General features: G+C 34.5%; 1 long non-coding RNA gene and 1 other non-coding gene across 2 annotated transcripts; one reads left to right on the top strand and one right to left on the bottom strand.

Annotated features, from left to right (window-relative positions):
* Nucleotides 1-17,234: 17,234 nt before the first annotated feature.
* On the top strand, nt 17,235-157,844 carry LOC150069550 (uncharacterized). Its single transcript, XR_016535545.1, has 4 exons — nt 17,235-17,295; nt 35,778-35,899; nt 111,088-111,209; nt 157,590-157,844. It is a non-coding gene; the product is annotated as an uncharacterized LOC150069550 (long non-coding RNA).
* A 4,472-nt stretch (nt 157,845-162,316) lies between these two features.
* LOC150069549 (U6 spliceosomal RNA) lies at nt 162,317-162,423 on the bottom strand. Its single transcript, XR_016538384.1, has one exon. It is a non-coding gene; the product is annotated as a U6 spliceosomal RNA (small nuclear RNA).
* Nucleotides 162,424-257,440: the final 95,017 nt, after the last annotated feature.

The following is a 257,440-nucleotide window of genomic DNA, read 5'->3' as shown; positions in this document are numbered from 1 at the left end:
ATAAATTGTAAAAATGAAACCATTAACTGTATCTAAACATCCTTGCCTACTTCAATTTATTTGCAAAGCTCAGGAATTTCCACTGCCACAGTTTTTTCTCACTTATGCTCAAAATCCCCATGTTTGTTCTTCCTAAGAACAATATCAAGTCCTGTCAGTATTTACTCACTTATTGTCTAGTATATTCGGTTTCTAGGGTTGTCATGACAAAAATACTACAGCTAGGTTATTTTATGAATGAGAAATATATTTGTTCATAGACCTGGAGCCTGAAAGTGCAGCATAAAGCAATTTGCAGATTTAGTTTCTTGGGAGGCCTCTCTTTCTGGCTTCCATCTTGTCCCCTCCTTGCTGTCTCTTCACTAGTCTTTCCTATGTCAGGTGCCAAAATCTTCACGGATGGAAGGCTGGCAATCATATTGGATTATGGACCACCTTAGTAGCTTCATTTGGATGTAATATTGTCTTTAAAGGCCTTATTTTTAGATAGTCATCCTTGGAAGTAGTGCGTTCAAGAAACACGAGTTGTGATGGGAACACAGTTGAACACCTAACACCTCCCAGGATCTGTTAGCCTTCATGGTGTTGTTTCTTACTAATCTACTTGACAGTGTGTTGGGCTCATTGTTGATGCCCATTTCAGAAGTAGTTGTGTGTGTGTGTGAAAGTTGCTAGTGCTTAATGTGTGCTCTAGGTAGAAACAAGAGTCTTCACTTTCAATTGAGTTATTTAAGAAGTGCATCTTCAACTCTTTTGTCTTATATTATGAAAACAATTCTGCTTGTATTTCAGCCTTTTACTCCTCAGGCCTCTAACAGCTGTCCATAGAAATGCCTCTCTCCCCTCTGCCACTTACCCACCTGCACCCAAGCTTCCCTCATCCTTACACAAAATCACAAATTATTAATTTTATTTCTCTCTCCTCCCAATAGTACCATATTTACTTAGCAGCTTCTCTCTCTCCAGCTATTATTATTATTATTATTATTATTATTATTATTTAAGTAATGTACAAGGAAATTGCAATTTGACAAGGCAGTTTATAAATCCAATTAATCTTGATCAATAAAACCCCTTCCAATACCCATCTCTCCTACTCACTACTTCCCTCATTATTCTTAATATAATACATTGCAATGGTATTAGTCAGTCTTAGGGCTTGAACTCAGTCCTGAGCATGTCCTTGGACTTTTCTCAGGGCTAGAGCTCTACCACTTGAGCCACAGCACCATTTCCCGCTTTTTCTGTGTATGTGGTACCGAGGAATTGAACCTGGGTCAAGCACTCTACCACTAGGCCAAACTCCTGGCTCCATACATTGAATTCCTGACTGCATCTTCCTCCTTTTTTTTTATTTATCTACCTCTTTCCCCTTAAACCCACATCAGCTCTTTCAGTACCTGCTTCTCAGTGTTTTATTTTGTTGAACTTAGATTTTACCTTTCTAAGCTAGAATTCTAAGGACTTCTAAGAATCTCTAAGATCTCTCAAAAATCTGTCATATCTTATTTAAAACATTTGTTTGTACCCAACATATTTACTTATGGATAGCTTGTAAGCTAAATTTAGCTTTTTTATATGAGAGAAAATATGATTCTTTGACTCTCTGGACCTGACGTAATTCACTTTAAAATTTTTTCATCAGGTCTTTCTATGTTATTACAAATGATACAGTATCATTCTTTCTAATGGATGAGTGAAATTTCATTGTTTATACATCACTTTTTTCATATATTTTTATTGTAATTAATAGAAGGGTTACGTGATATTTGCCAGATAGAAGGTGCATTAATTCACATACATTGATACCCTTCCACCTGTCTTGGTCCCCATTTCCCTCCCCCCTACCCCCACTGCTCATCGTTTTCCCCCCTTCCCTATCCAGTTTCAAATAACCAAATACAAATATATCCGATATATCATGTAACAAAGTGAGATACTGTAACAATATGAGATAACCAAGGGACAGCAAAAGACATGAGAGATAACACAATACCTTAAGGACAACAGTCATTCATTATATGGCTTTACATCACATTTCTTTAAAAATCTACTTTTCTTTTGTGGGGATCTGAGTGGTATGGTGAATAGTGGTATATAATAAACCTGGCTGTGCTATTGGCTTGCAATCATTTGAACAAATGCTTAGGAATGGAATTGCTAGGTCATAGATAGTTGGTTAACACTCTCCTTTTCAGAGTGGTTGAACAAGTTTATATTCCCAGTAACAGTGTACTTGAGTTCCTTTTTGGCTGCGTCTCTACTAGCATCTGTTATTTATTTTCTTGGTAATGGCTATTTTAATTGGTATGAAATAGAATCTGAATGTGGTTTTGATTTGCATTTCCTTTATGGCCAGAGATGTTGAGCATTTCTTCATGTATCTACTGGACAGTTTTTACTTCTGAGGAGACTTCTTTTAGCTCATTAGCTGATTTGTTTATCTTGTTGTTGGCTTTGTGAAGATTTGTTTATTTTTAATTCTCTGGTATTCTGGATATTCTGGTATTCTGTCTGATGTGTATCTGGCAAAAATCTTCCATTCTATAGCTGTTGTTTCAACTTGCTGGCTATGCCTTGTGCCATTTAGAAACTTTTTAGTTTGATGCAGTCCCATTTATCAAATCTTTCCTTGCCCTAGAAGCTTTTAAATCTCAATTTCACATTAGTGAAAGTAAATTGAATCACAATGCGCTGCAATATATTACCAAGAACAGAAATCTTATTTAGTGTCCGTGATTGCTTAAGGCCTTTGGATAATAGAGAAAATTGTAGCTAATTAGTCTTCTAGTATATTAGACTCCATTAAACTCAGCAGGAATCCTCCTTGCCACGGGAGGTACAGTCTTCCTAGAACACCTCAAAGATGAAACCTCAGAAATGTTTATAGGTGTTCATTTTATTATGCCTTCAAGTACCCTAAATCTATAAAGGTAAGGACGTGAACAAACAATCTCAGGCATTTGTATTCAGAGATAAGGGCAATGAACCCCTCTGACCTTTAAGATCATGATCTCCAAACAATATGTTTCATCATATATTTTCAAATTGGAAGATCATTATGATCATAATTGTTCTATATCAATTGTCTGGAGTCATTATGTACAGACTATTTTAGACTAAGTTTCCTTAAAGACTAATGTTTTAAATCATGTACAAAAAGATATAGTGTGGTATACATACTTATATACATACATAGTAGAGTACTATTCATCCATAAAAATGAGATGATGTCATCTTAAGGGGACTGGATAGAATTAGAGAGCCTCATGTTAAGTGAAATAAACCTGACCCAGAAAAATGCTTTTTTAAATGACATATACGAATATATATACACACACATATATAGTTTCTAAGATATATTGTGCAAGGAAAAAGGTATGGAGGAAAAAATAATGAACAACCTGATATTAAAATATAATGATTTAAACCCATTAAATTCTATCTAGATAAGTAGAAATCAGGAAGAAGAGGAATGGGAATATGGTACAGTAGTGAATTAGTTCTAAGTGCTCTGTTTACATGAATGAAACTATCAGAAGAAAGCCCTTTTGTATTTTAAATGTTCATTAACAGAAAAATTAGAAGTAATCTTAAAGGCAGCTAATATGAGTGGCTCAGATTTTAGAACACTTGCCTAGAAAATGTTGAGTTCCTGATTAAATCCCAGCATTGCCATGAAATAAAATGTCATTTTATGCTTCTCTTTTTTATACAAGAGAATACTTTAAACAATTTGCATAATCTGATATTACTATCATTTGACTTAGTGCATAATTAAGTCACCATGTGTGTTGTCCATATAGACAAGGCACAATTATGTAATTGTATTTATAATTCACCCCAGTGCTGAGAGTCATCATAATAGTGGCTTGTACCTCAATCATGCATTTTTATATTATTGCGATAAGAAATAAAAATAGATCATTAGTAAATTCTGTGGATCAGTTTTCTGTCACTGTGAGGAAATAATTGAGAAACCCACCTTAGTGGCAGAGAGGATTTATTCTGGCTCAAAGTTTCAGAGGTTTAGCACTATTGTTTTGGTGCCTGTGACAAAACTAGAACTCTATGGCTGGCACAGACAGCAAAGCTGATCCACCTCCTGATGGCTGAAAAGCAATTATAGAGAGGAGATAAAAGGAGTAGATCCCCTCTGGCCATACCCCCAATAACTTAGCTTCCTTCCTGCAGACTTTACCTTCTAAGACATCCACCATTTCCCAGTAGAGGAGGATGGGATTTTAAGTGTAGCTATCTGAGGCTACACCTCACTATGTGCTAATCTCTGCTTCAAGTCCGCCATTTGTAACATCTTATTGAACTTTGCATATGTCCTTAAATTACAAACCTCAGTGACCTTGGGGAGAAAGGAAGGACAAATTGTTTTGGACCATGAAAATGCCGAAAATGTTTGTTTTTCTGTGTTCTGTCTGTTAACTACTGAGTAAATAACAAGTTAGGTTAATTTGTGAATGAATAAATGGGTCAATGAGTAGGATGTCAAAAATCTCTGCAAAAGAAGCATAGGACAAGAGGGGGAGCTTGGCTGGGAGAAACTGTAATATCTCTGCTGAGTGTCTAACATATCATTGGTGTAATGTCACTAGGGAATGTCTGCCAAGTGACACGGAATTTGCCGAATGTGACAACCTCAGCAAACTGACAGAAACACATGCTGTTTCTCTGGGGTGTGCTTTTAGGTTCTTGGACTGAAGATGCCTGTATATTCAAGTCTTGCCCCAATACTTGCTTCCTCAGTAGCCTAAACAACATTTTTGAGAAACATAAGGGGAAATTTGGGAAGTTCTAAAACATAGGACTTCAAAGCACAGATAATATTTCCATTCATAATTTTTTTCCCTTTGTGAACATGTGGTACTTAGAAAAAAACCTCCGAAAATTTAGAAGGTGAACAGCTGGTCATGCAGATGGTGTTGATGAATTGAATTTGGATTTCTGCATTATGGCTTAAGTTTCTGAAATGCAAAGCTCTTGGCGCAAGGTGGTGTTTTAGCTTTCTGGGATATGGAAGAATGTATTTGTATGTAGGCTAGCAGTATTGATTAAAGTGCTTTAAATGGAACACAGAAAAGGATTCAAAACAACCAAAAAACTCACAGATTCACTGGGACCCTTGCAATATTCTGCTAGGTTTCTTTAGTTAATCCTCATCAGCAGTCTGGTTCTTAGCTCAGATTTTCCTTCACATCTTTCTTCTCACTTGAGCCATCCTTTGCCTTTTCCATATTTACCTTCCTACTTGCCCCATTCTGATTTACACTGATGAGTTTAAGATTGTATCGCCCTTGATACTTACAGATTATTCTGCCACAGATTTGTGCCGAAGGGGGAAAACCCTATTACTCATAGCAATCACATAGATTATTCATGTGTACACTTTCAGGGTACACATGAGCCAGGTGGTGGCAATATGTTGCATCATAATGTTGCCACTCTGAGCTGAAGGAATGCAAATCATATTTATGAGCAGTTCACATAGCTGAAATGTTTTCCCTGCAGAAAAGTCATCTATTACACTGTATGAGAACTTTCCTTTGATCCAGACAAAGGCATCATTTCCTTTTTCTTTTCCAAATATGTTCCCTTGCAAGCAAACAAACAGAATTAGAAGAGAAGGTGAATGTCAATGTTCATGAAATGCAAAACAATGCTCTCATACGGTGAATTAAGACCTGCACTAAATTTGTTACTTGTAAGAAATAACCAATTTGATTTTACTTAATACTAATATATAGTGGTGATTGTGATAACTATGAATTAATAAATATAAAGAAAAGTAGTATATTTACCACTTGTCTTAATGAAGGTTATCTGCATGAACAATTCTAGCCACTATTACTAGTGCCATAATCAGGTAAACTACCAGTAAAATCAGTTAAACTGTATAATGATTGTGGGAATAATGGTAAATCCTACTTTTGATATGGTGGGAAAAGGTGAGTATCAGCAGGAGAGACTGGAGAGTTAAGATGGACCTTCAGAAGTGGTAACTGTGAAGAGTTATGACAGAAGATGCGGCTGATACGACTGGAGATCATGAAGCTGGGAATAAACAGGTCAGATAGGCTGGTTAAAGCTTTGTAAGTCATTGGAATGGAGCTGCTCTATGTCATGCTATTTGAGACTCACTAGGAGAAGACATAAGCACACAAGTGTGTTTGCTCAAACTTTTGATTGACATAATAATTATATCTATAGGATATAATATGATGAAGGCTTTGACATAAGTTTACATTGTCTCATGACTGAATCAGGGTAGGTAGCAAATCTGTCACCTAAAATATCTAACAATTCTTTCCTGTCTATTCGTGGCTTTAAAGGCTGAACGCATGCAACTGTGATACTCATAAGACACTCTGTTGGGAATGAACTTTACGACATGGGGGGAGAGGTGTCAAGGGGGAGGGGAAGTGGAAGAATACAAGGGAGGGGTAACACTACTGAACAAGAAATGTACTCATTACGTCACAATGTATCTGTAATCCCTCTGTATGTCAGCTTTTTTTTTAAATTTATTTTTATTTATTTATTTTGCCAGTCCTGGGCTTGAGCTCAGGGCCTGAGCACTGTCCTTGGACTTTCTCAAGGCTAGAGCTGTACCACTTGAGCCTCAGCACCACTTCCAGCTTTTTTCTATGTAGGTGGTATGGAGGAATCGAACCCAGGTCTTCATGCATGCTAGGCAAGCACTTTAACCACTAGGCCAAACTCCCGGCCCCTGTATGTCAGCTTTACAATAATTTTTTTTAAAAAAAAATTTAAAAAAAGTATTAGTGAAGAATAGTGTCTCAGACTTGTAATCCCAGTTACTTGGCAAACAGATACATGCCACCAGAACTGGTCATTTGGTTGAAATTCCATCTCAAAATATTTTATGTCCTCACTAGCTTGGCTCATGTAGCTTGGCTCATGATCTCAGTCTCTGCCTCCCAAATAGCTAAGGTTTCAAGCTTTACCTATCATGCCTGTTTTATTGACATTTTTACAATGGTTTTAATATTGAATCTTCATGAAAGATTTCCTAGGTTTCCAGCCTCCAAGCCAAGTATTATCATGTCGTACTTCCAGTGTACATATGTTGTACAATGACATTTGCAACTTCTTTTAATCATTGTATCATTTACTATTGATATTTAGAGTAACCTCTTTAAAGTCAGAGAATTTGACATGTTTGTTGATCATCTGATTCTTCAGTCTGAACTGATATTGGTAGTTAAAATCAACAGTGCGAATTATTACATCTGTGATATGTCTGACTATTGCATTTCAACCTGAAAGTAACTTAAAAATAAAAGGATTTGTATGTGCTTAGACGTTTACTACTGAAATACTCAAATGAGGAAATAAATTAAAGCCTTTAACTTCCTAAAAGAAGTATTCATTGAAATATTTCACCCAAATAAAACTTTATTGAAGTTTCTTTCTTGTACCATTTACAGGGCTTGAACTCATGGCCTTGCACTCTTGTTTATATTGTTTTACAAAAGACCACTGAACCGTGCATACAATTCTGGCTTTTTACTTGTTAATAGGTGATAAGAGTCTCCCGATTTTATCTTCATGGGTTGGCTTGAAACCAGGATCCTGAGATTTTGGCCTCTGAGTAGCTAGGATTTTATGCTTGAGTCACTAGTAGTAGCCTTCAAGGTTTCCTTTCTTTAATTCTTAAGAATTGGACTTTAGAGGGTATGAGATCAGAGTATTTCATTTCTAGTAAAATATACACCCCATTGTCACAAGAGGGCAGCCTTTCAACGTAAGTGGTTTCTTAGTTTCCTGGATTTCTTGAAATTTGAGGGAGTTGGCTTTAATCTATGAACTAATGATAAAATAATACAAAGTGTTTAGGCAAATATTTTGCTTTATCCATGCTATTTCTTTTTACTGCCACTAGTTGAAAGTACAGTTACAGTTAAAAGCAGTGTCTCCTGCTTGGTTTTCTTTAGAGTGTGTCCTGGAAAGAACAAAGGAGCATGTCAGGGTCTGGGTTGAGGGTACCAAAGTTCTCACCTAAGCACATGTGAATCCACTTCTGATCTCCCCAGAGTTCTAAACAGACAAAAGCTGCTTAGTACTCTGTGATCTTGGGGTCAGTGAATGACACTAGATCAGATGCTTCTGATTTTCAACTTCTCAAGTGTCAACCATAGCGCAACATTCCTTGGGGGTGTTTGAAAACAGTAAATCACAAGGTATTTCCGTCAGAAGACATGCAAAGGCCACTTCCATCAGCAGCACCTGCTTCTCCTACATTCCTGTGGTTTATGTTCTTGTATAGGAACCATCCACAGCGGGACAATTCTCCATTCCCCACTTTGGATATTATAGAACTGGAGCCAGCACAGGTGCTGTCCAAGAGCGATGTGTTAGGTGATGTTGATGCAGTATAAATTAATAAATAGCAGCTGTTGGCAGATTAAAGGGCAAAGCTCCCTGCTTGGATGAAAACCCACTTTCTCGCTCAGCCTTGTTCTTTTCTACAGTCTGCAGTTGGGACCACCTGAAAGTGATTCTCTCCTCCTGAAGGCCATTAATAGTCTTGACCTAATGCTGAAGTGTTTTAGGAGTTCTCCTGGACTATTTATGTCTGCACCATCTTTGACAGTAATATGAGGTGTGTACACCCACACCCTTATCACAAGGCCTCACTGCAGCTGTCTCTTGTGATAGCCTCATGAGGTAAGTGAAGTTCTTCATCAGTTAAACCTTAGGTTTCATTCTTTTTTTTCCTCTTTGCTTTCTTTTCTTTTTTCTTTTATAGGACAGAAACCCCTAAAAATTTCAGTGTAGGGCCTCATTCTTGGGCACTCTATCACTTCAAACCATATGTCCAGCTTTTTGTGTACAGTTTATTGGAGATAGGGTCTTACCTTTTCCTCACCCCACATTTTCTTTTTATAAGCTTCTCTAGTGTCTAGCTTATTAGCTGTTTCCAAGTTTGTGTTTTGGTCATCAGCTTAATACTCCAATTACATTTTCTCCAATGTTTTTGAAATGCAGCCTGCTATCTTGGCTTTTCTTGATTATTATTTTTTTTTTTAGGATTCCAGTGTTCACTAAGACAAGAGCCTTAGATTTGCTATTATTAATTCACCTTTCTGTCAATCTCTGCCTGAATTTCAAGATATTGACTATTTTATTGTCTTGTTTTTGGGACTCTAGCTTCTTTTGGGTGTTGTAGCCATTCGACTTACGAAACACTGCTAACTCATTTGTCTCAAATGTAATTGAAATTGTTTGATTTTTTTAGTTTCCTAGCAGCAAAAGATATTTCTTTCTTTTTTTTTTTGCCAGTCCTGGTCTTGAACTCAGGGCCTGGCCACTGTCCTTGGACTTTCTCAAGGCTAGAGCTCTACCACTTGAGCCTCAGCACCACTTCTGGCTTTCTTTTATGTATGTGCTACCAAGGAATTGAACCTGGGTCTTTGTGCATGCTAGGCAAGCACTCTACCACTAGACCAAACTCCTGGCCCCTAAAGGATATTTCTTTTGTAAGATTCAGAAGGTATGAGCCCCTCTATGTGTCCAAGTTATGCTAGGCTCAAACTCTTTGTATTTTGTCAGGTTCAGCTGTTCTCTCTCACTAAATCCCAGGATTTATGTCCTAGAAGCAGCCCAATTAGATCTAAGATTGATATAAGCTGTGCAATGCACCAGCTTTATACATGGAATTACCAAGTAATTAGGAACAGGACCAAAGTGATTTCTTTAATTTCTACTACTCAGAAAATTTTGAAAGTATTTTACTTTTTATTCTCTAATATATACATAATTGAAATTAATGAAGTAAGATTTTGGTCCTTCAATTTGTCTTTTGTTGATTTTGCAAGTGAAATTTGATAATGTTCTTAGAATTCAGCGCCAACTAAGTGCTTTCAAAGTAACTTAGTATGTGCTCTATGAAGGTAGGGGAAACTCATTTATTTATTGAAAGAAAACTAAATTGTAATGCTACTCTCATCCTGGTTTAATTTAAATACTAAATTCAATATATGTTGCGGCTGCAGAATATCATGATCTTTTATGGAAGTAAGGCTAACAAGGTGAAAGAATAGATAAAGATTGAAAACGAAACTAGATCATAAAGTAAGATCAGGTGCAGTGCCTCGTGTCTGTAATCCCAGTTTTTTAGGAGGCTGAGATCTGAGGATCTAGATTCAAAGACAACTGGTGCAAGAGGGTACGTGAGACTCTTACCTCCACTTAATCACCAAAATGGAGTTGTGGCTCAAGTGATATACACTATCCTTGAGCAAAATAATCTCAGGAACAGAGATTAGGCTTTGACTGCAAGCCCGTCATCACCCAACCAAAAAACGTAAGGATTAAAATATTAAAACTTGATGTTGAACATGACTCCAGGATAAGACTGAGACAAAGGGGAAACAGAGTTAATATTAACATGCACTTGGGTTTCAAAGCCTACACCAGCAATTTACACCTGTGGGGATTATATATGAAAAGAAGTTCTCTGCTTCTTGATACTCTAGACTGGAGAAGAGAAAAAAAATGGAAAGGAAATCAGAGAAAGCATTGATGTAATTGACAGTGTCTGTTCTGTCTTCAGAATGAGCCTGGCAATGGAGAAATGTCTAGTTGATTGAGCTTGCATAGAAATACAGAGATCCATGAGCAGTTAGAAGCTCACTGTCTAGGGGTAATCTTTTTTTAAGTTCCAGAATGGCAAATAGCCGATTGTGGTTCCATGGACCAGAGATCAGTGGTTTCCACAGACCTGCCAGAGCAGATGAAGTCATAGAATTGTGATTATGAGTGTGGAAGTGAATTTTGTGTAAGCTCACAATTGAAGAATCAGTTGAAGCAACCTATGTGAATGGTTATCATTTCTTGTGATTCTCAACTGTTCTGTTACACAATATGAGTAAGACAGAACAAACTCTCCTTAGACCCTTGTAATCTCCAGTCGATGCTGGGAAGAGTGTGGGAAGAACCTAATTTGTTATTCAATTTTACTACCCAATAGCTATGTATTATCAAACAAATGCATCAGCCACAGTCATCTGTTTGGCAGCATCTTGCAACAATTCTCAGCCTTGTAACTAAAAGGAGTAAAGTGTTCCTCATTATTATAAATGTATAACATGATGGAAGATATCAGGGCCTGTTGAAAGTAGCCTTGATAAACAGATGTAAATATTCAACATATTATTATCCTTTGTCCCCAAGTTGAAGACCCTATGTCATAGCTAATCTTCAGACAATGTAGATTAGAATTTATTTCAAAATTCATTAAGGATTTAAAAATCTACATTTATGCTTAATGAAAAAATGATATTAATTCATTCATCTACATTGTAAAATATAAATATTTTAAGGGTGCTTATGAGCTTCATTATATTTTATACTAAGGAGAAAATTATTAAATTAAATTCTTCAGTGAAAGAAATGATAGCAAAAGTTTAAATTAATAAGGATCTTGGATATTTCAATGTGGTAGTATAAGTAAGCATTGGAAAAAAGTATCTCTATATTTCAGTGTTAAATCTGGCCATTTTAGTCATTTAATGATCAAAATCAGGGGGAAACTCTAATTACTGTGGTATACTAATAATAATACTTTTAGATTGCATTATACATATATACAATAAAATTGTTTAGTTGATGACAATGAATTAAATCACAATGGAAAATCTTTCTTTTAATTGATTTAACTACAGGGTTTTTAGTTAAGTATTCCAAATTAAGTATCTCTGAAATATTTTGAATCATTTACTGTTTTAAACTTTTGAAAACTGTTACACAAGAAGTATTCTATTCCCCTATGATAATCATTCTTTCCTAGGTAAGTAATTAATATGTTTTAACTTGAAGTTACAGAAGCATTCGGTAGTTTCATGGTATAATGTATGTATTCTCCTTTTGGAAACTGTAAATTGTTTCCAAATAGAGAGTACTTCATGTTTTATCTTTAAACAAAGTTATAAATTGCTCTCTTCTTTGCTGTTCGATTCCTGGTAGCACATTTCCTTGCTCAATAATTATTGTTGAACAAATGGATATAGTATATGCATAAGCTAATTAAGTGGCTAAATTAAGTGGCTAAATTTGCATCAAGACTCGTATTCACCCAGAAAGTACGTTAAACTTGAAAAAAAAATCACATATAGTATCTGATTGAACAAGGTACAAGGTCAAAAGCCTGACTTCATAGTATTACAAAATCACAACAGATATTTAGAAGCTGAGTATCACTCTTGAAAATACTGATCAAGTTTAGTTTTCTTTGTCCTCAGAATTTCTTTTTCTGATATTAAATTTCTTACATTAATACAGTTAATAAATAAACAGAAAACTGTTTTACCGAAGTAAAAAGATCCAACATGGAAAATTAGAGTTGAAGTCACCAGATTGAGGATGAAAACACCACATATAAGTATTTTAATTTATTTAGAGAAATTTCCAGTTGCTTAAAATGCATGACATTTATTTTTAAAATGAACAGAGACAAGATTTGGATCTCAGTAATTTTTATGTATTCTCTTGACAGTCATGGTTAATAGAAAAAATAAAGACAGACTCCTCTTTAAGCTATAAGGTTTAAATGTTTAGATTTTCACATAAAATATACTTCTATAATTTGTTTTGGATGTTATTCATCACTTCGAGGAAGTTTCTTTTCTTGGTTTGCTGAGAGTTTTTTTTTTATCAGCAATTCATGCTGAATTTCACCAAGTTCATTTTTTCTGTGCTTTCTGGGTCTACTTTGTCTTGCTCTAATGGAATGTCTGATACTCGGTAAAGCATAAAGGAAAGAGGTTTACTTGGCATGTGATTCTGGTAGCTGGAGAATCAAAATAACATGGTGATTCCATCTGGCTATATGAATAGGTGATTGTCACTTGGCAGGAGTTGATGTGAGAGAGTGGGACTGGAAAGGCAAAGACAGAGTGACAGAGAGAGAGGAAGAAAGAGACTGTTGGAGAACAAGAAATGAAGCAAGAGGGGAAGGGATTATACTCTAGTGAGATCTAATGCACTACTGAGCTCCTGATTCAGCCCTGAGAAAACTCTAGCTTTCTCATTAATTGTTGATAAGCAAATAGCCCTCATCACCCTAAACACCTCGTGAAGACCTCACCTCCTCAATACTGGGGCACTGGGCATCAATAGGAGCTTCATTTCTATTTTATTTTTGATTTTGTTGTTGTTGTTTGCTGGTCCTGTTTGCTGGGCCTGGGCATTGTCCCTGAGGTTTCCATGTGCTCATGGCTAGCAGTCCACCACTTTGAGCCACAGTACCACTTCCTTTTTTTGTTTGTTCTTCAACTACTCAGAAAAAAAAAAAACCAGAGTTTTATAAACTTTTCTGTGGGCTGGCTTGATCTTCAGATCTTAGCATCCTGAGTAGTTTGGATTCAGGCTTGAGCCACCATTTCTCTGCAGGACCATAGTTTTGATGATAACTTTCTATATATAATTAAAAAAACACATGCCCCAGAGTAAAAATTAACCAGGACAAGAGCAATAGATGAACAGATTGAAAAGGTTCACTCCAGTTCAGGATTTAGTTCAGTGGAAGAATACTTGCCTAGAAAGTGCAAGACTCTGATTTGGGTTCTCATTTCTGCCTTCTGCCCCTACTCCCTTAAAATAAAGGTTCATTCCAAGCCTTTTTGCTTTTATCATTTTTTTCATAAATTGCATAATATCTCAATATATGCTATTACTTCATAAAGTATTTCCAGAAATCCCAGTGTCAGAAGGGACTGATCCCTAGTCAGAAAACAGACTAAAGATCCAAAGAAGGAAGCACAGAGTGGTAACTTAGATATAACACATGCATACCACAGAGATCCAATACTTTCTATTATAGAATTTAAAAAGTGAGAGTAAGATTCCTGCAAGCTTTCTAATTAATATAATGTTCATCGACATTTCGTTAACCCAAATGGTTTAGATTTCCTGTTGATAGACTGCATGTGTTCTCTTTAACCTTTCCCTAATGCTTCCTCACTGCAGATTTCATTGATTCTTAATAGCAAAAGAACAGCAATTGTTCATAAAGTTGTATTCCAATTTGTTTTTCACCATTCTACGAAATAACTTTTGTCCTTTAGTTCACCTTTAGAGCTAATTAGATACTCTAGGTTATCAAAATTTCCAAACCATTCTTCATGGTTTTAACTTTACAATCAATGCATTATTGTAATTTTCGCTAGTCATATTGTAGCAACTTAAATGTACTGTATTCTCAGAATATTTCTTGGGAGGTTAGAGAGGGCTTCAAATAAATGTCAAAAGTAATTTATCTCATTTTCATTGGAGGTTTTTATTTTAATCTCAAAGGAGCACTTATGTAGTTAGTTATACAGTAGTGTTTGATTAAATTGCAAATAATGTTTCTCATGTTGTGACAGTAATGTACATTTTTAAATTGTGAAGTATTTAAAAGTTATGTGTATCAGTTTTAAGTGACCATTGCATTTTAGCTCACATAAGGTTATAGATCTAAATCTATATCTATATATTAAGGGTATAGAATGGACATATGAATGAAGTAGAAAACTTTATATTGCAAACCTGGATTTTTACAGTCACGTGTTGGTTGACAATTATATATACCCTGAAAAAAGCCATATCTCTTGAATATTTTCTCACTGTGCAGGAAAAAAGTCACAAAGTAAATTCTCCCACAAACCTCTTTGGTACAGTGTATTGCATGTCAAGGCTCTATGACATTGTCTATTTCTTTTAGGCTACAAAGCCATACAGTGTGTATAGCATTGAAAATTGTAGTTCAGTAAAACACTATAACATTTAATATCTAAACACACTAGAATACAAAAATGGTACAATAAAACAAACTAATCTCCAAAGTAACAACCATCCCATTAAAAGATGGGCCAAAGACTTAAAAAGTGTCTTCTCTGAAGAAGAAATAAAAATGGTCTATAGACACAAGAAATGCTCGACATCTCTGGCCGTAAAAGAAATGCAAATCAAAAAACTCTAAGATTCAACCTCACTTCAGTTAGAATGGCCAGGATCAAGAAAACTAATAACAACAGATGCTGGAGGGGATGTGGCCAGGAGGGATCACTACTACACTGTTGGTGGGAGTGCAAACTCATTCAACCTCTATGGAAAGCAGTATGGCAGTTCCTCAAAAGACTAAACATAGAGCTCCCCTATGACCCAGCAATTCCACTACTTGGCATTTACCCAACCATCCAGAAACAAGGGCATACTAAATCCACTAGCACAACAATGTTCATTGCAGCACTATTTACCATAGCAAAGACATGGAACCAACCCAAATGTCCCTCAGTTGATGAGTGGATCAACAAGATGTGGTATTTATACACAATGGAATTGTATGCTGCTGTCAGAAAGAATGACATTGTCCCATTTGTAAGGAAATGGAAAGACTTAGAAAAAAATCCTATTAAGTGAAGTAAGCCAGACTCAAAGGAACTTAGGCTCAATGGTTTCCCTCATTTGTCATAATCAGTAGAAACCTTGAGCTCTTCTAGCAGAGATTTGCAATAGAGCAAAACTGAGATACATAAGGCCATACAGAATGATGCTAAATTAAAGGACCTCTAGGATATAGAAACAAAAGCCATAGATTGAGTGATTGTTGTCCTTAATGTACTATGTTATCTCTCATCTCTTTTGCTGTCCCTTGGTTATCTCATATTGTTACAGTATTTCACTCTGTTATCTGATATATTGGATATAAGCGTATTTGGTTATTTGAAATTGGTTAGGAAAGGGGGGGAAACAAGATGAAGGTGGGGGTGGGGGGAGGGAAATGGGGACCAAGACATGTAAAAGGGTATCAATGTATGTGAAGTAATGAACCTTCCATCTGGTGAATGTAATGTAGCCCTTCTATTAATTACAATAAAAATATATGAAAAAAATATACAAAAAAACATGGCTAAGAAGATAAAATGTTGTAGCTGGATAGGACACTAAACTTGAACAGGGCTTGTAGAACCAGAAAAGGCTCTGGTGGTAAGTGAAGAAGTGAGCAAGTCAGTGCTTGTGTAAAGGTATGAGTATGATGATATTAAAGTGCATCATTATATACTTTGTGCCTTTATAAATGTTACTTAGAATATAGTAATTATATAAATAAAAATATTTTACTAGGTGAAAATAATTCAGACCTCTAATCCTAGTTAGTCAGGAGGCTGAGATCTGAGGATCTCAGTTTGAAGCCATCATGGGGAAGAACGTCTCTGAGACTTGTATCTATAATTAAGTATCAAAAAGGCAGAAGCAGAGCTGTAACTCAAGCAGTGAGCACTAGACTTGTTAGAAAAAGTTTCTTTGGACAGTAAGCACCCAGGCTCTGAGTTTAAGCTCCAGGACCAGCACCAAAAGAAAAAATAATCCTCAATAATAAATTAATCCTAGCTTATCAATTTACTTCACAAACTTTTAAAATCAATTAACTCTTTGACTTGTAATAGCACTCTGTATGAGACACAAACTCCTTGTGTAGTCATTTTATTTCATTATATTTTCTTCTATAGTATCTTTCCACCCAAATTTTTGGTTAAAAAATTTAAACAGATGAATGTGGATCATACTACAAAGATTCAAAATCAACAATATCTCTGTCTTCTCGGACTGTCATCTGATGATTAAAATATTCTCTTTCCAGATTTCCTTCTGAAGGACTTAGCTAATGCTGTTTGGCAGTAAAGATTTTCTTGTTTAAAAGTAGGATATGTAGGTCAGGCACATTGGTTCACGCCTGTAATCCTAGCTTCTCAGAGGGCTGAGATCTGAGGATCACAGTTCAAAGCCAGCCTGGGCACTAAAGACCTAGAGACTCTTATCTCTAATTAACCACTAGAAAATCAGAAAATGGTGCTATGGCTCAAATAGCAGGGCAATATCCTTGAGCTGAACATCTCAGGGATTGCACCCAGGTTCAGAGTTCAAGCCCCAGGATAGACAAAAGAAAAATGGATATGTATACTTTAATAATAAATGATGGTACAGTGAATACATAGTGAAGTATACAGTACAGTATAGCATTTGCTATCAATATCTGGTAATGTGTAGTACATCAAATTATATTTTCCATATTTTTATATAAGACAGTACAATAAGTTTGTTTACATCATAATCTACCACAAACATTTGAATGATGCATTCTTAGAATCTTATGATACCTATGACCTAGCTAGGAATAGGCAAATGAAATTATTCAGTTTCTCTATAATCTCCTGGGACAACCATCATACAGGCTTTTCATCACTGGATAAAATATTATGTGAAATACTAGCTATTGTAAGTACCACGTACCTGAAAACTAATTGCTTTAACTTATAAACTAAAAACAAAAAGAAACATTATATGTTAATGATGATATATTAGTAGATTATGGATAAAACTGTCTTCAAAGAAAATTTTCTCAAAATTATGTATGAAGTAATAGATGAATAGGCAAAATCATGCACAAATGACACAAAATCTGACAAAGCAGCATTTTTTTCCTTGTCATACTTCTATTTGAAATGTATAATGTTGTAGATTATAAAGAAATCAGGAAACAAGATGGAGGATGGAAATGCAAACAAAGAACAAATACCAACAGTAATGCTTTTGTGATAAAATTATCACATTGTAGCAATTTTAAAACAAATTTCTCAGGTAGTATTTTTGAATGTGCTATAGGAGATAGATAGTATATGCATGGACATCATCCCAGTGGAATATACAACAAAGAGTATTTACTACAGTTCTGAAGGTTCATAAATTATTTGTAGTTCTAGTAAAATTAAATGGAAAAAACCCATAACTTTGTGGGTACACATGGTTTTCCTTATACATATTGTACAGATTTCCTTTGTGTTAAAAGTATAGCTCCAGATAACTAAGTCCATAAAACATTTTCAATGTGATATTCAGTAAGTTTTCAGATTTTATTTTCTTACTCCTTTTAAAAATGAACACTTATCAAAGAGTAAATAATAAATAGTAAATTTAATTGGATTCCACAAGCACAAATCTAGACTGGGTTTGTCTTTGTGAAACTCATTTTATGGGCAGCAATTATGTGGCTTTTTAATACAACTCATACATATGTGTTTTTCAATAAATATTTGAGACCATTAAGACTCACTGTCATTATTGAAAGATATGTAATGCTTCCTGCCATTTATCAGTTTTGTGATATTGTACTCTTTCCTGATTCTCATTTGCTTGCTTATCTGATCAGCAAGGGAGATTTATTCTTTCATGTATTTCCTGGCTGTGTTTATATTCTTTTGTCTGTAGGATTTATTATGTATCTTGTACAGTGATATGTTACTGCTCATGAATTGTTTTAATTTTTTTGTTTTTGAAGGTTTTTATTTATCCTCGGTGATGTCACATAGCTTTTCTGGCTACAGGAATTTAGTTGACAATTATCTTCTTTCAGCACAAGAAATTCATCATACCATATCCTCATAATTTTTAGAAATTCTGTTGAAAAATCTGTTATTATTCTTATAGGCTTGCTTTGTTTGTAACAAACAAAGAAGTTTTCAGTACTATTTCCTTTTGTATTGCAATATATTTAATATTTTAAATATAGGTAAGTATATAAATGCCTTGGAAATATTCTTGCATTTATTTTTGAATGCTCTAAAAGCCTTCTTTATGTCGAAGACTGGCTTCTTTTATATAGGTTTTGGAAATTTGGGGGTATAGTATTGAAAATGTTATTGTCGGGGTCCTTCATCCCTGTTCCCTCTTGACTAATAGGAGGAATGGGGAAAAACACGCCCCAACCAGGATGAGCTGCGAGAGGAAAGGGCCCACTGTCCTCTCGTACTCAGCCTTCTTACCCCAGGACATGAACAGAGATGCCATGCAGCTTCATCAAGGCAGGAAAATCTCTCTCTCTCTATTCCCCAAATCCCTCCTTCTTATGTTGGGTGGGGGAGCCAATCAACACAAAAGGTGAGCAGGACAAAGAGATCCACGTTTCTTACCCCTATTACAAGCCTCAGCAGAGAGTAATTAGGACATGGCTTTACACAGCTCCCAACATCTCCCCCATCTTTATCTTAGAAAAAAGCCAAAACCTAGGATATGTGGGGCTACCACCATATCAGATTGACTGTGCTTGTCTTAGGTGCCTCCAAGCTCATTAGTCTTCTTACCTGTCATGGGATCACCAAGTACTCTTCACTTGGCTCCTCTCTTAGGTTGATAGGCTAATAGCTGGGATTTGCCAGTCTTTGACTACCAGTCATCCATTTAAGTAAACCAGACCTGAGGGGATGCACCTATTTCCATGGGAGTAGATGCCTGTAGCATTAGTATTCACTTTCTGCGTTGACTTTGTATTATTTTAGGCAAGCAATATAGACATATTAGCACATAAAAATAAATCCAAACCAATCAATCCTGCCCATCTCTGATCAAGTCCCAAAATAGTCTTAAGTAATGATAACCAATCACCTAAAGTTAGAATAGTAACATGTGTCTGATTAACAATAATTATTTGTGTACATAGAGAGTTTGTCAAGTTATCAAACTGAACATTTCATGTTACGTCCAAATTCTTTAGACAGATTAGTCACTTAATTGAAAATGTTATATGGTACTCAAGCAAAATCTGGAATGAGCAGCTACACAAAAGGTGATCATCACCTGCTCCAGAATATTCAATTGTTCTTGTAGTAAATCAATTCATTGACCAAGCATAACAATTCCAGTCCTCCCATGCTGATTAATGGCTTCTGGGGTCTGCAATGCAGTATTCAAAGCATTCTCTGTAGGAACCACAATGGCAAGGGCAATACTAGCGGCAGTAACGGCAGCTACAGATGTGGCAATGGCCACCACTACGGCCAGGAAAATACCAAAGTCTTTTTTACTGATGAGAGAGAAAGCATTCTCCTCCGCCTGAACAGGCACTGGTATACACTGAGGGGCTCTGACTACAACAGCCAGAGAAAACAGGGAAGCATTCCAACATCAACTAATAGAACAACATTATTAATAATTAGAGATTGAAACTAATAGGAAAACAAAGCCTATCACACAAGCCATAGGGAATAGCAGGGCAATGAAGGAGTATTAGCTAGAGGAAGTGGCCAAGACTGATCAGGTCCCCACCAGCGTGATCCTCAACAACGATGACAGGGTCGTCATTGCCGTGTGGATTCACTTGTGGAACCTCACTCATAGAAAAGTCTTCATCTTGACTGACACACTTCTGAGGAGTCTCCACCGTGTGACGTGTCAGTCTTCTGGCACCCAAATGGGACTGTCAGCATCCTGTGGAAAAACACAAACACTTCCTCGCCCCCACATGAGAACAGGGTCTGGTCCTTTCCAGTTTCCAGAGAGAATATCTCTCCACAATACTACAGGTTTATGACTTCTAGAAGGATTAAAATGTCTATCTCCTGCAGAACATCCTTCAACATCAAGAGTTAGAAAATTTAAAGTAAAAAGAGCTATAGCAAGTCTATCCTTTGGAGTCTTCCAATCCCCCCATTTTTGTTTTAAAGGCAACAATTTTAATGTCTGATGTGCACTCTCTACTATCCCTTGTCCTTGAGGATTATAAGGAATACCTGTTTTATGAACAATATTTAAAGTTGCACAAAACTGAGCAAAGGAGGCAGATGTATATGCCGGACAATTATCTGTTTTTATATTTTTAGGCATCCCCATAGCCGCACATGCATGCAGCATGTGAGATATGACATCCTTAACCTTTTCTCTAGTATGGGAGGAAGCAAATATGAATCCAGAACAGGTATCAATAGATACATGCACATACTGCAGTGTACCAAAGCTAGGCACATGAGTAACATCCATTTGCCAAATGTGATTGGTTTGTAATCCTTTTAGATTTATACCCAGATGAGACACTGGAAGAGAGGGAGCACACTTTTGACATTATCTAACAATCATTCGGGCTTGCTCCTTTGTAATATTAAAGGTCATACTAATATTAAGGGTCATACTATTAACATGGAATTAAGAATGAAAACGAGTAGCCTGCTTCATTACTGAAAAAATGAAAATAGTTTTCATAGCCAAGTCAGGCAATTGATTTCCCTTATTTAGCGGGCCTGGCAATCCTGTGTAAGCTCGTACATGCCCAATAAAAACAGGATCACTATGTTTCCACAAAATTTTCTGAATTTGGCAAAACATAAAAAAGGCAGGAGTTTGTGGTGAGATAGGTCCAGCAGTTTTCAAAGAAGGAAAAAGTTGAACAATATATAAGCTATCAGAAAAAACATTTAAGGGAACATAAGGATAGCATTGTAAGGCTACAATGATAGCTTCCAGTTCAACTAACTGAGCAGACTTATGAGGGGTAACATGTGTAAGTACAGTATTTCTAGTAACCACAGCAGCAATGCCGAGAAAAGATCCATCTGTGAACACTGTCAAAGCCTTTGAAATGGGATCCTTTTTAACTATAGTGGGAAATATAATGGGATGTTCTAAACAGAATGATAATAAACTAGATTTAGGAGGATAATTATCAAAGCAGGCTTGAGTAGAGCATCGTATAATGGCCCATTCATTGGTATTTCCGATTAAATATTCCGATTGTTGAAATGTATAAGGGGTAAATGTACAAGGATGGACTCCAAAAACCATAAGGGAGGTAGTAAGGGCTTGCATAATTAATTCAGCTAGCATAGATGGATAAGGCATAATTTTCTTCGGAGAAGTTGGAAAGTGGACCTACAAAAGAGGGCCCTCTTGCCAAAAAACTCCAGTAGGTGTATAAGCAGAAGAAATTACAACAAACATGAGCTCTTAGAAAAATCAACACAATCACAATGAGCTCTTTCTATAGCTTTTTCTACAAGAAGCAAGGCTTTTCTTCCTTCCGGAGTAAGCTCCCTAGTAGATGAGGAATCAGGATCCCCCCATAATATCTCAAATAAAGGTTTAAGTTGTCCTGTAGATAGACCCAAGAAAGGCCATAGTCAATTAATATCCCCTAAGAGATGTTGAAAATCATTTAATCAATTTATCTTTAGCAATCTGAATTTTTGTGGCTTAATACATGTATCCATAATTTGATATCCCAAATACAAAATGGGAGAACCTGATTGTACCTTTTCCTCAGCTATATGAAGTCCATGACTCTTTGCCACAGCCGACATCGAGCCAAAAAGTTGTAAAAGTAAATTTAAATTAAGGCATGCTAAAAAATATCATCCATATAATGTATTACTATTACGTCAGGATAACTTTCTCTAAGGGGCTTAATGGCTGCATCAATATACACCTGACAAATTGTGGGGCTGTCAGCCATACCTTGAGGTAGGACTTTCCATTGAAACCTTTGACAAGGACTTTCATTATTTATAGCGGGTACTGAAAAGGCAAACCTTGGAACATCCTCAGGATGTAATGGAATAAAAAAAAATCCTAAATATCAATAGTAATAATTTGATATCCCTTTGGAATAGCTACAGGATTAGGGAGGCGAGGTTGCGTGGGACCCATAAGTGGCATAGAATTATTAATAGCCCTCAAATCATGAAGAAGTTGCCATTGTCCAGATTTCTTTTCTATTACAAAATAGGGGAATTCCCAAAGGCAATTCTAAGGGACAAATTTATCGCACTAGGAACGCATATTAAAAAGACAGAAGAGCATGTAAATAACCTAAAAAAAACCCTGAAACACCTAGAGGAGCAAGAAAAAGTTAATTCTAAAACAACTAGAAGGACAGAAATAACAAAAATAAAATCAGAAATATCAGAGATTGAAATAAGATCTACTATATACAAAATTAATAAATCAAAAAGTTGGTTCTTTGAAAGAGTCAACAAAATAGACAGACCCCTGGCAAGACTAATCAAAAAAAGGAGAGGGGAGACTCAAATAAACAAGATTAGATACCCTATGGGAACAATCATAACTGATATCCAAGAAATTCAGTCCATAATGAATAAGTACTACCAGGGCCTATATTCAAAGAAACAAGAAAATCTAGTAGAAATGGATGATTTCTTAAATAAATATAGGCTACCCACACTGAACAATGAAGAGGTAAATGAATTGAACAAATCAATGTCTTACAATGAAATTGTGGAAGCAATCAGGGAAATGCCAACCAAAAAGAGCCCAGGTCCAGATGGATTCACTGCCGAATTCTACAAGACATTTAAAGATGAAGTAACACCTATACTCTTGAAATTCATCCAAGAAATAGAAGCAGAAGGAGCAATACCAAACTCATTTTATGAAGCTAATATTACTCTCATCCCAAACCAGGGAAAGACCCAACAAAAAAAAGAAAACTACAGACCTATCTCTCTAATGAACACAGATGCAAAACTCCTCAATAAAATAGTAGCCAACAGAATCTAGAAACAAATTTAAAAAATCATACACTATGATCAAGTAGGCTTCATCCCACAGATGCAAGGCTGGTTTAACATTTGCAAATCAATCAATGTAATACATCACATCAATAGAGCTAAGGATAAGAATCATATGATAATTTATCTGGACATGGAGAAGGCATTTGACAAAATACAACATCCATTCATGTTCAAAGCACTAGAAAAAATAAGATTAAGAGGTACATTCCTCAAAATAGTGAAAGCCATATATGAAAAACCTACAGCCAGTATTATACTAAATGGTGAAAGACTGGAACCATTCACCTTAAAATCAGGAACTAGACAGGGATAACCACTCTCTCCACTTCTCTTCAATATACTGCTGGAACCCTTATCCAGAGCAATAAGGCAAGAAAATGACATCAAAGGGATCCATATAGGGAAAGAAGAAATTAAACTATCCCTATTCGCAGATGACATGATCCTCTACTTGAGTAACCCAACAAGCTCCACTTCCAAACTCCTAAAATTAATAAACTACTTTAGCATGGGCAGGATACAAAATTAACCTTCAGAAGTCAGTAGCCTTCTTGTACACCAACAATACACAAACAGAAGGCCAAATCAAGAAAATGATCCCACTCACAATAGCCCCCAAAAGAATAAAATACTTAGGAATTAACTTAACCAAAGATGTAAAGGAATTATATAATGAAAACTATAAAAGCCTAACAAAAGAAATTAAAGAGGACACCAGGAAATGGAAAGACATCCCATGCTCATGGGTAGGGAGAACCAACATAGTAAAAATAGCTATACTGCCAAAATTGATATACAAATTCAATGCAATCCCCATCAAAATCCCAAAGACATTCTTTATTGAAATAGAAGATATAATCCAAAGATTCATATGGAACAAGAAAAGACCTAAAATAGCCAAAACAATTCTAGGCAAAAAGAGTAATGCTGGTGGTATTACAATACCAGACTTCAAACTCTACAATAGAGCCATAATAACAAAAAGTGCTTGGTATTGGCACAAAAACAGACCATGGAAATATAAACATAACTATATAGACATAAAAGCCTATGACTCTATAAACAAAATGTTTTATTTCATAAATTAATATGTATCTATGATATACAAAACCTTAGCCTAATTTTGATTAAGTTCTAAAAACTAAGTGCCAGTGATTGTATATAGATTCCCTTCTTGAACACCTGTTAAACATGTCATTTGAAATATGATGTAAAAATCAATGTTAATAAATTATTTAATAAAAAAATACGGGAATTCTAAAGAGAAGTGGAAGGCTCAATGTGGCCAGCTTGCAATTGTTCTTGTACTAATTTTTGGGCCGCTTGGAGTTTTTTCTTTGAGAAGGGCCACTGAGGGACCCAAATAGGATTATCAGATTTCCATGTGATTTGTAACAGTGATTTTGCAGTGGCACTTAATAAAAAGGATAACCAACTCCACAGCGGTCATTTTTCTGAGTTATGGGCAGAGGCTGAAGATGTTTTCCTAGACCTTTCCCTTCCAGGTAACTCTGTTTATGCATCATTGTCCAGGCCCTCTTACCTGGATAATCTCCTGATTCAGGTTTTGCCATCCAGGATACTTTGTCTTCCTTGACAGGTTCTTTGGTAAGATGTACTCCCATTTGCGTGATAGGTAATAATGCCAACACATAAGGCTGAAAATGCCTTTATGTCCCTCCTCATCCTGCCAGGATAAAACTTGAGCACTCAGATCAGGACTTTGTGAAAATCCTAACCCTCTCAGTGTGCAATCAGCATTCTGAAGAGGCCACTGCTTAGGCCAATGTTGAGCATTGATAATGGATATGTCTGCCCCAGTATCAAGGAGACCCTCAATGGTCATTCCTTGCACAAGTAATCTGAGCAAAGACCTTGTTGAACATCTACCTTTTTAGCTAACTTGCAGATGGATTGGGTGAGGCTAGCTGTTGGCTCCTCCCACGGAGGCGCAGATGGCTGAACTGTGGGCGGCAGCCCCCTATTTTGTAATTTCTCACCAGACCACAGACTTTCTAAATCACTACCAGTTAATTCTTCCTCCACCTGCTTACTCGATTCTTTTTTAAATATTCCTCCAAGTGTCTCTGTGCTTCTTTCCACCTGTTCTTTAACTGTTTGTTTGGGCAAAAGTAAACACTCCCATATAAGCTGCCACACAGGAAATGTTCCTCGGGGGAGGTCTCCCTGTTTCAGAGCTTTCTCCAAATCTAATTTATGTAAATCCCATTGTGGCACCTTAGAAGCCCTTCTTTTAAAAACCAAGGACTTACTTTTGCTATCATATCCACATAAGCCTCAACCGTGGCTTCTTTTACTGCAGTACCATTAGCTTTAAGTAAATCTTTTATAACTCTAACCATCCGGTTCTTAGAAACATCTGAACCCATTATTCCAGTTCTTTTCTAAACCCCTTATACTGGTTCTTTTTCTGAACCCCTATTTCCTTGCCCTTATACTGCTCTGGCCAGAGACTCCCCTGAGGTTCCTCAGTGACTCCCCGCCATGCAGAAGTGACCTGCGCTTTGGGGGCTGACTGGGAATGATCTATTAAAATCTTTTACTGTTAAAACACCTGGCTGCTTCTGCTATGTTTGACACAGCTGCAGCTTCTTTGTCTTTTTTCTCCTTAGCTTTGGGATTTTTTTTAAAAAATTTTTTAGCACTCTCATGCCCCTTTCATGCCCCACGTTGGGTGCCAGAATGTTGGGGTCCTTCTTCCCTGGTCCCTCTAGACTAGTAGGAGGGATGGAAAAAACACGCCCTGACCAGGATGGGCCCACTGTCATCCTACTCAGCCTTCTTACCCAGGGGCATGAACAGAGATGCCATGCAGCTTCATCAAGGCAGGAAAATCTCTCTCTCTCTTTATTCCCCAAATCCCTCCTCCTTATGCTGGGTGCGGGAGCCAATCAGCACAAAAGGTAGGCAAGACAAAGAGGTCCATGTGTCTTACCCCTATTACAAGCCTCAGCAAAGAGTGATTAGGACATGGCTTTACACGGCTCTCAACAGGTTATCTACTTCTTTAGCTTGCAATTCTTACCAGTCTCTGCCCATGTAACAAAAAGAGATAGAGCTAATCACCCTAAAAATAAAATTAAATTTAAAAGAAAAGAAAATATTTGGGGCCAGGAACGTGGCCTAGTAGTAGTGTGTCTGTCTAGCATGCATGAAGTCCTAGGTTCCATTCCTTGGTATCACACACACAGAAAAGCCTGAAGTGGTGCTGTGGCTAAAGTGGTAGAGTGCTAACCATGACAAAACCCCAAAACAGTGCCCAGGCCCTGAGTTCAGGTCCCAGGACTGCAAAAAAAAAAAAAAAAAAAAGAGAGACAAATAGTGAATGTAAACAGATAGTGAAAGTAAACACATTTTTTTTTTTTGCTTTTCCCTGTATACAGTCATACAAACTATGGCTTTTCCTTGTATTCAAAGTCATACAAAGTACTGTTGATTACCCTGGGGGAGCAAATTCCTATCAATAATAAATATTAAGCTGAAAGAGAGATGCTTACTACTTTGTTATGAATTTGGGCTTCTATTAAAACTTTAAAATGCTGTAAACTTGAGATATCACTATATAGTTGATATTCCCAGAAAGCCTTCAAGTAACATTTTATATAGTTTGAAATCTGATGACTATGAAACAGCATAAGATAGAAAGAAATAGAGAAAAGAACAATAGGTTGTGTAGAAATTATTAAATCTCAAATTTTCCAATTATGAAAGCACAGAATAAATAGCAAGTTTATTGTAAACACCAATTAATCCTGATGTACTTACAGTGAATAAATGTAAATATTAGCTTATTGTTCCAATAACAACAAAACTTTTTCTCCTGCATGAAAATTTAGTAAAATAAACAAGAAAAAATTAAATAAGATAAAATAAAGGAAAGAAACCATTTGCCTTTAGAAATACTTCCACTTAATTTCATAAATGTATAAATTGTAAATATTTCTAGATAAGAAATTATAAAAGAGAAACACTAAAAATTAAATTGAATATGGGTAAAAATTACACAATTATAATTGAAATAATTTAATAACATCTAATTGTATTATATTACTAATATTTTGAGCATGCTAATATTATGAATTACTAATTAGTTATTCATGAAACCAAATTTTACTTAGCTTCCAGAGTGCACAATTATAAGCTATTAACAATACTGGGTATATAATTTTTGAAGATTGGCAAGTATGAAAATAATTTCTCTTTTTATTGTATTTTATTGTCGGGGTGATGCATAGAGGGGTTACAATTAGATCTGACAGGCAGTGGGTACATTACTTCCCATGTTTTTCTCCCAGTTTTCCTCCCTCCTTCCCCTCCCAATCATCTTGACTTTTCCCTTCCCTTCCCCATTTAAAATAAACAATGAAATGTATATACAATATACCAGGCACCAAAGTCAGATATCGTAACAACATGAGATAGAACAGAGAAGAGACAGAGAGAGGGAGAGAGAGAGAGAGAAGAAGAGGGAGAGGGAGAGGGAGATGGAGAGGGAGAGGGAGAGGAGGGAGAGGAGGGAGAGGAAGAGGGAGAGGGAGAGGGAGAGGAAAAAGAAGAAATAACTTAACACTTTAGCTTAAGAACAACAAACACAAAGATAAAACTCTTGTTTCCATATCCTTGAGTTCATTTTACTTACCCTTATCCTATATGGCCATATGTACATGGTTATCTAGCCATTGTGGTCTTCTGTTAGGAGAATCCTGGATGTGTACTAGTTATCGCAAATGAGGGAAACCATGGAGCCTATGTTTCTTAGCATCTGGCTTATTTCACTTACTATGACTTTTTCTAATACTTTCAGTTTCCTTATGAATAGAGTGATGTCATTCTATTATGCATTAATAATTAGTTACTCATAAAATCAAATTTCACTTAGCATCCAAGGTGCACAATACTTCTAAGCTAGTAGCAATATTGGGAAAATAAATTTTATAAGTCTTTTATATGAGTCATTTTATGACTCATAAGTATATACATACTGCATCATGAAAAAGAAAAATTGAGTTTTATTCATAATAAAGGGAAATATTACTAATGTTATTAACATTAATTGAGATTTCTTGTCACAGTCTTCTAGAGAATACTCCAGGGAAGCACAAAAGTTTGGTGAAAGTATAAATTGTAAGGTAAATACCCTATATTCAAAATCTAATTTATATCCTTCAGAGCCATGTGATCCTGTGAAAACACCTTTACCATCCTGGGTCTTGGTGATATATTTGCATTTTTTCATGAACTGACATGTTTATGCCTGCATGCAGCATGGAATACTAACTAGTTTGCTAAAACTAGCCATCAAATAACATTTTCTTTAGTTTAAGTAGTTGGCTAACTAGAAATGAATGGCAATATTGGTAGATATTCACAGAGCAACCAAAGGCTAAACGAAGTCAGGTAAACAACTTGCTTTTACAGGAAAGGTATTTGAAAGCTATGTTAAGTCGATAAGGGGAAAAGGAAGTCTCTACAGACCTCAGTGCATCTGTAACTGGAAACTGATGAAGCTTGTCTCTGAGACTTAAATAAAACTTTTTGAAAAAATGAAAGACTGATTGTAGAATGCCATGGCCTAGACATTTTCTGGAGTCAGCAAAGACAGGAAAGACAAATGCACCAACACAATATTATATCAAGCTCTATTGTCGATATAGATTAAATGACTAGACTGGAATGAATAATCACAATAATCTTCATTAGTAACATCATAATGACATCAGTGTGGACAAGCACAAGGACACTAGGCTTCCTTTTGCTATTGCACCATCTATGTTGGTGAGTCAGCACTATTTGTGTTTGGTCTATAATGGCCATAACTCTGGATTGTAATTTAGAAACTGTAGCTACTTAGATAAGGATATTTCTTAAGTTTGCTAATGAATTAAAATTTTAGAGCCTGAATCCTAAAATAATAGAAGATCTTTTGTTTTTTTTTCATGATAAACCAGAATTTTTGCCAAGTCAGAGTTATAAATATCTTGGACAGTTATTTATTTATTATTTTTTATTGTAATTAATACAAGGGTTAGAATTATATTCACCAGATAGTAGGTGCATTACTTCTCACACATTGATACCCCTTCTCATGTTTTTGTCCCCATTTCTCTCTACCCACCCCCTCCCTTCATCTTGTTTTGCCCCCTTCCCTTTCCTATTCCAAATAAACATATAATCATATATACAATATACCAGATAACAAGGTAAGATACTGTTACAATATGAGAATAACCAAGGGGCAACAAAAGAGATGAGAAATAACATAGTACATTACGAAAAACAATCACACATTATATGGCTCTTGTCTCCATAAGCTAGAGGTCCTTTCATTTAGGCTCATCCTATATGGCCTTATGTATCTAGGTTTTGAGCTATTGTAATCCTCTACTAGGAGAGCCTAAGGTTTGTACTAATTATTGCAAATGAGGGAAACCATTGAACCTATGTTCCTTTGGTCTGGCTTATTTCACTTAATATGATTTTTTGGACAGTTTTTAATTTCTCATATATTATGAAATTTGGATAATAAGCTAAATTCAGACAAAGTTAATAAAATTTGTGTCTAACAAAAAGGTATGAAGAATAGATACCTCCTATTAAAAACAATCCCTCAAAGTGACCCAAAATATGTAATGAGGAGTTTGGTTATATGGGAGACCAATGGTAACTTCTTACTTGTATAAATAAACTGATGTTTGACATTATCTCCGATTTCAATATAGAACAAAATGGTGAATTCCAAAATGTTTTATCAGTGAGCTTTATATTGATCTTGAGTGCAATGTTAAGAAGGTCCATGAAATGAATATCTTGAGAACTCTTTGGATTAAAAAGTTGGCTGAATAAATTCACTAAAAGCAATATTGCTATGCCTACCTTTTTGCTATTGTTATTAAGCAGATAGTTATAAATAGGCTTTAGATATTAATAATACGGATATTTTTAGGCTAATGTTATTTTGGAGCTTCCATTTTCCTTGCCTAAATCCCAGCCATTCCTTCAGATAATCCAAATAGAAAAAAAGTGATTGACCTTTGATAGATATGTTTGCTGGCAATACTAAAGAAAAGGATGAATAATCCTTTAGGTTGCTATCTGCTCATATATCACATCATATATGTATGTTCTTCCCAGGCTGGACAGAAGGCCCAATCTGTGGACACTATTATTAGACATTTTTTGCTTTTCTCTTGTTTAACAGTTTGCAAATGAATGATAATTTTATCTTATTGATTAAGAAATATGTTATACTTCCTAATTGTGTTGTAGTTTATGAGTATATTAGCATTTAATTACTGAATTGGTAATTAATAACTGAATATTTTGATAAACCACAGGAGAAATTCATTTTACTTTCTTAAGATCCATTTTATATCTCTCTAGTGAATATCTTCTATTTTTTACAAGTAGTAGCTAATCCTCTACATGAAAAATTTACTCAAAGTTCAGGTTGTACATTTGAAGAACATTTATAATGTTTATAATGTCCCCTATATTTAATATTCAATTATTTTAATTACCTTTTTATAATAAAGCTATGATGTGTATTCATGTTACTCTCATACAAAAATATTATTTTTAGAATTCCTATTGATTTTTAACTTTGGAGATATAGTTAACCCCTACTGAATTTATATTTTGTATTATGGAATCCCAAGAATCAGGTTTTAATTGTATTCCTAGACTCATAACTTGATATTATGTGATAAAGTGTGTCAGTATTCATACTGTACAAGTGAAGAATATGGTGGTTACTTATATTATACAAGATAAATGTTTAGAAATACCTATGTCCTACTAATTTTGTAGCCCTTTCATTTTCCCCAGTATCAGTGTTTTCTAAATGTTGAAGAACAAGGAAAACACTAAAAATTTACCTGGATATAATAGTAACAAGCTCCCTCATCTCCTATGAATTACCTTTCAGTTTCTCTTTGTTCTTGTTGTTGTTGGTCATGGGGGTTGAACTCTTGGCCTGGGCCCTGTCTCTGAGCTCTTCAGCTCAAGGCTACCACCCTATCCCTTGAGCCACAGTGCCACTTCTGCCTTTTTAGTGGTTAGTTGGAAATAGCAGTCTTTTATTGTCTGGACTGGCTTTGAACTGATCCTCAGATCTCAGCCTCCGGAGTAGCTAGCATCACAGTAGAAAGTCACTGCGCCCTGCTAATTGCTCTCATTTTTATTCACTTTAAATCTGTATTTTTCTCTCCCCCTTCCAATGCCAATTTTTTTTTCTGTTTGTATTCTCTACCTTTTTAAAGAGACACCTAAAAATACTGTGATATAGTTTGTGCAACTTTAAAATTTGATTGCTACACAAAAATCTTTTCTGTTTTTGAAGAAGATAAAAAAACAATAAAATATGAAAAAAACCCACAGAAGGTAGTAACCAAATTTAAATGTTGATCATGAAATTTTCCTTATAATCCATCTGTTAAAGTTCTGAAAAGAAAAATAGAAGTCGTTGGATGATTCTTTATGTTTTATAGCTTTGAGCTCATAAATGTACATTTGAACATGCTACACAAATATTAGAGTACTAGTCTTTTTTAATTATTATTTTTTATTATAGTGGTGTAAAGAATAGTTACAGTTACAGTCATAAGATAGTGGGTACATTACTTCTGGAACATTATTAACCCTTCCCATATTTTTTTCCCTCCTTTCCCTACTTCTCTGTCCCAGGTTGTAGAGTTAATTTCCAACAGAATGTCTTGGGAATATTCTTTTTATACTAGTCCATCCTTAGTCCTTTGACTCATCATCTTTTTCCGCCTTCCCTTCCCTGATTCAAAATAAGCAAGATTCAAAATAAGATTGTCCTGGATGCATATTAACTATTAAAAATGAAGGAAACCATGGAGCCTATGTTCCTTTAGGTCTGGCTTACTTCACTTAGTATGTTGTTTTTCTCTTTCGATTTCCTTACAAATGTGGTGATGTCATCCTTTCTGATGGCAGCATAGAATTCCATTGTGTATATAAACCATAGAATTTAAGCCATAGAATTGCATTGTAAATATACACAACATCTTTTTGATCCATCATCTACCGAGGGGCATCTGAGTTGGTTCCATATCATAGATGTGAAAATGACTGTGCTGGTAGGTTTAGTATGGACTTGTTTCTGGACATTTCCGAGTACTAGTCTTGAGCACAAAAAATGAGAGAAAGAACCTAAAGAACCTAATCCTGAGTTCCAGCCCTAGGATCAGCATACACACACACACACACACACACACACACACACACACACACACACACTACTTTCAAGAACCGTACTTCCTTAAAAATGTCTATTAACTAATTATGAAACTTAATGCATAAAGGAAAAATTACTCATTTAACATTTGCAAGGTTCAATTAGTTCTACCTCATTTTTAATTTCTTTTAAATATACTATAATGTCTTCCAGGTGTGTAACGATGATGCTAGCATGCATTTTCAACACAGGAAATAAAACTAATTTATATTAAGCATTACTTACATATCAGATTGTACAGATGAAAAATACCTTGTCCTAGTCACCAGAATGGCAGTAGGTCAGGAATTCTAGCCTCTGATGTAGTGTTGGTTGATAAAAATTATTAGATCTAATGAGGAATTAGCTTAATCGCATGACTAGATAGGTGAACTGAAGAGCAGCCTCCTGAGAAACTACTTCAAGATCTAACCAGAAAGAAATGGGAGTTGGGAAAATCATTGAAAAGTTTTGAACTATGGGTTACTTTTACATGCTTCCAACATCAAGCAGCTCCATTTAACTGAAGAAATGAAGGATGTGAATTGTGCTTACTTACTTTCTTCAGCTCGGTTGTTAGGTCAGACAAATGTTTGGGATAATCATTACTTGAAATAATTTCATCTTCCAAATAACGCAGGGCCAGTCTGGAACATGAGCTTAATGATAAAAAAGAGTGCTGAATAAATTAGAATACTCAGCCTGGACACAGGAGGCCATACTTCTCTTGCAGTATAGAGATCAATTCCTTTTGTTGTTGTTGTTTTTGCTATTCTTCTGTGGATCAGTGAATGTTGGAAAGAGAATAATTGATTGCACTGGAGGATGGAAAGAGATGTAGAATAAATAGAAAATGAATTTTAAGCCACAAAAGTGCCCCCTGTGAAACAAGATAGAGGACTGGGAAAGAAGAAAGGAGGAAGGGTTCAAAAAGTCTATTACTACCATCTTTATGGATGTTGTGAAAGTGAAATTATTGCTTTCCTTTGTTTTTCAGTTTACCTTCTATTAGAGATTGATAGCTATAGTATAGTACTGTAGTATATGCAAAGAGCTATAATACTATGATCTAGGCATATTTTAGTCATAATTTTTCAGCTACTGAACAAGAATGTATTAAATATTAGGTATAGTATTAATAGTCATAATGTATGGGCATTCATCAAAAACAAGTGAAAGGAATTCCACCTGCTTTGTTGGATGCTAAACTCTCTAGATGGTAACGGAGGTAACTGGAGATCTAGTTAAGCCCAAATTAGTCTCTGTCCTTCCTTCTCTTGTTCTGCTGAGCTAATTATTTGGTTCACTCCTTAGGATTTTCATGGCTCATCCCCAGATAGGTGGACCATACTCAGTTAACTCGCTGTCCAGGTCTTTGGTGTTTTCCTTTTCAAATGTCTAAGCTGCAACAGAATAACTGATTGAAGTAATATGACTAAGATAGAGTTTAGGTAATTGTTGATGGTATCTTGAATAAAAGACATTTTAATGGGAGAAAAAGTCCCACTATTGTATCTAAACTTCTAAAATTTTCTTCTTTTGTCAATCACAAATCTGAAAGTGGATATATTGTTTAATTTCCACATCAGTAGCATGGTAACAAACATTCAGGTGCAGAAATAATTTCTTTAGGAGTTTATTATCAGATTGAATTAATAAGCAATATTTTTCTTAATTCACTGTGAGTATGTGAAATTATTTTAATGAATTGCTATTATACAATATACTAAATTGTATGGGTTGTATGGTTGTCTACTCATTTTCAAGTATTTTAATATGTTAACGTTTTTAGTAGAACTCATTGGGTGAGACATTCTCTTCATGTGGGAGGACCATTGCTAACTGTTGCAAAATATACATTTTGGAGACTACTTTTGACTTTTTGGCAATGATTATTTCATTTGAGTTTATAGGAATTTAAAACAGTTATTGTATCCTAGTTATATAAAAACTTAGTTTTACATACCTAAATTTCTTTTTTACCTATAAAATCTGTGGATATCAGATATCTCTCAGATTAAAATTCTATAGCCTCATAAAAATAAGTGATATCAATATGTGTATGAAAACATGTATTTATATAAGGTATCAGTATGAAGATTTGTTTTCTGTTTTATAGTGTATCAACATTAAACCTATGGCTCATAACTGTTATACCAGCTACTTGAGAGTCTGAAAATAGAAGGGTCAAATAACTGGGTCTCTAGGAAATCAAATTCCATGAATCTCAGGCATTATATTTAATGCCTGTGATTCTAGAAATGGTGGGCAGCCTGCAAGAGATATCTTGTATCTCATGCATGTACCCCTGCTAGAAGAAAGACCCAGTTCTAAAAACAACCAGTGAAAAGTTCAGGGCTAGAAGAATAATGCAAGAGATAGGGGAGATCAGTCTAAATAATATGAGGGAGAATGGAAGAAAAATGTGGGCCGGGGTAACAACTCCTATCTAAGGTACTCACTACCTTATGTATGTAACTAACCCCTTTGTACATCACACTGATAAAAATTAAATAAAAAACAAAGAGCTATTCCAATTTAAAACAAATGAAGCCTGGAGTTTTAATCCCTCTTATAGTAAACAAAGAAACAAACTCTGATTTTGTTTTATTTTTTGTCAGTTGTGAGGCTTGAACTCTGTACCTGAGTGCTATCCCTGAGCTCTTCAGTTCAAGACTGGCATACTCTACCACAGCACCCCTTCTGATTTTCTAGTGGTTAATTGGAGATAAGTCTCGAACTTTCTTCCCCGGGCTGGCTTTGAACTGTGATCCTCAGATCTCAGCTTCCTGAGTTGCTAGGAGTACAGGTGTGAGCCACCGGGGCCCAGCTTCTGATTTTTTTTTTTAATAATTAGTTTAGTCAGTGAAAGATAATGTAATATTATTTGTTCATTTTCTGGAATGTTCCAGTCCACGAAATGGATGAAAACCCATCAACTTTGAAAATTTCTTTATGGATAATAAGTAATTCCAAATTTTAAAGAGGGGACCAAGGCATAATTTATCCCCAAAGATAAAAAATCCAGAGAGACTTGTTCAATTGTTTCAAAAAGTTCTCCCAGGTAGTACCCATCCAGGTGCATCCATTATTGCCCTGTACAGTAAGTCCAACACATACTCCAATGAAACTTTCTTACTCCGCAGTAATCCCATCCTACTCACGTGCAACTGTGTCTCCATCTCATCTCGCTCCTTTTGCACTGACAGAAGATGCTTCTCAAGATTAACCATTTACTGGTGGACCAGGGACACCTCTTTTTGCAAGTGTGAGTGCTCCACTTCCATAGCTTTCTTCTCCCCATGCAGCTTGATGAAATCTGTGTCAATTCCTTCATCTTTGAGTCTAGCCGATTCTTTGTGGATTTGAGCTCGCTCATGATCTGGTTTTTGGTTGGATACTTATGGCATTTGACTGCTTTAATGTTAGAACAAGCATAATCTAAAATATCTGGATAATTTCTAGACTCTTATGGCTAGATAGCTTTTCTAAGACATTTAAGAGTAGTACAGAAACCGATTTTGAGTCTTCATGGAGGTTTGAAACTACCTATGTCTATGGAAGTTTTTCTAGAAGGTTCAAGAAATTCAAAATCAAGATAATTTACTCTGTCTTCATATGGTAATTGGCTTAAATACATATGAAATTTGGCATAATTCTGCCACTAGCTATTGTGTATGAAACTGAAAGTGGCAGTGCTAATTTTAATAGGGTATACAGTTGATAATAATTTTTAGTAGCAAATGTTCTCTTCTCTATTTCTGTTTTTCCTTTCTTATCCTTAGAGATGATTTTAAGCTTAAGAGACTTTTGTGTGCTCTGGGTAGGTAGAAATATTTGTGTGATTAATACTTTAAAGGAAAATATGCTTGGAAGGAAATGTGCTTGAAAATAAATAGAATCACACTATTATTGCTCTAACTGGAACTATGATACACCCTGGCAAACACGAGGATTTCTAAATCTGTCTTTATTTATCAATTTTGGAGTATAGGAATATTTCAGTATAACTCCAAAGGCCCTTTGATCATTAATGAGGTCAGACTAACACTTCCAAATAGCTTCTTGTCACACAGCTAATTTGTATTATAATTTTGAAGTGAAAATAGCATACTTCTTTTTAAATCATTAAGGTATGGACACTATCAATTTACACTCCAAATACATAATTAACTCCAGTCCAACCCTGTAAGGAAGGATTAATTTTGTAGATCAGACTCACTTAATGAGCTGTTAATGGGCTGTATCCTTTATTCTATCTTTTAAGTCCTTCTTTTTTGAATGTAGTATATCAGTACTAGAGTTCGTATGGAAATCAAGTCATACATCTGTGAGAAACACTTCCCCAAGGAGATCACTACAAGGGGATTTGTGTCTTCTCATAGGGACAAGAAATCCATACACATTTGGTAAATTATTCTACCTCACTCTCAGATGACTCTAAATTATATTTTCCTCATTATACAGCCAGTTTTCATGCCTTCCAAAGTATAACATTTTGTTATTAATACAAAAATATGAATTTATAAAGTATAAAATATAAAGATTTTTTGAGAGAATGAATTAGGAAAGTGACTTCCTATGACTTCCCAGATATACCATAGAAGAAAAGTAAGGGCCAGGAGTTTGCCTGGCATAAGACCTGGGTTTGATTCCTCAATACCAAATACATAGAAAAAGCTGAGAATGGTGCTGTGGCTCAAGTGGTAGAGATCTAGCCTTGAGAAAGCCCAAGGACAGTGCTTAGGTCCTGAGTTCAAGCCCTGGAACTGGCAAAAAAAGAGAGAAAGAAAGAAAGAATGAAAGGAAGGAAGGAAGGAAGGAAGGAAGGAAGAAAGGAAGAAACAAAGAAACAAAGAGAAAGAAAGAAAGGCAACAGCTTATAAAATCTTCCAAGAACTATGTCCTCTTTTATGTGGTCCTTACTTTCTCAAACATTACTGTTAGTAAAACAAGATCACCTCCTATCACTCTATAAATATAATGTTTTATTTCATAAATTAATATGTTTCTATGACATACAAACCCTTAGCCTAATTTTGACTAAGTTCTAAATACTGAGTCCCAGTGATTGTAATTAGAGATTCCCTCCTTGAACATTTGTTTGTTAAACTTGTCATTTAAAATATGATGTAAACATAAGCCATACAATGAATGATTGTTGTTCTTAAGGTACTATGTTATCTTTCATCACTTTTGCTGCCCCTTGGTTATCTCATATTGCTACACTATCTGACTTTGTTACCTGATATATCGGATATATTTGTATTTGGTTATTTGAAATTGGATAGGGAACGGGGGAAAACAAGATGAGGGATGGGGATGGGGGGAGGGAAATGGGGACCAAGCATGTGAAAGGGTATCAATGTATGGGAATTAATGCACCATCTATTTGGTGAACATCATGTAACCCTTCTATTAATTACAATAAAAATATATGAAAAAAATGCTCAACATCTCTGGTCATAAAAGAAATGCAAATCAAAACAACTCTAAGATTCCACCTCACTCCAGTTAGAATGGCCAGGATCAGGAAAACGAATGACAACAGATGCTGGAGGGGATGTGGCCAGGAGGGATCACTACTACACTGTTGGTGGGAGTGCAAACTCGTTCAACCACTATGGAAAGCAGTGTGGCAGTGCCTCAAAAGGCTAAACATAGAACTCCCCTATGACCCAGCAATTTCACTACTTGGCATTTACCCAACCATCCAGAAACAAGGACATACTAAACCCACTAGCACAGCAATGTTCATTGCAGCACTATTCACCATAGCAAAGATATGGAACCAACCTAGATGTCCCTCAGTTGATGAGTGGATCAACAAGTTGTGGTATTTGTACACAATGGAATTCTATGCTGCTGTCAAAAAGAATGACATCGCCCCATTTGTTAGGAAATGGAAAGACTTAGAAAAAATCATATTAAGTGAAGTAAGCCAGACTCAAAGGAACTTAGGCTCAATGGTTTCCCTCATTCGTCATAATCAGTAGAAACCTTGGGCTCTACTAGCAGAGATTTGCAATAGAGCAAAATCTTGATACATAAGGCCATATAATGTGAAGCTAATTGAAAGGACCTCCAGGATATTGAAACAAAAGCCATATAATGAATGATTGTTTTCCTTAATGTACTATGTTGTCTCTCATCTCCTTTGCTGTCCCTTGGTTATCTCATATTGGTATAGTATCTCACTTTGTTATCTGATATATTGAATTTATTTGTATTTGGCCATTTGAAATTTGATAGGGAAGGGGGGAAAACCAAGATGGGTGGGGGGGTGTGGGGAGGGAGGGAAATGGGGACCAAGACATGTGAAAGGGTATCAATGTATGTGAATTAATGCACCTTCTATCTGGCAAATATCATGTAACCCTTTTACTAATTACAATAAAAAAATTAAAAAAAAAGAAAAAATAAAACAAGATCACCTGATAATAATAGTGTCATTCTCCTCCTCTCTCCTATTCTCTTTCTACATATACATGGAACACACTTTCCATCCCAATGGGAACCTGTTGCCTTAGAAATTGTGGGGGAATGGAGAAAGTGTTTAATTTTACCTCCTATGATGTACAGTCTTGATAATTACAGGTCAGTCAACAAACTTTGCAATTATCTTCCTACTAATGTCTTATAATCGACAGCTTGTGTTCATTTACATTTTGTATTATCCGAAGAGAAAGCTAACATTTGTTAGAACTGACTATATTCCAAAATCTCTATTAATACCACATCTCTTTTTTTAATACCATGTCTTTTAATACACTTATTTTTCTAATTAATATACTTATTTCTAATGTCAAAATCATGAGCCAAGAGGCTTTGGAATATTCTCTCACTGTAGAATTAAAGGCTTACAAGAAGAAGAAACCACAGTGGAACTTAGCTTGGTCTGATTTCAAACTCATGTGCTGCTGCATCTCCACGTTGAATAAAGAAGAGAGGAAATTTTCCATCAGGAAAAATGAATTACCCTTAAACTTTATATTCAAAATTTGTACCTAAATGCTCAATTGTGACCACATTTATAAGTATTGATGTAGATATCAAGAATATGTGTCTAATGATTTAGTCATATGTAGTAGCTATTACTATGTGATCAAATAAAACTCTATGATTTCTCAGGTCAAGTGTATGACTGCATTCGATGATAGTAGCATAATCATAACTACCTCAAGAAAACAGGACTATCAAAGGAAGATGAATCTTTTCAGAAAGACAATCTTATCCAAATGGTTTCAAAATTATGTTAAACAGAATATCTCATTCTCCAGGCAGTTTGGTTAATAATTCAACTTGCTTAATGTTATAAAATACTTCAAGTAAAATTTGTGAAAGTTCTTTTAACTTTGTGCTAAATGTAGTTGGCAATTATTCTTGGGAGTAAAAGGGGAAGATATTTCTGTCAAAACATTTTGATATTCAATTCCAAATTCCATTTTGGGAGAGATCTGAAATGGAGAAGCCTTGGACAAAATAGAGAAATTTCAGTTTAAAACTGAAAGTCTTTAGGAAAACACTCAGCATTTACTAAACTCTAGTGAATCTGTTGACAATACGTTTGGTTTTGTTTTCTTTTATTTTTGATAGTTCTATGTCTTAAACCTAGAGCCTAGGCACTAGTCTTGAGCTAGTGGATCTACCACTAGATCCATAATACCATTTCTGGTACTTTATTGGAGATAAGAGTCTTATAGTCTTTCCTGCTTTAGCTGGCCTAAAACTGTGATTCTCAACTTTCAGCTTCCCGAGTAGCTAAGACTACTGGCCCTATTGGCAATTTTAAAATCTGGCTTAAAGTTAACTTTGTCACACATTACATTCTGGTGTCATAATTTTAGTTAATATTAATAATATATACTCGTAGATGACAGTTTGGCATTATTTATTTATTTTGTTGTCTTTTTGATGTTACTGTGGCTTTCAAAATTCTAGTGTCCTTCTCTGCAGAGATAGAAACCCAAGCCAAAAAGTTCTAGGCATCTCCAAAGTTACTGAAACCCTTATATCAGTTCTGACCAAAAAAAAGAAAAAGAAAAAAATAATGCAAGAAATATCATAGTTCAAGACTTCAAACTTTACAACAGTGGAAGTAAGGAGAAACATATAGTTAATGTCTCAGAAATGGACTTTAACAGAGTGGAAGACACTGAATCACCTTTAGCCGGTTAATTGGAGATAAGAGTCTCAGGTCCTTTTGTGCCGGGCTGGCTTTGAACCTGGATCCTCAGATCTCAGCCTCCTGAGTAGCTAGGATTACAGGCATAAGCCACCCTGCCCGCTTGTCTATTATTTTGTACCTATATAAATTCAGAGCAAATCGATGATCTCAATGTTCAATCTTGAAACTAAGGGAGTAGGGATAACAACAGAACTTATTGATTTAGGCAGGAATTTTTTCGGAATAAAATTCCAGGAACTCAGCAAAAAGGAGAAGGAATGGACAAATGAGATCACATCAAACTAAAAAGCTTCTGTACAGTGAAGACTGCAATTACTATGTTAAAAGGCAATTTACAGAAATCTTTGCTGGCTACGTCTGATAAGGGTAGAATAATCAGAATATAAAGATACTCCAAAAACCAAGATCCCAAAGGACAAACAACCTTCTTAATAAACTAGAAAAGGACTAAACAGACATCCCAAGCAATAGTGGAAAAAAAAGGCCAATAAGAATAAAAATACATAAGTCTGGGAGGGGCGTTTGGCCTAGTGATAGAGTGCTTGCTTAGCATACACCAACACCGGGATTCAATTCCTCATTACCATGGACATAGAAGAAAGCTGGAAGTGGTGCTGTGGCTAAAGTGATAGAGTGTTAACCTTGAGGAAAGCTCAAGGAGAGTGGTCAGGCCCTGAATTCAAACCCTAGGACTGGCAAAAAAAAAATACCTAAGTCCCTTGGTCGCTGCTAAGAATATATCCAATAATCAATGCGAATGGAGTTGCAGGGTAAAAGAGAGCATAAGACCATAATGCTCTGTTAGTGGGAATGTAAATTTGTGGAACCACTCTGGTAGTCAGTAGGGAAATTACTCATAATATTCTAAAATATAGAACTATCCTATTATTGAATGGATTACCTGAAGAATTGCAAGTATAAATACAATGAATGTACTTGCACACCTATGTCTCATGATTAAACTATTCCTAACACCCAATTCATGGATATTGATCAATGGATCTTATGTTTCTCTCCCCAGGGGTCTTATTGATTAGGAATTTGGAATTTTAAGGCACATGACCTAATGTCTCAAATAATCAATTAAAGATAAAAGACATATAACATGAATGTTAAGTTTGAAACACATTGCCTTAATTAAGTGTAGCTTTCTTTGATATTCAAAGATAATCAACTCAGGAAAGAGAAGGCCTTTGGAAAAGAAGTTTGATTGCTTTGAACATATTTTATTTTCAAGGTAGAGGTTATGCACAGAGTAGTTACAATCACATTTTCTTTAAAAGAAAGAAATTGGAAGTGAAGCTGTTGCTTAAAATGGTAGAGCACTAGTTTTGAGCAAAAACAAAACCAAAACCAAAAATGAAACCAAGTAAGCCTTAAGGACAGTGACCAGGCATTTTTCAAGTTTTATGTCTGATAATAAAAGAAAAGGAGGAAAAAAAAGATGCAATGTATTCATAAACTGCTTGTTGTTCAAGTCCTTTGTATGACTATTATATAAAAAAAGAAAGAAAAGGAAAAAGGAAAAAGTTTGAGGACATCAAAAGTAAGTCTAAAGATTTTAACTTTTTGATACAGTCAATTTTATACAAGCGCAAATGATTGCACAAAAATAACTTTCTCATTGACATTTGTCAATGTGTCTACAAATGTTTTGTTTAATTGGTATATTCTTTTTTAACAATAGCTTAGTTAAAAAAGCTTAGAATTGGAGAATTTATTCATCAGTGCTAAAAGGCAATGAAGTTTCAAATTGAACAACCACAAGAATAGATTTTTGCACAAATGTGTATACTGTTACAACTTTATCACAACAGACACGAACTGATAAATCTAGTTAAAAATCAGATTCTGAATTCTCTCACAATAAGTTTCTTTGAGATATTACATATGTGATCCAATCTTTAAAAAATACCTCTCCTTCAATGAGTTTTTAGCTCTCAGTCAGACCCTGAAAACTGTCTATCACAGCTATTAAATTGAATGTCAGAATGTCTACTTGGTTCTTATGGCTTTTTGGTAAAAATTGCTATGAAATATTTAATTAAAAATGGACTGGCTCACACATGAAAATAATGAATGTTTTTCACCAAATATGACTTTCTATGACCAACTCTTGAAAAATAGGTGCATATTGTAGATATATTAGTTTTTACTGCATTATAATATAGCAACTTGATCTTTTATTGCTGATATTCCTTAGCATTTTCACTACGTTATTAATCTTAGCTATCAGCATTCCCTTACCACTGACACTAATCCATAGCTCAATTACGTTTTCCTGGTGGCACCATTACATAGTGCTGCCTTGTTATTGGTTTTATTTCTCCTTCCATGATTTTGTGACTTCCATCCAAGTTCTTTTGGCTTCATCAGAGATTTTCACTTTGTTTTTGTCACTTCCTCTGTTTTTTTTTTTGTATCTTCCCGTAATTTACTGCGGTTACATCTGCCTAGGCTTAGTTCTCCTACAGATTTGTTTTTAAGACTCCAAACCTTTTCATGTTATTTTTAGCTCACTATACTTGCAAAAGTCTGTACCCTTTTGATTTTTCACTAGATGCGTAGTCAAATTCTTATGTTTTGTTTTCATTTCAAAAATATCAAAAAGTGAAATGCCTCAGCAGCTTGGTGAGTAGAACATTTTATTTAGAGTTCAAAAAAGTGAACTAAGTTAAAAATGTCTATATAAATCTCCTACCAATTCTTAAGTATCTGGAGAAATTGTTGATAATCTTTATTATTCTATAAAAATTTTGTGACTTTGCTCAATAGCAAAAATGAAAGTATAATTTTGTGGAGAATCACCTTAATCTCTTCAAGAATTATCCCCAAGTAATTGTACCAAGGAGTTAAAAGCCAACAAACCCACTTTGGGATGCAATTCATCTTGATCAAAATTCTCCCACTCATCATTCTTTCCTATCTCTCCTAACCATGTTCCTTCCCTCAATTTCCTTCATGTTTTAGGATATGAATTAAATTTTATGAAGATATTTTTTATTACTACTCATTGACTTTACCTAGGCATGTAACTGTTTAGCTATTATTAGTATTAATTAAATATAAAATAAAAATTACATATTTTCAGGTTTATGTGTAAATATATTTTTCCTTCCTGGAAATGAATATAAATCAAGTATTATTAACAAACTGCTCATGGAGTGCATATGTAAGAAGGAAAATCTCATGACTTATAAAACTGACCCATTTCTATGGTGGAAGTACTCCTGCAGTGGCCAATTTTAAGTTATTAGAAGGCTCACAGTTAAAAATATTCTATATGTAGAAACCAGCTCTTACAATGTAGTATTGTGTATTAAAAGCCAGCTGCATCATAATACTGAAAATTTTTATTAATTTTTATATTGAATTAGATCTTTAAACACACATTGAAATTTGAAGCTTGAAAAACAATAAGCTACATAGACAGGCTTTGACAAAACAATAATTATACACACATGATTTCTTCTACCTGTCATCACCATTGAAAAGATACAGATTTTATGATTCACAAGTGACCATTTGTCAGTTTCATAACTCTGACTTTTATAATTTGGGATCCAAGAATTTAACCATATAGCATTACCAACATAGTCTTAGAGGTCTTATGATCTATCATGGGAGATGTTCTGTGGTCCAATGTTCCTCTCATTGAACACACCATGTAGCAAACTGACTTTGTCTCAAAGGTTTTATGTGATTGTGGAGTTTCTATTAGTAGCTTTTTTCCATGCTGCAAGGTAAAACTTTCCATATTCCCTGTTGCACATGCCTTATACAATGTACTCTCCACAGACAAGTAAGCAGTAGACAAAGTATTCAGATTTATTAAGTGCATGAGAATATCACAAGAAAACTCCCAAGACATCTAGTGAAATTAAGAGCTAGTGTACCAAATCTGTGCATTTAACAATATGGATTATTGAAATCAGAGCCTCAGGAAAGCTAAGTGAAAATACTACTTGACTCATGCCTCTCAGACTTACAGATTCTGGTTTTGTTTTTCAGATAGGATCTCACTTTTGTTTTCCTCTGGGATCTCACTTTCCCTCCCCGCCCCCCCCCCCCCCCCAGTTTTCCCCGGCCTCACACTCAGTATTCTCCTTTTACTGCCTCTTGAGTAGCTGGAACACAGGCATTGTAAGCCTCAGTATTCCTGGTTTCATATAACTTCACAGAGAAAGGGAATGCAGTTAAAGCACATTAGGGGACAGTAAATGGCTTGGAGTAAGATGAATTGGCTCTTATAAGAATCTTGGCTTTTGGTTTTCTCTCATGTGATATATTTTAGTCTTTCTTGGTTGATTAAACCCCTGGGTAGAAGACTGATAAAACTTTCTCTTAGATAACATGAAGGAACTTTAGAAAAACTTTTTATTATTGCTGTGTGTGTGTGTGTGTGTGTGTGTGTGTGTGTGTGTGTGTGTGTGAACTGAGCACATACCTGTCCTAGATTTTGAATCAATGGTCCTTGAGCTTTTTTGCTCAAGGCTAACACTCACCACTTGAGCCACAGCTCCACTCATATTTTTCTTGGTTAACTGAAGAGACTTGAAGATTTTTCTGCCCGGACTAGTATCAAATTGCAGTCTTCAGTTCTCAGCCCCTAGGGATCAGGATCACAGGCATGAGTTCCTGGTGTTTGGCTTCTTTTATTATTTTTTAATATTATTTTTCCTTTTTTTTGCCAGTCCTGGGCTTGAGCTCAGGGCCTGAGCACTATCCTTGGGCTTTCTCAAGGCTAGAGCTCTACCATCTGAGCCTCAGCACCACTTCTCCAGCTTTTTTCTATGTATGTGGTACTGAGGAATCAAACCCAGCTCTTCGTATATGCTAGGCAAACACACTACCACTAGGCAAAACTCCTGGCTTTAATATTATTTTTAAGACACCTTTTTTTTAAAGAATAATATATCCTAGTAGCATTTTACTGAAGGGAATTTCCTAAACTCCTGAACTTCTGTTATTTTATTACATTATGTGAATAAAGGGCAATATGTATTTATGGACTATCTACATATTTGAAAGGCAACAATCACTGTTCATGTTTTATTAAGAGTTTCTAATTTTAAAGACAAAATTTAAGCAAATATGTAAAATTTACAGCTCCACATTTATAAATAGAAATTCTTTTTTCATTATCGAGGTAATGTATAGGGGAGTTACAGTTACATTCATCAACTGGTAGGTGCATTACTTTTCACACACTGATATGCCCTCCCATGTTTCTGTCCCCATTCCCCTCCCCCAACCCCTCCCAATCATCTTATTTTCCCCCTTTTTCCTATTTCAAATAAACAAATAAAGTATATATAATATACCAGGTAACAAAGTCAGATACAGTAACTATGAGATTAGCCAAAGGGGGAAAAAAAGAAAAGAGAAGTAACATGATACATTAAGCATAACAATCGCACAAGATAAAGCTCTTGTTTCCGTATCCTAGAGTTCCTTTCATTCAGTCTCATCCTACATGACCTTGTGTACCTAGGTTTTGAGCTATTGTAATTCTCTGCTAGGAGAGGCCTAGATGTGTACTAATTATTACAAATGAGGGAAAAACCAGTGAGCCTGTGTTCCTTTGGGTCTGGCTGACTTCACTTAATATGATTTTTTCCCAAGTCTTTCCATTTCCTTATAAATGGGACAATATCATTCTTTCTGATGGCAGCATAGAATTCCATTGTGTATAAGTACCACATCTTCTGGATCCAATCATCTACGGAGGTGCATCTTGGATGGTTCTATATCTTTGCTATGGAAAATAGTGCTGCGATGAACATAGTGGCTTTAATATGTCCTTGTTTCTGGATGATTGGGTAAATGCCAAGTAGTGGAATTGCTGGGTCATAGGGAAGCTCTTTGTTTTGAGGAACTTCCATACTCCTTTCTATAGTGATTAAATAAGTTTACTTTTCCACCAACAGTATAGTACAGATCTCTTCTGGCCATATTCCTGCCAATATCTGTTATAGATTTCTTGATCATGGCCATTCTAACTGCAGTGAAGTGGAATCTCAAAGTTGTTTTGATTTGCATTTCTTTTATGTCTAGAGATGTCAAGTATTTCTTCATGTGCCTGTAGGCCTTTCTTATTCCCTCTTTACAGAAGTCTCTAAGTCTTTGGCCCATTTTTTAATGGGATTGTTGTTTTTTTGTAGATTTGTTGTGGAGTGATTCAATTTTTTGAGCTCATATTTTAGATATGAGGCCTTTGTCTGTTGTATGATTAGTGAAGATCTTCTCCCACTCTGTGGGCTTTCTATTTAACTTGCTAACTATGTCCTTTGCCTTACAGAAGCTCTGCAGTCTAATGCAGTGCCACTTAGCAAAACTTTTTTTTAATTTGTTGTGTTTCTGGGTCTTTATTAAAGAAAGTTTGGACCTGAGCCAAGGAGACTTAGTGTATCTCCTATTTCTTCTTGTAAAGTTTTCAGTGTATCTGCTTTTACTTCAAGGTCTTTGATACATTTGGAGTTATTCCTAGTGCAGGGTGACAAAGAAGGACCCAACCTTAGTTTTCTGCAGGTACTTAACCAGTTCTGGCAGCACCACTTATTGAAGAGACTGCCTTTCTTCCATTCTATTTTTTTGGCCCCCTTATGAAAGATTAGGTGTTCACAGGTCTGAAGTTTGATTTCTGGGTCTTCAGTTCTATTCCATTGGTCCTTAGGCTTGTTCTTGTGCCAGTACCAAGCTAATTTGGTTACTATATCTCTGTAGCAAAGTCCAAAGTTTGGTATTGCTATTCCTTCAGTGCTGTTCTATCTGCTAAGAATTGCTTTGCTCTACAGGGCATTTTTATTATTCCATACGAAATTTTGGATTGATTCTTCTATTTCCTTAAGGAATGATATTGGGATATTGATTGGTATTGCATCGAATTTTAGGTAGCCCTTGGCAGGATTTCCATTTTCACTAAGTTAATTCTTCCAATCCAGGAGCATGGGAGGTTCTTCCATTTTCTCAGTTCTGCTTTATTTTCCTTTTTCAGATTTTTAAAGTTTCCATCATAAAGGTCCTTTACATTTTTAATTAAGTTAATTCCTAAGTACCTTATTTTCTTTTTGGCTATTACAAAAGAAGTTGTTTTCCTGATTCCTGCCTCTCTCCTCTGGTTGTTGGCATACAGTAAAGCAGTTGATTTTTGAGGGTTAATATAAATGGAAAGTCTTCATTGCTGTTATAATGATCAGTTGCCAAGAGTATATCTAATTAAATGGCAAACTATTTCAGATTTATATACTTGCTTGACTAGAAAGCAAATTCTTCATATCACATAAATCTGCTATCAGGAAACTTCTGAAAGTTAATTTCTGGAATAAGTATGAATTTAAATCTTAGCTTATGATGATGAATTTATTTGCTTTGTGCTGTCAAGGTAGTATGTGAAAGAATTGTTTTCTAATTCATTTCCAAATCTGTGGTGAATCTGTCTCCTTATTATGCTTTGAAGGTTATGGTAGATAAATGGTATCTTCACAAAGATACATTCATTCTGGTATTGAAAGTACCTACTTAAAATTCAGCATGAATAGATTTATTGAAAAATATGTAGACAATCTATTAATTATAAACAGTGACTTGGAATAAATTCTTATAAAAAGGCATTACATGCCACCCATTGAATGTGTATATTTTATATAAAGTTACTGAAAAATCTTCCTATGAGTAAATAATAAATCTTGGAAATGAAAGATACAGCTCCCCAGAAAGTAATTTTTTTCTACATGACATTCATACAGGACATAAACTCAAATTTTAGCTCAGTTAAATACTCGAGAGTAATTTTAATGCATTTCTTGTTTGTTAAAATGTCTGGTTGCTGCATAAAGCTGCTCAATTATCTTCCCCAATTTTATTTTGTTTTGCAATTATTCTTCTATTTTGGTTCTCCTTTATAATTGCAAAGAATCGAATCAAGAACGTGAAGAAAATTTAACTGAGTGAGACTTTATTCCACTATAAAACTGTGTCTGGAAAGTGTTTAGTTATAGATTATACATTGAGTGTGAAGCTCATTGTATTCCAAGCACATGACACATTTCCCTGTTCACTTATTTCACAGGATTTATTGTTTTTTATTTGAAAGGAGATACAGCAGATTAATGATCACTCTATTTCTTACAGTTTTGACTTTGATAGTCTAAACTTGGAAATTGGTATGGATTAATGAACACTCTGCAGGTAAAATTTGCCATACATTTTTCCATATATTTTTATTGTAATTAATAGAAGGGTTACATTATATTCACCAGGTAGAAGGTGCATTACTTCACAAACATTGATACCCTTTCTCATGTCTTGGGCCCCTTTTCCCTCACCCACCCCTGCCCCTCATCTTGTTTTCCCCTCTTCTCTATCTGATTTCAAATACCCAAATAAGCATATATACAATATATCAGATAACAAGGTAAAATACTGTAACAATTTGAGATCACCAAGGAATAGCAAAAGAGATGAAAGATAATATAGTACATTAAGGACAACAGTCACTCATTATATGGTGTTTGTTTCTATATCCTGGAGGTTCTTTCATTTAGCCTCATACTCTATGGCCTTATGTATCTAGGTTTTGATCTATTGTAAATCTCTGCTAAGAAAGCCCAAGGTTTCTACTGATTATGCCATACATTTTTTTAAAACTGGGAATAAGGCACACACAAGTAGTGTGTAAAAATACATGTATAAAAATAGGTCCAGAAAATGAATCATAACATGACTTTGCAACTAACTGTCTAAACATGACTTAAGATTGTTAATGTTAATGGCCTGTGAGGATTGAAAACAAACATTTCTACAGTAAAGTTGACTGAAAATCTAAAATATATGGCAAGTAAATACTTCATTGCTATCCCAAATATGACCAGTATGACATTGTTGCAAATGGTATTTTTTTCTGAAAAATATGTCATTGGGTAATAGAATTGCAAAAGAACTACAACAAATATCTTTCTGTGACTGGCATTACTGTAATTACATTTGCTCTAATTCTTCTGTTATTCTCTGAGCTCCTTTAGAAAGAGAAATTTTATTATTTTATTCTGCAGTCATCATTCTATTCACTAAAAGAGAGTTTGTATTTATTAAGTACGTTAAGGTGTATCAGGGCTAGTATCTCACAGCTAGAATCCTAACTACTTATGAAACCTAAGATCTGATTTATCATAGTGAGAGTCATAATAGGCAGACAAATCTCATAGATTGTTTGCTTCAATTAACCAACAAAAAGTTAGCATTGTACACATGGCACAAGAGTACCACTTGAGAATGAATGAGAACAACATGCTGAATTCAAGTCTCAGTATTCGTACTAACTACAACAAAAAGATAAGCTATTATAAATAAATATAGGCTACCCACACTGAACAACGATAAGGTAAACAAATTGAACAAACCAATCTCTTACAATGAAATTGTGGAAGCAATCAGGGAATGCCAACCAAAAAGTGCCCAGGTCCAGATGGATTCACTGCCGAATTCTACAAGACATTTAAAGATGAAATAACACCTATACTCTTGAAACTCTTCCCAGAAATAGAAACAGAAGGAGCAATACCAAACTCATTTTATAAAGCTAATATTACTCTCATCCCCAAACCAGGAAAGACCCAACAAAAAAAGAAAACTACAGACCTATCTCTCTAATGAACACAGACGCAAAAGTCCTCAATAAAATATTAGCCAACAGAATCTAGAAACAAATTAAAAAAATCATACACTGTGATCAAGTAGGCTTCATCCCACAGATGCAAGGCTGGTTTAACATTCGCAAATCAATCAATGTAATACATCACATCAATAGAGCTAAGGATAAGAATCATATGATAATTTATCTGGACATGGAGAAGGCATTTGACAAAATACAATATCCATTCATGTTGAAAGCACTAGAAAAAACAGAAATAAGAGGTACACTCCTCAAAATAGTTAAAGCCATATATGAAAAACCTATATCCAGTATTATACTAAATGGTGAAAGACTGGAACCATTCACCTTAAAATCAGGAACTAGACAGGGATGCCCACTCTCTCCACTTCTCTTCAATATACTGCTGGAACCCTTAGCCAGAGCAATAAGGCAAGAAAACGACATAAAAGGGATCCATATAGGGAAAGAAGAAATTAAACTATCCCTATTCTCAGATGACATGATCCTCTATTGAGCGACCCAAGAAACTCCACTCCCAAACTTCTAGAATTAATAAACTACTTTAGCATGGGCAGGATACAAAATCAACCTTCAGAAGTCAGTAGCCTTCTTGTACATCAACAATACACAAACAGAAGGCCAAATCAAGAAAATGATCCCACTCTCAATAGCCCCCAAAAGAATAAAATAATTAGGAATATACTTAACCAAAGATGTAAAGGAATTATTCAATGAAAACTATAAAAGCCTAATGAGAGAAATTAAAGAGGACACTAGGAAATGGTAAGACATCCCATGCTCATGGGTAGGGAGAACCAACATAGTGAAACTGGCTATACTGCCAAAATTGATATACAAATTCAATGCAATCCCCATCAAAATCCCAAAGACATTCTTTATTGAAATAGAAGATATAATCCAAAGATTCATATGGAACAAGAAAAGATCTAGAATAGCTAAAACAATTCTAGGCAAAAAGAGTAATGCTGGTGGTATTACATTGCCAGACTTCAAACTCTACAATAGAGCCATAATAACAAAAACTGCTTGGTATTGGCACAAAAACAGACCAGAACATCAATGGAACAGAACAGAATACCCAGAAATAGAACCACATACCTATAGGCAACTTGTTTTTGACAAAGGAGCCAAAGATATACAGTGGAACAAACACAGTCTATTCAATTATTGCTGCTGGCAAAACTGGGCAGCCACATGCAGAAAACTAATAATTGACCCTAGCCTTTCGCCATGCACAAGCATTAACTCAAAGTGGATCAAAAACCTCAACGTCAGATCGGAAAATGTGAAACTGCTACATGATAAAGTAGGAGAGACACTGGAACTCATAGGCACAGGCAAAAGATTCCTGACAGAATCCCAGGGTCATAACAGATTGGAGAGAGAATCGATAAATGGGACTACCTAAAAATAAAAAGTTTCTGTACAGATAAAAACGTAGTCACAAAAGTAGAGAGCCAACCAACTGGGAAAAGATATTCACCAACAATACATGTGACAAATGCTTAATATCCAGTATCTACAGGGAACTCAAAAAATTAATCCCCCCAAACCCAATAAACCATTCACTAAATGGGCAAGGGAACTAAAGAGAGACTTATCAGAAAAAGAAATTAAAATGGCAGAAAAGCATACGAGCAAATGTTCACCATCTATGGTCATAAAGGAAATGCAAATAAAAACAACCCTAAGATACCACCTTACTCCAACAAGAATGGCCAAGATTTTGAACTCAGACAATGACAGTTGCTGGTGGGGTTGTGGAGAAAAAGGAACCCTACTACACTGATGGTGGGAATGTAGACTAGTTCAGCCACTCTGGAAAACTGTGTGGAGGTTTCTTAAAGAGCTGAAAATAGACCTTCCCTATAATCCCGCCATACCACTTCTGGGCATCTATCCTGAACATCATGACTCAAGATATGATAAGACACCTGCTCAGCTATGTTCATCTCTGCACTATTCACAATATCCAGGTGATTGTAACTAATAGAAGGGTTACATTATATTCTCCAGATAGAAAGTACATTACTTAACAATCATTGCTACCCCATCTCATGTTTTTGTACCCATTCCCCTTCCCTACCCCTTTTCTTCAGCTTGTTTTCCCCCTTTCCTTTCCTATTACAAATAAATAAACATATATATGATATATCAGATAACAAGATAAGATACTGTAACAATATGAGATAACCAAGGGACAACAAGAGAGATGAGAAATAGCATAGTACATTAAGAACAACAGTCACACATTATATGGCTCTTATTTTTATAGCTTGGAGGTCCTTTCATTTAGCATCATACTATACGTCAGCCATAAACTCTTGTCTCTCTTACTTTTTATTTTAGATTTGTGTCTCTCTGAATGTAGGCTTCTCATAATTATTTCAAATGAAAATTTTTCCTGGTTTCCCATCAGAACTTCCTATTAGGGTTCCAGGAATTTTTTGGAAAGCAATACAATTTCAACCCTTTCCTACACAATTCTCATTGCTTACTGAGATCTAGCCACACTGATTTCTTTGATTCCTACACTCAATGAGTATTCCTTCACTACTATGTTAGTGTTAAGTATGATTAACTTATTTACAAGTACTTAATGCTTGTATCTGTGACTTAGAGCATTCTCCATGCAAGTAAAAAGTAAAATGCTTGAAACATTTCTGAACAATATAATTTGATATACTTTATCAATCTTTATTTGGCTTTTAAAATATGAATGCAGATTCAGATCTGCTAACTATAAAATGAAGTTAGAAGCAAGATCAGCTGTGTGTGGTGGTGCCAGCCTGTCATGCCAGCTACTCAAGAAGTGGTGACATGTAGATTTTGAGTTTGAGGTTAACCCAATTATAATATTATACTTGTATTCTGACTATTTTTAAACCATTCTTATTTTATTAGCCTTACAGTTTTGTCCTTTTATCTTATCCACAGAAATTTAGCTTACATTGAACTAATAATTTATTTTTACTATTGCAAACAAAATGATTTTATATTTATTACCTATATTTATTTAATCTATTTATCATTTTATCTATTCACCATATAAGACTTATCATTGGATAACTCCAAAGTAATGAATACTATTAAAACTGCTTAGGTTTTGGAGACAAGTATAAAAGCATGTTATTAAATGAAGAGATATTAAATGAATTAAAACACAAAATTTACATATGTTTCAAAGTAGATACCTTAATTGTATTTTTAAGCATGAAGGTAGTATTTGGCACTTGTATCAACTAAATTTGTTTATATAATAAGGCATATTAGTCTGAATCTAATGTTAGTATATTTATAGTTTATATGTTTTCTCATGTTATTAGTGAAAATAATGTATAGTCTCAAGCGAAATTGTTTTCTGAGCACACTAGAACTAAACAGTTAAAGACCTAAGAACAAAACATTAAAAGAAATATTTCCAGCAAAGAAGATTACATCCATTTGAACTTCATATTGTTTCACCTACATAGTCCACAATGTACAGAAAAAAATCTCTGTATTTCTTTTTGAGAGAAGAGATACTTGCCAGAGGTATAGTTCATGGTAGGTGACTATTCATAATTATGAAGCCCTAAGTTCAAACCTTAAGTATTGACAGATGGATAGATTTTAAAATGTTAAAAGAGAGGAAAGATAATGATTTTTATTGTGCACAACACCTCTTTTATTGTCTGTAATATCACCGCTTCCCAATTTTGCTAATATCCAAAGCATTCTGCTATGTCAGAATTGAGATTGTGGGCTCTGAGCTAGCTTCTATAGGCAAATAGTGCCACTGAAGTCTGGAAAAATTATTGAACCTTACAGTGCCTTCGCTTGATACTAAAATCTTCCCTCTATGTTTGTTGTGAGAACAAAATTAGCAAATTTAGAGTAAGCTCCTAGTACTTAAAAACAAGTTTAATTATAGTAAAACTACTCTTAGAAACATGGTTATGAGTTTTCTAATTTCTTTAATAAATGCAGAGAACAGGATAAATTGGTTCAAGGAAAAGCTAGAAATGTTTTAAACTTGAGTCCTGTGAAGTAAAGTTATTTGGCAAGTCTGATCCTGACATAGAAGCTGGCTTCTCACATTCTACTTCCAAAGGAGAAAAATATGAAAGACAAAATAAACTTAAATATTCAGAAAGTCATCTTTCCTTTAGGTCCATAGCTTATAATCAATACAAGCATTTTTTTTTCTTTGTGAAGGAATTTAGTCACTATAGGAATTTGTATTCCCTTGAATTTTAGGATGATCATGAAAATAGCTAGTTTTTTGCTCAAAAGTTGTCACATTCATTTTTAGTCCATCAGACTAAAATAAAAATAAATAAATAAAAATAAATATATTTTGTAGTTCTTGAATATTAATATTTACCAATATGGCATCAATAGTTTTATGCTTGATCCACTGTATACTTACTCTTCATTTCCCATTTTAATCTATACTAAAATTCAGAATGGTGTTACTGACTTGTACCTAATCAATCAAACAGGCTGAGAAGCTATTTGAAGTAATATTCTATCACTAAACGGCCTTTAGGAAATTGGATAATTGGTCTGCTTCACTAGATAGTTGAATGCATGTAAATGTGCTTAGTGCTTATGATTTTTTTCCCCAGGTGGTCCCTAGAGTTCCCATTATCAATTCTTTTTGTTTTCCCGTTTTTCATTGTAAGTATGTGATTATATATGTTGTATGTCCAATTCTTTATTCCAGACAGCTTACTCTCTATATTTTTAGGTTTACATTGTATAATAATAGTGACAGGAAAAATAAATTTTCACCAAGAGTTGTAAATAACTGCAAGGCCATATTTTAAATGGTAGGCAATCACATAGGCCTCTGCTGCTTTTAGATGAATATAGAAAATATTTTGAATAATTTTTTCCAGAATACTTTCAGAGGTTGAATGCATTCATTTCTTAAGAATCAAATAAAATATATTTTACATTCTTCTGATCATAAGGTTTTGATGTTATGTGCAATGAACTGAACAGTGCTTTATAAAAAGAAATTTTTATACAGTTAACAGCTTGCCAGTCTCTAAGGAATCTATTCAATTATTGTCATATCTTGGCTCTCCATAGCATGAAAATTCACACACAATTTTAGATGTCTTAGAGACTATGTCTAATTAACCAGCAAAAAATCATAAAAATTATTTCCTTAAAAGACAAAGGAAAAATATGGATTATTGCCTAGATAAAGCAGTAATCAAAGAACCTGGGGTTTAGTTCATCTTCACTGATGATATACTTTATATGTAGATCTATATTTATCTGAGATTGTTTACATTGACTTAAATTCAACTTGTCTGATTTATTTCTAAATCTCATTATTCTAGGGCGAAGAGGTCATTGATTAGGCAGCTATCAATTGGAGCTTAGGTTTATAGTCCTGTAGTGTGAGTCAGACTTACACACATGTGAGAATATAAAGCCATACTTATACTTCCACAGAAAGTGAAGACTAGCAAAATTGGTTCTCATATCAAGGTTAAATAATAACTAAAAAGCTATTAATAAGATTACTAGTTAAGGAAGTGACACTGAAGAGGTCAGGGACAACGCCAGGGGCCCAGAGTTCAAGTCCCATGACTGACCAAAAAAAAAAAAAAAGATTACTAGTTAAACGTAGGTGTATACTGGAGAAGAGGAAGCAAGAGTAGCCAATGAAACTTCTGTCATTAAACTCCATAATTTTTTATTGGTTACGGATTCTGCGTAAACATGTTTGAAATTATCTTATGCCTTTGCAGGCCAGAGTGATTTTTTTATCTGCTTTTATATTCCTGTTTTTGGTTTTACTCTAGCAAAATGTGTGGTGTCATCACTGCTCCCATGACAGATAGTTTCTCAACTCCATCTTCAGGTGCATTTGAACCATTTCAGCTAGCTTAGAGCCTAGGGTTTTTTGCCTCGCAGGTCAATGTCCTTACAGTTCCGATTTTATTGTTAAAGTAAATATATGTCTTTGTCTTATTGCTGATATCTGGGATAATCTTTATATCTGGCTACATAGTTGATGTTTGTCTAGCCATATATTGAAATCTATTCAATGGGTTGATTCTAACTGCTTAATTAGGTCATCACAACTAACCTACAGATCCTATGCACTAAAGTCTTTCTCCAAATAGTCCACATTTAGAACTGCCAAATTTGTTTTGTTCCTACCATTTGACTATGAAGTAAGTAATTGAGACACAAGCTAGAAGTATGTTTTCCCTTCAGTGGAATTGAAACCTAGGTGAAGAATAGAAGCCAATCATTATTTTCCTGTAAATGTACTAATGATAGATTCGGGGGGAATAAAGTGGTATTTGTTAACAGGATAGTTCTTGTTTGGACAATTCTTTTGGCAAATTTTATAATTTTCCAGAAATGTCACTAACAAATGCATCAAATCTATGCATGGTGATCTGAATATACAATGATAGTGTCTATTGACAAAAATAAGTCTTCTTGTGGACACGATGTGAAAATCCATTCTGGAAACTTTTGTCCCATTCCAGGGAACATTTTAATGGGGGTAGAACATACCTAGTAAATTATATTGGAAGTCCCAAGTATCTCCCTGTTTAATCTTTGTCTCCTGACCGTATTCTTGCAATTATTAACCAAACTTGGAGAGGATAAATTATCTGGTTCTTATAAGGCTGAATATGCAATCAATCCTTGTACCTTATTTTACTCACCCACTGTCGTTTTGCTACTGTTTGTCTCTTTATTCAGTGATCTCATGGACATTTTCCAAATGGAGAAGCAGAAACAGAGAATGTTTGTATCTTATATATGCAATAGAGATAGATTCAAATTTAGATAACCTAATTGTCGTGTACATCTTCTTAGCCATTCTTTTGACTAGCCTCTTGATGACCTGGTAAGTAACTTTGGTAAGTCCATAGTTAAGCTGGTTTCAAAACCTCATTAGCAAACATATTTAGGGATGATATAATTTAAGGCATGAAATCTATTATGGCTGCTATTAAGTAGAATTGATTGTCTAATGCTGTGTCATAGCCAACTCTTATTCAGCAACTAAAGTGGGTTGGTGATGCCAAAGACTGAGCACAGAGTGCATACAAACTACTGATCTATTTATAATAGCATGCTGAGGTCTCCACATGAATATTTAATCACCCATTATTGCATGTTTCAGGATGATGAGATAGTTTATACCTCATATATGCTATTTTGACATGATGGAATCCACAAAACATTTTTTTTTGCCAGTACTGGGACTTGAAATGAGGTCCAGGGCACTGTCTTTGAGCTTTCTCAAGGATAGCGCTCTGCTACATGAGCCACAGCACAAGTTCTGCCTTTTTCTGTGTATGTGGAATTTGAACCCAGAGTTAGGTGCATGAGAGACAAGTACTCTACCACTAAGCCACACTCTGGGCTCCCACAAAACATTTTTATAAATTGGTTTACATTTTTCAAAGTTTACAATTTAGATTAGAAACATTGCAAAGACACTTCTGGTTTTAGAGTAATATTGAAGACCAAATTGACATTGACAATCTTTATTGGACATGTGTATGCAGACACTGAGCCAACAGTACTCCTCATATCATAACTGATAATTTTTCAGAATTAAATTTTAATTTAGATTGGATTAGAAATAGATTAGATTTAGATTGGGGTGCCAGTGCTTTGTTTTTTAATGTTTTTTATTGTAATTAATAAAAGGGTTACATGATATTTGCCAGATAGAAGGTGCATTAATTCACATACATTGATACCCTTTCACATGTCTTGGTACCCATTACCCTTTCCTCCACCCCTACCCCACCCCCCCATCTTGGTTTTTCCCCCTTCCCTATCAAATTTCAAATAACCAAATACAAATAAATTCAATATATCAGATGACAAAGTGAGATACTGTAACAATATGAGCTACCCAAGGGCCAGAAAAGGAGATGATAACATAGTACATTAAGGACAACAGTCATTCGTTATATGGCTTTTGTTTCAATATCCTGGAGGTCCTTTCAATTAGCTTCATACTATATGGCCTTATGTATCAAGGTTTTGCTCTATTGCAGATCTCTGCTAGTAGAGCCCAAGGTTTCTACTGGTTATGACAAATGAGGGAAACCATTGAGCCTAAGTTCCTTTGAGTCTGGCTTACTTCACTTAATATGATATTTTCTAAGTCTTTCCATTTCCTAACAAATAGGTCGATGTCGTTTTTTCTGACAGCAGCATAGAATTCCATTGTGTACAAATACCACAACTTGTTGATCCACTCATCAACTGAGGGACATCTAGGTTGGTGGCATATCTTTGCTATGGTGAATAGTGCTGCAATGAACATTGTAGTGCTAGTGGATTTAGTATGCCCTAGATTCTGGTTGGTTGGGTAAATGCCAAGTTGTGGAATTGCTGGGTCATAGGGGAGTAAGTAGGCAAATTCTGCATACTAGTAATGATTTAAAATGGACTATATATGAAATTTCCTTTATGTATCAGAAGGGAGTTGTATTTGCTTTACATACATATTGTTTTGTTTTGATTTATTTTTATAATATTTTAAAATTCATGCTATTTAAAAGTTGTCACTATATCTATTAATTAATATTACAGGAGTGCACTGATTATAAACAAATCCTACTTTCCTATTGAGTATATTTTAGAATATCTTGTCATTATTTACTATGATATACACATATACATATTCATTCCTTACCTGTTCATTTGTATCTAATTAAGTAGGTAGATATTTACCTTTCAATTATTTAAAACACAGTAGATATTTATATGATGGTATATTGAGAGCTCTGTATTGACAAAGAGGATACTTGTATTACTAAATTATAGTATATTCATGTACGTGTGATATAGAAATTTGTTAAAAGGGTTATTTTCTTTAACAAGAGCAGTTTGTATACCATAATCTGATTTATAGAAAAGTTATAATGTGCTGAAATCCCATGATATTTTAAAGTGTCCTTACATTTAATACGTTTCCAAATTCAAGTATATTCAATTTCTTTACAAACTCTGGTATCACAGCGAAGTGTTCAGCATACTGGTGGCTGGTAAACATTTACTTGTGTGAGCAAACCCAGTAGTTCCATCTGGACCAGGTTATTTCCATATCAGCTACATAGATGTGAGTTATTTAGCTGATGTTTAAATGGATTTTATTGCTCCATCTGTTAAATGAGTTAATATGTGTAAAGATTTTCAGAGCCTGGCATATAGAAGTAATATAGAATCTGGCATGTTATATTTCTTCTCTCAAATTTTAATGTCACTGGTAATTTTAAGACCATATACGTTATTTGACTATGTAGATTTAAAATATTAACATGTACTTTTAACACACATAATATTATAACACACATATTAACACATACTTTTTGTCGTGAATTTATTCCAAATTTCACTTGTTATGTACACAAATTCATAAAAATACTACTTAATTTTGCATCTCATATTAGAAAAAAATCCTATTGCAGCATCAGCTTTATAACCTTTATGAGAGGTAATTTTGTACTTTAGACATAAGTACCTCGATTATATAAACAGTGCGATTTTTGGCAAAATTTGACTTGAAGTCTTGTGAAGCAACTCTGAAAATTTCTACAGGAAAATATGGTAGAGCTTTAATTGTTTGAGAATCTAAATGCAGTCCTGCATTGTGTTAGATGAGAAGAGAATTTATGTACATTTTAAATATCTCTTCCAAATATGCATTTAAAGAAAAGTGATCACTAAATTTGATGTCAGGAAGGACCAACTATATTTTTTGTCATTTTTATTACCTCATTTACATTTTTCAGATTTAATAATATAGCAACCAAAATAGCTTCAAGGGTTCAGTCTTAATACATTTCAAATAGTATTTACTAAAATTTATTAGTTAGGATATATAAAAAGAGAAAACTATTTTTTCATATATTTTTATTGTAATTAATAGAAGGCTTACATGATATTTGCCAGATAGAAGGTGCATTAATTCAAATACATTGATACCCTTCCACATGTCTTGGTCCCCATTTCCCTCCCCCCCACCCCCATCCCTCATCTTGTTTTCCCCCATCCCCTATCCAATTTCAAATAACCAAATACAAATATATCCGATATATCAGGTAACAAAGTGAGATACTGTAACAATATGAGATAACCAAGGGACAGCAAAAGAGATGAGAGATAGCATAGAACCTTAAGGACAACAATCATTCATTATATGGCTTATGTTTCTATAGCCTAGAGATCCTTTCATTTAGCGTCATACTATATGGCCTTTTGTATCGAGGTTTTGCTCTATTGCAAATCTCTGCTAGGTGAGCCCAAGGTTTCTACTGATTTTGACAAATGAGGGAAACCATTGAACCTAAGTTCCTTTGAGTCTGGCTTACTTCACTTAATATGATTTTTTTCTAAGTCTTTCCATTTTCTAACAAATGGGGCGATGTTGTTCTTTCTGACAGCAGCATAGAATTCCATTGTGTACAAATACCACAACTTGTTGATCCACTCATCAACTGAGGGACATCTAGGTTGGTTCCATGTCTTTGCTATGGTGAATAGTGCTGCAATGAACATTGTAGTGCTAGTGGATTTAGTATGCCCTAGTTTCTGGATAGTTGGGTAAATGCCAAGTAGTGGAATTGCTGGGTCATAGGGGAGCTGTATGTTTAGTCTTTTGAGGCACTGTCATACTGCTTTCCATAGTGGTTGAATGAGTTTGCACTCCCACCAATAGTGTAGTATGTGAATGAATGCACATTCTGTCTGGCAAATATCATGTAACCCTTGTATTAATTACAATAAAAATATATTTAAAAAAAAACAACAATCACACAAGATAAAGCTATGATTTTAAAGTAATTGTGCGATTCTGTATGTTATTGCCATATGATTTGGGGGATACCTTTGGGAATGTGATTCTAGATATTTTAGGATATCATCGGCATATCATTTTAGATTCTTGGGAGTGTGATTTGGGAAATCTTTTTTTTTGGTTTCTTTTTTTTTTAAATTTTTTATTGTAATTAATAAAAGGGTTACATGATATTTGCCAGATAGAAGGTGAGTGTAAGACTGTCCTAATAGTTGCAGCTACTGGTGTTTAAAATTGTGTTGCATAGTAGTAACAAAAAATATTGTAACAAAAATTGTATATTTGAAAAATATTAGCTAACGACTTGTGGGAACTTATTATGACAAAGGTAGATATATATAAAAGAAATAAAAATTCTGTGAAGTAATGCTAAAATTTGATGGAATAATAGAGAAGCTGTTTATGCTGTTTATTTGGATGTTTATTATTTTTGTCAGTGGTTCTGTTTAAACTTAGGACTGCATGCTTCTTTGCTGGTACTCTATCATTGCTTTTTCATGATTATTTGGGAGACAGAGCCTCAAAGAGTTTTCATTTCTGGCTAGTTTTGAGGTGTAATCTTTGGATCTCAGACTTCTGATTTATTATGAGTTACCTGTACCCAGCTTAAGGAAACCAATTTTAAATAAGTTTACACGCATTTTTTTCCTGATAAATCTAAGGCTCAAACATTTCCAAGATATATTTTTAAGACCATCTGGGAAATCAAAAAGAACGGGGGAAGGGGGGAGGGAAATAGGGACAATGTCATGAAAAAGGGTATCAATGTTTGTGAAGTAATAAACCTTCTATCTGGTGAATATAATGTAAGCCTTCTGTTAATTACAATAAAAAATTAATTTTAAAATGAGAAAACTAGTATTAGTCTTCATATTTGTTTAAGTTGCCTTGTAATCTTAACACTCTTTATTGGAAAAGTTAATATGCCATTGCTTTACTAGACTACGCTTTTAACATAAGTGACTCACTGGCCACTTTTAGACTACATTCAAGCTAGCTGGACTTCGATAAGAAATAATACTAAATGTACAAAAAGTTCAATTTACCTTTATCCTCTATTTTTGTCACTATATCACCATAACTTTATAGGATGAACAGTCATAGTACAGAATAGTATGAGATATCAATGGGTAGAGTTTTAATCTGCAAGTAGATGAAGTCTGTGGTGCAAAAATGAATATGGTCAAGGATTTTGGCGAAAGGAGCAAATCAAACTTAACCTGAAAAAATCTTATTTATAAGGATTCACTACATGGAATATATGGCAATAGTCATGATCCCATAAGAATAAAATTGTTATAAAATGCAATTTAATACATGGCTAAGAACAGGCCACCTAAAGAAGCAACAATTAAGAGGTAGGGCAAATTGTGAACTCTATAAATTGATGTTTTCCATGTCAGTAGGTCAGATGAAGCAGAGGATGATATCACTGAATAAGAGAAAAACAAGAACTGTACTAATTAGCACTCTGTATGAAAACTCTGTATAAGAACCGTATGGGTTTTATGTAGAATTTCCTTACCTGAATTGATCATGTTTTTAAACCTCTCTGAGCTGAGTTGCCTCAAGTGTAAAACTAAATCAATAAATTTCACTTGACTGTGTTGGAGTATAAAGTATATAAAAGGAGAGATTTTAGAAAACTCTTGAAGCACACAGTTTTTACTCCATAAGTTGAAGTAGTAGCTACTGTGATTGCCATTATTTTAGCAGTGCGGAGAAACATCAAAGCTTTCCCAGTAGCTCTAATAATATCCAATTATCTCTGAATAAAACTAAGACTGTCATGATTTAAAGTGGGATTTTACTGACAAATTCTTTGTTCACGGCTATTGAATGCAATTTACTTGTTTCTCTTTAAACATATAATTCGGCTTTTGCCCTCTCATCTGTCTCTCTCCATCTTCCTTTAAGATGTTCATTCCTTGATAACATGACTGTTCCAAAATTCTCATATTGTTGTGAAAGTTAAGGCACACCTGCTAGAAATCGTAAAACATAGGCTTGCCCCTAGATTCATGTTTTCTTTTTTATTCCTCAAATATATTTTATTGTAATTAATAGAAGGGTTACATTATATTCACCAGATAGAAGGTGCATTACTTCACAAACATTTATACCCTTTCTCATGTCTTGGGCCCCATTTCCCTCCTCCCACCCGTCCCCATCTTGTTTTCTCCCCTTCCCTATCCGATTTCAAATAACCAAATGAGCATATATTCAATATATCAGATAACAAGGAGAAATACTGCAACAATATGAGATAACCAAGGGACAACAAAAGAGATGAGAGATAACATAGTACATTAAGGACAACAATCACTTTTGTTTTTATATCCTGGAGGTCTTTCATTTAGCTTCATTCTATTTGGCCTTATGTATCTAGGTTTTGCTCTGTTGCAGATCTCTACTAGTAGAGCCCAAGGTTTCTATTGATAATGACAAATGAGGGAAACCATTGAGCCTGGTTCACTTCACTCAATGTGATTTTTTTTCTAAGTCTTTCCATTTCCTTACAAATGGGGCTATGTCGTTCTTTCTGATGGCATAGAATTCCATTGTGTACAAATACCACATCTTGTTGATCTATTCATCAACTGAGAGGCATCTGGATTGGTTCCATATCTTTGCTATGATAAATAGTGCTGCAATGAACATCATTGTGCTAGTGGATTTAGTATGTCCTTGTTTCTGTATGATCGGGTAAATGCCAAGTATTGGAATTGCTGGGTCATAGGGGAACTGTATGTTTAGTCTTTTGAGGCACTGCCATACTGCTTTCCACAGTGGTTGAACGAGTTTGCACTCCCACCAACAGTGTAGTAGTGATCCCTCCTGGCCACATCCCCTCCAGCATCTGTTGTTAGTTTTCTTGATCCTGGCCATTCTAACTGGAGTGAGGTGGAATCTTAGAGTTGTTTTGATTTGCATTTCTTCTATAACTAGAGATGTTGAGCATTTCTTCAAGTGATCATAGGCCATTCTTATTTCTTCTTTAGAGAAGACTCTCTTTGGCCCATCTTTTAATGAGATGATTGTTTCTTTGGAAATTAGTTTTGGAGTGATTTAATTTTTTGAGTTGTTTATATATTTTAGATATGAGGCCTTTGTCTATTGTAGGGTTAGTGAAGATCCTCTCCCATTCTGTAGGCTTTCTAGTTAATTTGCTAACTATGTCCTTTGCCATACAGAAGTAGATTCATGATTTCTTATGTCCTATGTCTGGGACTTCTGACTCTACACACCATTTTTTAAATTTCTAAAAACCTCATAAATACCTATCTACTTTGTATGTCATCTCATCCACATCTTTCAGATCTCCTCCCAACATATTTACTCTGAAAATATGATTTTGAATATTTTTTGTTTGATATTAACATGCAGGAGAAAACCAAAGCCCTTATGGTCCTCCCAGTAATAAGATAAGACACAAAACTAGAATATTTTTGTCCGTGCCTTCCAATTTTTTACATTCTACATTCTACTCCAGTCAGTTTTTAGGTAATTCTAGTTTTCAGTAGGTCTTTTACTTTTTTGTCATTATCAGGATTGATTGGCACTTTAACCACTTGAACCACCCTTCTAGTTTTCTTTTTGCTGGTTATTTTGTAGGTGGACCCTCATGTAAACATTTCTGCCCAGAGTGCTTTAAACTATTACCTTCTAGATCTCATATTCTCCTAAATTGCAAGAATTTTAAACATAAACTACTAGCATTCAGGACCCTGAAGCTCTTACAGTGTAAGAGCTATTATCAGGCTCCAAGAACTATCAATGCCTTTAGCATATTTTGCTTTAAAGTTTACATTTTTTATAACTTCATTTTTTAGACACACTGATTATGACATATTATTTCTTTGCATCTTCAATCTAGGAATAATTTAAAGAATTCCCAGCAACATCCCCAATTCCCATCAGTACATACCACCTGATGCTTCTAAATATTTCTAACTTTTGGATCTAATATTGTTTCTTTACTGCTTTTACCAGAAACTTAACATATCTTGGATATACAAAGTTAATTCCTTGCTGCAATTTTAGAAATATGCTACTATCATTTTGTATTGTATTCTCTCCCAGATTAGTGTAAAGCACATCAAAGATTCTATCATGCCTTTGCTTCACGCTACCCAGCACAACATACACAAATAACCACCCAAGCCCTAACCAAAGCGGCACTTAATAAATATTGCTGATGCTTGACTTTGTGACCACATAATACTATAATATAAACAAATGAGCTAAAGTCAAGGAGAAAGGAGAAATGCTAGTGCATGTTTAAAAAGTTATATTTATTTCTTTTAGAAAGATATTTCTATATTATTAAGTTTTCTATAAACTTGAATATTCAAACTCAGAAATTTTATGAACAAAGAAAATAAGAGTGTTCACAGGGGCAATTCTTGTACGGTCTGTCTGGGAAAACAAGGAATAACAAAGCATCAGATGAGATGCTGTTTTCCAATAGCAGGTTGAGTCAGAACACATGAATAATTCAAGGAAGCATATTTTCTGGCTTTCATACCCTTCATACGGCATTAGAGACTAGGCAACCTGCACCATTCTGTGTTGTTTCTTCCACTAACCTCCAACAGCAAAATCCTACATCAAAGTGATTAGCTGCTGGACAGTTCTGCATATTAATATGACATTTTAATTAATCCATGTAAGCAGTGTCATCCCATCACGTCTAGAAGCTAATGATCAAAGGAAAAGCATGATTAGGCATGTCAGGTGAGCAAATTTCATCAGTCTCAAGCTTCTTGAATGACTCAATCATTAGAAAACTATAATACTTGAAAAAGTGCACAGCCACTTAACCTTCTTTCAAACACAATGGAAATAAATCCATGTAGCAGCGAACATAGTGGTGAAAAATTTAAAAATGAGCAAGAGTAAAAGAAGTATCAGGAAAAGAAAAGATTATTTAGCTACTACTACTTTGTATCATTTAGCTTCATATCCTAAATCTAAAATAGGATGAGGCATCCAAGAGTACTTTTCACCAGTTGGTGACACCGCCACCATATGCTCCTCTTCAAAGCCTTTCCAGTCACTAGAGAAAAGATAGAAGCAGCCAATCACAACAGATGTGCCATTCAAGGGAAAAGAAGTCATTTAGTTCACTATAATTAAAGAGGAAAAAAAAGAAACTAATCACAAGATGGATTGCTATTGTGCATTTTAAAATTATGTATAAAAGGTACACATTAAGGATCTTTTCACTGTACTTTTAATCAACATTTTACAATGTGGAAGCTTTATAATTTCCTAAGAAGTACTAAAAAAGTGACATGTGTTACAGGGAGCACATAATCTTATTGCTCTAACAGAACTGAGATTTGGAAATATGCTCTATGTTGTAGCACATTAGGAATTCTAACATGATGATCATTTGAGAAATCAGTAGTAAAATTCAGAAGCATTGTAAATTATTTCTTAAGATATATTTCTGTAAGCTCGTGGTCTAGATGCTAGGAAAGGCCTCCTGTTCAGTCATGGGTAAATTACATGTAGTTACCCAAATTACAGAGAAAAGTATCAAATCAAATAAAACAACACTCTATAAACCATTAATTCTTTTCTCTGACAGCTTGTATTCCTAAATAGCTCAAAATAAGCTAGCACATGTCTAAAAGGATTTGCTCTCATTCCTTGCAATGTCTGTAATGCCTTCTTGTGGCAGAATACTCTGAAACATAATTACAGCAAAGCCATCCCTGATCAACATGGTATATCAATAGTGGAAAGAAGGAATTGTGGTAGTTTCATAAACTTCCGAAAATTTCCTTTAAACTTAGGTTATTAGTGAGTATTTTTTTTTGCCAGTCCTGGGTTTGAGCTCAGGGCCTGAGCACTGTCCTTGGACTTTCTCAAGGCTAGACCTCTACCACTTGAGCCTCAGCACCATTTCCAGCTTTTTTTTATGCATGTGGTACCAAGGAATTGAACCCGGGTCTTCGTGCATGCTAGGCAAGCACTTTAACCACTAGGCCAAACTCCCAGCCCATATTAGTGAGTATTGACCATGATCCCTACCCATGGAAATATCAGAAAACTTGTAGTAGCCCAGAAGGAATGACAGTTTGTGTCATCTAAAGACAGGTTGAAAGTGCTGTATAGCCCTTGGGTCTTGGATTGCTTGTGCTTAGAATGACCTGTCTTGATTGTGCCCTATTGGAACTCAGCCGACATGCTGTAGAATTATATGGAAAGGATACCCACAAGGGTTTCCCACAGTAAATAGCCCCTATGTTTGCATGATTCTCATTCAGGTTAGGGATCATGAAAGAGGACAACTCGAGAATGATGCTGAATAACTGGTTCTTTCTAGACAAGGGCCTAGACTTTGTAATAGAGATCAGCCCTTATTTTTTGTGCCTTCTTGCTATTTCTGGTGCTCGGATCCCTGAATAGCATAGAACATCTACTATTTCATGTAACAAATTTATGGGGACTATTATTATATTAATGGAGACAAGAAAAAGTACTAATTATTTTATTATTAAAATAAATGTATTTAGAATTTTACTAGAGTTCATTTAACCTTTATTAAAATCTAAGCAAAAGATATTTTAAATCTACTTACACATGAAAAACGCGAGTTCAGAGAAGTGAAGTAACTTTCCTGACAGCTCTCTACTTAGAGAAGGATTGAGATTAACAATTAGGTTTTTTGATGGGTGGAGGTCATTAAAGGAAAACCTTTATTTTGCATCCCCCTGTCATGATTATAAAATCTGAGGGGGTGAATAAGAAACATCCTCTCAAATGGTTATTTTCATGTTCTATATCCTGACTGTTGTTAAACAGGTTTCAAATGATCATCCTATCGCTTCTGTGAGTAAAACAGTTTTATATAATGTTCTGAACATAGAAGTTAGTACTAAATTAATATTTCAACTAATCTAACACTTTACTCTTTTTTGTGTCATACTCAATGGAAGGATGAGTGGTTTGATAAATAGGAGTATTAGTTCATGTTAGGGGTAGAGTTCTTTGAAAAAGGTTCTGTAAGATGTATGCCTTCATAGCAGAACGCAGTAGTAATCTTTCACAATCATAATTGTTTATTTTCTATTCAGTATATTTTAAGAGAGATTGGTAGATATTTAATTTTAATACTGTAATTGAGTCAATTACTTAACTGAAAATAATAAATATTATTAGGATAGACATATACTAGAAATAGTTTGTCTAAAAGCAAAGTTTTGGAATATCCTGGGAAGAATAAACTAGAGATACAGAATTGAATCAGACTTTAGGATCCTTACAAGAAACTTGAAATTATCTATAGCAAGTATAAGATTTATAAAGTAATACAGGGAAAATGTTTCAAGTTTTAGAAGAAAAAATGATATATGAAATAATTCTCATTAATATTACTATAGGCTGAGTATTTTTATTCAAATTCTTGAGATTGGCAGTGTTGAGGTTTATTTCCTTCCAAATTTTGGAATATATATACCTTTAGGAGAATGGTAATTTGTGAAGAAAACTCTAATGAATAAAGCACTATTCCTTTCACAAGATTCATTCTAACTGCATTAATAACCAAGATATTATCATTCAAGCCCAACTCTAGTGAAAATCTGTTTTTCAGCCAATCTGAATATTACTTCCTCTATCTCATTTCCTTTTTGAAGACTATTTGTCTTTTCTTTAGTAATTTAAAGGATAAACTGTTGTTGAGAGAAATTTTATTCCACCAAATAATCCTTGTAGCTCAATGGCCCCAAACTATATCCACTATGTGAAAATTCCTTTAGGATAGCCATTCTCTAGCTAGTCTAGCTTGTTTTCTTAGCCTCTTTTTCTACGGGAGAAAGAAATCAATGCTCTGTGCCTTTCTTGAAGTCCTGTTTCTATTATACTTATTTCCAGTCAGTAGATGACTTAATACATGTGTAAGGCCAAGGAATTATCATTCCTACTAATGTGTAGTTAACTGGAATGTCAGCCTTACAAAGAATAGTAATCTTTCCCCAGAAGATGGTGTAACCTAGGGAAACAATTGCAATTTATTCTAAAACAGTTCAACTGATCTTTCATTGGTAGACTTTTGGACTAAAGTATTTGCAATAGGATAATCTAATTTCTCTAAAAATAATTGGTTATAGTGCCTTCACAAATGTGTAATGAATGAATTGAATGAATTTCCAGAAATGGAGGAACTCCATGTTTGAGTTGCATTTGTTTGTACCTTTTGCCAAACAGAATTAATATATGGCTTTTATTTTATTTTCTTCAGGTTCTAAATAACATATTTTAAAATGAGGCTTAATTTTCTTTTTTTTTCATTTATAAAATAAATTCTGACTCAAAAATGGTGAGGAGATGATGCTGATTGGCATGTTAAAACAGACTTCTCTATAGTAATATATTAAATTATAAAGGAAAATGGATGATTGTTGAGTAGAGAAAGACTCACTGGTATAGGTACTATAAGAAGTGTCCTTACAGAGTTTATTTTGAATAGACCAAAGAGAGAGAGAGATGACTATTCTCTCCATGAGCAAGAATCAGTCTTCAAAAGACATACTTAGGTGATTGTAAATGTTTTAAAATTTGTAACTTATAATTGCCAATACTTTTATTTTATAATATTGAAGACAAATATTAAATATCTGCTTGGGTCAGAGCACAGTGACACACACCTGTTATTCTAGAACTAAGGAAAGCTGAAATAGGAAGATCATATTGAAGGCCACCCTGAAACAAACAGCAAAAATGTCTAAAATAAAGGAAATTAAATGCTACTTTAATCCTTCAATGGCTTCCTTCCTATACTCCTTATATTTCAGCAGCTCTTCTAAAAGGCAGCATTTTGTACTACAAGAAATGAAATGCATTTTAATGTTGGCATAAATAAAATATAATAAGGCGATGAAACATCCATTAAAAAGCCACATTAAATATTCCTGAGGCAAATGAAAGTGGCATTTGTTTAATAAACTCCTTTTTACATACATGCACTGATTTGTATCCATTAAAAGTAAATATTCAGAGCCACCACGAATTAACTAAAAAGTAACAGTACAATTTTGAGTTTCCCCAAATTAGTCTTGATTAATGTCTGAAATCATTAGGTTTCAATTTTCTTCATTGCCAATCAATTTTCTTCTTTGCCAATGGAGATTGTCTTCATTGTTTTTTGCCAATCCCCCCCAAAAAAAATTAAAGATGGATTACTTCTGATTTTCTGTTGTATTATATAATTTAAAAATATAGATTCAATTTTTTAGTAGTAAGACTGCTTTAAATATTATATTCCTCATGGGTATGTCAGTAATAAGTTTCATAATTTGACATAGTGGATTTCACTATGAAAAAAATCTTTAGGTTGCCCCCAATAAAAACTATTTTTGTGAAAAAAAGAGTCAAGCCAGGTTAAAACCTGTGCAATGGGCCATGGAGTTTGACCTACTGTTCTCTAGAATGGTTTTTAGAAAAGAAAGAATGTCCCTTCTTCTGATGCCCTGTGGACTTAAGAGGTCTTTATGCTGCAGCTAAATTTTTAGAGTGAAATATTTTGATTTTACATGGTGTTTGTTTGGTTAGCAACTAACCCTATCACTTAGGAGAGAAGAGACTGTAATATCACTTTCAATTTATCAAAGTAAAAATCTCTGTACATCCCCTTTTTCATCTTATACATTTGAAACATTATTATTGCAAAGGAGATGTATACAGGGATTACAGTTACCTAAGTCAGGTAAAGATAGCTCACAGACAGCACCCAAGCCTTGAGTTCAAGCCCAGGATTAGAACATAATGAAAAGACAAATTTATTAGAATTTATAGAGTTTAGTGACTAATTCTTTGATCATGCTTACAGTTATTTTAAGGGATCCTTTCCTATGTCAGAGACTTATTTTAAATCTCTCCATGGTGTTATGATTATTTCTACTTTCATTTCTGCATTTGATTTTTGCTTTGTGAGTCTCAAAGCACTAGATATTATCATTATAAAATTGATTTTTATTTTAACCTTCACATACTTTAGATGATATATTTATACAAAAATTTTGATATTATGACTTTAGTTTGTGAGCCTTCCTTTTTTATTCCCAATTTAAATCTTTATCCATAATCATGTTTTCTTTCACTGAGGGATATAATTAGTGGGAATTTTTTTTTTGCCTATCTTGGTCTTTCATGCTGCTGGCTTGAACTCTGGCCTTGGCTGCTATCCCTGATCTTCTCAGCTCAAGGCTACCACCCTATCACTTGAGCCCCAGACCCACTTCCTGTTTTCTAGAAATTAATTGGAGATAAGAATCTCATGGACTTTAGTGTCTGGGCTGGCTTTGAACCTTGATCCTCAGATCTCAGCCTCCTGATTAGCTAGGATTACAGGTGTGAGCCACTGTGCCTGGCTTACAAAAGGCAATTGTTACAAGCTTTCCTTGCATGAGGTTTTTTTTGTCTCCAACACTGAGTGATATATTACCATTTTGACTTCACCAATGATATATTACTATGCCATAATTTTTGCTATTTTCCGGTAATTTTTATTTTTAAATTTATTTTTGATTGTAATATATAGAGGGGTTACAGTTATATTTGCCAGATAGTAAGTGTATTACTTCTCACACATTGATACCCCTTCTCATGCTTTTGTCCCCATTCCCTTCCCCCAACCCCTCCCAATCATCTTGTTTCCCCCCTTCCCTTTCCTATTTCATATAAACAAATAAATGTATATACAATATACCAGGTAACAAAGTCAGATACTGTAACAATATGAGATTAACCAAAGGGCAACAGAAGAGAAGAGAAATAACATAATACATTAAGAACAACAATCACACAAGATAAAGCTCTTGTGTCCATATCCTGGAGATCCTTTCATTTAGCCTAATCCTATATAGCCTTATGTATCTAAGTTTTGCGCTATTGTAATCCTCTGCTAGAAGGGTCCTAGATGTGTACTAATTATTACAAATAATGGAAACCATTGAGCCTATGTTCCTTTGGGTCTGGCTTATTTCACTTAATATGTTTTTTTCCAAGTCTTTCCATTTCCTTACAAATGGGGAGATGTCATTCTTTCTAATGGCAGCATAGAATTTCATTGTATATAAATACCACCTCTTGTTGATCCACTCATCAACTGAGGGGCATCTGGGTTGGTTCCATATCTTTGCTATCACAAATAGTGCTGCAATGAACATCGTTGTGCTAGTGGCTTTAGTATGTTCTTGTTTCTGGATGATTGGGTAAATTCCAGGTAGTGGAATTGCTGGGTCATAGGGGAGCTATTTTGGGAAATCACCATACTGCTTTCCAGAGTGAATGAATGAATTTACATTCCCACCAACAGTGTAGTAGTGATCTCTCCTGCCCACATCCCCTCCTGCATCTGTTGTTATTAGATTTCTTGATTATGGCCATTCTCACTGGTGTGAGGTGGAATCTCAAAGTTGCCTTGATTTGCATTTCTTTTATGGCCAGAAATGTTGAGCATTTTTTCAGGTAATTTTTTAAGTCTTATGCAATATAAAATATTTCATGGGTGATAGTGGCTCACACTTATAATCCTAGCTACTCAGGATGGTGAGAACTGAAGATTGTAGTTTGAAGCCAATCTAGGCAAGAAAGACTATGAGAATCTCATCTCCTATTAAAACAGAGGAAGTCAGAAATGTCGCTATGACTCAAGTGGCTGAGTGGTAGCCTTCAGAACAAGGAGCTCAGAGATAGCGCCCAGGCCTTAGAAGCCTCAGAACTTTTAAGAAAAAAATGAAAGAATGAAATAAAATTTTTAAAAATTGTAAAACTTTCAGAATTTTACACTGGTTAATCCATAATTAACCATACTATCAAATTGAAAATGATGAATTAGAATTTATATAAATGAGGAGTATATTCATACTGCTTGCTTTTTATCTTATTTTTTGAGAATAACTGTATTATGAAATCCTGGTGACTTGTTAACCCTGTTGTATGGGGCCATGTTTAATAGTAGTTGGTGTAAATTTTAAAGTATATATTTATTAGTAAATTAGCATAAATACTTTATCACTTACACATTTATTTTGAGTTTCTTATTTTAATCTATTTCTCATGTTCAAGTAGATGTTTTTGTGGAAGGATTCATGAATAACATTCCTTCTTATGTTTATTCTTATGAAATAATATGCATTTAAATGATCTGGGGGTATGTAAATTGTAACTATGCTTGGAAAGTAGCTCTTTACTCTCATATGATACTTATCTATATATACATGTAACAATTTGCAGACAACTTGGAAAATAATTTGCTAGTTTGTTATAAAGTTGAATATTTTGACTTTCAAAACTTTTTTTATTAATATTCATTACTAGTACAAGGAAGTTTCACTGTGTGAATTCCCTAGATACCAACAGTGCACTTTGCATCCGTTCCCTTGTCTAGAGACATCATTTCATTTGCTTTCAGTAATGAGAATTTGTATAAGAAGCATAAGAAAATGCTGCTAAAACACATTTTAATACTAATTAAATGTTTTAGCTTAAGAAAGAATCTTAAAAATAGATTGAATAATGAGATCACCAGCAGTCGCTTCAGCATACTATATTTGCTTTCACATCTCTCCAAGATGACTGTGTTTGGTCACAGTTTTCAACATGTGTATGACAATGCATCCCTTCTTGTATGTTGCATATAAGAATTTGCTTCCTTAGCTTGGTGAATATTTTAGGTCATTTTGATGCTACTGAAAGAGACATGGTACTGAAATAGAATGCACCAGCATTCTTTCTTAGAGTTGTATCTTCTATTTTATTGTTTGGTAGATAGATACAGTTATAATCAAATAAGAAGAGAAACAATATATCTGATATTTCTATAAACAACAATTACTTTGATATAGCAACACATAAATAGAGCATCAATGAGCTAAAACTCAGCTAGCCTTAGCTTCTTGGTTATTGCATTGAAAGAATGTCCATGTATTAATTTTATTATCAAAATATTTAATTCCATTAATGGTGTGAGTTCCTATTATTACTCAGAATTTCATCCACTATTGTTGATTTCCAAATGAAGTAGTTCAAGCTAGTATGAGCAATTGAGACAAATATCATATTTTTTTTTTAGTGTGACAGTTCTGGGCTTGGGCTCAGGGCCTGAGCACTGTCCTTAGGTCTTTTCAAGGCCAGAGCTCTACCATTTGATCCACATCACCACTTCTGGCATTTTTCTATGTATGTGGTACTGAAGAATCAAACCTGGTTCTTCCTGCATGTTAGGCAAGCACTGTACCACTAGGCCAAACTTCTGGCCCCATCTTTTGGGTTCTAATTTTGATATAAAGAGAAGTGAAATATCTTATACTGAATTCTGCCATATTGTCTTCTGCATTGTTTATGAATGAAGGACTTAGTTTTCCTGCTACTAGGATCACTCTGACAAAGCATTTAGCTGTCATTTTTCTTTGAGAGTCTCCTTTGTTAGAGGAAACCACCTCACCCTATGCTCATGGCCCCAACAACACATCTTGCGCTCAGATTAACTGATATGTGAGGTATAAGGACAATGATCCTAGCCAGACATCTATAAAAGTCCCTCTAAGTTTAGGTCAATTTTGTTGAGATAGTCTCTCTAATATTTTCAACCCTCTACCCATAATTATGTTCTTTTTTAAACCATTTTAGTAGTTTTACTCTAAAATAATTTTCCTCATTTTACCTCATTTTTTTCAAAGATAAGTAAGAGGAATGTCACCTTTGACTTTTGGATAGAGGTAAGGCTCTGGATTTATTACACAGTGGTTGTTTCCCAATATAGAGCAACAGTAACTTTATTTAAAACTTTCCTTAATAAAGTGTCTACTATATTTCTATTTTAGATTCTGAAAAAACCTAACCTAACCTGGAAAACAAACTCCTACTAATATAGGTGGAGATTTTTTTAAAGTAATATATCCGGTATTTATATTCAGCATAAACAAAAGAGTCCAAGAGAACAGGCCTGCCTTTCCCTTGGATTTATTTGATATTATCTGTTTGGAACATTCATTATCTAGTCTGTAAGTACCTATTGTGGCAGTTGAGTTTTGACAACAAATAAATAGAATCCTAACATTGAAATATTATTAAAAACCAACTCTCCTTCATAAAAATCTTAAACCACAAAATAGACAAGTTATAGGCATAACAAACACCAAGGGAAAGATAATAAAGAATAGGATAGAGATAGTAAATACTATGAAGGGGAATATAAAAATAGAAGGAAACAAAGTGAGATGAAGAAAGGCTCTTTTGAGAAAAACATAAAAGCACAGATATCTACAAAGAAAATATAAGAAAACAGCAGGCTATGGCAATATTACACGGTAGTGTAGATGTAACAGAGTTAGTGTGGCTGAAACCCCATGTAAAGCAGAAGAAAGCTTGTCATGAATGTTTAAATATGGTTGAAGTTGGAGATATTACTGTGGGGTGTGAGTGTTCTCCCAGAAACACTGTGAAATTTTGGAAGCATAAATACATCAGTGCCTGGAAGTAATTTCATTTCGGCCTCCTTCCCTATGATTCTGAGAATACTCTCTCGGGTGACAGAGCAAAGATCACAGAAGAGAATGAGAGGGGTATGAATGGGTCTAGGCATTAGAATACTAAAATTAGAAGTTGTCTGAGACTTGAACTAATGTGGCTTGAAGAAGATAAGGAAGTTGAATAGACGCATTGCAAGGATCTACCACACTTTTTTCTAGTTTGGAATATGAATTGGATTTAGGCAGAAAGATGATAAAGGAAGCACTGGCATCAGATAAAGTTTGAAGTTTAGAAATAGGATATATAGTAGATTCATTCATGAGACTTGTGGAGAAACAAGGGGATTACTGAGTTACATGAAAGATATATAGAGGTAGTGTTCTGAGCTTCTATGTAGGGGTTAAGGGTAGAAACAAACAATTGTGTCTTATATAGTATGATAGAGGAGAAAAGATCCACTACAACTTTGTTGAATAACATTTGGCACATTTGGCAGTACCCACTTTACATTCTCCTTCTGCAAATGAGCAAACTTGGGTCCAGATGATGCTTTCTGCTTTTGTTTTTATTTACATCTTTATGTTCCTACTAGTACATAAAATTTTATTTAAAGTTTCTTTCTGATATTTAGTTCTGCTTACTATATCATACTTTTATGTAAAATGAAATTTAAGAATTTAATTCAAATTGAACTGCTGAATTTTACTTCAAAGACAAGGAACACTAGATGAAAGTTTCTAAATATTGAATACATAGTAAAATTTTTTTATGAAGGAAAGTAAAAAATGACTGTAATTAATTAAATGCTCAAGGTTTATGTAAGTATACATAGAGTTGATATTGTAGAAATTTTATACATTACGGAAGTATTTTTCAATAATATTCTTGAGGAAATTATGCTGTAGTTCAATGGTAGAGCACTAGCCTTGAGCATAAGAACTCAGGGGTAGTACCCAAGTCTTAAGTTAAAGCCCCAGGACTGGCACAAAAGCAAAATAAAACCAAAAAAGAACTTGTAAAGGGAAATATTTACCTGCAAAAAAGATAATAATCAAAGTTCTGTATTCTACTGCAGAATGGCTTTATTTCTTTTGACAAAAGATGAAAAATAGGTTCAGTGTACATCCACATGTGTGATTAGAGGTGTTTTATTTTTGAAAACAGAATCACGTTACCAATTTCACAAGTTTACCCTTTTTGTACACACATAAAATAGATATCTCTCTTTATATAAGTACATATATATGTATCTTTCTATAGATATATATATGTATATATAAATATATACATTTGTCAACTATAGAAAACTTGAAAATTTATAGGGGATTTGAAAATAGCTTATAATTAAGAAACACCATCATAGCACTGTGAGAATATATAAGATATCTTCATCGTATCTAAAGCCTTTAAAAAATATGTACCATAACACAGTACATTAGTCCTTATTGAACATCCAGAATAAAATATATCCATGCTCAAGCCTTCCTGGTTTAGATTTATGAATCTTTATAGTCTATTGAGGATGTTGCCTTTTTCTTGCCTGATTATTTTCACTCATTTTTATTATTTATCATTTGTAGTAGCATTTTGTTCTTTAAATATTTTATACATACATTTGCAAAGTTTATTCATTCTAGATGGAAATTTACAGTGTGATTTGACTTAATATGGTACTGGTTGCTTAGTTCATGAAGTTCCTATACTTTTATGTTTTTTGCTTATCATCTTAATAATCATTTTCCATCTTAGAATTGCAAGCCATTTCTTATTATCTTGATTTTTTACTAAATGCTTCACAGTGCAATTGAACTAAAGATAAATAAATTTCTTTACTATTTGAACTTTTGTGGATGTCTCATCACAAATTTTCATGTCTGGTGCTTGATATTGTCCTTATTAGTCAATACTACATGTTATTGGAAAGCCTTAAAAATCAGTCACATACAAGTCTCACTAAGGGAATATAAAGGAAACCACAACCAGGAAATGGAAGCAAGTGTAATAACCATGAGTTTGAAAATACTTGGTCTTTTCAATGAGACAGCAGATTTTACAAATATTATTTGTGATACAGTGGCTCTGTCACCTGCGGACAATTATTTAAGATTTTGGCATCTTATTTAGGTGCCATCAATGGAAATGTCATAGAATTATGATAAATATGAACATAAATTAGGGAGAAAAATGTAAGATTACTTAATGTGAGCTATATTTTTTGCATTGCCACTATTATAATTATGTTGATGCTGGTTTTTTTTACTGGAAATTGAATTAGCACATAAGGAGCTCAATAAAATATTCTTTCTCAAACATAAATATGTATGGATGTCAACTGGTACTTTGTCAAAATGCAAATTTTGACTCAGCAGATCTGATTTCTAGGATGCTTCAGGCCATACTTTTGCTATTTGTCTGTGAAGAGACTATACTTGTAGCAACAGTTAGACAGAATGTCATGTTCTCATTGTAAGTAGAAGTGTGCAAGCATCAAATACAATTGAATGATACAATTAAAAATTAATCCCTATATGAATCATTATCCTCTGAGTGTGATTCTGACTAAAAGTCAGCAAAAAAGCTAATTTTTGACACTAATTGTTGAGAATTTATCCCCATGCAACTTATTTGTATAGGAAGTAGAAAGCCTCACAATAGTAATCATAATTCAAGAGACAAAGTGGTAAGTGCAAAATTCAATTAGATGAAGGTCATTGGAGTACAGATTAGATTGCCCCAGAATTATATCCAGCCACAGAATAAAATCATTACCACCATCTTTGTCCTGATGAAGTGAGCTTAGACTCCAACTTATACTTTTTATTGGTAGTAACATCTTGCTATTTTTGAGTTTCTTACTTTCCTTCTGGAGTCTAGAATAAAAAGTAGACAAATAGTAAATCTTACATAACAGGAAATACTATACATATTTTATTTACACAGATTATCTCATATCACAATTAGCATATGTTACGCCATAATTACATTGTTTTTATCATAAAGAAGAAGTAGTTAGAGTCAGAGAGATGAAAATAATATTGAGACTGTCTTTGATAGCCAAAAGGATCCTCTATCATGCTTTCCTTCCTGGTATTTTCCCCATCATGTTGTTTGTGCCATTGCAATTCACCTCAGTTCTCATTCTTTCAACCTCTTATTTTTACAAGTTGATTTTCAATTTTCCTTTATAACTAAGATTCTCAAATGCATTGTCATATGAAGTGGATGTGTAAATATATAAATATATGCTAAATTATAGTAAATGAATCAGTTGCCAAAAGATTTGTGCATTCCTCTGTGAAATATATTTTCTTTTCATAGAAATGTCCAAGTACTCTCAAAAACATTTCTACAGAGGTAAAAATTGTGTCCTGCTAGTAACATTAAAAGATGTGGTATACCTTAATGCTACAGTGATTCAGTCTTCTCTTTTTTTCTACACGTTGACTCAGGACAAAATAGTTCATTTTCTCATATATAAATGCATGCTCATGTTACTTTTCCAAAGACTGGGAAACCTTATGGAGTCAATTCAATAGATATTCCCTCAGTTACTTTCTATTACTTTGAGTTATCCATTTTATGAAAGTTTGTGGGACAATGTTTTAAATACATGTGCGTGGGGGGGGGGTGTGCCTATGTGTGTATGGAACAAACTTTAAAGTCTTTTTGAGAATAGATCTTTCAGAATCTTCTTTATTTTTTTTTATCACTTTCCTCCCACTGATAATTGCTTGATACAATTCTCTTCCAAACTTCACTTTATGAATAAATATGTAAGAACAATATGACATCTAAAACTTAAAGCCATTTTAGGAGGTACTGGTCATGAAAATGATCAAATATTGGTTTTACTTCAATTATCCCAGGGCCTGGCTCTCAATCCCTTTTCTAGATATGTTGCTAGATATGAAACATCATGATTACCCCCCTGAGATGCTTCCCCAAATAAGTCTGGCTCTTGTTTCCTTGTATTCTGTTCTTTTTTTCTACAAGCAAACACATGTAGACTCAAATCTAATCACAGATGGATTCCTTTGTTACTGTGACAGTCATCAATAAATGGAGACAAGAAAATATTTTTATGCTTAACTGAAGACGATAATCAGGCTTCAGTAAAATGAATGTGAGGATGTGGATGGTATATTGGAAGCTCAGTGTCACTAGACCATCATAGGGTTCCAGATATTTTCACCAGAAAAAGCCATTAACCTAACACAAAATTAAAATCACTTTATACAGAAATACAGTAATGCTCATGACTGTGTTATAATTTGTGCAAGACTAATGCTATGCAGTGTTGAAGGGGTTGTGGTTTTTGCCTTTGTGGAAGCTAAAAGGTCAGAAGCCACAAAAATGCATGTGTGCTTTTATTTGCACAATTACTAATTTTTCTCATTATTTGCATAATGAGATGTACTATTTCAACAGTGAATCCCTCTTGAGAATATCTTCTAATGTTTTCAAGCAGGCATTTCCTTTGCTTCCATGTTGTGGCCTTAGCTAAGGAATTTAGACAGACTTATTAAGCAAAAAACTATACAGTTTCACTAATTATAAAAAAGTAGGCTATTTAGTACTCTCTATTATTGTGATGTAAACTCCATACAGACAAGGGTTATATCAAGGTTTATAATCATGGTGTACACCATTTTGCCATGTTGATCAGAAAAAACATGGGCAAATATTATTTAAATAAATGAAATAATGAATAAATAAGTTTAACAAAAAGCTTGTTCTCAAGGTGTGGCCTTCAGGATAGTAATGCATGAGAACATAAAATTCACAGGAAAAATACCCTTTGGAGTTTAATTAATCAATTAAAGGGATAAAGTGAATTTTCCTAACAGTATATTTTAGAAGTTAGACTTCTTTCTTTGCCAAAATAGGAATTATTTACAATGAGAAGTATATCTACATAGAGCATGTTATATTTCAACATGTTTATATTTTTATTTTGCAGGAAACCTCTTTGTACATTTTATGGGATTTCAACAGAACATTTTCAGATATCATTATGTATATAAAGTACTTTGATAAACTGATTATATTTACCTCCATTTAGCTCATGTCCATCCTCCCCACTCTACCCATCCCATCACTTAACGCACATAGTTATCCTAGCTTCATGTTTATTTCTAAAAAGGAAATTGTTACTCAACTGTGAATGTAAGAGAATATATAAAATATTTCCTTTTTTAGTCTGGGTTGTCTCAGTGTAACAGAACACTCGCCAGTTTTGTCTATTTTTCTGAAAATGATATATTGTGTTTTTTCTTTTTGATAGCTGGATAAAATTCTATTGTACAGCTATTCATTTGCTGATGGGAAGCTAGTTTAATTGGATAACCTGACTGTTGTGAGCAGGGCTATAATAACCTCACTGTTCTGATACCTTTATAGTATGATGCCTGAAATTCCACTAGGTATATTCACTGGAGCGATTTTAGTAGAATCATATAGTAGGATCTTATTTTTAAGGTTTTTTTCAATAACCATGCTGTTTTCTAAAATGACTTGCACTAATTTACAATCTTACTAACAATCTCTACAGGCTAGGGATATTTTTATGTGGACAGAACTATAAACTTGATAAACATTACAAACAGAAAACAAATAGAATACTATATTCCAAGTTGAAACAACTTGTATGGTCCAGACAAATCAGAGAAATATTCATAACTCTGAGTACACTGAGTAATGAAAAGTATATATCATGCTTTTGTAATCAGTAAGTATTAGAGGTGATGATAAATATAATTTTACATTATCTGTGTTTTCAATGACAGCAATCATACTAATAATACAAAGTACACTTATTTATATTTTTATTCTTTATGTTTATAACATTCACATTTAATTAGATAATTAGTGATTATATTATTGGAAGTGCTTCAATTTCACTTAACTCTTTGGAATAAAAGAACAATGTTTTAAACTCAATGTTGTCTACAAATGGGGACATGATGCCTACCCTTGAAAAACTTCTCAAGCCAAGCATAGAATAATTTGAATAAATTTTCTCATATCTGCATGTACTTCCTGCTTTAGGTCTTCCAATTCTGCAAAATAAAAAATATAACATATTAAAATAAATAAGACTATGGAGGAAATTCTGCTTTTGTCCAAGAAATGTATTGTGGCATTTAATAAAGTAAGTCAGTTAATAGAATACCTTTAGTAAATATCTAATAGTCCTCTAAGTTTAAGTAAATACTACTTCTTATGCCACTTAATGTTTTGAAACTTTTAATAGGTAGATAATAAGTTTTCCTGTGAAGTGAATTGAAATCAATTATTGATTTCATTATTTACAATTAGTTTTATCTAGCTGCTCTGGAGGTAGAGATGAGGCAGAATGTAATTGGAGGCCAATTCTCAGGAGAGAAGTTAGGCAGAACTCTGTCTCAACCAAATAGCTTGATTTGGAGGCATGTGGTTGGCTATGTAGATGTCCACATATAGGAGTGTTTTTCTCCTCTCTGGACTAAAATGAAAGACTTTTATAAAAAAATAGTTGACACCAAGTGGTTTAAGGAATGCCCAAGTTGAACTCCTGTTTGCAGAGATTGAGATAAGAAATTACTGTTTTCACTTGTTAAGTCTTCCTCTTTCCTGAAAATGATAGCTTGCTCTGAAAGCACGTACTTGGCCTCTTATTAGAGTAAGAATTTTGACTCATATATGGCTAGACATTGCTGATAAACATTAGAATACTAGTAGCCTTTCATCATTACAAATGATGGATTTTCCTTTATAAATAATCAGTATGCTTAGCATTCCCTTGAAATACTCTTATTTGGTATGGTATGCTATCACAAATCTCACTATGATTCTAGATAATTTTTAGTGTCTTGATAAGATATTTGTTGAAATTTATATTATTTATTGGCTCACTTAAACAGTATACTCTAAGATGCTACAATATATTGCATAGAGGCTATAACTTTGAGAATAACAGATGTTAGTTATGTAACCGAGGAACTTGAAGTCACTTTTGACTTTGAACCAGTGGTTCAAATTTTTAAAATACAGATGGTAATAACGCTTCCCTGAATCGTGATTAAAAAATAACTGGGAAAATATTCAGACAAAGAGCTTGGCAGTCAAGTAAGAATGAACTGCCTTCATTTAGAATTTGCATTGTCATAATTAGAAGATTTCTACTTTGAGTTAGATTCCTAAGCACACTCAAAATATGCAAAAGCAGCAACCATACAGAAATATATACCAGTCCTTGAGTTTTGCAGCCTTTGAATTAGTTAATATCACTCTAGAGAAAATATTGTTAATTTTTGGACAGTGGCCACCCCACCCCCCTCGTTTACTTTTTTTGGTAGTTGAAAATGACTGGGAGGTTGTTTGCTTAGAAGTTTGAAGAAATCGTTTATTGTGACAGAGCTGCTTCAGTCACGAATATGGTTGAGGGCGTGTTAACTGCTCCAGAGCAGTAAAAATCCAGCCTACTTCTCGGGAGACTGCAACAAGCATGTCTGTATCTCTGCTACCGGGAACTCTCATGTGGGGGGCTGGATTTGTGTGCAACCCCTGCCAGGGTGGAGCCTGAGCCGCCTCCTCTGTATCAGCACCAGGGACAGCTCACAGAAGCCTGAAGGAGGGAGGCGGGAGCAAAGCTGCTCCACCAGCCACAGCAGGAAGAGTGGTTTAGCCAGCAGGCGGGGGAGGCAAAGGAGGAAGAGAGAGAGAGACGCGAGGAAGGCTCTGGGCAAAGAGTGGACGAAATCCCCAAGCAACCAGAGCACCAGCTTTTTTTTTGGAGGGGGGCAAGGGGAGGTGGTTGTGGGATTGCACTCCCCTCCACATTCAGGGGGACGCTGCTGCTGAGCTGTCCGCAGCTCCTAATCTATCCTCTCTACCTAGAGGCTGCCAAATAGACCTGACTCCCGGTGAGTTGAGCAGAGGTTTGAGGAGGGGTCAGAAACTGATGGTGTGGAGCTGGGAGGTTGTGGGGTTTCCTTAGCCCAGTTGGCTGGCCGGGCTTCCAAAGTGGTAAGTGGACTTGGTTCTGGAGGTGGCAGCAGGGGCTGGGAGTGGAGGGATATTAGGTGGGTTTAGGGAGCCTCACAGCAGGGTGGAGAAATTGGCTGGAATTCCACTGAAGGGGACTGGGTGCTAGGAAATGACCCCCAAGGCAAGCGTTCTATGCATTTGTTCATGTAGAAGCTTTTGAGGCAATTTCACCCCCTGCCACTCATGTTCACGTTCCCTAGCCAAGCCAAAGGACTGGAGAGGTAGGGAAGGAGAGAGTGTACCCAGATGTGGAAGAGAGCAGGAAAGTATGCCTTTTCAGCTCACACCATTCCTCTCACCCTCTGGGTAACTCAGTTTCATTGCCCTGAACCTTCTTCAGGCAGATTAAAGGGAACTCCAGGCTCTCTAAAGAGACTTCAATATACCATTGCAATTTAGCTTAAAAGCCATATTGATTCACTTCATCTTCTCTTTATCCTTTGTTCCAAAACTGGTACCTTTTTTGGATTTCTTTAAATACCCAACTTTTAAGTGGAAGTGTGAAAAGAATAATTTTGACCTTTTGAAAATTTTATAAATTAAAAGAAAGGTGAGGAGCTTACACTAAGGAGAACATAACTTCATTTTCATGGAAGGATATCAGGGAAAGAGATGGATAGAGAAATCCTGGGAATTAAATTATGTACAATTCCTATAGATCATTTTTTCTTAATTTGCTTTTATTACATCTAATATTATGTATACGTGTGTATGGTGATGCATGTGAATGAGAGTATCAATATACTTTAGAAGTATACAAGTCAATTTGGTGTACACAATTCCCATGTTAGTAGTCCTAATTTGTGGTTATGACAGTTCTAAGAGTTTGCTTAATGTTTTACATTTAGATGTTTGCAGTGTATGTTTTTGAATTCAGTAATTGCTGAATCCTGATCAGTAGAAACTCTGCATTATTCAGAGGGATTAGCATGAACTTTAGTAACAGCATATGAGCTTTTACTTCTGAAGTCGATATCAAAATTAAATATCTGTCAAATATTTATTATGCTTTCTGTTAGGGTTAATCATTTTGCACTTAGAGATTTTTCTAATTGATTTAGGCATCTAGTACATTAGGAATAAAATACAATGTTGGGTTTCACATTTTTTCCTTTTACATTAATTTTGATCTAAATACTACCTGAGTGTATATTTGAACTCAAGACTTTTCACATGTTTTTTTATCCAATCTATAAAATGCATTTGAATTAACAGCAATATCAGTTGTATTTTGCAAAACAGGAGCATGTGACACAGAGGGATTAATCATTCTAAGTTTCAACAATTATTATTTTATACATCATACATTTTGATCAATGTTATTTAATTTTAAGGTGAAACTCTCATATGCGTGCAGAGCTTCATTTAGTTGAAATGATTGAGAAAATGATACATTACAATGTTATATTAAAAATACTTTAAATATTCCTTACTATTTTACTATTTGATAGATAATATATTTTAATATAGATTTTCAAGTATTTTCATACTCATATACTGCTTACCTCCAAATATCTTTTCAATTCCTAAAATCTTAATGCATGTTCCTTTTGATAAAACTAAACTGAAAAGTAGTCATTTAATATTTCCTTAGAATATACATGTCAATAATTTATGGCTTATAATCTAGAAGGCAGCACAAATTTTGGTGTATTTCCTTACTACTTAAAGTGAACTAGATAAACATATAAAACTTGCCCTGAGAGTAAACTATCACATATCACAGTTATGAGTACAATTTGGAAACTTCTTTGAAACTATTTGAAAGTACTTTTTCCACTTTACATATATAAAATTTATAGTCGCAGTTGGGAAAAATATTTGTTTTATAACTATATATCTGAGTGTAGCTTTTCTTGTACACTCATATCCCAGGATAATTGGTTCTATGGCTACTGGCCACATGACCTATTCTTTTCTGATTTTGACATTAAAGTGATGACTTAAAGCAATTTTACGGAATATTGAAATCTCCTCTTTCCTTAAATCTTATACAATACCTCAAGTAGTGGTTGTGTGTGTGTGTGTGTGTGTGTGTGTGTGTGTGTAATGTATATGTGTAATGTTATTTAATTTCTAAAAGAGAAGATTCTCTTGAATGATGAACAAAGCTTTGTTTTTCTTCTCATTTTCTGTCAGATAGAGATAAGCTAAGATTGAGAAAATAAAAAAAAATAAGGAAACAGAAACAGGAAATGTATCATTTTATCCTCAAGAAAATAGAGTCCATTATGTATGAGTGTGTGTGTATGTGGGTATGTTGTAGAAATATACACAATGTACAAATACATATAGACCTATGTGAGTAAGAAAGTTTTACATCTATGTTGCAGTAAAATAGGTAGTCAACTTCTAGTGGTCTCTGTGCTCAATAGATATTTGGAAATAAGATAAGCATGTTGGTAATTATCTGTTAGAGAACTATGAGAGACAACAGAGAATAGATAATGGCATAACTCTAGGAATGAATGAGGAAACTGGTCTCTATTGTGGTTTAAGCAGTATTCCAAGGACCAGGGACAATGATGATACTATTTCTGAGTACATTTGTGTACAGTTCTGACAATTCTGATGATCCAAGAAAAACTTTGGAAACAATCACTTCTTACCCCTTCATTTTTTTTCTCTGACTTGTAAGCAATTAGTGAGGTATGAGACAGGTAGGTTGCTCACAGATAGGATTCTAGGGGAACATGGTTAATGAAAATAATTTCCTTCTTTCAATATATAAAACTTGTCAAGTTGTGGAAGACACAAGATTTTGGACTCTTCTTTCTAATAAGTGCTATGTTCCCTGTGTTGCACACACTGAGCTGAGAAAATTAGGTGAGGCATGGCATAACAAGATAATTGAATGACATTCATTACTTGTTCCTCTTTTTGGCACAAGGCAAAGGGAAAGTTGGAAAAGAATTCATACAAACCATTAATATGTGAAAAGTGAAGAAAATAGGGAATCAAAATGTGCACTGAACTTGTTTCAGTGCATGAAAATTTAGGGCAAACACATTTTAGTTAATGAAGTTTAGGAACTATAATATTGATATATAAGATTTAGAAACTAAAATGTTTATATTATAGCTAGGTTTTGATTCGTTTTGTGAGTGCAGTGCTGGATAATGAAACATGGGCTTTTCACAAGTGTTTATTTGTTATTGTTTATTATTATTATTATTATTATTATTATTGCAGTCCAGGGCTTGAGCTCAGGGCCTGAGCACTGTCCTTGGGCTTTCCTCAAGGCTAGTGTTCTACCCTGAGCCACCGCACCACTTCTCAGTATGTGGTACTGAGGAATCGAACCTGGGTCTTCGTGCATGCTAGGTAGGCATTCTACCACTAGGTCAAACTCCTGGCCCACAAATGTTTATTTTCTTAAATGGCTGTACTTCATAGAGATGAATAAGCAGATGACACTGACTAGAAACTCTGATATTTGTCATTAATTCTGTATTGTTATAGTGTTTAAATATATATATATATATATTCTTTGGTAAGTATTAAAGATTTAAACAATATGTAGATATAGAACACATACAGCTATAGAAATGTACTTTCATACCATGTGTAAGATGTGTTGTGAATATAGGAATGAACAATCTGATCTCTTTTTTTTACTCTGTAAAAGATTTATTTTCTTTTCTACTGCAAACAAATCTAGCAGATTATTATGATGAATTGTGCCTTGCTTTAGCTTCAAAATTTGCAACTAAAACAGATACATATGTTGAACTTTTCCTTTGAGAACTGTGAGCAGAATGAGCAGTGAAATTGCAAAAAGAAAGTCATGAAGTTAAGGAATTTTCAATCTGAATGAGAATATGGATAAAATATATTTATTGGGTACCAGATATTGACATCCTGTTTAAAAAAGATTATTTTAGGTAATGGTGGTAATAATTTGTACTCATTTCCTGTGATGAAATGTATCACATTTCTTAGACCGAAATAATCTTGCTAGTTGTATGAGTTTGAAACAAATGGGTGTTAGAAGCTCTTTATCTCATCTACTTATTTTATGAAATGGGGATTGGCAGAATGGCTACGTTTGAAAAAAACTTTAGTTCTTGGTTCAAATGTTCATTTCCAGAGTAGTGTTGAGTGTTATTAGGGCTAACCCATTATCTTACTGATATATTCACCACTGTATCTTTTATTAATTGTGTGAATTGGACCAGCATACCCTTTATTAGTCTTAGATACCCATAATCTTGGAACTAAAGGCTTGGTATGCTCGAATGCTTTTCACATCAAATGTCAATACATTGAAGTGAATGGCTAGACTTGTGTGGACAAAGGAATCAGCATGCAGTAATTCTCCATTAGATCTTTTTCCTGCCATCTCACTTATGCACAGGTAAATTTACTACACATTATTTCACTTCTCAAATTCAATATCAGCCTTATACTAAACATTTTACTCCACCTCTGCCTTTCTGGTCCAATGTACTGTAGCCATTGAGCTACAAACAAGTAGAATCATTTAATACTGTTCCCTTTTAAGCAATGAAGAGAAATGGGGTTGGTTATAGAAGTTTTATTAGAAACGGGAAATTCTTTTGTCACAAAGCATTTTTTTTCATCTTCTTTTTGGTCCAGGACTAGGGTTTGGCCTTAGTACCTGACACTTTCTCTCATTCATTAATTGGCTGGTGCTTTACCATCTAAATGATACCTCCAACTCCCACCTATATTTACATAATTTTCTTTTTTCTTTTCTTTCTTTCTTTTTCGTGTGTGTGTGTGTGTGTGTGTGTGTGTGTGTGTGTGTGTGTGTGTCATGGAGCTTAAACTCTTGGCCTGAGCACTGTCCCTGAGCTCTTTATTTCAAGGCTACTGACCTACCCCTGGGTCTGGCAGTTGTCCCCGAGTTCTTCAGCTCAAGGCTACCACCCTACCCCTGAGGCACAGCCCCACTTCCTATTTTCTAGTGATTAATTGAAGATAAGAGTCTCAGGTTCTCAACCTAAATGTCCCTTACTTGATGATTGGATCAACAAGATATGGTATTTATACACAATGGAATTCTATGCTGCTATCAGAAAGAACATCGCCCCATGTGTAAGGAAATGCAAAGCTTTAGAAAAAATCATATTAAGTGAAGTAAGCCTGACTCAAAGGAACATAGGTTCAATGATTTCCCTCATTTGTCATAATCAGTAGAAACCTTGGACTCTTCTAGCAGAGCTTTACAATAGAACAAAAACCTAGATGCATAAGGCCATATAGGAGGAGGCTAAATGAAAGGACCTCCAAGATCTAGAAACATGAGCCATATAAGATATGATGGTTGTTCTTAATGTACTCTGTTATTTCTCATCTTACCTTGTTATCTGATATATTGTATATATGTTTATTTGAAATAGGATAGGGACGGGGGAAAATAAGATGAAGGGAGGATTTGGGAGAGGGAAATGGGGACAAAAACATGAGAAGGGGTAGCAGATTGTTATGAAATGTTCCTTCTATCTGGCGAATATAATGTAACCCTCCTATTAATTACAATAAAAAAATTTTTAAAAAGAGTCTCAGGTTCTTTAGTGACTGGGCTGACTTTGAGCTGTGATCCTCAGATCTCAGCCTCTTGAGTAGCTAGGGTTACAGGTGTAGCCCCCGCGCCCAGCTTGATTGTGATATTCTTAAGCATCATATCTTTGAAGTATTATCTAGCTTACTTGGATTTAATTATAGATGCAACATATTTTTTATTGACCATAGTCCTTGAACTCAGGGCTTGGGAACTATTTCTGAACTTCTTTTGTTCAAGCCACTGCTCCATTCCAATTTTCTGTTTGAAAATAGAGTCTCATGAATTTTTCTACTCTTAGATTCTATCTTTAGATTCAAGCCTCCTGAGTATCTAGGATTACATTCCTGAGCCACCAGTATGCAGCTAGAATTCACATTTTATTAGAAAAAAGACTTAGAAATATGGTTTCTCTAGGGCAACTGCGATTGGATTACAGAAGAGATCATACAGAAATTGTCTATCTCTAATTTTTACATACTAATTCTATCATATTGCCTAGGTGATAATGATGATAATCTGCCATGTACTGCTCTTCCCAAGATAAGTCTTGTTATTGTGGTTAATACGTCACTTTTCTAGAATTTCTTAACAAAACTGTATTTGAATTTTACCAGGAGGAGTTTTATTTTTCCTAGTAGAAGCATAGCAGATTTATACAGCTGTTATAACAAATGATACCATATAATAGCTTCAAACAAAACATTTACTATCTTATAGTTTTAAATAAAATGCAAATTCCCGGTTGCCATTAAGATAGGGAAGGGGGGAAAACAAGATAAGGGGCAGGTGTGGGGGGAAGGAAATGGGGACCAAGACATGAGAAAGGGTATTGATGTTTGTGAAGTAATGCACCTTCTATCTGGTGAATATACTGTAACCCTTCTATTAATTACAATAAAATATATGGAAAAAGAAAAAAAAGATATAGCTAAATTGATGAGATGAGAATTTTCATGCCTTATTCTGCCTCCAGTGGTAAGTCTATGTTTTGTTGGCTTTTGATTATTTCTTCCATTTTCAAAGTTACTTGGTCTAATCTTTGTGTATACAGATACTCTTTTAGGACTTTAGTGATTGTATTGCAATCACTTGTAAAACCAGGACAGTCACCCCATCTCCAAAATCCTTAGCTTATTCATATCTACAAAGTCCCTTTACACCAGATTCATGGGTTCTGTTGATTAGGAAAAGAGACCCTTTAGGAGAAATAAGTCAATCTAGTATAAATAGTAATGATATTTTTGTGCATCTAGGTGCTGCAGTTAATTGATTGATTCATCATGGAAAAGCAATTCCTTTGTCAATAATAATGGTTTTAGGTCCAGTAGAATGTACTGATAGAGAAGTTGTCTGTTGACAATAGATGATTACCAATTAAATGTGTTTAAGTATCAGTTATATTTATAATAAGTGTAAGTAGATGTAGCTATACACTAAGCATAAATATAAACTAAACTGATTTATCAACCATAGTATCTAGATTATTAAATTTAAGTGAGCATAGAATATCTTTATAAATGATCTTCTCACAAACTTATTTATAATATTAGAATAGTTCTCATTTATGAAGATTAGCTCTTATTTATATACCCAGTCTTTAGGGGAAGAACAGCATTTCTTTTTCTTTTTTAAATTTACTGAACATAAATTGCAAAGAGCCAGATAGTTATTTCATTATAATTGTTTCACTTCACAAATGTTCACTCTGAATATTTTATCCTTTGAGTTATAGATACGATTTGTGATCTTACATGTAATGATAGCCACGTGGGCTTTTCAAATCTTACTGTAATCCCAAAGAGAGGTATTGTACAAGATGGATTCATGTTTTCTATTATATTCTTTTTCCTAAAGAGAACTTGAAATGTCCTGTTTGAATTAATTGCATGTAAATGAATTCTCACTGTGTTACAAATTTGTCCTTCATTTTTCTTCAAATGATATTGGAATGTGCCATGCTTTACTGGTTGTTGTGCAGGGGGCAGCGTCCTTGCAGAAAAGCTTCCTCATTTGTCAAAAAGAAGCAATTAAGAGTAAAGTAAATTATCTTATCTGATCACAGTGGTGCCACAGGCCTTAGGACAATAAATTTATAATCAGCACAAATATGTAACAAAGTTTGCAGTTGTTGAAATTCAACAGGAAATCTGAGATACAATAGTGTTATAATCACAATTATCTACCTTTGTTTTTTTCCTTTAGTCTTGTAACAGAGGTGTCAGGAATGTGATATTGCCTTATTGCTGTCTTCTCGCCTTGCTTTCCAAAATTCAAATTGAAAACTCTTAAGGTTTTATTAATGTTATTTTAGTGTTTTAAGCCAAGCCTCTGCATACACCAGGCTGTTTTTCTGCTTCTGTATTTCATCCCCAGCCATCTTTTAATACTTTTTATTTATTTATTTATTTATTTTTGGTTGATCAAGGGACTTAAAATCTGGGCCTAGAAGCTCTGAGCTCTTCAGCTCAAGGCTACCACGCTACTCCTTGAGCTGCAGCACCAGTTCTGATTTTCTGGTGGTTAATTGGTGATTAGAGCCTGGGCAGGCTTTGAACTATGATCTTCAGATCTCAGCCTCCTATGTAGCTAGGATTACAGGTGTGAGCCACAAGCACCAAGCTCTTTTAATACTTCCAATGGCATGGAAATAGTATAATTTTTCTGAGTATCAAACAAAATGGGGCTTATATACTATAAAGTAAACTCAAGATGATTAAGGATATTTACTTTTGAGACAGAAATTCCTTAGTATATGAGATGAATGCAAATAACATAGAGTGAAGGAAGATGATCTTAGATGAAAGTACTCTATTGATGTTAAAAATAACTCATAAAGAGAAACAATAATGTAGTCCATTCCAAAGTCCAATGATACAGCATCTGTCTAATAAGTGGACTTTTCCTACTTGTAAGGAAGCATGTCCTCTTCCACCCATCCGCTTCCAAAGCACTAACACTTCAACTGAGCTTTCAGCAACCATAAGTAAGAAAGATTGTGTGATAGGCTGTCTGTACATATGGCCCTCTTAAGCAAGCCAACTGTTACTCTTGCCCACTCATATCACTGAGGACATATGGCGTTATTTGGCTGTGGAAGAGAGTGTGTGTGGACATGTCTCAGTGTGGGTATGAGGCTGTTGGGTTTCTTCCTCTTGTTGATCAAGCAGCCAACTGTCTCTTAGTAGAGCAGCTTGGAATCAACCACCCTAGACTTGCATGATATTCTTATTTTTGTGTCTTTATGTGTTAATATTGGGGTTGAATTCATGGCTGCTGCCTCTTACTTTGCTCTACCAGTTGAGCCACAGCTCTATTTCCAGCCTTTTGGTGGTTAACTGAAGATAAAATTTGTCTGGACCTTCTGCAATTCTCAAATTAATTGAATTCTTTTCTATATTAAAATGAAAACTTTACTAAATATTTTTGTCATAAAATTCGTAGAAAATAGTAACTTCCCTATAAACAATTAGCAAAATTCAAAATTTTACATCATTTATAACAACAAAGATTCTATAAAACTAGAGTAGCAGAAAGATTAAAAAGTGTTGTTAAGGTGTTTGTTGTATAATAATTAGTCATGGAAATTTGACATTGTTATTAGTTGTAATTGTGGAAAATTTAGAATGTAGGATAAGATATTTTAGAATGGTTATTGAATCCTAATGTAGCTTATTTGTTATAGGTTATAGCATGCCTAGAGTGATTTTCTTTTTACAGTTTTGGTTTTTGCATTCAGTATTATGAACCCTTAAATGTAATATGAGGCTTTTCGATTTTTGAAATAATTTTGTATTATTCAATGGATAGCTCTAGAAGTGCATAGAGAAGCTTCTGTTCTATATTTATGGCCAAAAATTAGTCATAAAATTCCAATAAAAATCCATGAAATTAAGAATTAAAAGTCAAAGGTATTAGTTAAAGTACTTGTGAAGGAATACAGTTTTGAATATAGAAAAACTATTTTCTGTATGTTTACATACATATTTATGTATTATGTATTACAAGTAGTGTTATAAATATAAAATAAACAGCACTCATTTATCATAGAAATTCTCAATAATATGTATGCATATGTACATTATGAACTATATGCATATATTGTAAACAAACATTTGTATTCCATTTAATTCTAATGTCTGTTACTTTATCAAACAGCCACTGAAAAGGAAAAAAAATTAATTTGATGATTTGTTTAGCACATCTAGCTTCTTTTTTTCCTCTTTTATTTCAGTTGTGGGCTTCAACTCTAGGCCTCGGCTCTGTCCCTAAACTCTTCAGTTCAAGGCTATGGCTTTACCACTTGAGCCACAGTGCCACTTCCAACATCTAGCATCTTATTGTTTCATATTTTTGCCCTACTATTGTTATGATCATTGTGACCAGAGCTTTAGACTCAACTAACACCAAAGATGTCCATTTTCTGTGCATTTGAGAAGGTACCATAGTGTGGTTTATTCTAAACAGAGAATAGATAGTCAAAAACGTTCAGAATATAACAGCATCATTGGAACTGATAACAATTGAACTAATCATTAACAGATACTATTTATGAGTACTTACTCCCTGGTTCAATGTTTAATGGATGTGAACCTACACAGAATTTTGTTCTTTCTCTTGAATGTAAATGTGAAGTACAAGTCAAGCTGAGACACTTCACAATTTGAAATAAATTTTCTTCATAGTTTCCAATTAATAAGAAATTTATTACTTATAAACTCCAAAGCCATAATATTGCCCTTTCTCCATCTACCCTTCTAAAGAGTAATGGGAGTGAACTGCCTATTACACTTAAATTTACATTATATCAGAATTACACAACTGAAGTATGTGCTGAAGCACACATCAAATGTTCATTTTTCAAATTGGTGAGTGAAGTTGTAAAATAATATTCAAATAATTAGCTGTATTTGGTAATTGTGAACAATAATAGTGTATTATTGATGAATTTTAAGTGAGTATATGCCAGCATCTCAGTATGTAAAAAAATAATAAATCAGTGGCTCACATTTGTAATTCTTGCTATTCAGGAGGCTAAAGTTAGAGAATTGCCATTTGAAGCTGGGGCAAGAAAGTCCGTAAGACTTACATCTCCAACACCAACTAACTACTCAGAAAATGCAGGAAGTGACTCTGTGGCTCAAGTTTTAGAGTGTTGTTCTTGAGCACAAAGAGGTTCAGGTACAGTACTTAGGCTCTGAGTTCAAGTTCTAGGACTGGCAAATAATAATAATAATCCATTTGCAAGTATCATTTGAAATATTAAGAAAAAGATTAACAGATGACTTTTTGCCAGTCCTGGGCTTAAGCTCAGGGCCTGAGCACTGTCCTTGGATTTTTCTCAAGGCTAGAACTCTACCACTTGAGCCTCAGCACCATTTCTGGCTTTTTCTAAGTCTGTGGTAGTGAGGAATCGAACCTGGGTCTTCATGCATGCTAGGCAAGCACTCTACCACTAGGCCAAACTCCCGGCCCCAACAAATGACTTTTTTTAAATGAAAATTTTTTGCCAAGGTTGGTGGTAAATACCTGTGAACCCATAACTAATCAACCAAACAAAGCTTTAAAATTTTTGACTTTCAGAAGTTATTATTGATAGGCCTAAATAACAAATAAAATGCCATTTAACACATATGATAGTGATTATTAGTCTACTTTAAAATGAGCTATATAACTTGGGGGGAAAGAAATTGGTTGGGGAATAACTGGGAGAGAATGAGGGAGGGGATATCCCTGTTCAAAAGAAAATATGCTCATTACCTGACATAGGCAACAGTCCATAACCTTTAGAATAAAATTTAAGAAATTGAAAAGAAAAAGTGAATTTTAAATTAGCATGGTGAAATGTATATCTATTTACTAATCTGTGTATTGCAATTTCTGCTTTTCAAAGAAATGTAAAAACATGGCATGTAATATTAATGTTCAAAAACTATGCTGTAAATAGATACATATAAACCACTGATAACAGTGATTTTCTCAGATAGTATTAATGACTAATATGCATGACTATTAATTAAAGATCTAGGTTCAATTTTTAAATGATATCTGCCTATGTATTATTATATATTATATATTACATATTAATAGATATATACAACTTTTCCTATTTCTAAGGCAGATAGGCACTTCATTATAAATTCATGCTTTTATATGGATAGTCTGTTTTACATTGTTTTTTTTAGTTTTATAATGAATGTCTAAACCTCTGACTACAGGCTTTTGTGTGAAAGCACACTTTTAAGTACAAACACACATGGTACTTCCTTTAAATTTTATAGTAGGTAATAGCTGAGATACTGTGTCAGAGACAATTTCAAGAATATGTTGCCATTTAATATTACCAGGCTTCACTAGACTTCACTACTTGAGGAAACTTTTTTTCATTTTTTTTAAAGAAAACTTTTTGATGTAGCTTTTCATTGGGTAAACCTTTTATTTTTTTGTAAATGCATTGTCACCAGGGTATGATGAGTGTCTGGCAGTAGAGGTAGGAATAGATGCTCTTTAGTGATCTATGTGATGAAACTGCCTCCCTCAGCATGCTAGCCACAAATACATCTGGCTTCTGAACATAAAAGTCAGTTATATTCCCAAATGTGTTTCTGTGCATTGCACAGAGGTTTAGGGGCAGATACCACTTTATGATTCCCTCAAATGGGAGATTTGCTTAATTATGGAATTCTAATGAGACCAGAAGTTGAAGATACTAAATACTAAGCTTGGAAAACAGCCTGAACAGGTGATATTACCCAGTGTACTAAGTCCTATAGTGGAGTGGCTTAGAGGAAACGGTGGGGTGAGAGGGGCTGTGTTCAGGAAACAAATGGATGTTTCAAAGCAGAACATAATCAAGTGTGTGAAACTAATAACAAATGTAATCTGATGGGGGAAGGCAAATAAGGGAGAGCTCAGGATGATAAATACATAAAATGACAATGTAACCATTAAGACTTGCATAAATTGTGATGAGAATAATGATCTTTGTATGTATGAAAGAAACTGTAAGTAAACTATCATCAAAGAGCTGATATGACACCATATGCATGTGGATGGTATTTGATGTGCAGAAACTCTTTTCTGAGTCATTGCAACCATACTTCATTTTCTATTTACAGGTAGTCTTTGATTTTTGCTTTTGTGTTTTAGGAAACAACTCTCAATTGATTTTTAAAAATTGCTTCATGTTAAAATGAAAACTGTAATCATTTTATTTCACAATAGATGATTATGTAAATAGTATGAACATTTAAAAGAGTGTAGCATTTGAGAGCTATAAAGTAATGAAAGTTTCCTTTTATTATATGAGGCTTGATTGGTTTGTGGAAAAATATATTTGCTATGTGTAATATTTTAAAGTTTATTTTTTGATAGTTATGTGGAAATAAGAATCTCTGGACCTTCCTGCCTGGGCTAACTTTGAACTGCAGTCCTCAAATCTTCGCTTCCTGGGTAGCTAGGATTACTGGCATGAGCTACAGACATGTATAACCTTTCTGGGAGATATTTAGTAATATTAGTTTGAGAGTATCATAATTAGGATTAGTTGATCTATATTCAACTAGGATTAGTATTATAAAAACAGCTTATTATTTTAATTGAAGACCAGAATATGGGGCAACATTTACTTACTTTTGTTTTGGGAACTCTGGGTGGGGATTGAACCCTAGATGTGGAACATAAAAGGCAAGTCCTGAACCATACCTCAGGCCTATTATAACTGCTGATAATTGAATTTCTATTATCCATTCTGATATTAAATTTACGAATTATTTATACATATGTAATAGTAAAGGATAAAGTATAGAGGTAAATTCCGATGAAATGTAACAATAGCAATAAAATAGTGAAGATAAACAGGTGATAAATTGATAACACACAGAGTTTCCGCATCACAGGATGAAAATGAAGTAGCACGATGAAGATTTGAATTCATATTCTCAACATTTATCACAGATCAAAATGCTGAAATAGTTATATTTTTATAACTTTAAAAAGTTTCTTTTGCTTGGAAAATACAGAGACTTGAACTCAGGGGCTTGTGATCACTTGCCTTCTAGTTCCCTGCTGGTTCTGTCCCACTTGAATCATGTCTGTAGTTTGGTATTTCCCTACTTAACTGGAGATGAGCACTTTCTGCCTGGCCTGAGTCCAAATCTTGAACTTCTAGGTTTCAGCCTTTGCAGTGGCTAGGATTACAGGTGTGAGCCACCAGCTTCTTCCTGAAATACTTCCATCTGCTGAAAGTTTTTTAAGTTTGAACATTTGGGTTTGATTTTCTTTTGTTCTCTTGCTTATCAGTGAATACGTGTAATGATGTCTGTGGAATACGCTAAAGTTTGAATGTCCAGGAAATAAAGGCTTTATTAGCCAAAGGAAAGTTTTAAAACTTTCCTTTAAATATGGAAAGGATCTAGTTGAAATAAACAGTGCACATCATAATAAATATTACCTTCTTTAACTTTTAGACATTTCTACTTGATAATTGAAATCATTACACTCACAAATTAAAATTATTTTAATTTTCTCTAAAATCCTTTTAAAATTGTTATTACCTTGACAAGCTTTATTATTAACTTTTTCCCTCTGAACAACCATGTTTATGTTCTTTATCAGTTCTTCATTTAAAGCAGATCTTTTTTCCATATATTTTTATTGTAATTAATAAAAGGGTTACATTATATTCACCAGATAGAAGGTGCATTACTACACATACGTTGATACCCTTTCTCATGTCTTGGGCCCCATTCCCCTCTCCCCAACCCAACCCCTCATCTTGTTTTACCCTCTTCCCGATCCTATTTCAAATAACCAAATAAGCATATATACCATATATCAGATAACAAGGTGAAATACTGTAACAATATGAGATAACCAAGGGACAGCAAAAGAGATGAGAGATAACATAGTACATTAAGGACAACAATCACTCATTATATGGCTTTTGTTTCTATATCCTGAAGGTCCTTTTGTTTAGTGTCATACTATATATATGGCCTTATGTATCTAGGTTTTGTTCTATTGTAAATCTCTGCTAGGAGAGCCCAAGGTTTCTACTGATTATGAAAAATGAGGGAAATCATTGAGCCTATGTTCCTTGAGTCTAGCTTACTTCACTTAATATGTTTTTGTAAGTCTTTCCGTTTCCTTACAAATGGGGTGATGTTCTTTCTGACAGCACCATAGAATTCCATTGTGTATTAATACTACATCTTGTTGATCCATTCATCAACTGAGGGGCATATGGGTTGGTTCCAAATCTTTGCTATGGTAAATAGTGTTGCAATGAAAATTGTTGTGCTAGTGGATTTAGAATGTCCTTGTTTCTGGATGATTGGGTAAATGCCAACTAGTGGAATTGCTGGGTCATAGGGGAGCTCTATGTTTAGTCTTTTGATGAACTACCATACTGCTTTCCATAGCTGAATGAGTTTGCACTCCCACCATGAGTGTAGTAGTGATCCCTCCTTGCCACATTTCCTCCAGCATCTATTGTTATTAGATTTCTTGATCCTGACCATTCTAACTGGAGTGAAGTGGAATTTTAGAGTTGTTTTGATTTGCATTTCTTTTATGGCCAGAGATGTCGAGCATTTCTTCATGTCTATAGGCCATTCTTATTTCTTCTTCAGAGAAGACTCTCTTTAAATATTTGGCCCGTACTTTAATGGGATGGTTGTTTCTTTGGAGATTAGTTTTGGAGTGATTCAATTTTTGGAGCTGTTGATATATTTTAGATATGAGGCCTTTGTCTGTTGTATGGTTAGTGAAGATCTTCTCCCACTCTGTAGGCTTTCTAGTTAGTTTGCTAGCTATGTCCTTTGCCATACAGAAGCTCTGCAGTTTAATGAATCCCATTTATCCAGTCTTTCTCTGATTTATTGTGTTTCTAGGTCCTTATTAAGAAAGTTTCGACCTTTGCCAAGGAGACCTAGTATATCTCCTATTCCTTCTTATAAAGTTTTCAGTGTATCTGCTTTTACCTCGAGGTCTTTGATCCATTTGCAGTTGATCCTGGTACAGGGTGACGAAGAAGGATCCAACTTTAGTTTTTTAAAGCAGATCTTTGAAGTTTGACTTATTTATAAATTCTTAAAAGTGTTTTCAAGGAACATATATCAGAGTTCTTGATAAATGATTAATCTAATTAATTCCTGGAAGCAAGTTGAATTAAGGAAAAATAGCAATATTATAATAATGGGTAGAATTTGAAATGTCTCCACTCAACATTTTAAAGTAATTCTTCAGTTCATTAATTTGAGTTATTATAGTTGGCCTTGACATTAAAAAAAGGTTTTGAAATGGAGATCAATTGAGGTTGGTAGACATCATGCAACTTTGAATAGTCACAATTCCCATACCTCATTTAGAAAATGATTGTTTCCAGTATCCCAGTGCTTTGATCAGAATCGCATTTGCTGTTCTCTAATTTTTCAGGAAATTTAACCTGTATTCCCCTCTCTGTATGCTTTCTCAGGTGGAATTCTAGTTTTTGACTGTGCAAAAAATTTCAGAAATTGGAAAGAAGCTGGAACTATACCATGGGTCTGCCTTTCACTCCATGAATTTCCTTTTGTGGCATCTTCAACTCCTAACCCAAAGAACTATGTACTTTTATGGCTTTAAAAAAATGCTTGAGTTTAGCTTATGCATTGTCAACTTTGCTGTGTAGCAAGCTAGAGCTCTATTAAAATTTACATCCATGAAATCTGTGAGGGGATCCAGAGCATTCACTTTCCTCCAAAGAGAATCTTTTACATTGCTTACTTTCTTAATAATTGAGCCAATAGGTAAATATAGTTATTTCAGACTATTTTTCATTAAACTATTTTTTCTCAGTTAGAATCTTAGGTAAGCACAGCTAAAATTACTTGTTCCATATAGTACATGAATAATCACTAGCTACCACATAGAAAACCATGCATGTAATAGATGGAAAACAGTAGGTATAATAATAATAATTATTGTTATTATTATTATTATTATAATCTAGACCTTATGACACCTGTTTCCTTTTCTTTTTTCGGTTTCTGTTTCTAAACCTACATGTAGACATTTGTATAGAATTTCCTCCAAAGTATGGCTTGACTACTGATTACTCAATCTTTGCATTAGGAACATGTAGCAAATTGGAAAGCAAGGGAAATTCTATTTGATCTTGTCTTCTCATTTTTTGAAGGTGCTGAGCTTTGAACTTGAGGCTAGTTAGATGGAACCTCACAATTAAAAGCATGTCCAACCTAGCCCTTCTTATATTTATTTATTTTTCAGACAGGACATAAACTGGTTTTGAATCCAGTCATTACAATTATTTCCTCCTGAGTAGTGCCCTACCTCATATTCTGATCATCTTCACAAATATCCCCAGTTTCTTTTTATTACAATTAAGATAATAGCTGGGATTACAGGAATTATGCATAATTTTTCATCTCATTGTGTGGATCCCATGTAAGATGCAAGCTGTATTTTTGTCTGACTTGTAATTTTGTTTGAGGAAGTCTGCCTTGATTGAAGATATGTTAATATGTGTATATTGTAGTCTTCTGATCTTAAAAAAAATTAAATTAGCTTTTTCTGAGATTAGCACCAATTCAATGATAGAATTTATTTTTAATATTTAGTTTACCATTATTATACAGGTGATATAGAGGGAATACAATTACATAAGTAAAGTAATGAGTACATTTCCTTTCATATAGTCCGTATTTTTGTAAAAAGCATGTATATTCTTGTCCATAATGTAGACTGTATGGCTACATATTGATCCCTAAATAGATTTTTCATTTTAACAACAGTTTACTATACAGCCACAAAACTTTAATTTTATTGTGTGAATTCTACTCAAATATGTATCTAGAATTATTTTCACTTTAGCAGATTATTCTAGCCATGGTTTACCTTTGCTATAGTTGCTGATGCTCTTCCATTTGAGACATATCTCTACTTCTGGCTTTTTTTAGTTAAAAGTCTCACCCTGCTGGAGATTAGCTTTGAAGATTGATCCTCATATCTCAGTCTCCTAAATAGGTAGGGTTATAGGTGCTCAAATTCTTTTGTTCTCCTTTACAACTTCCAGCATGCAACTCTCTCCCTCTTTTATGTTATATACCTTGAAACGAATACTCCATGAGAATATTAACTGTACTTTATTATTGATATCATTACCCATCCTGATCATTCTTTTCATTTATTTAAGAGTTTACATCTTTGATCATAATTTCTTCAGCTACGACTTTTCATTTTTCTCAGTATATTCATGAAAGTACCAAGAAAATCCACTTGTGTATTTTTGACATCTTTAACATTTTGTGTATTTTTCATTTGCTACTTTAGATTGTGATGGACTTTGAGACACTTTCTCTATTAATCAAGGTTTCATCAAGAAGAAACCCATATTCTACATATCATTCTTACAGTTCACCTACTTAGTCTCCTTGTTGCTACGTTTCTTCATGCTTATTGAAATTCTCCCAGGAAATAGCCTCTAACACTCCCATTAAAATTCATTCAGTTTCTATAGTTCATGTTTAGATCACCTTTGCAAGTATCCTTAGCTCCATAATTAATAGAATATTCTTTATTTCTATTTCTCCTTGCAAACATTGAATATTTAAAATATTTTTTGCCGGCCCTGGGCACGGTCCTTGGGCTTTCTCCAGGCTAACGCTCTACCACTTGAGCCATGTTTCTGGCTTTTTTCTATGTATGTGTTACCAAGGAATTGAAACCAAGTCTTTGTGCATGCTAGGCAAGCATTCTACAACTAGGCTAAACTCCCGGCCTGAAAATATTTTTTGAATTTTATTCTGATAAATTTCTTTCTGTATACTGTTTTTTTTCCCTAAGCTCTGTGCTGATTTCCAGTTTGGGAATTTGGCCCAGACCGTCCTTTTGAGAAGCCATAGTTTACTTGAATATTGAATCTGGGTAATTCAAAGATAATGGGTCCCAGATTTCAGACATCAGTAAGTGGCAGCAAAAAGCCATTCCAATATCCAAGCCAGAGCTTTTGAGTTATCTTTCTTTCTGTCTTCTAAGTGCTGACAGTATCCAAATCAACATCCTGTTTAAGAAACTGTGATTCATAATGCATCTAATATTTCTCCACCTACTTTGATTTCCAATGACCCTAGTCTAGCTAACTCTGCATGTCTTTATTCTATTTTTCTTGCTTCACCATTACTCTATTTGTTTAAAGAGTATTATAACGTATTACTTTAAGTAACATAGTGTTTATTTTTTTTCATATTGGTACACTCTGACACCATAAAAAAAGAAAATCTCATGAATATCTACCAATTTCTAACTCTCCATATTTTTCCAGTATGTTATGGCTAATCAATAACTATATATTAACATTATTAATGTCTTATTTTGGATTCATATCTTCACTTTTAGCCATATTTTATTAGCTTTCCTTCAATTTATCACTCCATCTGGATCATAGTTTTCAAATATTTTCCTATGCCAAGAGCTCTTTCATATCAATTTCCTTCAACAGTCTTGTATCCCTTCCTATAAATCTTTTCCCACTGTACACCAATTTGGTTTTATTTATGTATTTATTTATTGTTTTTGTACCAGTCCTGGGCTTAAATTCAAGTCCTGGGCACTGACTTTGAGCTTCTGTGCTCAAAACTAGTGCTCTGTTACTTTGAGACACAGCCACATTTCCAGCTTTTTGGTAGTTAAATTGAGGTCAGTCTCATGAACTTTCCTGCCTGAGCTGACTTCAAATGTGATCCTCAGATCTCAGCATACCAAGTAGTTAGGATTACAGACTTTGCCAGTTTTTTTAATTTAATTTTTAGGTTTTAGCTTAAATGTTACCATCTGAAAACAGTATTTAAATCCAAATTAATCTTATTATAGATAGTAAATGAGTTTTCTATAATCCAAATTAAGATATTATGTCTGAGGTTTTCCTCTATGCTAGTTTTGTATAACTATTCAATGTGAACATATTTTGAGATCATTCTTCTTTCTGTTTAATTGGGTAATGCACTAATATTGCCCTCTCTAGAATGAAAACACTAATAATGGAACTTTCTTGTTTACCGCTTCTGCTTTGTAGCTAGTATAGTAACTGGCACATATTGTTGTGTGAATTAATCAAACATGGACCACTAGATCCACTGGAGCCTACCTCTGTCTCCTTAACATCTGAGGCTTATGCATTCTTCTGCTCTAATTAATAAAAGAGATATCTACCATGGAACCATATCTGGGAATAGCAATACTTTAAATCTATATCAGTGTCAGGGTCAGTAGGAATGGCTGTGTATTGCTTCAGAAATTCCATAATGTGCTGGACATAGTAGATCACAATTATATTACCAGATACTTGGTAGGCAGATCTAGATACATATAAATCAAATCAAATCAAAGGGCTATCAGTTTGTCAGTTTATCACACATTATTATTTTAATAGGTTAGAGCTTACAGTAATGTCATTTTTATTTTATTTTTTAAATTGTACTTTATTGTTTGGTTGATACATACAGGAGTTACAGTAACTTTTGTCAGATAGTGGGCATGTTACCTTGAACACTATACCCCTTCTCATGTTTTCCTTCCATTTTCCCTCCCACCAATACCTCCCAATCATCATGTTTTTCCCCTTCCCTTCCCTATTTCAAGTAAAAAAATAAATGTATACACAGTATGCCAGGTAACAAAGTCAGATACAGTAACCACATGACATGAGTTCTTTTTTAAAGAACATATTAATTTTCTTTTTCTAAGGTAATGAATATATTTCTTTTTTATTGTCAGGATAATGTATAGAGGGGTTAAAGTTACATTCATCAGGTAGTAGGTGCATTACTTCTCACACCTTGATACCCCTTCTCATGATTTTTTTCCCCATTCCCCTCTCCCTACCTCCTCAATTATCTTGTTTCCTCCCTTCCCTTTCCCCTTTCAAATAAACAAATAAATGTATATACAATATACCAGGTAACAAAGTCAGATACAGTGACGATATGAGATTAACCTTAAGGACAACAAAAGAGAAGTAACATAGTACCTTAAGAACAAAAATCGCACAAGATAAAGCTCTTGTTTCCACATCCTAGAGTTCTTCCATTTATTCTCATCCTATATAATCTATGTACCTAGGTTTTAAGCTATTATAATCCTCTATTAGGAGAGTCCTAGATGTGTACTAATTATTACAAATGAGGGAAGCCATTGAGCCTATGTTCCTTATTGTCTGGCTTACTTCACTTAATATGATTTTTTTCCAAGTTTTTCCATTTCCTTACAAATGGGGCAATGTCATTCTTTCTGATGGCAGAATGGAATTCCATTGCGTATAAATACTGCATTTTTTTCATTTTATTTTTATTATTGAGGTAATGTATAGAGGGATTATAGTTACATTTGCCAGATAGTAGGTGCATTACTTCTCACACATTGCTATCCCTTCTTCTTTGCTTTAAAAGAACATATTAATTTTCAAAAGTTTTTTTTCAAAGTGACTTTGTGGCACCTAGTCAATGACAGTGTTGAAGAGAGGCTCCAGTATGTATCTTAATTTAAGTTATTACTGAATATCAGTCATGTGATGGCCTCTAATGAAAATTTCCCATTGTAAAAAAATCAATGTTAATAACTGGAACTTGAGAGCCATAATGGGCTTTGTTATGTGTTTCTGGCTAAGGTTGTGTTCTTCTTAGATGCTGAGAAGAGGAATTGATGACCTGTGAGGTATGGCCACTTCCTGATCTCATTTGATGCTTTGCTCTTTAGTTTTAAGAGGATAATCGGAGTGGTTGCCTTATAATGGAGAAGTTGAGCAAAAGGAGCTCTAACCCCGAGGCCCATTGGCATAGCCTAGCTTTTAACATTGAAGCTCTTCAGTAAGAATGGCAGGAGAAGACAGTGACTTGCAAAGAAACTTGCTGAGAAAAACTTCTATAAGGATGCTACTGTAAAAACTCATACTAGATATTTGATGTCTATCTGTCTGTCTGTCTCTCTCTCTGTCTGTCTGTCTCTCTCTCTCTCTCTCTATATATATATATATATATTTATAAATGAGTTAGCAAAGGTGAAGTTATTGCTCAACTAAGAAGTAGTAAAGTTAATTTAAGGATCAACTTTTATATGCCTAGTTTACCAAGGATGGCTGATCGAATCTAGGGTGGAAAAAATACCAGGATGATCCCTGTGAAGTAGAACTGTTAGTCGTGGGCAGAAAAAAAAATGAAATTGGCGTGTCAAGTAAAATATATAGATTTGATCAGTAAGTGAAGTAGTTGTAAGTCATGGTAACTTCCACTTGTTTTAATTATAGCCACTTAATTCAGGACCATCTTTCCAGGTTGGTATCTCCAGATGTAAGCCAATCACCTGTCATGTGGTGTCATTTGGGCTCCATCTGGTGGAACAACATCCTTGGACTCTTGGGATTCTCTGATGCCATTACAGAATATTCATATCTCCAAAACTGAATAAGCATACTAAGTTTACTATTGAATGACACAAGAAGTGAATTCACAGTCCATTCTGAAGGTCTACTGTTTATTGAGAGAATGACATTTGAAACAACAAAGTGAATTCTATTGAATCATGATGTATTTATATAATTATCACAAATCTAAAGGCCTGCCTTGTTGGGAGTCGAGTGCAGGGCCAGGCTGGCTCATGAATCTGCATCCTGAGTAAGATAACCACACAAAGAAATGAGCTGTCATGTATGAACGCCATGCCTTACTTTGAGCTATATTGTTGGTATTGTGAATCACTTTCTGCTGAGACTTGATTAAAATTGGGTATGAATGTGTTATTGCTTTATTACTCTCTGCTGAGAGTAAACACGTGGACCTCCCCTGCCCTGCCCACCTTTGTGCTGTTAGGCTCCTGCACCCTATATTAGCTGAATGGACTTCCTCAATAAATGAGTTCCTGCCTTGAAGGGTCTCCCTGATGCATCTGATTGTCCTCCAGCGAGGGAGGGCTGGGTGCGGGTGGTCAGTTGGACCTCTCCTTCTCTATCCCTCCTGCTGGTTGGGAAGGACCGAGGACTAAAAACCCCGACACTGCCTCTCTGTTCTCTGATGATCAGATCATATAGTAAGGAAAGCAGAATGGGCTTATGCTAGTTAGGTTTAGGATTCATTCCAATTTTTCAATGGTAATAGGCACAAGCAAAGGTTAATAAAAGAAGCAGTATTTTCCATTTGGTTACTATTTCTATATGCATAAAATAAGCGTTCACAAGATATATTAACATACTTATGTGGTCAATGTTACTTTAATTTTTGGTTCATTTAACTTGATTTTTTTAACAGATATTTGCCTTTCTCTTATAAAAATAGGCAACACATACATTGATTTTACATTGCCTGAGCACAGTTGTTAATGTCAATGTTATATAGAATGTTATGATATTCACATTTCTGGTATGCAGAGATACATGATAGTAACCTGGCATTTAAGAAAAATATAGTTTTCCACAAACATCAACTTAGGAAGGAAGATAAAATATAATTTTTCATTAGAACAACATGTTGAAAGCCATCTGTTCTTTAAAACTTATACTAAAATATATAGGGGAACTTGTATGTTATATGCAAATTATTCCAAAAAATGTTTCAGCCCAGTTCTATATACAGAAGTAAAAATATGTATCTTTACAGTGAATGCACTGTATAAGTTACAATATTTAAGAAAATGTTAGCTGGGTGCCAATATTTTATGCCTCTAACTAATTATTTGGCAGGTTGAGATCTGAGGATCATGGTTTGAAACCAGCCCAAGAAGGAAAATGCCTGAAACTCTTATCTCCTATGAACTTCCAAAAATTCAAAAATGGAGCTGTTGCTCAATTGGTAGAACACTAGCTTTGAGTTAAAATCCTACTGTTACTGTATCTGACTTTGGTACCTGGTGTATTTTATTTACATTTATTTGTTTATTTGAATTAGGAAAGGGAAGGGGAAAAACAAGGAGATGAGACCAAGGACAAAGGTGAACCATGTGAACCATGCCAAGCAATATGTTGGAAATGAAATTTATAACCTGGGAGGGGGTAGAGGGAGAAAACCATGAGACAGGATAACAATGTGCAAGAAGTAATGTACTCACTACCTTACGAATGAAACCATAACCTCTGTATACATCGCCTGACAATAAAATAAATACACAAAACGATAAAAATGAAAATTTCAGGAACAATGTCCAAGCCCTGAGTTCAAACCCTAGGACTGACACAAATAGAAGGAAAGAGAAAGAAGGCAAGAAAGGACAGAAGGAAGGAAGAAAGGAAGGAAGGAAGGAAGGAAGGAAGGAAGGAAGGAAGGAAGGAAGGAAAATAAATAAATAAATTATGTAAAATATATTTGCAAAAATAATTTGAATAATTTCATTACTGTGGTAAATCAAAGATAGGTACATAATACTAGAAAGGAAGAAATATTTTAAAAATATGAGTTATAAGTCTATCTATACATATGCAACAAGATAGACATGCATCTTGTCAATAAGTTTGTTAGTAATAACATCCTACCTTGCTCTGTCCTCCCCTAAACAAACACTTAGGTATCACACTTGCTATTACTTATATTATTCACCTTTTCTTCAATGGGAAATTGTAACAATGCCAGTACATATTGTCTTGAACAATTTATTCTTGGTAGGACTGATTTTTTTAAAAATAATCCAGTTGTTTAGTTTCTAATTATTTGCAATTTAACAAAGTTTTTTTTTTTGAGTTAAAGTCCCTGTAGCTACTCAAATCAGAGTTCTTTCTTCTCTACATCACTTTTGAAATGGACACTAAATTCCACTGAGAAAATTCTCTAAGTTCTGTTTTAGTGATCTGTTGTTCACTTTGGTGTCTGGTTGATTTGGGTTACATCACAATAAACACATTCACTAATCCAGTGACTGAAGAATAGTGTATGGATTTTTGCTAAGCTTTCATTTTGTCACTTGTGAGGTAATGGTTTTGATAATGATTTTAGTTAATAGAATTTTTTGACAAAGGACACAAGGATAAGGGCCAGTCATAGGGGCACAGGTCTGTAAAGCCAAAATATAGGAGATATAAGTAGGGAGATCACAGTGCAAGTCTAGCTCTAGGTATAAGTTTACAGGTATATCCAAAAAATGAGTAAAGCGCCCACCAAAAACAAACACAGCAAACACAAAGGCACACAAACTTGCACAGAAAAATAGACTTCGATCATGAATTCAGTATATAGTCAAGAGTATCAAGCATAAGATTCTGAGTTCAAAGCCAAGTGCAGCCAAATGAGGGGAGGATGAAAGGCATTTAGCATAGTTAAATAAACTGAAATAAATTTTAAAGGTCTGCTTGTCGGTAGTAAAACTACTACTGTCTTCATCATTCTTATATTACACATGCCATACATTTTCTTCTCCTGTTTGATCACTTAGAAGGAGGTTCTTAAGAGAACGCTTAGGTCAGTCTCTTAAGATTTGCTACTATGACTCTGAAATGAAGTGACTCAGTGTGTGACTACAACCTCTTCTTTCTTTACATTGGAAAAATGGAAAGTTTTGTATCTGATTCCCTTCCTTCTTTTCTAGAATTAAAATTACGTAGCACTTGGAAGAGATGATTTTTTCCAAAAAAAATCCTTAAATTCACTTAGCTCCACAATTTGTTACTTTGACTGAGGCTTGGGAATGGTGTTAAATCACTTTTATCACAGTATCAAAATATCTAAACAAAGAGAAGGAAGATTTATTTTGACTCAGTTTCATAAGATGGTCAGCTCACGCCACTGCTTTTAAGCTGTGAAGGGCAAATATCAACATAACCAGAAGCTAGTTGCTCACATATATAATCCTAGCTACTCAGGAGGGTGACATCTGAGGAACAGCCAGGGTAGGAAAGTTCATGAGACTCTTATACCTATCCAACTACTCAAAAAATCTGAAGATGGTATTGTGGCACAAGTGGTAGAACAATAATCTTGAGCAAAAAGAAACAAAAGGATAGCACTCAAGCCCTGAGTTCAAGCTCTAGGATCAGAGTGCATGTGCATGCATGCACACATGCATGTGAGCGCGCGTACACACACACACACACACACACACACACACACACACACACACTCATCAAAATAGATAGGCATCTTAGAAGAATACCTGCTCAACTCAGGATTGCTAGGATGCAGAAAGAGGGAAGAGATGTACAGAGAGAGGAAGTCAGTGTAAGAGGGGAGGGGAGAGCAAAGGAGAGAAAGAAGAGAGTCAGTGGGGGAGAGGGAAAACGGGGTAAAGGATGAAGAAAGAGTTTGAAATTGGAGGATAGGAAGGGAGAGAGAGAGGAAGGAGGGATCCAGAGAGGAAGAGACAGTGAGAGGAGAAAAGAAGATGGGAAGGAGAGAGCCAGAGAATAATAAATTATGAGCCTGAAAGTGAAGCTTGGGAGGAAATAGCAAGAAATGAAGAGATAATGATATTGGAAGGAAGAGAGAGACAGAGAGTAAGAGGAGATGAGAGAGAGAGAAGCAGAGAGAGAGGGGGGTGCAGACAGTCAGTCAGACAGACAATAAGAGAGACAAAGAGACTTGCTTTCTTCAACAAGGTACCAGTCAGTGCTTAGCAGTCCATGCCTCTTGAAACTTATGATTGTAGACAATCCATTGATGAAATTAGCACAGCCTCGATCCTATCACCTCTCAATAGTGCACCAGTTTGGGGACAAGTCTTCAGATCACAGACTGTTTGGTAGAGCATTTCCTGTCCTAATCTTTGAACAATGATTTTCCTTTCTGATTTGAAATTTATCTTCATAACTATTCATTATAAAATTTTCAAATTCTGAACTAGGGCCATGAAGGCATTTGTAATTTTTCTCATTGTTCTTTTTCCTCAAATGCATATGTGATTTATTAAGTGTGTAGTCTTGAATGTTGTATATATTTTCATTATTGGAATGTGTCCGTATTGCTACAAGTAACTCTTATTTATTTTAGTTACTATATATTCAACCACCGTAGAAATAGGTAAAATTTCCTTGGAAAATATTTGTTTCCATTAATCAGTATGAAAAACTGCATCAAAATGAACATTCCAGTGTTTTTAAGTATATTTATATAGATTGATGTGTATCCTTGAATATATAATGATGTGTATAAGTTCCCATGTATTGTGTACTAATAATTGGAATTTTAAGAACTTAATGATTTGTATAATTTTATTCTTTACTTTGTTCACATATTTAGTTGTTTGTAGATTAATTTTTTGTTAGAACTACATTTTTAATATGATAACCATTTAACCAGGAGAATATTTCATGAAGTACAACAAACTTACATACATTTTGCAGTCATTTTGTGTATGTGATATCATAGTGTTTCCAGTGTATCCTTTTGCTTAAATAACAGTTCCTCTGCATAGTTTTTGTTTTTGCTTGTTGCACTTTCAGGAGGTATGGTGTTCCTACATTTCAGCTATTCATAGGTTGAATAGCAGATTGTGCAAAAAGGATATTGAAAATTACCATTTGATGAAATGTTTAGATGAGGTTTAAGATGAATGCTTTTCACATTAATCAGCATTATAAGAAGCCCAAAGGGAAGCAGGATTTTCAAATATATGTCTTTGGAAGTAGGATAATTTTAAATACATAATGCATATTAGATACAAGATTTGAGTGGTCATGGACTCCTTAAAGAATGTAATTTCTGACCCTTTTCCCACCCATCTCATTCCCTATGCAGAGTTTAAAATGCAATGGCCAGAAGACAAGGAAATGGCATTGGAAACATGTGGACATGGACTCCCTGGCTGCTGCTGATGACCGTAATCTTCTGGGGTCAGCAGGGGAAGGGCCAAGGTCCAGGTAAGTCTCACATACACTCACTCCAATTCTTTGAGAGCTGCAGAAAAGTTCCACTTTATGATATATTTCTGTGTGCCATTGGTTTCAAATTTCATGCAATTTGTTGTCATCTTTCCTTGAGTATGTTTTTAATCCAAAGTATAACCATAGTGTTTTTGATTGAGTTAAAATGAGGTAGAATTATGAGCAAGTTGTATCAGATTGGAAGCCATCTTCCCCAAATTGGTTTTACTCTACAGCAGCAGATACAGCCTGCATGGATGTATTTGTGGATGTGTAATTCTATAAGGATATAAACATTTAAATGCTTTGTTGCTTTTCTGATGAAAAGGTTTGTTTAATCTATGTTTCCTTTAGGAAGTTTTATGTTATACATATTTAAGATTCAAAAGCATTCTTCCAGGATGTGATGTTTTTCAGAAATTAAAGGAACTATTTGATGTTTCTCACCGCTCTGCCAGCTGTGGTTGGAGGAAATTAATCACAATATAGAGCCACAAAATTGTGGTATGCTGAAATGTCCTTTGGAGAGTAGAAAAGGGCCATAGATTTTGCAATCAGGTTTTTAATATACTGTTTTTATAAATAGCACTAGGGAGTAGTTGATGCCAAAGTTAGTGTCTGTGACTGTCAGTGTGATAATGCATTACTTCTGAAATATGTTGCCTGCTCACATAAAAATTGCAATTTAGTGTTTTATGTGATTCAAAAGATCTCAGAAAAATTGGGTTCTTTTTCTGTTTTGTTTTCTGCCCCCTCTGGAGGAATGTTTATTTGACCTTATTTCTGTGTTTGTCTGGATTTGACCTGAAAAATGGGAACAGAACTGATATCAATGTATCATTAAATTATTCTCAATAAAAGTACACAATGATACCATATAATTGTGATGAAAGTGAGCTTTACAAGACATGTTCCATCAATATTGTGTGTACTCAAGTATGTTTATTAACTCTTTCAAAAAGATCATTCCACAAACAAATCTTTTACCTCCCAATGACTTTTTAAAGTAAAAAAGGAAGGTTTTTTTTAAAATAAAAATGAAGCCTGGAGATGTTGACTCACACCTGTAATCCTAGCTACACTGTAATCCTAGTTATGTAGGAGACTGAGATCCAAGGATCATGGTTTTGAATTCAGTCCATGTTGGAAAGTCCATGAGACTCTTATCTTAAATAAATTATTCAGAAAAAGCTAGTAGTAACACTGTGCCCTTAGTGGGAGAGCACTAGCCTTGAGCTCAAAGAGGCTCAAGGACAGTGCCCAGGCTCTGAGGAGTTCAAGCCCCACAACTGGTAAAAGGAAGAAAGAAAGAAAAGAAGAAAGAAGGAAAGAAAGAAAAAATATATATGTGTGCATGAGCATATATATATATATATATATATATATATATATATATATATATATATATATATGTTTTAAACTGGGTGAGGTGGCTCATGCCTGTAGTCCTAGCTACTCAGGAGTCTAAGATCTGAGGATCAGGGTTCAAAGTCAGCCTCGGCATAAAAGGATCTGAGATTCTTATTTCCAAACAACCTCTAGAAAAGGGGAAATGGGACTTGGCTCAAGAGTAGGGCAGTAGCGTTAAGCTGAAGAGCTCAGGGATAGGGCTTAGGATGAGTTCAACCCCCAAAACCTACAAAAATAATATATATAATATAATTTAATAAATAAATGAATTTTAATTTAATTTCATACACTAAGAATTTATATTAGCATATACTAAATTTTTATTTTCTCCTCTTTTGTGGTAAAATTAATGTAGAGAAACAAACATACATAATGTACAAAATGCTATTTCCCTTAAATGCCTAGGAAAAGAATTCATAGGTAATAAATACATTGTACTTGCATAAGACCATCCATGTCCTTGACATCCCCCTTCTAGACTGCAGTTATTTGTCTTCGGCATATAAGGAAATATTTAACATTGAAAGGGAAAGAAAATAATCTTGAAAATAGGGTAGCACATAAGTGAATTTTAAAAGCAAATTTGCTCTGCAAATAAACCAAGTAATGTAAGAGTGCAGATGATTTTTGACTTTGAAGGCACTGACATGAGTTAGTTGTACAGATACATCTTTCTCAATATTAAGTTATACAATGACTTTGAGATAATGTAGATTACACCAAACCAACGATTATGAAGACATAACACCCTGACAGGTAAAACCATGCTCCAATTGCCTGAAGAGAGGGGCTAGAAAGAAACACTGGTGATCTAAATCCACTTAACAGTTGCTGCAAGTACTGACAGCAGATCTATGTGTATCTGAGAAAATATATATGAACTAAGCAATACAATTTCTTCCTTGTCAAAAATATATTGAAGGACTAATGGATTTGCCATGCTAAGAAACATATCAACCTCTTTGGTGAGTGTAAATGTAAAGACAATCTAAACGAACAGTTTGGTAATGACAAATATAGTGGATTTTACTATAAAATGAAAAGTAATTCTTAATTGTTAAACAATTTAGACAACTGCCACGTTAATGGCTTTAGTAAATAAATGATGCCTGAAATATAGTAAAGGTATATAAGCTAATTTCCTAGTACATAAGAAAAATAGTAAAGAATGGAATGGTTATCAATCTGTTGTAAAAACTGAGTGTTTTTCAAATTATTTTCTCTTATTATCTCTTCTGTTTTGAGTTTCATTGTTATATATTTCATGTTTCTATATAAGTCAGAGAGAAAAATAAAACTATCCAAGGATAAATGGATCAATAGATGAAAAAATATTTCTGCCTCTGTCTTTTCCTCTCTCTTAATCTTTTCTTAATGTATGCTATAGTAGTTTTTATTGATTCCCACTTTGGTTCAAGACATTTTGAGGAATATAAATTATATTATCTAAATAATGTATTTAGAAAATCTTCAGCTGAAATTTATAAAGTTTCCTCACTTAGAAAATCTAATAACATGACGTATGAGCTATATTGTTTTTTAATAACTACTGGTAAGAAATAAAGACTTTGGATGACCTATGACCATCTGGACCTCATAGTTTTGAAGTTGCTTGATAAATTATTTTCATGTTAGTAATAAATATTGTCTCAAAAGAGATAAGCTCAGAAATTTGGCGTGGAATATTGAATAATGATTCTTTGTGAATCTGAAGAGAGCAGACTAAAAATGTCACCAAGGTAAGGGGTGGTAAAGTTAAATTTTGGTACATAATAGAAGTCATAATGCTTCTGATATTTCTTAGCAGATATGAGTGTCTCTTTTTGTTAGGTAAGACTAGATTTGCACATGCACACACAAGAGTTTCATTTAGACTAGAATACTTTTGTTTCTATCATTTTGATTTGTTTTTGTACCACTCTTTGGACTTGAACTCAGACCTTGGGCACTGTCTCTTAGCTTTTATAACTCATGGTTCACTCTCTAAGATGTAAACCACAGCTCCATTTCTGACCTTTTGGTGGATAGTTGGAGATAAGAAATCTCCTGTCTGGCTTGACTGAGATCCTTAGATCTCTGTCTTTTAAGCAGCTAGGATTACAGGCGTAAGCTATGGGCACCCAGCTTGTTTCCAATAATTCTAAATGAACTTTAATTATCAAAGGCATTATTATAATAAAAACAAAGGTGAGTTGTAGCATATTCCTTTGGGGCAGTAATAGGAAGAAATTTATAATCTATACCTCAGGACTTTGAAATTACATTAAAATTCTCAATTCTTTGTCATCATTCTCAGTTTAAAACAAGTCTATCAATCATATTTTATTAAGGTTTTTCCAACAAAACACATAAATAAAAATGGAAAGAGGCAGAAGAAAGATGGTCTTCCAAATTATTGAATCTTTCTGCTTTTCATTGGGTTCAACAATACAACCATGACATCTCAAATACATCCATGTGTTTTGGTGTTAAAGCATTTTGCTTTGAGAATAGTTTCAATTGTTTCTGTAACAAAGTTGTGTGCCATATACTTGATATTGAGGGTCATGATACTTCACATGCTAGTATGTCTAATATGGGTACCCTAAACTTGGAGAAATGATTTCTTATTCTTAAATCTATCTTTTCATTCTTCCTTTCTAATCTGCAATGCCACACATACTTCCATATGAAGAGAATATGCTTAGGAATCACTGCTCTGTCATTTATTAGGTTTCTTTTAAATAGTCATGAATTATACATGTATTTCAAAGTTGCCAGCTGAGGTTTCAAAAGACTTAAAGAAATCATCTGGTATCTTTCCCTCAGGAGGCCTGTACACAGTGCCACCATTGTTTATTTTCAATGAACCTGGCTCCATCCATCAGCAACTGTTTCTCTAAATCATCCTCTCTTGTCTAAAAGCTTTTTCTCAAAATTCAGGGTGCAGTAAGATTGATATGAGGATGTATTAACGGTATAATCTATTTATCAACTGATGCTATATCAAAGCATAAGCTACCTTGTTTTTTATGGTTAATTGTATATGAAATAGTAATTGAGATGTGTTTATTCTTTTCATTTTTAATTTATTTTCTTCATGGCTAACATATGGTGACTATTTATGGGCATGCTTCATCTGTCCCTCTTCTATTTAATCATTTTTCTAAGTTGTTCAGTTCAGATATCACTGGATTGTATCTATTCCTAACTCTTTATTTCTGCACTATCATCTCTCAGTTAACATTACTCCTTACATTGACCACTGTTGGTATTTCTCAAACTGCATTGTGATTGCTAATTATTAAAATATATTTAGGAATGATTTCTTGGCTAGAATGGCATATTTATCTACTCAACAAATATTTATAAATAGTTAGTTTAGATCAAGAACATTTCCAAGTGATGAAATACTCTACTATTACAAAGATTTGGGGAAAATCATATTAAGTGTAGTATACCACATGCAAAGAAACACAGGTTCCATGATTTTTCTCATTTGTAATAATTAGTATATGCCTAGGAAAGTCCTAGAAGAGGAATCGCTCAATGGCTATGCATATCTGAACATAGAAATTGATGCTAATTGAAATGAAATCTAAGATATAGAAACAAGAGGGATTTTTGCTGTTGATGTTGTTCTAATGAACTGTATGAAGTTCTTTAACCACCCCCCCAACACACCTTTTGTTTAGCCCTTGTAAACACTTTTTATTTCTGGCACACTGTGTCTTGTACAGACAATGATCTGATTTGGGAAGAGAAGGCAAATCACAAAATGATGAAGTAATGACAAAGTGTGAAACAATGCAACAGAGATACTCACAAATTACTTTACGACTTGGTAGTGGGAGAAAAATGAGGGAGGGGATAACAATGTTCAACATTACAGTTACTTATGTAATTGTAACCCCTGTGCATATCACATTTACATAAAATAAAATAAAATTCATAGTAATATAAGAAAGCAAAACTGTCATTGTAATGTAGGGAACATATACAATAAACTGACTAATCTAGATATATAGAGTGCCAAAGTTAGACTGTAGAAAAGAATCCTGTGATGAGGATGAAAAAATGATTGAGAGGGAAATTTTAATTGTATAATCAAGAAAGATCATGCTGAGAAAATGGAAACTGGGAAATCAAGGCAGTGAGGACTGGAGCCATTAGCTGTTTGGAGAAGAATAGCCTTTTTCATTGAGAACATAGTAAGTATACAAACCATGAAGAAAGTCATGCCTGGGCTTTTTCAGTAGTAGCATAGAAACTATTATAGCCAGAGGAAAGTACAGATGGTAGAGATGAGCGGAAGATGAGAGAGGCAGCAGAAGAGAAGAGGAGTGGGAATTGTGCAGTTTTTACTTGGTATATACAGATTTGGGGGAGTTTTAGAGAAGGGTAGAATATAGAATTATGTTGAGATTTTTTTCTCGCAATATGCATTTTTAATGATCACTCTTTTCAGCTGAAGAATGGTTTTTTTACTTCTCTTTTAGTCAATTATTATCTACTGTATTAAAATAACATGAAATTCTAGTTGAAACTGACAAATACAGCCATTTATGTTTTCTTTCTCATTACTGAATAGCTCACGTTTAATTAATTTAAATGCCTTCTCAAATAGTGAGCTAATGCAAATTTATCATAGTGTGTAACATATTATTTGTCAGATTTATGCACTTAAATTAAACATGATGATTGGAAAGGTCACTTTTTCCTTTGGAGAGTGTTGATAAAATGACTTTTAAATTACTAATGCATTAATCAAAACCTTATGAGGCTGGGTTCTAGGACATCAGTGAGGACACTGGTAATAAGTAAATAACAGTAAGCAGATATGTTTCAGCCTCATAGTCAAGGAGCATGGAAGAGGATAAATATACTACTTTTCATTTTTGGTAGCAACACAAGACTTCCTTGTAGAAATTATTTCCCTTTTAGGAGACTATTTTACAATTCTGTGTCTTAGTATATTCTGTTTAGGACAAAGCAGGAAAGCTATTAAAAAGAAGAAAGAAAAAGAAAAATGATCGTTCATTGCAAAAAAGAATATAAAAAATTATATGAGGAAAAGAAAGCAAAAGTAAACACAGGAATATATGTCAATCAAAGTGTGAAGAACTACATGTCATATTGAGAAAATTTGTCATTTGTTGTTGAGAGTGGTAGACAGAAAACACATATCTAGCCACAGATAAGGGAATAATTTATGTTTAGAGATGAGGTTTTAATAAAAAAATGATATGAAGAGCTAGCTATTTTGTGATCCAGAGTATTTTGAAGCCAATTAGAAAAATATAACGATTTCTAAATGAAAGAAGGCTTGCTTTCCCCCTTGGGACAGAAGGAAGCCTGACTTCAGTAGGATGCATAGGAATGAATAACATAAGATGGACACACATGCTATGAGTTCTTGGGGGGTAAATTCATTACAATTTTGTACTTGAATATGAGTTAAATCCGTGGGAAGTTTAATGTTGAAGTGTTATAGGATCATATTAATTCATGTAGAGTTCTCTCTGCCTCTGGCATGACAAGTTATTAGGCCAATATGTAAAAGGTTACAGTTTATGTGACAATTGTAGTTGTCTACTTGAAAGATGAGTAGTTGGGAATGTGATTGTAGCAATGAAGTTGGAAAAACAGTTAGACACTGGAAATTATTTTGAATGAAGAGCTGATAGAACTTATAGATCAAGAATCCTACGTACGTGCTGTGAATTTCTGATTACTGAGGCAGAGAACTTGATGATATAGGATAGATCACAAGATACAGAGATGTAGATAGACTGGCTTTGCTCAGTGTTAGACTAAACTGAGTTAATCTGAGAGAATCCGAATGAATATATCTAGTATGTATTCTGTTGGTAACATCCTTGGAAATGTGAGCTTAAGCATTATGAAAGTTCCATTCTATTTAAAGTCATTGCTCCAGGTTACAGGGGTATAATCTATAATTCTTGCAATATTTGGTCTATTGTCTGTCAATATGAAACATGAACTTGAATACCTTCTATATTTCAAAATGGGAAATAAAAGAAATACAGATCAGATATGATGTTTCATACTCATTACCCAGTTCCTTGGGAGGCAGAGGTAATGAGATTATGGTTTAAGGTTAGAAGAGGCAAAGCTAGTATGTGAACCAATTTGAATGATAAACTAAAATAAAAATGATTGAGAGTATGGTTCAACTGTTAGAGACTTCAGCTATGAAGTCAGAGTAATCTCCAGAAACTCAATTGACTAAGTTTATCAAATCATTTTGGTGAAAATAATTTCTAAAATCTTTTCAGTCCCCAAAGTCTACAATTTTTACATTCTAGCCCTTTGCTAAATATTTTACTGGTCTTTGGTCTAGTACGATCAAGTCTTTTTTTTTAGCACAGTATTGATAAATAAGAGACCAACAATGACAGCAAAATTAAAATTATGTCAACTACATTGTATGGGGCCTAAATACAATACATATAAGACATTAAAAGTAGATCTAGCCTAGCACTGGTGGATTATATCTGTAATCTTAACTACTCAGGAATCTGAGAGATGAGGATTGTGGTTCAAAGTTAGATTGATCAGGAAAGTCCTTGAGACTTATCTTTAATGAACCACTAAAAAGCTGAAATAGGTCACTGGCTCAAGCTTTAAGGGTGATAGCCTTTTTTGAGCACAAAATCTCAAAGATAGTGCCTAGGTTCTGAGTTGAAATCCCCATCCCTTCCCCGAAACACACCAGGCCTTAAGCAAATCTGTCATTAAAGTAAATGAATTTGGGGCCAAAAGAAAGTATGTTAACCTGCTCGCTCAGTCATACAAGGAGTGCAGGAAATATGCTATGCTTGAGGAACTGAGAGAAGGTTAATGTAATTTGGACAAAGAAAGCAAATAGGAGGATGACATTGCATTTGGCTAGAGATGAAAGAAAGGGACAAATTCCTCAGGCCCTTTAAAGAGGACAAAGTCATTCTGGCATTATGAAGGGGATAAAAGCAAATCATTTTTGATAGGAGAGAACATTGTGGCTGGGTGTGCAGACAGGATGGAAAGAAGCCAGCTTGAATAAGGAAGTCAAATTGCTTACTGGAATTAGTTAAGCAAAGGACCTAGGTAAGTTGGCAAGCAATAGGTTTGATTACACAATGTATCCTGGAAATTGGCTTAAGTGTGAATAACAATCAGTACATTTGTATTATATTAAGTGGACTCTTATTAGTCCCCTCATGGTTTTTCACTCAGATTTATGTTTTTTTTCCTAAGTATGCGGTACCAAGGAATCAGACCTAGGTCTTTGTGCATGCTAGTCAAGCCCTCGACCACTAGGCCACACTCCCAGCCCCAATTTATGTTTGTTTTTTTTTAAGTATAGAGCTGATAAATAGTAAAGTCCACATGATTCTACTGAAGCCTAAATGCAAACTCACTTTATATTTTCTTAGTTACTTATAATTATGTACATATAAATAATGTCATCTAGGTTTATATGAAATTTAATCATAAACTCTAGAAATACCACCTGAAAAAAACATGATCTTGTATGCAGTTATAATATTTCTTTCATCTGTAGTTTCTAGTGATTCCTTTCATAGACAATGATCTTCCCGTATGGACTTTTGTATATGTCATGAAAAAGACATACATCTCTTTTGCAGCAAGTACCATATATTGTGACATTTATAATCCATACTTGACATTCTTACTCGATTGTGGCTCTCCCATGTGGCTTGAAATTCCTTACTGCCTTATTTGAACCATAATAGCATTTGTGTACTCAGAAATTAATCACACCATTTAATTTTGCATATTATTTCCATGCACTGATTAGATGTTATTTTATGAAAACATTTTCATTGTCACCCTGCAAATGTATTCTACTTTGAACTTTACCATGAATATATGTGCAATGTCAAATCTAAACTATACCACTAATTTATATCCAGTATCTATTTTAATATTATTTTCTGTGTAGTATCATAGTCTTTAATATTGATAATCAAATGATTTGTGTTTACTTTGGAATATTAACTCATAAGCATTGAGATACACAAAGTGATAATTTTGGATGCTTAAATCTAAGATGTTTACTAAGATAAAAATCTAGATATTGTTTATATTTTTATTTGGCACTGAATTGATTTCAAATTATAGTACATACCTTCCATATTTTAGCTGGAATATACAAACACCACCTTTTGATTTTTTTTCCTTAATGTGTCTATTTTTATTAACGAGTCCTCTTCTATCTGTCAGTTTGTTCCTTGTTCTCTTTCCTTAAAAAGTGCTTTTATTTTGGGGGATTTTTCATTTAGTTCCTACTAATTATTACTCTTTTTTGTGTATACAGCAATTCTATTTGTTGTCATTTGTGAAATTTGTCTTAGAGGTTTTAAGTAAATGTCGTGAAGCCTGCTGAAATTTGCTTTAAATAAGATTGAAATACTCAACACAGACTAATAGAAAGTTCTTTTAATTATTACATTGCATTATTAGAAAATAAAAACAATCAAAAGCCCTCAAGAACTAACATTTGGTATTCTGAAATAGTTCCTTTCTTGATTATATAGATTTTGTCCCTGAACTTTTCTGTCACTATTAAATATGTGGGGTATATTTAACACCTTAAAGGAGGCATTACTGTTGACAAATCACCAGAAAAAAGGGGAGTTGAAGTTGTTCTATACATTCTAAAGATGACTGTCCTGGAATCTATTTCAATTTACTAGTGTAACTTTAATTCATTTAGTATCTGAATTTATATTCAGTGTATTTTTTTTTCTGTGCAGTTTTTCTTTCCTCTGCAACATCATTGAAAAATAAGTGGCTTGTCCTTGATGATTAAGACAAATGGTTGTTATAGTAACTGACAACTCAAAATTATTATTTCCTTTATAATTTTATGTTTTACTATTGATATAGTCATAGGACTTGAACTCAGGGCTCGCACACTGTCCCTGAGATTCATTTTAATCTAGGTTAGTACTTATCCACTGTAGCCACAGTTCCAATTCTGGCTTTTATGGCAATTAATTAGAGATAAAAGTCACTCAGACTTTTCTGTCTGGCTGGTTTGGAACCAGTCCCCACTAAGATCTCAGCCTCCTGTATAGCTAGCATTATAGACATGTATTGCAGATACTGGAACTGGGCTCTACCTAGGATTTTTTTTTTTGCCGGAGTGGTGTGTGTGTGTGTGTGTGTGTGTGTGTGTGTGTGTGTGTGTGTGTGTGTGTGTTGATCACTGTTTATGTACATATAGTGAGTTTAGGCTTGTATGTTGCATATGATTTCATAAAAAACAATTTGAGAAAACTGACATGTTGTTGCTTAATTTTTTTGAAAGATTTTATCTGACACTGATTTTTACATCATATTTCAAATGACATGTTTAATACACAGGTATTCAAGAAGGGAATTTCTATGTGCAATTACTGGCACATATATTTTAGAACACAATTAAAATTACACTGAGGCTTTGTATGTCATAGATATATATCAATCTATATAACATTATGTCTATACAATATATATCCCATCATAGATTTTTATGTCTATGTAGATATATATATATATATATCTCCAAAGCAATGTCCATAACCTTGAGTATCTGTATATTGAGTCATCGCTCTTGTACTGTTTGGATCTAATAGCCACATATTAAGGATACCATGTACCTTTTTGATTTATTAATTTTGTGTACAGTAGATCTTATTTCAATCTCTGATATTTCTGATTTTATTTTTGTTATTTCTGTCCTTCTAGTTGTTTTAGAATTAACTTTTTCTTGCTCCTCTAGGTGTTTCAATTTGTTTTTTAGGTTTTTTACATAAAAGCAGAAGGAGCAATACCAAACTCATTTTATGAAACTAATATTACACTCATCCCAAACCAGGGAAAGACCTCCCCAAAAAAGGAAACTACAGACCAATCTCTCTAATGAACACAGACACAAAACTCCTCAATAAAATATTAGCCAACAGAACGAATAAACAAATTTAAAAAATTATATGCTACAATAAAGTAGACTTCATCCCACAGATGCAAGACTGGTTTAACATTTGCAAATCAGTCAATAAAATACATCACATCAATAGAGCTAAGGATAACAATCACATGAAAATTTCTCTGGATGTGGAGAAGGCATTTAACAAAATACAACATCCATTCATATTGAAAGCACTAGAAAAAACAGAAATAAGAGGTACATTCCTTAAAATAATTAAAGCCATATATTAAAAACCTTCAGCCAGTATTATATTAAATGGTGAAAGACTGGAACTATTTACCTTAAAATCAGGAACTAGACAGGGATGCCAACTCTCTCCACTTTTCTTCAATATACTGCTGGAACCCTTAGAGTAATAAGGCAAGAAAAGAACATCAAAGGGATCCATATAGGAAAAGAAATTAAACTATCCCTATTCACAGATGACATGATCCTCTACTTCAGTGACCCAACAAGCTCCACTCCCCAACTCCTAGAATTAATAAACTACTTTAGAAAATGGCAGGATACAAAATTAACCTTCAGAAGTCAGTAGCCTTCTTGTACACCAACAATACACAAACAGAAGGCCAAATCAAGAAAATGATCCCATTTGCAATAGCCCCAAAGAATAAATATTTAGCAATTAACTTAATGAAAGATATAAAGGAATTATTTAATGAAAACTATAAAAGCCTAACAAAAGAAATTAAAGAGGACACAAGGAAATGGAAAGACATCCCATGCTCATGGGTAGGGAGAACCACATAGTGAAATTGGTTATACTGCCAAGATTGAAATACAAATTCAATTTAATCCCCATCAAAATCCCAAAGACATTCTTTACTGAAATAGAAGATACAATCCAAAGGTTCATATGGAACAAGAAAAGACCTAAAATATCCAGAACAATTCTAGGCAAAAAGAGCAATGCTGGTGGTATTACAATACCAGACTCTACTATAAAGCCATAATAACAAAAATAGACCAGAAGATCAGTGGAACAGAATAGAAGACCCAGAAATAGAACAACATTCCTATAGTCTACTTGTATTTGACAAAGGAGCCAAAGATATACAGTGGAACTAACACAGCCTATTCAAGTATTGGTTCTAGCAAAACTGGGCAACCCCATTCAGAAAACTAAAAATTGACCCTAGCCTTTCTCCACACACAAGCATTAACTCAAAGTGGATCAAAGACCTCAATGTCAGACCAGAAACTGTGAAACTGCTACAAGATAGACTAGCAGAGACATTGGAATGCATAGGCACAGGCAAACAATTCCCGAACAGAATTCCAGGGTCACAACAGATTGGAGAGAGACTCAATACATGGGACTACCTAAAAATAACATATTTCTGCACAGATAAAAGCATAGCCACAAAAGTGTAGAGCAGCCACCCAACTAGGAAGAGATATTTACCAATAATACATCTGAGAAATGCTTAATATCCATTTTCTACAGGGAACTCAAGAACCTCATCCCCCCCCCAAACCCAACAAACCATTCACTAAATGGTCAATGGAATTAAAGAGAGACTTACCAGAAGAAGATATTAAAATGGCAGAAAAGCATATGAGAAAATGTTCATCATCCATGGTCATAAAGGAAATGAACATAAAACAACCCTAAGATACCCCCTTACTCCAACAAGAATGGCCAAGATTTTGAACTCAGACAATGACAGATGCTGGCAGGGTTGTAGAGAAAAAGGAACCCTACTGCAGTGCTTGTGGGATTGTAAACTAGTTCAGCCACTCTGGAAAGCAGTGTGGAGGTTTCTTAAAGAACTGAAAATAGACCTTCCCTATAATCCCGCCTTACCACTTCTGGGAATCTACCCTGAACATCACAACCCAAGATATGATAAGGCACCTGCTCAGCTATGTTTATCTCTGCACTATTCACAATAGTCAGGTGATGAAAACAATCCAGTTGCCCTACTGCAGATGAATGGATACAGAAAATGTGATACACACACACACACACACACACACACACACACACACACACAATGGAATTCTACATAGTCAACAGACAAGATAAAATAATGGTATTTGCAGGGAAGTGGGTGAATCTATAGACAATCATGTTGAGTGAGACAAGTCTAGACCAAAGGAACAAAAGGCGCATAGTATCCTTAATATGTGGCTATTAGATCCAAACAGTACAAGAGCAAGGACTCAATATTTGCATACTGAATGCCATGGACATGGTATTGGAAATATAAACTCAACTACATAGACATAAAAACCTGTGACTCTTTAGACATAATGCTTTATTACATAGATTAATATGTATCTATGATATACAAACCCTTATCCTAATTTTAATTATGTTCTAAAATCTAAGTGCAGTGATTTTATATAGAGATTACCTTCTTGAATACTTGTTTGTTAAACATGTCATTTGAAATATGATATAAAAATCATGTTAATAAATTCTTTTTTTAAAAAAGGAATGCAAATCAAAACAACTCTAAGATTCTCATTCCAGTTAGAATGGCCAGGATCAAAAAATCTAATAACAACAGATGCTGGAGGGGATGTGGCTAGGAGGGATCACTACTATACTGCTGGTGGGAGAGCAAACTCCTTCAACCACTATGGAAAGCAGTATGGCAATTCCTCAAAAGACTAAACATAGAACTCCCTTGTGACCCAGCAATTCCACTACTTGGCATTTACCCAATTGTCCAGAAACAAGGGCATACTAAATCCACTAGCACAACGATGTTCATTGCAGCACTATTTACCACAGCAAAGCCATGGAACCAACCCAGATGTCCCTCAGTTGATGAGTGGATCAACAAGATGTGGTATTTATACACAATGGAATTCTATGCTGCTGTCAGAAAGAATGACATCACCCCATTTGTAAGGAAATGGAAAGCCTATTTTCAGTTTTTTAAGAAGCCTTCAAATTGCTTTCCAGAATAGCTGAACTTGTTTACAATCCCACCAGCTGTTCAGTAGGGTTCCTTTTTCTCCACAAACCCACATGGTTTGTGGTTGTTTGAGTTCAGAATACTGGCCATTCAAATTAGGGTAAGGTGGTATCTTAGGGTTGTTTTTATTTACATTTCTTTTATGACCTTGGATGATGAGCATTTACTCCTATTTTTTGCCACTTTAAACTCTTCTTTTGATACATCTCTGTTTAGTTCCCCTGCCCATTTTGTTATTTTACTTTGCAAGTCTTTTATTGTACTGTTATTCAAGAGAATTTCATTAGGTCCTTGGATCTCACTCTTCTTTGTGGTGTAGCTCTTCCAATATTTTGCATATTCTTTAAACTACTATGTTTTCCTGTTGAATTTTAAGAGTTCTTTTTGCAATTTCAATATATGTGGAGTCTGATATTTGTTTTAGAACTATGTCTCCTGATCATGGCTTATGTTCAGTTGTATTAATTATCTTTTATAGGTCATAGATTTTTAATTTTGTTGAAGTGAAATTTAATCCTTTTCTATTTGAATAAGCCTTGGGAAGCAGAACTCTTACTCCCGCCTCAGGCAAATGAGAATTCTGAGAAAAGTGTGTATAGTTTCTCTGAACTCTGTAACAGAGTTTAAAAGCTCTTACCTCAAAAACAAAAACAAAAATGTACTTTATAGGCCAAAATGGGGAGATTGTGGTAAGAAGCCATCCCAGGCAATTAAGTTGGAGAGATTCTATTTCATGTAATGGCTGAACAGAATCCATCACTCCTGTTATGGCTGGGCAGAGAGGCACACACCTGACAATCCCCAGGCATACTGAGAAGCACAAGTAGGAGATGATCAGCTCAGACATAAAGCAAAACCCTTTTTTTTACAAATGACAAATCAATGTGGAACGTGGTTGTGTAGCAGCCTATCAAGTCTGAAGCCCTTAGTTTAATCCCCAGTATTGACAAAAATTAAAATATATGCTGGGCGCCTGTGGTTCACATCTCTAATCCTAGTCAATCAAGAGGCTGAGATCTGAGGATCACAGTTCAAAACCAGCCTGGGCAATTAAGTCCTTGAGACTCTTATCTTCAATTAACCACCAGAAAAAAAGGAAGTAGCACTGTGACTCAAGTGGAAGAGTGCTAGCCTTGAGCTGAAGAGCTTAGGAACAGGGCCCAGGCCAAGAGTTCAAGTCCCACGACCAGAAAAATAAATAAGTAAATAAAATAACTATACAATAAATTAAAACTGAGACAGATCCTGATGTCTCAAGTTATTTTCAACTCAAGAACAGGTTACTGAACTTCGTGAAAGAATAGGCTTCTTTGGTTGTTTAGTATCTTATCAATTCACTTTGATTTTGGTGCATATTAGTTGCTGCTAAATCAAAATATAGTTTTTATTTTTTTCTTTGCCAATCCTGTGGTTTGAACTCGGTGCCTTGGTACTGTCCTTGAGCTTATTTTGCTCAACTCTAGCATGCTACTTGAGCCACAGCGTAACTTCCAGCTTTTTCTGTGCATGGGGTACTGAGGGATGGAACCCAGGGCTTCATTCATGCTGGGCAAGCACTCTACCAGTCAGCCACATAGCCAGCCTCCGCTGTAGTATTGTGCACAACCATGCCTTACATGTTTTAGCTTTTCTGCTTCCTTTGATGGTACTCTATTATGGCCACAGCCACTGGGACGTGATCCCGCTAATACCAAATACTTTATCAATGCGATTACATCCCACACATAAGTCTGAATTACGTCCCTGCTGTAGAGTCAGCACTCTGTTTGAATTTCCTTCTGTTTCTCTTGATGCATATAATTCATATATGTATGAATTTCCAGGGCCCTTTTCAAGACTTACTTGGCTGACTGGACTCCCTCTCTCTCTCTCTCTCTCTCTCTCTCTCTCTCTCTCTCTCTCTCTCTCTCTCTCTCTCTCTCTCTCTCTCTCTCTCGTTTTCCCTCTCTTTCTCTGTCTCACTCTCTGTCTCGCTCTTTGTCTCTCTTTCTTTCTTTCTTTCTTTCTTTCTTTCTTTCTTTCTTTCTTTCTTTCTTTCTTTCTTCCTTTCTTTCTTTCTTTCTTTCTTTTTTCCTACATTCCTTCCTTCATTTCTTTTTTCCTTTCTTTCTTCATTTGTTCATTCTTTCCTTCCTCTATTCCATCCTTCTTTCCTCTCTGTCTCTTTCTTTCTGTCTTTCTCTCCTTCCTTCCTCCTTTATTTCTGTCTTTTCTTTCTCTCTTTCTTTTATCCAAGTCCCAGGTCCAACTGGGCACTGTTCCTGAGCATTTGTACTCAAGGCTAGTGCTTGAATTGCAGTTCCACTTCCAGCTTTGTGTGTGTGTGTGTGTGTGTGTGTGTGTGTGTGTGCGCGCGCACGCACGTGTGCTTTAGTGAAGAGTCTTGCACACTTTCCTGCCCAGGCAAGTTATGAATGGTTATCCTCAGCTTTCAGCCTCACGAGGATTACAATCATGAGCTGTACATACCTAGCACTTACCTTTTCAACACATACAGTTTAAAGAGATATGCTGTAATAGAAATTCAGCCTCATTTAAAATATGACTTTCAGGATCAAAGAAAAAATGTTTAATTTTCTCCTTTTCTATTTAGACATATAGTAGTTACTGTATGTCCTTTCCCATAATCTAAATAGCTTTCTGAGAAAATTGGGAGTTTACCTTTGCTGAATGGGGTAAAAAGAATTTTTAGAACTCCCCTTTCATATATTTCCCCCAGAATTTTTAGGCATAGACATTGTTAAAGGATACATATTAATATCTAGCAGAGAAAATGCGTCATCAAAATAGTATAATGATATAAAATTTCTAAAAGAAGTTATACAAAATTAAGCATAAAATCCCCACAGTTATTTTTGTCATTCAGATGATGTAGTTAACAACTCAGAAAATTAGGAAGCATGGCCTAAGTCCCAATTAGAGGTATGACTATTGCTGTAGGAAATTAGAAGAAAAGAATCCTAGAGAACAATCAATAAATTGACCATTATACTCTCCTCCTGTTTGAGTTTTTGCCATAACCAATAGAAATAATTCATTTTCTAGTTTGCATCACTATACACGTGAATCTCAGCAATAGATGTAGGCAGCGCTCAATACACACAAGAGATTAAATGTAGATTTAACATGATTATTTAATTTATTAGCATGAGCACCAGTGAGGAATTTCTACTTGTTTTGAAGAGTAGTGTTTAATTGAATTCCAGCATTCGTTTGCCAGTAGTCTCTGAGTGGAATATAATTTTTTTCCAGAATAATAGTTGGTACACATAGATCTGAGAGTAGCTTAATGTCAATATACTTTCTTTCAAACTTCCATTTCATACCTTTTAAAACAGGACTAATCTTGTAATGTTGTGAAGGTCAGAGGGAATAATGCTTGTAAAGATACTCTGCACACTCAAAATGTGCTTTGTAAACTACATTGCTCTTGACATTTGGTGTTTATGAAACTGCCATTCTCCAGCAATTCAAATCTAATTGTGGATTGGTTTCTCAGGATGAGAGATGATGTGTCTAGGGGGTTAGTGCAGAAGTAGAAAATACAATAATATTGTTTTTATAACCTATACCATTCACCTTTGTGAGGTGCTTTCCTAACATTTTGAAACAGCTTTTATCATCTAAAGATGAGCTACAGATCATATAGATAAATGAATCAGGACTTGAGAAAATGCTGGGCAGATGACTCATTTTCAAAGAAAGGGAGACAGAGAAACATCTTTGACAATTACAGAAGTCATTACACTCCAGCCTATCTGTTAACTATGAAACATGATGCCGATGATATAATAGGTATTCAATTAATATTTGCTATTGCCTAGCTATGGAGAATTCCTTTGGATAGGACTATGTCAAAATTTCCTTATTGAACTGGAAAATATATGTTGACTCATTAAAAGCCTGTATTTCATCTTATTTTTTATTAAAAAAATACCTGTACATAACAATCATATAACCTGCATTTTCTTTCAATGTATGTTTAGTAGTAAATAATTTCTTTCCCTTCAGTGACTTTCACTGGTATTAAAACATTTCATAGTAAAACAATTATAACAACAAAACAAAACTTGGACAACGGCGTTGAGTTTTTATGTGAAAACTCATGGATTTCTTTTTATTTTTAGTTGTATTTATAATACTGGAAAGGTGATTTAGATCTATAAATTTGAAGTTTATATACTTGCCTCACTTTAGTATAACAAGAATGATAATAAGAAGTTTGAGTTTTCAATTTAAATGTAGTTTATTTTATTAGATGCTCAGGATATGTAAATGTGTTCATTCATTCTGTCAGCTTTTTGTTCACTTGCCCAATAGTTTCTAACACACTTACTGAGCATAATTCTCATAAGAATTAATATACAGTAGTGTTTAATGTTACATGGCACCTTTTCCTGTAGATTCTGTGCGTTGGTTGAAGAAATAGATAATATAAACATGGCATAAGATGATGGGTGTTTCTCTTACCTACAAATTCTCAACTCATGAGTAGACTGTGCTTGTTTATAGATGAAATTTTACTATAAGGATTAACAAAAAAAAGACAATTAGAGTAATTGTGTCACATTTACACTAAGCCAACTGGTGGCCATAGATTCAAAGTTCTCAGCTACTTCTACATCTAAAGTAAGGGATTTTCAGGGGGTTTCCTATAATTTTAATTTTAATTTTTTTTCAATGATTTCATTTCACTCCAGTTTGCTATTATTGATGACTATGAAATATCTTATCTTTAACTCAGTTTCTAAAATAGGTTTATCTTAATATCTCAACTTAGATGTTAGATTCTCTACTTTTAAACCACGTAATAGTCATTATGTCAAAAAAGTTACTATTTAGGCAAAGGAAAAATGAAAACAACTTGATATCTTGTAGTATATATCCTATTTATTTCTATTTTCAGGCCCCCAAAACATACAGAAAAAAAAAACCTGATGATTTCTGCCATTTTAACCTCTTCTTTGATGTCTCTCTTTATTTCCCTTGCCCATTTAGTGATTGGTGTTTTGGGTTGGAGGAGGGGATTAGTTTCTTGAGTTCCCTGCAGATACTGGATATTAAGCATTTGTCTGATGTATAAATATCTTTTCCTATTTGGTTGGCTGTCTTTCTACTTTAGTGGCTATGCTTTTATCTCTGCAGAGACTTCTTTATTTTTAGGTAGTCCCATTTATCAAGTCTCTCTCCAATCTGTTGTGACCTTGGGATTCTGTTCAGGAATTTTTTTTGCCTGTGCCTATGAGTGCCAGTGTCTCTCCAACTCTATTGGTAGCAGTTTCAAGATTTCCAGTCTGATGTTGAGGTCTTTGATCTATCTATTTTGAGTTAATGCTTGTGCACGGTGAAAGGCTAGGGTCAATTTTTAGTTTTCTGAATGTGGCTGCCCAGTTTTGCCAGCACCAATGATTGAATAGACTGTGTTTGTTCCACTGTATATCTTCAGCTCCTTTGTCAAATACAAGTTGACTATAGGTATATGGTTCTATTTCTGGATCTTCTATTCTGTTCCATTGATCTTTTGGTCTATTTTTGTGCAAGTACTGTGCTGTTTTTGTTATTATTATTCTATCATAGAGTTTGAAGTCTGGTATTGTAATACCTCATGAATTGCTCTTTTTGCCTATTCTAGCTCTTTTCTTGTTCCATATGAACCTTTGGATAATATCTTCTATTTCAGTAAAGAATGTCTTTGGGATTTTGATGGGGATTGCATTGAATTTGTATATCAATTTTGGCAGTATGGTCATTTTCCCTATGTGGATTCTCCCTACCCGTGAGCATGGGATGTCTTTCCATTTTCTGGTATCCTCTTTAATTTCTTTTGTTAGGCTTTTATAGTTTTCATTGCATAACTCCTTCACATCTTTGGTTAAATTAATTCCTAAGTATTGGCAGAAAAGAATATGAGAAATTGCTCATCATTCATGGTCATAAAGGAAATGCAAATAAAAACAACCCTAAGATACCACCTTACTCCAACAAGAATGGCCAAGATTTTGAACTCAGACAATGACAGATGCTGGTGGGGTTGTAGAGAAAAAGGAACCCTACTGCACTGCTGGTCAGATTGTAAGGTAGTTCTTGACAAAAAATCTATGATCTGTAGACAAAATGTTTGATTCCATAGAGTAATATGTACCTATGGCATACAAACCCTCAGCCTAATTTTAATTATGTTCTAAAATCTAAGTGCCAGTGATTATATAGAGAGATTCCCTTCTTGAATACTTGTTTGTTAAATATGTCATTTGAAATATGATGTAAAAGTTGATGTTAATAAATATTTTAATAAAAACAGCTAAAAATTGATGAACAAAATGTTCTCTGATCCTTATGACAATTGTTCTCAAAATCTTTTTAGGAAATTATAATTTCATAGAATTCTGAAGACCATACAGAAAAATTGCTTCTCTAGAATGCAGCTTCAGTAGCAAAGATCCTTAGACCTTGCATATGTGACAGTATTTTATAATTATTTTTCAGTATTTGGAATTTACAGGGAGAAAACTGCACTCTGTTTCATTTAAGGATTTTTAGTGAGGTCATTTAACAATTGCTTGAATTTCTTTATTTTTTAATTTGATTGTCCAGGTGATGTGCAGAGGTGTTACAGTTATATACATAAGGTAGTATTCTGTGCAAACTGTCATTGAGTGGAAACAGTCATTGAAGTCTATGGAAGTCATAGAAGTTTGAGAGTTTTTATGTAAAGGACTTGAAAACAAGAAGAAAGTAATGTCTTAGTGCATTGTAAGAAATAAAAACTAACAACCAGTTTCTCACCAGAAAAAAAAATCATGAACCATTACTCCTTCAAAATTTGTTTCCTTTTCTTCAGGTCTTTCAGGTTAGTGACATTAGAAATTCTTTACATGATGGCAGCATAGAATTCCATTGTGTATGAGTACCATGTCTTCTTGATACATTCATCTATTGAGGGGCATCTGGACTGGTTATATAACTTAACTATGGTAAAGAAAGGACATCATTGTTTCAGTAGCTTAGCATGTTATTGTTTCTAGACATTTGGGTAAATGCCCAGGACTGAGATTGCTGGGTCATAGGGGAGCTCTATGTTTAGTCTTTTGAGGAACTGCCATACTGCTTTCTAGAGTGGTTGAAGGAGGTTACACTCCCACCAACAGTGTAGTAGTGATCCCTCCTGGTTGGAAAAAGAAAGGTCAAAAACATGAGAAGGGGTATCAAGGGTCGAGAAATGATGTACCCACTACTTGACAAATACAACTTTAACCCCTCTATATATTATCCCAACAATAAAATACAAAAAAGGACATTCTTTTATATGAGATTTGTGGTGTTTCCAGTCAAATATACATTTTTGTTTCCATTTATACATTTCAACTTGTAACATCTATAATAGTCTATAGAACAGAATTAGAACTAATTATAATTAATAGATTTATGGGGGCATATTTAATACTGAAATTTGAAGCTGTTTTGAAAAAGAAGTCATAACTGAAGTAGTGTAGGTAAAATCACAAGACATCATTTCAGAAAGGTGAAATGACAGATTATTTTAATTTTGTACAACAAAAATATATGAGAGAATCATTCATTAATTTGCATAAAGTTACTCATAAACCAGTTACAATAGAAATAAAATTACTGGCAAGTTAAATTTTAAAAAATGAGTGGGTTTTAAATTAATACAGAAAATATTGAGAATTTGTACATATAGATTTGAAAAGCATACAATATAATGTTTGGCATGTGTCTAGTTTGTGCAATGAGTATAAGAAGTTGTTTTGTTTTTAGCATCAGGCTTAAATATGTTTTGTGTAGGTTATATGTAGTTAACACTATAATATACATAGAATGTAAAACTGAAAGCATAAAGTTGAAAATAATTTTTGATAAACATGATTTATTCCTTTAATGCTGCCTTATTTTTCTAGACTTTTGTATAGCCTTTATTGGATATAGAAATATTTGTAACTAGGAAACAGTGACTGTAAAATAATTGAGCAGATACTACACATGCCATATCAGAATTGCATTAGGACTCATCCACCCAATACAATACAATGTGAAATGAGAACCTTGGACAAAGAGTCACAAGAACATCAGATTCACATTGGTGTATAGTTCAAATTAGATAACTAATATCAGATTCAAACATGGTACCAGTTTCAAATTATTCACAAATCACTCTTGGCTTCCTAATCCCTGCTGTCTCCACTATTTTACTGAAAGTGATAAAAAAAACATTCTTACTGATCAATGTTTTACTTCAGACTTTCTGAATAAAAAATAGTAGGATCTATATTTTCTCATTTAGATTTTTAGCTCCTTATCTTTATGAGTTTCTAGAGTTAAACGTTTTCAGGTATTCAGTTAATTTGATTTCACCTCTATACAGATACATTTTTATCAGTCTACTGCTTCTTACTGTCTAGTTTTAGAACACATGCTTTTATCTTTTATTTCAAGTGTGTGTGTGTCTGTGTGTGTTGGTGTGGGTGGGTGTGAGTGTGTGTACATGCGTGAAGATTGGATGTTGGGAAGAATGGTGTCCTAGATGTTTTTTAAGCTTTAAGGAATATAACAATATAATTACTTTAAGTTGGAAAATCTTTGTCAGTCTTTATCTCCTTTTTTTGTAAGTATCTGAAAATGAAATGACTGTCAGCAGGAGGAGGCACATGCCAGTGCATAGTGCCAGTTTGAGACTTCTCATCCTAAGACTTTCTTTTTTAGAATTGTCGATATGCCAATCTGGAATAAAATGTCATTTTTGAAGGTTTGCTTTGTGTAGAAGTAAATTCAGGTTTGATATTTTACTTGAATACTAGAAGATGAAGCCAGTTATTTGATAAAGTAATTTATATTTTCAAAAATCCTAGTTTTTCATGGATTTATCATATATACATATATATAGATCATGAATTATAGTAAATATAATAATTATCATATCAAGAATTAAAACTAGCAGTTTGTGTATGGTATGTTTCATGCATCTTATGTATCAAATAAGAATAAGTTCTTATGAAGCAAAAAGATACCCACATACGAATCATATTGTTGAATTCGGCATTTTCCACCAAGATTATTTTTGGCTACTAAAATAAATTATTAGAGTTACACAAACAGGATGGCAGAGACTTTAAGGAGTTACTTTAGCAAATTGCCCATTTTAAAAAAGAAAGATTGAAATTAGCTATTAATGAAAACAATATTTTGAATGCATAATTGATGTGAAGTAATATTTTCTTAAAATATTATCAGTGCTTGGAAGTGTTCCTGCATGCTGGAAATACTGAATGAATAAGTAGTCAACAAATTTGAAAGTTGTTTTTTTTTTTGCCAGTCTTGGGCTTGAGCTCAGGGCCTGAGCACTGACCTTGGACTTTCTCAAGGCTAGATATCTATCACTTGAGCCTTAGCTCTGGCTTTTTGCTATGTATGTGGTACCAAGGATTCTAACCAAGGTCTTCGTACATGCTAGGCAAGCACTCTACCATGAGGTCAAACTTCTGGTCCAATTTGAAACTTTTTTTCTGTATATTTTTAATTGTAATTAACAGAAGGGTTACATTATATTCACCAGATAAAGGTGCATTACTTCACAACATTGATACTTTCTCATGTCTTGGCCCCCATTTCCCTCGTCTCACCCCCACCCCTCATCTTGTTTTTCCCCCTTCCCAATCCGATTTCAAATAACCAAATGAGCATATATACAATATATCAGATAACAAGGTAAAATACTGTAACCATATGAGATAACCAAGGGACAGCAAAAGAGATGAGAGATAACATAGTACCTTAAGGACAACAATCACTCATTATATTGCTTTTGTTTCTATAGCGTAGGGGTCCTTTCATTTAGCGTCATACTATATGGCCTTATGTATCTAGGTTTTGTTCTATTGTAAATTTCTGCTAGGAGAGCCCAAGGTTTGTACTGAGTATGTAACAAGTGATTGCTTTAGTCTTGTACAAATACAATAGATAGTAAGTTCTAGTGAAAATTTCAAATATGCAGATGCAATGGTTTTTACCTTGTTTTAACGGTTATGGCTGAGGACAGTAATTCATATATGCGTGCTCAGAGAAACAGTTAGGATGATGAGCAGCAGAGTAAAGATATTTTTTTTGTTTAATATGTTTGTACAAAAATGAGCCTAAGATATTGATGGTTTTCCCTCAAATATTAGAGAGTTTTTATTGCCAATAAACTTACTAGTGAAACTAAGATTTTCATATTATTTTATGTTTCCTTTTTACTATTGACATATACATAACCTGTTTTTATTGTGATTTCTTTGTAGGGATAGTTATATTTTTTTCTAGAATTTTCCTTCACCCTCTAAATTTAAGCACAGTTGTTCATTTTTTAGGAAAGTTATTAAATGCATCGTAGCAGATTAAACTGCTTAGCTATTGTTCTCAATATAATTTGTATTTTCTTGCTCACTTGTGATTTATTCTTTCTTTCCATTTTCTTTCTTTTTGTTTTCCAGTCCTGGAGCTTGAACTCCTTGGGATTTTTATTTTTGTGTGTGTCAAAGCTAGCACCCTACCACATGAGCCATAATGCTGCTCCCTGCTTTTTCTGTGTATGTAGTTCTGGAGAATCGAACCCAGGGCTTTGTGCATGCTAGGTGAGCAGGCCACCACTAGGCCATACTCTGGGTTGTGATTCTAACTTTCAATCTCACATTCAGCAGTTTATCTATATAATAACGAGAACAGCACATATCATTGAAACATAGAGTTATTAGTGATAGGTAATATGAACTCTGAAAGCTGGACTTGGTCTTTTCCCTTGTGAGAGATGAGTCCTGAGTTCATTTCATGATGAAGTGTGCCTTCTTACATTACCAGCAATATAGAAAACCTGCCAACAAGGATGCATCTCTCGATAAAATGAAGTATATGTATTTTTTTTATTTGAAGCACTTATTTCTGAAGCATGTTTTTCTTAATTCTTCCCTAATATTGTCTATAAGTAGAAAATTAAGTTTGTTTTACATCACAAACTGTATGAAATTCAATGAGCCAGCTTTAATCAAATATGCCAATGCATTATTTATTTCTAACTTTAAAGTATACGTTCTTGTTAGTTTGTATATCAGTTCTTAAGGAATAAAAAACATCTAATAATATCAGTAACAACAGGCCAAAATATTTTTTTAATTCTTGCAGCCTTTAAATCCTAATGGCTGTCGTATATGTTGTGAGATGTTCTCAGCAAATCTGCCCTTTAGCAAGTACATGAAAGGGTCTCAATAAATTATTTTTGAAGATTTACTACACGGTAATGAAAAAAATCTTTGGCCAGGAGAGTTTCAGTCTTCAAATTTGCTCTACAATCAATTTTAATACTATACTAAAAACTTATAATGGAGAGTGTTATAAAAGTCTCTATGAAAAGAAAAACTTAGGGCCAGGAGTTTGGTCTGCATGCATGAAGACCTGGGTTCAATTCCTTGTTACCACATGCATAGAAAAACTGGAAAATGATGCTGTGGCTCAAGTGGTAGAGTGCTAGCCAGGAGAAAGCCCAAGGACATTGCTCAGGCCCTGAGTTCAAGCCCCACAAGGGGCAAAAAAAAAAGAAAAAGAAAACTAGTTTTCTCAAGCCTAGAGCTCTGCCACTTGCGCCACAGCACTGCTTCTGTCTTTTTCGATGTATCTGGTACAGGAGGAATGGAACCCAGGTCTTTGTGAATGCTAGGCAAGCACTCCACCACTAGGCCAAACTCTCAGCCCCGATTTCAAACATGGGTTTTTGTTTTTTGTTTCTGTATTGGGAAAGCAATTTAGCTACATTTCACTAGGAACTATTTAGGAGAACTTATCAAGAACTTTAAGAGCATGCTCATTAATATGATGCAAAAATTACCTTAAGGAGATATAAGTCAGTATATGTATATATATATATATCATATATTCATATGTATTTCATACTAAAACATTTATTTCATACATATAAAGTATATATGAAAAATATGAACATGAAATTTATATAATAGTTCAGGTCTAGCATATGAGCAACAATATAAGACTATATGGACATAAATCAAATGAATGCTTAGCTCAGAGTATGTGAGAGTGGATCAGGAGCGATACATTAAGATAAGAGGACAAGTTTTTCTTCAGGTAATTCCAAGGGCATTTCTTTGAGTGAAAGTTTTGGTCATGAGGTACGACTCACTTTGATATTTAATAGTGAGATTGGTAAAATGGATATTTAAATTCATATAACCCCAGGCAAAGCAGAGAAATCAAAATGATTCATGAAGCAATGCATATATTTGAGTCCATTTAAAATATTGAATATGTTTATTCATATATTTGTTACAAAAATGTGAATATATAGGATATGTACCTAAATGTGAATTTAATAGAAAAGTAGTATTCAAAGTTCTGGCTTAGGATATGAACAGTTTTAGGACTGGGAGGAAAGAAAGGAAACAGTTTATAGAGAGAATGTTAACATTTGATTTTAGATTTGTTTGAAATGACAGCAGGACAGGGAAAGAAAAGTAACTAAGAGCAGATGGAAATGTTGGTATCAAGTTATAGACAGAATGTTTTCTAAGTCATTTAATCATATTAATATCCCAGATCTCAGAGGTGAAGCAACGAGAAAAGTCAAGAGTGTAAACTAGTACTCAGTGCAAGGAAAATGATGTGGTTAAAAAAAAGAATGATCTGGGCACAGTGGCTCATTCCTGTAATCCTAGGTACTCAGGAGGCTGAAATCTGAGGATCAAGGTTCAAAGCCAGCCTGGGCACAAAAGGATCTGAGACTTTTTTCTCTAATTAACCTCTAGAAAATGGGAAGTAGGGCTTGGCTCAAGAGTAGGTTGGCATCCTTGAGCTGAAGAGCTTAGGGACAGAGCCCAGGCTGAGTTCAAGCCCCATGACCCACGGCGGGGGGGGGAGAGAGAGAGAGAGAGAGAGAGAGAGAGAGAGAGAGAGAGAGAGAGAGAGAGAGAGAGAGAGAGAGAGAGAGAGAGAGAGAGAGAGAGAGCGAGAGAGAAAGAGAGAGAGCGAGAGAGCAGACAGACGGACAGACGGACAGACAGGCGGACAGAGAGACAGAGAGAGAGACAGAGAGACACAGAGAGAGACACAGAGAGAGAGACACACAGAGAGAGAGAGAGGCACACACAGAGATGAGAGAATGAACAGAATGAACAAAACTGAAGAACAGACTCAGGAGAAGTGAAGATCGAGGGAGGGAAGGAAAATGAAGCTATAGAAAAACAATCCTAATATTAGGAAGGCAGGGGGATGATTTTTAAGAGAAACTAGCAAAATGTTTGGAAAGTAATGATTCTGCCAAAGACATCAAGAGTTTGTTGGAACTAAAAGGCCATGGTGATTAGTCTTGTGGTATCATTATATTTTCAAACTAGAATGCAATTGAAATAGAAATAGAAATGCTCAGGCACTTAGTACTAAAATGAAATATATGAAATATGTTTCAAAGTTTTTAGAAGCAGGACACAATTGGTTCAATTAATATTATTTTTGGTTCAGAGAAAATTGTAAAGTAGAATCCTGTTTGCTGTTGCAATTTTTTTCAGCATAAGATGCAAAATACCTACTGATTTGTCTCTTAAACACATTAGAAAAATTGGGAATAGCTTTTTCTTTTTGTATCAGTTATTATAGGAGTGGGTTGGGGGAAATGTATATTTAAAAATCAAAATATCAATATTACAAAGATAAAATATTAGTATTAGCTTGACCACAGAACTACTTAGCTTATCTATATACCTTTGCAAGATAATAGTTGTTTCAAGACACAAATTTTAGGGGTGTAATGGATCTGATAGATATATCATGGAAATAACTGACACACTATTTTGCTGAATAAAATAGCTTAGTAAATGAATACAGTTTTGTGAGAATTGATTCTTGGGACCCCAGCATTTCAAGAGTTCAAAAATTATGACATTTTGGCTAAGACTAAAGAAGAGGACTGGTTAAAGAGAAAGAGGAATCAACATAGGGTGATATTCAGATATTACATAGACAGTATTTCAATTGGGGAAGGTTTTATGTTGTAATCAGATGTTCCAATCAGAATTAGAAAGCTGATCTGGATTTAGCTAGGTAATATATGTGGTAATTCATAAAAGAAGTTTCAGTGGAATATGGAAACCAGGACAGACTAGACAGATTGGATTACAAGAACTAGAGCACAGAGCTGTGAGTAGAGATAAAACATCCAATATTTGTTATTATGGAAATAAATGCAAAACAGTAATCAGAGAGATAAGTAGGTGGCTGATTTTTGAATGGGAAAATATACATATTATATATGTGTATATGCGTGAGAGAGATATTTTAACATATTTGTATATTTGTGTGTTAATTGTGTCTGAAAGAGACAGAAGACATACTGGTAGTTTGAATAGTCAAGAAGGAATAAGACCAAGTAGAGGCAAGTGCATGATATGTACTATTAATGTTAACATGTGAAAGACTAGATAAGCTATTCTGTTAAGCGATTATGAATGGAAAAGGCTTCTGAGGACAGGTTCCTCTGAATTGTTTTCATAGTGAGAATGCATAATGAGAATTTGCTTTTGACACATAATATTTACAGGCAGTAATGAAGACTTAGGATAGAGAATGTGTTAAATGACTTGCCTATATTGTGTTCAAAATTAAATATGCATGCTGCCATTTCTACTACTTATTTATCTTGAAGTTTTGATTCAGTTTTGAGGGCTACATAGTATATATTAATTGCCTTTGGAATCTATTATATAAATTCCACAGAGATATTGTTGAAATCAGTTAATACAATGTTTGGAACACATTGAATTCTATCTTGAATAGTATAGGTTTACTTATTGCACTGTTTTCCTAGAAATTATACTTTCTCAAAATATGCCTGGAAATCTTGGAGAAGTTAGGATTTGTAAAATACAAAATAGCAATTATTAGCTATTCCTTTCAGCATTTGACATTTTTAAAGTTTTCTGTAGTGTATTGTCTACCACATACAGTCTATACTGCTTATGACTATTAGATGCATAAGAAATAACATCAATTAAGTTCCTCTTCAAATGTTCAAATTCTATCATGCAAAGGACTTTGACCTCCCTAGATTGAAGATTTTTTATAAGGAAAATGGTTTTCTTTCTCATATTGAATGTTCTCAAATTGTTTTAAATGTATAGCTCAGAGGTTTGTAGACTATGGCTCTCCTCTTCCTCCTTCCACTTTCAGAGCAGCATCAGTCCATGGTGGGTAGGGGGAAAGAAAGGTGAAGTATCTTTAGGGAATGCAGCCCCACCAATTCTATTAACTGATTGCACAAAACCTTGTAAATGTGAATTAATGTACTTCTCACTGGTGCCAACTGTATATGATTTAAATTAATTCTATTCAAATAATATGAATTCTATATTGACTTTTGAACTTATAAAATCTGCTGCAAAAAATAAACATGGATGAGGTATCTCCAATCTTCATATTTATTGTTATGCATGTGCCATGTATCATCATTCCTGGTTATGGACTAAGACTATTTCACATGAAATATGGTTAGTTTCTATATTCTTAGCTGCATCTAACTGCTGAAATAAATTAGAAAATGCATACATGATGATACTCTAGAAAATTTGGTGTTGTTACTCATCTTAATTGGAAAAGGATCTGTCAAAACTTGTTTATTTCTAACTGAGGAAGCTTGTCTCAATATAATATTAATATCTATATTGGCTCCTCTTGATTTTCTATCAGTAATTTCTCTAAAGTCAGAAAGATAAACCATGAAGTGTTGAAGAAAACCTCATTGATGAGATAGAACCTAAGAAAGTTATGTTATTGAATATTCACTAGTATTAAAATAGGCTAATAATAGCTTTTTATGTCAAATTAATTTGTTAACTACTCTCCCCATGATATGTCTTCAAATAAAATATCCAGTAAAGTAAGAAGAAGGAGCTAATCATGTTGATATAATAACACCAAGGTGATCTCAAATGTCAACCAAATGCTTCCAATTTAATAGTAGACATAAATGAAAACTATTTAATTGGCCTCAATACATTTTTTCTAGAATGTGACATCAACGAAAAGAAGAGTTTATCCTGTTCTTGACAATCAGTTTCTCAGAGAAGAGAGGATATTGGGAAAAGGAATCATGTAATCTTTTTTTATTTTTTATATATATTTTTTATTGTAATTAATAAAAGGGTTACAAGATATTTGCCAGATAGAAGGTGCATTAATTCACATATATTGATACCCTTTCACATATCTTGGTTCATGTAATCTTCTATGTTAGTTTTTCCTCTAATAGCTAATTGACTAATTGTCCATGGGAAAATAAAATTATTTAACTATTTGTTTTCATAGTATCCCCATAGGGACCTAGGGAATACCTGTTTCTTCTATCTACAGTGTGGGATTATTGTTGTTGTTGTTGTTTTTGTTTTTGCCAGTCCTGGACCCTGAACGGTGCCTGGGCACTGTCCTTGAGCTTTCTCAAGGCTAGAATTCTACCACTTGAGCCACAGCCCCATTTCTGGCTTTTTTCTATGCACGTGGTACCAAGGACTTGAACTCTGGTCTTCATGCATGTTAGGCAAGCACTCTACCACTTGGCCAAACTCCCGGCCATTTTGTTCTTGTCCTGGGGTTTCAATTCAGAGCCTTGCATTCTTGCTTTCCTTTTTCACTCAAGTCTCGCACTCTGATGTTTGAACTACACGTTTATGTCTGTCTTTTCACTTGCTAGTTGAAAACAAAACTCTTGGATTTGTCTACCCTTGCTAGCCTCCATCTTGATCTCCATATCTCAGTGTTCTGAGTAGCAAGGATTGCATTTATGAGCCATCAGTATAGCATGTGGACTTGTTTCAAATATTCAAACATGAAATTATCAACAGTTTTCATTACAAAATGCATAATGGTCCATTGTTAGTTTTAGGTTTCTTATTTATAATTCACATTTGAATAGAATCTATAGCCTTGCCACTTACTATGTGTGTGAAAAACTGGGATACAGTCTCTATAATTCATTTTATAATCATACTTGAACATTTTCATGAATATGTAACAAATAGTAAAGCAAATTCTTATAGAAAATACCTTTTGGTTCTTAGCATTAAAGTTATAGAACTCGGAGGGGACTGGAGAGGGAAACGGGGACAAAAACATGAGAAGGGATATCAATGTGTGTGAAGCAATGCTCCTTTTATCTGGTGAATATAACTGCAACTCCTCTATTAATTGCAATTAAAATATATGAAAAAAGTCATAGAACTTAAAATCGAGTTCCTCCTGATATCACACTGGTATGACTGTTTCTCTAGGATAAATGCAAAACTTCATAATTCTTTTGAATCTTGCCGTGGTGAATGCCTGTAGCGCCCTTTCAACCTTGCCGGCAAATCCAATCAGTTTAAGAGCATTTTAATGTACTTACATAAGTCCTCAGAATTTCAGATTAGAAAAGAAAGGAGATCTGGTGACCTTCATGAGTTACTCTGGGAACGATAGAATTAGCTTAATTTAAAAAGGAATTTGATGGAAATGTTTTGCAACTTCAAAGCTCCACAAACTCCACAAGTGCCTCTCTGTTAGGAGGTTATAGATTCTTCATTTCTAATGCAATAACTATAAGGCCAATTGAGTCAGACAAAATCGTGTATCATATGGAGGCTGCAGGGACTTGGCTTAGATGCTTTGGATTCCAGTTTTTTTTTAATTTAATAAGAAAGTTTAACTGTAGAATAGTGTATTGTGCACATGACTCAGTTAGCAAAAAGTGCCATATTTTACTTCCACTTACCCTGTTTCAAAAGCCTTAGAAGGCCATGAAGTATTCGATTCTAAGTGAACTAGGGATGGGGTGAACTGAAATTTTAAAAAAAAATAGGAAAGAATTGCTTTGAACATGACCAGATGGTAAGTTCTACTAGTTGGCACTGTTCTGAAAAGCATATTTTCTGAAAGAAAAGTATACATTATAGACTGGCACAACCAAATGTGTAAAAGTACCTAAAATAGATTTAAAAATATTCCTTAGCTTGGAAATAAAGTTATGATAAAGTTATATAGTGTGTGGTTTTCTTTAGAGTAAAGAGTAAAGAAGTTCACTTTGTTACGAAAACTTATGGAGGAATTGTAACCAAGATGAAGATATGAACCATCTGAGTTTATATCTTTCTAAACTTCAGTTGTAGGCTCTATATGCCAATTACACAATAAATGAGTCCTGATAATAATAATTTAATAGTAACTGCTTTCTTTTTCTGCTAAGAAAACAGCCATTCTCATAAACTCACACTTTAGATTTATCAACTTAATTATCTTAAAAATTTTTTTCATTATATTTTAGTAGTGGTACAAAGGAAGTGCCATATAACAAAGCAGTTTTGGGTTTTTTTTTTTTGGTTGATTGTAGGACTTGAACTCTGGGCCTGGGCGTTGTTCCTGAGCTCTTTAGCTCGAGTCTGCCACTCTACTCCTTGAGCTACAGTGCCACTTCCAACAAAGCAGTTTATGAATAAAGTATTGTCCATATGGATTAGTGTCACCCCTTCAACATTTTCACTTTCCCTTACTTTGCTTGTTTGTATTTCTGGTTTTCTAGTTCTTCCTTTTCAGTTATTCTATCTGGAATTTATCTTGGATGTCAGGGTCAGTACTCTTAAAGCTATATAGATGTGCGTTGTATGCATTTTAGTTGATTACACTTAAATAATTACGGGTTGATCACTCACAGTCCAGCACCGAGGCCCAGTGCTCAGATATACCTCTGTGGATCCGAGGCTTCCTGAATTCAAGGCGACTGCCCACGAGCACGCGAGATGCTAACTCAAGAGCGGCGTTATTGCCTGCAGTCCACTGGTCCACTGATGGAATTCTCTGTGTAAGGGCTCAGGACCAGATGCCACTTGGTTGAGGGACTGAGGACTCGCCGCTGCCCTATGTCCCTGCACCAGGCGTTTCACAGTAGCCTTCTGGAGACAACCCCTTGATCCACAGAAGTGAACTTGAGCAGAAAACTTTGGATGTGTCGCCATCACAACTGGCACAGATTTTCAATGGAAACAAAACCTGGCCACACACACAACGAACCCCCCCCAGTGACTTCAGCCAACCTCCAGAGGGCAGCTGATCACTCCTGTGATGTATAGAAGGGCTCTGGTGTGGTAGAGGACTGGCTCCGAAACCGGATTCTAGACACATCGTGTGGATGTGGCTAGTAGTCGACTGCTTGGCTAGCGGATTTAACACTCATGTGCAAGTTATTTGCCTGCTGGTGTGGATTTCACATACTCCTGGGCAGCGGCGGCCTGGACTTCTCAGACATTAAATAATCCAATCAAGACATTAAATAACACTCCTAACTCCCCTGCCCTGTCTTGTCTGCTACCATCTGGCCCCACCAATGAATGCAGCTTCTTTATGTTTCTATGTGCCAATTTGATATTATTTTTCCCTATGAGGGCTGTCTGAAACTATCAACTTTTCTGGATCAGCAGACAATCCAATTTTGGGTAGCCTGACTTTAGGTTGAAAGTTTCTGATTTCATATCTAAGGTAGCCTATCCCAAATAGAATTGAATTTAACTTGTAAGAAACAAGACTGTTGCATTTGTAGTCTCATCACTGCAAGGAGAGAAAGTATTTCATATCTACCAGTAGGGTCCTGGCTGAGGTACTTGTAACAAAGTATCACCAACAAGATAGATTAATAGAATGGTTGAATATAAATTTCCATGACTTGAGCCTTCAGAAAGGAAAACCCCCAAACCAGAGACAACTACATACTTTTAGTCTCAAGTTTGACAAGGACAAGATGAACGAAGACACTTCAGCAGAAGTTAGTCTCATGGAGTGGAACATGAATAAGTGCTGATAAACAGAGGGCAATTTAGGAAGGGTTCTGTGATCAGAGTTTTCTGTCTTCCTGTCCACTCTCAGCAAATAAGAACTTCACTACTTAAGTCATATAAACATCAGGTCCTAGTCTATTTAGGTTAGAAGTATAGGGGGAGATGAGAGAGAATTCTCCTCATGCTGTTTTTTAAGATCTCAGTTGACATGAGGTAGTATATCCTAAAAACACACCTTTAACATATGAAATGGTGTATTTCTAGGTATGCTTGCCATTGAAAGCTGTCAGACATCTTTCATGTAAGTTATTCAGTTATGTGTACCTCAAAAATGAACAACTAAGTATGAATCATTTCTATGATAAGAAATATATTTCTGTTAATTTAGAAGGACAAAAGAATATGATTGAATTTGGGAGTTCTAATGTTTGATTTGCAGTTTCCTAAGATGTTACGGTTTACTCATTTCTTTCACTAAAGAAAAAGACTTTTTCTTCTTATCATAATGTTAATAAGAAAGACCTTTGCTGCTGTGAAAAATATAACACTCTACTTGTGTAACTTTACATTTTTCTGTTTTCTGAAAAGCACAAAATTGGTGAACATTGAAATAATCTAGCTTTATTTTGTTTCTTAAAAAAAATTGGGACTCAAATCCTAGAAATACAGCATGCATTGTAATTTCATATGATTTTCTAATCTGTTATAAATAGTTTATTACATAGGAAGCAAGACTCCCTTTTAAAGTAAATAAATGCTGGTCATCACTATAATTTATGTTTCCTTCATAAACTGATTCAGTGATAAAATATAACCTTAAAAAATTCAGATTCCTAGGTAGGCAAAAGTTGTATTTCTCCTACTTAAATAGAAAAATACATTAAATAGAAAAATACATTATTTCTTTCTAAAGAAACACAGCTTTGAATCTGAAACAAAAGCCATAAAATGAATGATTGTTGTCCTTAATGTACTATGTTATCTCTCATCTCTTTTGCTGTCCTTTGATTAGCTCATATTGTTACAGTATTTCACTTTGTTATCTGATATATTGTATATATGTGTATTTGGTTATTTGAAATAGGATAGGGAGGGTGGGAAAACAAGATGAGGGGTGGAGGTTGGGGGAGGGAAATAGGGGCAAAGACATGAGAAAGGGTATCAATGTTTGTGAAGTAATGCATCTTCTATCTGGTGAATATAATGTAACCCTTATATTAATTATAATAAAAATATATGGGAAAAAAACTTTTTTTAGAAGGGACCTAGCTAATTAAATTACTATTTAGGAATGACCAACTATATGTTTGCATGTTGCTGATACAAGATACCCATATATGCATATATGCATTACATGCAATATATGAAAATATATTACTATATATTATGTAAAATATTTTGCATATAACATTAATATTTTATTACAATATGCTACCTATATTTAATGATAATTGAATATTAATATAATGTAACAGGACCCCTATATAATATAAATGATGGGTAATAATACAATAATTAGTATATATTAATAGTGAAATACAGCATAATATACAATATATAATGCATATTACCCATATATGATATTTAAATATGCTATTATCAGTTATATTGCATACATAATATATATTTATACGTATATGGATTATAGATTTATATATAATTTAGAAAGCAATATCTATGTATAATATAACACATAATTTATAAAGCATACACATAACTAACATAGTACATCAATGATATATGAGAAATATATCCCAGCTAAAATATAATACTAATATATTGATATAAATATTAGAGCCATTACACATATTTGCAGTTTGTAATGAGCCAAAGTATACAGTTTATGTTTTGTGTATTCATAACCTCTGGGACTGTTTCTTTGTCTCTGTGTCTTTTATCTGAAGTTTTACATATTTTATTAGATTCAGTGAATTGTATTATTATACAATTTTTATCATCCTATTTTAATTTTCTGTTTTGACAAATTGTAAACGTTATTGACAGTTTAGAGCAACCCATGTGTATTATTATACAAAATGATGTAAAATATGCATATGCTAGAATAGGTATACAATAGAGAGCTAATCCAATTTCGAGTTTGCATGGCTGCTACTCATTTTTGAAGCAGCACATGGGAAAGCAGAAAGCCAAATGTCATGCTGGATTTCATTTCTTAATAATACCCTCAATTTCTTATTAATAAAGCGATACATAAGCTAATTTATATGTGTGTGTCACTCTAGTTTTGATAACTCTAGGTATCAGTGAAGTACAGTAAAGTTTAACTTGTACTAATTTATTCATCAGTCCTGGAAGAACAGCGAGTTTCTTATGTCCTGGTATGGGAAGAAACATAGCTGTAAGTGTTGAATTTGCTGTGCCACCACCGGTGATCAGTTGATGCCCAGGTGAGAAGCTTCTCCCTCGACTACCAGGCGATGAGGGAGGGAGTTGTTTTCATCTGTGGTCTCCTCAAATTGCGTACAACCTCGAAATAAAGTACTGGAAAATGATGTGCAAATGCCTTCCTATTCACTGTTAATAATCACCAAAGGTTTCATTTGCAATATTGTTTTCTGATGACTTCTATTATTGTGTAGGTTTTTAGGATATTCATGCATGCAATCTTATTTTTCTTCTTTATTGAATATAGGGGGCAGTCAAACTGAGAGAATTTGTCCTAGCAGTCAGTAATTTTTCCAAGATTGCAGAGCTGAGATTATATCACATGGCTCAGATAAGATATGAGAATACCCAGTAGTGTGTACCCAGAAATGAGCAACATTACAACTATTATAAACATAGACCCATTCCATAGTTTAAATAGTTTGACAGGTTACTACAGTAAGTAAAATTTTAAGCATTACTCATGTGAGTGAATTCAAATAAGAAAATTTATGTGATTATTTTTATGGCTTGCATCTGCTTAGGACAGACTGTGCTTTTTAGATGAACAACATAATCCTGCTGTAAGAAATTCTGGAGAAGTGTGATATCAGAACTCAATTATAATTGATATTTAGAATCCTTGTATTAAAGTACTGAATCTATTCATGAACAATGCAAGAACAAGATTCTGCATAAAACCTATATCCATATGTTATTTATAATATTTGTGCCTGGCTAGTATAGTAATTCATGAGGAAATAATTTGTCATTTTCTAACATCTGATAATTATTTGAAATGAATCTGCCTTTCTGTGCATATGTATACTGTACATAACAAACCCCAAGAAAGAATTATGATATACACTGGCTTCAATATAAGGCCTGGCTGGGCAGGAGTCTGAGATCTGAAGGTCAGAGTTTGAAGCCAGCCTGGGCTGAAATGTTCAGGAGACTTTTTCTCAATTAGCCATCTGAAAGGCAGAAGTGGAGGGAGGTGTGGCTCAAATGGTAGAGCACCAACTTTAAGTGAAAAGTTAAGGTGAATGCCATGATCCTGAATTCAAACCTCAGCATGAGAGAGAGAGGGAGTGGAGAGAGAGAGAGAGAGAGAGAGAGAGAGAGAGAGAGAGAGAGAGAGAGAGAGAGAGAGAGAGGGAGGGAGGGAGGGAGGGAGGGAGGGAGGGAGGGAGGGAGGGAGAGGGAGAGGGAGAGGGAGAGGGAGAGGGAGAGGGAGAGGGAGGGAGGGAGAAAAAGAAGAAGAAGAAGAAGAAGAAGAAGAAGAAGAAGAAGAAGAAGAAGAAGAAGAAGAAGAAGAAGAAGACGACTGCTTACTACACAGAGTTGAATGAACAACTAATCATTACTAAGAGAAAGGAGATAAACTACCAAGACATTGGTAGAGACTAGTCAACTCTCACTGAGATCTCTAGTTTACCTAAGCACTTGCTAGGCTTTTGAAAAGCTGCCGGGAAGCCATGACTTTCTAACCACATTCACTTTTCTATAACCAGATAAGACTTAGCAGAGAAAAAGGAAAATGCCCTCAAAAAGTATTCAGACAGTTACTTTACAATGGACTGAGTAAGCACAGATGGACGTTTTTTTGATGCAATTTATCTTCAAAGCCCATTTCAAATGCCGTGGTAAAAGGAGATTGTGTAGCAAAAGAAAGCAGAATGTGTTTTGCATAAGACATTGCTGTCCAGCATGCAATATGTGGTACATGTAAATGCAGAATTAAGGAAAGATTAAATGGAAATGCAGAATGAAGAGAAAGTTCTTTTGATCCCCTCTTGTTTTTTGCCAGTTACAACCATTTATTTTGATTTCTTTTTCAGGGCAATGTCCAGGGCAGCAGGTAGTTGCACATGTTGAAAATGTTACTGTCTTAATAATTGTGATTTAAATATATCAAAGAGCAATCCCTCTACGTGATACCAATGGCAAGTAAAGTACCTGCTAGAGACAAGAGGCCACCAATATATAACAGTCACCATATAATTTTACTATTAAAGCTAGCAGAGTGCCTATTTGTTTTTTTTTTTCATATAAAAAGGGGAATTTATTGGGGAAGTAGATGGAGAACTGACCGCCCAGGGACATAGTGTAGACTCAGGAGCTGACACTGTGACCCCGAGTGGCTCTCATGCTGTTTTTTTTAATATATTTTTATTGTAATTAATAAAAGGGTGGCTATTTGATAGCTGAGTCACAAGCACAGATCTTGGTTTATTCTCAAGGCTCATTTCATTTTTCACAGTGTTCTGATTTGGCTACACATGTACTATGCTCACTGTAGTAAAAGGTCACTATAATGAAAGGTCACATAAGAAACAGCGACTTTATTTTTATTTATTTTTTTATTTTTCTTTTGCCAGTCCTGGGCTTGAGCTCAGGGCCTGAGCACTGTCCTTGGACTTTCTCAAGGCTAGAGCTCTACCACATGAGCCTCAGCACCACTTCTGGCTTTTATCTATGTATGTGGTACCGAGGAATCGAACCTGGGTCTTCATGCATGCTAGGCAAAGCACTTTAACCACTAGGCCAAACTCCCGGCCCCGAAACAGCGACTTTAAAAAAAAGTTTTGGAATGTCCGTACATATATTTACATCGTTTCACATAACTCAGACTCACTGAGGTTGGAATTTGCTAAGGCTGAGGGTCTGGATTCACATGTATCAATGACTTGAATGGAGTAGAAAAGTCATACACACATCTATCTCACACACACGTTCTCACACACAACACACATAATCTCAGAGCAACCTGAAGTTTTATTCTCATCCTTGCATTTTGATGTTTAAACACTGAATAATGACTCACAAGTATATGATAAGGATTGTTCAAATGCATATAGCACAAGACCCTAAATAATTTTTTCATATATTTTATTGTAATTAATAGAAGGGTTACATTAAATTCACCAGATAGAAGGTGCATTACTTCACATACATTAATCCCTTTCTCATGTCGTGGTCCCCATTTCCCTCCCCCACCACCACCCCTCATCTTGTTTTCCCCCTTCCTATCTGATTTCAAATAACCAAATACGCATATATACAATATATCAGATAACGAGGTGAAATACTGTAACAATACTTTATTGGAGAAAAATTAAGAAGTAGTCTTGGGATTTATTGCTGTATTTGTTTGTTTGTTTACTTATTTTTGCCTGTGCTGGGGTATGAATTCTGGACCAGATCCCTGGGTTTCTTGAACTCAAGGCTAGCTCTCCACTCCTTGAGTCTCAACACCACTATCAAATTTTCCTAAGTAGTTTATTGGAAACAAGAGTCGCATGGACTTTTCTGCCTGGCTTGGCTTTTTTTTTTTTTTTTAAATTTGTCGTTTGTGATGAAAGAGACTGTGTGACATTTGGGGTGAACAACATTTGATATTTAGTTTGCTAACAAAGAAATCAAAGGCATGCTTATTTTGAAAAGCTTTGTTTCACTTCAGGGTCATTGTTGCACTAATATACATTAATTCTTACACAGAATTAATTGTGATGGATAGCCAAGAGAATGATATAAATTACTGGGCTGAAATTCAAAGGAAGAAATATAGGTACCAAAAGAAAGGTATGATTTTTAAAAAATGAATAAAACAAATTGATATCATAAACACATCTTTGTAAACTTAAAAATGGAAAACATATTACAAGCATTTATGAGTATAAAATTAATATAAGTAGGACCAGAACATAAAAGGTTTAACAGCAATAAATGTTTAGACATGTTTGAATATACAAAAATCAGCTTTTGAGTTTACTGATGTTTTCTATCATAGTTTGCTTTCTTCTTATTATTTTTAATAACTTCTTATCTTCTGCTTTCTTTTTTTTTCTTGGACATTTCCCATAACAGCAGAGATGGTCTGTTTTTACACTCAATTAATTAGGGTACATTTTGTGCTTTTTAAATATCTAAACTTACATTTTTGAACTACTATTTTCTGAATGTAATATATATCTATTAAAATGATGGATTTATTTCCTTATGCAATCTATCATTTTGCCATATAATATATTTGATGAAAAGTTACCAGAGGCATCAATGTTGAAATGAGTCTACAGAATCATTTCCTGTAAGTCTCAAAATTAAGTTATTTATAATTGGTTTTAGAATTATTTATGTGCAGATTCTGGGCTTGAACTCAGGCACTGGGCATTGTCTCTGAGCTTTTATGATCATGGCTAGCACTCTACCACTTGAGCCACAGCTCTGATCCCAGCTCTTCTGTGTTTAATTGTAGATAAATATCTCCAGGGACTTTCCTAGCTCGGCTGGCTTAGAACCACAAATCTCAGACCTTATCCTCCTAAGTAGCTAGAATTACATGAATGAGCCACCAGCATTGAGCGACTTTAAAATCTTTTATATGATGGTAGATATATCATTTTAACTTTGAGAAGTATTTCACTACTTCATTTTCTCAATTCCTTCTATTGATTTTTGATTTTCTGTTTATTCAACTTTATCGTGGTATGGTATAGGTACTTAATTCATTTATATATATATATATATATATATATATATATTTGTTGTTGTTGCTGTTGTTGTAGGTGGTGGTGGTCGTGGGGCTTGAACTCTGGGCCTGGGCATTGAGCTCTTCAGCTCAAGGCTACCACCCTAACCCTGGAGACCCAGCACCACTTTGTTTTCAAAAGGTTAATTGAAGGTAAGAGTCTCAGGTCCTCTTGTGCCTGGGCTGACTTTGAACCTTGATCCTCAGATCTCAGCCTCGTGCGTAGCTAGGATTACCGGATTGGGCCAAAACATCTGTCTTCACTTATATTTAATAGGATACTGTCATATTTAATTCAGGACCATATTGTTGCCTATGTAATATTGTTCTTCAGTGGTTCATGGCATCTCACATCTTTTTCTTACATCTCACATTCTTTACATTAAGTCAATTTTTGAAATCATTTTTGTATTTACTTCTTTGTAGAAGAGAGAAAGCAAGCATTCCCCTGTTCTGATGAGCTTGTTATTTCAAGTCAGGTTCCCTTTTCCAAAAACGCGTGGGGAATCTCAAGAATGAAAATATATTTACCTTATAGCCCATGGCAATCATTATTTCCCTTCCCTTTGTAGTAGATAAACCTTTGAATTTTAAAATCCAAATTGTCCTCTGTTTCATCTTGTGCCATATTTTGTTTATATTTTTTGTTTCCCTCTCAGTTATAATTTTTGTTTTCTTATTCATGCAGAATGTATGTATTTAGATTGATCTATATGCTTCCTGTTTGCCTTGCTCAGCATTTTTCTCTTTGTTTCTTTCACTTTCTTTGTATAGTTATTTTCCATCTTGTAGAAATAACAAAATAAGTGATAATCTTATCAAACTCAATTCCTTTTAGATTCTGGAAAAATATTTTCCCTTTATGTTAACTTACATTTTACTTTAGAAAAAACCAAACACTGAAAATATGTAGTAAAATGTTGTACTCTACATTCTTTATGTCTTTCAATTTGCTTGATGTGCTGTTGTTCACTTTATTATTTCCCAGAAGGGTTGTGATTAGGCTACAGGAAGTGGTTAAATCAGCTTTAATGATTATCAATGCAAGATTAAAAGGAAAGAATTAATAAAACTACAGAATTAGAAATGTGGGTCCAACATTCATCTGTACTGGAAGCAAGCCACAGCACACAGTTAATACATATGATTATGTCAGCCACAGGGCTGTGCTTCTCTTTTTTATTTTGTGTCTTATGTTTCCAGACTCTCGATCGATACATTTTATAAGTTTTTCTACCACTCTCACCTCATGATGACAAGATAGAATAATCAAAAGGTTCTTCTCTCAAAATGTTTCTCATGTAATGATAACAATTTACCCACATTTATTTTCAACAATGTTCACATAAGAAACATTAACTTTCTCATTTACTTGAAGACATGAATGCTTCCGATTATATGGAAAAGTATTGCCAATTATTGCATCTTTCCGATGTCAAAAGCCCTTGTTCTTAATCATTGTCTACACTGATTCCAATCTTGTTTATATAATGTATAATTCCATGATATTTCAGTTTTAAAAGAAATGTTATTTAACCTTGTAGCATATGTCTGATTAGTTAACATATATGAGATAGAAAAGATTAGATATAGTATTTCAATACAGTTAAAGAGACCTTGCCTATACTGCTGGCTCAGTCCTACACCCATACTTGTTTAGGAGGTTGAGATCTAAGGATAGCCTTTTGAAGCCAGCCTGAGCAGGAAAGTCTGTGAGATGCTTATCTCCAATTAAAATAGGAGAATAAGCTAGTGGTGCTGTGGCCCAAGAGTTATGTGGCTCAAATGGTGGAGTGACAGCCTTGAGCAAAAGGAGCTCAGGAAGAACACCCAAGGCCTAGTGTTCAAGTCTAGGGATCAGAAAAAAGCAAAACAACTATAAATGGTTGGTCAAATCACCCACTGATTGTATTAAGTACCATATGTTAAACAAATCTTAGTCTATAACATATATTTATTAAATTGTATTTATATTTTTTACATAATTCATAACGCTTCTGAAGAGGGTGTTTAATCTCTTAAATGTGCCAAAATTTACAAGGAGAGAGGGCTATTTATTTATTTATTTGTTATTAAGGAAAAATGGAATTTGGCAATATGTTAGAAAAAAATTTTAAAAGATGCAAGTGCATATATTTTACAAATTATTTAAATTCTTAAATAAACATAATTTGAGTTTCTTTTGCATTTATATGACAGCAATTTGAAATGTATTGATTCATTTGCTAGTAGCTTATTCCTGAATATCTAAATACTCTGTTTTGTATACATTATATTTGTACATGCTCACTAATTTAAAAAGATAATTATAGTGCACAAATTAAGGTTTTCAATAATACAATTGAAAAAATACAAGCACTATGCAAAATAATGGAAACTAAAATCCAAACAGCTCAAATACATGAATTTAGTTTGTATTGTTTTTAAAAAGCTCTCCAGAAAAATATACAAGCAATTATTTTTAGTAGTGAATTAATGTGGTTTTTAATGTATACCATAAAATTTTAAAAGTCATTTGAAAATATTATGTCTGATATTGCTGAAATCTTACTATTGTTAAATACAAACTGCCATGTCTTTATGTGACCACTAGATGGCACTCTTTTACCTATTTTATGGTGATCAAAGCCGTGTTAAATTTCTGCCTGCGTTAACAAACAGTTCTTAAAATAAACGTCTGAGAGCAATTAATTATTAAACATATTTGACATGCTATAGTTATGGTTCTCTATTCAATGTTAGCAAAACAATGGTTAAAAAAGAAAAAATACCTACTTTCAAGTGAATTTTTTTCATTGAACTCAGAAATGTTTGCAGAAAATGAGTGGTAAAATACCTAGATAATTGGATATGTTCATCTATGTATGTTATTGATCTTATCAAATTAGAAATAAAATATTTTCTGGATATTTTCTTATGTACACCAGGATTTTTGATGTTGAAGGTATTAGCTAATACATATTCAATATTTGAATCTATCAGGAATTCTATTGTTTTTTCCAATCTTTAAAATTATCTTTATGTAACTGTGGAAAGAAGTTGTCATTTAACGAAGCATTTTTTGAATATATAATGATCAATGTCCCCCATCTTACCCACTATTTCTCACTCTTCTTAATTTTGTAGGATATGCACTGGGTTCTTAACTACATTCTAACCCTACTCCTCTTCATTTGCATGTGTGTGTGTGTGTGTGTGTGTGTGTGTCTGTGTCTGTGTCTGTGTTGGTGTGTGCATGCACATACACTACCATTCCTAGGGCTTGAACTCAAGGCCTGGACACTGTCCCTGAGCTTTATTGTTCAAGACTAACTTCATATACTACTTGATCCATAGTTCTGATTTTGGATTTGTTTTTGCCAGTTCTGGGGCTTGACCTCAGGGCCTGAGCACTGTCCTTGGGTTTTCTCAAGGTTAGAGCTCTACCACCTGAGTCACAGCACCACTTCCAGCTTTTTTTTTTTCTATTTCTGTGGTACCAAGGAATCGAACCTGGGTCTTCATGCATGCTAGGCAAGCACTCTACCACTAGGCCAAATGCCTGGCCCCATGATTTTGGATTTTTTGATGATTAATTGAAGTGAATTGTTTCACAGACTTTCCTGACCAGCTGGTCTTGACCCATGATCTTTGTATCTCAGTCCCCTGAAATGTTAGGATTCATACATGAGTCGTTGGTGCCCAGCTTGAAACAAATACTTTAAAAAATCTATAGTTTTCTTGTCACCAAGAAAGCCCATACTATCAATTTCTACTCATCATGTAAAATTTAAAGTAATTTATGTAGCCCTGCAAAATTCTCTCTACCATTAAATATACCAGAGATAGTGTAATGAAAAAAATTCACATCTCTGGGTGACTTGGGAAAAAGACCTATCATTCATGTTGTCATGTCAGTTATGTTTTTTTTCCAAATTGTAGTAGGAAAAGAAAGAAATGTGGTAAAGAGGGTCTTTTATTTTTCCATATGAAATTTTGGATTGTTTCTTCTATTTCTTTAAAGAATGACCTTGGGATATTGATGGGTATTGCATTGAGTTTGTAGATAATCCTTGGCAAGATTGTCATTTTCACAATGTTAATTTTCCTAATTCAGGAGCATGGGAGGTTTTTATCACTACCTCAATTCTAGTGTAATTTTCTTTTTTAGGTTTTTAGTTTTCATCATAAAGGTCCTTTACATTCTTAGTTAAGTTAATGTCTAAGTACCTTATTTCTTTGAGGCTATTACAAAAGAAGTTGCTTTCCTGATTTCTGCCTCTTGTTTCTGGTTGTTGGCATACAGGAAAGCAGTTGATTTTTGAGGGTTTATTTTATACCCTGCTACCTTGCCAAAGTTTCAAATCAACTCAAGCAGCTGGGGGGTGGAGTCTATAGGGTTCTTTAAATACAAAATCATTGATAGCACCATCTATCTGGCAAATATCATGTAACCCTTCTATTAATTACAATAATAAATATATGAGAAAAATAAATACAAAACCATGTCATCTGCAAAGAGGGAAAGGTTCACTTCCTCTTTCCCTATTTGGATCCCCTTTATGCTTGCTTCTTGCCTTATTGCTCTAGCCTGGAATTCTAATACTATATTAAAAAGGAGTGGAAGGAGTGGGCATCCTTGTCTTGTTTTGCTGATTCTTTATAAAAGAAAATCCTTGACCTCACAATAGCTTTCAACAGTGATGACATGCAAAGTTTACATTCTGAATTAGTAGTTAATCCCAAGTGAGGAAGGAGTGTCTAGGGCCATAGAATGTTTGTGGTCAAGAAAACATAGTGGGCCACTAGTGGCAGATATTCAAAGACAGCCCCGATATCCCCTTCCTGATAATCAAGAATTTGAGAACAAAATAAAAGCTTTCCTTCTTGAATAATAGTCCTGTTCTCTGAAAAGGGTACTTCCCACTCATTTGTAGAGGCCTTAGTGTGAAGCTTACAAGAGGGCATGTAGAAACATTGGAAAACACAGTTTAGCAGTGAACTATGCAAGAAAAATCACTAGACTCCCAAGTGAGTTGAAAAGTAAATGAATTATTCTCACCTATGTAATAAAGACGTTGAAAAGTACTACAATTGACAGAATTCCTGAATCATAAAGAACTTGCTAGTAGACTATAAAGGAATTATTAATGAGGAAAGCTGATAAATAGACTTTGAAAATCTCCAAAGAATTATGAATGAACTATGGAAATTCCTTAGAAAATGTAATTTAGTAAGGTTTAGCGAAAAGAGGCTTTTGTTGTGGTTGCTGTTGATGTTGTTGTTTATAAATTACCTGTTTAAATGTTTCAGGGCATAAATCTCCAGGAATTTGAATTTGAGACAGAAGTACATTCATAGTTTATATATCTTTTAAAAGACCACAAAAGAAGAAAACCAAAAGACTAAAAAGAGGAAGAAAAGAAAGGAAGAAAGAAGTTTATCAATGGCTACAATTATGTCCCAATTTCAGAATCTCTTAACAACATCTCTTTTCTCCTACACTCATTGGACAAAGTTGGACCATTTTTTACTTGTCTTTTTCAAGGAGAGAATAGTGGCATTTTTTTTTAAGTCACAGTTGCAACATACACAGTGGATTTTTGTTTCATTTCCATTGTTTGTGCATGGATATGTAAGTGTGTGTGTGTGTGTGTGTGTGTGTGTGTGTGTGTGTGTGTGTGTGTGTGTGTGTTTGTACCAGCATGAGGGCTTCAACTCAGAGCCTCAGGCTCTCCCTTAGCAGAATTTATTATGATATTCTACCTCATAAGCCTTGGGTAGTGGGTGCTCTACCAGCTGAGCCAGATCTCCACTTTGGCTTTTCATTGGTTAACTGGAGATAGGAGTCTCTCCCATGGGTCTGCTTACATTGGCTTTGAACTTCAGTCCGCACATCTCAGTCTTCTGAGGAGCTAGTCGGCATTAGAGGCTTGAGTTGTTGGTGCTTACCTCTTCTTTTGCCATGACCACTGCCTAATCCTGCCTGCCTCCTCTGTGTCATGCGCTCATCCCTGCCCTGGTTCCTAAAGGTTTGGCTTCTCAAGTTGGGGAGTGTGTGTGGAGAAGGGCCTGGATTCCCACAGCTCGTTGTAGGTAGACTTCATGTGTGTGCTGCCCTGCGTCCCCAGGGCCCACTACCAAGACTAGCTTTGCCTCTGAATCCCTCATGCTGGGTCATTTTTATTCTAATTAAGTCCTTTGGCATTTCCCACGTAGCCACGTGGGCTGCCCCAGAACACCCAAGGGAGGCAGAATCCAGCAACCCTGTCCTTGGGCATAGGATTGACCCGTTGTCATGGAACAAGCTCTGCGGGAATTTAGTAGATTGGGTTCTCTGGGTGAGCAATTTGGACAGGGCTAAACTCTCTTTGCTGCACAGGGGTTCTCAGAACCCCTGGATCTCTGGGCTTATTTATTACCAGGATGTGGGTGTTTGCTGAGGATGGGGGGGAGCACAGCTCTTTGACCCCCTTTCTCCTGTCCCGCCCCCCCTCCTCGCCCCCGTCTACCTCCACTAGCAGCAGAGCTTTATGCAGAGCTAGGGCGCAGGAGGAAAAACAGCCCCCTGCACCATCTGAGCTCAGCTGGCACACAACATAATTTCCATCACACACTATGGGATCAAGTCAGCCACTGGGCATTCCAGCCCCCAAACCAGCAGACTGCAGGCGCCTTCTGGATGGGATGGGAGCCAATGATTGTCCAAGGGCTGGTCAGAGGGCTCGCTGTGGGGTCGAGGCCCTCATCCCTCCACACCATGTCTCTGAGGGATTTGTCTTGTGGCCCTTGGGAAGAACAAAGGAGCCTCTTTGCCGAGAGCAAGTCACGCGTGTGAACTTCAAGTGTTCCTCTAAATCATTTCCTGAAAGAAAAAGAAGAAGACGAAAGACAAAGTTAAATACCTGCTTGGGTGTGAAGACATTGTCTGGTTTATTTTTAAAAGCGAGTTGAAAATTCCATGGCTTCTCCTTAGCTCAGATGCTCACAAGACACTATGTTGGAAATGAACTTTACAAGTCGGAGGGGAGGGGAGGGGAGGGAAAAGGAGAGAAAATTAAGGAGCAGGTTAATACTGTTAGAAAAGAAATGTACTCATTACCTCAGTTATGTAACTGTAACCCTCTGCACAACCCCTTTTACAATAAAAGAAAATATTAAAAAAAACACCTGTTAAATTCAGCAGAACTAAATGGCTTCTGTCTTTATTATATTTCTTTTCTTTTTCTTGAGATAAAGTCATCTATACTGATTTCTTATGATAAGATAGAGAGACCCTAAACAATTGTTGATTAGGATGAAATAATCTGACTGACAGCCCCTCATTTCACTAGGGAGCAATGTTAGATAGTTATTCTCATCATTTCTTTTATTTGATGTTGTTTTTTCAAATGGAGATGGTCCAGAAACCTTATTTAAGTTTAACTATTAATCCATTACCTATAGTAAATTGGGATGTAAGTGAGTGAGTGAGTGAGTGAGTGTGTGGGGGGGAGTTCTGTGTTTGTGTTAACCAATTGAATTTGTGCGTTTGTGATGCTGCTCTTGCCTGGCTCACAGCGTTTTCCATTTCTTCCTATGGCATGCAGAAGAGAGTGACAATTCTTTTGTGTGACATTTATAACCCTGACCTGTTTTCAGCTACCACTCATTATGATCCATCTCATGTGATTGTCCCAGACAACGCAACTACCTGTAATTTTCTCCAATGATAGTCTGGGTCAAATCTCTAAGACTTTGCTTTTTCAGCTCCCTGTGTTATGTCCTTATTGTTGGGTCCCCTAGTTTAGTCGTAGTCTCCTCAAAATGCATCCAAGAATAGTTCCTTCAGCCTTAGCCCAGTTACTCACTTATGACACTATTCTATAACTGCAGTATGGTGTTGGTATGATTATCTTATATAACATATCTAGAGTTCATATGCTTTTATGTTTGAAGCTGAAATACATAATTTCATTTAATTATTTACTCATCACTTTCAACTGGACTTTAGGCTATATTATCATATTTTCTAAATCCTTTCTTCTGAGGTAAATGCTTGACATAGGGTTCACATTTAAAACTTGATATCTGGTGAATTAATGTACCTCTATTAAAATCTGTTTTTGAAATTTTGCCCACTCGGTAACAAATATTCTATTCATGTCCCAAGGCTGAAACATAGCCTTTTCTCAGTGTGAATTATCCAAATATGATTCTGAACAGATTACTCACGTATGATTCTCTGTTTTTAAATTTAATACTTGAAGCATGATCGAAAGCTGGATGTATTCAGTCTAAAGATGTGCTAAGCTAGATTTTTCTTCTCTAAGCTACAAACTAAGCAGCAGGCTTTGTAAGAGCAACCAGAAAATCGCTTTCAGCAGATTGAGTATTTCATGTACTTGCTTTTTAGAGATATGTTACTTGAGTACAATTAACAAAGAAAACCTGGATCCACATGACACATTATACAGAGTAGAGTTTTGCAAAGCTAGACTTTGGTATCTACATAATTCCTATTTGCATTTAGAGCCCTATTCTTATTACTGATTGGAACTAATCTCATCAGAAATGACAGGCTTGATTGACACTTCCATTTGATTATATAAGTTACTTTTGAGGCCCAAAATATCAGCATATTTTAATACCCATAGCTTTCATTTTCTTAATGTGGGTTTTTGCTTCTTCTTTTCCAAAATCTTCAAAGCACTGTATTATCCTAATAGCTACCCAGTGGATTATTTCCTTTAATTATATTTTTCTCTTACATACTCTGCAACTTAAATTCTACCCCCCCCGTGTGTGTGTGTGTGTGTGTGTGTGTGTGTGTGTGTGTGTGTGTGTGTGCTTGTCTCCCTTTTGTGCTGGTATGGGGCATGAATTCATAGCCTTGTGGTTTCACTTGTCTTTTGTGTTTAAGTCTGGCATTCTACTATTTGAGTCACACAGTGACTTCTGTCTCTGTTAAGGTGGCATCTGCTGCTAGGGTAGCCTGTACCCAAAGACTGATCAACTACCCCCACTGCATGGTGAACATCTACAACCTTGGAAAGTGATTCTTAACTTCAGGCATCTCAACTAGAGATGGTCACCTTTTAGAGAAGGGGCTGGAGAAGATAAATCTGCCACTTGAAATTCTCCTTTCTAAACAATTCTGTATGTACACTTTCAAAGTATGTGTTTGAAGAAAGTGTTCTAGATTATAACTAGACATTTTATCGAGCAAGAACTGATGCTATATATGGTAAAAACATGATGACGAGGTATATTTGGTTCAGTTGTAATTGTGGTAATTTGATGGAGTTGCAAATTATTAATATGATTGGACTGTTTAAAATAAATAAGAATGGAGACTTAGGATTAGGAATGATAGCAATACTATTGTAAAGTTATGCCGAAAATTAGAATATGGAGAATGGGGACATACATATACATATAGACATATATTTACATATATATATATGCACAAACACATACACTGCCTGTTCAGCAGTGGATGGAGAGACATAAGAGTTGCCTAGAAAGCAGTAAATGGAGAAAGAGAGTGGATGAAGATGATGGCTCAGATTAATCAGAATCATCTGCAAAGTGAATGCAAACCCACCACATATACAATATTTGCAACTTCTTTTAAGTTCTACCAATTGCATGATATATGAAGTATTTCCCCTTGTGTATAATTTCAATTAAAATCAGTGTATACTTATTTTGTCATTATCTATGTGCAGAACAAACTCCCAAGGCTAACTTTTAACACATGCTATTTTCTTTTTTGTGATTATTTTTTAATTTTTTCCATATATTTTTTAATTTAATTAATAGAAGGGTTACATTATATTCACCAGATAGAAGGTGCATTACTTCATAAACATTGATACCCTTTCTCATGTCTTAGTTCCCATTTCCCTCCCTGCACTCCCACCCCTCATCTTGTTTTCCCCCCTTCCCTATCCTATTTCAAATAACCAAATAAGCATATGTACAGTATATCAGATAGCAAGGTAAAATACTGTAACATTATGAGATAACCAAGGGACAGCAAAAGAGATGAGAGATAAAAAAATATGGAACACTTAACAAATTTGCGTGTCATCCTTGAGCAGGGGCCATGCTAATCTTCCCTGTATCTTTCCAATTTTAGTATATGTGTTGCCGAAGTGAGCATCGCATGCTATTTCCTTTTGTCAACATATAACTTTAGAAATCCATCCCTTCTTTATGTTTGGATTAGTATATATTTTATAATTTATTTTATTTATAAATTATTATTATATTTATTATGTTATTATTCATGTGTGGGTGTATGAGTACTGGGGCATGAACTCAGGGAATTGGTACTGTTTCTTAGCTGCTTTGCCACAGACTGGCACTCTTACCACTCTACCTCCAAATAATCACAGTGTATTGATAGTTAATTATAGATAAGAGTCTTATAGATTTTTCTCACCTAGCTGTGCTTTGTACAATGATTCTCAGATCTCTGACTCCTGAGTTATTTAGGAATGTAAGTGTGAGCCCAGTACTGATATTTTATTGACATGTTTTAGACATCCTTAGCACTCTTTAAGATACAAGCAATAATATGCTCTTAGTTTTCAATGTAAAGTGTCCTCAGATATTCTTTAAAATTGTATATTGTTCATGATATTATAAAGAAATTAACAAACAACTGTTTATAACAACTACTCGATGGTTTACTGTGCATTATAATTTACATGGAGCTGCATGCTTATAAAAAAGCAATGGCCATCTTTGTAATTGAATCGATTTGAAATATGTTCATTTCTAATTCTCATTTCTGAGGAGAATTACAAATAAGCATAAGAAGCAATCTGAGGATTGCAGCTGAAAGCCAGCCCAGGCACTAAAGTCCATGAGACTCTTAATCTCCAATTAACCACTAGAAAACCAGAAGTGGCACTGTTGTTCAAGGGATAGAGTGCTAGCCTTGAGCTGAAGAGCTCAATTCCCACATAATTAATAGGAATAGGTTTTCTAATTCTTTTGCCTCCTCACAGATTTCTACTTCTTCATCTACAGAGTTCTCTTGTTTGTATATGAACAGTACGTCCTTCACTTTTAGAAGTGCTGTTGGCTGGGAGCATGGTCTAGTGGTAGAGTGCTTGCCTAGCATGCACAAAACCTTGGGTTTGATTCCTTGGTTACCACAGACAGAAAAAAGTTGGAAATGGCAGTGTGGCTGAAGTGGTAAAGCAGTACCCTTGAGAAACTCAAGGATACCAGGCTCTGAATTCAAGCCCAGGACTGGCAAAAAAAGGAAAAGAAGGGGAAAAAGAAGAAGAAGAAGAAGAAGAAGAAGAAGAAGGAGGAGGAGGAGGAGGAGGAGGAGGAGGAGGAGGAGGAGGAGGAGGAGGAGGAGGAGGAGGAGGAAAGAAAAGTAAATATGTTATTTTTTAATATTTTCTTTTTCTTGCCCATCCTGGGACTTGTTCCCATCCTGGAACTTGAACTCAGGGACCCATGCACTGTCCCTGAGCTTGTTTGGGCCAAGACTAGCACTCTATCCCAAGCCACACACCACTTCCAGCCTTTTCTGTATATTTGATATTGAGGAATCAAGCCCAGAGCTTCCTGTATGCTAGGCAAGCACTCTACTACTAAGCAATATTCCCAGCACAGTGCATGTGTATTTTATGACTAATCACTATGCATTTTTGGATTCTCAATAAGCTTCTCCCTCTAAATTTAAAGAAATTTGTACTTGTTGGTTATTTGCACATTTTTATGTTTTTAATATGAAACATCCTTAGATATTAATAACATCAATATTTTGAGCTTCTCATACATTTATCTAGGTCAAGCTAAACAATGATGAGGTTATCCTATGGATATTCATTTACTAAATATGTTTGACATTTTTCAATGGATTGATCCCCATATTATTGATACTTATAAGCAAAATTAAAAATGATATAATTTTACTTGTAATGAAAGTAACACATTGAAACACTGACAAGGGATTTATCTTAAAGTTTAACAGATGTTCAGGAAATGTTCTAATCTCTCATCTATTAGTACCTGTGCACAGAGTTGATAATTGCCTTCCAAAGATAGTGCCCTAATCTTGAAAACACCCAGATAAACACAAACATTCTAAAGGACCAGAAGCAAGCTAAAGTTGAGTCAATTTGAGTCAAACTTTAAATACAGTCATTTCATGTTTTTTTAGGAAGCTATGAATTTTAAGATCAGACTGGAGAAAGGATGGAATACATGTAATTAGTGCAGTGACAGGATTTTGAAGGAATAAAATGTTGGAAGACTTGACTTTTTTATTGCACACCAGGCAGGTGTGGATAAGAATTTTAGTAAAAACTTGCCTTTTCCAATAGTGACAGATGCGTCCAGGTGTGCATAGGTGTGTATGAATACCAGAGATTAAAATAGAAACTCAACCACAAAGCAACACTGCTACTGAAAATTTATTCCTTTAAAGACTTTTCCTGCCCAGGAAGTACTTTAATGTCAGGTTTTATATATACAGCTATTCACAGCTGCTTAAGTGCTTTTTCTCTTACTTTCACAAAATTTAAATTTTTGCAATCTTATTTTAACCTTAATAAAGAGCTTCTGAATCTCTGAAATGAAAGTGATGAGATATCCATATACCTAAAATGGAGCTCTTTGAATTATATATACATATATATACTTCACATATGTCATATCTATATTTATAGATAGATATGACACTTAGGTAGAAAGACAGACAGAGTGTCAGACACGTAGTTAGTTAAACTATTTAAAACATACAGGTAGTTCTGGGCTAGTGTGCTAGATTTATCCTAATAATATAAATCATAGTGCTGAAGATTTTGACCACCCATGAAACAATCATATCCATGGAATGGAGGAATCCCTGTCTTTTCCCTTCTTGCTCCCTGTGGTATGCATTCCCTGTCTGTTTGGCACCTCCTTGAACATGTTTTTGTGTCTCTCTAGGTTCTGCGTTGTCTGGGCCCTGATGCAAAGAGAAAAATCACAAAGGCCAATTGTTGCCATGCTATGGGCATAGAAAATGATTCTCAGATTATATGATTTTTTTTCAGTCCTGCTGATATTTGGCCTTTGCTCTTAAGGACTGAAATGCAAAGACTGGTAGAGCTAAAATCAACATATCCCGTCAGATTTTTCAGACATCATGCCCTAAAATGCACACATTATACCTAAACTAGTTCTTCATTAGTTGAGATACATAAATAAATATGCTTATAAGACAGACAGACAGAGAAAGAGAGAGAGAGAGAGAGAGAGAGAGAGAGAGAGAGAGAGAGAGAGAGAGAGAGAGAGAGAGAGAGAGAGAGAAAGAGAGAGAGAGGGGGGGGGAGAGAGAGAGAGAGAGAGAGAGGGAGAGCCAGACAGGCAGCCAGACAGATCTTGTTTCTGGTGTTTTGGACCCTCCATTTGGAACTCTGTGCAAGGTGATTTGAGATCAATTGAGCATGTGTGTATTCTTTTTTATTACTTGCATGTGGTCCTTTTCCTGCTTGTTTGAATATGAAGGAAATGAGGGAATCCTCCTATATAGTCCAAGCTGAACTTGAAGTTCTGATCCTTGTGCTTCAACTTTCTAAGTGATAGGCTAATCACATAGCTAACAGGCGTGTTCTGGCTCTCTTTTCTGTTTTCCTGTTTACTTTGATATTGTAGTATCCCTCTAATGGTGCTAATTCATAAATAACCATATAGGGGCAGCAAGTTGGGTCTGTAAATCAGAGGAATAAAAAATGGTTTTGCTCATCAGGAGTGGAAACAGGAAGCATTCAGTTTTCCTGTGATTCATATTTCTGAATTATCCTTGAAGATGCAGAATGTGGCCACAAGTGGAGACAAGACTGTAGTAGCATTCCCCTTGGGCCACATCGTCACCAGCCTCTGTTATCACTAGTTTTCTTGATAATGGCCATTTTAACTGGGGTAAGTTGGGATCTCTATGTTATTTCAATTTGCATTTCTTTAATGATGAGCATTTCTTCACGTGTCTATTGGCCATTCTTATTTCTGTTTTGGGAGAAGTCTCTCTTTAATTGTTTAGCCCATTTGTTAATTGGGTTGTTATTTCTATAAGGATTTGTTTGTAGGGAGATTAAGATTTTGAGCTCTGACCATATTTAGATATGAGGCCCTTGTTTAATGCATAACTAGTAAAGACAATCTCCCATTCTGTGAGTTTTCTATTTATCTTGCTAGCTGTATCTTTTGCCATGCAGAAACTCTTAAGTTTGCTGTAATTCCATCTATCTAGTATTTAATTTGTTGTGATTCTGGATTTTTACATAGGAATTATCAAGGAGTCTTAGCATTTGTCCTATCCCTTCCTGTGATACATTCAGCAAATCTGTGTGATATATCAATTTCTCAATTCTCTCTCTCTCTCTGTCTCTCTCTCTCTGTCTCTCTATTTTTCTCTGTCTGTCTCTCTGTCTGTCTCTCTGTCTCTCTCTGTCTCTGTCTCTGTTTCTCTGTCTCTCTGTCTCTCTCTCTTTCTCTGTCTCTCTGTCTCTCTCTGCCTCTGTCTGTCTCTCTGTGTCTCTCTCTGTCTCTGTCTCTCTCTGTCTCTCTCTCTGTCTCTGTCTCTCTCTCTCTCTCTCTCTCTCTCTCTCTCTCTCTCTCTCTCTCTCTCTCTCTCTCTCTCTCTCTCTCTCTCTCTCTCTCTCTCTCTCTCAGTTTTCTGCATGTGTATAGCAACTTCTTCCAGTCCCATTTGTTGAAGTGGCTATCTTTCTTCCATACTGCATTTTTGGCTCCCCTTCCCATTTCTGTGCATCTAATCCATTGATTATAAACCAGGCTATACTAAAGCCATCAGCATGAGCATGTTCATTGCAGCACTGTTTACCATGCCCAAATTAGGAAGTCAATCCAGATGACCCTCAGTAGAAGAATGGATCAAGAAACTACGATATACACACACGCAATAGAATTCTGTGCTTCCATTAGAAAGTATGGCTTTGCTCCACTCATAAGGAAAAGAAAAGTCTTGGAAAAATTATACTAAACATTGCTGGAATCATATAACTGTAACCCTTCTGCACATCACCTTTACAACATTTTTTTTAAATTCCATTCTGAATAAACCTTGTGAGCAAGTATAGCATTCTTCTTTAAAAATCTGTGTGTGTTTTCCTTAAGTTTGTGCCAATCCTCTTTTTCTAATGAACAAGTTTCTAAGTAGAAGGAAAATGATATTCAATCAAGAGTTTATCTAAATTACTCTTAATTCATGTAGTCTCCCAACAAGTTGTAAGGACTATTGGCCAGAAATAAAGGGAGGCATTTACTGCTGTTCTTATTTTGATGATGTGGATCTATGTGAAGGTATGGATTTGCAGTTATTTATGGGATAAAATAAGACCCAAAGGGATTTGTCTATTCACTGATTCATTCAATCAATCATGATTCATCTCACGAATAGTTGATTGTGTTATATTCCAGCATCCTGCATGCTAAGTATTAGGGACTAAACTAGGGAGAGAGTTCCAGCCTGATGAGGCTAAAATCATATTGAAGGAAATAGATTAAACCCAAATAGGACTGCTGCCCCAAACAAAATAACAACCCATAAATTAAGATAAATGTTTTAATTTAAATATACAAGAGTCAACATGAAGAATTTCATGTTGTAGGAAAGTGACTTGCTCTAGTAAAGGTGGCTATGTAATCTTTCTTGACTGTAATTTAAATGACTAAAGTAGTGTGCTGGTGAAGGAGAAAGAGGGTCTGGAAAGGATATGAACTGGGAAATCCCTGCTGAAGTTGGTGGAAAACTGAAAAGGGCCAGGTTATAAGCATTGATCAAGATAAGTTGTATTTATAAACCATTTTGTTTTGTGAAGTGGCACAATTTTCTACAATTACTTAATGATAATAAAATATTGTAAAAAAAAGTTCCCTAAGGAATTTGACTCTCCCAACTTCTCAAATTAGTTAATTACATTACTTGCATGTTGCATCCTTCACTAAACTGGGCATGGCCATCCTTGTATTTTAGCATGATGTCTAGCATTTGTATGTTGAGTGAATAACTAAATCCAGAGTACTTAATCCCAACCTCTTCTTCCCCTTGTCAAACTGTAACACCATTATCCCAACAGATTTACATGAGGATCAAAGGCAATTATATTTATATAATATGTATATTATCTACTTCTATATTATATATATTTACATATTACTAATTAATCATAACCTCTGGCACAAAAATGCTCAATAAGTATCAGCTTTAGCTAATTAAATTTTTTTAATGTGCAAATTGCATTTTATTGGAAATACTGAAAGATAAAATGTGCTGTTTTCTTTTTCATATATTTTTATTATAATTAATAGAGGGTTACATTATATTCACCAGATAGAAGGTGCATTACTTCACATACATTGATACCCTTTCTCATGTCTTGGTCCCTATTTCCCTCCCCCCACTCCTACTCCTCATCTTCTTTTCCTCCCTTCCCTATCCCACTTCAAATAACCAAATAAGCATATATACAATATATCAGATAACAAGATGAAATACTGTAATAATATGAGATAACCAAGGGTCAACAAAAGAGATGAGAGATAACATGGTACATTAAGGAAAACAATCACTCATTATATGGCTTTTGTTTCTATATGCTAGAGGTCCTTTCATTTAGCGTCATACTATATGGCCTTATGTATCTAGTTTTTGTTCTATTGTAAATCTCTGCTAGGAGAGCCCTAGGTTTCTACTGATTGTGACAAATAAGGGAAACCATTGAGCCTATGTTCCTTTGAGTCTGGATTACTTCACTTAATATGATTTTTTCTGTCTTTCCATTTCCTTATAAATGGGGTGATGCCATTCTTTCTGATAGCAGCATAGAATTCCATTATGTATAAATACCACATCTTGTTGATCCACCATCAACTGAGGGGCATCTGGGTTGGTTCCATATTTTTGCTATGGTAAGTAGTGCAGCAATGAACATCATTGTGCTAGGGAATTTAGTATGTCCTTGTTTCTGGATGATTGGATAAATGCCAAGCAGTGGAATCGCTGGATCATAGGGAAGTTCTATGTTTAGTCTTTTGAGGAACTACCATACTGCTTTCCATAGTGGTTGAATGAATTTGCACTCCCACCAACAGAGTAGTAGTGATCCCTCCTGGCCACATCCCCTCCAGCATCTGTTGTTATTAGATTTTTTGATTCTGGCTATTCTAACTAGAGTGAGGTGGAACATTAGAATTTTTTTTGATTTCCATTTATTTTAAGGACGGAGATGTTGAGCATTTCTTCATATGATCATAGGCCATTATTATTTCTTCTTCAGAGAAGACTCTCTTTAAGTCTTTGGCCCATCTTTTAATGGGATGGTTGTTTCTTTAGAGATTAGTTTTGGAGTGATTCAATTATTTGAGCTGTTTGATATGCTTTAGATACAAGGCCTTTGTCCATTGTTAGGTTAGTGAAGACTTTCTCCCACTCTGTAGCCTTTCTAGTTAATTTGCTAGCTATGTCCTTTGCCATACAGAAGCTCTGCAGTTTAATGCGGTGCCACTTATTCAGACTTTCTCTGATTTGTTGTGTTTTTTGGTCCTTATTAAGAAAGTTTCGACCTGTACCAAGGAGACCTAGTGTGTCTCCTATTCCTTAGCAAAGTTTTCAGTGTATCAGCTTTTACCTTGAGGTCTTTGATCCACTTGGAGTTAATCCTGGTGCAGGGTGACAAAGAAGGGTCCAACTTAATTTTTCTGCAGGTGCTTAACCAGTTCTGCCAGCACCACTTGTTGAAGAGGCTGTCTTTCTTCCATTCTATTTTTTTTGGCTCCCTTATCAAAGATTAGGTGGCCATAGGTCTGTGGGTTAATATCTGAGTCCTCAGATCTATTCCACTGGTCTTCAGGCCTGTTCTTGTGCCAGTACCAAGGTGTTTTGGTCAGTATAGCTCTGTAATAGTATTGAAATTCCTCCTGTGCTGTTCTTTCTGCTACGAAGTGTTTTTGCTATACGGGGTCTTTTATTATTCCATATGAAATTTTGGATTGCCTCTTATATATCTTTAAATAATGATATCGGGATATTGATGGGTATTGCTTTGAATTTGTCGATAGCACTTGGCAAGATTGTCATTTTCACGATGTTAATTCTCCTAATCCAGGAACATGGAAGGTTTTTATCACTACCTCAATTCTGCTTTAATTTCCTTTTTCAGGGTTTTAAAGTTTTCATCAGAAAGATCTTCTACTTTTTAGCTAAGTTAATGCCTAGGTACTTTATTTTCTTTGAGGCCATTGCAAAAGGAGTTGCTTTCCTGATTGTTGACTCATTCCTCTCATTGTTGGCATAAAGGAAGGCAGTTGATTTTTGAGGGTTAATTTTTTTAAACTTTTTTTATTGTAATTAATAAAAGGGTTACATGATATTTGCCGTATAGAAGGTGCATTAATTCACATACATTGATACCCTTTCACATGTCTTGGTACCCATTACCCCCCCTGCCCCCCCCATCTTGGTTTTCCCCCCTTCCCTATCAAATTTCAAATAACCAAATACAAATAAATTCAATATATCAGATAACAATATGAGATACCCAAGGGACAGCAAAGGAGATGAGAGATTTCATAGTACATTAAGGACAACAATCATTCGTTATATGGCTTTTGTTTCAATATCCTGGAGGTCCTTTCCATTAGCTTCATACTATATGGCCTTATGTATCAAGGTTTTGCTCTATTGCAGATCTCTGCTAGGAGAGCCCAAGGTTTCTACTGATTATGACAAATGAGGGAAACCACTGAGCCTAAGTTCCTTTGAGTCTGGCTTACTTCACTTAATATGATTTTTCTAAGTCTTTCCATTTCCTAACAAATGGCTCGATGTTGTTTTTTCTGACAGCAGTGAGGGTTAATTTTATAGCCTGCTACCTTGCCAAAGTTTTTAATCAGGTCAAGCAGCTTGGGAGTGGAGTCTATATGGTTCGTTAAGTACAGAATCATGTCATCTGCAAAGAGGGAAAGTTTCACTTCCTCTTTCCCTATTTGGATCCCCTTTATGCTTGCTTCTTGCCTTATTGCACTGGCTAGGAATTTTAGTACTATGTTAAAGAGGAGTGGAGAGAATGGGCATCCTTGTCTCGTTCCTGATTTTAGAGGGAATGGCTTTAGATTTTCACCATTAAGTGTAATACTAGCAGTGGGTTTGTCATACACAGCCTTTATTATACTGAGGAATGTTGCATGGATTCCTAGTTTCTCCAGAGCTTCTAACATAAAGGGGTGTTGGATCTTGTGAAATGCCTTTTCTGCATCTATTGAGACACTCTTGTCATTCTTGCCCTTGCTCCTGTTGATATGTTGAATTATGTTATTTGATTTGCGCATGTTGAACTAGCTTTGCCTCCCTGTGATGAATCCTGTTTGATCATAGTGTATAATGTTTTTGATGAGTTGCTGAAGACGGTTGGCCAGTATTTTATTGAGAAGTTTTGCATTGATGTTCCTCAAAGAAATGGGTCTATAGTTCTCTTTCTTTGATGAATCTCTGTCTTGTTTTGGGATGAGGGTTATAGTGGTTTTGTAGAATGAGTTTGGCAAAGAACCTTCATTTTCAATTTTGTTGAAGAGCTTGAGGAGTATTAGTGTGAGCTCTGCTTTGAAGACCTTATAGAATTCTGGCTCTTGGCTTTTCTTGGATGGAAGGTCTCTTATTGCCATTTCTATTTCAGTGCTTGAAATAGATCAGTTTAGTTGGATTAGGTCTTCTTGGTTCTGTGTGGGGATGTTAATACTGGCTATAAATTCATCCATTTTTTCTATATTCTCAAATTTCTTGACATAAAGGTTTGAAAATTATTCCCTAATGATGCTTTGGCTCTTGGTAATTTCTGTCGTGATATTACCATTGTCATCTGTGATTTTGTTTATTGGGCTGTGCTCCCTTTTTTTCATAAGATTTGCTAAGAGTCTGTCAATTTTGTTAATTCTTTCAAAGAACCAATTTGTTTTGTTGATTCTTTCTATAGTTTTTTTGGACTTCAATTCATTTAATTCTGCTTTGATTTTAATAATTTGCTTCCTTCTACTGGGATTAGGGTTGGTTTGTTGCTCTTTTTCCAGGAGTTTAAGGTGACACATTAACTTGTTGGTTTGAGATTTTTCCAACTTGTTGTTGTAGGCACTCAGAGCTATAAATTTTCCTCTGAGTACTGCCTTTGCTGTATCCCAAAGGAGCTGGTATTTTGTGTGCTTCTTTTTGTTAAATTTCATAAACTGTTGAATTTCTGTTCTGATCTCTTTGATGACCCATTGGTAATTCAGCAATGTGTTGTTCAATCTCTATGAGTTACAGGGTTTTCGTTGGTGGAGATTGGTGTTCAATTACAATTTGATGCCCTTGTGGTCTGAGAGAATGCAGGGAATAATTTCAGTGTTTCTGAATATGCACAGGTTTGTTTTATGCCCTAAAATGTGGTCTATTTTGGAAAATGTTCCATGTGCTGCTGAAAAAAAAACGTATATTGTGTTGTTGCTGGGTGAGATAATCACTGATGTCTGTTAGATCTAGTTGTTCTACACAGTTGTTCAATTCTTTAAGTTTTTCTGTTGAGTTTTTGCCTGGTTGATATGTCCATAGCTGAGAGTGGTGTGTTAAAGTCATCAACAATCACTGTGTTTCGATCTATACATGGTGTTAGTGAAAGTAAAGTTTGCTTGACAAAGTTCAGTGCTCTGGGATTAGGTTATGTCCTCCTAGAAGAGAGATCCCTTTTTAGGATGTAATAACCTTCTTTGTCTTTTCTCACTAATTTTAGTTTAAAATCTATTTTATCTGATATGAGGATGGCATATCATAAACTCTTGTTTATGGGGGCCGTTAACTTTATAAACTTTATTCCAACCTCTCACTTTCAAAAAAACTAAAAAAAGAAATCTGGGTCTCTACTGCCCTCGTGTGGCAGCTAGTTTTAAATGTGTCATTCTTAGGCAGTCTGAAGCATAGTTTTAGCCAAACTCTTTTTCAGTTAAACTAAGTTACCTTTGAGTCTGGCTTACTTCACTTAATATGATTTTTCCCTCATTCGTCATAATCAGTAGAAACCTTGGGCTCTACTAGCAGAGATCTGCAATAGAGCAAAATCTTGATACATAAAGCCATATAGTATGAAGCTAATGGAAAGGACCTCCAGGATATTGAAACAAAAGCCATATAACGAATGATTGTTGTCCTTAATGTACTATGTTGTCTCTCATCCCCTTTGCTGTCCCTTGGTTATCTCATATTGTTATAGTATCTCACTTTGTTATCTGATAAATTGAATTTATTTGTATTTGGTTATTTGAAATTTGATAGGGAAGGGGGGAAAACCAAGACGGGTGGGGGGGGGGGGAAGGGGGGGGAGGGTAATGGGTACCAAGACATGTGAAAGGGTATCAATGTATGTGAATTAATGCACCTCTATCTGGCAAATATCATGTAACCCTTTTACTAATTACAATAAATAAATAAACTAAGTTACCTATATCGGCTCCCATTCAGAAACAATTATAGAAATATTACATTCTAATTTTTTCATCTTACTACTTTGTCACATTCCATTGTGCAAAGTATCCATTCTAAAAACCCAAACTCAAAGATTTCTGCAAACAGGCCACTTAGTTAAAAGAGAGTAACCAGATTTTATACAATGTGGAGAAGTAGATACTGTGGGGTACTTGGAAAGACAGCTGTAGAGAAAATATTTAATTTTACATAACAAGTGTATGAATAAGCATAAAAATAGACTTTTTCACAATTCACATTTCTCATGCTGTGTCCTCAAGCCTCTACTTTTAATCTATGTGCATGGTTATTTTCTTGCTTAAAAGAGCAAATTCTTGAGGTATTTTTTTTTAATTCTTTATAAAAACAGTTTCATGTATTACATATTCAAACTCCATTTTCAACTCCATCTCTGTGCCACAGGTCTATTTTTGAAGTGAGCTTTGCTGCTCAAAACCAGATCTCATACAGCTGATCTTTTCTTTCCACCTTCCCTCTCTTCCTTCTTGCCCACAGTTCAGCAAGCTATTCTTGTTGTAGAACTTTTTGTTTGTTTTGACAAGTCTCTGACTGACACTTGGCTTTGGGGAATACAGGTGTTGAGCTATTACCCATTTTTCTCTGCAGTAAAATAACCTGTGAAGTATTTTTCTGCAGAGAGTGCTCATTCCTACTGCCAGCACTGGCTATGTACATATTTGCCAGAAATGAAATCCTTTGTTCAGGTATCACTCTATCTTTTTCCTTTTCTCCATATGAGGAAGATTGTGCTACATGCAATTTAGTTGACTTTTAGAGTACAAGGATCTGTTTGTAAATGGCATCACAGAATTACTGCTTTCTTGGTGCTTGCCAGCGACTTTAGTCTCAAATTCACTGCAGTTCAATAGCTGTAAGATGCTGGGCTAAGAGAAATAATATTTATAGAAGAAAGCATGAAATGCAGTCATCCATTTTGCCTTATAATTTAAAATCTATTTTAGGATTAAGAGAGACCATCCAACAATACTGGCTGGACTACCTCATACTGGGCCCAGTGCAATTGCTTCTGACAGAACTCGGCAGTACCTATCAGGAGGAAATATCCTCTCACTGTGAACTCACAAGAAGTATTATCTCTTCTTTCTTATTTCATTTGTCCCAAATAAGTAATTTGTATTTTATACTGTTATTACTGCTCAAATTTTCTCCTTTTTACGTGTCATTTAGCAAAATTTAAGATCAAATATTTGGATCCTGTGGAATTTCTGTCTTTTTCCTATGTTTACATTTTTAAAAATCTTTTTACAAGGGCTGGGAGTTTGGCCTAGTGGTAGAGTGCTTGCCTAGCATGCACGAAGACCCAGGTTCGATTCCTCAGTACCACATACATATAAAAAAGCTGGAAGTGGTGCTGAGGCTCAAAGGGCTCTAGACTTGAGAAAAGTCCAAGGACAATGATCAGGCCCTGAGCTCAAGTCCAGGACTGGCAAAAAAAAATCCCTTTAAAGATACTAAATGTTTACTTTGCTATATTATAGGCATCTGTCTGCACTGGAAATTCATTTGTGACAAAATTAATATAGAAATAATAACTCAGGTATTGCTATGGAGGTATGACTTAATAAAAGCTAATTTCCTGCTGAACAGTCTATAATGTAGCCAAATACCATATGATGCAGGGAAAGATGAAGCATACCAGAAATAACATGGATTTTTTAGAAGACATGCTAATCCTGTTTCTCAGTGCACAGAAGTCAAAATGGGAGATTGAATATTTCTTCTGGAAAATACTGCTAAGTGGAGAGAGAAGACAGATGAATGAATTGGAAAGAACCCAAAGTATGTTTTCATGTTTCTGACCTAGAACTTTCTATTCATGCAGGTTTGGGATATGAGAGGGACTATTTATTTTCCTTTGAGAATTTGGATCTATGGTATATCTGATCACCCAAAAGAATGATTCTGGATTTATGTCCATTGGTGAGGTTCCAGAATAATTCTATAGTACTATTCTTAGCTCTTTAGGATTCTGAAGTGCAAGGTTCATTGCAGGGATGCAGATACTTTCAAGAAGTAGAAAGCCTCAATATAGAAAAGATTATAAATTAAGAGATGACAGAAATCACTTTGTAATCTGAAAATAGGTTTACTAAATGTGAATTTTTGAGACAGTTAATTATAGTATGAGAATCAGTACATAATAGTCCTCATATATGTTTTTTAGGAGTTGCAGATTCTTATTTTGGCATCATTCACAATAATCAAGTCATGAAATCAACCAAGGTGTCAATCAACTCCTAAATCAATAAAAATGTGGAAGAAGTACACAGTAAAATGCATTCAATCATAAGGATAAAACAAAACTCATGTTTTTATCTCTAGGAAAGTGGATGGAACTAGATATCATCATATAAAAATGATGATTTAAATATCACATTTAAAAATACTGATTTAAGTATCACATTTTCTCTTATATATGGAGTAAGAATAAATATGAAAGTAGAAAAGAGATCATTGTTGAGAAGATAGGAAGATGAGCATTTGTGGAAGAGATTGAGCTGGATAACGGGAGTTATTACCTGGTAGTACTAGCTCACACCTATAATCCTAGCTACCCAGAAGGCTGAGATCTGAGGATCACAATTCAAAGCTAGAGTCTATCTTCAATTAACTGCCAGAAAACTGGAAGTGGCACTGTGGCTCAAATGGTAGAGCCCTAACCTTGAGCTAAGGAGGTTAGGGACAGTGCCCAGGGCCAAAGTTCTAGCCCCAAGACCTACCAAAAATACTCTATATAAAACAATTATATTTAATAATTAATTTGTTACTAAAAGACAAACACGAATCATATAGACATAACATTTTGCCTATAGAATTATAATGTGCATATATGCTTATTTAATTTGTTTTTAAACCTGAATATTAGGTTCCTATCAATTTTCTAAAGACCAATTTGATTTGACAAGTTTTTAAAATATCCTGATAATTCGTATTCTATTTTTTTTAATTTCATATCAGAGCTTTAGTTGTCATCCATGGTCTCTCAGCTTCTACATTCTTTTCATTATCTTTGTTCCAGTTGATATTAGAGGCCTTTTGGATAAACACATTTGTGATTCTCTTGTGATGTATAGTGATTATGAACTAGCCTCTTACATCTAATGCTCATCTTTAAATGTATATCAATGCTAGCTAGCTTGAGCTGGCATCTCTAGAGTAGAACAAAGGTTTGTTATTCTTCCACATAGAAGAGCTGGAAGTTAGAACCTTTTCATATTCCAATATGCTGTGAAAATGCTTAACTGTTCCTTTTAGGGGCCTCGTAAATATGTTCTAGGTTGATATAGGTGAGGGGGGAGTCACACAAGAGAGGTTTGCTGCATGCCTCTGTGTCTAGAATGGTCCTCAGCAGAGTCCACCTTCAGGGTGACATTTAGATAGGACTTTATAGAAATATATCACTTCCTGAAGAAAGTTCCGCAGAGCAGAGCAGATTTATAGAGCTGGGCACCTATTCTGCACTGCTGTACATCACAATTGAGACTAGCTTAAAAAATATACCATAATGTCCTTGATCATGTCTTTTCTTGTGGAAGTAACAATTCCATTAGATGCTTTGTCTGAAAATTCAAATTGTTTTTTTTCTAAATCATTTATTCTTAATTTTTTGCTCCCAATCTTATGTCATAAATATGTGCTTATTAGCTGTATGTGTCAGGAAAGATAGATCGAACAGCATACACATAAATGTAGACAGGTTGTTAAAAACTCAGTACTGTAAATCATTGTATCTACCATGGGTTTGTCGAGGGCTTATGATTGAAAACAGAAAGTTGGTGAGGTAGAAAAAGAAATCCAATATGGTAATTCGATGCAGAATTGAAATTAGGTGAAGGATATTTTGGAAAGATTCTGTATATGTTGCTAGACTGCTTAAGGTTTCTAAGATTTTATACTGTAAAAGTATCTTTTTGACAAAAAGCATCTCATTTGTAATTATAAAACTTACTGTGAATCATGTGATAAAATAGAATGACACTTCCCACTTGGAGAATGTTACATAGGAAGTTCACATATCAATAGAGTCCCACTCTAATATTACTGCGTATGACTAAACCATTATTATCGCTATTTTCTATACATTCTAGCAGTAAAACAGGCTAGAAAGAACTTTCTTTTTTCCTCTTAAAACTGTGATTTGTACCACTGAATCTAATCACTTACTAGAACAATAAACCATTTCTATATTCTTGGGCTCTGCAAACTACTTATGCCAGCATTATAGTCATCACATCCATGCAAAGTGTTTATTTATATGTAAACAGAAAATCTGGCTTCATAACATGAGACATAAATTTTGCATATATCTGCAATAGAAATTTACCCAATAGTGATATTATTTTAATATATAAATGTATCAACAGTCTCAATGATAATCTTACTTTTTGGTATAGTCTTTTGATTGCAATCTTAGGCTCATGTAATTACATGTCAGAGATTTGTGTTAATCATCACTGGCCATTTTGGATTGAATTCTTTAAAGGTCTCAAAAAAATTGAGTTCTCCAGAAAGTGCTTTAAAATGCTGCTGGCTATTCCATCTGGCTACTACCACTAAGGGGCTTTCTCCTGATATTGAGAATTATAAACAAAATCTGACAGCTACTGGCTAATTTGGGCACCATTACATCTGTAATAAGGACTTCAAGATTTTTGTTTAAGGTATAATGATGGTAACTGTTTTCATAATTTTTTCCCAAGTCAGGAATCCACATTGCACTTTTACCGTTATTCTATAAAAAAAATAATTAACAGGTCTGGCTTGTGACTCCTAGGATGGGAAAGCGGTTTATTTATGGGCAGAGAAGTGCCAGAGAATAAGACATTGCAAATTCTTCTATGCGTTGGCTATCCACTAATTCCACTGTGGAATTTGATTTAATGTATTTTCACCTTGGACACTAGTAAATGTTTTAATATTAGAGAACTTTTAGAAACATGTTCTGGCAATACTTTCACCCCAAGGAAAAGTTTATCACATAGATCTACTATGTTTGAGGTTTCTGATTTCCCTAGGACTGTTTGAACCTACCTGGGAGAATCTATAACAGTTAATGATTCTGTGCCTCATAAATAGGATGAAGAATTTTTGGTCAGGGAATTCATATGTGAAAATCATCAACAGATGTATTTTATGGAAAAATTTTACAATTTTTGTGATTATAATTGATTAAACCAGTTTTGGAAATGGGATCTTTCAGATGATTTTTGATTATCTTCAAATAGCTGTATGCAGTTGGCATTAAAGATTATGAATACAATGCTTTTTGATCAGTGTACACCTTTCAACTTTCTCCCCTCATCACCCTTCTCCACTCACCCTTTCCCTCATTTTTCTCAAAATTGTAGGTTATACATTGAATTCTTGACTCTACTTTCCCCTCTTCTCCTCTTTAGTAATTTATCAATTTCTTCTTGACCTCACCATACTCCTTTAGTGGTGTTTATTTGAACGTGTTGAAAGTTAGCTTTATTTTTTAAGACATTGTAGTATTTGTGTTCTCTCCTAAATCTACTGTAGTTCAGCTAATACATTGTGTACACTTGAATATCAGAGGAAGATTTTATTTCCTGTTTTATACTTGTGTATAATAAGAAAACGGGCTAATAATTAGAAAATATATTACACTTTTAGTAGGTGTTTGAATTTTCTCTTTCAAGTCAGTGTTTGTTCGGAATTCTGTTTTGTAAAATTTATTATTTATTTATTTATTTATTTTTGCCAGTCCTGGACTTGGAGTCAGGGCCTGAGCACTGTCCCTGGATTTTCTAAAGGCTAGGGCTCTACCACTTGAACCTCGCACCACTTCTGGCTTTTTGCTACGTATGTGGTACTGAGGAATCTAACCAGGGTCCTCATGCATGCTAGGCAAGCACTCTACCACTAGGCCAAACTCCCAGCCCAAATATATTTATTTTAAAGTGAATCTGAAGTTGTTGTTGCTTCTTTGACTAACAGTGGATTCCGATCTAATTTGGTTTATTGCTTTTATTTTATTATTTCTATTTTGGAATCAGATATATTGTTCCAAAGAATCATTTAAGAATAGACATGTTTCTTGAATACTTGTTTGTTAAACATGTCATTTGAAATATGATGTAAAAATGAATGTTAATAAATTATTTAAATAAAAAATTAAAAAGATTAGTTATATACTGACAAAATTGTTGAATTCTATATTTCATCTATGTGTTTGTTTGTCCAATCATTTTTAACATAATCTGAAATACCAGTGACTGTCTGGAGAAAAGATATAACATGAAGAATGGTATTAGTTTTCTAGAGTTGCTATAATAGATTCCTATTGATAGTTTGGTGACTTAAAAAAGTGAAAATTTAGATTTATCAGTCTTTAAGATCAATTGTCTATTGTAGATTAATTTGCCTTTATGCATTTGCTTCTTTATGTACCCATAAGAACTGTTTTGTGAGACATAGTTGTGACAAATATAAGCCCGTTAACAATCATATACAGACCGTAGTCTCAAATCCATGCTACACTATATATTTCCTTTTATTTTATAAGCCAATGGTTTAGGATATAAATAATTCAAAATTGGTGTTTCTCAAATCACTTGTGATGTTCTCATACTGTGTGAATTTAGGGATAGTTTGATGGCTTAAAAATTGGTTTGCTCTGTAACATTTGAATCTAAGAAAGTTTTTCTTGCCTCATAGAGTATAATCTCTAAGACTAGATAATAGCCTTTCTTTCAAAAACATTACTAATTTTTTTCTTGGAGGCATATCAAATTCCTAGTTCCTATTGGGTATAAAGAACAAGCTTCACTGGGCATGGTGGCTCATGCTTGTAATCTTAGCTACTCAGTAGGCTGAGATCTGAGGATAGAGGTACAAAGCCAGCCAGACACTAAAGTATATGAGACTATTATCTCCAATTAAGCAACAGAAAATGGGTGGTGCTTTGGTTTAAGGGGTAGGGTGGTAGCCTTGAGCTGAAGAGTTCAGGGACAACACCGAGGCCCAGAGATCAAGTCCCAGGACCCACCAAAAAAAAAAAGAAAAGAAAAGAAAAAATAAGAACAGAACTTCAAAATATAGTCTGGGAATATTTTCATCTTTTTCTTCCAATTTTATGGCACTTAAAAATTAGCAATAGCTATACTTCTTTAGTATCCTCCTTTGTTTGATATTCACATTGCATTGAATATATGCAAACTTACATAATTGTTAGTTCATTAAATAACTTTTTTCTTGTCTTCATAGCTCATTTTAATTAAGATTTGGAGTTCAGTTCACAATATAGTAATGAATTCCTAGGGAATATATAAGAAAATACTAAGCAAAATTAAATTTTTTAAAGTTTGAAAACTAATTTTCCTCATACGTGAACACTTTATACAATGATTTCAGAAGTTATTCTCAAGAAGTGATGCTTGATATCATACCTAACTCTTCAAAACAAAAGATTTCTTTAAAAAACACTGCTGTAGGATTTCTCCAAAAAAATGAGGTGACAATTTTTTATGAATTAAAGTAATATGATAACACAGTGTTTCATATTCACTAATTATATATATGTATACATAAACATATGCATGTATGTATATATGTATGTATACATGAATGTGTATATATACTTATACTCACATGCGTACTATGTATACATATATATGTATACATAAACATGCACATATGAATGCACATGCATGTTTATATATTTATATGTAAATGTATCTATTCAGATATGTGTGTGTATATATATGATCATAGATTTAGAAGTTACAGAGTAATGAATAAATAAGCACAAACAGAGTTAGATAGAAGAGATTATTTGCATGTTTAGGAGCTTGCTTTTCTGATTATGTTCATTATCTTCATCTGTCACAATTTCTCATTGAGCTGTCATTTCTTCCCTCTGTGTTACATCATCTGTATTTCATTGTGCTTATTTTAGGACAATGCTTTTTGTATAACTGTGTTCTCCTAGTATCTCGTCTACCCAAAAATTAATATGCTCATTCATTCATATTGATCAGGGCTGAAAGTAGACACATGGGATTCTTAACAGGGACCCAGGTATGGATGGACATTCCTTTATATTGGATATACCAAGAAGGGGTAGAGTGCTTTTCAATATGTTCATATGTAAACATTTTCTTTTTCTGTCTTTGACCTCTGTCTTGACTTAAGTGAGGACCAGGAAGAATGGATCACTTGAGGGTATTTTTTCCCTGTTCTTTATAGGCTTGCTACCTTCAATATAAGTATCAAGGAACATGGATTTGTTAATTGCAAAGCCACTTTGTAATCTGTAAACAGGAATGTATTTTATACAATGAAGTGACCTTTTAACAGCTACCAATTCCTTCACATTGGTGATTATTTAGATTATCCCTATAATTATAGACAAATGAAATGAATAGCTAAAATCGGATCACATTTCTCTCCACGAAAAGACTCTACATAAAAGTGATGCAAAGGAATAAAATAGGCGAAATGCAATATTTATTTTTCACGTGCAAAGATAACTTTACTTCTGGTAGTTTTATTTATTTGTGTCTTAACCATGAGGCACTGTTACATTATTTAAAGTGTGAAGGAGGCAATAGAATGACAATTTTAAAGAAACTCATCCTGAATCTATATAGCTAATTGGAAATATAGTGGAAAATTCCAACAGAGCTGTGTAATTCCAAGAGCTGTGTTGATTATAAATCAACTTACTTTAAGAAAATACCTCATGGGAAATGTATTTGCAAAGCAAGATTATAATAATGCTTATGTGGGTATTGAACCAACAACATTTTACTAGTATTGGGTTATAAATGTGGTTTGAATTGTTTATACATATCCAAATCCACTTTAGAACAATTATGTTTATTCTCTGGTACTGGATTAAGTAAATTTGCACTCATACATGTTAAATTTTGTTTATTGTCTGCACATAATTAACCCATAAACGGCAAATGATTTTACTCACTATATACAAGTAGCTATAGTCTCTGCACTAAATGACCTAAAAAGACCATACCACCTCGAGCTGTTAATATCTGTTATTTAAAAAATAAAGCAAAATATGAAAATTATGGACTTGTGTGTAGTGGCTCATGATGATTTTCCTATCCTCTGGAAATAGAAGATTAAGGGATCATCAATACAAAAAATAATCCAGGGAAACTATTTATCTCACACTTAATTATAGTAGTTCATATCTTTAGTCTTACATAAACAGGAAGCATTACTAGAAAAATTATAGTGTTAAGACTGACCCAGGCAAAAGCTTAAGACCCTGTTTGAAAAACAAGCTAAAGCACAAGTACTGGGAATATATCTTCTCAGAAATACATTCGTCTTTTGAATGTAAGGCCTTAAGTTCAACCCTAGTACTGTGTGTGTGTGTGTGTGTGTGTGTGTGTGTGTGTGTGTGTGTGTGTGTGTGTGTGTGTGAGAGAGACAGAGAGAGAGAGAGAGACAGAGAGAGAGAGAGAGAAAGAGAGAGAGAGAGACAGACAGAGAGAGAGAGAGAGAGAGAGAGAGAGAGAGAGAGAGAGAGAGAGAGAGAGAGAGAGAGAGAGAGAGAGAGAGAGAGAGAGAATCACAGGCTACAGATACTTCTTTTACTTATTCTATTGAACAAAATGTAGGTCTGGTAATTAAAATATTTAACACATACAAAGTCTCTTATACAGCCTATAAAACTAATTTTATTATAGAAATTGCATTGCACTTAACAGCTGATGACCTTATTTCACTACACTAATGCACTTTTCATTAAAATGAAACATTGTATTTCCAAGGCAGGAGCCAAAAATCAGGCCTTAAATTGGCAAGGGCCACATGTATTATGTACAATTGCTATCTTCCAAAACAGCATATAACCTGGAGTTTCTCCCTTTATTACCACATCAAGATGAGCAGATTTAAACTCTAATTAAAGAGATGCAATACATTGTCTTTTTACAACTTGGATGACTTTAACTGTTGTACTGTCGAAACAGATAGGATAAATTATAACTGTTGTTCTAGGCTTTTATGTAAGCTCTGACATGTAGGTTGAATATATCATGAAGTTGGAGTATTGACTATATTTCCACTAGGCAATATTTCTTTGTTTATGTCTAACCAATACTGTAATGTTTTCAGTTTCTGACAGAGAAGAGTGAATTTTATTTTTATTTTGTTTATTGTTGATACTGTTTCTTTTAAGAAAGGATAAACACTGTGAATAACATCTTAATTAAGCCAATGAATGAAGTTACTATAATTTACCTATTCACTGATAAGGCAGAATAAGGCCAAATATATTAATAATGACTAGGCTGCTTAGAATGTTACATAATTTAGTAATTGGTTTTAAAACTCTAAATAATTTTCCATATCAAGTTTCTTCTTAAAGGATTAAAAGGGAAAAACTTTATGATATTACTATATTGTTGGCATATTATTTTGGTATAATATTATTTTTGACTTATTATAAAATAGATGAATATGTATGCTGACAAAGGAAAGTACATGAATACAAAAACAATGAAATCTAAGAAAATGTTTAGAAGACAAAAAGGAGTAGTAGATATTCAAATATGCCTTAGATCAGAGATCTAGTAAAAATAGGAAAACAAAGAAAAAAAAATTATCAGTGCAATGGAATGGAAACTGTATAGGATAAACACAACAAGGATACCTGTTCAATTCGAAATAGAAACAAAAGGTATGCACTTTTGTTGGAAACAATACTCCTTACCTGCAACATTAAACAAAAAGGTCAAAATTTCCTATTTCTCTAGACCTTAGAATGAATAACTAATGGGGATTTGCGGCTGATAACCCCTTCTGTCATCCTCACTTCTTTTCTTTATAACACTGCTTTATTTTTCTCCAATTCAAACAATGGAAAATATATTTCCTTTAGTGGCAATTAGGAAAATCTAGAGCTCAATTCTAATTATATTATACTTATGATTACATAAAATGATGCTTACATAAGTAAACTCCAAAAAATATAAGCAAATGGGTTTTGACTGTACTGTTGGCAGTTATTTATTTTTTCTTTCTTTTCTTTTTCTTTTTTTTGTGAGTTATGGGGCTTGAGCTGGGCCTGGGTGCTGTCCCTGAGCTCTTCAGCTCATGGCTACAGCCCTCTTCCTGGGCTTGGGCATTGTCCCTGAGCTCTTCAGCTCATGTCTATTGCTTTACCCCTTGAGCGCTTTACCCCTTGAGCCACAGCACCACTTATATTATCTATTATTTTCTTTCTTTCTTGTTTCTTTGTTTGTTTGTTTTGGTTTCTTCCTTCTCTCACTGTTTTTGTTTTCTGCACTCTTTGCCTTGTATACAAGTTTATCTGATTTGGGAGCAAAGGGGAAGCACAAACAAAAGGGGAAGCACAAATAATAGGACAATGGGTGAACCAATTCAACAGTGTTACCCACTGGAGACTATAGGAACTAGACTACTTGCTTGGGGAGGAAGATGGAGGGGGGAAAACTGGGAGAGAAAGAATGAGGGAGGGGGTACACTGTTTAAAATAAAATGTACTCCACACCTGACTTATGTAACTGTAACCCCATTGTATATCACCTTCCAATATTTTTTTAATTCCTGAATTATATCAGAAAAGAAAGAAACCCAGAAAATCAATTCAATATGCAGATGAGAATATTTACTAGATATAATATCCTAGCAACCTATGCTTTCATTAGTTTTTTGGAAAGTAGATCCTGTCTTCAGGTGTCTGTTGATATTTTATTATTGTTCACCACATGAGCTCTCAAGTGTTTTTTCATACATGTAAACGTATAGGCTGCAAGACTTTGAGGGATCATTTTAGAAAAAAATCCTAGCATGTCCATTGATTTGGGCAGCATTAAAAGAATACTATTGGTTGTTAAGTATTGATTCAGAGATAAGCTTTACAAGAATACTATTGGTTGCTAAGACTCTTTCCTGATAGAATGCTGTATGTAAATGTTTAAAACAAAACAAAGAGTTTAGAATACATAATAGGAAAAAACATTCTGAAATAGCATCTGTTCTTTTGGGGGTTTTAGAGAGGAGCAAAATATTTAAGAAAGGTGTATCAAGACTAGAATTTTATTTTAGGGTATCCTTCCATCAAATGAATGAAAATAAGTTTATAATAACATGTTAGGTATTCTAGATTTAGTTTGAAAATAGAGAGCATCTTTTTTTTTTTTTTTTTTTTGCCAGTCCTGGGCTTGAGCTCAGGGCCTGAGCACTGTCCTTGGACTTTCTCAAGGCTAGAGCTCTACCACTTGAGCCTCAGCACAACTTCCAGTTTTTTCTGTATATGTAGTACCAAGAAATCGAACCCGGGTCTTCGTGCATGCTAGGCAAACACTCTACCACTAGGCCAAACTCTCGGCCCCAATAGAGAGCATCTTTAAATATAGTCCCCAGATATAAAGACTATATTAGACACGAGAGGGATTTTCTAAAAGATATTCTCTAAGATTTGTTTGGGGCAGAGGTATGGCTCAAATGGTAATAAAGTGTTAGAGAGAGAGGGGGGGGAGGGGGAGGGGGAGGGAGAGGGGGAAAGGGGGAGAGGGGGAGAGGGGGAAAGGGGAGGAGAGGGGGGAGGGGGGACGGGGGGAGAGGGGGGAAAAGGGAGGGAGAGGGAGGAAGAGGGAGAGGGAGAGGGGGAGGGAGAGAGACAGGAAGAAAGAGACAGAAATAGAGACACAAAGAGAAGAAGAGAGAGGGAGAGAAGAGAGAAAGGGAGAGAAAGTGGAAGTGGAAGGCCAGAGGAGAGGGAGAGGATAGAGAGAGAACATGAAAGGAGAGAGGGGAGATTTTCCTTTCCATAATCATTGTTATAATATACTTGAATAAAGGAAAAATAAGAACTCGCATATACTGTACTATTGTCTTCAAATGTTTCATGATAAAGATATATGAAAAGAAAGTAACCTTTCCATCTTTTGTAAATATGTCGGTGTATATCAATGATAAAATCATGAGCTACATTATGACAGTTTTATAATGTGCATATTTTGGGTTGTCTCAAATTTTACTGTTCTGAGATTCTATTAAAGACCTAACACAGCAAGACTTTGAGAGCGACTATATTTCAATCCTGGAATAAACAATCGAAGCATGTTTTTTTTCTAATGCTAATATCGACCTATACAAGATTTCAGGCATACCATTGAAGGCTGAATTAATTACATTGCAATAATAGGGACCACAACCCCTGGGATAGAAACATTAAATACTGCTTTAAAAAATCTGTTATTGTTAGGTCTCAGTTTCACTCTATTTTTACATCAAATTACTTCTAAATTGCTTCAAATAGTTGTTTACAAAGAGCTGGTATTCGTATATATCTATTCAGACTTGCTCAGATGCCACATTTATAAATGGAAATGTCTGAAAATAATTATCAGGCACTATTTTCGTCATTTTCACCATTTAAAGGGTAAATTATCTGCTTAATTTTAGGTTTGTCAGAAATACGTAAGTAAAATATATAACTCCATGTAAGTGTGTTTGAGAAAAAAGGTTACCTTATGTTATGTATTTTTTTCTTAAGAATGCTGGAGTATACACTAGATTAATTTTCTGATCTAATTTGCCAATATCATATACAATTATAATGTTTTCTCCTATTAATTTTCCCTTGAAACTACAATCTAATGCTGTTTGGCTTATGTAAAGAATGACAGAGTGAAGTTTGTTTTTATTTAGAAAGAAAGAACCTTCTCAGTTTCTTTAGCAAGAGTAAAGGGGGCACCAGTGACACAGTTACTTTGAAAATAAGTCCCATATCATGACAATAAATAAAGTTTTGAATTATGTACATTTTAAGAAATACAGACACACATATTTTAGTTCATGTCCAAGCTACAGTCTTTTTCAAGTAGATCTTATTTAATTGTGTACCTAACATAAAGAACACACCTGTGTTTCCAAAACATAATGTTGATACTTGAATCCCAGTTTTCATTTTTTTGCCAGTCCTGGACTTGAACTCAGGTCCTGGGCTCTGTCCTTGAGCTTTCTCAAGGCTAGAGTTCTACCACTTGAGCCACAGCACCACTTTTGGCTTTTTCTGTGTATGTGGTACCAGGGAATCAAACTCATGGCTTCATGCATGCTAGACACACACTCTACTACTACGCCAAACTCCCAGCCCAACCCAGTTTTCATTTTTATCTTACTTTTTATCCCATTTCTGTTTCTTAATAAAAATTTCAATGGTAATACAGCAGAACATGTTTTCTCTGTAAATATTGGAAGTTCTGCCTCAGCCAACTCAGAGTATTATTTGATGACTTGGGCTTAGCTCATCCTCACACAGTGACAGGATCAATAAATGGCAATAAAAAGTACATGATAACTTATTGTTATAGCAGTTTCATGCCTTTCACCTAGAATTATATGAAAATGAGAAATTCATTAAAAAAAGAAAATGAGAAATTCATTTATGTCCAGGTCCAGAAATGAAATGAACAATTTTAGGTATATGTCATTCCATTTAGCTAACATATAAAAGACACGCACATACACGAACAAGTCTTAGGTTCAAACTCTCTTTCCATGTACATAATTTTCTTCTCTCAAAAATGTGCTCCCACATTTTTTTTCTTTAAATTCTTTTAAATTTCTGGACTCATAGGTTCTAAAATGGGTACAATTCTCCTTTGTCTGTGACTCAAGATAAAAAATGACACATATATACACATACCCATGTGCAGATGAACATCAGAAAAACAAAACTAAAAGAGATAATTTTTACAGCAAAAAGTCTTAATTGAAAAAAATAATTCAAGTGCATAAAAATTCAACTGTGTTTTTTCTTGTAAGATTAGAATTAAGGCCTAGACTTTTATACTTCCACACCAAATTAGGCCCATGGGTCCTAAATTCCTTTATTCTCTCCAGACTACTACATTCATTTCACACACATACCATCTATTCAAATAAACACAAGTCAGTTTTTGCCCTAAATCCTAACTGATGTGAATGATGGCAACTCCAATCCAGGCCAAAGTTAGTGTAAGAGATGGTATGACTATTGTTATTACCAAAAGTTAGAGGAGATTTTACAGAAGAGTGGGCATTTGAAATACATGACTGCTTAAGTATGCAGCAGAATAATAAACAGAACAAATGAAAGCTGATCCAAAAAAAAAAGAGCTAACAAAGCAACTGTGTAGTGACATAAAGAGATGCCAGATGAGAAATATAGTGACAGGTTGTACAATCTGAGTTGTGAAGTGATAAGAGGAATACAAGGATCATGATACACAGAATATTTGAAACAGTGAAACAGAAGAGGTTCCTGACTGAAGCAGACCTATACTGCAAGTATTTCCTGAGTTCTACCAAATAATGGTTTAGGAGGAGCAGACTGCTTAGCAGAGACCCATTTAGAGGAAAGAAAGAGAAGTTTTTTGTTTTTTGTTTTTATAAACTCCCCGAGGTCTCTGCTCAAGTATTGAAGCTCTGTGCAGATACTATCTACTCATATTTAACGTAAAAATCCCTACTATTGTTCATTCTGACTCACTAATTATTTGTAAATCATTGTAAGGACAATAGACTCATTGTTTTCCCACTAGAATATAGTTTTTGCAGATTTGAAATCATCATTATAGTCTTATTAACATGAATTTAGCTCCCAGTTGTTAGATACTATTTTGAACGAATGGCAGGTTTAGTGTATTATAAGCTCATTAGGAACTGAACCTAGATAAACATTGTGGCAGAGATTAGAGTCAAAGCTCCAGAAATCTGTTCGGTAATTTAGTGAATAAGATGAAGGAAGAAAACAGGGGAGAAAAGATGGTGCTCACCCAAATGAATAACGTAACAAGAATAGGTCTGGGGTAGCGAAAATAGTCATATCACATGTGTTCACCGTGTTTGTGTCACATATAGAAAAGAAATTTTAGGCCTGGGACCTGGCAGAGACTGAGACCAAAAATAAAAAGACATTGATTTATCATTAAAAATTGATTATAGCAAAGATGAAAGATGAAAGTCATATAAAGAACAAAGGTAATGAAGGGAATATAAATACTAATAAAATAGTATATAGACAAATACAAAGCTTTATAAAGACCAGACAAGAAACAGGCAATACTTTTGACAGTCCATCATTGAAAGCTAACCTTTTTGCAGATTTCGAATTGAAGAGTGAATTGAAGTCTTAACTTGACCATTATTCATGAATAGATTTTAAATTTTATCTCTTTTAAAGTCAACAGCATGAAGAGCTGAGAGTAACCCTAGTAAAAATCTGTTGTGTAGGGTTTTGAATTGATTTTATTGCCATGCTGATGTACGGAGTGGTTGCAGTACTATACCTAAGAGAGTGAGTATATTTCTTCTTGAACATTGTTACCTCTCCCATATTATTCTCCCACTTTCTCTCCACTCAATGCCCACTCCACTCCAAGTTGTAAAGTTCATGAAGATAAGTATACAGAGCCATTTTTAATCCAGAGCTAGCCAAGAGATGGGTAGACTATTTGAGATCTGCCTCATATGATCATATGACAAAAATCAGATTAATATACAATGCTATATCTTTTACCAGATCTTTGATAGAGCTGCACCAGGATACTTTGCTGACTCTAATTAGGATAATTGACTATCTAATCATTACCTATCTTTCTGTGGTCTTAAGTAATCAGTTAGAGTCTCATGTATTGCAGCTGTCCAAAAGTGGTTCCTCTGTGTATGACTCCAGACTCGCTAGGATTACTGCAAATGGGATCCACCATACCTGGTTTATTTGTTGTCACAACTTCAGACACTTCTATTCACCCTGTGGTAGTAAACACGGGAGGAACTAGAAAGCAACTGTGAATAGACTCTACAACAGATTCTGTAGCTCTAAAGAAGAGCCCTCATGCAATCTGTGAACATCGAGATTGCTAAATGTGTCGATGTAAACTAATCAGTTGTAAGAAATGTACCAGGCTAGGTCAGGTTGAAGAGAGGGAGATTTTTTCTCAGTATATGATGGTAGGAGTTATGGAACCCCTTTATATATTTTACTCAAGTTAGCTATGAACCTAAAGCTATTCTAAACAAGGAGCTCATTAATTTATGTCACTCATACATGTATACTTTAAAATTGTTGGGAAACATGATGCTAATCTAGTGTCTTATTTTGCAGCAAGCTTAACCCTAAAATTACAAACAAATCTTTCTTTATATTTCTGCTATTTACTGAATATTTACCTAATCATGGTATAGTCTGTTGACAGTTTCACTTTAGTAATTGTGGGATATATTGTTTCTAACTAATGACAATGATTTATTGCCAGAACTCCAGTGTTCAAAGTTAAAATGATGAAGGAATTTGTGATTTATGCCTTTTCTGAAATTTAATAAGTTTACTAGCTAAATACATGCAGCTTTATCATAATGTTGCTAGGTTTGTGTTCTTAGGAGATACTGTCTATTTAGTGATCTATGATATAACATTATAACAGTGATATATCAGTGATTTTCAGGTTATATTTAATGGGTTAGCTATTGCCTAATATATTGACATAAAGATATTTTTGCCTATTATCAATATATTAGAAAAATGCAAACATATTCAGTGACTCAGTCATCCTCCACAAAAGAGCAATTTAAAGTATTTTCTTGGTAGAAATCACTGAAGACGTCAATTTAGGCATTCATAAAAGCATCTCTCTCAAATCACTTTTTATTTAATGTGCTACTCATGAAGGTATTTAGCATTGAAGCTCAAATATAGAAAACTTATTCTCCCTTTTCTATGAAGTAAAACATGGTTGATTAGGTCTGTTTTGGGATACTTTTGAGATGTAAATTTGGGTTTGAACAAAGGAAGTTGATTTGAATTTTTTAATCTTTATATTTGTCTACATTGTGTTTCATTCAGTTGCCTCTGTGTAATGAGATTCTATCCAACACAAAACTTAATACTGAGATACACTGCATAAAGAGAGGAATACTTTATGAGAAAATGCATCATTAAGTGATTGTTTTGTCCTGCCTTGTGAATATCATGGGGTATGTTTATACAAACTAAGATGGCTCTCATGTCACCAGGTGATATAGCTGTATAAAAACCACCACTTGTATACATCACAAGTCACTAGATTTAAATGTTACCTGTCTCATGACTATAACATGGAAAGTCTATGAGGTTCATTCTGTCAACTTATATTCTCATTTATCTGATATGTGAGCAGTCTTTTATTTATCTGCTTTGTCTCCTGTGTGGTCTTAATCTTCCATAGAAAGTGAACTTGAAAATAGCATTCTAAAATAATCTTTGGTCCATAAGAAATTCTACTTTGATTATCCATAAGAATTTCTGTCAAATATCTACATGGATATATTTGCTGAATACTCCCAAGGCTAATTATATACCATTAGGTATTTATATTTGCTATGATTATATTATACATAATATATTTTGACATACTCCTTTAACAGTTATATATGTCTGTCTAAGCTGCATGTATAACAGAAAACAACAGTCCCTCAAACTCATTTCTTTCAATTATCAGATGAGAAATGTTTTAACCAGTAAAGGTTCTATGTATGCAACAGGATTCCAATTGATATGAATTTTCTATTCTGGATAAATGGGAAGAAATGCTAAGCATGAACTTTCATTTATGGAGCAAGAAGAATAAAAGGATCATTATACTGAGTGCCATGGCTCACGTCTGTAATACTAGCTACTCAGGAGGTTGAGATCTGAGGATCAAAGCCAGTTCAAAGACACCTCCTGCACTAATGTCTCTGAGACTCTGATGCAATTAAGTACCAGAAAACTGAAAGTGGTGCTGTGGCTCAAGGAGTAGGGTTATGGCCTTGAGCTGAAAAGCTCAGGGACAGAGCCCAGTCCCAGAGTTCACACCCCATGACCAACAACAAAAAAGAAAGAAAAAGGAAAAGGATCATCAATGGATGATTTAGAAAATAACATAGTAGAAAATGATAGTGATGGAGGAAATGTTATGCCATTTTATTATTTGATTTTTTAATCAAGTAGGCTACTAACTACAACCTGGCACACCATTGTTGTCAATTTTTGGAACAAAGATTATCTCATTTATATAACAACTTATGTTACAGTCACTAATATTGAGATTAGCAATAAATATTCAACATAAACAAAACAGACATATCATTACTTTTGTGATGTACACATGTGATCTATTGGGAAACATGAAATGCAAAAGGGTAGTTCTGGGCAAATTGCAAAATTTTATTTCTTTACTGCATTTGATTCTACCCCTTAGTTCCCAGTATAGTTTTGTTCTACTGGAAACTTGATAATAAATCTACATTGTCTTATGTATCATTCAGCAATAGTATTTATGATGAGAGATAGTCCCAGGACAGACTATTATGCTAGAGTGAGAAGAAAATGATCCTGTATAAGATTCCCTATATGCTATTATAAAGATGACATACTTGAAGCTTTCCTAAGTGTGATTCGTCTTGTATTTTATAGAAACTCTACATACAATAGCCATTGATGTGGAAGTATTGTTATTAGAAATACTAGTTTCAATGGTATTCATCTGAGAAAGGGTCTCCTAAAATGCAGCCCATCTTTGATTTTGAACTGTGACTGCACAACTAACTGTATAAACTAAGCTAGGTATCCCAGCACAAAGAGAGCTTGTAAGACTAGAATTCTGTTTTCATTCTCTCTTCTTCATTCCTTCATTCTGCAGAAGGCTTAAGAAGTGCCTAATCAGTAGAAACCTTGGGCTCTACTAGCAGAGATCTGTAATAGAGCAAAATCTTGATACATAAGGCCATATAGTATGAAGCTAATTGAAAGGACCTCCAGGATATTGAAACAAAAGCCATATAACGAATGATTGTCATCCTTAATGTACTATGTTGTCTCTCATCTCCTTTGCTGTCCCTCGGGTATCTCATATTGTTACAGTATCTCACTTTGTTATCTGATATATTGAACTTATTTGTATTTGGTTATTTGAAATTTGATAGGGAAGGGAGGAAAACCAAGACAGGGGTGGTGTGGGGGGGGAGGGTAAAGGGTACCAAGACATGTGAAAGGGTATCAATGTATGTGAATTAATGCACCTTCCATCTGGCAAATATCATGTAACCCTTTTATTAATTACAATAAAAAATTAAAAAAAAGAAGTGCCTAATTTAAAACTATGTATTTTTATGTAGTTAAAAAAGAGATGGAGCTGAACTTAGAATCGAGAAGTCAAGAGTTGGGCTTATTTTTCCTCTCTACTGGATCACCTAGATTATCTGAATGTTGGTAATGAGAAGTATCTCTAAAGGTCAGACAGAACAAGCACCATTTGTTATATAGAAGACAGCACCCATGACAAAATTGAAAGTTCCCTTTTTCCTTTCTAAGAATGAGGTCTTAGGACAGTCATTGCCAAGGCACTTAACACTCCAATACAACACCCTGTTTTCCTGTACACATTTTTCATTCAGTATCATCATGCTCATGTATATGATTAATAGCATGACACTTGGATCACAAATGTTTAGGATTGTTAAAAGTATCAGATTTTATGGTGTGAAATGGAATATCTACTGTTGTTTATACTGAATTTAAAATTCTCCTTTCAGCAATAAAATGTGTGCATTTTGGAAAACATTTTTAGTAAGCAAGGAGAATTTTCAGAAATAACTACCCCTTTGAAAAATAATGCTGGAACTATAACCTGTACTTGTTAACCTTATGAATGTGGCTTTTCATTCTTAATAAAAACCAGTTTTTATAAAACACAGTTTTTGTAAAAAGCCTACCCCACAGCAAGCACTGATTAGATAAAATCATTTTGCAAGCCTAATTATTTATGTTCATATGCATTTAAAAACCCTAGCAAATTCCAACATATTTATTCATTCCAACATGTTTTTCTTGTAAAATAAAAGTCAAATAAAATTGAAATAATTCTTACCATGGCCCAATTCATCATTTGATCCTGTGAGGTTGCTATGTAGATATAATACGTTATCATTGAAGACTTATAATCTAGTTGAAACCAGGGCATAGTTTCAATTTGAGAAATACTAGCCTTTTAACAAAGCCAGCCTTATGATCTAGGAGGTAATGACTACAAATGGCTGCTTTAAATGCCATGGCTGTAGGTTCATTATTTTTTGTGCATTAAATAATGATTTTAATAAAAGTCTCGGGTTTATGTTCTGAAATCTATTACCTTTTAGCTATTGCCTATGCCTCCCTGTCTAGAGGGCAAAGTGAACAACATCTCATATTTTTCTTAGGCATGATATGAAAGCATTAATTTCCTTCTGCAGCTGTGAGGGAGCTGAGTGCTGTGGGGCAAGTCAATGCCCGATGATCACATTTTCACTTGCAATCAATATGGCCGGTGACAGTGAGCATCTATTTTTCATTCCAACATCCAGTAAAGTAAGATGATATGTGAATTCCCCTAAAAAATAATGCTTTAAGAAATGGAGATGAAAGTAACATTCTTAGCAAGGTACTGAGAAAAGTTGATTTTTACTATATAGCATTCCCTGGCAACTGATACACAGGGAGATTTCCCTTCTCTTTTTTTCCTCCTCCTCCTCCTCCTCCTCTTCCTCCTCCCCTTCACCCATTCCTTCTTTTCTCTCCCACTCTCTCAATGGGAGATTTTGCAAATCTGTAACTTTACTTAGAATTGCCCATAAATCATATATAGCAAAAGTGGTTTTTAAGGATGATGTATTTTTGTCTTTAAAAAGGCTCTGTGAACTCTGATACTTGACCACCTATTATATTTTAAAGGAAGAGCATACGTTTGTATTTTGTACTGGAAAAATATTACTGACAGATTGCTGAAGTTTCATGCTTTCTAAAACACCTATTTCTGACTAGTGAGGTCTTCTAAATTATGAATAAGTTAAATTATAGAAATTGTTTCAAATTTCAGTTAGCTGGTTTTGACTGAAATGTGCTAGATATTTTATGTCATGATGGAAGTGTTAAAATGTTCAGAGAAAATGATTATAAAAGCTTAACTTGCATATACTATTTTATCAGCGCCTAGATTTTCTACTCATGTCTGAAAGATACATTTAGTTGCTCAAGTTTTGCGGAATTTCTAATTGTCTTTCCATGAAGAGTTTCTGCATTTACTTAGATAATTGGAAATGTGAAACACCAAAATGAAGGGAGAAATGGAACGAAGAAATGGAGGGTCCCAGAGGCAAAATGGAGAGAAAGAAGAAAAAAATATATAATAGGAGGGCTGATGGGAAGGAAAAAATTTTTTGGGATTAGCCATTTGCTCATAGCACATACATTTTGACCAAATTTTCTGCAATACTGTCAGATTTGTTTTCATTTGTAGGTGAGAGAAAAGATTACAGATGATTTCTTTATTTTGTAGTTTGTGGGTACACAACATCTCCAAACAGTGTTGGGCTTATGAGTTCATGCATATATTGTTTTATTTTTAATATTAACCACTAAAGTGCACGCTAACAATATCAAGTGCAACTTTTCCGTAATAGCTTTTCATTCAATTATTTGAAACCCATGGACCCCTGAATAATTCTTTAATCTTGATTCGTTTTCAGTGTCTAGAAATTGAATGAGGATACTTTCCACCTTTGATTCTGAAATATGATGTGAAAGAGAAGCATCAAGAATGACATTAGAACAATCACACATTAAAGCATTAGCTTTTGGTGTTGATATGGAATACCAAAATATAGTGTGGCTTTGAATGAGTGAATCAAAATATCTCTAACTCTGGACATATTGCCTGTAACTTCTAGTTGCAGAAGGAAAACCAAAAATCAGTGCCTTAATTTCATGTTTCTCTTTTCTTTGTTTGGTGTTTATCACATGATTGCTGGCCAGATTTCTGTTCTTAGTGAACTCACATAGAAAATATTTAAATGTACAAGGTCCGGAAATGTATGTTTCTCAAAAGTAACCTCTTTTTAGTCAGTATATACATTGTCTCCTAGCAAAATAATCTAAAGAAAATATCAGAGTTACAAAAACAGTACTTTTATACATAGATACCATTTAATATGAAGATACAAATGTAAGTATTTAAGGTGATGATTTAATTTAATACTAAAATCAATTTGTAGGCTAAATACCGTTTTTCTTGTTATTACCAGCAACGATGTCATCTTCATTGTATGGATGAGAAGATGGAGACAGAACTGTTCAAATTTCCTAAAACATGCAGCTAATTATTCTGTGATGAATTAGCATGTGTGTTCAAATACATGAATCTAGTTCCCTAGTTTATAAGTTCTAGTGTAGAAGTAAATAAGCAGTTAATAAAAGTTAAGTCAAGTATTAATGATCTCATGTGGTAGCTTGGAGGCATTAAATATTTTTGTGCTTTAAAGGAGAGATATGTTTAGTAAGGGAACACTACTTTGATGCTTGGTCATGAATATAGAACTTTCCAACAGAAAACAGTGATTTTGTGAAAAGTCAGACCTTCTTTGATCTCAATTTTCTCTTTTCTACCATCTATTTGTTGAACAGTATTAGCGGCATTTGGTGATACAAATAGAAGATAGGATCCTACCTGCTTCTGAATCCTAGCTACTCAGAAGGTTGAGATCTGAGAATTATGATTCAAAGAAAGTCCTAGCAGAAAAGTGAATAGAATATTTATCTATACTAAACACTTAAAAAAGAAAGCCAGAAGTGGAGCTGTGGCCTAAGTAGAAAGCAATAATCTTGAGTAAAATTCTCAATGACAGTGCTCAGATACTGAGTTCACACACACACACACACACACACACACACACACACACACACACACACACACACACACACACACACACATTCCTGAAAGATTCCATTCCATAGATCCAATAGATCTCCTGGAAGTGATGAATACTTGGAAGAAGGCATTACTTTGCATTTTCAATGAAATTTTATGACAGAATTCCCTAATTAAAAAAATTATGGTGTATGACTAATTAGATGTTAATTTTTATCTACTGATTGAAACACTTCAGAAGAATTTTGAAATACTGACTTACTAAAGAATGACACTTGATTCTTTCTCATAATGAGCTTATCATATTTTGCAACTGTTTGGATCTTTGTTATGGGGATGATTTTAAGGGATTAACTGTTTTAAGGACCAAGTCAGTGGACTAAAGGTCACCTTTCAAACTGACTAGGAAAAGGACAACTCTAGTCCTATGCGAAAGATGGTACTTTTGTGAAGTCAGATAGCTACTCATTAAGTAGGTAACAAGCTCTCAATGTCAGCTGAAAACAAATGAATACAAGGCTGACGTATTTGTTTATATTTAATGGAGAAAATTGTATAATGACAAAAAAGAAAAAAACATGTTTTATACTATATGTTCAGAAAGGAAACTAATCTGTTATTTTTATGTATGTAATAATTTTTTGAGAGTCCTTTTCTTAGGATTCCATATCTATGAAAATATCCATGCTACATTTTCCCAGTATTTTGTTACATTTGCCCAATATTTTGGTATACTTGCAAATGCTATGTATATGAAACTTGATCTATGTTGGAAAGTTTTGTTATGACTACGTAATAAATTGTGGACTAAATATTTACTGAGAATTATTGTGGCCATATATGTATTGACAGGACAATATCTGTAGTGTTCAGGAAAGTTTGTGTTATATCATAAAACTGAGTACAAGTGTTCTTTATTTGTGTAATATTGGTATTGTATAATTTATTTTTGTGACTGTTACAGTCTACTGCCATCTACTGGCTTATTTCAGAACTGTCCTGTTAAATTCTAAATTAGTGTTATTTTGTTTGATTTTTAAAATCTCATAATAAAAACTTCTTTATTCAACAACTCAAAATTCTTTCAGAATTCTGATATTATTTAACGAAATACTAGTTTAGTTGCTCTGATTTAATATAATTTATAATGCAACACAGGAAAATCGGAATGTAAATCACACTAATGTGTCTTAAATACCATCATTATAGTTCTTGTGTCAAGATCATATATTCTTTTATTTAAAATTCATTCATTTTTTTCTTATCTAACCATATTTAAGTATCAAAGGTATATTAAGTATCAGCATGAATAATAGTATATTATTATATTCTGTGAAAAATAATGTATAAAGAGAATTTACTGCTTTAATGGTTTAAAGTATGTCATTCATTGGATATGAATTACTATGTGTTTCCATTCAATTTTTTCCTATAAAATTCAAATTATACAGTTCAGTGTTTCATGAAAGTTTTATTTCCTTTTACAAATAGTATTAGAAGTCAAATTAGGTTATCTATACTCAAAGTAAGTTATATATTTATTTATAAACATTTACATTAAACATGTATATGTTTTTCCTTTTAAGACTCTTTCTTACATCTGCTTTCATGTGCAACTAACATGAGGAGAAGTTCTCTAACATTATTAAGAATGCTAGCACTGGATTTTAAAGAGCCACCAATATTGAAATTATTGCCACAGGGTTCTTGATACTATCCACAGTCAAACTCATAAGCACAGTAAAGCCTGCAGTGTAATAAACTGCCATACAGAAAAGTGCCTCACAAATGGATTTTCTAATTATATTTTTCCCAGATGAGAATGTCTTTTTTATAGCTACATTAGAATACTTATTTCAAGTTGAAGAGGAAACCATGACTGATTGGTAGGAACAAAATTAGGAGCAATAATGGAATAAAAAAAGTTAAATTACACCAATATGGGTATGAAGATTTAGAAGCAGAAAAAATGCAGTTTTACAGCTACTAATAATGATTCTCTATGTGACTTATGCAGTGAAACATCCAGAGCAAAGTAGACATCACCATACTGAATCTCTATAGAGGCCTCAGGGCATCACTCAGCCCTCAACTTCCTCTTCATTTAATGTGTGATCATTTACTAAGATACACTAACTGCACCTCCTCTTTTTTATGCTTCCCATATATTCTTCCACTGGCTCTCCTATATTTCAATTGATATTATCTTCCTTAGTCTGTCTTCAATCACTCAGACTTAATATTTCATTAATGTCTTTTCTCCATTGCCTAAAGCCCAATTAGGAGAAAGGAAGCAAACAGAATTAATAGTACAGAAAGCTCTTCATTTGCCATTTTTTTAGCTCTTTACCCAAATTTGTTCAGTTTTCAGAAGAAATATTTTGCACTTTTTATGACTATGAAACTAAAATTTGTATAATTTCCAATAGGGAGTTCAAGTTCACATAGAGAGGAAGTACCAGGGACAAGTTCCATTGTATGTTCCTAAACAGATCTCAAAACTTCATGCAAGCACGAATGTTGATACACTGGAATGTTGGTTTAACACTTAATCCTAGTATATATTGACACATTTTTCCTCCTACCTGCTCAACCCTAGCATTAAATGGATTCATTTACTCAAGCATTAACGTGTGCTTAGGAAATACAGTCGCTTAAGATGATATCAGTGTTCGTGTAGTAGATGACTGTCCAGAGTTCGGGAACTTGGGTAATGTAGGAAATTTAAGAAGTAAGTAGGTCATTGAAGATATAGCACACAGAGAAAATCATTGTTGTTGGTTTTTGGGATTGAGTTAGCTCTGGAGAGAGCAGTGGGTTTTTGTTGTTGTTGTTGTATGTTTGTTTTTAAATAAAGTGAGATACATTCTCACACAAAAGCACTTCCCACTCACAGTGAAATCCTGTTTCCTCACCAGCGCCATACAACGAAGGGAGCCAACATAGCGTCCCTGTAGATGAGCAATTCATGTGGCATTTTGAGCCTTTTCCTTTGCCAATACTCAGGTTTGGGATTTTAGGGTTTTGGTTTTGGTTTTGTATGTTTTTTGTAGTGGATTGTGGAGCTTGAACTCTGGGGGGCCAGGACCCTGTCCCGGAGCTTCTTGAGTTACAGCCCCACTTCTGGATTTTGAATAGTTCATTGGAGATAAAAGTTTCATGGGGACTTTTTCTATTCTGGTCTGGCTTCAAACGACCATCCTCAGATCTCAGCCTCCTGAATAGCTAAGATTAAAGCATGGGGCACCAGTATAAGGCCAGCCTTAAGTATTTTATTACAGAAAAATAAAATGGACTAAGACAACTTGCATCATTATAAGAAAATGAAAAGGAAGTAGCAATGAAAACTCTAGAGGAGATAACTATGGTACAGCAAAGGCAGACACTGGATAAATACAGCTTACAGCCATGTAGCACCATTCACTGATGGCTGCCACTAGAAGCTAGAAAGCATCATGGGAGGAGTCTACCCAGATTCTCAAAGCAATTGCTACCTCATTGATACCTTGATACTAGATCTCTAGGCTTCAAAAGCACAGAAAATCGATTTTTACTGCATCAATTCATTTAGATATGACACTTTGCTCGAGATGCCCTGAGAGACTAATAGACACAGCATCATATTCTGTCTTCCATATCATCCAGCTCTAGAAGCTCTCTCAGCCCTCTATTTATGTCCATTATAGTTATATGACACTGTCAAGAAGAAAGAGTTGCAGAATGGGAAAAGCCCCCTTTCCAAAACACAACACTTTCTGCACAAAAAAATAAAGAATGGTTTGAGTCATCTTTCTCATTATGACTTGAAGCACATCTGTCTTGAAAAGAATCTCCATACATTTTTGCTTTGCAGTTAGCTTCTTTTTTCTTCTATGCCAAAGCACATGGAGAACATAAGCCTCAATGCTCCACAAAAGAAGAAACTACGTCTCTCTTTCCCTTTCCCATCTCTTTTTCCCCTCTCCCTTCATTTATCGCCCCTCTCTGTCAATTATTTGATAAGTGATTTGTCTAAAAGCAAAGGCTCCTACTGAGTAGCAAAAATCGTACTCTAAATTCTCCATATTTCAAGCAACTGGAAAGGACAGTAATCTCATTACTGAAAACAAAGGACGTCTATATTCTGAGGCACTTTGGAATAATAAAATCCCATTCCACACCAAGCTACCTCTAGACTGTCCCAGTGAGCTGAGAACATGTAATGGGTCTCCCATTTTCCACAGTTATAGCTATTCATTTTTGTCCCTCTTTGCTTTGTCTTTCTTCCTAGCTTGAGGGATACATTTTAATTTCCTCTTCTTTCCAGAGTCTGAGTTTATTGAAGCCCTTGTCCCCCAAAACTGGAGAGATAAAATATAAGTATTCTGAATGATTATTTTTCTTGATCTTCAAAATAAAACTTCATTTCTTTTAGCTGTTTGCTAAAATTGTTAATTACTGTAGAAAATTTGTGGCAGTTCTCAAAATTCACATATGGTTCTTAAACAGAAATACAAATAGTTTAGGCCTATTTTTTCTCTTCCTTTCTTACAATGTCTGGGAGAACTTGCTTTATACCAACAATGTGGTCAATTATTCCTGAGTTTAGGATCATTAATGAGTTTATTGCTTTGGAAAGAAAGCAATGACCATGACAGTTTTCATGTGTAGACAAGATATTGTGAAACTAGAATAAAACTGAACTTGATCCTCTAAGGACGATTACTAGGGTAAATTTATCTTTCAGAAGAAATCTTTACTGTGGAAACATTTTAGGTTTTCAACTCCTGCTTAAGAAAGAAAAATTCAAATTAGATTATTTTTAGTCCAGAAGCAAAATTTTGTGAATATAATATAAACAATATAAATATTCATGTGATTGAGATTTAGCAATTCATTTTTATATCTATATGCACATTTACTTTTTCTAAGTTTCTGATGAAACTATAAGGTTGACATAAACAGTATTTTTATGGTTCTATTTTATATGTAGAGGGAAATTGGTATATATTATTGAAAAAATCTGAAATGTAAATTAAAATTTTTATTAGGCAATGATTGGTTCATCTGTAGGAATAACTGAATGTACAATATGAATCAATTGATTCCTCTGGCTCATATTATTTTTAGTAGAATAATATCTACCAAATGTTTTAGCACCAAATGTTTTTTGGGTTAGCATATTTATACATTAGCAAGTAAATAAAAAAGTAAATAAGAGATTTAAAAACAGAAATAACACTTTTTTACTTTTGGAAACTGTAGGATTATACTATCCAATCAGTTCTGCCTCTTTTTGATATTTGTTTTTCGGGGTCTGGAGCTTGAACTAGGGTTGAGGTGCTGTTCCTAAGCTTCTTTGTGCTACCACTTGAGCCATCATGATGCTTCTGCTTTCTGAATGGTTAATGGTAGATAAGAGTCTCATGGAGCCTTTTCTGACTGGGTTGGTTTCTAAGACTGATTATCAGGTCTTGGCTTCCCAAGTAGCTAGAATTAGGGGCAGGAGGCATCGGTTCAAGTTTCGCTTCTGCCTTTTTGTTACCAGTTTCTAAACTTCACCCATATGTAGATAGAGCACAACTCTATGTTGTCCTCTTATTGCAAACCTGAGTTGTTCTTCAAACTGAAGAGTGTGCACATGTTTATAAATATACACTTGAGTAAGGATAATCTTTCTTTATGAGAAATAATCAGATACTAATATAGCAAGTGGTATATTACCTTATGGTCTCAGATTCTTTTGTGCCCAGGTTGGCTTTGAACCTTGATCCTCAGATCTCAGCCTCTTGAGTAGTTAGGATTACAGGTGTGAGCCACCATGCCTGGATGTTCATGACTTTTATCTTGAGAATTTATTATATCAAGTAGCTAGCTCATACCTTACGCATATTCTTTTGTGAACTTTTTCATCAATTCTCCAATAATAAGGACATTTAGACAAGGTATGTCTCTTAACAAGGAATAAAAGGCACCTAATTTTACATCAGAATATGTTTCATTCATTACTCATTTACATGAATTATTTCACATACAGTACAGCAAGTAACTAAAATAGTTCCAATCATTAATTTTGAAGATGAGAACACTGATCATTAAGTGGTTAAGTGACGTGGTCAGTTTACCCAGCTGCAGAGAGATCATGTTGAAGTTGAACACTGTTCAACAAGAAATGTGCTCATTACCTTACCTTTATGTAACTGCAACTCCTCTGCACATAACCTCTACAATAAAACAGAATGAATTAAAAAATAAAATTCAAATAAATCCACCCACAGCCCCACATACTTTTTACTTTACAGACTTCAATTCTCACTTTGTGATTAGTAAGGGATATAATTTGTACAAACTTAGAGGACTAATTATCTCATAGTTGTATCCAGTCTTTGAATTGTTACAAAATATTGTGACAGACATCCCTGTTTATCTCCACAGATACCTTAGTAATTAATGAAATTATCTTGGGGGCTTAGAGTATGAAACTTCCCCAATATTCTGTTATATGAATTTCTATTCAGTAAAGTTATGATTTATGATAGCTTTGGATTTCATTCAAGTGTATTTCAAATGACTTATTCTCCATGTGACAGATGATTGTGTGAAACTAGCACACGGATAACTCATGTTTCTGACACCTAATCAGTGAGCATATTTGAAGACCGAGCTTCTTGAATGATTAACAATCTTCTAGATGACCCAAAGTTGCTGAATACCTGTGGAACATTCTCTGTGCATGAACTATGGGAAAATATTCACTGTTCATTATTGGATTCCTCTGTAGCAAAAAATAGTGCTCTACAAGTAGTAATATTTGAAGGCTTAAAAATGATTTCTAGTTTCTATTTCTACTAGTCCTTCAAATATATTTTGTTCAAAATTTATGAAGACTATCAATTTTATTTTTTAAATTAGATTTACATAGTTGTATTAATGAATTGCCATTCAACAAAGCAGTTTATATTAATAGAATGTACCTTGATCAATGTCACTCTTTCAACATTCTCACTCACCCTTCTCCTAGATACCCCTTCTTTCAGCCTTCTTAATTTTGTAGGATATACCTTAAATTCTTTTCTGCATTTCCTACCTCCTCTTCCTTCATCTCTCCCTTTCCCCCTGGACCCAACCTCATCGTTTTCAGCACCTGCTCTCTAGGATTTCAGCTTGCTGAACTTTGATCTTTAACTTCTAAAGAATTACACGACTGAGCTCTCCCTTGACTCAACCATCTTTCAGTTAATATATTTGTATACATTTTCAAACCACCTAACATATTTTTCTATGAGCTAAATTTAGCTTCCACAAAAATGTTGTCCCTCTGAGCCTGACTTATTTCACTTAATATAATTTAAAATAAAATTTGCCTAGAATATGCATATACTAGTCTTCAATGAAAGTTCTCATGGTTAGAAAACTTCAGCTTTTCATCAAACTTGATATGAGATAAAAACATAAGATATCAAATTTAAATGACCATATTTTCAATAAAACTACAGTAAAATGAACCCCAGAACTTCTTCTAATAAATATTAAAAGGAAACAGTGAGACTGACAAGTAGTAAAAAGAGAAATTCAGATTCACTTCATAAAATACAATGATTAGTTCTACTCTTGCATTTTTTTATTTTCTACATTAGCTACTTTAAATACTCCTGACAGGACTGGGCCTAGTGGTAGAATGCTTGCCTAGCATGCATCAAGATTCCTTCGTACCACATACATGGAAGAAAGCCGGAAGTGGTGTGGAGGCTCAAGGGATAGAGCTCTAGCCTGGAGAAAGTTCAAGGACAGTGCTCAGGCCCTGAGCTCAAGCCCAGGACTGGCAAAATAAATAAGTAAATAAATAAATAAATACTCCTGACAATTTGAGGTACCTCAATTTAGATTTTGGGGTCATGATTAGGGTCCTATACATTGGGAAATCTATACTGTCAACTCAACCCTAGCTGCGTGGGAATGGTACTACTATAAAAACAGATCTCTTTGTGTGGCTGTTATACAAGGTCAATGCTGTGACTTATGTGTTATATGGTTATGTGTGGATATGGTGATTAAAATAGCTAATAATTATCTATCTAGCATTGCTCTTGAAGTTTTAAAATGAATAAACAATATCAATTGTTTTTCCTATGCCTGTATGGAGAAAGAGTTTTAGAAAAAGCAAACCAAAATTTTCAGTTTCAGAAGCCAAAATTGATGTGAGCTAACCCCTTCCTGTCACTCTTACAAGCACCACACGGGGACTTCAAGGGTTATATGTCACATAGATTTCAAATGATGGCACCTGAAATGCTTCCACATGTGTTGAAAACTTCATGCTTGTGTTTAAAAATCATGCGTATCTTCCCTACTGAAATGATTACAATGTTAATTGGTTTTAACCAACATTGAGATGGTATCAGAGGTGTCAGATTTAGGTCTAGAATTTAGAGAGATGAAATAGAATGGGATATCTAAGGGCTTTAATTCTAATCTTAGCTCTGCCCTTCATTCAGTACATAACCACATAAACTTGGGCACTCAAACTACTAAACTCTTCTGGTGATTTTATTCTCCCATACATAGCTTCAAAAGAACAAAGGTTAAATGAGTCTTTTTTATGTTCAGTTTAAAAGGCAAAGGTTTCAGATGTAGTGCAAACACTATATTCCTGTTTTCTGTTATATATGACCTTCACTCAAATATTTTTAAAAACATTTCTCCTTATAGAAAGTTTTAATGGAATACTCAAACAGTAAGAGATAAAATGCATTAACATACATATCATTCTGCTTACTTGACATGCTCTTCCACATATTATCTCACAGAGATATCAATGTTGACAATGTAATGATTCACACTTAGATGATTAGTGCTAGGAGACAAAACACTACACATTTCAGTTCCTAAGTCCATTCTGGTTCCATGTTTGAATCTCTGTCTTGATATGGAGGAGATTTTGGAATGAGAGACATTCTAATTATCCTTGTTACCAGAGTCGAGTTACTCAGAAATAATATTTAAACATTCGTTCCCATCTTTACTGTGTTGATTCTGTACACATTTTAGCAACATCCATGAATTCTTTAAAAAATTGTTTTGCAAGTATTATGCTGTTACCAGTCAGAAATTTCTTCTAAGTTCCACGCATATGTGAGTATACATGAACATAGATATTTTCCTCACCTTTCATTAGATGACTTGTTTTCCATTTGACTAACGAGTGGGTTTAGATTTTAAAAAATTGAAAGTAGAGGCTTCTTTGCAGATATTGAAGTAAAAGGCACTAGTTTTCATAGAACTCAGCAGCTTACCCAAGGATTGAAAACCCAAACAAACTAAAGAGAAAATGGAATGGAAAATGAAATGTTACAGCTACTAAACTACTTTATAATACTTCTTATAGCCGGGCTCTGGTGGTAACACCTATAGTTGTAGGTACTCAGGAGTCTGAGACCTGAGGATCATGTTTCTAGTTTAGTCTATGAACAAAAGTTTCTGATACTCTTATCTCCAGTTAATGGAGATAGTGCTATGGCTCAAAGTGGTACCTTTGAACTGAAGAGCTCAGAGACAGTGACCAGGCCCAGAGTTGAAGCACCATGGCTGACAAAAAAAAACAGATAAGCATCTCATTAGAAACAAAAGTGTTAAAATATCTTGCCAGGAATAAAATCATAGGTAGATGATGATCATGTTATAATGGGTTATTAAAATGAATATACACAATTTATATGTAAGACCCAATACCACAGTACATTTTAAACACATTCATCATAAGGATATCCCACTTAATTTTCTAGTTTATTAATGTGACTATTTTAACAAGGGTAAAGTTGAAGGAAGAGACTAAATGAATTTTTTTCAAGTCCAATTTTAGTGTATGGTAGAGTACATAAAATAAATTTACATTTATATTTAATGGTTATAACTTGATTATGGTTATTGTTCCAAAGTAGAAATTGTTGGAAACAAGTTCAACAAGATAATTTCTGTGTAAGCTACTGAAAAACGTAATGATAAATATTTTGTACCTAAGTAAACTAGCCTACGAGCTTAGCTCTTCACACAAATACTATGTCTGTTCTTTCTACAAATAGCCCACTTTTGGGTTCTGATATTCAGTTATTTTAAGTTCCTCTTCTCTTCATTTTCTAATTGTTTTCATTTTATAAACATACATGCTGTATTAGGTTTGCTAATTTGACACATTCTATGCCACTTGCTCTTATGAATCTTTTTTTTAAATTTTATTGTCGGTGTGATGTTAAGAGGGGTTACAGTTAAATTCATCATTTACTGGAAACATTACTTTTTTTTGCCAGTCCTGGGGCTTCAACTTAGGGACTGGTCACTGTCCTTAGACTTTCTCAAGGCTAGCATTCAACCACTTGAGCCACAGAACAACTTCCAGCTTTTTCTGTGTATGTGGTCCCAAGGAATCAAAGACATGGCTTTGTGCAGCAAGCACTCTACCATTAAGCCATGCTTCTGGTCCATGAGTACATTACTTCATGAACATGGTTACTCCTTCTTATGTTTTTCTTCTACTTTCTCTTCCCCAGCTCCTCCCACTCATGCTCTCGTGTATTTTATATTTTAGTGGAGGATGAATGCTGTCTGTCAAGAATAAAAGACTCAAATTTCAAATGAAAGTGATAAATACTTTATAAATTTCATAAGGATTTTTGATAAGCAATTTTGCAGGTAATGACTAGTCTCAGTGGCCAAGTGTATTCCTTGGAAGAGGAACATTAATGAATTGCAAAGATTTGCTTTCAGTTACAAGAAGATGAATAAGAAAGTATTATTGCTTTATTTTCTGTTTGCTATTCAGTAACAAAAATTTCCTAAGGAAAGTTCATGTACTGTTTCCCTAACTGTGAAAGACAAGTTACTTTTGGATATATAATGGGTCCTTTCTCCTTTATAAATAGGAAACATAGAAACTAAAAAGAGTAAAATGATTATGGTAGAACCTTATTACTGGATATTATTTGAGGATTTGTGTGTGTGATGTATAAAATTATACTAAAGGAAAAACTATTGCATGTATGAGTTGCCAGCACTTAATTTGCACTTTCTAGAAATATTTCCCATAAACTATATAAGCTTTTGTAAAGTGCAGATATTTTCTAATATTATTAAGATGAATTTGTGATTTGTTCAAGGTGTTAATGAATACCATTCCTTCATTCCTATTATTATTACTTCTTTTTTTGGAAAAAGATTTTTTATTGTGATTAATAGAAGGGTTACATTATATTCACCAGATAGAAGGTGCACAACTTCAAAAACATTGATACTCTTTCTCATGACATTGTCCCCATTTCCCTCCCATCCTCCCCCCGCTTATCTTGGTTTCCCCCTTCCCTATCCAATTTCAAATAACCAATTAAGCACATATAAAATATATCAGATAACAAGGTGAAATATTGTAACAATATGAATAACCAAGGGATGGCAAGAGAGATGAGAGATAACATAATACATTAAGAACAACAGTCATTCATTATATGGCTTTTGTTTTTACTATCAGTAACAATGTTATTACAATAATTACTGTTCAACAGAAATATTTATGAAAATTTCTCTACCATATTGAGAAAGCCAGAATTTTTTGCTCTTTCAAACTATAAGGTAAAAAGCATTTTTTGCATGGAAAACATGATTTTCCAGGTACAATACAGGTAAAAATACAAAAGAATCTTTTGGCTGTTTTTCTAAAGCAACAACTCTTGGGAAATTAATGTGATTTGAAGCAACATCAGGCAGAGAGGAAAAATAACATATGTAAATTGTTTTTCACCATACACACCTGAACAAAGCAATGTTAAATTGCTTATGTAAAGTAGGAGGGCTCATTTCATTCGTGAATAAATATCACTTACAACATTCCAATTCTAAGCTACTAGACAAATTTGCTCTTGGCATAGGAACCAAATCAATTTTGGATGGGTCAATTGAACTTCATATTGTGTTATTTTAATGGCATGTTCATTGTTTACTTCAAACAACAACATTGATTTCATTATAAATACTTTCATTATTTTAATAGAAAGTAAGCTAGCAAAAGTTTTGGCTTTGTCACCTGAACCTATGAGACTACAAATAGTTCTAAATTTGTTAATTAAGTAGCATTGGATGGACAAAACAAGACAGCAACTGGCCGAGGTGTTGTTAGTTATTTCTTTACTGACATATGCTGAAGAACCATCTATTCAAGTACCAAAGTTTCTTCACATACTAAAGAAACCAGGTAAAGCCATGCAAGCCCTGCCATCAGCCAGTACCTTGTCTATCAACCTTGATTCAACCCCGGACATCAGAGCTGGGAGACAACTCACTGTATTCTGTGTAACAGGGCACAAAAGTCTATTCAGGGTTTATCTGAGAGTTCTATGGCAAGACTATACTTGTGAGAGTCAGTACTGTATGTAAATCTGATTCCTTATTTGCAGGCTGTGACTCACAAATGCAATATTGAAATCTACAAGGTCTGTGCACCCACAAGACAGATTAAACTTCAGCTAGCATTACTACGTCAGCCAGCCTTATGTAACATGGAAACATGGACCCCAGCATGCCCACGAGATACATAAAACACGTTTAAGGATAAGTTTTACAATGTTTGACCTAGTTGGTAGAGTGCTTGCCTAGCATGCACGAAGACCCACATATATAGAAAAAGCTGGAAATGGTGCTGTGGCTTAAGTAGTAAAGCGCTAGACTTGAAAAAGCCAAAGGTCAGTGTTCAGGCCCTGAGTTCAAGTTCCAAGACTGGCAAAATAGCTTAATTTCATAGAAATTGAGGACAGAAAATGCACAGAGTGATGCACCACTGTAATCTGATTATATGGGATTGAGTGTCCAGAGCTTGAGGCAAGCTAATGAGAGCCTGAATCAAATGTATTAGCCAGCCACAGAGGGTCATACTTATAATCCTAGTTACTTGAAAGATGGAGATTGGTAGGATAACAATTCCAACACAGATGAGATAAAACTAGGGAGGTCTCATTTCAACAAGCAAGTCCAGTAGTACAGTGGCACATGCCTATGAGGCCTGTGAAGGTGTCATTAGATATGCTCATATTCCAGGGCTAGCCTGGAAACACATAGGATACCCTATGGGATAAATGACTAAAGCAAAAAATGACAAGGGTGTTGTCCAAGTGGTAGAGTACCCATGTAGTAAGTATGAGACCTTGGGCTAATACAATAATAATGAAAAATAATTTTAAAATTGCAAACTCTAAGTGAGATTCTATTGTGTAATCCTTTTGAACAATTAGCAATTTAACAAAATGAATATCAGAAATATGACATATGTCGAGTAGGTCGAATGGGAGATGTACAGTTGAATAGAAAGAAACGATGAGTGAAAACACCCATTATGTTCAAAGTACATATGTGAAGATGGAAATTGAAAATTTGATGTGATGTATGGGGATGGGATAGATAGGAGAGGGGAGAATTATGGAAATCTGATCAAGATGGATTGTGCACATAAGTGGATGTATTAAATTGAAGCCTCTTGTAAAACCATTTAAAATAATTACAATACTAAAATAGAATCAAATTGAATAGAATAAAATTGAATAGAAGTTGAAAGAATAGTGGTTATCACTGGCTATGGAGACAGGACAGTAGGTAGAAAAGAAGAATGGTTTATCAAGAAACATTGACAAGTGGGTAGGTTCTTGGATTCAGAGAGGAGAAAACTACTTTAAATAGTATAATGTACTAAATGTTTTGTAAGATAATGCAATACTAAATGTAAATCTGTTCATCATTAATCAAATAAAAAGTTTTCTGTATGCAATCTTATCTGTTTATGGGAGTATAAGAAGGAGCATGGGCATCTTGGGTAGTAAATGTAGCAGTGATACCAGACATAATGTTGAAAACGAACCATGCAAGTTGTGGGAAAGTGCTCAGGAGAGAAAAATTGAGAAATAGCCAGGCAAGGTGTGATAATGTTCAAAAGGAAATTTACTCTTACCTGACTTATGCAGCTGTAACCCCTCTGAACATTTTCTTTATGACCAGAGATAATGAGCATTTCTTCATATGTTTCTTTGCCTTCTTCTAAGTCTCTTCTTAGCTTCCTTACCCATGTAGTGATTGGTTTATTAGGTTTGGGAGTGGTTAGTTTCTTCCATTAGGCCATCCTCTGCTATATTGCCAGTAAATACCTTCTCTCAGTGGGTTGGCTGGCTTTCTAGTTTTTTAACAACAGAGTCATTAGCTATGCAGAAACATTGTACTTTGATGTAGTACCACTTGTTGAATCTCCTTCCTAAGTTCTGTGCCCTTCAGACTCTATTCAAGAAGTTTCTACCTATATCTAAAAGTTCTAATGTTTCACCTACTCTCTCTTGCAGTAGTTTCAACATTTTGGGTCTGATATTGTACCACTTTGAATTAATAATAGTGCATTGTAACAGACAGGGATCCACTTTTAGTTTTCTGAATATGACTGCCCTGCTTACCCAATAGCAATTGTTGAAGAGACAATTTCCCCCCACTGTACGTCTTTGGCTCCCTTATCAAATATCATATAACTGTAAGTGTACAGTTTAATTTCTGATTATTTAATTTATTCAACTCATCTTTTGGTCTTGAAGTTGGGTATTGTGGTACCTACCACCCACATTGCTTTTGTTGCCTACAATTGCTTTAGCTATTCTAGGTTATTAGTTATTCTGTATGAATTACTGGATTGATTTTTCTACTCAAGAATGTCTTTGGGATTTTGATGAAGATTTTATATTGTTTATTTTTGTATATTATTGTATATTATTTTGTATTTTATTGTATATTGTTTATTTTTGGCAATACAGCCATGTTGTACTTATCCATAAACTTGAATGACTTTCTATTTCCTGCTGTCATTTTTTATCTCTTTTTCATCTTTCTATAGTTTTCATTATAAAGATCTTTTATGTCTTTGGTTAGGTTAATTCCTGGATATTATTTTGAAGTTATTACAAATGGAGATGATTTCATAATTTGTGTTTGTACAATGTGGGCATATAGAAAGCTACTGACTTTTGTGGGTTAGTTTTATATCTTCTTTCTTTGCCCAAGTGGTTGGTCAGCTTTAGGATCTTAGGGATGGAGTATTTTATACTATTATGCCATAAGGCTGGATGGTAATTATAATAATAATTCTGTATGTTTCAACAATATAGAGGAAAGTATTTTGAATATTTTTAATATAAATGGTATTTGAGGACATAACTTCATTAAATCTTTTCAAACATTACAGAACTATACATGTTCTGAAAGATCATGTTACTTTCTGATATGTACAATTTTTGTGTTTTCATATATCAGTTAAAAAAAACTTTATCTCAAAGTAAATATTCTAAATTAGTCCTCTAACTCATCCAAATTACTAGAAGTTATGCTGTCAATGTTCGGATTGATTAAATTGTTAAAATTGGTAAGCGGCCCAATTAAATTATTAAAAGTTTGACATAACTAGTAAAATCAGTCATGGAAATTCTGAAAGTATTTTGGGTTAATTTTTTAACCAGCAGTTGCACTTTAACATTTTCAAAATGTCATATTATCATAGAAAAAGTGGCATTCAAGATAGGAGAGCTTTTTCTGAGAAGAGAATCTGTCTGCTAGCCTTTAGTAGGTACCATCAGTCAACATCTCAGAATAGAACCGCTTGTGAATATCACATTACCGCTCCTTTGTTCTTTTCTTCTGTTCAATTAGCCTTTGTCAATATCAGATCATTTCATCATTAGGATTTTCTCATTGCAAGTTATTTTGATTTTTGGGAGAAAATTTAAACCAGTTTTCAGAATTCCATAGTTTTTTTTTTCCCCAAATTTACTAAATAATCTCCTCCTAACTTCAAATGTTTGGGCTGTTCTTTTTTCTTTTTCTTTTTTTTTTTGTGGGTCATGAAACTTGAACTATGCCTGGGGACTGTCCCTGAGCTTTTCAGCTCAAGGTTACCATGCTACCCTTGAGTTAAATCCCACATCCAATTTTCTAGAAGTTAATTGGAGATAAGAGTCTCTGGTCCTTTTGTGCCCCAGCTGGCTTTGTGCCTTAATCCTCAGATCTGATCTTCCTGAGTAGATAGGATTACAGGCATGAGCCACATGCCCAACTCTTTTTTTTTTTTTGCCATTCCTGGACTTGAACTCAGGACCTGTGCACTGTCCTTGAATTTTCTCAAGCTTAGTGCTCTACCATTTATTTGAGGCATAGCACCAGTTCCAGCTTTTCTGTGCATGTGGTACGGAAGAAACAAACCCCGGGCTTTGTGCATGCTAGTCAAGAACTCTGCCACTATGCCAAACTTCCAGCACTTGACTGTTTTTTAATTTATATAATGGGTTAAAATATATCATCATGATATCCTTCCATGTATTTTTTATTAGAGAATTTATTAACATTGATTTTTACATCATATTTTAAATGACAAATTTAACAAACAAGTGTTCAAGGAGGGAATCTCTATTTACAATCACTGGGACTTAGTATTTAGAACTTAATCAAAATTAGACTAAGGGTTTATATGTCATAGAAACATATTAATTTATGAAATAAAACATTATGTCTATAGAGTCATATATTTATATGTCTATATAGTTATGTTTATATTTCCATTACCATGTCCATAGCTTTGGGTATGCAGTTATTGAGTCCTCGCTCTTGTACTCTTTGGATTTAATAACCACATATTAAGGATACCATGTGCCTTTTGTTCCTTAGGTCTTGACTTGTCTCACTCAACATGATTTGCTCTAGATTCATCCACTTCCCTGTGAACGCCATTATTTTATCTGTTGGCTACGTAGAATTCCATTGTGTATATATGCCACATTTTCTGTATCCATTCATCTGCAGTAGGGCATCTGGATTGTTTCTATCGCCTGGCTATTGTGAATAGTGCAGAGATGAACATAGCTGAGCAGGTGCACAAGCATTAACTCAAAGTGGATCAAAGACCTCAACGTCAGACCGGAAACCATGAAACTGCTACATGATAAAGTAGGAGAGACACTGGAATTCATAGGCACAGGCAAAAGATTCCTGAAGAGAATCCCAGGGTCACAACAGATTGGAGGGTGACTCGATAAATGGGACTACCTAAAAATAAAAAGTTTCTGTACAGATAAAAAAGTAGAGAGACAGCCAACCAACTGGGAAAAGATATTCACCAACAATACATCTGACAAATGCTTAATATCCAGTGTCTACAGGGAACTCAAGAAACTAATCCCCTCCCAAACCCAATAAACAATTCACTAAATGGGCAAGGGAACTAAAGAGAGACTTATCAGAAGAAGAGATTAAAATGGCAGAAAAGCATATGAGAAAATGTTCATCATCTATGGTCATAAAGAAAATGCAAATAAAAACAACGCTAAGATACCACCTTACCCCAACAAGAATGGCCAAGATTTTGAACTCAGACAATGACAGTTGCTGGCGGGGTTGTGGAGATAAAGGAACCCTACTGCACTGCTGGTGGGAATGTAGACTAGTTCAGCCACTCTGGAAAGCAGTGTGGAGGTTTCTTAAAGAACTGAAAATAGACCTTCCCTATGATCCCGCCATACCACTTCTGGGCATCTATCTTGAACTTTATGATCCAGGATATTATAAGGACACCTGCTCAGCTATAATCATCCCTTCCATGTATTTTTAAGTTCTCTTTTGAAAACTTAAATGTGATCAATGTACAATTTAGTGTCTTCTTCATCTATGAGTCTAAAGGGTCGAGTCACAGGGGCTGTGAACGTGAACTAGTGATAGAGTGCTTGCCACGCATGAAGTCCTGGATTCACATTCTCAGTACCACAAACACAGAAAAAGCTGGAAGTTCTGTGGCTGAAGTGGTAGAGATTTGGCCTTGAGGAACGCCCGAGGACAATGATTTGGCCCCAAGTCCAAGCTCCAGAACTGGCAATAAATAAATAAGTAAATAAACAAATAAAGCCACATTATCAGTGACTGAGAAACTCTTGTACATACTTGTTAGAGGACTATAAATCTGTTCCTCCATAATATAATTAAAAAAGCAACATGAGAAGTAATGTACCAAACTGAAATTCTATCTTGTTCTGCACCATTTGAATTATCTCATTTATTATAACCCCTGATACATTTTTATGTCTAAGGCATATATAAAATATTATATCCTAAAATATATATACTTCCTCTAGCATCTTTTTTCCCTCATCCCATTTCCACACTAGAACAACACTTAACTGCAATATAATGTCTTTACTCTCCAATCCTTTCAATTTTTGGTAATATCTACCAAAATGACATCTACATAAGGAATAATCAAAACTTATTGGAATAGTTTATTTGAACAGCATGCAGTAGCAGTAGTTTAGAGGGATAAGGATAAGATAGTACATTTATTGCTGAATATGTTTTTTATTTTAAGGATTAAAGAATGGCATATAATATTAGTTCTCACAAAGAGGAAAATAGTGGTTATTCTACAATGGGTCAAGTGTAATATTTCATGAGAATAGCAATTTTACAACCAGTGGAATGGAGTCCATATGGCAGAATTATTTCTCTAATAGTTGCAATTTGGGTGATTACTATCTTTCGTGTATTGGCTTACACTTACCTTTCCTGGCTCAAATTTTAGGTTTAACACAATAAGGAAATATTATTGAATTGTAAGGAAGGCTGAGGAAAATAATTGTCTAACTGTACATAGCAAAGCATCTGTGTGATCCATTTCCAAATTCTTTGTAATCAGGGAAGATAATTACAGTAGTTGTTTCTAAAAATGGTACAGGAATGATTATTAAGCAGATGTACAGCTATTTATCATTGAAGTTGGACAATTTCATCTATAAAATAATGTGTTTTTATAACAGCTCTAGATCAAACCTTACACCATCTGTATTGTTTAGAAAAGCTATTTACGACATGTTCAGCCTACAGTACTGAAGCCAACTTTTGTTCTACTGACAATTGAGCTTGTTGTTCCATGTGATCGCATGGTGGCATTTTACTCTTTACTTACACTAGGGAAAATCATCTGAATAACTATTCTTTTTTATCTCCATGCAATTCACTGAGAGTTGTATAATGCTCTGTAATAAATTATTGAACATATTCATGTCATGAATACTAAGGTATGTGTCTTATAGAATTCTGAAACAGGAAACAGCCATGCAATTAGACTACCTAGAAGTCCAGAGCCCAACAGACTCTTGGTTCTGACTGTTGATTAGCGATGAAACTTCAGTGACTTCCTTGTGAATCCATTTATTTGCCTTTGAATGAAATTAATGTGGCTTGAATTTCCATTACCTGAACTCCTTGGGACCAAAAATGTTTCAGATTTCAGATTGTTTTGAATTTTGTAATATCAACATGTACATAATGAGATGTCTTGGGAAAAGACATGATTCTATGCATAAAATTCATCACATTTCAGATAGACCTTATGTTCATAGTCTGAAGATAATTTGATATAATGTTTCAGGTGCACCTGGATTTGCCCTGTAATATGAGGTCACATGTGGAAATTTCCACTGTGGTATGATGCCAGTATATAAAACCTTTTGGGTGTCAGATTTTAGATTTTTAGACTAGTTAGTGATATTTACATTGTGCAGATATTTATGTTATCAAATTGATGTGAGAATTAAGCATCATTAATGAATGGAAAGTATCACTAGCATTGAAGGCCTAATTTTTTCCTATGGTATGATATTTTGCAAAAGTTTTATTATTTTTACTTTAAAATTATTGCATTTATCCTATTCAATATGCTGCTTCACATTTCTAATGATCAAAAGGAAACTGTTTTCATAGATAACTATCACTGAGGCAAAGGGCTGAGTTTTTGCTTAAACAATAAATGAAGTTTTTCTTGGGCTGGTGAATATGTAAAATGTATGTAAATTAAGTTTTCTGTATTTCTCCCTAATCAATGATTTAGCAGCTCCATTAATTTTTTAAAAAATCTCTTGATTTTCACTAAGTTCAAATTTTCACATAATTTGTAATTATTTTGGAGTAATCACTGTTTGAAATAAAACTTGTATACCAGATAACCCTTGAAGATTTGGTCAGACACCTCTACCATTCCAGATTATAAATAAATTTGAGATGGAATTATGGTATAAAATAATGAGTAAACAATTTCAGCTATAATCTTGGGATTGGCTTATCTTTCTTTTTGAAGTTACCAGTTTATTAAATAAAGATAAAGATTTTAATCATAAATGTAGTTTATACAGCAAGCAATTTGTATAACAGAATATATCCCATGATATTTTAGCTTGCTTATAAGTCTCACACAGTATTTATTAAAGAATCAGATAAGGTCTGAAGAACAGGCCTTGGTAAAATGGTGTCTGGATAATGTATAGACAGTTACATTTATCAGGTAGTAGGTACATTACTTCTCTACACCCCTTCTTATGTTTTTGTTCCTGTTTCCCTCTCCCACCCCCTCCCAATCATCTTGTTTTACCCCTTCCCTTACCTATTTTAAATAAACAAATAAACTTATATACAGTATACTAGGTAACAAAGTCAGATACAGTAACAACAGGAAATGAATCATAAGGGCAAAAAAAGAAAAGAGAAATAGCATAATATATTAAGAACAACAATCATACAAGATAACCTCTTGTTTCCATAACCTATCTTTGATTCTCAAACTTACATCTCCATTCTGGAACCAATAAATAATTGTATAAGAAACTGGCACCATTTATTGTCAGGATGATACACAGAGGTATTATTGTCACATGCAAGTATTGTTACCCCATCCTTATGTTTTTCTCCCTTCCTCTCTCCAGCCTTCCCCAAGGTGTAAAGTTCATTTCCAACAAACTGTCTTGTGATTATTGCTGGTATGTTGGTTCACCCATTGTCCTTTGTCTCATTATTGTGTTGTTCCCCTTCTCTTCACTAATTCAAATAAACATATATCCAATACAACAGGTACTGAAATCAGATACAGTGACACCAGGAAATAGACCGTGGTGGGGAGGGGTAACCCAAAAAAAAAGAAAGAACTTCACATAGTACATTAAAAATAACTACAAAGAAAAACTTTTCATTTCCATATCTTGGAGTTCATTTCGCTTAACATCATCCTATGTGGTACATAGCTACTGAGCTATGAAGAGAAATAGCATAGTATATAAAGGAGTTTTCTTTTACAGGTCTATGTGACTAAAATGCGCTTCAGTAAGGCTCATCCTTTTTATGATTCCTTTCACTCTCCTTCTCAAACCAATATCGTCACTTCATTATTTCATTTTTAACTAAGTACATAAAGTACCTAGAATATATTTGCCCTCCTTCAACTTCTTTACTCACTTTCCTCCCTCCTACTAGCATCCACTCTGTAGAGTGATATGTTTCACCTTGTAATACGGATTTTCATTAAAAAAACATGTTCATTAATTCATTGTTATTCTTAATGACTAATTGCTTATGTCCTTTTTGCAAATATGTCCTACATGTGAATTTCCTATTTGGCCTTATCTTCTCTATTTCTTAGAATTCATGCTGCACTTTCCCTTCTAGAATGACATGATTGCTTCTAAGGAATTGGTTCTTAGTTCGTGTTCCTGACATTCTAGCGTCTTCCCAAATTTTTAATTCTTTCATATCACTGTTTGGTATAGGGGCATGAAAGGTTATACTTTTTTACAGTTTCATTAAAATGTGAAGTGGCTGTATTTTCATTTGATTTAGCTGACATTTTGTGAATCACTTAATAGAAATTTTCATTTCATACTGAAATGTTTAAATCTACATATATTCAGTGTTGTACCATCTAGTAAAAAGCTAGTTCAGTGAGAAAAACTAATCACTAACTTCTTAATGAGATTTGTGCTTAAAATAATGAGATGTTTTTCTTTCTTTAATAAACAGCTTGCATCAATATCAAGGAAGATAAATTAGAAAGTCAGCATACTTAAAGATAAAAGATAATTTCGATTTAAAAAATACATGGAAACTATCCAGAGAAGCCAATTAAAATTGTCTAGAATTGAAGGTGTTTTTTTGTATCCAATTAGTGTGTCTACAATGTATTTGCCTGAATTCAAGGAAACATTTTAATTTTATGAGCCAGACTAGCATTTACGATTATTTGTGGAGTTCTATTGGGATTGACTATCTCGTGTTGACCTTATTACTTATGATATCACCATCAACTGTTATGTATTCCTAATGTGTCATTAAATTTCTTTGGGGAATTTTTCTATGCTATCATACTTGACATAGGATTATCAGGGCAAGCGTTATGGCTTATCCTAAAACATGAAATTAGGAGCAAGAACAATACGTGCCATAAATTTCACACTTGCTAATTGGCACAATATCCATGGGGCACCAGAGTCAATGGGGAATCTTAATGCCTTCTCTTTGATTCTGTGAAACATTTGGTGAACAGTTTTAATGTTCATCACTGTCAGAGGAGTTCTCTACAATGCCATTTTCTAGGCATTACATACTAACTAGTTCAAGAAATAAGAGTTACATTGAAGAATTGTCTTCAGAACAATTTCAAAAGTTATTTCAAATTTCAAATTGGAATATTACTTTTTTCCAGTCTGAAGAATCTGTAAGCATTTGTAACAAAATGCATATATCTAAAGGGTTGTGCTTTAAAATTAGGATTCATATTTTTATTTATATTCTATCACATAGGCGATAATAGCTTTGTGTTTTTATCCTTTATAAACTTTGGTTCAATTAAAATAGTTTTCTGGGGTTTTTGTTTGTTTGTGTTGCCAGTCCTATGGCTTGAACTCAGGACCTAAGCACTGTCCTTGGGCTTTTTCAAGGCTAGTGCTCTACCACTTGAGCACTTCTGGCCTTTTCTGTGTATATGGTACTGAGGAATCCAACCCAGGGTTTTGAGCATGCCGTGCAGGCACAGTACCAATAGGCTATGCTCCCGGCCCATAACTTAGATAATTTTAAATTAGAAATTATAGCATATTAATCCTTAACAATACATCTTACAGTGAAAATAGTATTGTAAACATTTAGTGTCGGGGTTTTTAGTCCTCAGCCCCTCCCAACCCGCAGGAGGGATAGAGAGAACATGTTCCCCGACCAGGAGAAGCCGAGAAAGGAGAGGGCCGACCAACTGGCAGCTGGCACCCAGTGCTCCCTAACCAGAGGACAATCAGACGTGTCAGGGAGACCCGTCAAGGCAGGAACTCGTTTATTGAAGAAGTAAATTCAGCTAATATAGGGTGCAGGAGCCTACCAGCACAAAGGTGGGCAGGTTGGGGGAGGTACTCTCATTGAGGAAATAGGATGCATGTGCTGTCGGAGAGGGTGGAAGGGTTCCATCCTAGAGATGGCCTTCCAATCAGGCTGCCTGATGCAATCCCAAGACCAGGGAATGAGCACTGGGTCATTAGTTAGGCCACCTTTTACAGCATAGGTTTCCATTTCCCTGATGTGACGTGCCCCACAATTTAGTACTAAAGTAAATTAAGGTATTTATGCTCACCTCTTTACTTTCAAGTTTAAAGGAAATAATCACCTAACAAATATTGTTTGGGGACGACCACCATATAGTACAGACTTCTTGCTTTCAATTATTGCAAGAGTTTTTCTTCTGAACACATTCCTTCAGATAGGAAAAGAATCAGAATTATAATCAGCATATTAAATGAAGAAGGCAGCAGTGACTCAGTTCATAAAACTAAAGTTCGTTTGTAACAGATAGAAATAGAAATACCATTCCTGTATTCCGTGTAATTCATAGTTTCCTATTTTTGATAGAAACAGTATTGTAAGTGTATATTTATTATTGAATACATATGCCCATTGTCATTACCTACTCTATAGTTATAAAAGTTGTTCTGTAATGCTATGTCTATCAATGTCTTAATTAATTTGAGAAATTTATACTTCATTTAAGATGGAGAATCTGTTTAGTGTACTGTGCGAGTCTCCATCCCATTGTCATACATAACTTCCAGAAAAAGGTTAATTATGATTAAACGTGAAAGTGGACATACTCCATTGACAAACTGTATTTTCAAAAATTCTGCGTCATCATTGGGGAACTTAGACACAGGATTTCCTGAGGTAAAACTTTCCCTTAAGGATGACATGTCACTGTGTTTCATTTTCTTATAGGATGCCTCCCCTAGCCATTCAGGAGTTTGGGATTGACCTAAGTTTCTCAGAAACAATACCAGATAAAGCTAATGAAGTGAAGAATAGGGCAATAGCTATTGAAGTGAATGAAGAGCAATTCTACAAACTAAAACATGTGCTCTGTGACCCAAAAACCAAATCATTTCCTCCCCAGAGCTCTACAAAATTAATTATCTACTTATTTTTGTTGACTCACTGTTTTACTTTTTCTTTTTATTCTGTTTTTGTTTGTGTGTTTGTTGTTGTTGGAAATTGAGTCTTAGAATATTGTCCAGATGGGCCTTAAACATGTGAAACTCCTACCTCTTCACTCAAGACACTCCTAGAAGCTGCTTCTTGAAAGCAGGAATTTCATTATTACAACAGCAAAAATACATGTAAATATTAGGCAGTGATATTACTGAGAAAAAATAGACCACCTTAGGATACAACTATATATATAAGATAAAATTATATATATAATTCTATTAACTACCTAATTTTATTTTTAAATTGAATCATTTGATTTCTATAGTATAGTTGTAGGAGATACTAGGGGAAATAATATTTCTTATTGTTTTTCTTTTCTTAGTCCCCCCACCCCTTCCCAATCATCTTATTTTACCCCTTCCCTTTCCTATTTCAAACAAACAAATAAACTGTATACAATATACTATGTAGCAAAGTCTGATACAGTAACAAAATGAGATTAACCAAAGGTCAAAAAAAGAGAAGAGAAATAACATATAACATTAAGAACAACAATCACACAAGTTAAAACTCTTGTTTCCATATCCTAGAGATCCTTTTATTTAGTCATCCTTTATGACCTTATGTACCTAGGTTTTGAGCTATTGTAATCCTCTGCTAGGAGAGTCCTAGATGTGTACTAATTATTACAAATGAGGGAAACCATTGAGCCATTGAGTGGGTCTGGCTCACTTCACTTACTATGATTTTTTCCAAGTCTTTCCATTTCCTTACAAATGGGGCAATGTCATTCTTTCTGAAGGCAGCATAGAATTCCATTGTGTATAAGTACCACATTTTCTGGATCCGTCAACTGAGGGGCATCTGGCTTGGTTCCATATCTTTGCTATGGTAAATAATGCTGCGGTGAACATCCTTGTGCTAGTGGCTTTAATATGTCCTTGTTTCTGCACATGTGAGTGGGATTGCTGGGTCATATGGGAGCTCCTTCTGATCACTTATGGAGTGATCTTGTGTTTAAAGTTTCCACTCTTGTTTCAAGCACTGTCAGAATGGGACATATGGAAAACAATCAAAAAGTGACTGTAGTTATTGGTTAAGTCAGTCACCTGAAATACGTATTAGAATTGTGAAATGTCCGTGAATTTGCCAATCGTGAATGGAACCAAATAGCCTCCACACAAAAGGGCTAAGGATGAGGGAGGCTCTCCTTCCTGAAATTTGTTTTGAGTTGCGTGGCGCAGGAGCTGAAGAAACAGGGTATCTCGTAGGGGAAGAGCCGGCTTACTCAGAGTCCTCCCTGCACCCTCAGAGCCTCCCCTGCACCCTCAGAGCCTCCCTTTCCCTTTTCCCATGGGGTCCAATGTGGCGCCCCGTGCTCTTTGAGAATTCCTTATGTTCTCATGCCCACACTGGGAAGGAAGGTACTGGGTGCTGTGTGGGCAGTGGTTATCCTGCCAGACCTGCTCACCAACTTTGAGTCTGCGACCCTCTGCCCTCATTGGAAAGACGCCTGGCTCCCATCACACAAGAGTGTGGATCCACCTATTGGATTTCTCTTTCCCTGAAGTAGTACTGCTCAGGTGTGGATAGAGGAGCTCCAGGCCTGCACCCGCAGGGCGCCTTGTCCTCCACAGACTCAGCTGTGACTCATTGCGCGTGCAGGACCTGGGACTAAGAAATGCCGGCTTTAGGTGAGGTGGCAGGTGTGTTGTCTGTCTTTCTGCTGATGTGTCGGGTGGTATATTTGGGCAAGTAGCAAAATCAGCCAGAGTTGGACGTTGGATGATGAGAAATAGATTCTTGGGGCAATTGAAGACTTTATTTCGGAACCAAAAACCTTAATCTATCTCTTGAACGTTGAGCCACATACTTTGAAGTGTGCAGCTTTCCTGGTGATGGGGTACCTACAAGAGTGAGGTTTGTTTCATGGCCCCTTGTACTGGAAACCCAAAGACCTGCAGTGGATTTGAATTCCCACTCTGATTCTATCTTCTAGAAGATTTGAAAGGATGAGAATGCACATGCATGAAGTTTGATGGTGAGCTGTCCGTGGTGCACGGCGGGCAGGGATGGGGGCTATCAGTACCATTTCTTTCCTTTGGATTCTCAGGCATGGTTTGGTAGCACAAAAACTCTGTACCATTAACAAGGTCAATTAAAAAGTACGCTTATGGGGGGAAAAAAGAAAAAGAAAAAGGGGAGGCAAGTAGCTAAGGAGTAAGGGAACTGAGGTCTGGAATTTCTACAAGCTACACCTTCAAAAGAATCTGAGTAGAGTACCAGGAGGCTGTCTACAGATTCAGATTGTCACTGTTGCTTAATACTTAGACACAAACAACAGGTAACTACTCATACCTTTCTCTGAGTTGATATTAGCTTTGACATAAAACCAATGGCAATTTACCAATTTTTTCAAACACAGAAAAACAAACGTGCTACTATTTCCAAAGTTCAGATTTCACACCAAATTCTGCAGGGGTAGGGATTAATAGGTGTTCATCAGTGATTATCAATCAAAGTGTGCTTATTGATTAGAGCATAAAGTGACTCAAATGAAGAATATTAAACCAGAGCTGGGAGATTGGCCTACTTGTAGAGTGCTTGCCTAGTATACACAAAGACCTGTGTTCAATTCCTCGGTATCACATACATAGAAAAAAATCCAGTGGTGGTACTGAGGCTCAAGTGGTATAGCTCTAGCCTTGAGAAAGTCCAAGCACAGTGCTTAAGCCCTGAGCTCAAGTACAGGACAGGCAAAAAAAGAATAATATTAAACCAAACTTATGCCTACCCATATGTCAAAAATATAAAAACCACATTAAATAGATAAATTTAATTTGCATTTTTCTCTATTATTTTTCTTCAGAAGAACATTCTATGTGTCCTGAAATAATAACAAAATATAAACTATTTGTTCACACAAATTTTATAATTTTCCCCCAAATTATTACTTTCATGGCAAAAAAATGTGTTATATAACTCCTCTGATTTCTAACTCATTGTTTTCAACAAATTAAGAAAAATGAAAGACAGAAAAATAGAAAATTTCGGTTCTAATGAAGTTAATCTTATTCTAATTTAGTAGGTATACATGCCCTTGCATATTAATTTCAAGTACAGTAAGCCTACCTTATTTATTGATTAATTGCATGAGGGTTTGATCAAGCATAGTCAATAAGATTAGTAAAAGCACAAAGAAATTTCAGACTGGTCACCAGTAGCTCATTCGTGTAATGCTAGCATCTCAAAAGGCTGTAATCTGAGAAATAGTGGGTCAAGACTAGCATTGGCAGAAAAGTTTGCCAGATTCCATCTTCAAATTAACAAAGAAAAAGTAGGGCTGGAGATATGGCTCAAGTAATAGAGGACAACTCAGTAAGCATGTCAGACCTCTGTACTACATACATACATACACACACACACACACACACACACACACACACACACTCCTCAAAGATAAATTTTAAATTCCCTTGTGCAATTGTCTAGCTTCTTCAGTATCATGTTATTTTGAGTTGTGTTGAAATTTCTATATGTTTTGATAGCCTCTTCATATTTGTAAAAATATGACTATATGAACATATGAAAAGGGCATATGAAATCGTGCCTAGTGCATCATATAAGTGACAAAGTGAACGTTTTAGACTTGGCTAAAGGTGGCATAACTTTAGTGGAAGTTGGACAATCCTATGAAGGAAAAAGAACCATTAATCCAAAAGAAAATACCAAAATTCATACATCCTAACACATTGTAATGTTTCTGTAATGTTTCCTTTATAATAATATCTTTGGAAAATACAGCTATCAAGTCTGTTTTATGTACTTCTATTAAAATAGTACTAGTCTTGTTCTAGTACCTGCTATATAAGTAGGTGAGTTTTGGTTTTCAAAACAAAAAAGTTAGCCTTGAAATTTTTCAGTTGATTTACCTAGCCCTATATGTCTGATATAGCTCAGTGAGGTGATAGAGAACTACCAATAATTACTCATGCTATTCTCTTTATCTCTATTCTCATCTGAACATAGCTTATATTTTCCCTACTCATCACTGCTAATACAGAAAACATTTGCAAACACACTTAGCAGCTCAGTTCCTTCTACACTGTGCTTCCCTTGATTCTAAACAGAACCTGTGAGTACTTCTAAGAACACATACAAAGATAATGGGGTGCTGTCTGAGGATTATGTTACTTTTTTCTACATGACCACAACAATGAGAGGAATTTGTTTATAGTTATTTAGGCTTCATAGGTACAACCACTCTGTCTCCACTCAGCTGAATATGAAGTCAAAGGGAGGAAGAACATGTAGATGATATCTGTGTGCTCTGGCTCATGCCTATTATCCTGGCTACTTAGAAAGCTGGTATCTGAGGATCATGTTTTGAATCTAGCCTGGGGGGGAAAAGTCATTAGACCATCCTTCTAAAAATAAGCAGCAAAAAAGCAAGAATGGAAGTGTGACATAACAGGCACAGTTCCCATCTATAAGGGATGAAGTCTGGAGTTCAAGCTACAGTACTACTATTAATAATTTAAAATATAATTAATATAAATATAATATAAAATTTCAAACACTAATCTGATATTTTCTTTTGTGCTTAAATAATTCACCTTTTCAGTATCTTCTTTTTCTCTTTTGTGAGGCTTGAACATATGGCCTGGATACTGTCTCTAAGTTTTTCACTCAAGGTTAGTACTCTAAAAACTTTGAGCCACAGTGCTACTTTTGGATTTCTGGGGCTAATTGGAGTCTCATAGACATAGTTGCCTGGGCTGGCTTCAAACCACAATCCTCAGATTTCTGCCTCCTGAAGAGCTAGGATTAAAATTGTGAGTCACTGGTGCCCTGCTTTTTCTTTGATTCTGGTAACTCCTCTTGTGTTATAAGTTAATGCTCTTTATCTAAATATTTTGCTGAAGTAAATGGCTATTAGTAAAAGGTATCTAGCCAGATAGGAATCAGAGGCTTGTGCTAATTATCTTAAGTAATCAGGAGGCTGAGATCTGAGGGATCTGGTTTGAAGCTAGAAAGTCAGTGAGTTATCTCCAATTAACTGTTAAGAAGCCAGAAATCAAGTTGTGGTTCAAACAATATACATAAAAATCTAGGGGTAGCATCCAGGTCCTGAGTTCAAGACCCAAGACCAAAAAAAAAAGGAAAAAAAAAGTTCAGAAACTAAAAATACAATTAAGTAATAATAATAATAATAATAATAAACTAGGTAGTGATGGAGTTATAGAAATATAGCCCTTCTTTACCTCCAATCCTTGTGATTTTGTTGTTTGAGGAAAAAATGTGAATGCAAAGTTAAGGATAATGCCTAAACTGTTGCTGACAAATAGGTGTGTAGAAAGAGGTAGCATGTCTATCTGCATGGACAGCATGTATCTGTGCTGTCCTCAGAGGTGTCTTATTTTGTATTTATATATTTCTGCTCCATGAATGGTTCATCACCACTGGAAAATATCTCACTCATACAATGTAAAAACAATAAATGAGTGGTTCAGAAAAATAATAAATACAGTAAGATGAAGAAGATATGAGGTAAGCAACTAATAAATCTAGAAATAAATTAGTGGATGACATTTGTAGATAAATATAAGATGTACTAGAAGCAAGTCAGCTTGTGGTCTAACTTGTCCGTGACATGAAGTGATCACTTCCGCAAAGTCCTGTTATAAGACATCCTTCAAATCTACAGTAGAACGGTTAAAGGAACAAAGACATATGATAGGTTCTCATAGAGTAACTAGAGTACATATTATTTTAATAATTTGAAGAAAATATGCCACCTTCATATTTAATGTTAGCCCCATAATGTTGGTAGATGGTATTACTTATGTACATTTGTTAGTATATAGTTCTGAAAATCAGAAATCAAAGATGGGTTTTGCGCTAAGACAAACAATAGTAAAATATTGCCACTATTCTGTGTGTGCTTGCCAGTGACTCTTGCTTGTCTTGTAAATTTAATTATTTTTAGCATTGTAATGTAATCATGCAAGAACTTTGGACTCTAAATTTTATTTTCAGTGAAAGCTTGTACTATTTTCCTGTTACAATTTGTGGTCCCTGACGGTGCTTCTCTGCCCTCTGTTTTTTCAGAATTTGCAAAGATTTAAAATTGTATTTAAAAAAAAGTGCCTGAAAGAAATGTCTCTTCACTGATTAGTGAAACATCTGTATAAACACATTTATTTATATGGAATTTTCTCTAAGAAGGACCACAAGAGAATAGTTTGGCAAGAAATGAGCCTTGCCTCTGATTACCGATGAAGATTTGAGTGAAACAGTGTGTATTCACTTAATCTTGTTAAATGTAGCACAAAACACTAAGTGTATTAGAGCATGTACTCAAATGATAACAAACCCTACTGGTAAAGCTAATAGGAAGCAGTTCTTTTCTCATTAGGTTACCATAAACATTCCTTTAGATAACATTATTTACTTTGCTTACAATATGCTTTGTATATTGAAGCCTTTGTCTTTCCTTATTGCTAAGTACTACTTTCTTTATTAAAAGGAAAATGTTTGGGGACAACACTCTGCTCAAAATAATAAAAACTGTTGTAAAATACACAGATATCAAAACTTAAATTAGACAGTTATGATTGAAACTCTATGAATGGATATAGATTTCAAACTATGAATGGTATCTATTGATAATGATAAAAATAGTCATTAAAATATAGTTAACTATTTTTTAATGGAGGATTGCTTTCTGCCTTTAAAACTTACCTTTGCATTTTAAGTTTTGCGTAGATTGGTAGTTTAAGCAAACATTATTTTTCTGTAGACATTATTTTATCAATTCTTCATAATTTTCCTCTAGGTCTCTAGGTGGAGCTCGGTCTACCCTGCCTCAAGGCAAGGTAATGACCTAGCAGAATCTCTTCCAGTTTTTAGTATCTGGAAAGTAAAGGTAGTTATAAAAATTTAGGTGATGTCTTTTAGTTACAAAGAGATTCAGTCCAAGAAGCATTCTTTGCAGCAAAAGTACCTGGTATCATTTATTATCTCTGTGTTACACTTAACAAAAAAGTCAGATGAAATATTAGGAAATTTATTACCAAATTTCCCTTAGAACTCATCAAAATGGCAACATTCTGTCAAGAACCAGCCAATGTGTCCCTAAGACATAACAGCATGTTATAAAAGAAATATTCTTGACACTTTTTCATGATTATTAAGGAGTATATTGTTATACACCTGTCTGGTGAAGTTTCATTCTAATATGTATATTCAAGAAAACTGAGTATATCTTCAACTTAGTACATTTTTTAAATTTTTGTTCCTTAATATTAATGGCTATCACTTACAGTTGATTTGGATCCTGTTTTAGATTTCTATCTGTAACAGCTGTCAATTCTTTCAATATTTATTACTATTATTATTACCTTAAAATAGTTTCTATTTAAGTAAGCACTTTCCATTGTTTGTTATGTCAGTCCTGGGGCTTGAACTCAGGGCCTGGACACTGTCCTGGAGCTTTTTGAAGGCTAATGCTCTACCACTTGAGCCACAACACCACTTCTGGCTTTATCTGTGTATGTGGCACTGAGAAATCAAATCCAGCACTTCATGAATGCTGAGCAAGCACTCTACTACTAGGCCAAACTTCCAGCCCCACAATATATCTTGATTAATCTCACCCTTTTAAGTGTCATACATTCCTCCCTGCGTATCCTTATCTTTATTCTTGTTAATGTTGTAGGATATATATGGGATTTTTAAAATAGTAATTGAGATGATAGTTATTGAAACATTGGAAGATATGCCAAACATCAAATATCTTAATTTGATTTGTTGTATAATAAAACAGTATAGACTAAGTGGCCTAAGCAGCAGATAATTATTTTACAGCATTCTAAAAGCTGGAAATTTCAAGATTATGGGTACCATTACATTTTTTACTGTTATTATAGAGTTACAATTATATGAATCAAGTAATAAATAATGAGTAAAAATTCTTTTTGAACTATGTCTTGAATTTTGTCATTCTCTTTCCTTTTTCCCTCCCATTCCCACCCACAAGATATCTACTTCCTTTTCCACATAGTGATTACTAATAGATATAATGAATCTAGTGAGAAGCACTGTCGTATTTGTTCAACATTATTCTGCCTTTTCTGGGTCTTCCCTATACAAAACAAAACAAAACAAAACAAAAACCAGAAACCTAACAAACAAAAGCTAAAGAAAAGAAAAACAGCAACAATGGCAATTAAAATATATCTCTTCATTTTTTTCATTTTCCTTTTTTTAAAATTTAATTTAATTTTATTGTTGGGGTAATGTATAGAGGGGTTAAAGGTACATTGGTCAGATAGTGGGTACATTGCATGTTCTGCATTGATATACCTTCTCATGTTTTTGTCCCCATTTCTCACTCCCCACCCTCTCCCAATCAGCTTGTTTTCTCCCCTTCCCTTCTGTATTTTAAATAAACAAATAAACATAAATACAATATACCAGATAACAAAGTCAGATACTGTAACCATATGAGATGAACCAGAAAGGCAAAAAAAGAGAAGAGAAATGACATAGTACATTAAGAACAACAATCACAAACATAAACCTCTTGTTTCCATATCCTAGAGTTCATTTCATTTAGTCTCATCCTATATGACCTTATGTGCCTAGCTTTTGAGCTATTGTAGATGTGTACTAATTATTATAAATTATTGCAAACCAATGAGCCTTCACTTAATATGATTTTTACCAGGTCTTATAATTTTCTTATGAGTGGGGTAATGTCATTCTTTCTGATGGCAGCATAGAATTCCATTGTGTATAAGTACCACATTTTCTTGATTCATTCATTTATTGAGGAACATCTGGCTTGGTTCCATATCTTTGCTATGATAAATAATGGTGCAGTGAACATCTTTGTGTTAGTAAACTTAGTATGCCCTTGTTTCTGGATATTTGGGTAAATGCCATGAAGTCATAGCAGAGCTTCATGTTTAGTCTTTTGAGTAACTGCCATACTACTTTCCATAGTGGTGGAATGAGTTTGCACTCCCACCAACAGTGTAATAATTATCCCTCCGGGCCACATCCCTGCCAGCATCTGTTGTTATGTTTCTTGATACTGAACATTCTAACTGGAGTGAGAATCTCAAAGTTGTTTTGATTTGTATTTATTGTATAGCCAGAGATGTTGAGCATTTCTTCATGCTTTAAATAATTTTTATTTTCTCTTCAGAGAAATCTCTCTTTAAGTATTTAGTCCACCTTTTAATGGGATGATTATTTTTTTGTTTTTGTTTTTGTTTTTTTTTTTGAGGAGTTGTTTTTGAGAGACTTCATTTTCTGAGCTGTGGCCAAAGAATTACCAGAAGTAATTCTGGATCAAAGACCTTGAGCTAAAAAGCAGATACCCTGAAAACTTTACAAGAAGGAAGAATAGGAGATACAGTAGGACTCCTTGGCTCAGGTCGAAACTTTATTAATAAAGACCCCTAAGCACAACAAATTAAAGAAAGTTTAGACAAATGGGAGTGCATTAAACTACAGAACTTCTGTATGGCAAAGGACATAGCTAGCAATTTAAATAGAAAATACACAGAGTGGAACAAGATCTTCCCTAGCTATATTAGAAATAATGGCCTCATATCTAAAATATATCTTGTATTTTTTTTGAGTTTGCCTAAGTGTGTGATTGTCTAGCATCCTATATCATTTATTATGTCCCTGTGTGTACATAATTATTATACACATAGATATATATCTATATACATAGATGCATACATATACCATTCAATGTGTTTATTTGTAGATTTAAACCCCTCCCAAGTAGACCCTCAAAATCTCAACAACCTAATCAATAAATTGGGTAAATACTTAAAGAGGGACTTCTTGAAGAAAAAGAATGGCCAATAGACATGAAGGGTTCAACATCACTGGCCATTAAAGAAACATAAATCGAAATAACAGTGGGTCCATCTCACTCCAGTTAGAATGGTCATTATCAGGGAAACTAACAATTATAAATTCTGGAGGGATTGTGGCCAAAAGGAAACTCTTAGAATGTGGATAGTAAGGTAAATTTGTTCATTCACTTGAGAATAGTATGCAGGATCCTCAAAGGACTAAACATAGAGCTTCCTTATGACACAGTGACCCAGTTCCTGTGCATTTATCCAATAGACCACAAATCCGGCCACATTAAAGCCAACAGCAAGACCGTGTTAATTACAACAATGTCTATCATAGCCAAGATATTGTATCAACCTAGATGTCACTCAAATGAACCAAGGAAATGTGATAAATTTTCACAGTGGAATTTTCCTAATTATCCATCAGAAAGAATGGTATTGTATCATTCATAAGAAATAGAAAAAACTTGAAAAACATTGTATTAAATGAAGTAAGCAGAGCCAAAGAAGAATAGGCTGCATGTTTTCCCTCATTATAAGTAAAGCTAAAGTTTAGTTATTTAGAGTAATTATGACTAGCTTAAGTTTTTGTTTGTTTGTTTGTTTAAGAGAGAAAGCTGGGTGGCAGGGCAGGAGTTTTTCTTAGTGTTAGAGTGCTTGCCTGACATGCATAAAGGCACAGTGTTCGATTCCTCAGTATCACATACTAGAAAAAGCAGGAGGTGGTACTGTGGCTCATGTGGTAGAGCTCAGCCTTGAGAAAGCCCAAGAACAGTGCTCTGACCCTGAGTTCAAGCAATTAGAGAGAGATAAAGGGGCTGAGAGTTTGGCCTACTGGTAGAGTGCTTGCTTAATATGCACGAAGCCCTAGGAACCACATACTTAGAAAAAGCTGGAAGTGGCAGAGTACTCACCTTGAGCAAAAATTTCCAAGAACAATGCTCAGGCACTGAGTTCAAGCCACAGGACTGGCCAAAAAAGAAGAAGAAGACGAAGACGAAGACGAAGAAGAAGAAGAAGAAGAAGAAGAAGAAGAAGAAGAAGAAGAAGAGGAAGAGGAAGAGGAAGAGGAAGAGGAAGAGGAAGAGGAAGAGGAAGAGGAAGAGGAAGAAGAAGAAGAAGAAGAAGAAAAAGACAGAGAGAGAGAGAGAGAGAGAGAGAGAGAGAGAGAGAGAGAGACATATTCTAATCCTATTATTATGGTTGTATCAAAGCACAGAGCATAATAAATTATATTAAAATTATTACTTTCCAGATTTTGTGTAAAGCAAAATTAAATATATTTAAATATAGGTTTCAGGAAAGTAATTGCTAGGTTATTAGAAACTTGGTGCTATTTTATTTGCTTTATTTTATTCACTATTTAATTCTCAAGCTGCCTTGATAGTATCTTCATTTAAGTGGAATAGAGTCAAACTGTAAGATTTTTAGGCTACCCATAATCAATGGTAAAGTGAAGTCTCAAATCATATCACTGCATGCTCTGTGTTCCTCACCTATATCCTGTAATTACTGCAAGAAGCCAGGATTTCTTCTTCCTCACTTGTACTGTTGACAATTGTGTGCAAGGTGACATAGCTAATTCTTTAGAAACACAGGGAGGTTGCATAGTTTTTTAAACATTCACAAGTGTATTGAATTTCTCATTTTGTTTCACTGTTTCTGTTTTTTGATTAATCCATTAGAGTTGGAATTATGAGACTAGGTAGGTCAATGTAATAATTTTTTGTTTATAATATCAAACTGCATTATTTGTCCTTTAGCAAGAAATGTGTGAGGTGAATTATATAGGAAACAATAATTAATGACAATTATTATACCATAATGGGAAAAATAAGACTTTAGAAAATTGATAAAATATGAGTAATCATTCATATCACAGACATTAAAAAACAGATTCTTTCTTGCTTTGCAAAAATGATTTAGAAGGGAAGTGACAGCCTTATTTGTTCCTCCAAAAACAGGAATAATTTTGTTCAGGACTATTGGAAAAAAAGATATTCTAAACTTAGGGAACTGTGAGAAAATAAATTGAAAGAGAAATTGAAGGATTTAATGAAAATACAAGGTATTTGTTTGTTTTGAACAATTAATTATAGCCTTAGGTTTTCACTGGATTAGAGAAAGCCCAATTATATTGATAGGACAACCAGCATTATTCCTCTACTGCTTCAAATATTAGTCTCAGCTAGAAGCTCTTTTTTAGGACAGAGCAGAATAGTTCTTGAAAAAAATATCTGAGCCTTTATATCCAGTTCAGGTGAGTCATAAAACTGAACGTCACAAGTAGGAGCGAAAAAGGCACAATTATTTACACTAATTCATGAACATGAACACAGACAAAAGTATTCTGTGTATATAAAGGTATTTCTGACTTCTAATTAATGGAAAATGAAGGAAGGATTATAATAAAAATCTTGAGAGAAAAATGATAGACTTCAGTATTTGAAGTACTACAGCTATTATGAATTTCATGAACCTTCATTTGAGAATATATCATAGTAAGAGGGATGAGTCCATCACATTTGAAAAGAACTTCTCTCAGAAAAGAACAAAAAGAGATTTGCACTTACCACTAAGCTCTTGTTCTCATTTCCATCAGATATATAAATGAAAACAAGGTAAAGCAGTTTACTCAGACTGGCTTGTGCATCCCTAGGTGAATTAATTATGGGTTTTAGGCACAATTGGTCTTTTAGCATTCATGTGCATGTTGGAGATTCTTAGATAACAGAAAAGAAAATGAACATTTCCTTGGGTGGTCTTATTTATTGCTAGAATTGTACTTAATTTACTTCACAGTTCAGCCACCCAAACAAAAGGAAGTCATCTTATCATTTCCAGGGTTTATTCCTGTGGAATATAAATGGGATTGAACCGGATGCTAGGGCTTTCTTGAAAATTCATACCCTGTTCCTCTCCTCATTTACATCAGCTTTATTCTCAGAGCCCACCTACATGAGTTAATGAATGCAATCTTTGCCAGGTACTGTAACAATTATGTTCCTGTGTCCATGTCCCCAAAACTCACACTCAGCAAGGAGTTCTGGGTTGCCAAATCAATTTAACTGTTTTCATCTGTCAAGCTTTGCTACAAATTAAACAAAGACACACAGAGCTACTACAAATAGGTAAATAACATTAAGCAAAAATGATATCTCTGTCATTGTGGTCTCTTACTGTTCATAAATTTCTTGCTCAGGACGACCAATATCTAGAGGTACAAGCTGCTCTCAGAAGTTGTCGTCTCAGTGCACCTTTCATGAAGAGAAAATGATTCTCTAACGTGTGTGTGCATGGGTATGTGCAAAACCTTTACAAATAAGAACTTTCATAAATTAGTAAATTACAAAAACGGGCACAAAACTTACATGGTCTCAACAAAATATATATATCCCAGTTCTTAAAAATGCAGCAGCATCATCAGATAGAATTATATTATACTGAATATGTAAGGACAGATTATACTGAATATGTAAGGACAGATAGGTGAACACTGAGAGAGTGTGATTAGTAGATTATCATGACTCAATAAATTATCTTGTTTGTATTTTATGTCTGTGACATTTGGGGGGGGCAGTCTTGGGGCTTGAATTCATACCTGAACACTATCCTTGGGCTTTTCTCAAGGCTAGCACTCTACCACTGGAGACATAGCACCACTGCTGGATTTTCTATATATGTGATATCTAGGAATCGAATCTTAAGTCTTCGTGCATACTAGGCAAGCACTCTACCACTAGGCCAAACTCTTGCTCATGACGTATTTTTTTAGAAACACAACAAATAATAAATTTATGTAACAATATAAATTGAAAATCTTGATCAGGTATATATACACGCATGTATATTTTTATGTATACACATATATATATTAACAAAGGAAAGAGAATTACCTACATATGTCTAAATAATATTTTCCTTATCTTTTGATTAAAAATGTATGTTTCTCCTAAGTTAGATATGTTCAAATAAATTCCTATGTTGTTTGGTGCTTGTGTGCATGCATCAGAAAATTTCATTACTTGGTTCATGCAAGCATACCAATTTCTCATAATTGCTCTTTGTAATTATGAGTTCTAGACTGCATATCTGCATGTCTAGAACTAAACATTTGAGAAGTTCCTTGCCTTTGATAATCAGAGGGCAAACTACCTTTTTAAAAATGTTTATTACCTTTATTGCAAAGATGATGTGCAGAGGGGTTACAGTTACTTATGTAAAATTATGATTATATTTGTTTATAAGCAGTGTTACCCCATCCTTCAACTCTTCCCTTGGGGGTAGTACAAAGGGAGGGGCAAAGAAGCTTTAACACTCATTTCTAGCATTTCATTTATTATTTCTGTTTACAGTTTCTTTATCTTTCCAAAGTGATTCAGATCTCTTCCATCTTCCTCACTGAGTAGGAAAAATACTACATAAGATTAGATGGAAATTGTGACTCAGAAAGTAATACATAAATATCATATAAAGGGTTTCAGAAAGTGTTTATTACCTTTCTGTGACCTCATTTCCCTTTTTATTTTTAATCCATTCTACTTTTTGATCATTGTAAATTTTTCACAATTATTTTATTAAACTCTAACATATTTTAAGATAGAATTCATTTTTAAATTACATATAAAATGTGTTATATAATTTGGAATATCAGCCTACTCATTATAATGAAATATATACCCCTATTAACCTTGTGAAAGAATACATTGATGAAAAATTTCAACATATCAAAATGAGTTTGTATATGTGAAATGACAATTTGTGACAGATATGATAAAAATTCTATTACAAATGATTTATAATATTTTAAAATTTTTTATTGTAAAGGTGATGTACCAAGGACTTACCATTACAAAAATAAAGTAGTTAAGTACATTTTACATTTCTTGTGCAACATTGTTTCCATCCCTCATTTTCCCCCACTTTCCTTCCCCTCTGGTCTCCCTCCCCACCAAACTGTAAAGTTCTTTTCCAAAACAGATTCTAGTGAGTATTGCTGTTGCATTGGTTTACCCCTCCTCCCAATGTTTCTGTGATTCCTCTTCCCTTTCCCAAGGCTGATAAACTAATATACAACACAAAGTGTACACAAACCAAAATCACTGGCCACTGGGGGAGAAACCAGAAGAAAAAAAAAGAAAGAAATAAAGACAAAGGAAATAACTTGAAACAGTACACACACACACACACACACACACACACACACACACGAACAGAAAAAAACAAAGCCCCTCTTTTTTCCATTTCATGGAGATCATTTCAATTAGCATCATTTTATATAATCATATATACATAGTTATTGGGCTATTGTTTACTTTGCTAGGGCTATTCTAGGCATATCCTAATTATTCCAAATAAGGGAAACGATGGATCCTATGTTTCTTTGGCTCTGGCTTATTTCACTTAATATGTGTTTTTCTAAGTTTTTATTTCCTTATGAATGGGGTCAAAAGTATTTTTTAAAGTTCATTATTATTATTTCTCTCTATTGGTTTAATGACTGCTTTGAATAGTCTTCAAAGTCTTCAAAACTTATTGAAATTTAATAAAAATTAGGAGATATTAAGAAGTGAGACAAATAGGAACTATAAAAACTGATTATGGCTTTTTTTCTCGTGAGTAGATTTAAAAATTGTGTGTGTGTGTGTGTGTGTGTGTATGTGTGTGTGTATGTGGTATATGTGTGTGCACATGAAAATACATGGTTCTCGAAATTGACCATGGGGCCTTAGCACTGTTCCTGAGTTTTGGGCTCTGGTTGGTGCTCTACCACTTGATTTACAGATCCAGTACTTGGCTCTTTGATGATGGATTGGAAAAGAATCTCTTGGACTTTCTTGATGGGGTTTCAAACACTGATGCTTAGATCTCAGCCTTCTGATTGGTTAGGACTATAGAATTACAGGCTTATTAGTGTGATTAAAAGAGGAATAGATTAATGAATCATTTTCTTCAGGAATTAGTCTGCTATAAAAGCCAACTTGAATCTTCTATTCTCATTGTCATGCCATGTGACATGCTGGGCCTTGCTGAGAATGCAGGTCATGGTCATTTAGCTGACTTTGATATTTGACCAAACATTGAAAAGCAAATGAAAATCTATGACTTCAAATTAAAAAAAATTGTGTGTGTTGTTGTTGGTCCTGGAGCTTAACTCTGCTTCTGGCTTCTGCACCTTGACCTCTTTTGCTCAAGGCTATTGCTCTACAGCTTGGAAGCTTTATTTTTTATGTATTTTTTTTTTTAGGTCATGATCTTTAACTCGGTGCCTGTGTGCTATCCTTGAACTATTTTGCTCAAAGCCAGAGCTCTACCACTTTGAGTGACAGCTCTATTTCCTCTCTACAACATTGAGCCACAGCTTCACTTCCATCTTTCTGGTGGCTAACTGAAAGTTGAGTCTCAGGGACTTTACTGCTGGGATAATAAAAAAATATTGACTTCCTGTAACTCAACTATGCTCACAATTGGGATGTGGGTTCTTATGACTACTGTAATTAATCAAATGACACTTGTGATTATTAAAGTTTATAACTGGCTTTATTTTGTACTATGGAGCTTCATAATGTATTTGTATATGTTCACTTGTGTTTATAATGTCTATTTTTATTGTGAGATTTTGGTTAAATATATGAATTTGAAGAGCTGGAACATGCATGGAACACAGAATTTCAAAAATGTTGGTTTATATCTTGATCCACAAAAACTACATGAATGTTTTACAGAGTCCATGTGTGAACAGTGTAATGAATCCTCTCGGGGAACTGACATCTAATTTTGCACTAGTCGTTTCAGCAATTATTTGGCAATTCTGGAAGGTAAAATAAATGTTTTATGGCTGAATTTCTAACAAACAATTCAGCCAAGTATTTGCTTTTCTTGATTCTTAGTGTTCAGGCTTACTGTATCAATAAAATCTAAGTTACAATGTTTGAGTTCTTTGTAAATTGAGTATTATTACGTATTACTTTTGGACTTATTGCTTTTACCATTTGGAAATCTGATTGAAGAAAAACATGTTAAATATTAAATTTTCATCATGGATTGTATTGTTTTGTAGACAAAATAAATTAGATATTAGATAGATATATGTATGTATACATATATATGTATATGTATATATATTTCACAAATTGTAAAACTGCGGCTTCAGTTTACTTAGCTAACTTGACCTATATTGAAAATGACAAAAGAAATAATGAAGAGAGTTGGGATTTACTTAGCAGAAAGAAAAATGTTTACATGTTCATAGTCAAATAAATGCCTTCATAAATTCCATTTTAGATGAGATAAGCATGTCAAAACTATTTCATATATTTTATAATATATGAGCCACAGAAGAGGTCAGACTACACTATTGGTAATTTGTGGTTATATAGGTTAAGAATTAAAACCAGTAAGATAAATGGCTTTATTCCTCAAGGTTACTTTAAAGACAGAAACCAGCTAAAGTCAATAGTAATGGATCTTGTGATTTTCCTTGCCTAAAACTGTAGATATCATTTTGTATCTCTTGTAAGGAATAAAATTATGTTTTTTCTATGCTTTATTTCCTCTAACTTCTTTATCTTTTATTTTCCAATTTTATTATTTTTTTTAGAGTTGGAAATTACTTATTTTATTTTGAACATATCTTGGAAAGTACTGACATATTTTTCAGATTGTACATAAACAGGGGACTCTCTGGATAAAATAGTGTGTTTTGGATAATTTTGCAGACAAATATATAGAATTTCATTTACAATTTACAAAAGCTCAGAGAGGGTACTGGTATTAATATAAACATTATATCAAATACCTCAGAATTTTCCTGGCAATTGGGAAAATATCAACTCAAGGATATAGTGCAACCTAAAAAAAATTGAATGAAAACAATAAAAAAAGAAAGGATGAGCAAACAATTAGTTCAGCTACATTTCTCCATTTTTTTAAAAAGAAAAAGAAAAATAATTGAACTTCTAAAATGTCCCCAATGTTTTAATGTTTTTTGCAGTTTAATACATTCCCTCGCTGCATCTCTGGAATGAGACTTTGATAACAGAGTGATTTAGTCTGTGCTTGCAGCTACAGGAAACAATTGACAACATGGTTTCACACACACACACACACACACACACACACACACACACACACAAACAAAACAAAACCTTTCTCATCTTGATAATATAACCAAGAAATCTAGTAGATGACAAAAGGAAATGATTCAATCCCAATTCGGACAGAATGGGGTGTCACAAAATTTCATGGTGGAACTCAGAATAATGGTATTATAAAACATTGGGGTCTTTTGTTGTTGTTGTTTTGTTTTGTTCTTTTCTATTGTTCATGTTGACCGGTCTTACTGGAGTGAGATTGAATCTGAGTATTGTTTTGATTTGCATTTCCTTTATGGCAAAGTTTGTTGAGCATTTTTTCATTTGGGTCGTAATTCTCTTGAAAGGTCTCTGTGTAGCTCCCTTGCCTAATGTGAGGGAGGGAATTAATTTTTTAAGTTACTTCAATATTTTGGATATTAGGCTCTTGGCAGATGAAGAGCTGGTGAAATTCTTATACCAATCTGTTGTCTTTCATTTTGTTTGAGTAACTATGACCATTACTGTGCATTTTTTAGTCTGATGTAATCTCATTTGTCACATCTCTGTTCTAGGGAGAATCCTAGGATTCTTCAGAAAGTTTTTGCCTAGGCCAATAATTTCTTAGGTTTCTTCTACTCCTCTAGAAGGAGTTTCAAAGTTTCAGGTCTGATGTTGAAGTCTTTGATCCATTCTGAGTGGAAACTGGTGCAAGGTGACAGACAGTGGTCTAATTTTAGTCTTATACTGTTCGATTCCAGGTTTTTCCAGCACCAATTATTGAAAAGGCTATCTTTTCTCTAACATTTATTTTGGCTCCCTTGTCAAATATCACATGACTTTAAATATATAGGTTTATTTCTGGGTCTCCTAACATTCAGCTCTGAAATAAAGTTTTAGGTTTGGAATTGTGACACCTCCAGCATTGCTTCAGCTATTCGGGTTGTTTTTTGGTTCCATATGAAGGTTTGGATTATTTTCTGTATTTCAGTAAAAAAATGACATTGAGATTTTGATGAATATTGCCTTGTAGATTGCCTTTGGCAATATGGCCATTTACATGGTATTGTATCTACCTATCCATGATTATGGGAGGCTTTTTTTTAAATCTTCTGTGTCCTTTGATTTCTTTCCTCAGCTTTGTAAAGCTTTTGGTGTACAAGTACTTCACTTCCTTGGTTAGGTTTATTCCATTTTTTTTGGTGGGTATTGTAAATGGATCTTTTTCTGATTTCCCTCTGTCTCTGAATAGTATTTCTATATAAAAAAAACCTACTGATTTTTTTTGTGTGAGTTAATTTTGTATCCTTCTAATTTGCCAAGGTTGTTGATTAGCTGTAGAAGTGTGGGGTTGAGTCTCTTGGGTCATTTAAATATAAGATCATGTCAACTGAAAATAAGGATTGGTTGCCTTCTTTCCCTGCTTGGGTCTTTTTTATGTCTTTTTTCTTGTCTTATTGCTCTGTCTAAAAATGATTATATTATATTAAAATTGAGTAAAGAAAGTAGATATCCTTGCCTTGCTCTTGAATTTAGAGAAAATTGTTACAGGTTTTCTATCATTAAGTGTGGATTTCCACCACTGACTGTAGATTTTTCAAATATAGATTTTATGATATTGAGGCATGTTTCTTCTATTCCTAGCTCTTCATAACTTCTGCCTCTTTAAACAAATTTTCTTAAAAGAATCCAGAATCCCATCCAGTTTCATTTGCCCAACTCATTTTTACAGGATTAGCTCAGTTGTATTTTTATCCTCACAAGCCTGGAACTTCTTCAGCAACCATTATATCCTCCTCCTTCCCAAGACCCAATGTTTATATCTCAGCTCAATATTTTGCATGAACTCACAGTGTTTTTTAAATGTAAGTATACAGAACTTCTTTTCTTCTTCTTAGAAATTCATGATGAAAAGTGCTGGTCCATGGCTGTAATCTCTGCTATGAGGGGAATGCAATTTTATTTAGAGGTGGATATCAGCAAAATGTGCAAAAAACTATCTCAAAACTGACAGGAATAGGATTAGTCTTTACTTGCCAGACCTTAAATACACAGTCCTAATCCATCCCAACTTTATCATTCCATTCTATTTCTGAATGTTTCAGATTCTATTATTGTAGAGCTCAGTGCTTTCAAACAAAACAACACATAATAAAAATCAATCTATACTCTTGAAATTGTCTCACTTGATCACTTAAATATTTTCAGAATCTACCATGCATATGCTAATCACATCCATATATATCTCTCTAAGCCTTTAGCTCAGGGATATAACATATCCAAAACAGAATTCCTGATTGGCTTTTCAAAGCTGAGTTTTTCTTATCTTTGTAACTAGCATAATTTTTAAATGTTAAAAATTCCTTTCTTTTCGTCTACTATGTGTACCATCAAGTCTTCTAAAGTTTCCTTTAAACAAAACTTAGACATGAACAACAATTGATTCTTCCATCCTTCTCCCTATTCTGAATACTCTTCCTGGAAAGACTATATTCTTAACATTTGAAGTCATATCCACAACCCACCCAACAATGAAAGGCAAAACCAGTAGTCTTTTGATATCTCTGTCTTGACTGACTTTGTGACTGCATCCTCTGTCTGTCTTTCAGTTGATCATGTTAAACTTAGGCACATGAAGCCTATCATCACCTCAAAATCATTGCATTTATTGTTAAATCTATTTAAAATATAAGTCCCCTATGTGAACAAAAAGTTAATCTTAAATTCTTCAATTTAAAGATCTGGGGTACTCTGAAAGGGAAACATGTTTTGAGAGGCAAGAAGGATGCACAGAAATGGAAAGAGGAAATACAGTCATTTTATTCAATATACATGACCTAAACATTGTGCTATGTAATTTGAGATTAGGGACAGAAGGAGAGAAATCAGGAAAAATGAAGAAGGTGGTGACATTAGCTAAGAAATGCTGTATTCATAAGGTGACTTATGGAATTGTAACTGTCTTTTATAACTACTTACTATAATGAGGGTTGGTGGATTTTTCTGATTTGAGAAAATATTTGTTGAATTAAAGAATAGATTTCAGTAAATCCTAGACTAGAAAGGTATTTTGAATTAAAACACATAGGATAGCTTCAGAAATTTCACTGTTGTTTCTCTAAGACTCAAACTTACCTTGCTGCAGGCCTCCTCACCTTTTTCCAGCCTCACTACTTTCTTCATTATTTTTTTCTTACCCTTTCTTCTAATTATAGTGAGGAAAGAACTTCACAATGCTTGTTATATTATTAGAAAATGAATTACTATTGCTCAGTGGTTCTTTCATTTATGTAATCAAAACATGTCATTGAGAAACTTTCACAAACCAACATCTTCCATCCCTGAAAGATTCTACTGGTCTCTGATGATGGCTACGTGAAAATGAACATCTCTCTTTCTTCCTGTCTCTAATCTTTCCTTTCCAGTTAAAATGAGATACAAAATAACAGAGATATGGCCAGTCTGGCTGCTCAGTGAGGCATCAGAGCAAGGAGGTCATTCTATCTCCTAAGGCAGCCTATTTCAATTTCCAACAGCCCTAAATTTAAGAAGCCTCTTTGTATGATGAGCTAATATTTGCCTGGCTGTAACTTTGATCCATTGGTCCTATTTCTGCTTGCTAGGACTCTTAAGCATAACTATTTCCTGAACAGAAATAGAACAGCTGTTTAACACCATCCATATGCTATTGCTTTAAATAGTTGAAAATTGTAAATCCCCGGCCTCCAGCACCTCAATTATATACTTTATCAGCCTTCTGTTCTTTTTTGTAAATAAATTCAGCTCTATAGCCTTTCCTCAAATGACCCATTTCCACAACACTTGATTACTTCCTCTCATGAGGAAACAGAGGGAGGACAGATATTATCCCAGGCAATGCAACCATCTTTGTCTGTTGTTATTATGCAAAATATAGTAAAATGCAATTGCTTGTGAATCTCATTTTAATACCTTAGTTATTTAGTAGATACTTATTTAAAGAAGCACATCCAATAAGCATTGACAAGTGTCTGAATAGGCATAAAAATCCCATGCCAAGATGAAGAAAAAAAGACATTGGCACTGAAAAGTTTGGTCTTATTGTATAATAGCTGAATTTTCTTTTTTCTGTTGATTGTGGGACTTGAACTCTGGGCCTGACCTTGTCAGTTCAAGGCTACCACCCTACCACTTGAGCCACAGTGCCACTTCCAGTTTTCTGGTGGGTAACGGGAGATAAGGGTTTCAAGAACTTTAGTGCACCAGCTGGCTTTGAAGTGTGATCCTCAGATTTCAGCCTCCTGAGTTGCTAGGATTACAAGCATGAGCCAACACACCCAGCTTTAATTACTAAATTTTCTAATTGTTGAATATTCTAATGAGTCTCATAAGGTCATGTAAAGTCTTTGGTATGTGATGTTTTTAAGGGTACTTTTCTAATTCAGCGTACATGTAGTGTTTTCGTGTCTCAGAATTGGAGTAAAAGAAGTGAGTCACCAGGCTATCTCTCTGATGATAGGTCTTGTACTTTCACACTACCATGTCTCCCTCTTGGGATAGAGTAGAACATTCATTTCATTAACTTGTGGGTTATAAGTTAATTTAGGGAGAAAATGCTATTATAGATTTGGATGATTTCCATTAAACTCCATTTAAACTTTGACTGTAGGATGCATTAATAGAGCTTCAATGTCACTCAATCAGAAGATTGATGGAGAATATAGAATGTAATGTTAAATGGAATATTTGATATGAACTGTTAAATCTTTTAGAGAAATCCTTTGGGCACATTGAAGATACAGATATATTAAATTTTTACAAATTTTTGAAGGAATTTTCAGTTTGCTCTTCTATTGTATGTTTCTTTTTAATGTCTGTGAATTACAATAGTTTAAAATATTTAGTAGACATTTTTGTAGATGAAAACTAAATTATCAGTGTAAGTTCTCACTGAATTTGAGCATACTATAATCATCTAGAAGTATAAAGGAGGAAGGTCATTCAAGACCTTTGAAGTTATAACACTGCTCAATATTTTATAAATGTAAGTAAACAATATATCATAAGCCCAAATTTATCTTGGAACTTGGCCTTGAAATATTTTTTCTAGAAAAAATCAATCTTCTAATCACATTTATTAAATATTTATTTGAGATATTTTATTAACCCTATTTTGTATTAAAAATTGAGATTCTAAATTCATTTAAAACTTATATATGATTTAGCATAACTAGTATTATACATAAATCTACTTGAAATAGAGTACACCTATTAATTTAATATACCAGAATATTTCCTAGGCAGTGATGGTTATAACATGACCAGTCTTATTTCTTATTTGTTGTTAGTTAAGCAGAGGTAGATAAATGTGAATAGTAAACTAATCTCATGTTTCAATCCCATAAAAACCTAATTTAATAAATGATTGTTGTCCTTAAGGTACTATGTTATCTCTCATCTCTTTTGCTGTCCCTTGGTTATCTCATATTGTTACAGTATCTCACTTTGTTACCTGATATATCGGATATATTTGTATTTGGTTATTTGAAATTGGTTAGGGAAAGGGGGAAAACAAGATGAGGGGCTGGGGTGGGAGGAGGGAAATGGGGACCAAAACATGTGAAAGGGTATCAATGTATGTGAATTAATGCACCTTCTATCTGGCAAATATCATGTAACCCTTCTGTTAATTACAATAATAATATATGAAAAAAGACTGAATAGTACATAAAAGTAAGAAAAAGTATAATGGTAATTATTATATCTTGTAAGAACTCAAGATTCCTAGGAAAGAATTGAGATACATTTTAGAAAAAGCTAGAAAGATTTGGCAAAGGTAGTAGAGAGCAAATCTGAAATTCAAATAAGTGTCTACTTGTCCCAACAAACTTTACTGTCTATACAATACTGTATACAATTACATCTTGAGATTAATCAAATGAATAGATAAAAAAAACATCATACTTTTGTTTGGAGAGGTAATGTAAACATAAGCAATAAATTTATTCCAGCATTTCTACTAGCATTTTATCTATGAAATTTTAGCTATGTCAGCTACTACTCATTCTTATAGACTCCCTTCCAGAAATACCAATGATCTTGGGATATCAATAGGTTGAATTTCAGATTGGAAAATAATTTTATTTTAATTTTTTATTGTGAAGGTGATATATTAAGATATTGCTGTTACATAAGTAAGGAGATGAGTACAATTTCTTATTGAACATTGTGACCCCCTCCCTCATTTTCTCCCACTTTATATCACTTTTCTCCCTTCATACTCTATTGGCAAGAATCTGATGAGCTGTGGGGAAAACCAATGCCTATATCTGAGCATGTGATGTTTTTTAATGCAGTTAGTACTGTTAGTCTTTAACATATTTCAGTAGGAATTTGCCTAACAGTTATGTATCCCATGCATCTGATAAATATCCCTAGATAAACTAGACATAGACATCATAAGACAACCAGAAAATGATTCTCCATGATTATGTTCAAATATGAAGTATTTTGAGAGGAATGTTGGAGACAGACAAATACTGCCGAGTCAGAACACCACTTCGTTGACATTGTCCACAAGTCAATGCAATTTTCCCAGAGCAAAAGTAGGAAATACATTTATCTTGTCTTTCACTGTTTATTGTTTTCATTTGGAGAATGGTTAGACTGACTTAAAAAGATACATTTTTTAACATCATAAGATAAACAGTTGAGCTATTAAGACATTCATGATGAAACAAAGAAGTTGATGACTAAATAAAATTCTCTTCGCCAGTGATGTGTTTAGAAATTGTTCAGACCAGCTGAGACATATACAGATTGAGTAATTATTGGAGTATATCATGGAGGTAAGAAGTGAAACTGTTTTATTTTATATTTCAAGTTATTCCTTATGCTGTCTCTTACATATAAGAAAAGAATTAATGTTTTAGAAGGCCACCAATAGAAGTAAGAGTGTCACTAAATTATAATTAGCTTTGAAATATTTTCAAAAGATGCGAAATTTAACTTTGATTTTTTTTATTTGAGAAATAAACACATTTCCAAGGTAGTCAAAAATACTTTTTTTGCCAGTCCTGGGCTTGAGCTCAGGGCCTAAGCACTGTCCTTGGACTTTTTCAATGCTAGTGCTATCACACTTGAGCCTCAGCACTTCTGGCTTTTTTCTATGTATGTGGGACCAAGGAATCGAACTCAGGTCTTCATGTATGCTAGGCAAGCACTCTATCACTCTGTCGAACTCCTAGCCTTCAAAAATACTTTTTAAGGATAACAATATAAACATATTGATGTTTGATGTTTTTTCACCAACAGTTGACTTTCTGGATGATTTTTATGCAATATATTTCCTAGACGAATATATGTTGTTATATTAAAAAGGAAAAAAGAACTTACAATTTTTCATGGAACAAAACATTATGAAATAATTCTTGAGAAATATCCATGATTAACTTGTTACAGAAAATGCTTTTTAAAATTCTTAAAATCAGAATTAGAATATCACCACTTCATGAGCCACACTGAATTAACAGAAATAAATGCACATATGAATATCAAAAAAGAGCAGACTAATATGCATATAGGTCTTATCAGAAGGAAATGACGTTAGCTCCTATCCTAGAAAGCTGATAAAATTTTATTCTCATCCATTTCCTACATCTCAAATACAAAATAAAGGTACACACACAATTGCATTATGAAATTACAATCAACATAATCCAGACTATGGAAAAACTGGAAAAGACAAAAAAGTTAGATGATCAGTTATTAGAGATTTAAATATTATAAAAATTGGAATGGAAAAGATTAAACTCAGTTATTCAGAAAGAAGTGTATGGCAAAATATATTTTTAGCAAAACAAAACAAGGCTGGAGCTCTGAAATAAGGTAGGTTGAAAAGAGGATCTCAAATAGTGTGATTCTACCAAAATCCAAGTTCAGCAAAAGAAAACACCAGGAAGTTGGGTAGTCCAAAGGCATGGTGACTATCAAGTAGAATAGAGTAGACAAATGAATAGAAGAGGAAGTAAATGCAGATGACGATCTAGGGCATATTTTACACGTTAAAGAAAAGTGAGGAAAGGACTGAGTAGGGGAAGGATGAATTAAAATGTTGAAAGGGTATTATTGATCAAGATATACTGTGTTAATAAATGACTTTGTTCGATGACAAATCCTTTGTGCAACTACCTGAAGATAATAAAAGGAGGACACAATAACAATCACAATGGTGGTTGCTTTGTTAGAAAGCTTAAGTGCTGGGGTCAGGGAAGTGCATTCGGGGGTGAGAACCAAAAGCTCTACTTCAACATGAGCTTGTACTTATGGCTGGCTATGTCTTTACTTGATTTAGCCATAGGTAGGTTTTGCTCAGTTATCTTTAAGATACACATTTTAAAGCATATTGGATAAATGTAAAGAACATATGAAATTCTTTATAATGTTAGACAAGATGCATGCGAGTTAGTAACAGTGAAACGTATTGCAAAGCAAATCTAATTGGAAAACTGCCTGGTATATCTTCTTAAATGTCTTCATTGAAGACAATTTTCCCTTCTACATTGTCTTGTCAAGGAATATGGTTGGTGACATTTTTCTTTCTTTACTTGTTTTAATCCAAAAGGCATATTGATTTTACTGGGACACTAAACAATAACATTTTATATTTTTAAACCTTTTTCTTCTCTAAGGTTCTAAGTTTGAGATCTACTGTATTTTACAGTTTTTTAAAGTGTGTGCCCCTACTCTGCTAGTCTAAAAATGCTCTACAATTATTATTTTTTGTAAATCATAATCTCATGTGTGTTGGATTAAATAGCTTAGAATGATATGGAGTTTTCAGAAAGCTGTGTATTCTCATAAGAAACTATACACTGAAAATAAGAGAAAATGAGAAAATAAGGGGAAATTTTCTTCCATATGTTTAAAATGACAGAAAAATGGCATTTCAAGGGTCATTTGTCTAGGCTACATAGCAATGTTATTTATGAAGCTGTAAAAAAAGCCATAAGGTAAAAATTCAACAAAATGGTATATATGAATGTATAGTTTTGAAGATATGTTATAGACATCTCATTACTTCATGCCCTGTCTGAATTGGACCCAAGGGTGGGAACTTATCAGTATAAATCACTTTCTGCTATCAGAGAGCCGAACTATATATAGATGAATTGAAATGTTCTCGCCAACAAACATAAAATACATGGGGTGGAGGGAGCCAATCTTGATTTTAGTAATAGCTACAAGCAAATAATTCATTACTTCTATACTTATATAGAAACAATTGTTTCCAAAAATTGTAATATGGGTACATATGTGCATGTGGACGTTTGTACACATGTTTCTTTGGGTGGGGATATTGTTGGATGAAAGAATCAAATCCTTAAGAGCCTAAGGACAGTCATTTTTCTCAGATTGTGTAACCAATATTACCAACAAAGTTATCAAATTTTTTTGATTTCTTTGCAACTTCCATATAAGATCTTTTAAAATATTTCATCAAATTATCCTTTGCTGATTTATATTGACCTCCTCCCTGATTCAATTTCTTGAACAGTAATGTAGCTTATCTAAAGAAGGCTTTCCAAGAAACATATCAGACAGTTCAGTCAGGAACAAAGTCATTCACAAGAGTATTATATATCAAGGACCTAGAGTTTGCCCTAGTAGTAGAGTACTTGCCTAGCAGGCAAGAAGACCAGGGTTCAATTCCTTGTTCCACATACATGGAAAAAGCCAGAAGTTGTGCTGTGGCTCAAGTGTAGAGCTTTCGCCTTGAGAAAGCTCAAGGACAGTTCTCAGGCCCTGGCTTCAAGCCCCAGACTGTTTATTGGAACCTAGTAAGACATAATGGGCATAATCTATAGCTCTATAATCAAAAATGGTTGCAATTCTAATTTTAATAATATATTCTCTCAGCTACTTATAGAGAAGCATTTTCTGAATATTCATAGGTTCTCTAGCTTCTGAAATATAGTTAGATAATGATCAGTCAGGGGTGATTTGTTGTATATCCTGCTCCATGATTAATTAGATTCCAGGTTTTCCTGGGAGCATTATAACTAAACTTTCAATCACCCTGAACTGGCTCCTTTGTGAGTCTTTTCCTTTGTATTACTGGCAAGGATCATTATGATAACATACCATTTATCCTCTCATACGTTGCTTCCCTAAGACCTAAATTTCCTGAGAAAAAAGCTTTAGATTTACAATAGCTTGGCAAAAAGTTCTCAACTACAACACTCTGAGACTCCTCAGAGCCATCACGTCTGACATAAAAATACCTTTCTCTTTTTTTTATTTCCACTTGGTATCCTGCACAGGTGTATTTAATTTTTTCATATATTTTTATTGTAATTAATAGAAGGGTTACCTTATATTCACCAGATAGAAGGTGCATTACTTCACATACATTGATACCTTTGCTCATGTCTTAGTCCCCATTTCCCTCCCCCCATACCCTCCCCCCATCTTGTTTTCCCCCTTCCCTATCCTATTTCATATAACCAATTACACATATATACAATATCAGAAACATATCTTCCCTCTCCCTGCCTCTGCTATTCCTCGGATTTAAACTCAGGGCCTGGTCACAGTCCTTGAGAGTCTTACACTCAAGTCTAGTGCTCTACCACTTGAACTACAGCACCACTCTGCCTTATTCTGAGTAGTATATTGAGGATAAGAGTGTCATGGACTTTTCTGCATGGGCTGGGTTCAAACTCCTCTCCTCAGATCTCAGCCCTCTAAGTAGTTAGGATCCACCAGTGCCTGAATAGAAATATATCTTCAATATTTAATTTTTTGTGTATTCATAAGGTCTGTAAAAGTCCTCCTAACAAAAATTGTATTATCTTGAGGTCATAGAGACTATATATTTAGCAGGTGAGAGACTTGCTTATGTTTGAGATGGTTTGATCTAACTTAGTGAGATGTTAGGCATTAACTGCATTAGCAGATGCCATGGGGAAATCATTTATAGAGTCACCTAATTTGATAATTTGGGGTCACCTGTTTTACTCACTGCTCCCACAATCATCTATCAACATTTTCCAAAATCAGTAACCTTTCATCCTTAACTTCCTTTGCCCTCAGTCCCTCTTCCTTCAGTTCAGCATTAACTCTAAGTCTGCAGTTTGAAGTTAGTTTTCTCATCCAGTTTCTATAGTAGTAGTCTCCATTTGGGATGGGATACATGAAAGGACTTGTGTTGACATAGGTACGAATAAGATACTCCATTTCTTCAGAAAGTCATGACATTGTGTTTGGAGTATTTGTATTTAATCTTCTTAGAATCTACTTGGCATATTATCAAATGTTGTGAAGAACTGTTTTGGTTCCTTTTTAAAAAATCATACTCAGCAATAATGTCTCTTGGCAGCGGGAAAAGGGGATAAAAGAAAGTGATGGAATGTTTACTGGCTAGGAAGTGATGGGAACAGTTATACAACTGAGCTAAAAAAATGTGGCTTGTCTTTCCCTCTCTCTGTGTATCTCCCCCCCACCTCTCTCTCTCTCTCTCTCTCTCTCTCTCTCTCTCTCTCTCTCTCTCTCTCTCTCTCTCTCTCTCTCTCTCTCTCTCTCTCTCTCTCTCTCTCTCTCTCTCCCTCTCTCTCTCTCTCCCCTCTCTCTCTCTCTCTCTCTCTCTCTCTCTCTCTCTCTCTCTCTCTCTCTCTCTCTCTCTCTCTCTCTCTCTCTCCCTGGAAGATAGCAGTTTGGTAAAAAGACTTGTATCAAGCAAACTATACACATTTGTATCAAGCAAACTATACACATTTGCTCAACTCTTAAGATGCTCTTTCTGATAAGACTAATTTCCCAAGTCAAATTATCATAAGACATTTTATTATGCAACTTAGATTACAAAGTCGGCATACTTATCCTTTCCATCACAAAATTCTGTATAGCAATGTTTATGAACTGTGAAATCTGAGAATTGCTAAATAGAGTCACAGAAGAAATTCTGTTTTGAATAGTGCTTACATGCAATACATTGAATGTTCCTTTTACATAACTTTTATGTTATTTCAAAGGTAAACAGATAACTTGTAGTAAATTTTAGTGTCTGCTTGCCTTCATCATTTAACCACCATTTAAAAATATTTATAAATAATAATGAAGTCACAACAATTTGTGAAGGCATAACACAATTTAAGACTAAGTAGGCTGTTGGCAGGAGAAGGTAAAGAAAATCGCTGGATATACATGTGTTCTTTCTTCATCAGAAGAAAAGATCATAAATCACTTTTGATATTCCCTATTTTAAAATGGTAATAAAATTGTACCTACTAGGATTCCCATCCAAAATCAAAAAGAATAAAACAATGAGAATATATATTTATTATATTTGAAGCTACCTTTCTCAGACTGTATGCCTATCATTCAGATTAGGAAGTTAGAAATTTTACTAAAAAGCCCAGATTAACTAGGGCTACCCCTAGTTAGGGAAGACTTAGCAGAGAGATGTCAGTTAAACAAGGTGAAAGCCATGCATAGACAGGCTGAGTCTGGCTATTAACACATCTAAATGCATTCCACTGCAAACTTTACTAGTACAGATTCTGACATATTTTGCATCATTTTTTTTCATTTGGTTTGAAACTGTAACACTACCTCATAAGTAATACTAAGATTATTTAATCAGCAGTTAAAGAAGGACACGATACATTTTACATTTATTTAGAATGACAGCAATTACACAGGTTTTGTGACATTTTTTTTGCCATTCCTGGGCTTCAACTCAGGACCCGAACACTGTCCTTGGACTTTCTCAGGGCTAGAGCTCTACCACTTGAGCCTCAGTAACACTTCTGTCTTTTTTTTCTGTGTATGTGGTACCAAAGAAGCAAATCCGGTCTTTGTGCATGCTAGGCAAGCAATCTACCACTAGGCCAAACTTCTGGCTTTCCATCATTTTATAAAATGAAATTGGATTCTATTTGATGTGAATTATAGTTACTTTTCATTATTAGGGCATTTAATTGTTTTAAATAATGTAATTTTTGTGGAGTTGACTAGGAAAGAAATCAAATTGTGATAAACACATTAGCAACTTTGGTTGATAACATTAAAGGTTGTATTCGTATCTTTATTCCTCACAGGAGAACACAACTTTTAATAAATGTTTTTTTTATTTCTTCTCAGAATATTTTGGGGTTTTAAGGTATGGTTATGTTTGCTGTTGCCATTAATACTAAATATTTTATATATGTATAAAAGAAATCCTAAAATACACCATTGCTGAATAGTAAAATACTGAATAAAATAAGATGTCACCGTGATGTCTGAATGTGAGTTATAGTGATGAATATTTCAGGTTGGCATCATCAATACCTGTAATCAATAAAGCACAAAACTCTCATCTTTTCTAGAGTTCTTTTGGGCACAGTCACTGAGGATCACAATTCTCTATCTGAGAGAAACTAGCTCTTTGACTTTCTGCTTTCTTCAGAGAACTTAGAATTGTGCTAAACGTTTTAATCTTTGCCCCAACTGTAGCTTACTTATGCTTTCCCTGTCCTTTCGTGATGCTTATTTTTCTCTCGTACAGAATTTGTTATATTGACTTGGGAGTTTTGCTTATGAACATTTTCCCTAACTGACTATGAAATCTCCCGAGAAGAACGATTCTATATCTATCTCTCTGTTCAAGTTTCTGGATACTCAAGTACTCTACCACTAGACCACATGGCACAGTCATATTTATTTTTGAATGTCAAAATTATTTTCAATTTTTACATTATAAGTAAAATACTCGTATATAAAATTCTGACCACATGTGTGATTAACCCTTTTTAACCAGTCATGGATCTGAACTCAGGGCCTGGGCACTGCTCTTGATCCGTTTTGCACAAGGATATCACTCTGCCACTTGAGCCACAGCACCACTGCCAATTTTTCTCTGGGTATGTATTACTGAGGAATCAAACTAAGGGCTTTGTGCATGCTGTGCAATCATTCTACCACTAGGCCATACTCCCAGGCCCTAATGATTAATTGTTTAGAATATATTTTTAGATAATGAATTTGTGTCAAAGGACTTGAACATAAGGACAAAAATTCATCAAGTTTGCTGATATTGCCCATTAATCTGACATGCTTTGAGTTCATGCATGAATGAATCGGCTGAAATTGATGATAATGATTTTATCATTTACTGTTTTTGTATTTCAAGACTGTGCTTAGGAATTCTAATGCTTAAAAATGTTGAAGAGTGAACCATCATTTCTATCTTTCTATCTCTGAATTTAAATGATGAATTATTTAGTTTACTACATATAGATATTCTGTCATTTATTTTTTTAATGATACTATGTTTATTTGGCTAGGAAAATTTTTGTACTGATTTCATGTTATTTGGCCATAATAAAAATCTGTAATTAGTATGAACCTATTTAGTAGTGTTGAAATAAACTATGGTGTTAAAATATTTAGTATTTGAAATATATGATTTCCTAAAATTAAGTTTCCGTTTTATATCTTATATGTATATTATATAGAAAGTGTAGTTATAATGTTGTCATTTTTATATTTGAAATGTGAAGTCAGTTTTTCATGGTATCCTTACCCATGGAACAGAGATTATCCAATTAGAATCTGAATGAAAAATTACTAAAATCTTAAACCTTAATGTATTCATTTTAGCTAATATATTCAGTACATACACTGTCTCATTTACCTAATCTCAATCCTATACTTTTATTATCATTTACTTTTGTGGTTGCTTGTATCAAACATTGTATCTTGACATCACAACTATTTCTTACCTTTTTTCATATTCTTACACTGCTAATTATCTTAACTTTTCACATAGTCCGAGTGTAGGGCAATTATTAAGCTACCAACACTAAAACTGAGGTAGTTTAAGTTTAATATGGCCTGATGCGTAGAATAATGTTTCCTTTCAGACTATGGATGACTCAGGAGAGTAATCTCCTAGGTAAAAAAAAAAGTAGGGGAAGAAATAAAAATAGAGAGAAATTGTCACCCCAGCACAATAACAAAATATACATGAATACAAGAGTGCTTTCAAGGGAGATAAGTATTTTTAATGCTTGATGACTAATACCCTTAGCATATACAGAAGAACTTGCCAGGCCAGGAGTTTGGCCTTATGGTAGAGTGCTTGCCTAGCAAAGACCAGGGTTGGATTCCTTGGTACCACATACATACATAGAAACAAAAAAGCCGGAAGTGGTGATGAGGCTCAAGTGGCAGAGCTCTAGACTTGAGAAAGCCCAAGGACAGTGTTTAGGCCTTGAACTCAAGCCCAGGACTGGCAAAAAAAAAAAAAAAAAGAACTTGCCCATAAATGTAGCTTAGTTTAATAAATGAATTAATTTAACCAACTTCACTGAATTACTGAATTAACTGAATTTCCCTTCACAATAGTTTTGATTACCCGTGCTTATCCCTCACCAGAGCTAAGTTGAACATTAGGTCTGCAGTTGCTCGCATGATCTATTCCTTTCTTATATTACACTTGGCTTTTGTCAAGTAAATTAAAATTTTGAACCTATTTGTTCACAATGTTCTTCTGGGCCCAAGTCATTGTCTTTGTTCCATTTTTCTCTACTTTTCTTTCTTTAGTACTTCTCTGTTGAAACTGAATTTCAGAACCAGCGGTTCTGTGAAATCTTATGTGACTTATGTGGCCTTGTATAGTACATTACATTCTCATTTGTTCTCTCTTCATATACTGTAGTTTGGATGTGATCTGAGTATATTCTTTCAAAAGTTCATGTTCTAGAAGCTTGGTTCTCAATATGATGTGGGTGAGGTGGTAAAACCACTGTGATGTGGGATATATGAAAGCGGATAGGGATTATTATTACGGGGTTAATTGTACTGGAAATAACGATGTTTTCACAGAGATGATTAGCTCTTGTGAGAATGGCTTGCTATGAAGTGAATTAATCTCTTTTGATTCCCTCTCTTGCTTTCTATCACGTGCTATAAACTCTTTCTCATCTTATCTGTCCATTGTGAGGCAATCCATCATCAGATCATCACATAGCAGAGCAAATGTTATCCCCATACTTTTGCACTGAGACAACTGACATCTACAGAAATGCTTCTTTTTGCAAAAGTATTGTGTCATAACATGGAACAAACTAAGATGGCATGTGTCCTCTCTAGCTGTATTTATATCATTATACCATGCATAATTTGCCCACTCCTGCTTACTTCTCTGCTTTTTGATTTATGGCAAGCTCAAAGATAGAAATCTCAAAATAGAAGCATCTCAACGATGGGAGCTTGAGTCATATACTAATACTCATTCATCTCCTTTACAGAATGATTCTCCTTTTATTATATTATTTGCATTTTTACATAAAAATGATGGATGTGTTAAAGAACATGTAACTTCCTTTTCTTATTTTATTTGAAATAGATAAATTGAACATTTTACCTAATAATGTGTACATTTGTGTTCTATAGAAAACTTGAATTGCATACATATTGTATGAGATGTTATTTTTTGCCTATTTATGCACCAGTATGTGATTCAAATGTTCTGGTAGCTGGGAATCCGTGATGAGAATGTGCAGTGGTGGAGGTGTGGCTTTGGGTTTTACCTGTATATGATCCTGTCAACCTTGGACAACTCAGGCAATTTTCTATTTCTTTTGTTTTCTTTCACTTTTCCAACATACTCATGAAGTGCTGAAAATCAAGAAATCTAGGTAGGAAAAAAATCCATCATAGAGTAAAGTTAAGATCACTCTTTCTGAGTGATAAAAAAAATTACAAAGACATTAAAAATGACCCTCTGTCATTTCAAAGTAAAACATTATGAGCCTTTATCCTTATTTTCATAATCCCTCTGTGGGACACATTCTGCAGCCCTTAGAGAATAAAACATTCTAGAATGATATTTTGTTAATTCTGTACTTTGCTTTAGGTTTTCCTTCTTTGATTTTTTATCCATTTTTTTGCCAGAAGTATTGACTCTTATGTGTCATTTATAGCTTTAACATTCATCTTTATTCATATCATATTTTCAATGTCAATTCTCCCCAGGTAAATATATGTTCTCTTTATGATGTGAATTATAGAAAATATAATATTCTGCCTAAATATTATGTTATTCTAGTTAAGCCTCTCTGCCCTTGACAAATTCAGATGTCTTCATATAATCGACCTATATTTCTTTATCTGTACTACTTTTAGAGGTTAATCACCCTCAGCAAACTTCCTTCAAAATTAATGAGAATATCAACTACAAATGGAGATTAAATAATTCTCATTAAAATATCTCAAAATGATTGAAAGGAATAGAATATATCCTTAAACAATTTAGTTACTGCAAAGTCCATAAGTGACCAGAATAATATTCTTCAGAATAAGGTACATTTGAATACTTTGTACATTGATATAGCTAAGTATTGAGAGCTACAGGCAGGGTACCAAGTCTTCAATGTATAGGCCTTGTGGAAGTTCAATATCTACAACATAACACTTGTTCCAGCCTTGTCTATTGTGCAGATGAGGTAAAGATCCATGCTCGAATTCATTCCGTAATCTGATATGGTATCTAACAAAAGACATTTCTCTCTTTCCATGCGTCTTCACAATCTACTCTGTGTTTATTGTTTATTTGTTCACACATTTTTTAAGGCATTCTTCTTAACTAAGCCCATTGCAGCTTCTCTATCCTTTAGTTATAACT

The sequence above is a fragment of the Megascapheus bottae genome, chromosome 1 (assembly GCF_031878675.1).
Source record: "Megascapheus bottae isolate mThoBot1 chromosome 1, mThoBot2.hap1, whole genome shotgun sequence".
Classification (NCBI taxonomy): Eukaryota; Metazoa; Chordata; class Mammalia; order Rodentia; family Geomyidae; genus Megascapheus; species Megascapheus bottae.
This window is presented reverse-complemented; position numbering and strand designations above follow the sequence as displayed.